At 57.3% G+C, this 271417-nt stretch overlaps 23 protein-coding genes and 1 non-coding gene across 41 annotated transcripts; 9 read left to right on the plus strand and 15 right to left on the minus strand.

Annotated features, from left to right (window-relative positions):
• Positions 1-8248: 8248 nt before the first annotated feature.
• SYPL2 (synaptophysin like 2) lies at positions 8249-11483 on the minus strand. The gene is made up of 6 exons (XM_034069887.1): positions 11433-11483; positions 11064-11135; positions 9901-10025; positions 9383-9584; positions 9108-9299; positions 8249-8377 (listed from the first exon to the last, which is right to left on the minus strand). Exons 1-6 carry the CDS (start codon positions 11481-11483, stop codon positions 8249-8251), a joined length of 771 nt encoding a protein of 256 aa, XP_033925778.1.
• Positions 11484-12081: 598 nt separating this feature from the next.
• PSMA5 (proteasome 20S subunit alpha 5) lies at positions 12082-19344 on the plus strand. The gene is made up of 9 exons (XM_034069860.1): positions 12082-12193; positions 12291-12357; positions 13796-13922; positions 14586-14653; positions 15094-15201; positions 15286-15344; positions 16075-16177; positions 17174-17260; positions 19077-19344. Exons 1-9 carry the CDS (start codon positions 12165-12167, stop codon positions 19152-19154), a joined length of 726 nt encoding a protein of 241 aa, XP_033925751.1. The 5' UTR covers positions 12082-12164; the 3' UTR covers positions 19155-19344.
• Positions 19345-21006: 1662 nt separating this feature from the next.
• On the plus strand, positions 21007-27486 carry SORT1 (sortilin 1). Its single transcript, XM_034069861.1, has 20 exons — positions 21007-21183; positions 21757-21816; positions 21919-21956; positions 22057-22159; positions 22499-22663; positions 22797-22870; positions 22960-23009; positions 23208-23338; positions 23416-23560; positions 23812-23967; positions 24052-24158; positions 24710-24812; positions 24889-25057; positions 25132-25322; positions 25389-25578; positions 26335-26451; positions 26547-26655; positions 26733-26839; positions 26920-27040; positions 27145-27486. The coding sequence occupies exons 1-20, from the start codon at positions 21007-21009 to the stop codon at positions 27157-27159; spliced, it is 2328 nt and encodes a 775-aa protein (XP_033925752.1). The 3' UTR covers positions 27160-27486.
• Positions 27487-28995: 1509 nt separating this feature from the next.
• LOC101870517 (copine-5-like) lies at positions 28996-36730 on the minus strand. The gene is made up of 19 exons (XM_034069767.1): positions 36158-36730; positions 36038-36084; positions 35187-35290; positions 34610-34649; positions 34454-34530; positions 33890-33949; positions 33752-33815; positions 33481-33584; positions 32577-32681; positions 31753-31794; positions 31606-31681; positions 31389-31442; positions 30829-30890; positions 30690-30736; positions 30435-30616; positions 30233-30360; positions 29649-29751; positions 29208-29265; positions 28996-29118 (listed from the first exon to the last, which is right to left on the minus strand). The coding sequence occupies exons 1-19, from the start codon at positions 36285-36287 to the stop codon at positions 29012-29014; spliced, it is 1590 nt and encodes a 529-aa protein (XP_033925658.1). The 5' UTR covers positions 36288-36730; the 3' UTR covers positions 28996-29011.
• Positions 36731-38630: 1900 nt separating this feature from the next.
• On the minus strand, positions 38631-40790 carry PPIL1 (peptidylprolyl isomerase like 1). Its single transcript, XM_034069812.1, has 4 exons — positions 40686-40790; positions 39973-40127; positions 39799-39867; positions 38631-38899 (listed from the first exon to the last, which is right to left on the minus strand). Exons 1-4 carry the CDS (start codon positions 40739-40741, stop codon positions 38679-38681), a joined length of 501 nt encoding a protein of 166 aa, XP_033925703.1. The 5' UTR covers positions 40742-40790; the 3' UTR covers positions 38631-38678.
• Positions 40791-44080: 3290 nt separating this feature from the next.
• Positions 44081-74174, minus strand: CELSR2 (cadherin EGF LAG seven-pass G-type receptor 2). Of its 3 annotated transcripts, XR_004550327.1 has the most exons (35): positions 71008-74174; positions 68687-69307; positions 66535-66757; positions 65821-65936; positions 65024-65112; positions 63417-63574; positions 62635-62798; positions 62393-62518; positions 61722-61885; positions 60583-60762; positions 59997-60110; positions 58870-59038; positions 58636-58777; positions 57873-57993; positions 57434-57617; positions 57071-57172; positions 56164-56258; positions 55391-55600; positions 54144-54327; positions 53199-53342; positions 52912-53116; positions 52306-52473; positions 51054-51180; positions 50388-50588; positions 49750-49924; positions 49277-49389; positions 49112-49188; positions 48047-48173; positions 47335-47457; positions 47139-47260; positions 46311-46375; positions 46071-46223; positions 45508-45693; positions 45196-45413; positions 44081-44387 (listed from the first exon to the last, which is right to left on the minus strand). XR_004550327.1 is itself a non-coding variant. In XM_034069685.1 (34 exons), exons 1-34 carry the CDS (start codon positions 74153-74155, stop codon positions 45325-45327), a joined length of 8385 nt encoding a protein of 2794 aa, XP_033925576.1. In that variant the 5' UTR covers positions 74156-74174; the 3' UTR covers positions 44081-45324. The 3 variants fall into 3 exon arrangements, 1 of the variants encoding a protein (XP_033925576.1); XR_004550328.1 differs by lacking the exon at positions 45508-45693; XM_034069685.1 differs by having other exon boundaries at positions 44081-45413.
• Positions 74175-75199: 1025 nt separating this feature from the next.
• Positions 75200-81473, minus strand: SARS1 (seryl-tRNA synthetase 1). Of its 3 annotated transcripts, XM_034069682.1 has the most exons (12): positions 80731-80975; positions 80583-80616; positions 80356-80426; positions 80174-80254; positions 79662-79820; positions 78905-79048; positions 78586-78741; positions 76634-76855; positions 76349-76478; positions 75883-76040; positions 75674-75803; positions 75200-75593 (listed from the first exon to the last, which is right to left on the minus strand). In XM_034069682.1, the coding sequence occupies exons 1-12, from the start codon at positions 80776-80778 to the stop codon at positions 75433-75435; spliced, it is 1494 nt and encodes a 497-aa protein (XP_033925573.1). In that variant the 5' UTR covers positions 80779-80975; the 3' UTR covers positions 75200-75432. The 3 variants fall into 3 exon arrangements, with proteins under 3 accessions (XP_033925573.1, XP_033925572.1, XP_033925574.1); XM_034069681.1 differs by lacking the exons at positions 80583-80616; positions 80731-80975 and adding an exon at positions 81287-81473; XM_034069683.1 differs by lacking the exon at positions 80731-80975 and having other exon boundaries at positions 80583-80696.
• Positions 81380-93426, minus strand: ELAPOR1 (endosome-lysosome associated apoptosis and autophagy regulator 1). Of its 5 annotated transcripts, XM_034069677.1 has the most exons (23): positions 91751-92437; positions 91644-91688; positions 91243-91612; positions 90552-90744; positions 89574-89721; positions 88648-88728; positions 88416-88521; positions 88147-88296; positions 87951-88039; positions 87387-87561; positions 86864-86992; positions 86702-86792; positions 86516-86621; positions 86299-86436; positions 85968-86222; positions 85177-85350; positions 84912-85062; positions 84011-84107; positions 83836-83937; positions 83598-83724; positions 82884-83062; positions 82643-82808; positions 82474-82572 (listed from the first exon to the last, which is right to left on the minus strand). In XM_034069677.1, exons 2-23 carry the CDS (start codon positions 91662-91664, stop codon positions 82504-82506), a joined length of 3117 nt encoding a protein of 1038 aa, XP_033925568.1. In that variant the 5' UTR covers positions 91665-91688; positions 91751-92437; the 3' UTR covers positions 82474-82503. The 5 variants fall into 5 exon arrangements, with proteins under 5 accessions (XP_033925566.1, XP_033925568.1, XP_033925570.1 ...); XM_034069675.1 differs by adding an exon at positions 81380-81507 and having other exon boundaries at positions 91243-92437; XM_034069679.1 differs by lacking the exons at positions 91644-91688; positions 91751-92437 and adding an exon at positions 93306-93426 and having other exon boundaries at positions 91243-91363.
• Positions 93427-95084: 1658 nt separating this feature from the next.
• LOC117437049 (small Cajal body-specific RNA 2) lies at positions 95085-95420 on the minus strand. Its single transcript, XR_004550342.1, has one exon. It is a non-coding gene; the product is annotated as a small Cajal body-specific RNA 2 (non-coding RNA).
• A 578-nt stretch (positions 95421-95998) lies between these two features.
• On the minus strand, positions 95999-98121 carry TMEM167B (transmembrane protein 167B). The gene is made up of 3 exons (XM_034069845.1): positions 98064-98121; positions 97193-97324; positions 95999-96426 (listed from the first exon to the last, which is right to left on the minus strand). Exons 1-3 carry the CDS (start codon positions 98071-98073, stop codon positions 96344-96346), a joined length of 225 nt encoding a protein of 74 aa, XP_033925736.1. The 5' UTR covers positions 98074-98121; the 3' UTR covers positions 95999-96343.
• A 1327-nt stretch (positions 98122-99448) lies between these two features.
• INAVA (innate immunity activator) lies at positions 99449-105498 on the plus strand. 4 transcript variants are annotated; one of them, XM_034069896.1, is made up of 9 exons: positions 99449-99572; positions 100092-100151; positions 100805-100908; positions 100981-101100; positions 101697-101904; positions 102767-102814; positions 102891-103281; positions 104059-104563; positions 105052-105498. In XM_034069896.1, exons 2-9 carry the CDS (start codon positions 100106-100108, stop codon positions 105250-105252), a joined length of 1623 nt encoding a protein of 540 aa, XP_033925787.1. In that variant the 5' UTR covers positions 99449-99572; positions 100092-100105; the 3' UTR covers positions 105253-105498. The 4 variants fall into 4 exon arrangements, with proteins under 4 accessions (XP_033925787.1, XP_033925789.1, XP_033925790.1 ...); XM_034069898.1 differs by having other exon boundaries at positions 105055-105498; XM_034069899.1 differs by having other exon boundaries at positions 105157-105498.
• Positions 105499-106689: 1191 nt separating this feature from the next.
• SHISA4 (shisa family member 4) lies at positions 106690-109590 on the plus strand. The gene is made up of 5 exons (XM_034069807.1): positions 106690-106762; positions 107462-107633; positions 108417-108544; positions 108960-109142; positions 109248-109590. The coding sequence occupies exons 1-5, from the start codon at positions 106690-106692 to the stop codon at positions 109292-109294; spliced, it is 603 nt and encodes a 200-aa protein (XP_033925698.1). The 3' UTR covers positions 109295-109590.
• Positions 109591-110071: 481 nt separating this feature from the next.
• LOC117437030 (myb-related transcription factor, partner of profilin-like) lies at positions 110072-112509 on the minus strand. The gene is made up of 2 exons (XM_034069782.1): positions 111950-112509; positions 110072-110676 (listed from the first exon to the last, which is right to left on the minus strand). The coding sequence occupies exons 1-2, from the start codon at positions 112362-112364 to the stop codon at positions 110228-110230; spliced, it is 864 nt and encodes a 287-aa protein (XP_033925673.1). The 5' UTR covers positions 112365-112509; the 3' UTR covers positions 110072-110227.
• A 1045-nt stretch (positions 112510-113554) lies between these two features.
• Positions 113555-126451, minus strand: LMOD1 (leiomodin 1). The gene is made up of 3 exons (XM_034069797.1): positions 126064-126451; positions 114476-115990; positions 113555-113935 (listed from the first exon to the last, which is right to left on the minus strand). Exons 1-3 carry the CDS (start codon positions 126313-126315, stop codon positions 113909-113911), a joined length of 1794 nt encoding a protein of 597 aa, XP_033925688.1. The 5' UTR covers positions 126316-126451; the 3' UTR covers positions 113555-113908.
• A 2425-nt stretch (positions 126452-128876) lies between these two features.
• TIMM17A (translocase of inner mitochondrial membrane 17A) lies at positions 128877-137634 on the plus strand. The gene is made up of 6 exons (XM_034069752.1): positions 128877-128932; positions 132224-132323; positions 133468-133531; positions 134398-134526; positions 134885-134995; positions 135644-137634. Exons 1-6 carry the CDS (start codon positions 128907-128909, stop codon positions 135724-135726), a joined length of 513 nt encoding a protein of 170 aa, XP_033925643.1. The 5' UTR covers positions 128877-128906; the 3' UTR covers positions 135727-137634.
• A 240-nt stretch (positions 137635-137874) lies between these two features.
• Positions 137875-141797, minus strand: ADIPOR1 (adiponectin receptor 1). Its single transcript, XM_034069751.1, has 8 exons — positions 141651-141797; positions 141230-141414; positions 140993-141121; positions 140005-140176; positions 139687-139873; positions 138626-138813; positions 138236-138429; positions 137875-138133 (listed from the first exon to the last, which is right to left on the minus strand). Exons 2-8 carry the CDS (start codon positions 141368-141370, stop codon positions 138005-138007), a joined length of 1140 nt encoding a protein of 379 aa, XP_033925642.1. The 5' UTR covers positions 141371-141414; positions 141651-141797; the 3' UTR covers positions 137875-138004.
• A 486-nt stretch (positions 141798-142283) lies between these two features.
• Positions 142284-144847, plus strand: LOC101874443 (tetraspanin-18-like). The gene is made up of 8 exons (XM_034069810.1): positions 142284-142430; positions 142514-142594; positions 142721-142915; positions 143325-143399; positions 143535-143633; positions 143734-143913; positions 144028-144111; positions 144283-144847. Exons 1-8 carry the CDS (start codon positions 142383-142385, stop codon positions 144328-144330), a joined length of 810 nt encoding a protein of 269 aa, XP_033925701.1. The 5' UTR covers positions 142284-142382; the 3' UTR covers positions 144331-144847.
• A 160-nt stretch (positions 144848-145007) lies between these two features.
• UBE2T (ubiquitin conjugating enzyme E2 T) lies at positions 145008-148705 on the minus strand. 3 transcript variants are annotated; one of them, XM_034069789.1, is made up of 7 exons: positions 148663-148705; positions 148016-148159; positions 147680-147749; positions 147089-147194; positions 146026-146124; positions 145618-145701; positions 145008-145207 (listed from the first exon to the last, which is right to left on the minus strand). In XM_034069789.1, exons 2-7 carry the CDS (start codon positions 148122-148124, stop codon positions 145091-145093), a joined length of 585 nt encoding a protein of 194 aa, XP_033925680.1. In that variant the 5' UTR covers positions 148125-148159; positions 148663-148705; the 3' UTR covers positions 145008-145090. The 3 variants fall into 3 exon arrangements, with proteins under 3 accessions (XP_033925680.1, XP_033925681.1, XP_033925682.1); XM_034069790.1 differs by having other exon boundaries at positions 148629-148697; XM_034069791.1 differs by having other exon boundaries at positions 148646-148685.
• A 1174-nt stretch (positions 148706-149879) lies between these two features.
• On the plus strand, positions 149880-160483 carry LRIF1 (ligand dependent nuclear receptor interacting factor 1). 3 transcript variants are annotated; one of them, XM_034069855.1, is made up of 5 exons: positions 149880-149966; positions 152646-152721; positions 154805-156308; positions 157793-158071; positions 158884-160483. In XM_034069855.1, the coding sequence occupies exons 3-5, from the start codon at positions 154818-154820 to the stop codon at positions 159328-159330; spliced, it is 2217 nt and encodes a 738-aa protein (XP_033925746.1). In that variant the 5' UTR covers positions 149880-149966; positions 152646-152721; positions 154805-154817; the 3' UTR covers positions 159331-160483. The 3 variants fall into 3 exon arrangements, with proteins under 3 accessions (XP_033925746.1, XP_033925748.1, XP_033925747.1); XM_034069856.1 differs by having other exon boundaries at positions 149911-149942; XM_034069857.1 differs by lacking the exon at positions 152646-152721 and having other exon boundaries at positions 149899-149966.
• Positions 160484-161688: 1205 nt separating this feature from the next.
• Positions 161689-173450, minus strand: DRAM2 (DNA damage regulated autophagy modulator 2). Its single transcript, XM_005140809.4, has 9 exons — positions 173428-173450; positions 170922-171016; positions 168883-169040; positions 168189-168256; positions 167503-167642; positions 166588-166765; positions 163517-163599; positions 162762-162854; positions 161689-161998 (listed from the first exon to the last, which is right to left on the minus strand). The coding sequence occupies exons 3-9, from the start codon at positions 169011-169013 to the stop codon at positions 161891-161893; spliced, it is 801 nt and encodes a 266-aa protein (XP_005140866.1). The 5' UTR covers positions 169014-169040; positions 170922-171016; positions 173428-173450; the 3' UTR covers positions 161689-161890.
• Positions 173451-173489: 39 nt separating this feature from the next.
• Positions 173490-204273, plus strand: CEPT1 (choline/ethanolamine phosphotransferase 1). 2 transcript variants are annotated; one of them, XM_005140808.4, is made up of 9 exons: positions 173490-173536; positions 175558-175959; positions 178989-179136; positions 180068-180209; positions 195515-195599; positions 200255-200386; positions 201191-201349; positions 202655-202780; positions 203463-204273. In XM_005140808.4, the coding sequence occupies exons 2-9, from the start codon at positions 175564-175566 to the stop codon at positions 203577-203579; spliced, it is 1305 nt and encodes a 434-aa protein (XP_005140865.3). In that variant the 5' UTR covers positions 173490-173536; positions 175558-175563; the 3' UTR covers positions 203580-204273. The 2 variants fall into 2 exon arrangements, with proteins under 2 accessions (XP_005140865.3, XP_033925744.1); XM_034069853.1 differs by having other exon boundaries at positions 173524-173543.
• A 2737-nt stretch (positions 204274-207010) lies between these two features.
• On the minus strand, positions 207011-217812 carry DENND2D (DENN domain containing 2D). The gene is made up of 12 exons (XM_034069852.1): positions 217443-217812; positions 214818-214987; positions 214072-214184; positions 213620-213689; positions 212813-212890; positions 212583-212723; positions 210824-210972; positions 210538-210715; positions 210060-210101; positions 209650-209740; positions 208986-209225; positions 207011-207806 (listed from the first exon to the last, which is right to left on the minus strand). The coding sequence occupies exons 1-12, from the start codon at positions 217759-217761 to the stop codon at positions 207745-207747; spliced, it is 1653 nt and encodes a 550-aa protein (XP_033925743.1). The 5' UTR covers positions 217762-217812; the 3' UTR covers positions 207011-207744.
• A 10978-nt stretch (positions 217813-228790) lies between these two features.
• On the plus strand, positions 228791-238901 carry MYBPH (myosin binding protein H). The gene is made up of 11 exons (XM_005140817.3): positions 228791-229136; positions 229350-229484; positions 230910-231077; positions 233722-233810; positions 234502-234697; positions 235367-235506; positions 235624-235783; positions 236614-236750; positions 237175-237361; positions 238301-238342; positions 238821-238901. The coding sequence occupies exons 1-10, from the start codon at positions 228791-228793 to the stop codon at positions 238309-238311; spliced, it is 1569 nt and encodes a 522-aa protein (XP_005140874.3). The 3' UTR covers positions 238312-238342; positions 238821-238901.
• Positions 238902-242165: 3264 nt separating this feature from the next.
• On the minus strand, positions 242166-264638 carry LOC101873605 (adenosine receptor A1). 2 transcript variants are annotated; one of them, XM_034069936.1, is made up of 3 exons: positions 264393-264638; positions 263758-264135; positions 242166-243097 (listed from the first exon to the last, which is right to left on the minus strand). In XM_034069936.1, the coding sequence occupies exons 2-3, from the start codon at positions 264096-264098 to the stop codon at positions 242464-242466; spliced, it is 975 nt and encodes a 324-aa protein (XP_033925827.1). In that variant the 5' UTR covers positions 264099-264135; positions 264393-264638; the 3' UTR covers positions 242166-242463. The 2 variants fall into 2 exon arrangements, with proteins under 2 accessions (XP_033925827.1, XP_033925828.1); XM_034069937.1 differs by having other exon boundaries at positions 264388-264638.
• Between the last annotated feature and the right edge of the window lie 6779 nt (positions 264639-271417).

Here is a 271417-nt window from a genome sequence, read left to right on the forward strand (position 1 = left end):
AATGTCAGACTGAGGGTACCCTAACCCTAATGGCGGGAAGAGGGCACCCCTAGCCCTAATGTCGGAGATAGGGGGGGGGGGGGCCCAAACCCTAATGTCGGAAAGGGGGGACAATAAGCCTAATGGCGGAAAGTGGGTACCCTAACCCTAATGTCGGGCAGGGGGCACCCCAGCCATAATGTCAGACTGAGGGCACCCTAACCCTAATGTCGGGAAGAGGGCACCCCTAGCCCTAATGTCGGAGATAGGGGGGGGGGGGGCCCTAACCCTAATGTCGGAAAGGGGGGACAATAAGCCTAATGGCGGAAAGTGGGTACCCTAACCCTAATGTCGGGCAGGGGGCACCCCAGCCATAATGTCAGACTGAGGGCACCCTAACCCTAATGGCGGGAAGAGGGCACCCCTAGCCCTAATGCCGGAGAAGGGGGGGGGGGGGCCCTAACCCTAATGTCGGAAAGGGGGGACAATAAGCCTAATGGCGGAAAGTGGGTACCCTAACCCTAATGTCGGGCAGGGGGCACCCCAGCCATAATGTCAGACTGAGGGCACCCTAACCCTAATGGCGGGCAGAGGGCACCCCTAGCCCTAATGTCGGAGATGGGGGGGGGGGGGGCCCTAACCCTAATGTCGGAAAGGGGGGACAATAAGCCTAATGGCGGAAAGTGGGTACCCTAACCCTAATGTCGGGCAGGGGGCACCCCAGCCATAATGTCAGACTGAGGGCACCCTAACCCTAATGGCGGGAAGAGGGCAACCCTAGCCCTAATGCCGGGAAGGGGGGGGGGGGGGCCCTAACCCTAATGTCGGAAAGGGGGGACAATAAGCCTAATGGCGGAAAGTGGGTACCCTAACCCTAATGTCGGGCAGGGGGCACCCCAGCCATAATGTCAGACTGAGGGCACCCTAACCCTAATGGCGGGAAGAGGGCACCCCTAGCCCTAATGTCGGAGATAGGGGGGGGGGGGGCCCTAACCCTAATGTCGGAAAGGGGGGACAATAAGCCTAATGGCGGAAAGTGGGTACCCTAACCCTAATGTCGGGCAGGGGGCACCCCAGCCATAATGTCAGACTGAGGGCACCCTAACCCTAATGTCGGGAAGAGGGCACCCCTAGCCCTAATGTCGGAGATAGGGGGGGGGGGGGGCCCTAACCCTAATGTCGGAAAGGGGGGACAATAAGCCTAATGGCGGAAAGTGGGTACCCTAACCCTAATGTCGGGCAGGGGGCACCCCAGCCATAATGTCAGACTGAGGGCACCCTAACCCTAATGGCGGGAAGAGGGCACCCTAGCCCTAATGCCGGGAAGGGGGGGGGGGGGCCCTAACCCTAATGTCGGAAAGGGGGGACAATAAGCCTAATGGCGGAAAGTGGGTACCCTAACCCTAATGTCGGGCAGGGGGCACCCCAGCCATAATGTCAGACTGAGGGCACCCTAACCCTAATGGCGGGAAGAGGGCACCCCTAGCCCTAATGTCGGAGATGGGGGGGGGGGGGGCCCTAACCCTAATGTCGGAAAGGGGGGACAATAAGCCTAATGGCGGAAAGTGGGTACTCTAACCCTAATGTCGGGCAGGGGGCACCCCAGCCATAATGTCAGACTGAGGGCACCCTAACCCTAATGGCGGGAAGAGGGCACCCTAGCCCTAATGCCGGGAAGGGGGGGGGGGGGGCCCTAACCCTAATGTCGGAAAGGGGGGACAATAAGCCTAATGGCGGAAAGTGGGTACCCTAACCCTAATGTCGGGCAGGGGGCACCCCAGCCATAATGTCAGACTGAGGGCACCCTAACCCTAATGGCGGGAAGAGGGCACCCCCTAGCCCTAATGTCGGAGATGGGGGGGGGGGGGCCCTAACCCTAATGTCGGAAAGGGGGGACAATAAGCCTAATGGCGGAAAGTCGGTACCCTAACCCTAATGTCGGGCAGGGGGCACCCCAGCCATAATGTCAGACTGAGGGCAACCCTAACCCTAATGGCGGGAAGAGGGCACCCTAGCCCTAATGCCGGGAAGGGGGGGGGGGGGGCCCTAACCCTAATGTCGGAAAGGGGGGACAATAACCCTAATGGCGGAAAGTGGGTACCCTAACCCTAATGTCGGGCAGGGGGCACCCCAGCCATAATGTCAGACTGAGGGCACCCTAACCCTAATGGCGGGAAGAGGGCACCCCTAGCCCTAATGTCGGAGATAGGGGGGGGGGGGGGGCCCTAACCCTAATGTCGGAAAGGGGGGACAATAAGCCTAATGGCGGAAAGTGGGTACCCTAACCCTAATGTCGGGCAGGGGGCACCCCAGCCATAATGTCAGACTGAGGGCACCCTAACCCTAATGGCGGGAAGAGGGCACCCCTAGCCCTAATGTCGGAGATAGGGGGGGGGGGGGGGCCCTAACCCTAATGGCGGAAAGGGGGGACAATAAGCCTAATGGCGGAAAGTGGGTACCCTAACCCTAATGTCGGGCAGGGGGCACCCCAGCCATAATGTCAGACTGAGGGCACCCTAACCCTAATGGCGGGAAGAGGGCACCCTAGCCCTAATGCCGGGAAGGGGGGGGGGGGGGGGGCCCTAACCCTAATGTCGGAAAGGGGGGACAATAAGCCTAATGGCGGAAAGTGGGTACCCTAACCCTAATGTCGGGCAGGGGGCACCCCAGCCATAATGTCAGACTGAGGGCACCCTAACCCTAATGTCGGGAAGAGGGCACCCCTAGCCCTAATGTCGGAGATAGGGGGGGGGGGGGCCCTAACCCTAATGTCGGAAAGGGGGGACAATAAGCCTAATGGCGGAAAGTGGGTACCCTAACCCTAATGTCGGGCAGGGGGCACCCCAGCCATAATGTCAGACTGAGGGCACCCTAACCCTAATGGCGGGAAGAGGGCACCCAAGCCCTAATGCCGGGAAGGGGGGGGGGGGGCCCTAACCCTAATGTCGGAAAGGGGGGACAATAAGCCTAATGGCGGAAAGTGGGTACCCTAACCCTAATGTCGGGCAGGGGGCACCCCAGCCATAATGTCAGACTGAGGGCACCCTAACCTTAATGGCGGGAAGAGGGCACCCCTAGCCCTAATGTCGGAGATAGGGGGGGGGGGGGCCCTAACCCTAATGTCGGAAAGGGGGGACAATAAGCCTAATGGCGGAAAGTGGGTACCCTAACCCTAATGTCGGGCAGGGGGCACCCCAGCCATAATGTCAGACTGAGGGCACCCTAACCCTAATGGCGGGAAGAGGGCACCCTAGCCCTAATGCCGGGAAGGGGGGGGGGGGGGCCCTAACCCTAATGTCGGAAAGGGGGGACAATAAGCCTAATGGCGGAAAGTGGGTACCCTAACCCTAATGTCGGGCAGGGGGCACCCCAGCCATAATGTCAGACTGAGGGCACCCTAACCCTAATGGCGGGAAGAGGGCACCCCTAGCCCTAATGTCGGAGATAGGGGGGGGGGGGGCCCTAACCCTAATGTCGGAAAGGGGGGACAATAAGCCTAATGGCGGAAAGTGGGTACCCTAACCCTAATGTCGGGCAGGGGGCACCCCAGCCATAATGTCAGACTGAGGGCACCCTAACCCTAATGTCGGGAAGAGGGCACCCCTAGCCCTAATGTCGGAGATGGGGGGGGGGGGGGCCCTAACCCTAATGTCGGAAAGGGGGGACAATAAGCCTAATGGCGGAAAGTGGGTACCCTAACCCTAATGTCGGGCAGGGGGCACCCCAGCCATAATGTCAGACTGAGGGCACCCTAACCCTAATGGCGGGAAGAGGGCACCCTAGCCCTAATGCCGGGAAGGGGGGGGGGGGGCCCCTAACCCTAATGTCGGAAAGGGGGGGACAATAAGCCTAATGGCGGAAAGTGGGTACCCTAACCCTAATGTCGGGCAGGGGGCACCCCAGCCATAATGTCAGACTGAGGGCACCCTAACCCTAATGGCGGGAAGAGGGCACCCCTAGCCCTAATGTCGGAGATAGGGGGGGGGGGGGGGGCCCTAACCCTAATGTCGGAAAGGGGGGACAATAAGCCTAATGGCGGAAAGTGGGTACCCTAACCCTAATGTCGGGCAGGGGGCACCCCAGCCATAATGTCAGACTGAGGGCACCCTAACCCTAATGGCGGGAAGAGGGCACCCTAGCCCTAATGCCGGGAAGGGGGGGGGGGGGGGGCCCTAACCCTAATGTCGGAAAGGGGGGACAATAAGCCTAATGGCGGAAAGTGGGTACCCTAACCCTAATGTCGGGCAGGGGGCACCCCAGCCATAATGTCAGACTGAGGGCACCCTAACCCTAATGTCGGGAAGAGGGCACCCCTAGCCCTAATGTCGGAGATAGGGGGGGGGGGGGGCCCTAACCCTAATGTCGGAAAGGGGGGGACAATAAGCCTAATGGCGGAAAGTGGGTACCCTAACCCTAATGTCGGGCAGGGGGCACCCCAGCCATAATGTCAGACTGAGGGCACCCTAACCCTAATGGCGGGAAGAGGGCACCCCTAGCCCTAATGTCGGAGATAGGGGGGGGGGGGGCCCTAACCCTAATGTCGGAAAGGGGGGACAATAAGCCTAATGGCGGAAAGTGGGTACCCTAACCCTAATGTCGGGCAGGGGGCACCCCAGCCATAATGTCAGACTGAGGGCACCCTAACCCTAATGGCGGGAAGAGGGCACCCCTAGCCCTAATGTCGGAGATGGGGGGGGGGGGGGCCCTAACCCTAATGTCGGAAAGGGGGGACAATAAGCCTAATGGCGGAAAGTGGGTACCCTAACCCTAATGTCGGGCAGGGGGCACCCCAGCCATAATGTCAGACTGAGGGCACCCTAACCCTAATGGCGGGAAGAGGGCACCCTAGCCCTAATGCCGGGAAGGGGGGGGGGGGGCCCTAACCCTAATGTCGGAAAGGGGGGACAATAAGCCCTAATGGCGGAAAGTGGGTACCCTAACCCTAATGTCGGGCAGGGGGCACCCCAGCCATAATGTCAGACTGAGGGCAACCTAACCCTAATGGCGGGAAGAGGGCACCCTAGCCCTAATGCCGGGAAGGGGGGGGGGGGGCCCTAACCCTAATGTCGGAAAGGGGGGGACAATAAGCCTAATGGCGGAAAGTGGGGTACCCTAACCCTAATGTCGGGCAGGGGGCACCCCAGCCATAATGTCAGACTGAGGGCACCCTAACCCTAATGGCGGGAAGAGGGCACCCCTAGCCCTAATGTCGGAGATAGGGGGGGGGGGGGGCCCTAACCCTAATGTCGGAAAGGGGGGACAATAAGCCTAATGGCGGAAAGTGGGTACCCTAACCCTAATGTCGGGCAGGGGGCACCCCAGCCATAATGTCAGACTGAGGGCACCCTAACCCTAATGGCGGGAAGAGGGCACCCTAGCCCTAATGCCGGGAAGGGGGGGGGGAGGCCCTAACCCTAATGTCGGAAAGGGGGGACAATAAGCCTAATGGCGGAAAGTGGGTACCCTAACCCTAATGTCGGGCAGGGGGCACCCCAGCCATAATGTCAGACTGAGGGCACCCTAACCCTAATGGCGGGAAGAGGGCACCCCTAGCCCTAATGTCGGAGATAGGGGGGGGGGGGGGCCCAAACCCTAATGTCGGAAAGGGGGGACAATAAGCCTAATGGCGGAAAGTGGGTACCCTAACCCTAATGTCGGGCAGGGGGCACCCCAGCCATAATGTCAGACTGAGGGCACCCTAACCCTAATGGCGGGAAGAGGGCACCCCTAGCCCTAATGTCGGAGATAGGGGGGGGGGGGGCCCTAACCCTAATGTCGGAAAGGGGGGACAATAAGCCTAATGGCGGAAAGTGGGTACCCTAACCCTAATGTCGGGCAGGGGGCACCCCAGCCATAATGTCAGACTGAGGGCACCCTAACCCTAATGGCGGGAAGAGGGCACCCCTAGCCCTAAAGTCGGAGATAGGGGGGGGGGGGCCCCTAACCCTAATGTCGGAAAGGGGGGACAATAAGCCTAATGGCGGAAAGTGGGTACCCTAACCCTAATGTCGGGCAGGGGGCACCCCAGCCATAATGTCAGACTGAGGGCACCCTAACCCTAATGTCGGGAAGAGGGCACCCCTAGCCCTAATGTCGGAGATAGGGGGGGGGGGGGGGCCCTAACCCTAATGTCGGAAAGGGGGGACAATAAGCCTAATGGCGGAAAGTGGGTACCCTAACCCTAATGTCGGGCAGGGGGCACCCCAGCCATAATGTCAGACTGAGGGCACCCTAACCCTAATGGCGGGAAGAGGGCACCCTAGCCCTAATGCCGGGAAGGGGGGGGGGGGGGGCCCAAACCCTAATGTCGGAAAGGGGGGACAATAAGCCTAATGGCGGAAAGTGGGTACCCTAACCCTAATGTCGGGCAGGGGGCACCCCAGCCATAATGTCAGACTGAGGGCACCCTAACCCTAATGGCGGGAAGAGGGCACCCTAGCCCTAATGTCGGAGATGGGGGGGGGGGGGCCCTAACCCTAATGTCGGAAAGGGGGGACAATAAGCCTAATGGCGGAAAGTGGGTACCCTAACCCTAATGTCGGGCAGGGGGCCCCCCAGCCATAATGTCAGACTGAGGGCACCCTAACCCTAATGGCGGGAAGAGGGCACCCTAGCCCTAATGCCGGGAAGGGGGGGGGGGGGGCCCTAACCCTAATGTCGGAAAGGGGGGACAATAAGCCTAATGGCGGAAAGTGGGTACCCTAACCCTAATGTCGGGCAGGGGGCACCCCAGCCATAATGTCAGACTGAGGGCACCCTAACCCTAATGGCGGGAAGAGGGCACCCTAGCCCTAATGTCGGAGATAGGGGGGGGGGGGGGGCCCTAACCCTAATGTCGGAAAGGGGGGACAATAAGCCTAATGGCGGAAAGTGGGTACCCTAACCCTAATGTCGGGCAGGGGGCACCCCAGCCATAATGTCAGACTGAGGGCACCCTAACCCTAATGGCGGGAAGAGGGCACCCTAGCCCTAATGCCGGGAAGGGGGGGGGGGGGGGCCCTAACCCTAATGTCGGAAAGGGGGGACAATAAGCCAAATGGCGGAAAGTGGGTACCCAAACCCTAATGTCGGGCAGGGGGCACCCCAGCCATAATGTCAGACTGAGGGCACCCTAACCCTAATGGCGGGAAGAGGGCACCCTAGCCCTAATGTCGGAGATAGGGGGGGGGGGGGGCCCTAACCCTAATGTCGGGAAAGGGGGGACAATAAGCCTAATGGCGGAAAGTGGGTACCCTAACCCTAATGTCGGGCAGGGGGCACCCCAGCCATAATGTCAGACTGAGGGCACCCTAACCCTAATGGCGGGAAGAGGGCACCCCTAGCCCTAATGTCGGAGATAGGGGGGGGGGGGGGCCCTAACCCAAATGTCGGAAAGGGGGGACAATAAGCCTAATGGCGGAAAGTGGGTACCCTAACCCTAATGTCGGGCAGGGGGCACCCCAGCCATAATGTCAGACTGAGGGCACCCTAACCCTAATGGCGGGAAGAGGGCACCCCTAGCCCTAATGTCGGAGATAGGGGGGGGGGGGGGCCCTAACCCTAATGTCGGAAAGGGGGGACAATAAGCCTAATGGCGGAAAGTGGGGTACCCTAACCCTAATGTCGGGCAGGGGGCACCCCAGCCATAATGTCAGACTGAGGGCACCCTAACCCTAATGGCGGGAAGAGGGCACCCTAGCCCTAATGCCGGGAAGGGGGGGGGGGGGGGGGCCCTAACCCTAATGTCGGAAAGGGGGGACAATAAGCCTAATGGCGGAAAGTGGGTACCCTAACCCTAATGTCGGGCAGGGGGCACCCCAGCCATAATGTCAGACTGAGGGTACCCTAACCCTAATGTCGGGAAGGACCCCTCCATAAAGCTCCCAGGACCCCCAGGGGAGTATAAACCCCTATAGAGAGCTCCTTACACAGAGCAGGGACTCCAGGGGGGTGTATATGTGCCTGTATAAAGCAACCCAGAGGCCGTACACCCCCCTATACAGCTCCCTATGTACACCAGGGGCCGTACATCCCCCTATACAGCTCCCTATGTACACCAGGGGCCGTACATCCCCTATACAGCTCCCTATGTACACCCGGACCGCACATCCCCCCTGCGGCTGCCAGGACACGACACCGAGCTGGTACCCAGGACGTTTATAGGCCCCATAGAGCCGCGGGTGCTGCGGGCTCCGTGTCCGTGTCCCCCCCCCCATAGCAGCCGGCGGTGCCCCGAGCCCGGGCTGGCGGCCGGCGCGAGGCCCCGGGGCTCGGGGGCACCCCGGGGGTGCTATTGCTTGTCTATGGCTCCCTGCTCGGCCGCGGAGTCCCGGGGCGCAGCCGGTGCCCCCCACGGCGTCTCCCGCAGCACGAACCAGCAGTTACCGGCCCAGAGCAAGAAGCTGAGGAAGCCGAAGAGCTGCGGAGGGAGCGGAGAGGAGCCCGTGGGGCAGCGGACACGGAGCGCAGGGGGCGTGGGGCAGAGGTACCCCCTGTGCCCCGTGTGTCCCGTGTGCCCCGTGCATCCCATTGCAGACCCTGTGCCCCGTGCATCCCATTGCAGCCCCTGTGCCCCGTGCATCCCATTGCACCCCCTGTGCCCCGTGCATCCCATTGCAGACCCTGTGCCCCGTGCATCCCATTGCAGCCCCTGTGCTCCATGCACCTCCTGTGCCCCGTGCATCCCATTGCACCCGCTGTGCCCCGTGCATCCCATTGCACCCCCTGTGCTCCATGCACCTCCTGTGCCCCGTGCATCCCATTGCAGCCCCTGTGCTCCGTGCATCCCATTGCACCCCCTGTGCATGTGTGTACATGTGTGCATGTCCTATGTACCCCACGCATGTGTGTACATGTGCATATATGTCCTATGTACCCCGTGCATGTGTGTGTGTGTACATGTGTGCATGTCCAATATCCCCCATGCATGTCCTATATCCCCCATGCATGTTCTTGCGTGTACACATGCCCTATGTGCCCCATGCCTTTCACACGTGTGTACATGGTCACACACCCCCTATACCCCCAACCCTCACACATGTGCACACGTGTGCACACCCTCACCCCCCCACAAGCCCCACACTCTCCCTCTGCCTTCCCCCATACACACACATGAACACCCTTGCACACATGTTGCCGTCGGTGCTCACCACGGAGATGTTGGCCAGCCCCATAGCCGGGGTGGTACCGGCACCGCACACCACATCGGTGCCCTGGCACACGGCCATGGCTGCCGTCAAGCTGCCAGGCCTCGTGGCTGCCTTCACATCGCTCAGCCCCTTGCCCCACGCAGCCGCCGCCACCAGCCATAGGAAGGCAAAGCAAACGGTGACACAGAAATCCTATGGGATACCGGGATCAGCCGCGGCCCTGATCCCACTCTGCTCCTTAGGGATCCCCATCCCGAGGGATGCGGCTGCCTTACCGCCGATGGGAGCTTCTTGTTCTCGCCATAGAGGGAATGGAAGCGCAGGTACAGCACCAGAGCTGCCATGGTGTAGAGGAAGGAGAAGACCCCCAGGGTCACGAAGAACTCGGCCGGAGCAGAGAAGTCCCCCACGAGGTGCAGGGTGCGGGTGCCCCCCTCGCCCTCGCAGTCTGGCATCTCAAATGGGATCTGGTATAACCTGGGATAACGGGAATGGGACCGGGGGGATGAGTCCCTAAAGAACCGCACTGGGGGGGGTGGAGGGCAGGGACCAGCGCTGGGCCGTGCTCCAGTGTCCCAGCATGGAGCTGGTGGCCAAGGGAAGGGGTTCAAAGTGTGGTTAATGGATGGAGCAGCTCCATCCCTGATGCTCCCAGAGCTCCGGTGCTGGAGCTCCTCAGTTGGACACAGCATCCATAGGACCCATGCAGGTACCAGCACCCAAAGACCCCGCACCCGCTGTGGGTGCCGGGTGGGCCCCGGGGTGGGGGTCCCCGTGCTCGGTGCCCCCTCACCTGAAGGGGTACCCGAACTGGACGGAGATGACGCTCATCTCCTTGGTGTCACCATCGCATCTCACTGTCGCCCCCGTCTCGCCGCTGAAGGAGCCGCAGGCCCCGAAGGCAAAGATAGCGAAGAGCTGCGGGAGGGAAGGAGCGGGTCGGGGGGCCCCACATCACGGGGACCCCCCCCCCCCGGGGTGGGGTGCATCCAATTGGGGGTCCCCCGATGCTCAATGGATGCTCCAGCAAGGACAAGGATCCCCCCATCCCTTCGTTTTAAGCAGGGTGCAAGGCGCTGGAGCAGGATTCCAGCAAAGCAGGAGCATCCCTATGGTGGGATCTATGGGATCATCATCTCCATTGTCCCCTCCTGCCATTCCCCATCCCTCAGCACCAAGGTGGTCTCTCCTCCAGCTGGATTGTGCCAGGAAATCCCCATTCCCAAGCAGTTTTCGGGTCAGAGCCGGGAAGCAGAGCAGCCCTGACACCGAGGGGATGGGCAGTGGGAATGGGAGACGGTGCAAGTGTGGAAGCAGGAATGTTGGCGGCCATCCCGAGGGATTTTCCTCCTGGTCGGGGTGTCTTTGGCACACAGCGGTTGCCAAGTGCCAGCCGGGTGCGAGTATCCAAAGCAGAGAGCATTGGGATCAAAGGACCCCCCCCCCCCCCCTTTGGCACAGCTCCTCCGGGTGGGGGATGCCCAAAGGGGTCCCAGGGCTGAGCCCCCCCTCCCGTGCCTCAGTTTCCTCCCTGCTGGCACCGCAGCGCAGCCCCCCCCGGCTGCACAAATGCCACCATGAAACCCAATCCGGAGCCATTCACGGCACGGCCGGGACGGGGCCGGGGGGCCCTCGGCTCCCCCCATCCCTGGGGTCCCCGCTCCTGGTGCCCGCTGACCCCCAGCACCCCCAAACCCCCCCACCCGCTGCCCCCCGCGCCCATGGCACTGATGGGGACCCGGCACCCCCCTGTCACCGACCACCCCCCCCCCCCCCGGCTAAAGCCACCGGCTCAAGGTCACCGGGGGGGTTGCGTGGCCCCCGCACCCCTCGAGCACCCCGGGGGGGGGGGTAGGGAAGCAATGGGGTACCCCAAATGTGGGGGTGCCGGAGGGGCTGTGCCCGACGGGAGGGTCCTGGGCCGGGATGGGGGGGGAAGCACCGGGGGGGACTCACCCACTCCAGCACCTTGATGAAGCCGAGGGGCTCCAGGAGGCGGCCCCAGCGCACCCCGGTCAGGATGCGGTCCTACGGGGAGAGAGCGACGGGAGCCGGGGCACCGGCGGCACCGGGGCCGCAACGAGGGGGCTGCAGCGGGGAACCGAGGGGGGCTACGGGGGAGCGGCGGGGGGAGCTTCAGGGCACCGAAGGGCTGCACCGGGGGGGGCGGAGGAAGGGGGTCGGGGGCGGCTGCACCGGGGGGACTGCTCGGGGGCACCGGGGGATGCCCCGGGTACGGCCCCGGGGTAGCGAGGGCTGCACAGGGACAGCGGGGACGTGAGCAGGGCCACGGACGGGAGGCAGCCCCGGGCACCGGAGCCCTACCTGGAGCCGGGGCGGTTTGTCACCGGCGGCGGGGACGCCGGGGTCCGACATGGCCGGGCCGGGGGCGGTCGGTGCTGCCTCCGCCGCCCGCTGGCACCGCTCCGCTGTCGGAGCCGCCACCGGGAACCCCACCGCCCCCGGGGCGGGCAGCACCGCCCCGCCCCCGGCAGCGCCCCCGAGGGCCGGGCAGCTCCCGTCGTTGTGTCCGTCCGACCCCCGTTAACCTCCGTGTGCCACCGGGGGGGGCAGCGGGAGGGGATCCCCGCTGTGACCGGTACCGAGGCTGTGTGCTCGGGACCCGGTGCCTGCGGCCGGGGCCGCTCTTGTCCCCCCCCCCCGGGGCCCTCCCGGTACCGGCGCCGGTTCCCCCATGCCGGTACCGCCCCGTCCATCAGCGCCTGGCCCCGCCCACTCCGCATTGACCCCTCCCACTCCACATTGACCCCGCCCCCTGCTCTCTAGCCCCGCCCATTAGCCCACAGTCCCATGACCACGCCCCTCTCCCAACCCCACTCATCCACCCTCCCCTCCCGCCCTCCCGTCTCTCTGATTGGCTGCTCGTCTCGCAGCGCCGCCCAATGAGCGAGCGGCGCGGGCGGAAGCGTGTCGCGGGGGCGGGGCTCCGACAGGAAGCGGTGTGTGCAGACCCCGGTGAGGGCAGCGCCGCGCTCCGGTCCCGGCTCCGGTCCCGCCCCCCCCGCTCCGGTACCACCCCCCCCCACCGCCGCCGCCATGTTCCTGACCCGCTCCGAGTACGACCGGTAAGTGCCCGGCCTGCGGCTGAGTCACGGCCCCGGCCCCGGCCCCGGCCCGGCCGCAGGGCCCGCAGCGCTCAGGCCGCTCCGCTGTCGTCCGCAGGGGGGTGAACACGTTCTCGCCCGAGGGGAGGCTGTTCCAGGTGGAATATGCCATCGAGGCCATCAAGGTACGGAAGCGGCTGCTCGGAGGCCTCCGCCGGGCCTGGTGCCGCGGGGGCGGCCGTGGGGCGCTGGGCTCCCCATAGGGGTCATTGCTGAGCTCCCCCCCCACAGCCAATCCTGTCCCTATGGGGTGAGGAGGCAGAGCCCCAGCCATGGCAATGAGCCCCTCTCTGTGCCCTGACGGGGATGAAGCAGGGCTCAGGCCCAGGAGCTGCTGTGTGCGGGTGCCTCGGGGCCCGTGCAGCGTTCCTGGGCCTGCTCCGGAATGATGGAATTGTGGGATCAGGCATGGAATCCCAGCCTGGTTTGTGTTGGAAGGAGCTTGAAGCTGCTCCAGCTCCAATGGGCAGGGACCCCTTCCACTGGAGCAGCTGCTCCAAGCCCCTGTGTCCAGCCTGGCCTTGAGCACTGCCAGGGATGGGGCAGCCACAGCTTCTCTGGGCACCCTGTGCCAGCGCCTCAGCACCCTCCCAGGGAACAGCTTCTGCCTAAGAGCTCAGCTCAGTCTCCCCTCTCTTGGGCAGGTTCAAGCCATTCCCCTTGGCCTGTCCCTACATCCCTTGTCCCAAGCCCCTCTCCAGCTTTCCTGCAGCCCCTTTAGGCACTGGAGCTGCTCTCAGGTCTCCCCTTCAGGAGCCTTCTCTTGCCCAGGCTGCCCCAGCCCAGCTCTCTCAGCCTGGCTCCAGAGCAGAGCTGCTCCAGCCCTCGCAGCAGCTCCATGGGCTCCTCTTTGAAGTCATCCATCATTCATTGCTTCCCGAGCAACATCAGTTTTGACACCTTAAAGTCCTGTGAATCCTCCTGTGCAAGGCAGAAGTGAACTCTGAAAGCCAGAGAGGAGGATTTCACTGCACAGCCTTACCTCTGACTGCATCCACACCACTCCCTTGGGCTTCTTTCTTCACATTAACACCTTTTCTTCCAAGCATCCCGGTATCCACAATCAGGTTTACCACAGGAACACCAGCACTTGGAGCAGGTACCATTACCAGTGGCCTCATCTCCAGCCTCTACCTTGCTCCCAGCACTGGGAGCTGTGCACAGATCCCAAAGAAGAAGGGATGCTGGATGTGACTGCAGAGGTATTGTTGTGAGAGAAGCTGTGGCTGCCCCATCCCTGGCAGTGCTCAAGGCCAGGTTGGACACAGGAACTTGGAGCAGCTGCTCCAGTGGAAGGGGTCCCTGCCCGTGGCAGGGGTTGGAGCTGGAGGAGCTTTAAGGTCCCTTCCAACCCAAACCATTCCATGCTCTGGGAATGACCACACTTGAATCTTCCCAGTTTCCTTCTCCAAGTCCCAACATTTCAAGTCCGCTGTGCAAAGTGGAGCATCTTATGGCTGGGTTTCTGCCTCCCAAACACATCACCTGCAAGTCACAGTTAGCATTGCACTGCTTCCATGGGGGGGGGGGGATGTGTGATGCTGACCCTGTGGTGCTTTCCAGCTTGGCTCCACAGCCATCGGGATCCAGACCTCGGAGGGAGTGTGCCTGGCTGTGGAGAAGAGGATCACCTCCCCGCTCATGGAGCCCAGCAGCATTGAGAAGATCGTGGAGATCGATTCCCACATAGGTAAGGAGGAGGAAAGGAGCTTTGGGGGCTCCTCTCATACACCCCTCACCCCCCCTTGCCTTTTGGGGCTACTGGTACCAGACTTTGTCTCCTGGGAGCATCAGGAGCTTGGTTTCAGGGCTGGGAATGGGAGTGGGAATGCCGGTTTTCCAGGCTCCAGGCCAGCAGGACATAGTTTGAGGTGCAGGAAGAGGCAGCTGAAGCTGCCCCCCCCCCCCCCCCCCCCCCCCCCCCGGCCTCACTGACCTCCCTCATGAGAGCTCATCCCAAATTTAGCTCTGGATGGCAGAGAATTACTGCAGCAGGTTTGATGTGAAGCCAGGTCCTCATGGAGCACTAATGCCAGCCTGGATCCTGCACCCTGAGGGGGGGCCCACAACGGGCTCATGAGCAGGTGTGGAAAGCAGGATTGCTCCAGAGCACTCGTGTTGGTGCTGATGTGGGGCCTCATCTCCTGCCATGTGCTTGTGCTGCATCCCTAAAGCTGTGGGGCATCAGCTGCCATGGGGGGCACTGAGGAGTTCCCCTTGCAGCTCTTGTTGGGTTCCTCCATCCCAGCCATGGATCCATTGGGATCCATCCTCCTTTCTTTTCCACCAAGCAGCCACGGAGACATCCCTGCTAACCAGTGACATGATCCAGGTTCTCCCTCTCTGCTTCCAGGGTGTGCCATGAGTGGCCTCATAGCTGATGCAAAGACTCTCATCGATAAAGCAAGAGTGGAGACTCAGGTGAGGCTTGGTTCCCTCTCTTAACCCAGCAGCACCAGTCTGGGGGCATCTTGGAAGTCTCTGGAATGGGAAGAGCATCCCAGGGAAGGAGCTGGTGGGGAACGGGGGCTTTGACTTGTATTGGTGATGCTTGTGGCACCTGAACATTCCTCAGTGCCTCAGGTACAGCTCTGTGCTGCAGTAAAGGCTCTTCTGGGAGGTTTCCTACATGTCAGCCCTTTCCCACCCGCTGGAGAACTGGGGTGAAGAGCTCTGACCTTGTGCTTGCCATCCCAAGGGGAGCTGCTCCCATCCTGGCGCTTCCCTCCTGTGGCTGGAGGGGCCAAGAGGAGTTGCCTGTGGCTGCTTCGCATCACTCCAGCCCTTTGTGTGAGCGATCCCGGATGGCTGTGGTTTGGGATGAGGTGTTAAACCCGGATTGTCCTGGATCTCTCCCACAGAATCACTGGTTCACCTACAACGAGACCATGACGGTGGAGAGTGTGACCCAGGCCGTGTCCAACCTGGCCCTGCAGTTTGGGGAGGAGGATGCAGACCCAGGGGCCATGGTGAGGGGCTGGGGGTGCCCTGGCATTGGGGGGGGGGGGGGTCTCTTGCCTCTGCCCTGACCTGCTGCCTCTTCCCTGCTGCAGTCTCGTCCGTTCGGGGTCGCGCTGCTCTTTGGAGGAGTGGATGAGAAGGGACCTCAGCTGTAAGTGATGCTCTCTGCAGCCAGGGCAGCTCTGGGAATGCTAAAGCCTCTCCCAAAGCTTCCTGGGATATCTTTATGGCTTGATTCTGGGATTTCCCATCCCAAACACTTGGGGTTTATCCCGTTAAGGACCAGATGTGTCCATTAATGCTTTTCAGCCCTTCCCTTCAAAGCACAGGGTTGATGCTGACCCCTTGTCTTCCCGGAATCCTTCCTCTTCACCCTGATTCCTGGCTGGGAGGGAGCTGTTGAAGCTCTCCTCATCCCCAGTTTATTCTTACCTTTCCCTAAAGGAGAAGCATTGCCACCAGTAACATAATCCATGGAGCCTGCAGCAGCATTCCTTAGGGAGGTGCTGTAACCCGAACTCCTCCTCCTGTGCTTCAGACCCTGGAAGGGGAATGGCTCAGCAGGGCCAACCCAATAAGGTCTCCCCATGGAGCAGAAGGGAAAACTTGATGGATTATTGACTAAGGGTTTGGGGGAAATCAAGAGGGAAACGGCTCTGCCCTGAGCATGGAGGGCAGTGGCAGGAGTCTGAAGGTCTCCATCCAGGCTCCCAGCACATGACCCTTGGGTGCTCCTCTGGGTGCCTGTGAGGTTTTGAGGGCCCCCCCAAGGCCATGGGGTGTGAGGGAGGAGGCTGCTGCCAGCCCTGTCCTCCCCTGCCTGCCTGGCACTGTGTGGTGCATCCCTGCTGGGCTGGGTTCACCTCCTCCTGTCCCTGCAGGTTCCACATGGATCCATCCGGGACGTTTGTGCAGTGCGATGCCAGAGCCATCGGCTCCGCCTCGGAGGGGGCTCAGAGCTCCCTGCAGGAAGTGTACCACAAGGTAAAGGCTGGAGGAGCTCCCAGAGCCGCTGCCCTCCCTAGGGCTGATGGGGACACCTCTCCTGGTGCTGTGGCCTGGCTGCTGGTGCTGGTGCTGAGCTGCCGGAGGGGAGGATCCCTGCAGTGCACCCAGCAGCTCCCTCTGCTGCTGCTGCAAGGGGAGGGCTGGGTCTGCTCCCGTGGGTGAGTGCAAAGCACGTCAAGGAAGGACTTGGTGCTGTACACACAGAGGGAGGGATGGATGACACAGCCTAGGGAGGGAGGGATGGATGACACAGCCTAGGGAGGGAGGGATGGATGCAGCCTGAAGCGTGAGGAACGAAAGCCAAGTGGTGTTGTCTCAGCACATCCCTTAACCCATTGCATTTGAGCCTTCACAGGGCCACAGTGGCTCCAGTTTGGTGTTAAATGGAGCCTTTTCTTCCCTCCATAAGGAGGGAGCTGCTTGTTCCATGCTTGAGGAGGGTGATGCTCCGAAGACCCCAGCCCAGAACCTCAGTTCTTCATAGCAGAACATCTCCAGTTCTGGGCTCCCTTAACCCTCTGCAAGCACAGATACCATCACTCTCTGCCTGTTGCCCAGCCTCGTCTTCCCCCTCACATAGGGATTTACATGGATAAACCATTAGAGGGAATCCAGCTTTCCAGAACTCCTTGAAAGGGGGGGATAGACAGGAACTGGTGGGGAGAACCAGCCCCTCATGGCCCAATCCTGACCATAGGGTGGTAGTGCCCAGCTGTGAGGCTTGCCAGAGGCATAGTCACCGTGCTGTGGTTGTCACCATGCTGTGGCTGTCACTGTGCTGTGGTTGTCACTGTGCTGTGGTTGTCACCATCCTGCCCCAGCAGCAGCTTTGATCTCTTGTGGATGCTGTCAATAATGTGCTAAGCATTGAAACTTGCTGCCAGGACCAGCTTAAAGGCTTTGGGAGCGCCTTGTCACTGCTGAAGGGACAAGCACTTGATGCCATCACTGAGCCAGGGCTTTGTTTTGCAGTCTATGACACTGAAAGAAGCCATCAAATCTTCCCTGGTCATCCTGAAACAAGTAATGGAGGAGAAGCTGAATGCAACCAACATTGAGGTGACTGGGACTGGGGTGTGGGGCAGGCACTGGGGAGGTCTTGGCTTCCTCACTGCGCAGCCAGTGCCTCAGGGGTGTCTTGGAGAGCACAGAGGAGGGTCTGCATCAGAGCCTGGAGGGACAGGCCAAGGGGAATGGCTTGAACCTGCCCAAGAGAGGGGAGACTGAGCTGAGCTCTGAGGCAGAAGCTGTTCCCTGGGAGGGTGCTGAGGCGCTGGCACAGGGTGCCCAGAGAAGCTGTGGCTGCCCCATCCCTGGCAGTGCTCAAGGCCAGGTTGGACACAGGGCCTTGGAGCAGCTGCTCCAGTGGAAGGGGTCCCTGCCTGTGGCAGGGGTTGGAGCTGGAGGAGCTTTAAGGTCCCTTCCAACCCATTGCAGGACCCTTATGAACGTGCTGAGGAGCAGCTCAGGCTTGGAGCTCTCTGGTGCAGGCTGTGGCTTGGAGCCCTCTGACCTTAGAGCCCTGTGGTGCCGCTCGGCTGTTTCCTCCCCAGCTTTGGCCATTCCCTTTCCCCTGCTCCTTGTAACACAAGAAGCAATGGGAATTCTGCAGCTTCTGGACTTGCTATATTGAGTCCTGAGTCAGGGCCAACAATGTGCTGGGCAGGAGCCCCGCTGAGGTGAAGCCTTGGGCAGGAACGTGCTGCCCCTCATCCCCTTTGCCTACATTCAGCTGAGCTCAGCCTGTCCTGAGCCCTCTGGCTCTGCACATCCCCACTGGTGCTGTGGAACCTGGTCCCTGCAGCCCTGCTCCTCATCAGCAATGCTCCTTTATAAGGCAGGGAAGGTAAAACCCCTTCGGTTTGCTGGTGGTAGTGGCTGGATGATGAGCAAGGCTGCAGGATAGAGTTTGCTTCTATTCCAGGCAGGTTATGAGCCACTGGACGGTGCCAGCTCGTGGCATTCCAGCTCCTGAGCTGCTCTGCTCCCATTCCTTCCCTCTGAGCGCTGGAAACCTGTTCCCCACACAGCCTCAATGTGGGCCCCTCATCCCATGCTGCTGTGGGGACCCTTCCTGACTGCAGGACCCAGCTTCCTTTGGGTGGGATGGACACTGGGAACCTGGATCTGCTCCCAGCTCCATCCTGCCCAGCCCCAGGGCTCTGCAGCACAGAGCACAGGAGCATGTACAGTATCCTGATGTCATGGCCCTGTTTAACAGGGCTTAACTGTGCCCTTCCCATGGTGAGGAATCATCTCGGGGTTGGGGATGAGAATGCTGAGGTGTAAAAGGTCCCATTGAGCTGGAAACCTGGAAGGAGCTGCTTTGCTTGGTGGCAAGTACAAGTATGTGGTGCTCTGGAGTATTTATTCCTGGGGGAGGGCTCCATTTGGAAGCCAAGTGTGGTCACAGGAGAGTTAAATCCATTGGAAGCAGAAGCCAGGAGCTTCCATGTGATGCCTCTCAATGAGTTACTTCCCTCGGAGGGGATGGTTGAGTAAAGCTCTTGTAGGGCCCTGCTGCTCCTGCTCTAGGGCTGCAGCAGCACATGGGGGTCTGAGTGAGGTTGTGATGAGCTTCTCCTCCTCACCCAGCACCCCTCGTGCTCCCTTGGCTATCACAAAGGGCAGGATGTGTCCCCTTGCTTGGTCACTGCAGAAGAGGCCTCCGCTGAGGCCCATGGGGAGCTGCATCCCCTCCTCTTCCCCATGCTGCTCCTATGAGGAGCCTGACTCAATTCAAAGCTATTTGTGCAGCCAGCAGCTATTTTGGGGCATCCCGGAGCGTGTTCCAGGCTGGAATGCTGCTGCTGGGCCGGCAGCAGGGACAGCTGCTGCCTGCTCCCTGCTTTAACCCCTTGCTCCTTCCCTTCAGCTCGCCACGGTGGAGCCCGGGATGAAGTTCCACATGTACACGAAGGAGGAGCTGGAAGAGGTCATCAAGGATATCTGAAGAGGAAGAAGACTCCCCCCAAGGTTCATTCCCCCCCCCGCAATCCAAGTGACCTGAGTGGATTCCGCTCCCTGGGATCTCTTTGCTGGGGCTGCTCTGCAGAGAAGGCTCTGGAGGGTTTTTTACTGTTCCTGTACATACCCAATGTCTGTAAGGAGAGGGAAGGACAATAAAGCCTTTTGTTACTCTGCCCTGGGCTGTTGGGAGCGGTGGGAGCTGAAATCAGGGCATCATCTCTGCCCAAAGCAGGGCCAAGTCTCCCTCTCGTGGTGGCTTCACGTGAGCTCAGCCGGGTTTGGAGCAGTTTGGTGCATCCCCCCTTGTCCTGCTCCCATGGGTTTTGTCCATAAGGCTTGAGCTGGAGCTTGACTCCTTCCCAGGGCAGAGATCCATAACCGGGCTTGGGATTTGCTTGGGAATACCCATACCCCTGATAGAGCTGAGCCCACCAGGGCTGGGGTTAGTGGTGCAGCCCCTTGCCTGTCACCTGCTGCAGGTCCTGCTCAGGTTTGAGGGCACTTGTGTTTGGATTGGAAACTGCTGCTCATCCACTTGAGTGTGGTGGTTTTGTTTCTTGTTCCCCAGCATTATCCTTGGAACAGCATCAGAGAACTGAAGGGAGAAGGGAATAAGCTGGGATTTGAGTTATGGAATGGGTTGGGTTGAAGGGATCTGAACGCTCATCCAGTTCCATTGTGGCAGGGACACCTTCCACTGGAGCAGGAGCCAAATGCTCACAGCAAACACTTGTACCCACCAGCCTCTCCCTGTTACCTCCTCATGACTCCCTCTCTTGCTGTTGCCAGATGGATGTGGGAAGGGAACCTGGGTCTTCCCGGCTGGATCAGCCCTTGGATAACCTCAGTTCTTCCCTCCTCTCCCATTCCTGCTGTGAGTTTCCCCTCTTTGCATTAACAAATCAAGGACACAAGCTGGAGCTTGCGGATGTCATGGTCCAGGTTGACCACACAACCCTTACCTACAGGTGGTAAAGGTCACCCATACCCCGTGGATGGGCTCTACCCTTCCCTGGCATCCTTATCGGCTCTGCCCATGGCCCTGTGCCTAATTCCTGCCGTGGATCTGAGGTGTGGAAGCTCGTCTGGCTGGAACATCCAGCAGGTCCAGGCCACCACCCAGCACCAGGCACCTCCTGCTTCATCCCCACAGCCACCCTTGGTCCCAGCCCTGCTCTGAAGCCTTGGCTCACCTCAGGGCCCTGTTGGGGTCCCTTTGGGATGGGGTGACCCTGCTGCTGCTCCGGCTTTGTTTGTGTCCTCAGCCACACAAAAGCTCTTTATTCCCGGTCCCGGTGGCAGCATCCCATAGAACCGGCTCTTTGGGACGGGAAAATCCAGGCTTTGTGTTCCTTATCTGATCCCTCCCTGCACGGGGAGAGCCTCGGCTCCCGGCCCGCATGGACACTGGGGAACGGGCTGGGGGGCCTGACCCACACCGAGCATCACCGGGCACCGCAGCCCCCGGCTCTGCCGGTACCGGCTGCCCGAACTGGGGCAGCCAGGCCTGTCTGCAGCCAATCAGAAAATCGCTTCGCTCCCTCCCCTCGCCGCTCCACCAATCAGAAAGCTGTCGCTAGGTAGATTAGAGCGCCGGGTCAAAAGGGAGAGAGGGCGGGCTCGCCTCTGCCGTATCAACCAATCAGAGCAGGAGAAGGGCTGTGATTGACACGCCGTGGTACAGGGGGCGTGTCTCTGCCGAGAGCGGCGTCTCCCACAGCCAACCAGCGCCCGGGGGCGCGGCGAGGGGGCGGGGCTCAGCTCCGCGAGCCACCAATGGGGAGCGAGGGGCGGGCAGCGGCGGCAGGACGGGAGAGCGGGGCGGCGGCGGCGCCATGGGCCCGCGGGGGGCTGCGGCCTTCACCGTGCTGCTGGCGGCGGCCATGGCGGCGGGGCCGGGGCTGCGGGGCCGGCACCGGAACCCCCGCGGCGGCTCCGGGGCCCCGGCGGGCGCCGAGGCCTGCACCGGCCTCAGGGGGGTCCCGGCCGCCCTCGGCAACAACACACACCAGGTGAGGCAGCGGGGAGGGGCCTGGAGAGCCGGGGGGGCAGGAACCCCCTCCTGTGGGGTGGGAACAGACACCCCCAGACCCCCCGTCCCATCCCGGATCCTATGGGATGGGCACACACACACCCCCTAGACCCTTCCCATCCCGGATCCTATGGGATGGGCACAGACACCCCCAGACCCCCCCTCCCATCCCGGATCCTATGGGATGGGCACAGACACCCCCATACCCCCATTCCCATCCCGGATCCTATGGGATGGGCACAGACACCCCCATACCCCCATTCCCATCCCGGATCCTATGGGATGGGCGCAGACACCCCCATACCCCATTCCCATCCCGGATCCTATGGGATGGGCACAGACACCCCCCCATACCCCCTTCCCATCCCGGATCCCACGGGATGCACACCCCCGGTAAGGGCAGTACGTGGTGTACTCACGGACACCGCGGCGCTGGCGCCGTTCCCGGGATCAGGATCGGGATCAGGATCAGGGCGGGCTCCGGTTACCGGTTACACCAACACCGACTTCTTTCCCCTCCTCCCCCCCCCTTTTCCCTTCCTTTCTCTCTCAGTGCATCTTCGATGATCTCAGCAGCTCCGTGTCCCTGTCCTGGGTCGGTGACAGCACTGGGGTGAGCACTGTGGGTCCAGGGTCGGGGGGGGGGGGGTCCCCACTTCCATAGGGAACAATGGGAAGTGGATGGGGTGACCTGTCCCCATCCTGCCCATTCCAGGTGATCCTGAGCTTCGGGCAATCCAAACTGTACCGGAGGTGAGTGGGACCCTATGGAGGGGTGTGAGCAGCTAACCCTAACCCTAACCCCCCCCCATTCCCTGCTCCTGCTTCCCATCGTGTGCTCCCTGCCTTCCAGTGAGGACTATGGGAAAACCTTCGTGGACATCTCCGGCCTCATCAACAACACCTACATCCGCACCGAGTTCGGGGTGGCCATTGGGCCGGGCAGCTCCGGGAAGGTGGGAATGGGATGGGAATGGTGGGAGTGGGAAAGGTGGGGATGGGAAAGGTGGGGATGGGATGGGAATGGTGGGAATGGAGATGGGAATGGTGGGAATGGGAGAGGTGGGAGTGGGAAAGGTGGGGATGGGGATGGGAAGGGTGGGGATGGGAAAGGTGGGAGTGGGGATGGGTAAGGTGGGAATGGGGATGGGAAAGATGGGGATGAGAAAGGTGGGAATGGGGATCGGAAATGTAGGGATGGGAAAGGTGGGAGTGGGGATGGGAAGGGTGGGGATGGGAAGGGTGGGGCTGGGTGGTTGGGTCCCCATACCCCATGGCCATGGCTCCCCCCACAGGTGATCCTGACAGGGGATGTCTCCGTCGGGAGCCGCGGGAGCCGCATCTTCCGCTCCATGGATTTTGCCAGGAATTTCATCCAGACGGATCTGCCCTTCCAGCCTCTGGTGCAGCTCAGCTACAGCCCACGGGACCCTGACTGCCTGCTGGCGCTCAGCACCGAGGTGAGCCAGGATGGGGCCACTTCCATAGGGATGCTGGGCCTGGAGGGTGCCCGGCTGGGAATGGGCTTGGAAGGCCAGAGATGGGGATGTGGCTTTGGGGGGGGTTCACCCAAATCCCTTTCCCCATCCCCAGAACGGGCTCTGGATCTCCAGGGACTTCGGGCACAAATGGGTCCTGATCCACAGAGCCGTGTGCTTGGCCAAGTGGTGAGTGAGGGACCCCCCCCCCCCCATCCCTGTATCCCAGTGCTCCCAGTGCCACATCCCTTCTTCCCTTCCCGTCCTTCCCTTCCCAGGGGCCCGGATGGCACCATCTTCTTCACCACCTTCCTGAACAACTCCTGCAGTAAGTCCTGCCCATGCCTGGAGTCAGCACTGGGTGGGATGTGTTGGGATACTGGGGAGGATGTGTCGGGATACAGGGAGGGATGTGTTGGTATACAGGGAGGGATGTGTCGGGATATGGGGGGGACGTAGCCCCGGTGGTGGCTCCTGAAGCTGGAGGCATCTCCAGGCTCTTCCATCCTTGTCCCTTCTCCTCAAGAAGCTGACTTGGGCTTCCTGGAGCTCAAGAAGACCTCGGACTTGGGCTCCTCCTTCAAGGTCATCGGCACCAGGATCTATTCCTTCGGCCTCGGGGGTCGCTTCCTCTTCGCCTCCGTTCTGACAGAGCAGGTCCTTGTCCCCCCCCCGCTGCCAGAGCCTTCATCCCGGTGAGGATGAGTGAGGCTGACGCTGCTGCCGTCCCCCAGGGCACCACGAGGCGCATCCACGTCTCCCTGGACCAGGGGGAGAGCTGGAACATGGCCCAGCTGCCATCCGTGGGGCACGAGCAGTTCTACTCCATCCTGGCTGCCAACGACGACCTGGTCTTCATGCATGTGGATGAGCCGGGGGGTGAGCACCGGGATACCAGGAGCTGCTCCCATAGGGATACCAGGAGCTGCTCCCATTGGGATACCGGGAGCTGCTCCCACAGGGATACCGGGAGCTGCTCCCATAGGGATGTGGGGCTCACTGCATTGGAGCATCCCCATTGAGCAGCTCCTTGCTGGGGCAGGGCCTGTGGCCTTCAGGGGTTCCTCCTCTTCCTCCACCACCCCCCGGTCCCCCCGTCCTTCAGCCTTACCCCTGTGTCCCTGCCCTAGACACCGGCTTCGGCACCATCTACACCTCGGATGACCGCGGCATCGTCTACTCCAAGTCCCTGGAGCGACACCTTTACACCACCACCGGAGGGGAGACTGACTTCACCAACATCACCTCCCTGCGCGGCATCTTCATCACCAGCGTCCTCTCCGAGGGTGGGTGCAGCCCTGGGGCTGCGGCAGGACCGGGATGGGGGATGCTGGGATGCTCCTGACCCCTTCTCCTGCCCCCCAATGCAGACAACTCCATCCAGTCCGTGATCACCTTTGACCGGGGGGGGCAGTGGGTGCCCCTGCGCAAGCCCAAGAACACCTCGTGTGACTCCACAGCCCAGAGCAGGGATGAGGTGAGCCTGGGGCCTGGCCCTATGGATGCTGCTGTGGGGCCCTCGGGGGTCCCCTGCCTCAGGGATGGGGGGATGCAGCCCACGCCTCCCAGCAGAGATGCTGAGGGTGTGGGGCACACCATGGGATGTGGGGCATACTGTGGGGCTGCAGGTACACCATGAATATGTGGTTCACACCACGGGGCTGTGGATCACGCCATGGGATGTGGATCACACCATGGGGCTGTGGATCCCTCCATGGGGCTGTGGATCCCTCCATGGGATGTGGATCCCTCCATGGGGCTGTGGATCCCTCCATGGGGCTGTGGATCACACCATGGGATGTGGATCACACCATGGGATGTGGGTCACACCATGGGCTGTGGATCCCTTCATGGGGCTGTGCATCCCTCCATGGGGCTGTGGATCACACCATGGGATGTGGGTCACACCATGGGATGTGGGTCACACCATGGAGCTGCCGGACAAGCTGTGATCAGGCTGGGGGAGCCCTGGGGTCGCTCCCCGAGTCCCCTGCGGTCCCTGTGGCCACGTTCTCCTCTCTCCTGCAGTGCAGCCTCCACATCCATGCATCCTACAGCATCTCCCAGAAGCTCAACGTGCCCATGGCTCCGCTCTCGGAGCCCAACGCCGTCGGCATCGTCATCGCTCACGGTACCCACAGCACCGGGACAGGGATGGGGACCCCAGAGCCCCGTCCTGGCCCCACAGTGACCCCATGTCCCCACAGGCAGTGTGGGGGGGGCCATCTCGGTGATGACCCCCGACGTGTACATCTCGGACGATGGGGGCTACACGTGGGCCCGGATGCTGGAGGGGCCTCACCATTATTCCATCCTGGATTCAGGCGGCCTCATCGTGGCCGTGGAGCACAGCAGCCAACCCATCAACACCATTGAGTAACTGGGGGCTCTGTGGGCAGGGGGGTGCTCTTGGAGGACCCCCCGGTGCTGAGCGCATCCCATGCCCGCAGGTTCTCCACGGACGAGGGGCAGTGCTGGTACCGGTACCAGTTCTCCAGTGAGCCCCTGTTCTTCACGGGGCTGGCGTCGGAGCCTGGCGCCCGCTCCATGACTGTCAGTGTCTGGGGCTTCCGGGGCAGCTTCTTCTTCCGCAAGTGGGTCTCGTACACCATTGACTTCAGCCAGCTGCTGAGCAGGGCCTGTGAGTGCTGCTGGGGACGGGGTCAGGGCCTGGGTCCCATCCTGGTGCTGAGCTCGGTGCCCGCAGGTGAGGACAAGGACTACACCATCTGGCTGGCACACTCCAGCGCTCCCGGTGATCCCGGTGACGGCTGCATCCTGGGCTACAAGGAGCAGTACCGGAGGCTGCGCAAGTCCTCGCTCTGCCGCAACGGCCGCGACTACGTGGTCAGCAAGCAGCCGTCCGTGTGCCCCTGCACGCTGCAGGACTTCCTCTGGTGGGCTCCACAACAGCCTCATCCAGGCATCATCCCATCCTGGCATCATCCCATCCTGGCATCATCCCATCCCAGCATCATCCCATCCCTGCATCATCCCATCCCAGCATCATCCCATCCCAGCATCATCCCATCCCAGCATCATCCCATCCGGGCATCATCCCATCCCTGCATCATCCCATCCCTGCGTTGTCCCATCCCAGCATCATCCCATCCCGGCATCATCCCATCCCTGCATCATCCCATCCTGGCATCATCCCATCACGGCATCATCCCATCCCTGCATCATCCCATCCCAGCATCATCCCATCCCAGCATCATCCCATCCCTGCATCATCCCATCCTGGCATCATCCCATCCCAGCATCATCCCATCCTGGCATCATCCCATCCCGGCATCATCCCATCCCTGCATCATCCCATCCTGGCATCCTCCCATCCCAGCATCATCCCATCCCTGCATCATCCCATCCTTGCATAATCCCACCTCTAACATCTTCCCACCTCCCACCATTATCCACCTCTCCGATGTCTTCCCATTCCCTCCGCAACTCTTCCCACTTCCAGCATCATCCACCTTCACATCTTCCCACCTCCCCATGTGTCTTCCTATCCCTTCCCAACATCTTCCCATCACCCCCTATCCTTTCCCACCCCATCTCTCATCTCCCATCCCCATTTCGCACCAGCATCCTCCTCCTTTCCCCCCCACGTGCCCCCCGGGGGGGTCTCATCCCCTTTCCCCCTCTTCCCGCAGTGACTTCGGGTACTACCGCCCCGAGAACCACTCGGAGTGTGTGGAGCAGCCGGAGCTCAAGGGCCACGACCTGGAATTCTGCCTCTACGGGCGCCGGGAGCTGCTCAGGACCAGCGGGTACCACACGGCCCCATTGGGGACAGAGCCGGTCCCATCCCCAGCATCCCATAGGATGCTCCTCTGGGAGGTCCATCCTAACCCTAACCCTGCAGGTACCGCAAGATCCCAGGGGATAAGTGCTCCGGAGGGGAGAGCCCATCCCGGCAAGAGACGGACATGAAGAAGAAGTGCACCAGTAACCTGCTGAGCCCCAGTCCGCTGGTGGGTGCCCCCATCATGGGGATGGATGGGATGTGGGGGGTGCACTGTGGGTCACGGTGCCCCCCCCATTCCCGCAGGCCGCCCCCCATAGCCCCACAGCCGCTGTCCTGGCCGTGGGCACCGCGCTGCTCCTGACCGTGGCCATCGCTGTGCTCCTGGTCAAGAAATACGTGTGTGGGGGCAGGTGAGCGCTATGGGGGGGTCCTTGTGTGTGTCCCCCATGGGGGGGGGGCTCCTGCCTTCACCCCCCCCCGTGCCCCATAGGTTCCTGGTGCAGCGCTACTCGGTGCTGCAGCAGCACGCGGAGGCCAATGATGCTGAGACCATCGATGTGCTGGGCCCCCCCGGGCCCCCCAAGCCTGGGTACCACGATGACTCCGATGAGGTGAGCCCCCCCCCCCCATCCCCACCTCCATAGGGGTCTATGGGGGGGTCCTCTCTAAGGGGGGCACCCCAATGGGTGACGGATCCGTATCCCAACCCCTCCAGGATCTCTTGGAATAGCAGCACTGATGCTGAGGACACAGAGATGCTGCCACAGGCAGGACCCCCCCCGCTCCATCCTGGGGGGGGGATGCTCTTTATTGTCCCCTTCTCTGGGCTATTTTATGTCATAGGAACTGCCCCCCCAGCAGTATCCACAAGGGGGGGGCTGGGGATGAGCTTTGGGGTGTCCCCACAGCTTCCCCAAGCAATGCTGCCATGGGGTGCCCCCTGCTTTGGGGTGTGGGTCCCCATGGGGGGGGGTCACGGTTTGGGCCCCCCCCAAGCTCACAGTGGCCAAGGGAAACGCAGCAATAAGGAATTGAAGCTTGAAGCAGGGAGGGGCTGGGGGGGGCCCGATCCTGGGGGGGGGGGGGGGGCAGAGGCTCCTGACACTGGATCCATCCTTTATTGGGGGGGTCACCCCACAACCCCCCCCCCCCCACCTCCCACCCATCCTCTGGGGGGGCTTCTGTGACACCCCCCCCATATTGGGCAATGGGGGCTCAGCTCTGTCCCATAGCTATCGCGATAGGGCCGCGTGTCATGATATAGACTGGGCCCCCCCCCCATAACACCCCCCCCAAGTGCTGGTGGGTTTTGGGGGGGGGGGGGCGGCACCTTTTGCATGTGCTTCAACACGGGGCTGCCAGCCCTAAGTCAAAGCCATAGAGCCCTGTGTGCCCCCCAGGTGTGGGGGGGACACATGCCCCCCCCCCCCCCCCCCCCCCCCCCCCAGGTAAAGCTGGACCCATGGGGCTGTGTCTGTATATTTGGGGTATTGGAAATCAAAGCAGAGCCTGGGCCCTGCCCTATACTTGGGGGGGGAGGATATGGGGGGGATATGGGGGGGGTGACCCTCAGTGCAGGGCCCGGGGGGGGGCAGGCATTAAAAACACTGTTCATTTATTCCAGTTTAAGGCAACTCAATACAGACACAAACACGGGGGGGGCACAGAGAAGGGGATGGGTATGGGGCTGGGGGGGGGCTATGGGGTTTGGGGGTGTCTATGGGGCTGGGGGTGTGTCCATGGGGCTGGAGGGGTGTCTATGGGGTTTGGGGTGTCTATGGGGCTGGGGGGGTGTCCATGAGGCTGAGGGTGTCTATGAGGCTTGGGGGTGTCTATGGGGTTTGGGGTGTCTATGAGGCTGGGGGTGTGTCCATGGGGCTGGAGGGGTGTCTATGGGGTTTGCGAGTGTCTATGGGGCTAGGGGCTGTCCATGGGGCTCTGGGTGTCTATGGGGCTTGGGGGTGTCTATGGGGCTTGGGGGTGTCTATGGGGTTTGGGGGGGGTGGCGCCATCTGTCACCCCCGGGGGTGCTCTGGATGTCACCAGAGGGGACCCCACACTTGGGGGTCCCATTGGGGGGGGGTCACTGGTTGGGGGGGTCAGGGGTCACTGCGGGGGGGGGGGGGGGCCGGGGCTGATGCCTTTGGCCTTCATGTATGAGAGCAGCTGGGGGGGGACCTCAGCCAGCACTGCCCGCGCCAGGCGCGCCATGGAGAGCACTGCGCCCCCCCCCGCGGTCACGTGATCCCGGAACGGCACAAACTGGGGGGGGACACAGGGGGTGACCCCCCAGTGACACCCCCATTGGGTGCTCCCCCATTGAGTGCTCCCCATTGAGTGCCTCCCACTGAGTGTCCCCCATGTCTCAACGCACCCTGTAAGTGCTCCCCCCCATGTCCCAGTGCCCCCCATATCCCATCATACCCTGTAATCCCAGTGCCCCCCCATGTCCCAGTGCCCCCCATATCCCATCATACCCTGTAATCCCACTGCCCCCCCATGTCCCAGTGCCCCCCATATCCCATCATACCCTGTAATCCCACTGCCCCCCCATGTCCCAGTGCCCCCCATATCACCCGGTATCAATGGGGCTGATGTGGGGCAGGGGTCGGTACCTGCACGATGTCCCTCTCGGCCACCCGCCCGCGGGAGGACACGCGGATGTCGTCCCCATCCAGCTCCACCATGGCTGCAATGGGGGGGGGGTCACCCCAGGTGGGACCCCATTCACCTCCCCCATAACCACACACGGGCCCTGTTGGCCCCCCCCACACTCACCATCGAACTCGGCCTGGCCGACCCCCACGATGATGATGGACATGGGGAGCGCGGCGGCCTGGGGGGGGGGGGACCCACACTGAGCTCAGAGCCCCCCCACCTGCAGCACCAGCCCCCCCATTGGGGGCAGCATCGGCTTCATCACCCGGGGGGGGGGATGGGGATGGGATTCCTGTGGCCGGGATCATGATGGGCATCCTGGGATCGTGATGGGTATCCCAGAACCGTGATGGGTATCCCAGGACCATGATGTGTATCCCAGGACCATGATGGGCATACTGGGATCATGATGGGTATCCTGGGATCATGATGGGTATCCCAGGACCATGATGGGCATCCCGGAACCATGATGGGCACCCCAAGCCTTGGCCACGATGCTCATCCCATGGGACCATCAGCACCCGGTTCACCCCCCCCCGGGGGTCACCCCGAGCCCCTCACATTGACAATGGCCTCCTTGGTCTGTGCCATGTCCGAGATGACACCGTCGGTGATGATGAGGAGCACGAAGTACTGGGAACCATCAAGCACCGTGGCCGCCATGCTGGGAGCAACCGGTCAGGGGCCAGGAGGGACACAACACCCGGACCCCATCCTGTACCCACAGCCCATAGCCTGTACCCCATACCCATGTACCATAGCCCATACTGCATATTCTAGATACAATACCCCCTACCCAATACCCCATATCCCATGTCCCATATCCCACACCCCACAACCCCATACCACATATCCCACACCCTATACCCCACACCCCATATCCCATATCACATACCCCACATCCCATATCCAGTATCCCATCCCCATACCCCATATCGCATACCCCATATCCCACACCCCATATTTTATAGCCCATACTCCATATCGCATACCCCATATCCCACACCCCATAACCCCTACCCCATATCCCATATCACATACCCCATATCCCACACCCCATACCCCATACTCCATATCCCATACCCCACATCCCACATCCCATACCCCAAACCCCATACCCATACCCATATCCCCCCATCCCATACCGCGCCACGTGGTTGACGACGGGGGCGAAGTTGGTTGGCCCATAGAGCTGGACGCGGCGCAGGCTCCGGTGATAGGCCTCCAGCACCCCCTCGATGCCGCTGCACGCCGGGTTCTCCACGTCCCCATTCTGCAGCACCGGGACCCCCCCGGTGACCCCACCGCATCCCGGCCCCATCCCCCCTTCCCGACGGAGCCTCTCACCAATGGGAACTCATGGGACACGCGTCCATCCGGTGGGATCTTGGCACCGAATCCCAGTGCCGGGAACATCTTATCACTGTCATAGTCCTGGATGATCTCCCCCACGGCCTTGAGGGCCATGGTGTAGGCATTGAGCTGGTAGGGGCTCAGGTAGTGCAGGGATGTGGGTTGGGATGGGTTCCCTGGTGGGGTTTGGGGGGGTCAGAAGGGTCCTGGACCCCATTAACACCCCCCCAATCGCAGCCCCCCCCTCACCGTTGGATGCGGTGAAGTCAATGGCGACGGTGAAGTTGAGCTGGGTCCTGGGGGCATCGGGACCATGGGGGCTGAGCAAGCCCCAGGGGTCCATGGGGTGTGGATGGGGTCGGGTCCTGCCCCCCCACCCCAGGCTCACCCGCCCCTGATGTAGTCCAGGAAGCTGGGGTCGGACTCCACCGAGAAGGACAAAAGTGTCACCTGCAGGGAGAGGTGTGAGCACCATCAGCCTCATGGCACCATCACCTTGTGTCACCATCACCATCACCTTGTGTCACCATCACCTTGTGTCACCATCACCATCACCTTGTGTCACCATCACCATCACCCTCATGTCACCATCACCTTGTGTCACCATCACCATCACCCTCATGTCACCATCACCCCTGTGTCACCATCACCGTGTGCCACCATAACCCTGTGTCACCATAACCCTGTGTCACCATCACCTTGTGTCACCATAACCCTGTGTCACCATAACCCTGTGTCACCATCACCATCACCTTGTGTCACCATCACCCTGTGTCACTGTCACCATCACCCTCATGTCACCATCACCCCTGTGTCACCATCACCGTGTGCCACCATAACCCTGTGTCACCATCACCTTGTGTCACCATCACCCCTGTGTCACCATCACCTTGTGTCACCATCCCCCTGTGTCACCATCCCCCTCTGTCCATGTCACCCCCTCCTCACCGTGCCTGAGTTCAGGTACTTCTTCTTCTTCAGCTTCTTCTTGGGGTTCACCACCTGGGGGGGGGGGGGTACAGACAGGAGGAGCTGCAGCACCCAGGGGTGCAGGGGGGACCCCAAGGGACTGTAACACCCACAGGTACCGCACGGGCACCACAGCACCCATGGGTACTCCATGGCACCCATAGGTACCCCATGGCACCCATGGGTGCCCCCTCACCTCGTACACGTTGAGGCCGTGCTCCCCCCGCGCCAGCTCACGGTAGTTGGTGGTGAACTCCCCGATGAAGTCGTGGCTATGGGGTGAGGGGGGGGCCATGGGCTGGGGCCGGGGGGGGTCCCCCCATTGGCACCCCCAGGACCTCACCTGCCGGAGCGGTCCCAGTCGTACACCTCCACCTTGATGGTCCTGTGGGACATGGGGGTCACAGCGCTGCCCCTGACCCACACCATGGGGGTAGTGGGGTCCCCATGGGCCCCTTTGTCACCCCCATGGGCTCCGTTGTCACCCCCATGGGACCTTTTCCTCTTCCTCAGGCTCTTTCCATCCCCATTGCCATGGCAACACCTGGTGATGCTGAGCCAGCACCAGGGTGACACTGTGGGGGGGCCATGACACCCACAGCCCAGGGGGGGCTCAGGGGGGGCTCAGGGGTGTCATTGGGTGTCATTGGGTGTCACTGGGTGTGATTAAGTTGTCATTGGGGAGATATTGGGGTGTCATTGGGTACCATTGGGGTGCTGTTGGGTGTCACTGGGGTCTCTGGATGCCATCATGTGTCATTAGAGGGCCATTGGCTGTCATTGGCTGGCATTGGGTTGTCACTGGATGTCTTGGGGTGCCATTGGGGTGTCATTGGGGTGTCATTGGCTGTCATTGGGGTGTCACTGAGTGCCATTGGCTGTCATCGGGATGTCATTGGGTGCCATTGGGTTGTTATTGGTTGTCTTGGGGTGCCATTGGGGCGCCACTGGCTGCCATTGGGTGCCATTGGCTGTCATTGGGGTGCCATTGGGGTGCCATTGGCTGTCATTGGGTACCACTGGCTGTCACTGGGGTGACATTGGGGTGCCATTGGCTGTCATTGGCTGTCATTGAGGTGCCATTGGGTGCCACTGGATGCCATTGGACGCCATTGGGTGCCATTGGGTGCCATGGGGTGCCATGGGGTGCCATGGGGCGCCGCTCACCGCTCGGGGTCACCATTGCAGAGCGCTTGCACTGGGATGTCGAATGCTGCCCACACTGGGGCCAGGCTCTGCCGCACAACCTCCGTGCGGTGGCAGATGGTGAACCTGGGGGGGCACCGCGGTCACCCCATGGGGGGGACCAACCCCCCCCAGCCCCATATAGACCGGCCCGGGGCAACCCCAGCCTGAACTGCCCATGGGGACAGTGGGGGGGGCGCAGCCGGGGGTTATGGGGTGGGTTTGGGGGTCCTGGGATGGAGTTTGGGGGTTCCCAGGATGGGGTTTGGGGGTCCCAGGATGGGGTTTGGGGGGACTCGGGATGGGGTTTGGGGGGTCCCGGGTTGGGGTTTGGGGGGTCCCGGGTTGGGGTTTGGGGGGTCCCGGGATGGGGTTTGGGGGGTCCTGGGATGGGGTTTGGGGGGTCCCGGGATGGGGTTTGGGGGGTCCTGGGAGGGGGTTTGGGGGGTCTCGGGATGGGGTTTGGGGGTCCCAGGATGGGGTTTGGGGGTCCAGGGATGGGGTTTGGGGGGTCCCGGGATGGGGTTTGGGGGGTCCCGGGATGGGGTTTGGGGGGTCTCGGGATGGGGTTTGGGGGGTCCCGGGATGGGGTTTGGGGGTTCCCAGGATGGGGTTTGGGGGTCCCGGGATGGGGTTTGGGGGGTCCCGGGATGGGGTTTGGGGGTCCCGGGATGGGGTTTGGGGGGTCCCGGGATGGGGTTTGGGGGTCCAGGGATGGGGTTTGGGGGGTCTCGGGATGGGGTTTGGGGGTCCCGGGTTGGGGTTTGGGGGACCCGGGATGGGGTTTGGGGGTTCCCAGGATGGGGTTTGGGGGTTCCCAGGATGGGGTTTGGGGGGTCCCAGGATGGGGTTTGGGGGGGTCCCCGTGTCCGGGGGGGTCCCTCACGTCCCGTCCTCGTTGCTCCGGTAAAACACCAGGAAAGGGTCAGATTTGCCAAAGAAATCCTTCTTGTCCAGTTTGTTGGCACAGAACTGGAGAGTGGCCACGTCCTGGGGGGGCAACAACGGGGGGGGGCATTGGGGCAGAGGGACACCGGCCCCATGGCACAGCTCAGCCCTCAGCATCCTCTTCTTCACTAAGGGGGCTCCGCACCCCCCAAATGGGGGTCCCCCCGTTGTCCCCAGTGCCCCCCCATTGTCCCCAGTGCTGCTCTCACCCGGCAGTTCCCCAGCTCCTCAGCCAGGACAATGATGGTGCCGCAGCTCTTCCCGGGAATGCCGCTGCCAATGGAGGGAATGGGGGGGTCACACACACAGTGACCCCCCCCCCCCCATTGGGAGAGCCCCAAACTCACCCATTGGAGAGAGCCGGAGCTGGTTTCCTGCGCCGGGAATGGGCGGAGGCAGCAGCCATCCTGTAGGGACACCCCAGGGTAATCCCATGGGAATGGGGTGAGGGGGTCCCCATGGGAATGGGGGTGAGGGAGTCCCCATGGGAATGGGGTGAGGGGTTCCCCATGGGAATGGGGGTGAAGGGATCCCCATGGGAATGGGGGTGAGGGGTTCCCCATGGGAATGGGGGTGAAGGGATCCCCATGGGAATGGGGGTGAGGGGTTCCCCATGGGAATGGGGTGAGGGGATCCCCATGGGAATGGGGTGAGGGGTTCCCCATGGGAATGGGGGTGAAGGGATCCCCATGGGAATGGGGTGAGGGGTTCCCCATGGGAATGGGGTGAGGGGATCCCCATGGGAATGGGGTGAGGGGCTCCCCATGGGAATGGGGTGAGGGGATCCCCATGGGAATGGGGTGAGGGGATCCCCATGGGAAGGGGGGTGAAGGGATCCCCATGGGAATGGGGTGAGGGGATCCCCATGGGAATGGGGTGAGGGGTTCCCCATGGGAAGGGGGGGGGCTCACGTCAGTGGCTTCTCGAGGCGGCCCCCGGCCGAGCCCACGATCTCACCCAGGGTGCAGAAGGTTTGGCCCAGGAAGTCCTAAGGAGGCTCCGGATCAATGGGGCCGGGACTGCCCCATCCATAGGGAATGGGGGAGCGGGGCCGGGACCCCACTCACGTGCTTGGAGAGGTCGGGGCTCTTGGAGTCCACATCGTACCTGGGGACAGAGCAGGGCCCATGGCAGCGGGGACAGGGATGGGGATGGAGAGAAGATGGGGATTGGGATGGAATGGGAAGGGGGTGGGGATGGGGATGTGGGCAGGGGATGGGATGGGATTGGGATAGGGATAGGGCTGGGGATGGGATGGGGACAGGGATGGAGATTGGTTTTGATGGCATGGGATGTGAGGGGATGGGGGACATGGATGGGGATGGGACGGGATAGGGATTGAATGGGATGTGATGGGATGGGGACAGGGCTGGGGATGGGATGGGGACAGGGATGGAGATGGGTTTTGATGGGATGAGATGCGATGAGACGGGGACAGGATGGGGATAGGGATGGGGATGGGATGGGATGTGATGGGATGGGATGGGATGGGATGGGGATGGGATGGGATGGGATGTGATGGGATGGGATGGGGATGGGATGGGATGGGATGGGATGGGGATGGGATGTGATGGGATGGGATGGGATGGGATGGGAAGGGATGGGATGGGATGGGATGGGATGGGATGGGATGGGAGCACTCACAGGTCGAAGCGCAGGTTCTGCTTCTCCTCGAAGCAGTAGTCGAGGACAAACTTGTGCAGGAAGTCGGGATTCAGGGAATTGTCGATGACCTCAGTGCGGCCGAACTGGGGACAGGGACATGGGGACATGGGGACATGTGGACACAGGGACACAGGACATGGGGGACATGGGGACATGGGGACATGGGGACATGGGGACACAGGACATGGGGACACAGGGACACAGGACATGGGGACACAGGACACGGGGACATGTGGACACGGGGGGGGCACACGGAGCCTCGGGCACACATGGGATGGGGCTGTGCCCACGTGCGGCAGGGGCAGGACGGGCTCAGCTGCCCCATTGTCCCCAGCCCTGCCCCCCCCGCCCACCGGCACCGGAGCCGCAATTAACCAGAGGCTTAATTACAGCCTGCGGGGGGGGCGGGAGGCAGCGGGGGGGGCCCTGGGCTCCCGGGGTGTCCCCGAGTGTCCCCTCCGGGAGCTCATTGGCTGCCTGCCTGCCCGCTGGCAGCTGATTGGTCAGCTGCCCAGCACCCCAACATGATCCCCAGTGTGCTGATTGGCTGCATGGCGGCACCCCAGCAAGCTGATTGGCTGGCACCGCAGGAAGCTGATTGTGAGGGGTTAACTGGCTGGCACCCCAACATGCTGACAGGTTGGCATCTAACGTGCTGATTGGCTGGTTGGCCAGCACCCCAACATGCTGATTGGCCATGACCTCAACATGCTCATGATAGGTCAGCTGGCTGGCACCCCAACATGTGATTGGCTGTGCCAGCTGTCCACTACCCATCATCCATCCCATCCATCCTTCATCCATCCTTCATCCATCCCTCTGGAACTCACCTCCAACCACTGCCGGCTGCCAGGGCGCTGGATGTACAGGACACAGACTGGGGGGGGGGGGAGCAGAGCGTCGGGGGGGGCTCCATGACCCCCAACACCCCCAACCCCCCCAGCACTCACGTGGGTCTGACTTGGAGAAGGTGTCCTTGTCCAGGAGCTGCCTGTGGGAATGGGACCGGGAGAGAGCGGCTGTGAGCTGGGAGCGCTGTCTTGTACTGGGTCCATGCTGGGGGGTCCCAGCTGGATGCATCCCATGTCAGGGGTGCACAACCACGGTGACATGTGTTGGGGTGTAACAACCATGGTGACACGTGTCGGGGTGTCATAACCATGGTGACACGTTTCAGGGTGTCATAACCATGGTGACACATGTCAGGGTGTCATAACCATGGTGACACATGTCAGGGTGTCACAGCCATGGTGACACGTGTCGGGGTGTCATAACCATGGTGACACGTTTCAGGGTGTCACAACCATGGTGACATGTGTTGGGGTGTAACAACCATGGTGACACGTGTCAGGGTGTCACATCCACGGTGACACATATCATAACCATGGTACCCTGTGTCAGGCGTACGCCGTGTGCTGGGGGTGCCGTTGGGGGGTTCCCTGCTCCTTGCTCCCCCCCCACTGCAGCATCCAACCACCGGGATCCGCTCCGGTCCCACTGGGAAGGGCTGGGAGCAGCTCCGGTCCCACTGGGGGCAGCTGTGGGCACCCAGCAGGGCCGGGGACCAGGGACACCCCATAACCCGGCCCCTGGGGAGCCCCCTCCATGCACCCCCCGTCCCCAGCGCCCCCAGTGCCCCCCTCCTCCTTCCCAGTGCTTCCCGGAGCTCCCACCCCCTCTCCCAGTGCCTCCCACATCCCCCCCAGCGCCCCCACCTCTGAGTGCTCCACAGGACCCAGTGTCCCCAGTACCCCTCACTCCCCCCATTGCACCCCAGTGCTCCCAGTGCCCCTCACTGCACCCCAGTGCCCCCATTGCACCCCAGTGCTCCCAGTGCCCCCCATTGCATCTGTGTCCCCAGTACACCCGCTCCCCCCATTGCACCGTGTTCCCAGTGCCCCCATTGCACCCCAGTGTTCCCCATTGCACTCGTGTTTCCAGTGCTCCCAGTGCCTCCCATTGCACCCCAGTGGTCCCATTGTACCCCAGTGTCTCCAGTACCCCCCACTCCCATTGCACCCCAGTGTTCCCAGTGCTCCCAGTGCCCCCCCTGCACACCACTGCTCCCCCCTGCACCCCAGTGCCCCCCATTACATCCCAGTGCCCCCATTGCACCCCAGTGCCCCCATTACACCCCAGTGTTCCCAGTGCTCCCAGTTCCCCCCCTGCACCCCAGTGCCCCCCATTACACCCCAGTGTTCCCAGTGCTCCCACTCCCCCCGTACCTGCAGGACACCGTCAGCTCCACACGCGTGCGGGGCTCGGGGCTCCCCAGCCCGGCCATGGCGAGCGTCGCGTCCGGCACCGGGCACCGGCACCCCCAGAGCCCCCCCCAGCCCCTCGGTACCGCCCCCCAGCGCCCATTGGCTCCCAGCACCCCCTCGGTACCTCCCATTGGCTCCCATTGGCTCCCAGTAACACCCAGCAGACCCCCAGTACCTCCCAGTAGACCCCTGGTAGCAGCAAGGACCCCCCAGTAGCCCCCCATTAGCTCCCAGTAGCCCTCCTGCCCCACCCCAGTGCTGTACTGGGAGCACTGGGCACACTGGCTGGGGGGTGCTGCTGCAGGCCAGGGTTATTGTAGGTGCTACAGAAACACCAAAGGGCCCCAAAGAACTCATGGGGGGGGGGAAGTTTTGGGGGGATGCTGCCACCCCCTATGGAACATGATGGGGGTCCCACACATGGTGGGGGTTGAAGGCCCCACCCCCAGAGCATGGGGGGGACATTGGGGTCTCTGTGTTCCCCTTTGCCCCCCATGCCCCCGGTGTGAGGGACACACAACACCCCCTTGGTCCCCGTCAGGACCTGGTGACCTTGCCCATGCCACCCCCAAACCATCACATTGGGGAGGTCCCAGGGCACTTTGGGGGGGACACAAGGGGGGGCTGGAACCACCCAAGCCCCTTCCCCAGCATATGTAGGTGGATGCAGAGCATACATCATCCATCCTGAATCCCTCCCAACCATCCCTCCACCATCCATCCCTCCGTCCATCCATCTCTCCATCCATCATCCATCCCTTGTGCATGTATGCATCCATGCATTCATCCCTCCACCCATCATCCATCCATCGTTCACGTATGCATCCATGCATTCATCCCTCCATCCATCATCCATGCATGCATCCATCCATCGTTCATGTATGCATCCATCCATCCATCCCTCCATCCATAATCCATGCATGCATCCATCCATCCATCCTGCATCCATCCTCCATCCCTCCATCCATAATCCATGCATCCATCCATCCATCCTGCATCCATGCATCCATCCTCCATCCCTCCATCCATTCATTGCGCTCCCCATGTCCCCCTTTGCTCCTCCACATCCCAGCCCCAGCAGACACCCCTTGTTCTGTGTCACCCAACAATGACACGGAGACCACCCCCAAACCCCATCACACTGTGCGGGGGCATCACCTCCACTTCCCACCTCCTTTATTCCACATGGAGGGACCCGGAGCCCCCGTTATCCCAATGGGAAAGCCTTGATGACCTTGACGTCGTCGAGGGGCCGGTCCTGGGCATTGGTGTCCACCATGGCGAGGCGCGCCAGCACCGCCATGCCCTGGCTCACCCGCCCAAAGATGCTGTGCTTCCCATCCAGCCACTGCGCCGGAGCCAGCGTCAGGAAGAACTGGCTCCCGTTGGTGTCCGGCCCCGCGTTGGCCATCGCCAGGATCCCGGCGCCTGGGGGGGAAACAGGGAGGGATGGAAGGTGGAGGGTGGATGGGATAATGGGTGGATGGATGGATGATGGATGGATGGATGATGGATGGATGGATGGATGATGGATGGATGGATGATGGATGTATGCATGATGGAGGGATGGAAGGGTGGATGGTGGATGGAGGGAGGGATAATGGGTGGATGGATAGATGATGGATGGATGCATGGAAGGGTGGAAGGATGGATAGATGGATGGATGGACGGATGATGGATGTATGCATGATGGATGGATGTAAGGGTGGATGATGGATGGATGGAGGGATGGATGGATGGAAAGATGGATGATATGGATGGAGGATGGATGGAAGGAAGGATGGATGGATGGATGCATGGATGGATGGATGGATAGATGAGCGATAGAATTAATGGTCTGGGGGCTTGGGGATGGGTTGACCTGGTTTCATGGCAGACAGAGCACCCCATGCATGGGGTCTTAGGGCACACAGGGGACATGCCACCCCATAGCCAAGTTTGAGACATTGTGGGGGACATGCCATGGATGAGGTCTGGGTGTCACATCACCCTATGGACGGGGATCACATCACCCTATGGACGGGGTCACGGTGAACATGAGGGTCAAATCACCCTATGGACAGGGTCATGGTGAACACGGGGGTCACATCACCCTATGGACAGGGTCATGGTGAACACGGGGGTCACATCACCCTATGGACAGGTCATGGTGAACACAGGGGTCACATCACCCTATGGACAGGGTCATGGTGAACACGGGGGTCACATCACCCTATGGACAGGGTCATGGTGAACACGGGGGTCACATCACCCTATGGACAGGGTCACGGTAAACACAGGGGTCACATCACCCTATGGACAGGTCCCATTGTGCCCCCCCCACTCACCGGTGAACTTGAGCTCCGGGTGCAGCTCATCCTCAAAGTGCTTCCCATAGATGGAGGCACCACCACGGCCTGGGAATGGGGACGAGGATGGAAACAGGGGGGTCAGTGGCATCCGGAAGGGGGGGGGGGGGGGGGTCCCCGGGATGGGGTGACCGGGGGGGGAGGGCTGCTCACCGGTGCCGGTGGGGTCCCCCCCCTGCACCATGAAGTCCTTGATGACGCGGTGGAATTTGGTGCCGTTGTAGTACCCTCGTCGGCAGAGCTCCGCGAAGTTCCGGCACGTGCGCGGCGCGTGCTTCCAGTACAGCTCCAGCACCAGCGGGCCCATCCTGCGGGAATGGGAATGGGATGGGATGGGGATCACAGCCGAACCGGGATGGGGGTAATGGGACTGTTTGGTAATGGGGAAGGGGACCGGGGGATGTCCGGTACAAGGGGGGGGGGGGAAATGGGATGGGGATAATGGGGCATCGGGTACCCGGGGAGGGTGAACCGGAATGGGGGTGAACAGGAACCCGGGTGTAACGGGGAACAACCGGTACCAGGGTGAACAGGAACCGGGATGTACCAGGGTATAACCGGTACCGGGTGTACTGGGGTGTAACCGGTACCAGGGTGAACAGGAACCGGGATGTACCGGGGTATAACCGGTACCAGGGTGAACAGGAACCGGGTGCACCGGGGTATAACCGGTACCAGGGTGATCCGGAACCGGGTGTACCGGGTATAACCGGTACCAGGGTGAACCGGAACCGGCTGTACCGGGTGTAACCGGTAATAGGGTGAACCGGAACCGGCTGTACCGGGTGTAACCGGTAACAGGGTGAACCGGAACCGGCTGTACCGGGTGTAACCGGTACCGGTACCGGTGGGGGCTGTGTCCTTACGTGGTCTCCATGGAGACGGTGGGCGGTTGCCAGGAGTCAGGCGGGACGGCGGCCATGCCGCCGCTAGCGCGCGCTTCCGGGGGACACGCCCCCTTCCTCGGCCAATGGGAGAGCGCGTTTGGAAGGGGGCGTGTCCGCAGAGAGCAGAGCCAATCAGCGCGGAGGGTTCTGGTGACGCATGGAGGGGGGAATTCGAACGGGGCCACGCCCCCTCCTCCCCGCCTGGCCACGCCCCTTACCCTTGACCACGCCCCCTCCTCCCACCGGGCCACGCCCCCTCCCCGCCTCGGTGCGCGTGCGGGAGAGCGGGAACCGGGGGCGGTGAGCGGGGAGCGGGGGGGGGAGCGGGGGGGGAGGGGGGATGGGACCCATGGATGTGGGGCAGGGGAGGGGGGATGGGACCCATGGATGTGGGGCAGGGACCCCCCGATGGAGGACGGGATGCGCTGGAATGGGGCTGCGGAGCTCGGACCCCTCGGTGTGGGGCTGGGACCTCCCGGGATGGGGGTGTGGGTCCGGGAAGCGCTGGGATCAGGGATGTGGGGCCGGGACCCCTCGGTGTGGGATGGGATGCTCTGGAATGGGGGGTGTGGGGCTGGGACACCCCCGCTGGGGAACTGGGGACCCTCCGGGATCGGAGTGTTGGGAATGCGTCCTCGCTGTGGGGCTGGGACCGCGCGATGGGGCGTGGGGTCCTCAATGGATCGGAGTGTGGGGCTGGGACCCCCCGATGTGGGGCTGGGACCCCCAGGGATGGGGTTGTGGGGCTGGGACCCCCCGGGGATGCGGCTGTGGGGCTGGGACCCCCCGATGTGAGGCTGGGACCCCCGGGGATGGGGTTGTGGGGCTGGGACCCCCCGATGTGGGGCCTGCCCCCCCGCGCCATCCCCGGTGGCACCGAGCCCCGGCCGTGCCTGGCACCGTCGGGTCCCCCCCCCCGCGGCCCGGGTGTCACCGCTCACCGCCTGCAGCCGCGGTGATGGAACAGCCGCGGCCCCCCCCCCCCCGGAGCCGCCGGACCGGGGCTGCCCCCCCCCGTGCCCCCCGACGTGCGCTTCGTCACCGACGAGAGCTTCGACTTCGGGCTCCTGTCCCCGTCCGACAGGTGCGGGGGGGGCGGGGGGGGACCTGAGCGGGACCCCGGGGGGGATGAGGGGCACGGAGCCCCACTGAGGGGGGGCTGAATGGGGTCTTTGGGGAGCCCCATAGATGGGAGATGTGGAGCCCTATAGATGGGGGTTGTGGAGCCCTGTAGATGGGGGATGTGGAACCCTATAGATGGGGGTTGTGGAGCCCTGTAGATGGGGGATGAGGTACCCCATGGATGGGAGATGTTGAACCCCATAAATGTGTGACGTGGAACCCCATAGATGGGAGATGTGGAATCCCATAGATGTGGGATGTGGAGCCCCATAGATGGGAGATGTGGAATCCCATAGATGTGGGATGTGGAGCCCCATAGATGTGGGATGTGGAGCCCCATAAATGGGAGATGTGGAATCCCATAGATGTGGGATGTGGAGCCCCATAAATGGGAGATGTGGAATCCCATAGATGTGGGATGTGGAGCCCCATAGATGTGGGATGTGGAACCCCATAGATGTGGGATGTGGAGCCCCATAGACGTGTATTGCAGCACCCCAGGCACGTGCCACCCTGGTGGGTACCACGGGGGGGCCGCTGCCCCATGGCCAACCTCCCTCCTTTCCCCCCCCGCAGCCAGGATGAGGATGAGGATGAGGAGGCCGCAGTCGGGGGGGGCCGCGGGGGGGGCTGGAGCCCCGTGCGGGGCGCGCGCCTGGAGGAGCTGGTGCGGGAGGCCGCGCGCGTGGCCGCGGAGCTGCAGCGGTGCCACCTCCCCCCCGGCCCCTCCCCCCCCCCCTCCCCCCCCCCGCCCCCCTCCCCCCCCCCCGCAGCCCCCGCCGGGAGACGTTCGTGGTGCGGGACAGCCCCGTGCGCGCGCTCCTGCCCACCGTGAGCGCGCGCGCCCCCCCCGCCCCCCCAGCGCCCCCCCCGCTGCCCGCAGCGCCCCCAAGGTACGTACCGGGGGGGGGAGGGGCTCCCGCACCCCCACACTCGGTATGGGGGGGGGGGGGGGTGCGAGTGAGACCCCCCCCCGGGGTCCCCTCACCCCCCCCCCCCACCCCGGGGGGGACTCGGCTGAGCCGTGTCTGTGCCCCCCCCGCTGCAGGCGGCTCCCACAGCGGCACCCAAGGGACCCCCCAGCACCAGGGGACCCCCCAGCACCAGGGGACCCCCCCTGAGCAGGGGGGGGGGCCCCCCACGGCTTTGCCCTCCCCAAGGGAGGGGGGCCGGGGGCAGGGGCAAGGAAACAGCGCGGGGGGGGGCAGCAGGTATGGGATCTGCGGGGGCGGATGGGGATGGGGATGGGAAGGGAATGGGAATGGATGGGGATGGGATGGAGATGGGAAGGGATGGGGATAGGAATCGGGATGGGGATGGGATGGGTTAGGGATGGGGATGGGATGGAAATGGGAATGGGATGGAGATGGGGATGGGTTAGGAATGGGGATGGATGGGGACAGGGATGGGGGTGGGGGTGGATGGGGACAGGGATGGGGATATGAAGGGATGGGATGGGAATGGATGGGGACGGGAATCAGGATGGGGATGGGGATGGATGGAGTCGGGGATGAAAGTGGGAAGGGATGGGATGGGAATGGATGGGGACAGGGATGGGAATGGATGGGGATGGGGACAACGTGGGTACAGGGCAGGGACACCCACCCCATTGAGGGCACCCCCACCATGGCTCAGGGTGGGGGTCACCGGGGGTCAGGCTGCCCCCCCCCCCACACTCTGCTCTACCCCAGCCCAGCCAAAGGTGAGGGGAGCCCCCCCACCGAGCCGCCAGCCCCACAGCAGGACCCCAGCGCCCCCCAACCCCTCGGCCCGTGCCCCCCCCTCCACCCCCATGTCACGGGTGGGGGGGGCCCCGGCCCCCCGAGGTGAGGATGATGCTGTTTGGGGGGGGGCAGTGGGTCCCCCCCCCCCCGTGCCTCAGTTTCCCTCTCTGGGCTCTCCCATTGCAGGAGCATCGCGGGGGCCCCCCCCAGCGCCCAGCACCGGCTGCAAACCGGGGCCCCCCCCCGGCCGCCTGCGGGGGGCCCGGAAGCCGGCAGTGAGCAGCGCCCCGAGGTGACCACCCCTGGGGGGGGGGGGGTCGGGGCCCCCCCATGGATGAGGCCAAGGCTCAGGTTGGGTTTTGCTTTAATTACAAAAGGAAACCAGCATCAATGGGACCCCCCCAGCACCATCCCTACAGTGCCCCCCCCATGGGTGCCACCACCTGAGCCTCAACCCTGGGGGGGGTTAATATTGGTTCCCCCCATCACGGTGCCCCCCCCCCCCCCCCAGTGTCACCATTTGGGGGGGTCCCTAAATACCCTTTTTTTTGTATTTTCCATGTATTTTTTAAATAAAACCCTGCACTGGGTCCTGGGGCTGTGGGTCATGGGGGGGGTTGGGGGGGGGCACCCAATACCAACCCCCCCCAACCCAGGAAGGTGCCAAGGGGTGGGGGGTAAATCCCTGCCAGCATCCATAGTGCAATGGGGGGGGTGTCCCCATGTTATGCCCCCCCCCCGACCCCATGACACCCATGTCCTGGTGTGTGCCCCCCCCCCAAGCAGTGTCCCCATTGGCGCCGTGGGTCTCTGTTAGATGGAGGTCTCGTCGCTCCTGGGGGGTGATGGACGGATGGACACATGGGCATGGGGGGGGGGAAAAGACAGACGGATGCGTGATGGGGGCGATGGGTGCCCTCAGCACCCAATGGGGGATGGAGGTGGGGGGGGGAGCAGGAGCCCCCCCTTGGGTTAATGGAGGAAATTAAAGAACAGAAATCTGGGGGGGGGGGGAGAGAAGAGGAGGGTTAGTGAGGGACCCCCCCATGGCACCCAATGGGTGCTGAATGGGCACCTGGTGGGCACCCAAGAGCCAATGGGTGGCCAATGGGCACACCAGCACCCAATGGGTGGTCAATGGGCACCCAATGGACAGACCAGCACTCAATGGACACCCAATGGGCAAACCAGCACCCAATGGGTGGTCAATGGGCATCCAACAGGCACCTGATGGACACCCAACAGGGACACTAACATGAATGGTCAATGGGCACCCAATGGGCACACCAGCACCTAACAGATGTCAATGGGCACCCAGTGAGCACACCAGCACCTAACAGATGTCAATGGGCACCCAATGAGCACACCAGCACCCAATAGATGTCAATGGGCACCCAATGGGCACCCCAGCACCCAGTGGGGAGCCGATGGACCTCAGCAGCCACGCTTGCACCCAATGGGCACCCAATGAGCACCCCAATGGGCACAGTAACACCCAGTGGGCACCCAATGGGCACCCCAACACCCAGTGGGCACCCAATGAGGACCCCAGCAGCCACCCTTGCACCCAATGGGCACCCAATGAGCACCCAATGGGCACCCAATGAGCACCCAATGGGCACCCATGGGTCCCCAGCACTCACTCGGAGCCAGAGGAGTCCTCGTCCACAGTCCCAGCCTTGATGCTCATGGCAATGGGGGTGACACCACTGAGCTGCTCCTGGAGGCTCTGGCGCGGGCGGGGGGCGGCCGTGGGCCCCCCCCGTGCCCCCTCACTGCCCGAGGAGGGGGGGGGGGGCCGCAGGGTGCTGGGTGCTGCCGCACTCACTGATAGGGGCCAGGCCCTTCTTCTTCAGGATCCCTGCACGGGGGGGGGGGGGCATCACCCAAAGTGGGGGGGGGGGCAGCATTGAGGACCCCCCCCCCCCCATAGCACCCCCATAGCCCCCCTGTACCTTTGTGGGGGTGCGGCAGGGGCAGCAATGGGGGATCCCTGGGGGGGGGATGTGGGGGGTGTCCCCCCCCTGGCTCCACGCGCAGGGTCCCGCTGCCTCCCCCCCCCGGCCCCTCGCTCTCGCTCGCTGTGGTCATGAACTCCCCCGGCCAATAGGGGCAGCCTGGGGGGGGCATCCGGGCATCACCTGCGGGGGGGGGGGCGCTGGTGGGCAGGGGGGGATGGACCCCCCCATACACACCGTGCCCCCCAACAGAACCCAGCCCGACCCCCCAACCATACCTGGTGCCCCCCATCAGCACAAAGGTGAATGCCCCCCCCCCCCACAAACACAAACGGGTGCCCCCCATTAGCACCCAGACAAGACGAGGGACCCCCCAGTTCCCCGTGGGTGCCCCTCTCTGAGCACCCAGCCAGGGCAACCCCCCCCCCCCACCAGGGTGCCCCCAAACAAGCCCAAGGACCCCCCCCCCCCGTACCCACTGAGCACCCCCCACTCCAAACCCATTGCATGTCCCCATCAGCACCCGGACCGGGTGAGACCCCCCCGCACTCCCCCGGTACCGGTCCCGCTGGGTTCGGGGGGGGGGGCTGCGCTCGGGGGGTCCCATCCGGACGGAGCCGCCTCGTCCTCGCTGTCGGAGGAGCGGGAGGAGCCGGAGGAGCCGCTCGGGTCCTCCTCGGGGCTGAGGTCGCTCTCCGAGTCCGAGTCGTGCTCTGGGGGGGGGGGCAGCAGTGTCTGTACCCCCCCGACGGCCCCGGGCTGAGGCCGGAGCGCTCAGCGCAGCCCTGCGGGGCTCTTACCCTGCGCTGGGGCCGTGACGTCCAGGAGGAGCCCCCCCGGGCTCGCTGCGAGACCCGAGTCCTCCCTGCGGTGGGGACGGGAACGGTGGCACCGGCACCGCGGAGACAGGCAGCACCCAACGGCACCGGCAGCCATGGTACCAACACCCACAGCACCGGCACCGCAGAGACAGGCAGCACCCACAGCACCGGCACCCATGGTACCAACACCCACGGCACCAGCACCCACGGCACCGGCACCCAGGGCACCAGCGCCCTGCCATGGGGCTGCAGGGCACCAACACCCAGCACCCAACACCCAGCACTGTGCCATTGACACCCCAGCACCCCAACACCGTGCCATTGACACCCCATCCCCCCAACACCGTGCCATTGAGACCCCAGCACCCCAACACCGTGCCACTGCCACCCCATCACAATGACACCCCAACACCGTGCCATTGCCACACCATCACCCCAACACCCCAATACCGCTCCATTTCCACCCCCTCACCCCAACTTCGTACCACTGCCACCCCATCACTTTGCCACCCCAACAGCATGCCATTGCCACCCCAGCACCCCAACACTGTGCCATTGAGACCCCAGCACCCCAACACTGTGCCAGTGAGACCCCATTACCCCAACACTGTGCCATTGCCACCCCATTACCCCATCACCCCAACATCGTGCCATTGAGACCCCACCACCCCAATACCGCACCATTGCCACCCCATCACCCCAATACCGTGCCATTGAGACCCCACCACCCCAATACTGTACCATTGCCACCCCATCACGCCAATACCGTACCATTGCCACCCCCCCACCCGTCACCCCTCGCGGTACCGGCACACGAAGGGGATGTAGCTGTGGTGGCTCTTGGCAGTGCTGTGCAGGGACCCGCTGGAGCCCCCCCCGGGTACCGGATAGAGCCTCCCGGCCACGTAGGTGCTGTCCCCACCATAACCCTGCCATGGGGACGGGGCCATCAGTGGGGCTGGGGCTGCACCCAGACCCCCCCATGGGACCCCCCAGCACCCACCGCGGTGAGCGTGGATTTGGTGGCCAGAGCAGGATCGGGCCCACGCCGGCGGGAGCAGCTCAGGCGCAGGCTCCTCCGCACCTCCTTGCTCAGCACCACACAGAATAGGAACACAAGGGGGCCCTGCGGTGGAGATGGGGGCACGTGGGCATGGGGGGGGGCACACCCTGTACCCATTATGCGCCCCACATTGGTACCATAAACGGGGGGAGGGATCTCATTGGGGGGGCACAGGGTTTATGGGGGCATATGGGGGTAATGGGGGGCACAGGGGTAATGGGAATCTATGGGGATATGGTGTGGAACAGGGGGTGTAGGGGGGCTATGTGCAGGGTATGGGATGGGCACAGGGGTTATGGGGCCACAGAGGGCATGGGGGGCCATGGGGTATGGGGGTGCTATGGGGTATAGGGGAGTAATGGAGCACAGGGGGCATGGGGGGGCCCATGGGGTATGGGTGTGCTATGGGGTATAGGGGAGTAATGGAGCACAGGAGGTATAGGGGAGCACATAGACTATGGGATTATAAGGGGCCCAGGTGGTAATGGGGCACCATGGGGTACACTGGGGACCAGGCAGGATGGGGGGCCCACGGATTATGTGGGGGCACAGGGACTACAGGGGCATGGGGGAGCGAGGGGTATCGGGAACACAGGAGTGATGGGGGGGCTATGGGGGCTATGGGGACACGGGGGTGGGGGTGCGGTGTCACCTGGAGGCAGTTGTTGATGGCGAACAGGTAATGGAAGAGCAGAGCATCACTGTTGACCGAGAGCAGTGCCAGGAGCCAGGCCAGGCTGGGCAGGGCCAGCAGCACCACAGCAGTGCGGAGCGCGGAGCTGGGGACGGTGCTGCCCGTGATGCACAGCACACGGCACCCAGCACCCGGAACCCTGCCTGTACCCTGCCTGCACCCAACACCCTGCCTGTACCCTGCCTGCACCCAACACCCTGCCTGTACCCTGCCTGCACCCAACACCCTGCCTGCACCCTGCCTGTACCCAACACCCTGCCTGCACCCAACACCCTGACTGCACCCAGCACCCTGCCTGCACCCAACACCCTGCCGGCACCCTGCCTGTACCCAGCACCCTGCCTGCACCCTGCCTGTACCCAACACCCTGCCTGCACCCAACACCCTGCCTGCACCCAACACCCTGACTGCACCCAACACCCTGCCTGTACCCTGCCTGCACCCAACACCCTGCCTGCACCCAGCACCCTGCCTGCACCCAGCACCCTGCCTGTACCCTGCCTGCACCCAACACCCTGCCTGTACCCAACACCCTGCCTGCACCCGGCACCCTGCCTGTACCCAACACCCTGCCTGCACCCAACACCCTGCCTGCACCCAGCACCCTGCCTGTACCCAACACCCTGCCTGCACCCAACACCCTGCCTGCACCCAACACCCTGCCTGTACCCAACACCCTGCCTGCACCCAACACCCTGCCTGCACCCAACACCCTGCCTGTACCCTGCCTGCACCCAACACCCTGCCTGCACCCAACACCCTGCCTGCACCCCTGCTTGCACCCAACACCCTGCCTGCACCCAACACCCTGCCTGCACCCAACACCCTGCCTGCACCCCTGCCTGCACCCAACACCCTGCCTGCACCCAGCATGCTGTGCTATACTCTCCTACCAACCAGGGGCACCCATGCTTGGCACTTCCTGCCACCCATGGCTGCCCCAGCACCCTATGTGTGTCCATCCCCCCCCATGGGTATCCCCCCACCCTGTGCCCCCCACCCATGGGTGCCTGGCTCACTCACGCTGTGCCCTTCTTCTCGAAGCCCTGTGGGGTGGCACAAGTGGCCCTGGCTGCCAACACGAGGAAGAAGATGCTGACCTGGGGGGGGTGTGGGGGTGAGCAGGGATGTGGCAGCAGCACCCATGGGTGCACCGAGCACCCCCCGCTGCCCTCAGCCCCCACTCACGGCCACAGCGCAGGCGATGGGCCCGGCCAGGCTCCAGACCAGGCTGTCGTGGATGGAGAGCCAGCAGAAGTCGGGGTTCCCATAGCCCTGGGGGTCCAGCCCCACAGCCAGCCCTGGGGGCAGCAGCATGGCTCAGGGGCGGGGACAGCCTGGGGGGCGTGGTCAGGGTGAAAGGGGCGGGGCTAAGATGGGAGGGGCGGGGTTACCACGATGGGGCGGGGTTATGCTAATGAGGATGAAGCTAAATTTGTGGTGGGGGCGTGGCCATATGTTTGGGGGCGTGGTCACATGGCTACACCATGATTGGCAGGGCTGCACGGCTTCCTAGAAGGGAGGGGTTATGGGGCAAGGGGCGTGGCAAGGAGCCAGGGGAGGCGTGGCTAGGGACGGGGGGGCGTGGCTATGGATAGGGGGCGTGTCTAGGGGTGGGGAGGCGTGGCTAGTGGTAGAGGGGGCGGGGCTATCATCCTGACCGGTGATGAAGGCAGGCAGCCCCCAGCCCAGCACGTGGTAGAAGCGCATGGGCCCGCGGTCCACGTGCCGGGGCTCACTGCGGCGCCGGTACAGGTGCAGCCCCTCGAGCAGCGCCCACCCCACAGCACTCAGGTACAGGAACTGCAGCAGGATGGCGACCACCGTGCAGGCCAGCTGGGAGCATGGGGACAGACCCCATTGTGTTAGCCCTGCACCACAACCCGGCACCCACACCCCCTTTAAAGGTGCCCCATTCCCTCTTATAGGTGCTGTGCCTTATAAGAGACCTCCCAACTCCTTTAAGAGGCCTCACTCCTATGAGAAGCTGCACCCCCTTTACGAGATGCCCCCACTATTAAAGCCACACCCCCTTTGAAAGCCCCACCCCCTTGAAGAAGCCCCTCCTCTTTCAGACCCCCCATCCCTTTGAAACCCCCACCCCCTTTAAGAAGCCCCTCCCCTTTGAGACCCACTCCATCCCTTTGAAACCCCCACCCCCTTTAAGAAGCCCCTCCCCTTTGAGACCCACCCCATCCCTTTGAAACCCCCACCCCCTTTAAGAAGCCCCTCCCCTTTGAGACCCCCCACCCCTCTAACAGCCCCCCCCCCGTAACCCCCCCCATCCCCATGCCCTCACCGGGCTGTCGGCCTGGTTGATGCCAAGCAGGAACACGAGCTGCGCCAGCAGCAGCGCGGCAGCCGCGTGCCGGCGGATGCTGTGCCGGTTGGAGCGTGGTGCCCGTGGGCCGCCCAGCGCCAGCACCGCCAGCAGCAGCCCCGCCAGCCCCACGGCCAGGGAGCCATAGGTCAGCGCCGACAGCGGCAGGATCTCCCCGTTCTGCGGCACCGACGGCACGTGTTGGGGCTGGGACCAGCCCCTTACCCCGCAGGCCACGCCCCTTTCTCCTTATAAGGAGCCACCGCTAAGCTCCGCCCATAATAACACGACCCAATGGGGAAGCTTGGCCCTGTGGTAGACCACGCCCACCTCACTCTGACCACCCCCCCCCCCCCGAACCACGCTGCCATTGGAGCTCCACACACACCACATAGCCCCGCCCACTGAGAACCAGGCTTGCCCCATTGCTTAGCCTGTCAAAGCCCCGCCCCTTTAAGCACCGCCCCTTTAAGCCCCGCCCACCCTGCTCAGCCAAGCCCCGCCCCCTGAGAACACCCCCACCCCACTTGGACCCTCCCCTTCTCATCCCATATCTCATTGCTCCGCCCCCTTCGCGCAAGCCCCGCCCCCTGGCTTCACACCCCCCGTCACGTGACCCCATGTCCCGGTGTCCCGGTGCGGCACCTCTCGGCGGGAGATGTCCATGAGCACGGCGAAGCTGGTCAGGTGATGGCACTGGCAGCTCACGTGACTCCGGTTGCGAAACACGACCTCACAGCCCCGCGCCGACCAACCGCCCGCGGCACCAGCCCTGTGCCAGCACCGTCACACACACACCGGGACACCCGCACACCGGGACACCCAACCGGGGACACCCCACCCAGGACACCCGCACAATGGGGACACCCCACCCAGGACACCCGTGCTATGGGGACACCCCAACCAGGACACCCGCACAATGGGGACACCCCAACCAGGACACCCGCACAATGGGGACACCCCAACCAGGACACCCACACAACGGGGACACCCCACCCAGGACACCCGCACAATGGGGACACCCCACCCAGGACACCCGCAGAACGGGGACACCCCACCCAGGACACCCACACAACGGGGACACCCCACCCAGGACACCCGCACAACGGGGACACCCCACCGGGAACACCCACACAATGGGGACAACCCACCCAGGACACCCGTGCTATGGGGACAACCCACCCAGGACACCCACACAATGGGGACACCCCACCAGGGACACTCATACTATGGGGACACCCTCACAATTGGACACCACACTATGGGGTACACCCCACTGGGGACACCTGCACAATGGGGACACCCACCCTATGGGGACACCCCACCGGGGACACCCGTGCTATGGGGACACCCTGACAATGAGGACACCCACACGATGGTGACACCCCACTGGGGACACCTGTACTATGAGGACACCCTCACAATGGGACACCACACTATGGTGACACCCCACTGGGGACACCTGCACAATGGGGACAACCCACAGGGGACACCCACACTATGGAGACACTCTCACAATGGGGACACACTGACAATGAGGACACCCACACAACAGGACACCCAACTATGCACACCCGCACAATGGGACACCCACCAGGAACACCCACCGAGGACACCCACACTATGGGGACACCTGCACAACAGGGACACCTGCACTACGGGGACAACAACCACCCCACTGGGAACATCAACCCAAAGACCCCCAGAGCCACCCTCAACCACCACCTGGGCACACCACCCACAGACACCCATTAGGGTCACCCACCAGCACCGTCCATCACCGCCTGTAGTCACCAACCACAGCGCGCATCACCAGCACCTTCAGCCACCACCCAGGGACACCCATCGGGGACACCCACTCAGGGACAACCCCCCCATATCCCTGATCCCGTCTCACAGCAGGGAATGGTTCCAGAAGACACAGATGGGTTTGGAGCGCTCCTGGGTCTCGAGCAGCCGGAACTGCAGGGTGATGGGCTGCTCCAGCGCCCGCGGTGCCCGTGCCCCCCCCGCGTGCACACTGATGCTCACCACCGGGGTGTTGATCACCGGGCGCTTGGGCACCCTGCGGGTGACCAACGGGGGTCAGCGGGGGCATCCGGACACCCCAACACCCTCATACCCTAACACCCCATTCATGACACGCTGACATCCTGACACCGTGATACCCTGACACCCCAGCACCCAGATACCCTGACATGCTTACCCTTCAACAACACCCTGACACCCCAGTCCTGACACCCTGACACTCGGACACCCTAACACCCCATTCCTGACACCCCAACACCCTGACACCCCAACACCCTGACACCATGACACTTGGACACCCTCACACCCCATTCCTGACACCCCAACACCCTGGCACTCGGACACCCTCACACCCCATTCCCGACACCCAAACACTTCCCACCCCAACACCCCATTCCTGGGGGTACCCTGGGGTCACCCCTGTCCCCCCCACCCCTGCCCCACACCGATGCCCTCCCCGGCCCAAAGCACCCACCTGAGGCTGCGCTTGTCGGTGTCATACTGCTCGGGCAGCAGCCCTGCCAGCGTGCGGTAGATGATGACACTGGCAATGGCCTGGCCGTCACCCGGCACCGGGTGACGCTTGCGCCGGGTCACCAGGGGCGCATCCTCATCCTCATCCTCCTCCTCTTCTTCATCCCCCTCCTGCTGCGGAGCTCGCTCCTGCCCAGCCGAGGGGTCTGGGGGGTGTGGGATGGGAGGTGTGAGCCCCACCAGCCCCATGGGTGACCCCAACCCTGCCTGTGCCCCCCCAGCACTCACAGCGGGTGTGGGGGGCCCGGAACACGCTCTCGGGCAGGATGACGCTGGTCTCCAGGTCCGGGGGCTTCTCCCCCCGCAGGGCCTCATACCGCGGCAGCCGAGCGCCCGCGGAGCTGCCCTTGTCCAAGCGCACCACGGACACCACTGCGGAACCGGCACCGATGGCACTGATGGCACCGGTACTGATGGTACTAGTACTGATGGCACTGGTACTGATGGTACTGGTACCCATGGCACTGGTACTGATGGCACCGGTACTGATGGTACTGGTACCCATGGCACTGGCACTGATGGCACCGGTACTGATGGTACTGGTACCCATGGCACTGGTACTGATGGCACCGGTACTGATGGTACTGGTACTGATGGCACTCGTACTGATACCAGCACTGCTGGCACTGGTACCCACTGACACCAGTACCCACTGTCACTTGTACCCACTGACACCGGGACCAATGGCACTGGTACCCACTGACACCGGTACCCACTGACACTGGCACCACCAGCACCGGTATCCACTGTCACCACTACCCACTGGCACCAGCACCACTGACACCAGTACCCACTGACACTGGCACCACCAGCACCGGTATCCACTGACACCAGTACTCACTGACACCAATACCCACTGGCACTGGTACCCACTGACACCGATACCCACTGGCACCGGTACTGACAGCAGTACCCACTGACACTGGTACTATTGGCACTGGCACCAGCAGCACTGGCACTGGTACCCACTGACACTGATACCCACTGGCTCCAGCACCACTGACACTGGTACCCATGCACCCAGCACCCACGGACCCCATACACCATCCCCTCTGAGCACACACGTTCCCAGGCACACACATCCCCCTCGACACACATCCCTATCCCCGTGTCCCCACACACATCCCCATCCCGAGCACCTCCGTGCCCCCATCCCCCCAGCCTGGCACTGACCGATGTTGGGGGTGACGATGGTGAAGGGGCTCAGGTAGGTCTGGGGCATGTTCTGTGCCAGGGCACTGGCATAGTCCTCGAAGTGCTTGAGCAGCCAGGCTGTGCCCCCCTCCGTCTGCTGGATCAGCTCCCAGTGCCGCTTGGTGCTGCTGTCCAGCAGCGCGCTGCCCACCCGCAGCAGGTTCTGCACCACCGGCACCGTCAGCCCAGGTGGGTACCATGGCCCCAGTGCCCATCCCCAACCCCTCCCCATGCTGTGCCTGTCACCGCGTGAATGGGACCCCAGCACCCCCAGCACAGGTGCCCATCACCCCAGTGTCCATCCTCCTGCCCCAACCCCTTCCCATTGTTCCGGCCTCCTGCACAAACATTCCCATCCTCCATGAAGATTCCCATCATTCACCACTGGCTTTTCTTCACCAACACCCCCTCTCCCATTGCAGGTGCCCATCACCCTGGCATCCATCCCCCTGCCCCATTCCCATTGCAGGTGCCCATCACCCTGGCATCCATCCCCCTGCCCCATTCCCATTCCCACTGCAGGTGCCCATCACCTTGGCATCCATCCTCCTGCTCCATTCCCATTCCCACTGCAGGTGCCCATCACCCTGGCATCCATCCCCCTGCCCCATTCCCACTCCCATTGCAGGTGCCCATCACCTTGGCATCCATCCTCCTGCTCCATTCCCATTCCCATTGCAGGTGCCCATCACCCTGGCATCCATCCCCCTGCCCCATTCCCACTCCCATTGCAGGTGCCCATCACCTTGGCATCCATCCTCCTGCTCCATTCCCATTCCCATTGCAGGTGCCCATCACCCTGGCATCCATCCCCCTGCCCCATTCCCATTGCAGGTGCCCATCACCCTGGCATCCATCCCCCTGCCCCATTCCCATTCCCATTGCAGGTGCCCATCACCCTGGCATCCATCCCCCTGCCCCATTCCCATTCCCATTGCAGGTGCCCATCACCCTGGCATCCATCCCCCTGCCCCATTCCCATTCCCATTGCAGGTGCCCATCACCCTGGCATCCATCCCCCTGCCCCATTCCCATTGCAGGTGCCCATCACCCTGGCATCCATCCTCCTGCCCCATTCCCACTCCCATTGCAGGTGCCCATCACCTTGGCATCCATCCTCCTGCTCCATTCCCACTCCCATTGCAGGTGCCCATCACCCTGGCATCCATCCTCCTGCCCCATTCCCATTCCCATCACCCCAGTGCCCCCCCTCAGGACCGCAGTACCTCTGTGAAGTGCACGTCCTGTGTGGCCGCCAGCCGGAAGCCGCGCTGGGCACTCTCGTGGCGCAGCAGCCGCGTGGCCAACCCATAGACCAGGCGCAGGTCACTGGCGAAGCCGAGGCCGGAGCCGCGCGTGGCCTCGTGCAGCTGCCGCGCCACGCGCCGGGACTGTGCCGGGTCCAGGCGGGAGCCGTTCAGGGCCAAGCGCTGAGCCTGGGGGGATGTGGAACTGGTGACCATGGGGACATGGAACTGGTGATGGGGACATGGAACTGGTGACCATGGGGACATGGAGCTGGTGATGGGGACGTGGAAGTGGTGATGGGGACATGGAGCTGGTGATGGGGACATGGAACTGGTGATGGGGACATGGAACCGGTGATGGGGACATGGAGCTGGTGATGGGGACATGGAACTGGTGATGGGGACATGGAACCGGTGATGGGGACATGGAGCTGGTGATGGGGACATGGAGCTGGTGATGGGGACATGGAACCGGTGATGGGGACATGGAGCTGGTGATGGGGACATGGAGCTGGTGATGGGGACATGGAGCCGGTAACCACAGGGACATGGAACAGGTGATGGGGACACGGAACCAGTGACCACAGTAACACAGGGTGTGCTGCTCGCCCCTATGGGACATCAGCACCGTGTGTGTCTGTGGGATGTGGCACTGGGGACAGCACCAACCCTTCCTGTGACACCAACACTGCTGTGCCCTACAGTGACACCACCACTGCTGTCCCCCCCCCGTCCCCAGCCCTGGCACTCACCCATGCCCGCAGGGGGGCGAAGGCAATGGAGCTGCAGTTGAAGAGGTTGGGGGGCAGCCACCCCCTGTGCTCATCACAGTGCCGCAGGGCTGTGCCTGTGCCCACAGCCGGTCACTGCTGGGCACCAGGCACAGCCCCATCCCACCCGTGTCCCCCTCTGCCACCACCACACCAGCCCCATCCCCATCCCAGCAGTGCCACCACAGCATCGCTCCCATCTCAGCCCCATCCCTACTGATGCCACCACAGTGTCACCTCCCTCTGCCGTATCCTGCTGGTGCCACCACCATGTCCCAGCCTTCCCCATCACAGTGGGGCCACCACCCCCATACCCAATCCCAGTAATGCCAGTACATTGTCACCCCCAGCTCTGCCCCAGCAGTGCCACCATTGCATCACAATGTCCCAGTGGTGCCACCACAATGTCACCCTCCATCCCCAATCCCAGTGGTGCCACGGTGGTTGCCACTTCCCCCATCCCATCCTATTCCATCACTGACACCAACAGGTCTTCCCACAGCCCCAGTCCCATTGGTGCCATAGTGGCTGCTGCCTTCCCCATCCCATCCCAACCCATCTCACCCTATCCCATCCGATTCCATCTCATCCCACCCCATCCCAACCCAACCCATCCCAACCCAACACATCCCATCCCATCTCATCCTACCCCATCCCACCCCGTCCCATCCCATCCCATCCCAACCCATCCCATCCCATCCCATCTTATCCTACCCCATCCCATCCCAACCCATCCCATCCCATCTCATCCCATTCCATCCCATCCTACCCCATCCTATCCCACCCCACCCCACCCATCACTACCACCACCAAGCACCCCCCATCCCAGCCCCCCCACCGCTGCCCCCCCATTGCCCCCTCCCTTCGGTATCCCCATATCCCCACCTACCCACAGCCCCCCGTGGGCACGGGGCTGCCGCGGGCAACCCGAAGCGGGTTCGTGGCCACCAGATACCGCTCTCGATGGCGCGGGGGCAGCTGTCGTAGTTCACTGTGGGGCAGAACGGGGGGGGTCACACCGGGGGGGGGGTGACACCACCGGTGGTACCGGGGGGGGGGTGACACCTCCGGTGGTACCGGGGGGGGTGTGACACCTCCGGTGGTACTGGGGGGGGGGGGGTGACACCACCGGTGGTACCGGGGGGGGTGTGACACCTCCGGTGGTACTGGGGGGGGGGGGTGACACCACCGGTGGTACCGGGGGGGTGTGACACCTCCGGTGGTACCGGGGGGGGTCGGTACCATCCCACACCTTCACAGCCGCCGGCCGTCACCTCGGCGAAGGGGTTGTCGCAGCGGTCGCAGTGACGCCCAATGACCCCTGGCTTGCAGGGGCACTGCCCAGTGCTGGCATCGCAGCGCCGGGACAGGGACCCCGTGGGGTAACACTCACACAGCAGGCAGGAGCTGCTACCCGCAGGCCGGTAGTGGTTCTCCTATGGGGGGGATGGGGGTCAGGGTGTGGGGTGGGGGGGGGCAGGGAGGGGGGTCAGGGTGTGGGGATGGGGGTCAGGGTGTGGGGTGGGGGCAGGGAGGGGGGTCAGGGTGTGGGGATGGGGGTCAGGGTGTGGGGTGGGGGGGGATGGGGGTCAGGGTGTGGGGTGGGGGGGGGCAGGGAGGGGGGTCAGGGTGTGGGGATGGGGGTCAGGGTGTGGGGTGGGGGGGGCAGGGGGGGCAGGGGCAGACCCCACCTTACAGCCGCACTCGCCCGTGGTCTTGTTGCAGTCGGGGTCGAAGCCTCGGGCGCTGTCGCAGTTGCAGGGGCCGCATGTGGGGTGACCCCACCAACCCCGAGGGCACGGCTGGGGCTCCCTGGGAGGGCATGGAGCGGGGTTAGGGTTAGGGTTAGGGTTAGGTTAGGGTTAGGGTTAGGGCTAGGTTAGGGTTAGGTTAGGATTAGGTTAGGGTTAGGGTTAGGGTTAGGTTAGGGTTAGGGTTAGGTTAGGGTTAGGGTTAGGGTTAGGGTTAGGTTAGGGTTAGGTTAGGGTTAGGTTAGGATTAGGGTTAGGGTTAGGTTAGGGTTAGGTTAGGATTAGGGTTAGGGTTAGGTTAGGATTTAGGGTTAAGTTTAGGGTTAGGGTTAGGATTAGGGTTAGGGTTAGGGTTAAGGTTAGGGTTACGGGAGAGAGTGAGGCATAGGACAGGAGCGGGTGCACAGAAACTTGTGTGCACAAACACATGTTCACACATGCACATACACACACACGTACACATAGTCACATACTAATGAGTACATATACACATACACATGTACACACTGGCAAGTACACACACGTGTACAAGTAGTCACGTGCACTCACATGTACACATGTGCACACACACACGTGAACACACACACATGTACACACACACATATGTACAAACACATGTATACACACATATGCACACACACACTCGCACACACATGTGTGCCAGGCCCCCCCCCTGCCCAAGCCCCCCCATGTGCTCACTGACCTGTGCTCGCAGTAGGGCCCGAAGCGGCCCTGGGGGCAGTGGCAGCTGTAGCCATGTGGGGCTCCAGGCTGTGGGGCGCAGGTGGCCGGGGGGTGACAGGGGTTGAGGGCACAGGCGCTGATGCAGCTGTCCCCAAAGTGCCCTGTGGGTGATGGGGGGGGATCACTGTCACCAATGGGGGCAGCAATGGGGCAGTGGGGGGGGCACTAAGGGGGTGTCAGTGCCAGGGCTCACCCGGGTGGCAGCGGCAGGTGACGGTGTCCCCGTGCCCGGTGCAGTCGCTGTGGGGGGGGCAGGGACCCCCAGCGCAGGGGTCAGGGAGGTCACAGCCCGAGGTCACCGCCACCCGTGACACCGCCGCCACGCGCAGAGCCCCGGCACCCGCCTCACCCAGCTGCAGGCCCTGGGGGAAGGGTCACCAACAGGGTCATCAATACGGGGTCATCAGGGTCATCAATATGGGGTCATCAATACAGGGTCACCAATACAGGGTCATCAATACAGGGTCACCAAGAGGGTCATCAATACAGGGTCATCAATATGGGGTCATCAATACAGGGTCACCAGTACGGGCTCACCATCAGTGACACCAACAGTGACACCATCAGTGTCAACAACACAGGGTCACCAGCAGTATCACCAATAAATATCACCAACAGTGTCACCAACAGTGTTACCAACATCACCAACAGTGTCACCAACACAGGGTCACCATCAGTGTCACCATCAGTGTCACCAACAGTGTCACCAACATAGGGTCACCATCAGTGTCACCAACACAGTGTTACCAACACAGGGTCACCAGCAGTATCACCAATAAATATCACCAACAGTGTCACCATCAGTGTCACCAACAGTGTCACCAACACAGTGTTACCAACACAGGGTCAGCAACAGTGTTACCAACATCACCAACAGTGTCACCATCAGTGTCACCAACAGTGTCACCAACACAGTGTTACCAACACAGGGTCAGCAACAGTGTTACCAACATCACCAACAGTGTCACCATCAGTGTCACCAACAGTGTCACCAACACCCCCACTGGGCCTCAGTTTCCTCACCAGAGCTCAGCACCCCCACGTTTCTCCCCATAACCCCCCCAAGGAGTTCCACCCTGCCCCATTCCCATGCCCAGACCCCTTGCTTACATCCCTGTGTCCCTCCCCATATCCCACAGCCCCATCCCCATCTGATGTCCCCTCACCATGGGCACCCACCCCATGCATCCCCCGGCCCCATGGCTCATGCCCACTCTCCAGGCCCCTGTCCCCATTCGGTGTCCCCACATCCTGTGCCTGCGGCCCCATAACCTGACCCACACCGTGCCCTGGTCCCGGTGCCCCCGACCCGGTGCCTACCTGCATGCAGCCATGGAAGCCCTGCCCCACGGTGCCCCCGTCCCCCGGCAGCCCCCCCATGCTCAGGGTCTGCAGCTGCAGCTCCCCCAGCTCCAGGGACACGTTGGCCACTGCCTGTGGGACACGGACAGCCCTGATGGCACCATGAGGCAGAGGGACACCCATGGGTGCCCACAGGGAGCAGGGGGGCACAGGGACACCCATGGGTGCCCACAGGGAGCAGGGGGGCACAGGGACACCCATGGGTGCCCATAGGGAGCAGAGGAGCACAGGGACACCCATGGGTGCCCATAGGGAGCAGGGGGGCACAGGGACACCCATGGGTGCCCACAGGGAGCACGGGGGCACAGGGACACCCATGGGTGCCCATAGGGAGCAGAGGAGCACAGGGACACCCATGGGTGCCCATAGGGAGCAGAGGAGCACAGGGACACCCATAGGTGCCCATAGGGAGCAGGGGGGCACAGGGACACCCATGGGTGCCCATAGGGAGCAGAGGAGCACAGGGACACCCATGGGTGCCCATAGGGAGCACGGGGGCACAGGGACACCCATAGGTGCCCATCGGGAGCAGGGGGGGGCTCACCTGGTACCGGCCGTAGTCGCAGCCCAGGCGCAGGTGGGGGGGCCCTGGTGCCCCCCCCGGCTCCAGCCCCAGCTCCACCTCGTGCCAGTGCCCATCACTGACCCACACCTGCGGCAGCCGCAGCCGGGCCAGGGGGGACCCCCCCTGCCACAACCCTGCCTCCGGATGGCCCTCGGACAGCTGCGGGGGGGGCAGGCAATGACCCCCCATGGCAACAACCCCATAGCAACAAACCCATAGCAACAACCCCATAGCAACAACCCCCATAGCAACAACCCCCTAGCAACAACCCCCTAGCAACAACCCCCATAGCAACAACCCCATAGCAACAACCCCCATAGCAACAACCGCATAGCAACAACCCCCATAGCAACAACCCCCATAGCAACAACCCCATAGCAACAACCCCCATAGCAACAACCCCATAGCAACAACCCCCATAGCAACAACCCCAGAGCAACAACCCCCATAGCAACAACCCCATAGCAACAACCCCATAGCAACAACCCCCATGGCAACAACCCCATAGCAACAACCCCAGAGCAACAACCCCATAGCAACAACCCCAGAGCAACAACCCCCATAGCAACAACCCCAGAGCAACAACCTCCAGAGCAACAACCCCTCACGGCAATACCCCCACTATGGCAACACTCCCTGTGGCAACACCCCCCCATGGTAACACCCATAAGAACCCCCCAAAGGCCAACACCCCCCAGGGGTGACAGCCCCACCAAGGACACCAAAGCCCCAAGGCCAGGACCCCCCTTGGCAATGCCCATGCAAAGCAAACACCCCCCCCTTGTCCATGCCCCCCCATGTCCATGCCCACCCCCATGTCCATGCCCCCCCACCATGCGCATCCCCCCATCAATGTCAATGCCCCCCCCATATCCATGCCCCCCCCCACTGTGGCCATCCCCCCCATGTGCATGTTCCCCCCCCAATTGTGCACCCCCACAATGTCAATGCCCCTTCCCATACCCCCCATATCCATCCACCCCCCATGTCCATGCCCCTCGCCCAACGTCAATGCCGCCCCATATCCCCCCCATCCCCATTTCCCCCCCTATGTCAATGCTCCCCCCATACCCCCCCATGTGCATCCCCCATGCCCCGCCCCCTCTTGCCCCGCCCACCTCGACGCTGACGTCGAGGGGCGGAGCCTCCGCGCGCAGGAGGAGCCCCCGCGGGTGCCGGGTGCGGATCAGAATGCGCATACGCCAGGGCAGGGCCAGGGGCAGCGCCAGCCCCGCCCAGGACACGTGACTGTGGCCCCCGAACCGCTGCGGGGGGCCCAGCGCTGGGGAGCGACGGGAGCCACGTGGGGAACCCCATAGAGACACGTGGACAGCCCATAGACACCCCATAGACACACATGGACACCCCATAGATACACATGGATCCCTATGGACCCTTATGGACCTCATGGACCCTCCCATAGACACACGTGGACCCCCCATGGACCCTCCATATACTTCCATAGTCCCCCATGGAAAGCTCTAGAGCCCCCATGGACCTCATGGACCCTCCGTGAACCTCCCCATAGACCCCTATAGACCCCCATGGAACCCCCATAGACTTCATGGAGCCCCCCCCATAGACCCCATGGACACCTCTAGACCCCGATGGACCCCCGTAGACCCCCATGAACATCATGGACCCCCCCATGAACCTCCCCATAGACCCTCATGGACCCCCATGGACCTCATGGACCCCCCCCCCATGCACCCACCATAGACCCCATGTACAACCCAAGACCCCCATAGACCCCTATGGACCTCATGGACCCCCATGGCCCCCCGGATACCTTCCTGGCAGGTCCTGCCCCCAAAGCCTGTGGGGCAGCGGCAGCTGAAGCTGTCCCACTCCTGCACGCAGGTGCCCCCATTGTGGCACGTGTCACTGGCACACAGCGGCCTCTTGGCCGGGCACCCTTGGGGGGGGCACACACATAGGACCATATAGGGATGCTCATACCCCCCCACACCCAATATGGTACCAATGGGGCCAGCAGGATGCTGTGTCTCCCCATAGCAGCCATGGACGTACCGGGCAGGGTGCCGTTGTTGGCAATGAAGGCTGCCATGTCCACGGGGCGCTGGTCGATGTGCAGGTGCCGCATGCACCCCACGAAGTGCCGGCTGCGGATGGGGAAGCTCTCGGGCAGGGTGGGCACCCCCCCCAGCAGCAGCGGCCCCGTCAGGTCCAGAGACCTGTGGTACCCAACGGCAACGTGAGGAGCCCCGCATCCCATCCCATCCATCCCATCCCATCCCCATCCCCATCCCCATCCCCATCCCCATCCCATCCCATCCCCATCCCCATCCCATCCCCACCCCATCCCATCCCATCCCCATCCCATCCCCATCCCATCCCATCCCCATCCCCATCCCATCCCCATCCCATCCCATCCCCATCCCCATCCCATCCCATCCCATCCCATCCATCCCACCCCATCCCATCCCCATCCCATCCCCATCCCCATCCCATCCCGTCCCCATCCCCATCCCATCCCATCCCCATCCCATCCCATCCATCCCACCCCATCCCATCCCCACCCCATCCCATCCCCATCCCATCCCATCCCATCCCATCCCATCCCATCCCCTTCCCATGCATGGGGACACTAAGAGACCCCCCTTACCCATGGGGACCCCCAGAGCATCCTCCCCATCCCTAACTGACCCCCTTTCATCAATGGGGACACCCAGAGCATCCTCCCCCCCTCTGAGGGCCCCCCTTTGTCTATGGGGACCCCCAGGACATCCTCCCCACCCCTAAGGGACCCCCCTCCATCTATGGGGACCATCAAGGGACCCCCCCCCCCGCACTTCTTGGTCCCGTTCTGGGTGCCCTGCGCGGCACAGGAGTAGTTGCCCAGCTGGGCTCCGAAGCGCAGAGCCAGCCCCGAGTCACACTCATCCACTGTCACCACTGCCACCTTCTGCTCCGACGGACCCTGCGGCAGCCCCGAGCGGCCCAGCACCGGCTGCGGGCACCGACAGACATGGGGGGGGCATGGAGACACGGACACACGGATACACAGACACGGACACACAGACACGGACACACGGACACACAGACACACGGACACGGACACACGGACACACGGACACACAGACACACGGACACACGGACACACGGACACACAGACACACGGACACACGGACACACGGACACGGACACACGGACACGGACACACAGACACACGGACACACGGACACGGACACACGGACACACAGACACACAGACACACGGACACACGGACACACGGACACACGGACACGGACACACGGACACACAGACACACAGACACACGGACACACAGACACACTGACACACTGACACACAGACACACAGACACACGGACACACAGACACACGGACACACGGACACGGACACACGGACACACGGACACACGGACACACGGACACACAGACACACAGACACACAGACACATGGACACGGACACACAGACACACGGACACACAGACACATGGACACGGACACACAGACACATGGACACGGACACACAGACACACGGACACGGACACACGGACACACGGACACACGGACACACAGACACACAGACACACAGACACACTGACACACTGACACACGGACACGGACACACGGACACACGGACACACAGACACACAGACACACGGACACACAGACACACGGACACACGGACACGGACACACGGACACACAGACACACGGACACACGGACACACAGACACACGGACACACGGACACACGGACACACGGACACACAGACACACGGACACACGGACACACAGACACACGGACACACGGACACACGGACACACAGACACGGACACACAGACACACGGACACACGGACACACAGACACACAGACACACGGACACACAGACACACGGACACACGGACACACAGACACGGACACACAGACACACGGACACACGGACACACAGACACACGGACACACAGACACACAGAAACACAGACACACGGACACACGGACACACGGACACACAGACACACGGACACACAGACACACGGACACGGACACACAGACACACGGACACACAGACACACGGACACGGACACACGGACACACAGACACACGGACACACGGACACACAGACACACGGACACACGGACACACAGACACACGGACACACAGACACACAGACACACGGACACACGGACACACGGACACACGGACACACGGACACACGGACACATGGACACACGGACCCACAGCCTTCACCCCCTCCTCACCCTTATCCTTCCCCCTGCCCACTCCATCCCTCCATCCTTCCCTCCCTCCATTCCTTCATCCCCCCAAACCCCCTCCCTGCAACTCTGTCCCCCCCAACCTCTTCTCTGCTCTCCCTGCCCCTTTGTCCCCTCCATCCCTCCTCCCTCCACCCCCCAAGCCCCCCCCTCACCTTGTTGTAGTAGTGGAGCTGGACCCGGTGCCACTGCCCATCACTGACACCTCCCGGTATGAATGGGGACACGGTGGTGGTGGCCTCACCTGCGGGGGGGGGGAGCACACAGGGGATGCAGTGCACAGGATGGGATTAATGGGATGCAGTGCACGGGATGGGATGCACGGGATGCAGTGCACGGGATGGGATGCAGTGCACAGGATGGGATGCACGGGATGCAGTGCACGGGATGCAGTGCACAGGATGGGATTCATGGGATGCAGTGCACAGGATGGGATGCACGGGATGCAGTGCACAGGATGGGATGCACGGGATGCAGTGCACAGGATGGGATTCATGGGATGCAGTGCACGGGATGGGATGCAGTGCACAGGATGGGATGCACGGGATGCAGTGCACGGGATGGGATGCAGTGCACAGGATGGGATGCACGGGATGCAGTGCACGGGATGGGATGCAGTGCACAGGATGGGATTCATGGGATGCAGTGCACAGGATGGGATTCATGGGATGCAGTGCACAGGATGGGATGCACGGGATGCAGTGCACAGGATGGGATGCATGGGATGCAGTGCACAGGATGGGATTCATGGGATGCAGTGCACAGGATGCAGTGCCCTGCAGTGGTGTGCAGTGCTATTCAGTGCTGGGCAGTACCCTGCAGCGATATGCAGTGTCGTGCAGTGCTATGCTGTGCCATGTAGTGTCCTGCAATGCTGTGCAGTGCCATGCACTGCTAATGCAGTGTTGTGCAGTGCTGTGCAGTGCTCTGCAGTGCTGTGCAGTGCCGGTACCTGCAGAGAAGGTGAACTGCAGCTGCTCGCTCACGATCTCCAGTGCCACAAAGTCGTGCTTCTCATTGAAGCGCCCATTGTAGAGCAGGAGCCCATCCCGCTCCCTCGTGGCAAACCTGGCACAGAGACACGTGCCAGGCTCTGCCCGGGCCCCACAGCCCCCTGGGGCACAGCAGCACCCATCACCCCACTGCCCCCATGCCCTGTGCTCACCCCACCCCTGTTGCCCCCACCCCAGATGATGCCAGTGTGGCACCCATCCCCCTGCCCCCCATTGCCAATGGAGCATCCATCACTCCCCACCCCACATGGGATCCCCACCGCCCCACGTGATGCCAGTGGGGCACCCATCACCCCCATCCCATCCCCGTATCCCATTGCCTATGGGGCACCCATCACCCCCATCCCATCCCCGTATCCCATTGCCTATGGGGCACCCATCACCCCCATCCCATCCCCATATCCCATTGCCTATGGGGCACCCCTCACCCCCATCCCATCCCCATATCCCATTGCCTATGGGGCACCCATCACCCCCATCCCATCCCCATATCCCATTGCCTATGGGGCACCCATCACCCCCATCCCATCCCCATATCCCATTGCCTATGGGGCACCCATCACCCCCATCCCATCCCCATATCCCATTGCCTATGGGGCACCCCTCACCCCACACCCCATGTGATGCCCATGGGACCCCCGTCCGGTGCTCACGTGAGGGCAAGGGTGAAGTGGAAGCGCTGGCGCAGGCCCCGGAAGGTGAGGAAGGAGCGGGGGGGGAAGCTGCGGGTGCTCATGGTGCAAAAGGGCTTCTCGTAGTGCCCGGGGGGGCACTGGCAGCGGAACCCCCCCAGCAGCAGGTTGAGGCAGGTGCCCCCGTTGCGGCAGACCCCCGGCGTGCAGCGGCCCCCCCGGGCCGAGAGCTCACAGCGCTCCCCTGCATGAGCCCCCGATGGCACCGGTACCCCCGACCCCCAATCGGGGGGTGCAAGGGTGGGAATCCCCCCCCCCCACCATTAGAGCGGCTCCAGCGCCATCACCCTGGCAACGGCATCCCGTCGCCATGGCAACCCAGGCATTCCCCTCCCCTCCCCTGCCCCCACCACCCGTGCGCATTGGGGGTGTACCCAGTGTCACCCATGGGGTTGGGGTCACCCCCCTCAGGCCAATATGGGTGTTGCAGCCCACAGGGATGTCCCGTGTCACCCCCCCCCCCCCCCCCAGGGCATCCTGCAGGGACCTCAATGGGGTAGGGGGAGAAGGGGAATGGGGGGGGATATGGAGGGGATAGGGGGGAGAGGGAGGGGGAATGGGGAGAGGGAAGTGGATGATGGAGGAGGAGAAGCGGAGGAAGATCAAGGTGCTGGAGACAAAGGGGTGGAGGAAGAAAGGATGGAGGAGGGATGGAGAGAAGGACGAGTGAGGAAGGAAAGGTCCTTGCTGGAAGGCTGAAAGGGGCAGGATGAAGGGATGACCCCATGGATGGTGGATGGTCAGCAGAAGGGATGGATGAGGTGAGGACTGGGATGAAGGCTGATGGGGATGGATGGTGGAGGGAGACTAAAAGGGACAGACAGCGATGGGATGAAGGGATGATGGGGACAGAGGATGGAGGGCTGAGGGGGATGGGGTGGAAGAGAGATGGGGATGGATGATGGAGAGGGATGGAGAGAAGGAAGAAACAGGGATAATGGGAATGGCTGCTGAGGGGACACCTGAGGAGGGGATGATGATGATGGACACTGAGAGGAAGGTCTGGATGGGTGCAGAGCTGGATGAAGGAGGAATGTCTGACAAGGGGAAGGTGAACGGGAGCTGGGTGAAGGGATGGACACCAAGAGGAAGGACGGACGGAGGGCTATGAAGGATCTGGATGAAGGGATGACGGAGGGACATCAAAGAAAGGGAAGATGAAGCTGGATGAAGGGATGATGATTATGGATACCAAGAGGGCTACAGAGGAGCAGTATAAGGGGACAACAGAAGGACATCTGAGAAGGGGAATATGAAGGTGAGCTGGATGAAGGGATGAGGAGGGCTGACACCAAGAGGAAGCGATGAGTGGAGGACAGAGGGATGCAGAGGAGCTGGATGAGAGACATCCAAGAAGGGGAAGACAAAGGAAACTGATGGGATGGTGGGGATGGACCCCAAGAAGAGATGGATGGAGTGCTACAGAGGAGCCACAGGAAGGGAGAGGAGTGGGCTGAAGGGATGCTGAGCCTGGGCACAAGAGGAAGGCTGGATGTAGGGATGGATGTAGGGATGGATGCAGGGATGGATGCAGGGATGGATGTAGGGATGGATGCAGGGATGGATGCAGGGATGGATGTAGGGATGGATGCAGGGATGGATGTAGGGATGGATGCAGGGATGGATGTAGGGATAGATGTAGGGATGGATGCAGGGATGGATGCAGGGATGGATGTAGGGATGGATGAAGGGATGGATGAAGGGATAGATGTAGGGATGGATGCAGGGTTGGACGAAGGGTTGGATGCAGGGATGGATGAAGGGATGGATGTAGGGATGGATGCAGGGACGGATGCAGGGATGGATGTAGGGATGGATGCAGGGTTGGATGAAGGGTTGGATGCAGGGATGGATGCAGGGATGGATGCAGGGATGGATGAAGGGATAGATGCAGGGATGGATGCAGGGTTGGATGAAGGGTTGGATGCAGGGATGGATGCAGGGATGGATGCAGGGATGGATGAAGGGATAGATGCAGGGATAGATGCAGGGTTGGATGAAGGGTTGGATGCAGGGATGGATGCAGGGATGGATGCAGGGATGGATGCAGGGATGCTGCTGGGCCCCCCAGGAAGGGGATGAGGAAGAGGCTTCCGGGCCCAGCCCATCTCACCAGTGAAGTCCTCCTGGCACTCGCAGGTGAAGCCTCCCTCGCGGCTGCGGCAGTGCCCGTGCCCTCCGCAGGGGCTGGAGTAGCAGAGGTCGATCTCGGTCTCGCAGTAGTCTCCGGTGAAGCCGGGCGGGCAGCGGCAGCGCAGCCCCGTCACCGGGTGGATGGGCCGGAAGAGGATGGTGTCGGAGGCCAGGAAGGGCGCGGAGCTGTCGAACTGCAGCACGGACACACAGCGCATGTAGTTCTCACAGGGCTCCCGCAGGCAGATGTTGTCGTCGAAGGGCAACACCTGCTGCGCTGAGATTGACGCCAGCAGAGAGCGGTTCAGGTACAGCCGCTCCTGCAGCTCCTCCGACGACAGCGGCAGCAGCACCGACAGGCTGACGTTGAGGATCCGGGCACTGCCCACGTCCGTGTCCGCCTGGATGTTGAAGAGGACCACGCGGTGCCGCGGCGCTGCCAGCACGGCCGCCACGGCCTCCAGGAAGCGGCTGAGCAGCGGGGACAGGAAGCGCTCCTGGGACATGTCAGCCAAGCGAAGGGTGATGCTGTTGCTGAGCATCTCGTCCGTGATCACCGTCACCCGCAGCGTGCACTGAGCCGTGGCGCTGTGGATGCCGTCTGCGGGAGGAGGGGGTGATGGTGCGGCGGTACCGGGTACCACGGGATGGGGATGATGGGAATCCATCCCATTGGGACACCATGGGATGGGGATGGTGGTGGTGGGGATGGGAATGGTGATAATGATGGGAATCCATCCCATTTGGACACCATGGTATGGGGATGGGGATGGTGTTGGTGATGGGATGGTGTTGGTAGTGGGAATGATGGTGGGGATGGGAATGGTGGTAATGATGGGAATCCATCCCATCTGGACACCATGGGATGGGGATGGTGGTGGTGGTGATGGGGATGGTGGTGGGGATGGGAATGGTGGTAATGATGGGAATCCATCCCATTTGGACACCATGGGATGGGAATGGTGGTGGTGGTGGGAATGCTGGTGGTGATGGGCACACATCTCATGTGGTCAACATGGGATGGGGATGGTGGTGATGATGGGAATGGTGTTGGTGATGGGAATGGTGGTGGTGATGGGCATCCATCCCATATGGCCACCACAGGATGGTGGTGGTTATGGGGCAACCATCCTGCACAGCCACTATGGAATAGGGTTGACGGTGGTGATGGGGTGTCCATCCCATGCAGCCACTACGGGATGAGGACAATGGCGGTGGTGGGGTTGTCCATCCTGTGTGGCCACCATGAGATGGGGATGGTGGTGGGGATGGGGATGGTGGTGTCCTCCATGGGATGGGGATGGCAAGATGGGGACTGTGGTGCTCATGGTGCATCCCAGCAGTGTGACCACCACCGGACGGGGGCAGTGGATGGGGATGGTGCTGGCTATGGGGCATCCATCCTGTGTGATGGGAAAGGGAACAGGGCCCCTGGGAAAAAGGCCATGGACAGATGGGGAAGCATGGGGACAGCCGGGGGGGGGGGGGAGGCACCGGGGGGCAGTGGGGCCGGGGCTGTGCCGGTGCCTGGTGCCGGTTGAGGGGGTGTGAGCGTTGCCATGGCTGCGGCTGCGGGGTCCCGGCTATGGCTGGGGCCTTTGTTCCCCTCCCTGGGGCCCCGCGCTATGGGGGGGGGGGGGGGCCCAGCCTGGCCATGGGGGTCCCTTTGTGCCCTGCACCCCCCGCCGTGTGCAGCTGCAATGGGGACCCCCCATGGAGAGGGGGGTGCAATGACCCCCCCAATATACACACATTGGGGTGCCATGACTCACAACCCCCAACCTGCACTGCACCCTGAGCCCCCCCATGGTCACCCATCAACCCCCCCATAATGTGGAGGTAAGGGCACTGGGAACCCCCCCATACACACAGCAGGCTCTGCCCCCCCCCCCCCCCCAAATACAGGTCCAGGCTCTGCACCCCCCAATACATGCAGTGAGTCTTCCCCCCCCCAAATACACACAACGAGGTGCCAGACCCCCCACGAACACACACAGAGGGTCCTGCCCCCCAAAAACCTGCTACAGGGTCCTCAACCATCCAGACATGGAGTGGGCTTCATACTCTCTATACCCCCCTAGTCTGAGGGCAGGAAATGGGGCTGCTGGGACCCCAGCTGCCTCCAATGGGATGGGAAGGGGGGGGGGGCATCCCCATCACCCCAACCCATCCAGACGGGGATGGTGCGACCCAAACCACCTCTCTCCATGCACAAGGAGGGGGGGGGGGGGGGCCCAAAGGCTTCCCCATCCCCAAACCTCCACTCTTCCCCCCATGGAGCTGGAATGGGGGGGGTCTTACCGGACACAGAGACCCTCATGACGGCCTCCAGCGGGCGGTTGTTGTCCAGGGCCGGGCTGAGGCGCAGGTCCCCAGTGTGCGGGTCCAGCAGCACCAGGTTGAGCTCATTGCCCTGCTCAAAGGCATAGGTGAGGCTGTCGGACACGTCGGGGTCGTGGGCAGGGATGCGGCCGATGACCCCCCCGGGGAAGCTGCCCGAGCGGTTGGTGATGTAGTTATTGAAGAGGATCTCGAAGTTCTTCAGCTGGGGACTGTTGTCGTTGGCATCGCGGAGCCGCACGTGCACCGTGGCCCTGCTGACCAGCGGCGCCGACGTGGCCTGTACAACCATCACGTACTCAGCTTTGGTCTCATAGTCCAGGTCAGCCAATGCAGTGAGCTCCCCGGAGAAGATATCCAGCTGGAACACCTCGGGGATGTTGCCCTCCACGATCTGGTACATGATCTGTGCGTTGGAGCCCTCGTCGGGGTCGGTGGCCGTGATCCGCGCAACCACCAGCCCGATGGGGCTGTTCTCGTCCACGAACACGTCGAACTCGTCGCGCTCGAAGACGGGCGGGTTGTCGTTGACGTCCAACACCATCACCTGGATGGCGACAGGCGTCCGCCGCGCCGGTACCCCCTTGTCCACGGCGAAGGCGCGCAGCGTGTACAGCGGCACGTGCTCGCGGTCCAAGCGGCGCAGGGTCCGCACGATGCCCGACGTGGACTCGATGATGAAGTCACCGTCACCATCGTCCCCTCCTTGGAAGGTGTAGAAGACGCGGCCGTTGAGCCCCGAGTCGCGGTCGGTGGCTGACACCTGGAGGACGCTGGTGAAGGGAGGGACGTCCTCGTAGACGGAGCCTTGGTAGGAGTCGCGCAGGAACCGCGGAGCGTTGTCGTTGACGTCGCTCACCAGGATCTCCAGGTAGGTGGTGTCAGACTTCTGCGGGATCCCGTTGTCCCGCGCGGTGATGGCCAAGGTGTAGGACACCTGGTCCTCGTAGTCCAGCTCCATCTGCGTGGTGACGGCGCCGGTGTCGGCGGCGATGCGGAACTGGGGGATGCTGTCCTCCATCAGGTATGTGATGCGGGCGTTCTCCCCCGTGTCCTCGTCCGTGGCGCTGATCACCACCACCGTGGTGCCCACCGGCCGGTCCTCGTTGACGTTGACGGTGTAGTGGGAGCTCTGGAACACGGGCCGGTGCGTGTTGGCGTCGGTGACGTTGACCACCACGTGCGCGGTGTCGTGGCGGGTGCCGTCGGAGGCGGCGATGGTCAACAGGTACTGCCGCTCCAGCTTGTAGTCCAGGGGTAGGGCGAGGGAGATGAGCCCTCCACCGCTCTGGCTGGTGATGGAGAAGCGGTTGCGGGTGTTGCCGCTGGAGATCTGGTAGGTGATGACGCTGTTGGCGTCGCGGTCCACGGCTGACACGGTGAGGACGCTGCTGCCTACAGCCGCATCCTCGTTCAGGCGGGCGCTGTACTCCCGCTGCGTGAACTCGGGGCTGTTGTCGTTGACGTCCAGCACGGTGACGGTGACGCTGGCCGAGGACGCCATGGGGGGGTTCCCCTGGTCCTGTGCCTCCACGCCGAAGCTGTAGAAGTCCACGGCCTCCCGGTCCAGCTCGGCGGCCACCACGATCCACCCGGTGCTGTTGTTGATGGCGAAGGGGAAGCCGGCGCCGGTCTCCAGCAGGGTGTAAACCAACCGGCTGTTGTCACCGGAATCGGCGTCAATGGCTTGGACGTGGATGACGGAGTAGCCCAGGGGCACGTTCTCCAGCACGGTGGCCTGGAAGGGTGTGCTGACGAAGATGGGGGCATTGTCATTGACGTCCAGCACCTGAACGGTGACCAAGCCGCTGATGTTGGAGAGGGGGGGGCGGCCGCCGTCCTGCGCCCGGATGCGCAGCGTGAACTCCTTGCTCACCTCATAGTCCAGGGGGGTCACCACGTCCAGGGCCCCTGTCTGTGCATCGATGTAGAAGTGTCCGCGGGTGTTGCCGCTGACGATGCTGTAATGCACCAGCGCGTTGCTGCCCTTGTCGCGGTCGGTGGCCGTCACCCGCAGCACAGCCGCGGTGGGTGCCGTGTCCTCGGGCACCTGCACCACGTAGCGCTTCTGGCTGAACTGCGGCGCGTTGTCGTTGTCGTCCTCCACCGCGATGCGCACCGTGGCCGTGGTGCTGCGCGGCCCTGGCTCCTGGCCCTGATCCGATGCCTCCACCAGCAGCTCGAAGGCTTCCACAGCCTCGCGGTCCACGGCGCCGCGGGTGCGGATGACGCCGGAGCGAGGATCGATCTCAAACACCTCATTGACGCCGCCGCCGTTGAGGAGCCGGTACAGGATGTTGGCGTTGGCACCGGTGTCGCCGTCGGTGGCGCGCACCGTCAGCACCTCGTAGCCCACCTCCAGGTTCTCCCGCACGCTCTCGCGGTATTCAGCCTGCTCGAAGGCTGGGTCGTGGTCGTTGGTGTCGGTCACCGTCACCGTCACCGTGGCCATGGCGCTGCGCCGCGGCGTGCCGTGGTCCGTGGCCGTCACTCGGAACACGTGCGTGCTCTTGCTCTCGCGGTCCAGCGGTGCCGCGGTGGTGATGGCACCGGTGACGGGGTCCATGGTGAAGAGCCCGTCGGAGCGGCTGTCGAACAGGGCGGCCATGGCATAGTGCAGCCGACCTGCATCACCTGCGTCCGGGTCCAGCGCCGACACCCGCAGCACCGGCGTTCCCGACGGCCGGTTCTCCTCCACCGACGCCTGGTAGCTGGAGGGCTGGAACTGCGGCGCCGTGTTAGGGCTGCGGCGCCGGCGGAGCCCCGTGGGGATGCGCTCCCCGATGGCCCCATTGCCTGGAGGCTTCCCAGTATCCCTGAGAACTGGAGCGCTCCCAGCATCCCTGGTGTCCATCACATCCCCGGCGCTCCCGGAACGCACGGGGGTGTTGGTGCTCCCGGTGTCCCCATCGGGCCCGGTATTCCCGATGCCAGCGGGGTCCTGGCGGACTCGAGTCCTCCGAGCGCTGCCGGTGCCTCCGGTGCCTCCGGTGCCCGCAGGCCCCAGCCCCGCTGCGGCGCTGCCGGTGCCCCCGGATCCCGGTGCCGGTACCGGCAGCAGCAGCAGCAGCAGCAGCAGCGGCAGCACCGGGAGGCGCGCGGCTCCCATGGCCGGTGCCTGCCGCCGGTGCCCGCCGAGCCCCGCGCGCGCCCGACGGGGCGGGGCCCCGAGACGGCACCGGGAGCGCGCAGAGCTTAAAGGAGCCGCCGACGGCACCGCCCCCACCCGCGGGCACGGGAGGGGGGGTGGAACACACGGAACACACACGGAGCACACACGGAGCACACACGGAGCACACACGGAGCACACACAGAGCACACACAGGAGCACACACAGAGCACACACGGAGCACACACGGAGCACACACAGAGCACACACGGAGCACACACGGAGCACACACAGGAGCACACACAGGAGCACACACGGAGCACACACAGGAGCACACACAGGAGCACACACAGGAGCACACACAGAGCACACACGGAGCACTCACAGAGCACACATGGAGCACACACAGAGCACACAGGAGCACACACAGGAGCACACACGGAGCACACACAAAGCACACGTGTGCACCTTGCACATAGGCACAGGCAGGGCACGCACCCCATGCGATGCTGCACATGCACAGCACGTGTGGGTTGCACACATCCTGCACACACAGAGCACACGTGTGTGCAGCACCTACATGGGGGCACACGCGAAGCACAGAGCACGGGTGTGCTGCACACACGGGAGCGACACGTGTGCACACACGTGAACACACATGGCACATGGCACACACATGGGGCACACAGACAACACGTGTGAACACACTGGGCACCCCCAGCACCCACATCCTTGCTGCAGACGGTGACACCCCCTAACCAGCACCCCCCCAGTCCCCATCGCAGCAGCACTGGGATGCACTGGGAGGCGCCGGGTGCAGTGCGTGGGTTGGGGCTGTGGAACGGGTCTGACGGGTGCTGGGGTTTAGGGACCCCCCCTCCGGCACCCGCTGACGCAGAGGAGCCTCTCCCAGCACCGGCGCCTGCCAGTCCCTCCCCAGCACCCATGGGTGCAGAGGGGGCACACATGGGGTGCACCCCCATAGAGGGGTCAGATGGGGACCCCCCCCCCCCCAAATCCCTCCTCTTGCTCCCAACACACAGCTCAGCTATTCCCAGCTTTATTGCACGGATGGAGAAGCCAATGGTGGCTCCAGGGATGCGGGGAGCACACGGGACAAGGGGGGGTCCCCATCCCTGCGCGGCAGGGTGGGGGTCACACACACGGAGCCCCAGCAGCATCAGTCCCAGGCTGGTGATGCAGGTGAAGGGATTCAGGCAGCCCTGAAGGACCTGGGGGGGGTTCCTGAAGGTCCCAGGGGGTCGGGGGGGGACCCCTCAGGCGCTGTTGACCCCCATGTTCTGCATCTGCTCCTCCAGGACGGGGTCACCCCCCCCCCCGGAGCGTTTCTTGCCCCCTTCCTGCTGCTTCTTCTGCTTCTTGGAGAGCTCCTGCTCGATGGGCGCCGGGCGCACGAAGGGGATCAGCTCCCGCAGGTCTGGGGGCACAGAGACGGGGATGGGGGGTACCGGGGAGTGGGATGGGGGGGGTTGGAGGGGTGGAGGGGGGGGTTGGTACCTGGGGGCATGAAGTCCCGGAGCTTGTCCGGGATGCGGATGCCCTCCGGGGTCTGGTGGTTCTCCAGGATGGCACAGATGGTTCGGGTGGTGGCACACATGGTGGCATTGAGCATGTGCACGAACTCCACCTACGGCAGGTGATGGTGAAGGGGGGGGCAGTGGGGATGAAGGAGCAGGACCCCCCCTCTCCTTCCCCTTCCTCCTCACCTTGTCCATCATCTTCTTGGTCTGCCCATAGCGGATGCGCAGGCGCCGAGCCTGGTAATCGGTGCAGTTGGAGCAGGACACGAGCTCCCGGAAGGCTCCGGATCCCGGGAACCAAGCTTCCAGGTCCAGCTTCTTGCTGGCAGCGTGGTTGAGGGAGCCTGGGATGGGAATGGGGGGTCCTGCTCCTTACCCACCCCCCCCAAGCACACCCAGTCCCAGTGTGGGACAGGGAAGTGATGCTCAGGGAAGGAGGGTTTAAATGGGATCAGTTTCCTGGCATCACCTCCACTCAGCACATCCCTTGGGAATGGACAGGACCAGCACCAGTCCTGGTCCTGGTGGACCCTCCTCCCCACTGGGTTTCCCCATTGCCATTGGGCACAAGCAGAGCCGGGCAGCAGGACAGGCTTGGGGCCGGCAGGGAGGCGACCCCAGTGTCCCACAATGAGGAACCCCCATCCCGTACCCGAGACAATGTTGACAACACGGTAGGGGATGCCCAGGCTCTGGTAGAACTCCTCAGCCGTGGCCATCATCTCCTCAAAGAGCTCCCAGGACTTGTTGTCACGGGGGGATGAGTACACGAACTGCTCTATCTGCAGGCAAAGGGGCTCAGTGTGGGCACCGGGAGCAGCCCCATTGCCACGGGAGCAGCCCCATTGCCACGGGAGCAGCCCCATTGCCACGGGAGCAGCCCCATTGCCACAGGAGCAGCCCCATTGCCATAGGAACCCCACACCAGTGCCCTCACCTTCTCGAACTGGTGCACGCGGAAGATGCCGCGGGTGTCGCGGCCATGGGATCCCACCTCCTGCCGGAAGCAGGTCGAGAGCCCTGCGTACTTGAGGGGCAGCTGCTCCGGCCGCAGCCACTCGTCGCGGTGCAGAGCGGCTATGGGCTGCTCTGATGTGGCTATCAGGTACTTCTCGTCTATGGAGCTGTCCTCGGTGCGCTCACTGCCCTTGCCGATCACCTGCATGGGGCAAAGGGGGATCCGAGACTTCCTTGTGCTGCCGGCACCAGGGCTGGGATGCAGGGATGAGTACCCAGGTTGGGATGCAGGGATGAGTACCCAGGTTGGGATGCAGGGATGAGCACCAGGGCTGGGATGCAGGGATGAGCACAGGTTGGGATGCAGGGATGAGCACCAGGGCTGGGATGCAGGGATGAGCACAGGTTGGGATGCAGGGATGAGCACCAGGTTGGGATGCAGGGATGAGTACCCAGGTTGGGATGCAGGGATGAGTACCCAGGTTGGGATGCAGGGATGAGCACCAGGGCTGGGATGCACGGATGAGCACCAGGGTTGGGATGCAGGGATGAGCACCAGGTTGGGATGCAGGGATGAGTACCCAGGTTGGGATGCAGGGATGAGCACCAGGGTTGGGATGCAGGGATGAGCACCAGGGTTGGGATGCAGGGATGAGCACCAGGGCTGGGATGCAGGGATGAGCACCAGGGTTGGGATGCAGGGATGAGTACCCAGGTTGGGATGCAGGGATGAGCACCAGGGTTGGGATGCAGGGATGAGCACCAGGGTTGGGATGCAGGGATGAGCACCAGGGTTGGGATGCAGGGATGAGCACCAGGGCTGGGATGCAGGGATGAGCACCAGGGTTGGGATGCAGGGATGAGCACCAGGGCTGGGATGCAGGGATGAGCACCAGGGTTGGGATGCAGGGATGAGTACCCAGGTTGGGATGCAGGGATGAGCACCAGGGTTGGGATGCAGGGATGAGCACCAGGGCTGGGATGCAGGGATGAGCACCAGGGTTGGGATGCAGGGATGAGCACCAGGGCTGGGATGCAGGGATGAGCACCAGGGTTGGGATGCAGGGATGAGCACCAGGGTTGGGATGCAGGGATGAGCACCAGGGTTGGGATGCAGGGATGAGCACCAGGGCTGGGATGCAGGGATGAGCACCAGGGTTGGGATGCAGGGATGAGCACCAGGGTTGGGATGCAGGGATGAGCACCAGGGTTAGGATGCAGGGATGAGTACCCAGGTTGGGATGCAGGGATGAGCACCAGGGTTGGGATGCAGGGATGAGCACCAGGTTGGGATGCAGGGATGAGTACCCAGGTTGGGATGCAGGGATGAGCACCAGGGTTGGGATGCAGGGATGAGCACCAGGTTGGGATGCAGGGATGAGTACCCAGGTTGGGATGCAGGGATGAGCACCAGGGTTGGGATGCAGGGATGAGCACCCGGGTTGGGATGCAGGGATGCACAGTGGGGATGCTGTGGGGTGGGATGGAGCTGGGGCAGTTGGGGGCCTGCAGAGCCCCATGGCATCATGCTGTGGTGGTGGACCCTAGGGATAGGGGGTCCAGGGGAAGACGGACCCCTAAATATGGGGCTGGCAGTGAAGGGGACCACAGAGATAGGGGATCCCAGGGAAGATGGACCCTGCAGACATGGGGTGCAGAGAAAGGGGGACCCTGGACACAGGGATTCCAAAGGAAGATGGACCCTGGGTATAGAGGGTCCAGGCAGAGAAGGACCCCCTGGGATTGGGAGCTCAGGTGGAGATGCTCCCCCAGATATGGGATCCAGGGAAGACAGAACCTGGAGATTGGGGTTCCAGGGTAAAGATGGACCCCATGGATTAGAGGTGCACAGGGAGCGCAAGGGAAGGGAAGGGCAGCAGGATTCCAGGCGTCTGGAAGCCCTGGAGCCCTGTCGGGCGCTGCAGCCCTCACCTTGTAGAGCTCCTCGTCGAACTGGCTGAGCTGGGCCACCTCCTGCATCACCTCCTTGCGCATGAAGAAGGGGGTGTAGACTGGGGTGTAGCCCTTGGCCCGGAGGCTCTGCAGCGCGTACTGGATGAGCGCCTGCTCCAGGAACACCAGGGGACCCTGCGGGCACAGGGAACATGGCAAGTCCCACTCGGAGCCATCCCTTCCCCTCCGCAGCTCCAGGATGCTGCCTGCATCCAGAGGCTCCAGCAGCGCTCAGAGCAATGGAGCAGCCTGGATGCTCCTGCATCCCTTGTCTCCCATCCCTTCCATCCCATCCCACCTTCAGGAAGTAGCCCCGGCTGCCGGCCACGACTGCGCCCTTCTCGCCCTCGTAGCCATCCACCATCACCACCAGATCCACGTGGGAATACTTCTTCCTGCAGCTGCAGTCGCCCCACACCCGCTCCACTTTGTTGTCCACATCCTGCATGGATGGGAGAGGAGGAGGGGGAGCCCCATCACTTTGGGATCCCAGGCTACAGAGCCTGGAATCCAGCTCTCATCCCAGCCCCTTGGCAGCCGTGTCCCCCAGCACAGCATTCCCTGTGGATGAATGAAGGCAGCGCAGGGAGATCCCAGCCCCCCCCCCCGTTTCCCATGGATTCCCCCAACAATGGTGTGTCCAGCGCTGGCTGAGCTGCTCTTTGTGTGCTCCCGGCGGGATATGGGATACGCTGCCTTGTCATGCAGATCCCATTCACCCTCCCCACAGAGCCCTTGGCTGCCAGCACTTGTCTGGCTCTGATGAACCAGCACAGCCGGCTCCTTGTCCCTGCCCCTGCTCCCATCCCTGTCCCTGCTCCTGCCCCTATCCCTGCTCCTGTCCCTGTCTCTGCTCCTGCCCCATCCCTGCTCCTCCTCCTGCTCCTGCCCCATCCCTGCTCCTGCTCCTGCCCCTATCCCTGCCCCTGCCCCATCCCTGCTCCTGCCCCTATCCCTGCTCCTGCCCCTATCCCTGCTCCTGCCCCTATCCCTGCTCCTGTCCCTGTTCCTGCTCCATTCCCTGCTCCCATCCCTGCCCCTGCTCCGGTCCCCACCTCATCGTTGCTGATGGGCACTGAGGGATGCAGGAGGTTCCCGATCTCCCGGAGGCTCTCGAAGCGCTCGGCCTCCAGCCTCAGGCGCTCAGCATCACACTTGAGGATGGCTTCATCGATGAGGAGCCGGATCTGCTTGATCTGGGAGACCTGCAGGGCCTGCGCCAGGACACAGCAGGATGCACCTGGGAATGGGGCTCATCCCAGCTCCAAACCCCACGGACACCACACGGCAAAGGGGACAAGGAACCGACCCAAGGGGGGCTCTGAAAGGGCCCATGTGGGGCAAGGAGCTCCCATGGCAGCAGAGGCAGCACCGCAGTGGGAAGGGAGGGAGGGAAGAGCAGAGGGCAGGGAATGGCTGTGGCTGCTCTGGAGGCAGAGCTGGTCCCTGCTGCGGGATGCAGGAGCTGAGGATGCTGACAGGGGGCTCAGAGCATCCCCATCGCTTGGACCACCTCACACTGCCCATGGGTACCACAGGGGTTGGGGGGTACAGGGCTCACACTCACCCCCAGCACATCGGCCGTGAGCTCATCCAGGTTCTGGGCTCCATCCGGAACGGATTCATCCGTCCCCACCGGCTCCTTCCTCTGCAGGGGAACCGCAGGGGGGGAAGATGCAGCTCCAGGTGAGCATCCCTCAGCCATGGCTGCAGGTGCCCCAGCAGGAGCAGCCTCTCCTCCGGCCTCACCTTCATCTTGTCCCCGATGGTTTTGCTGCACAGGTTCTTCAGTTTGTTCAGGTTATCGGCACGGAACCTGCCTGGAAAGGGAAGGGAAGGAGCCAGGGAGTGGGAATGGGGCTGGGATGTCAGGATGTCCAGCTCCGGGGATGTCACAAGGACAGGGATTGATGCTGTGAGGGGCAGAGCTGCCACACAAGGGTCTCATTTGAAAGCACTGCTCTGGGGACCCAAACCTGGGGCCACTGCGCACATCCAGAGCCATGAGGACTGGGTGCATCCATGGGGTCTGGGTGCATCCATGGGGTCTGGGTGCATCCATGAGGTTCAGGTGCATCCATGGGGTCTGGGTGCATCCATGGGGCCTGGGTGCATCCATGGGGCCTGGGTGCATCCATGGGGTCTGGGTGCATCCATGGGGTCTGGGTGCATCCATGAGGTTCAGGTGCATCCATGAGGTTCAGGTGCTGGAGGATGGTACCAGTGGGGTCCCCCGTTGGCGCCTGGAGCTGCAGCGCCCACAGCAGCTCAACCACAGGGACCCCAACCCCAGTGATGAGGGGATCCCCCCCCCACAGCATCAGCCCCAGGGCACGATCCTGAACCGGGAACCACGGGTATAGGGAAGGGAGGCACCGGGGGTTGCATCAGCCGGGGGGGGGGGGGGCGGGACAGGAGCAAGAGCAGGGCTCAAAGGGATCAAAGCAGCGTTCCAGGCTCTTTCATCCCGTGCGCGCTCCCGGGGCCGCGCATCCCCCTGCGGGTACCCGATGGGGGGGGGGGGGGGGGGATGGCACCGGAGCGGCTCCGTGCGGGTGACAGCGGGGACGGAAGCACCGGTAACGGAGGGGAGGGGGGGGGGGGGGTGCGGATCCCGGTGCGGCTCCACGTGCGGGGGGGGGGATGCGCGGATCACCCCTCCCCCCCCCCGGTCACGCACAGCTGCGCCAGGCGCCGTCCGCGCGCAGGAGCGCGTCCACGAGCGCGGGGTCCTTGAAGCGGCGCCGCTGCATGTCCCGCACCAGCGCCGGGTCCCCCCCCTTGTCTGCGCGGAACAGGTCCAGGTCCAGCACCATGGTGGCGATGACGGCTCCGGCTGCGCGCACCGCGCTGCGCCTGCGCGGCCCCTGCGCGGAACTTGCGCGCTCACCGCGGGGGGGGCTGCGGAGGGAGGAGCCGGCACCGCGCTGCGGCGCCCCCTGGCGGAGCGGAGGAGCGCAGGGAGGGAGCGGCCCGAGAGACACCTATAGGGAAGCGCTGCGCACCGTGGAGCCCTGTAGCACCCCATAGAGCCCCATAGCACCCCATAGAGCCCCATAGCACCCCATAGAGCCCTATAGCAAAGTGCGACACCCCATAGAGCCCCATAGCACCCCATAGAGCCCTATAGCAAAGTGAGACACCCCATAGAGCCCCATAGCACCCCACAGAGCCCTACAGCAAAGTGCGACACCCCATAGAGCCCCATAGCAAAGTGCGACACCCCATAAAGCCCCACAGCACCCCACAGAGCCCCATAGCATCCCATAGAGCCCTGCAGCAAAGTGCAACACCCCATAGGGCCCCACAGCACCCCATAGAGTCTCATAACGCCCCATAGAGTCTCATAGCACCTCATAGAGCCCCACAGCAAAGTGCAACACCCCATAGACCCTCATAGCACCCCACAGAGCTCCACAGCACCCCACAAAACCCCATGGCAAAGTGCGACACCCCACAGAGCCCCATAGCACTCCATAGCTAAAGTGCTGCATCCCATAGAGCCCCATACCACCCCACAGAACCCATAACACCCCTTAGAACCCCATAGCAAAGCATGGATCCTTAGGTCACCCTACATCACCTACAGTGATAGCAGTGACTGCACTCAACAGAGCCCCATGGCACACAGTGGCACCCCATAGCACCCCATAGCACCCCACCATTCCCCTCCACCATCACCTCCCAGCACCCGCAGGCTCCCCCCTTGTCCCGGCACCCACGGAGCAGCCGGAGCCGTTCTCCAAAGCCCACGCCTGTATTTGGCACAGTTTGGTGCTCGGTGGGGGGGACGCACGGCCAGAAGCCGCCTGGAACCAGGTCCCTAAGGCCACGTTTTGGGGGGGGGGGGGGACATGGGACACACACACGGATACAGGGATGGGGACCCCGGACCCATCACAGCTCCATGGCGCTGCCACCGGACGACGTCTTCAGCGGCACCGAATCGAAGCCATCCGGCAGCCTCTGCGGTGATCGGCATCAGCACCGGGGGGGGGTGCTCTGGTTGCATCCCCCTTCCCCATCCCCCCCTTACCTTCGATGTGAGGGACTTGATTTTACCAAAAAGAGACTTTTTGGTGGCGAAAACCAGCTCGTCCTCAGCATCCTCCCCCTCCATGATGGCACACGTGTCCGGCGCCGGCAGCTCGCTCTCCTTGGCCGCCGCGCTCATCACCAGCTTGGAGTACTTGTATTCCAACCTATGGATGCCGGTAGCCGGGTTATGGTGATTCCCATCCCTGCATCCCCCCCCCAGTCCCATTGGCACCGCTCACTTTTGGTTCTTCTTCCAGAAGTAGGTGGCCAGGGCGGCCAAGAGCGCGGCGGCTCCGGTGCCTGCCGAGATCCCCACCTTGAGCCAGAAATCCATGCTCCGGCATGGCCGCACCAGCTGCGGGGGCAGGCTCCGGCCGCCCCGGCACAGCCGCGGCTCTCGCCACACGTACGTGGTTCTCTGCAATGGGGAGCAATGGGGATGGGGGTGATGCCAGCGGGAACAGCAATGGGGGGGGTGTTGGTTGTGGTCACGGTGTGGTTGTGGTTACACTGTCGTGGTGGTGGTGGTGCTGTGGTTGTGGTTGGGTTATGGTTGTGGTCATGCCATGGTACTGGTTACACCATGGGCATGGTTACACTACACTTGTGGTTACACTAGGGCTGTGGTCACATCATGGTCATGGTCACACCATGGTTGTGATTACACCATGGTCATGGTTACACCATGGTCGTGGTCACATCATGGTCATGGTTACACCACGGTTGTGATCACATCATGGTCGTGGTCACAGCATGGTTGTGGTTAAACCATGATCGTTGTTACACCATGGTCATGGTCACACCACGGTTGTGGTCACACCATGGTCATGGTTACACCACGGTTGTGGTCACATCATGGTCATGGTTACACCACGGTTGTGGTCACACCATGGTCATGGTTACACCACGGTTGTGGTCACATGGTCACGGTCACACCGTGGTCATGGCCATACCTGGATGCCTCCGATGCAGGCGCTGACAATGGGGCGGTAGTGGCTGTTGGAGCAGCGGGGACACCCTTCTGCTGTCACCCACAGGAAGTGGAAGGTGCAGCCATCACAGGTGCCCTCGGGGCACTTACTGGGGGGGGGACACGGACACAGACACATGTGGGGTCACTGGGGAGCTGATGGGGGGCACCCAAGGGATGCACCCATGGGGGGTGGGTCCCCAGACCCCCCCAGCACCCACCTGGGCACGCTCAGGGTGCCGGGTGTGGGGCGCAAGGGGTCACAGCGCAGGCGGACGGCGGTGGCGCGGCCGGAGCCGCATGGCTGGGTCACATCATTGGACCTGCCAGGGGGGGACACACACATGGGGGTCAATGGGGGGCACTGAGGGGTCCCGGGGGGGGGGGGGTACCCACCGGTAGAAGAAGATGATATCGGGCAGGTCGGGGTGTCCTGGTGGGAACAGCTCCGCAGGGGATGTGATGCCATCCAGGGTGGAGCTGGTGGTGACACCTATGGGATAGGGGGTCAGGGGTATGGGGGTTCCATAGCACTGGGGGGGGGACGGACCCCATGGCACTGGGGTGTGCGTGGCATTGAGGGGTTCTGTGTCACTGCGGATGGGGTCACTGGGGATGGGGTCTCTGGGATGGGGTCCATGGGATGGGGTCTCTGGGATGGGGTCTCTGGGATGGGGTCCATGGGATGGGGTCTCTGGGATGGGGTCCATGGGATGGGGTCTCTAGGATGGGGTCCATGGGGATGGGGTCTCTGGGATGGGGTCTATGGGATGGGGTCCATGGGATGGGGTCTCTGGGATGGGGTCCCTGGGATGGGGTCTCTGGGATGGGGTCCATGGGATGGGGTCCATGGGACGGGGTCTCTAGGATGGGGTCCATGGGGATGGGGTCTCTGGGATGGGGTCACTGGGGATGGGGTCTCTGGGATGGGGTCTATGGGATGGGGTCCATGGGATGGGGTCCATGGGATGGGGTCTCTGGGATGGGGTCCATGGGGATGGGGTCTCTGGGATGGGGTCTCTGGGATGGGGTCCATGGGGATGGGGTCTCTGGGATGGGGTCCCTGGGATGGGGTCCATGGGATGGGGTCTCTGGGATGGGGTCTCTGGGATGGGGTCCATGGGGATGGGGTCTCTAGGATGGGGTCCCTGGGATGGGGTCCATGGGATGGGGTCTCTGGGATGGGGTCCCTGGGATGGGGTCTCTGGGATGGGGTCCATGGGGATGGGGTCTCTAGGATGGGGTCCATGGGGTGGGGTCCATGGGATGGGGTCCCTGGGATGGGTCCGGGGCTCACCCAGGATCCGGTCCCCGAGGCTGATGGGCTGTGAGGAGATGGGTCCCTGTGGGCGCTCGGGGGGCAGGAGCGTGGCCTGGCACACGTAACCCCTGACCACGCGCAGCCGCGTGTCCGTCACGTTGTCAGCACAGGCGGCCGCCCTCCGGCCCTGGGGCGGTACATGTGGGCATGTGTGTGTGTGTGTGTGCATACGTGTGTGTGTGCGCACATGTTCTCTCTCACACACACACATGTACGTTCTCTCCCTCTCTCCCCCCCGTACCTGTTGCCCGCAGAGGCTGACCCGGAAGTGGTGCCGGTACCGGCGGCCGCGGGGGGTGAAGGCCGGTCCGGTGTCAAGCGCCGCGGCCGCCGCCAGCGCCGGGAACTCATAGTGCAGGATCCGGCCCCGCAGCGGCAGCACCACCGAGCAGTTGTTGTAGCACAGCGAGCGCAGCTGTGGGGGCGTCATGGGGGGGTCCCACACAGAGACACCCCATGGACACCATCACCCATGGACACCATCACCCATGGACACCATCACACATGGACATCACCCATGGACACCATCACACATGGACATCATCACCCACAGACACCATCACCCATGGACACCATCACCCCACGGACACCATCACCCATGGACACCATCACCCATGGATACCATCACCCATGGACCCAAACCCCATGGACATCATCACCCATGGACCCAAGCCCCACGGACACCATCACCCCATGGACATCATCACCCATGGACACCATCACCCATGGACCCAAACCCCATGGACATCATCACCCATGGACCCAAGCCCCACGGACACCATCACCCCATGGACACCATCACCCATGGACACCATCACCCATGGACATCATCACCCATGGACACCATCACCCATGGACATCATCACCCCATGGACCCCCCTTCCATAGACATTGCACCATGGATCCCAACCTCATAAACATCACCTCATGGATCCCCATCCCATGGACCCAAACCCCATGTTACATCACCCCATGGACCCCATCCCATGCATCCAGACCCCATGGACCCCCCGGGCACGCAGGGATGGGCACCTGGTTGCTGTATGTGCCAGGCCCGCAGGGGTGGCAGGCAGGGAGCCCATCCGAGGGGTGACCCTGCAGGTAGGTGCCGGACGGGCAGGGCCGGCAGGTGCCGGATCCATGGTCCAGGACATTCCCGGGCGGACATGGGGCACAGGACCCCGAGGTCTCGGGGACACAGCGCCGGCAGAAGGAGGCCACCCCCCCGAGGACGTTGGTGACGTTGATGGAGTAGAGCTTGGCCACGTCGCTGGTGTAGCGCCGGCCCTGGCAGGGACAGCACCCATAGCACCCTATGGGGATGAGGATGGGGGGGGGACACAGGGGACACCCCATTGCTCACCTCCTCGTGGTATGGGGTGCGCTGGAAAGCCCACGTGAAGCTCATGGTCGCGTTCTTCTCCACCACGTAGGTGTAGGACTGCTTCCCCCGCGGGCCCGTCCACGTCTCCACAGGGGTGTTGGTGTGGGAGTTGATGCCCTGTGTGGGGATGTGGCAATGGTGGGACCCCCCCTGCACCCCAAAGGATGTACCCCCCCCCCGGGGTCCCATTGCTCACCACCATGAAGTAGAGCTCGCAGTTGACGGTGCAGATCATCTCAAACACAAAGGTGATCCTGGCCACCTCCTTGCTCTCCGTGTCCTCCAGCACCGGGCTCGGGGGGCTGAGGACGGGGGGGGGGGCAGCGTTGGGACCCATGGGGCTGTGTCCCCATCCCTCTATGGGTGCTGGTGCCCCCCTCACCTGAAGCCAGGTACCAGCAACGTGAGGATCATGAAGTCGTTGTCAGAGGCTCCTGCTGCTGTGTAGATGTAATCTCCGGCCACCTCCCAGCCTGCAGGGACATGGGGGCTCAATGGGGTCCCCATGCAGGGCACAGCACAGCAGGGGCAGTGAGGTCCTTACCGGCTATCCCCTTGTACTCGAAGTTGATGCCGCTCAGCACCGTGGTCTCCATGTTGGGGGGCAGCACATTCCACCACTTGTACTCCAGCCCCAGCACCGGCTCCGTGCCCATGGGGCAGCTCAGGCAGCCTGGGGGTGGATGGGGACAGCACCGAACCATGGCGGCATCCAACAGCCCCCCAGTACCCACTGGGGACAATGATGGTGGCATCCTGACCACAGCACCAGGATGGAACCCACCAACCCCCCTAGGGATGAGGTGACAGCCATAGGGACAGGAGGGGACAACCCAGTGCCGGGGTGGCACCACCAACACCCTGTGGAGGTCTGGGCACCCTTGGGGACACAAGGACAGCGATGCCCTGTCTGGAGCCATAGGAAGGGACAACCCAGCAGCAGGATGGAACCCACCACCCCCCCAACAGCCACAGGGGGTGGTGTCACCCCTTGGGGACAACAGAGGTGCCATTGGGAGCCCAGTGACCCGGCACCAGCACAGAACCCGCTGCGGTGTCAGCGCTACCGGAGCCGTTGGAATAGGATCCCATAGGACAGGGCTGGCAGGAGCCGTTGGCCGCAGCGAACCCGGGGTTGCAGGGGGGGCAGCGGGTCCGACCCCCCGACGGGGGCAGCTTGGCTGCCTGCGGGAGCTCCTCACTGCACACCTTGGGCTCGGCCCATTTGAACATCAACTGCGTCTGCGGAGCGGAGCTGGTGCTGAGCGGGGACCCGCGGGGACACGGAGCGGTCCTGTCCCCATCCCCCTCCCAAACCCATCCCCATCCTCATCTCCATCCCCATCCCCGTCCCCATCCCTGACCCCTTCCCCATCCCCATCCCCGTCCCCATCCCCATCCATTCCCCATCCCCATCCCCATCCTCATCTCCATCCCCATCCCCGTCTCCATCCCCGATCCCTTCCCCATCCCCATCCCCGTCCCCATCCCCATCCATTCCCCATCCATTCCCCATCCCCATCCCCGTCCCAAACCTGTCCCCAATCCCATCCCCACCCCATCCATTCCCCATCCCCAATCCCATCCCCATCCCCGATCCCATCCCCATCCCCATCCCCATCCATCCCTACCTCCCCGTGCTCATCGCACGCACTGTGTGTGTACAAATAGTCCTTGTCAGTGCAGGGCGGCCGCGGTTTGCAGGAGGCTGCTCCAGGCTCTGCGGGGTCCGGACGCTCCATCACCCGCAGCTCCCATCCCGTCCCCCCCTCCCACAGCACCCCCGGACGGGGTCCAGGGGCCGCCCCGTCGGTGCCCCCCCCTCACCCGCATAGCTGTGGGGCTCGCAGGGCTGGCAGGAGGTCGCCCCCTTGCCCGAGGCAGTGTTGGCCGGGCAGGGTTGGCATGAGGAGGAGCCGGCGGCGGCCGCGAACGTGCCGGGTTTGCAGGGGAAGCACTCGGAGGTGAAGGCCACTCCTGGCACGGGAAGGGGGCTCAGTGAGGGGGGTGATGGGATCCCCCCCCCATCCCCATCCCCATCCTGTATCCTGTATCCATCCCCATCCTGTATCCGGTATCCGGTATCCTGCACCCACCGGTGATGCCGATGTTCCTCACCAGCACCGGTTTGGGCACCTTGGACCACACGGCAAAGGCTGTGGTGCGCCAGAAGAGGACGTTGTTCCCACGGCTCAGCTCCACCTGGGTGATGTGGGGGGGGGGGGGTCAGCACTCAACATCCCCTTCACACCCACAGGGGTGCAATGAGGGACCCCCCCCATGTGACCACCCCCCCACTGTCACATCCCCCCTGTCCTCATCACTCACACTATGGAATTCCCAACCCTTTTCCGTTGTCCGCATCCAGCGCGACTCCTCCACTGTGGCCTGGCACTGGTCGTTCTGCACCTACAGGAGTGGGGCGAGGATCCCCGTGTCCCCATGGACACCCCCAATGTCTCCAGGGACACCCATAATGTCCCCATGGACACCCCTAATGTCTCCAGGGACACCCATAATGTCCCCATGGACACCCCCAATGTCCCCACGGACACCCCTAATGTCTCCAGGGACACCTCCATGCCCCTATGGACACCCCCAATGTCCCCATGGACACCCCCCATGTCCCCATGGACACCCCCAATGTCCCCATGGACACCCCCATGTCCCCAGGGACACCCCCCATGTACCCACGGACACCCCAATGTCCCCATGGACACCCCCATGTCCCCACGGACACCCCCATGTCCCCATGGACACCCCCCATGTCCCCATGGACACCCCCAATGTCCCCATGGACACCCCCATGTCCCCAGGGACACCCCCCATGTCCCCAAGGACACCCCCAATGTCCCCACGGACACCCCAATGTCCCCATGGACACCCCCATGTCCCCAGGGACACCCCCCATGTCCCCAAGGACACCCCCAATGTCCCCACAGACACCCCAATGTCCCCATGGACACCCCCCATGTCCCCATGGACACCCCCATGTCCCCACGGACACCCCAATGTCCCCACGGACACCCCAATGTCCCCATGGACACCCCCAATGTCCCCACGGACACCCCCATGTCCCCACGGACACCCCAATGTCCCCATGGACACCCCCATGTGCCCAGGGACACCCCCCATGTCCCCAAGGACACCCCAATGTCCCCATGGACACCCCCAATGTCCCCATGGACACCCCTAATATCCCCATGGACACCCCTAATGTCCCCATGGACACCCCCTTTGCACCCACCACCTACAAAGAACTCGAAGACGATGCTGCTGTCGGGGTAGATGTACTCAAAGGACACAGTCCCCGACTGCTTGAGGTTGACAGCGTACATGAGTGTGGCTGTGCACTCGTCTGTGTTGGAGGCCACATAGTCCCCCAGCGGCACCCACGTGGACCTGGGGTGGGTGACACATCCCGGTCACCGGGTGCAGTGTGGTGGTGAGGATGGTGCCAAAGGGGCTTAGGGATGTGCTCAGGGATGTGTCCTTGGGGGGTATTCGTTCCCCATCACACTGAGAGGCAATGGGGAGGAGGAGGAGGAGGAGGAGGAGGAAGAGGAGGAGGAGGAGGAGGAGGAGGAGGAGGAGGAGGAGGAGGAGGAGGAGGAAGAAGGATCCCGCACCGGAGCTGTGGATGAATAATGGAAGTGCTGCTGGAAGTAGGTTACATTTGCAAGTTGCATAAATGCTGCAGCAGACACGGCAGCACCGGAGCCGCCGGTACCGGAGGGTTGGATGGTGCCAGCACCAAAGGGTCATGGCACAAAGGTCTGGGGACGCCCATGGGTGCTCCCTCTGCAAGGGTGTGGGTGTCACATGGGGCTGGGGGTCCCATCACCCACAGGGTCCCTGTAGCACCCAGCCAGGGTCACGGTGATGGAGAGTGGGGGAGCAGGAAATGGGGTGCATAGAGGGTCACAGCACCCATCCTGCTCCCTGCTGCACCAGCACCATTGTGCCAGGGCAGAGGAGCCCCCAGCAGCACCCGTGGGGGGGGCGAAAATCCTCCTCTGGAGGAGCTGGACCAGATGAACTCCGGAATCCTTCCCAGCCCCATCGATGCTGTGACCATTCCCAGCCCCATTGATGCTGTGACCATTCCCAGCCCCACTGATGCCGTGACCATTCCCAGCCCCATTGATGCTGTGACCATTCCCAGCCCCATTGATGCTGTGACCATTCCCAGCCCCACTGATGCCATGACCACCCTCAGCACCAGGACTCACCCGGTGCAGTTCTCCACCGCATCCCCAAAGCCATCACCGCTGTCCAGGCTGGTGGCGGCGCTGGCGAAGCCGTGGGGCAGCTCGTCCCACTCGTCGAAGCGGACGCCGGTGCCCAGGGAGTAGGTGCCCTCGGCACAGGGCCGGCACCGCTGAGCCTTCATGTCCAGGAACTCACCTGCCCTGCAGGAGAACGCTGGAGCCGGGGGGGGCACAGGGGTTACCCCAGGGCGGGTTCAACACCAAAACCTGTCCCGTCCCATCCCATCCCTTCCCATCCCCATCCCATCCCATCCCATTCCATCCCACCCCCATCCCATCCCATCCCCATCCCATCCCCATCCCATCCCATCCTGTCCCATCCCCTCCCATCCCCATCCCATCCTGTCCCATCCCATCCCATCCCATCCCATCCCATCCCCATCCCATCCCATCCCATCCCATCCCCATCCCATCCCATCCCCTCCCATCCCATCCCATCCCCTCCCATCCCCATCCCATCCTGTCCCATCCCATCCCATCCCATCCCATCCCATCCCATCCCATCCCATCCCATCCCCATCCCATCCCATCCCATCCCATCCCCATCCCATCCCATCCCCTCCCATCCCATCCCATCCCCTCCCATCCCCATCCCATCCCATCCCCTCCCATCCCATCCCCTCCCACCCCCTCCCATCCCATCCCTCCTTACAGCACTCGGTGCCCCTGACGGGGTCGGGCAGGCCGGTGCACAGCCCTGGTGTGTGTGGCACTGCCACCCTCCACCGCGAGCCTGAGCTGTCACATGCTGTGTACTCATAGTGGTACTCGGACTGCAGAGAGACACATGGGGAGCTACAGCCCCACAGAGGGGGGGGCAGGGGGGGTAACACACACCCCTTGTGCCCAGGGAGAGCCCTTGGTGGGAGCAGCCTCCATTGGGAGCAGCCTCCATTGGGAACAGCCTCCATTGGGAGCAGCCTCCATTGGGAGGACCTTTGATGGGCGCACCCTCCATCAGGACACCATCCATCAGGAAACCAGAGCACCCTCCCTTGGATGGGTTCTTTGGTGGGAACAGCCTTCACCAGAACACCCTCCATTGGGAACAGCCTTCACCAGAACACCCTCCATTGGGAACAGCCTTCACCAGAACACCCTCCATTGGGAACAGCCTTCAGCAGAACACCCTCCATTGGGAACACCCTTCACCGGAACACCCTCCATTGGGAACACCCGTCATCGCAAGGCCCCTTTGGTGGTGCCGCCGGCAGCATCAGCGCCAGGACACTGTGACCTGGGCTGGGACTGGCTCCAGGCCAAGGAGCCGCATCCAACCGGAGCCGGTAATCCCGGTGAAGGCCGATGCCGGTGGCTCTGGTGCGGTGGTGGCTGCACCTCAGGGGCCTCAGGGACACAGGGGTTGGTGCCACAGCACAGGGACACCCATGGGTGCAGCAGCTCCACAGGGATTCCCATGGGAAGGAGTTTGTTCCCCTCTTCCCAAACTTCCCCCATTATAAACCCACTGAATCTGCCCTTAAATCCCAATCCTTTGACCCAATCCAGCCCTGGGGGGGGGTCAGTCCCCAGAGCGGGATGGGGACAGGGGACACCATCCCCCCCATGGGGGTGTTCCCCAGGCCGGGAGCCAGCCCCAACCCATTGTTCCCGGCTCTGGAACTAACACACAGGGAAAACCGGATCAGATCAAAGCAGCCGCGGGGGGGGGACCCCATGGGGTGAGCAGAGCCCCCCCCTTCCCTTTACAGGATGCTTTGTCCCTACTGGGCCAGGCTGGGAGCAGCCCATGGGACATGGGTGACCCCATTGGGGTTTGGGGACACCGCAATGTCCCCCCAGTGTCAGAATCCAATGGGATGTGGGGACATCATGGACCTGGTGGCCACAAGGACCCCCCCACACCCCCGGGATCACTCCCAGCACCACAGACTCCCCCCCTCATCCATCCCATTGCTATAGGGGACCCTTTGTAGCACACCCCCCCCCCCTTCACAAGCAGCACAGCCTGGTCCATGCATCCCCTATAGGTGACAGCCCTTCCATAGGACACCCTCCTGGGCAAGGGTGGAGCCACCCCCACTATAGGGACCCCCCATGTTATAGGAACCCACACAGACACTATAGGAGACCCCCGCATGCTATAGGGATGCCACCACACTATAGGGAATGCCCAATCCTGGAAGGACCCCCCCTGCTATAAGGACCCCACACACTCCACAGACCCCCACCCTATAGGGACCCCCCCACCCTATAGTGACCCCATCACCCTGTGGGGACCCCCTCCACACTATAGAGACTCCACACACCCTATAGGGACCCCCACACACACACTTTAGAGACCCCACACACACTATAGGGACCCCCCTCCCTATAGGAAACCTCCCACCCTATAGGGACCCCCCACGCTACAGGGACCACCCCACCCTATAGGGACCCCCTGCTCCCTATAAAGACCCCCTCTCCCTATGAGGACCCCCCTTCCCTATAGGGACCACACACATCCTATAGGGACCCCCACACGCTATAAGTACCCCACACACCCTATAGGGATCCCACACACCCTACAGGTAACCCACACACCCGATAGTGACCCCACACACCCTATAGGTACCCCACAGTGACCCCACAAACCCTATAGTGACCCCCCCCACCCCACAGGTACCCCACACACACCCCACAGGTACCCCCCCCACCCTACAGGTACCCCCCACTCTATAGGTACCCACCCCATAGTCCCCCCGCTGCCGGTACCTCCTTGCACACGTGCAGCCTCTCCCCGGCCCCGCTGCCTGCGGCAGCCGCTGCGCTCAGCACCAGCAGCGCCCACCGAGCCCCGGCCATGGCGCAGGATGCGGCCCCGAGCGGGCACCGAGCCCCGGGCCCCGCCCCCTCCAACGGCCCTGCCCCGTGCGCGCACCTGCGGCCACCTGCGCTCGCCCCCGCCCGCAGAGGGGGGGGGAGAGTTATCACCCCCCCCCCCAACCCTGCCCCCCCCCCCTCCATCCCTGCCCCCCCCATCCCTGCCCCCCCCCCTCCATCCCTGCCCCCCCCCACCTCCATCCCTGCCCCCCCCCCACCTCCATCCCTGCCCCCCCCACCTCCATCCCTGCCCCCCCCCCCGCACCTCCATCCCTGCCCCCCCCCCCCCCGCACCTCCATCCCGGTAACGGTCACACTGCTTAAGGGTGGGGGCACCAGGATATGGGGGATGGGGAAAGAGGGATATGGGATATATGGGAACATATGGGATATATGGGAACATGGGCACACATGGGAACATGGGATGTAGGGACATGGGAACGTGGGATGTAGGGACATGGGGATATGGGATGTAGGGACATGGGGATATGGGATGTAGGGAGATGGGGCACACATGGAAACATGGGATGTAGGGACATGGGAACATGGGATGTAGGGACATGGGAACATGGGATGTAGGGACATGGGGATATGGGATGTAGGGAGATGGGGCACACATGGAAACATGGGATGTAGGGACATGGGAACATGGGATGTAGGGACATGGGAACATGGGATGTAGGGACATGGGGATATGGGATGTAGGGAGATGGGGCACACATGGAAACATGGGATGTAGGGACATGGGAACATGGGATGTAGGGACATGGAAACATGGGATGTAGGGACATGGGGATATGGGGCCAGGGACTTCAGTAACGCATTGACACTGTTCCCAGTGCTCTCCTGCAGACATCGGCTGCCCATGGCCTGGAGAGGAGAACCCTTCACTGGGCCCAGAGCAGTGGTGACCGGAACCACCTCTGGATCCATGGGCTGTAGCCAGTGGGATGAGGTTCAACAAGGCCAAGTGCCAGGTCCTGCACTCGGGCCACAACAACCCCTGCAACGCTCCAGGCTCTGGGAAGAGCGGCTGGAAGCTGCTCATGGAAAAGGAGCTGATTGATGGAGCTGAACAGGGGCAGCCCCAGCATCCTGGCCTGGATCAGCACCAGTGCAGCAGCAGGGCCAGGGCATCCTGTGCTCAGCTCTGGGCCCCTCACTGCAAGAGAGACCTTGAGGGGCTGGATGGGGCCAGGGAAGGGAATGGAGCTGGAGCAGGGCCTGGAGCACAAGAGATGGGGAAGGGCTGAGGGAGCTGAGGGGGTTGAGATGGAGAAGGCTCAGGGGGCACCTGATGGCTCCATCCAAGTGCCTGCAGGAGGATGGAGCCAGGAGGGGCTGGGCTCTGCTCCCAAGGGATGGGACAAGAGGAAACAGCCTCACGCTGCCCTGCATGGGCTGAACGGCTCTTCCAGCCTGGCTGATCCTATGGGATATATGATGTATCCTATGGGATATATGATGTATCCTATGGGATACACGGGACGCGCACCGCCCGCGGCCGCACGGGGGCGCCACAGTGCAGCCGGGCGCCAGCGGGGCTGGCTCACACCCACGCACCCCCCTCCCCCCGCTGTGCGCGGCCCCGCGCCCCACGGCGCGCCGGGAGCGCGCCCAGCCTCGCGCACGCCGTGCCCCCCCCCCCCCCCGCGGGTGCGCGCGGCCGGCGCGGGTCAGACTCGCAGCAGCTCAGCGGCCTCAAGGCCTCGCCTATCTGATCGACTCATCCCGCCCGCGCGGCCGCGCGCACAGCGCCCCCGGGGGGGGGGGAGGGGGCTTCGCGGCGATGCTCTTCTCATCTCGGCCAAGGCCGATCGAATAAGATCAATGTGTAGAGCCCGGGGGGGGGGGGAACGGCGGGCGCGCGCACGCGCACTCGCACTGCACACGCACGCGCCTCACGCATACACTCGCCTTGGACGCGCACATGCACGCGCACACGCACGCAACTTACGCACGCCCCTTGCACGCGCACATGCACGCGCCTCACACACTCACTGCACACGCACGCGCACTCGCACCAGCGCTCTCCCGCACCCGCCGCTCGTCCCCCCAACCGCCAAGCTAATGGCCGCGCCCGCGCGGTGCACGCTGGGAAGAAAAGGGGCGGGGCCGCCACGGTCCATGGCGCCCCCTGGCGGTTGGGAGGACCGAGACTCGGATCTGACCCCGCCCACAAGCACAGGCCCCGCCCCCCTCCCCCGCCGACCCACAGCTAATGGAGACCCCATAGCTGCCAGCCCCCTGCCCTATAGAACCCCATAGCTGCCAGCCCCCTGCCCTATAGAACCCCAAAGCTGCAAGCACCCAGCCCTATAGGATCCCACAGATGCCAGCCCCCAGCCCTATAGGACCCTACAGCAACCAGCCTCCCACCCAATGGGACCCCCAGCCCCATGGCAGCCCCTTGGCCCACAAGGCCCAGCCCTGCTGCCCCTGCCCCCATGGCAGCCAGCCCCACAGCAGCACCTTGACTCATAACTGCCAGCCCCACACCCCACAGGACTCCAGCCACATGGGACCCCCCCAACCACCAGCCCCATAGAAACCCCCCTGCCCCACAGAACCCCAGCAAGGCACCATTGCTGCCCATAGGGGAGCCCCCACTTTATTTCCAGGCTGTGGTCCAGCATTCCCAACGTGGGCAGTGACAAACCCACAGGGGACAGACCCCCCCATGGATGCACATGGGGGTGGTGGGGCCAGCCCCACAAGTCCCCATAGCGAGCGGCTGCAGCATCCCCACTGTGAGCATCAGGAGCAGGTGCCCCTGGTCCCATTGTGCACCCCAAGGGTGCCCCACAAAGGGGGGGTCTAAGCAGGGCTTTGGGCCATGGAAGCTCCATAGGGCCCCCCCCGAGGTCCGGGGGGGCTGTGGGGTACCGGGGGTGGCACCAGGCTCTGTCGCTGTCACCGCTGCGGGGGGGTCACTTCACCACCAGCACATAGAAGGCCATGAGCACACAGGACACGGCCACGGCCACGTGCAGGCGGGTGCCGATGACAGCAGCTGTGGGGGGCACAATGGGGTCAGGTTGTGGGGGGGATGGACACCCCCATGTCCCTTGGGGCTGCATCCCCATGGCCCCATCCCAGAGCCACCCCCCCTGCCCTGGAACACAAAAGCCTCATCCCAGACCCTGTGTCCCCATCGCATCCACATATCCACATCCTGGTGTCCTCATCCCCATATCCCCATCCCCGTGTGCCCATCCCCATATCCCATGTCCTCATCCCCATCCCCATATCCCCATCCCCATGTCCTCATCCCCATGTCCCCATCCCCATGTCCCCATCCCCATGTCCCCATCCCCATCCCCATGTCCCCATCCCCATGTCCCCATCCCCATGTCCCCATCCCCATGTCCCCATCCCCATATCCCCATCCCCATCCCCATGTCCCCATCCCCATGTCCCCATCCCCATGTCCCCATCCCCATATCCCCATCCCCATATCCCCATCCCCATCCCCATGTCCCCATCCCCATGTCCCCATCCCCATGTCCCCATCCCCATGTCCCCATCCCCATGTCCCCATCCCCATATCCCCATCCCCATGTCCCCATCCCCATGTCCCCATCCCCATGTCCCCATCCCCATGTCCCCATCCCCATGTCCCCATCCCCATGTCCCCATCCCCATATCCCCATCCCCATGTCCCCATCCCCATATCCCCATCCCCATATCCCCATCCCCATGTCCCCATCCCCATGTCCCCATCCCTATATCCCCATCCCCATGTCCCCATCCCGATGCCCCCCCCGCTCCCCACTGACCCTTGTAGAAGACCCCCCAGAGGCCGCGCTTCTCCCCCAGGAGCCAGCCCTTGATGCGGGGCACGTGGCGCAGGTGAGCGCAGGTGCAGACCAGCAGCAGCGCGAACACCACCAGCCCGTCCAGGGAGTACACTGCGGGACACGCACCCCATAGGGACACAGCACATAGACACACAGCCCATAGACACACACACCCCATAGGGACACAGCCCATAGAGACACACACCCCATAGAGACACACATACCCATAGGGATACACACACCCCATAGAGACACACAGCCCATAGACACACACACCCCATAGAGACACACAGCCCATAGACACACACAGCCCATAGAGACACACAGCCCATAGACACACACACCCCATAGAGACACACAGCCCATAGACACACACAGCCCATAGACACACACACCCCATAGAAACACACAGCCCATAGAGACACACACCCCACAGCGACACACACCCCATAGCGACACACAGCCCATAGACACACACACCCCATAGAGACACACAGCCCATAGCGACACACACCCCATAGCGACACACATACCCATAGGGACACACACAACATAGCGACCCCTCAGAGCCCATAGCGACCCCACAGCCCATAGAGACACACACACCCATAGAGACCCACAGCACATAGGGACACACACACCCCATAGGGACACACACCCCATAGCGACCCACAGCCCATAGTGACCCCACACAGCCTATAGGGACACACACCCCATAGAGACCCCACAGCCCATAGAGACCCACACACCTCATAGCGACCCCACAGCCCATAGGGACCCACGCACCCCATAGGGCCCCACTGCCACCCCTATGGCCCCATTACCCCCCATAACCGCTGTCCCCCCTCACCGTTAGTCATGGCGGCCTCGGTACCCCCAGCTCCGCTACCGGCCCCCCCACCCCGCGCTGCGCATGCGCGGAGCGCCCTCCCCGCCGCCAACGCGACACCGGAACACGCAGCGCGGCCAGCCGAGTGCCGAGGCAGTCGATAGCCCGAGCGGCGGGCGGGGCGGAGGGAGCAGGCGGCGTCAATCGAGCGCCTATCGAGGGGCAGCAGCAGTGTCCCAGTGACAGGGGCAGCATCCGTGTGCCCATCACCCGTGGATCCATGTATCCATGTATCCATCCAGCTGTGGATCCATGCATCCATCCAGCCATGTATCCATGTATCCATGCATCCATCCAGCTGTGGATCTATGTATCCATCCAGCTGTGGATCCATGCATCCATCCAGCCATGTATCCATGTATCCATGCATCCATATATCCATGTATCCATGCATCCATCCAGCTGTGGATCCATGCATCCATCCAGACATGTATCCATGTATCCATGCATCCATCCAGCTGTGGATCCATGTATCCATCCAGCTGTGGATCCATGCATCCATCCAGCCATGTATCCATGTATCCATGCATCCATGTATCCATGTATCCATGCATCCATCCAGCTGTGGATCCATGCATCCATCCAGCCCTGGATCCATGTATCCATGCATCCATGTATCCATGTATCCATCCAGCTGTGGATCCATGCATCCATCCAGCTGTGGATCCATGCATCCATCCAGCCATGTATCCATGTATCCATCCAGCCCTGGATCCATGTATCCATGTATCCATCCAGACATGTATCCATGTATCCATCCACCCGTGGATCCATGCATCCATCCAGCTGTGGATCCATGTATCCATGCAGCTGTGGATCCATGCATCCAGCCAGCCATGTATCCATGCATCCATGCATCCACCTCCTCCAGCCACTCCACATTGTCCTACAGTGCCTGAGGATGGAGGTCACACCATGGGGACTGTGGGAACAGTCATGAGTCATGGAACCCCAGCATGGGTTGGATGGAAGGGACCTCAAAGCTCCTCCAGCTCCAACCCCTGCCACGGGCAGGGACCCCTTCCACTGGAGCAGCTGCTCCAAGGCCCTGTGTCCAACCTGGCCTTGAGCACTGCCAGGGATGGGGCAGCCACAGCTTCTCTGGGCACCCTGTGCCAGCGCCTCAGCACCCTCCCAGGGAACAGCTTCTGCCTAAGAGCTCAGCTCAGTCTCCCCTCTCTTGGGCAGGTTCAAGCCATTCCCCTTGGCCTGTCCCTACATCCCTTGTCCCAAGCCCCTCTCCAGCTTTCCTGCAGCCCCTTTAGGCACTGGAGCTGCTCTCAGGTCTCCCCTTCAGGACCGGTTACATTGGACGGGGCCGCCCGGTCCGGGGCGGTGCAGGCTGAGGCTGCAGGAGGTGTAGTTCAGGTGTTGTTCGGGTGTTGCTCACCCGCTCCTCCCCTCCCTGCGCCTCAAGTCCAAACACGTCCCCTTGGCCCGGGCGCAGCGGAGCCGGCAGCGAGCGCCCAGGTAAGGACCCCCCCATCCTATCCCATCCCATCCCATCCCATCCCATCCCATCCCATCCCATCCCCGCGCACCGGGACCCCCGTCCAGCCCCGTCTAGGAAACCGGAGCCAGGCGCTGCTGGGGGGCAGCGATGGGAGCACAGTGCTGAGCACCCCAAACCCGCTCGCACCATTCCCCTCCCTTTCCCAAGGGAATGGGGTGTCGGGTGTCGGGGTGCTGGGGGGGGGGGGGGCAGCCTCTTTCCCACGCCGGCAGCTTCCCCCCTCCGTTCCCAGATGGAAAAGGACTGGAAACTGGGAGCGGAGCCCAGCGAAACCAGTTCCCCCCCCCCCCGCCGCACCCAGACCACCTTTGCCCTGCGCTGGGTGCCCCCACGCACGTGTGCGCGCACCTTTGTTTGTTGTAGGACCTACAATGAGGGGGAAGGACGGGGCCATGCGGAGGGGATGGGGGAGGAAAGGGGGGAGCACCCATGGGTGCCGAGGTGTCCCCATGGTGTCCCCATGGTGTCCCCCATAGGGTCCCGGCCCGGCATGGGGGACGCGAGTGATGCGGACAGTGGGATCCTGCTGCACCCGGGTGAGCGCTTGGGGGGGGCTCGGGGGGGGGGGGGGGAAAGGTTTTTGGGGTGCCCCGTCCCCCACACGCGTCCTCTTACAGTGTCCCCGTGGTGAGGATGGGGCAATGGGGTGCATGGGATGCACCAAAGCGCCTTTGGGGGAGGAGAAATGGGGGTTCCCCTGGTTGGGGGGGGGCAAGTATGGCGAGGGGGTGTCTGGTGTGGGTTTGAGTCACTGGGGATGGGTGAGTCAGGGTGAAACGTTCCCTGGAGCACCCATGGGTGCTGCTGGGAGGGGTCAGGGATGGTTTGCCCTGCACTGGGGTTGGGGAAAACTGAGGCTGGGGGAGTGTGGGTGAATCTCAGTGGGTGTTTGCTGTCCATCCTCCATCCATCCTATATCCATTCTCCATCCATCCTATATCCATCCTCCATCCATCCTATATCCATTATCCATCCATCCCTCCATCCATCATCCATCCATCCATCCTATATCCATCCTCCATCCATCCTATATCCCTCCTCAATCCATCCTATATCCATCCTCCATCCATCCTATATCCATTATCCATCCATCCATCTGTCATCCATCCCTCCATCCCTCCACCCATTCATCATCAATCCATCCTATATCCATCATCCCTCCATCCCTCCCTCCCTCCTCCCTCCCCAGCTCCCAGTATCCCCAGCTGGCCTCGGGCTGGGCAGCAGCGGGCACTGGAGGCGCGGTTGGATGTGTGCGTGCAGGAGCTGCGCCGGCTCTGCCTGCGAGAGGCGGTGAGTGGGGCTGGGGGGGACCCTGCCTGACCCCCCCGGGCACAGCCGCAGCTCAGGGTCCCCCATCCCCAGGAGCTGACAGGGACACTGCCCCGTGAGTACCCACTGAGAGCTGGGGAGAAGCCCCCCCAGGTCCGGCGCAGGATCGGGGCTGCCTTCAAGCTGGATGAGACCCTCGTCCTGCGTGGGGCGGTGAGGGCGGCCTGGGTGCGGGGGGGTGAGGGACACGGCCCCACGGAGTCCTGGAGGTCATCATCTGTGGGGTCATGGGATGGGATGGGTTGGAAGGGACATGGAAGCTCATCCAGTCCCAATCCCTGCCATGGGCACGGACACCTTCCAGTGGAGCAGCTTGCTCCAAAAGCTGCCTTTGAACACTGCCAGGGATGGGAAATAGGATTTGAGATGGGATGGTGTGGGATGAGCTGGGAAAGATGGGATGAGATGGAAAGGATGGGATGGTGTGGGATGAGCTGGGAAAGATGGGATGAGATGGAAAGGATGGGATGGTGTGGGATGGGAAGCATAGGATGAGATGGAAGGATGGGATGAGTTGGGATGGGAATAATGGATTTGAATGGGATGGGAAAGACGGAGTGTGATGGGTTGTGATGAGAAGGGTGTGATGACATGGGGTAGGATGGGAAGGATGGGATGTGTTGGGATGGGAAGAATGGGGTGTGATGGATGCCATGGGGTAGGATGGGATGGGCAGGATCTCCCATGGCAGAGCATCCCCCTGCTCACCCCAAGCCTCCCCCACGGGTGCCTTTGGGCACATCCCTCAGCAGGACCCTGTGAGTGCGCTGGAGCGGGAGCTGGCGCTTCAGCTGCAGATCGCCCGCGCCGCGCGGCGCCTGTGCCGCGAGGAGAACATCGGCCGGAGGCTGCGGCGGCGCCGGCAGAGCGCGGCCCTGCTGGAGGAGCAGAAGCTGCGGCACCTGCAGAGCATCCTCAGCCAGCGGCGCCTCCTCTCTGCCCACACTGGTACCCAGGGTGAGCTCCTCCGTGGCCCTGCCCCTGGTCACCCCCATGCAACAGTCATTGGGGCGTGAACCCCAGGTCCCCATTCATGGATGGATGGATATTGGATGGTTGGATATTGGATGGATGGAGGATGGATGGATGGATGGATGGATGGAGAATAGATGGATGGATGGATGACAGATGGATGGATGGATGGATGGATGGATGTCCTCCTAAACGTCCCCAAAATGACATCCCTGGGGAATGCACCCCAATTCCCCATCCCAGGATGAATGCACCCCTCCAAGGTCCATCCCCGTACATTATCCCCAGCAAATGTACCCCCCAGAGAGCACCCCAACATGGGGAATGCAACCCAGTTCCTTATCCCTGCTGAATGCACCCCTCCAAATACCCCCCAAAATGCCATCCATGCCGCATGCACCCCAATGTGTTCTCTTACGAGTGCATCCCAACACTTCATTACCACTGCCTGCACCCCCATCCTCCATCCCCCGAGTTCATCTGCTTGAACGCACCCCCAAACTTCATCCCTGTTGATTGTATCCCCATGAACGAGCCCTAAAACCTCCTCCTTGGTCACTGCACCCAACCCACCACCCCCAACACCCCCATTGGGGTGGGTTCCCCCTTTCCCTTCCTGTTTCCTTTGGGCTCCCCCATCCGCACACACCAGAGCCAGGGCCTCGGTGCCTCCTTCCCTCGGGTGCCCCTGGCCCCGCTCCTCCTGCGCAGCCGGGCAGGCCGGGAGCTGCTCCCAGAGCCGGCCGGGCCGGTGCCCGGAGCGTGTCGGGACACGCGGCGTGGGAGCAGCGGAGGCCCCGGGGCCGTGGGAGCGCCGGGGTAACCGGTACCGGCACCGCACCCGCAGAGCACAGCGATGACAGCTCCTTGTCCGACACCGTCCCGCTGGAGGAGGGTGAGGGGCTGCGGCCGTGGGGGCATCGGGGACCATGGGGTGGACCCTCCATCCCAATGCTTCATCTCTTGCACAGAGGAGACCAGGACACCGGGACCTGGCTCCCCACGGGGGGACCCTGAGGAGCACAGCGAGGAGGAGGAGGAGGAGGAGGAAGAGGGATCGGGGTCCCCATCGGAGCCCCCCAGCCCCTGGGGGGATGCTGGCCCCAACAGAGCCCATGAGAAGCCCAAAGCTGCTGGTGTCGATGCTGGGGATGGGGGAACACGGAGCTCCCGGTGCTATCCTGGGTCCCCACCAGCACCCGGTAGCCCTGGACCGGTGTCCTCACCGGTGGGCAGGCCTAGGGATGTCCCTCCCTACCACCTGGTCCCCATCCGGACCCTGGTGCTGTGCCGGCAGGCGGGATCCAGCGCTCCCGGCAGCCCAGAGCCAGCGGGACACCGGGGACAGTCCCAGTCCATGAGGTATGTACTGTGCATGGGGACGGGGATAACGGGCTCTGCAAGGGGGGATAGAGGTGAACCCATGGGCAGGAGGATGGGATAACCCCAGGGAATGATGTAGCCATGGGGAGGGTGGGGAGCATGGGGAGGAGGTTGAAGATAACCCACATAGGGAGATGGATGTAAATCCATGGGGAGGAGGTTGGGGGTAATTCCAGGGGGAGGATGGTGCTAACCCTATGGAGAGGATGGAGTCAACCCCATTGGGAGGAACTTAAGAGATAACACCAAGGGGAAGACTGCTAATCCTATGGGGAGGAGGGTGAAATAACAAGGGGAAGATGGAGCTAACTGCATGGGAAGGAAGTTGGAGATAACCCTATGGGGAGGAGAATGAAGATGACTCTATAGAGGTGATGGAGCTAGAGGCAGGGAGGGATGGGGATAACTTCATAGAGATGGGGAAGAGAATGGGACCACCCCATGGGGAGGAGGTTGGAGATAACCCTAGGGAGATGATGGAGCTAAACACATAGGAAGGACCTTGGGATAATCCTATAGGGATAAGGTTGGGGATAACCCCATAGGGATGAAGTTGGAGTTAACCCCATGGGGATGAGGTTGAGATAGCTCCATAGGGATGAGGTGGGGATAACCCCATAGGGAGGAGGTTTGGGATAACCCCATAGGGATGAGGTTCAGGATAACCCCATGGGGATGAGGTTGGGATAACCCCATAGGGATGAGGCCGGAGCCCCCCGGTCGGGCCGGGTCCCCCCCTGACGCCTCTGCCCGCAGGCTGGAGGGCTCCCGAGCACCGGAGCCCCGGGGCCGCAGCGCCGCCCCCCGCCGGCGCCCCACGTACTACACGGTGACGGTGCCTGCATCCTGCGTGCCCCGCTCGGGCTCCGACGACAGCATCTCGGGGCTGTCCAGCGTCTCCCACGCCACGTCCCCGGGCAGCAGCAGCCCCGAGCTCCCGGTCCCTCCGCCGCCCGTCCCCGGTTACCTCCCCCGGGGGGCGCTGCCGGTGCCGGTGCTGTGCGAGCCGGACCCGGCCCCGCTGCGCTACCAGCGCCTGGTGCCCTCGCACAGCCGCATCGTGCGGACCCCGTCGCTCAAGGACTACGCTCCCGTCCGGGGGGTCTCCAAGGCCACGGTCAGTGAGGAGCTCAGGTCCTGGCACCAACGCGCCCGGTTGAGGGGGGCCCGGCCCCATTCCCTGGACCGGCAGGGAGCGTTCCGGGGCCCCCGCACCGGCGGCGGCAGGGACCTGCCCCGGGTGCTGCTGCCCAGGGCTCAGGTAGGGCACGGAGCGGGGATGGAGCCGTCACCGGGAGGGGATGGGGGGTCCATAGGGAAGGAATGGGGTCCTGTGGAGGTCCGTGGGGCAGGACAGGGAGCCTGGGTCAAGGGAGAGGTTTGGGGATGGGATTAAGGGTCTTGAAGCTCCTTTGGGCAGGATGGGTCCCTCTGATGGTGCCTCTGGGCACTTCCAGGGGCCCACAGGGTCCTGGGGGTAGGATCGGGGACCCCGCAGGTGAAGGGCCTGTGGGACAGGATCAGGCCCCAAAGGGGTCCCTGGGGCAGGATTGGGGTCCAGAGGAGATCCGGGGGAAGAACTGGGAGGTCCCATAAGAGTCTAAGGGGGATCCCACATGGGTCCCTCTGTTCACACCAGGGCCCCACGAACAGGACCCAGGTTCCCATGTGGGTCCTTAGGGCAGCACTTGGGGTACCCCTCACCAGGAGCACCCCTGCTGACACCTGGGGTGCTGTCTCCCTCCCCAGCAGCACCCAGGGGTCCCACCAGGATGGGTGCATGCAGCCCCCACCCTCAGCACCCCAGTGGCCCAGGATGGGTGCTGGCACCCATGGGTGCCTTCTCCCACACAGGGTCCCCCCCCAGTGCCCGTCCTGCGGCGCTCCTCGGATGCTGTGTCCGTGCAGGTCTATGTGCCTGAGAACGGCGAGATCGTGACACAGGTGTGATGGGGACACCCAACCCCAGACACCCAACCCCGGACACCCAACCCCAGACACCCCAACCCTGGGACACCCCCAGCCTGGCTGGCCCAGGGACATGGGACATGGACACCTCTGGGGTGCGTGGGGCTGGCCCCCTGACCCCCATTGTCACTGTGCCCCCAGTGTCACCGTGGTGCTGGATTTGGGGCTCTGGTCTCTAATAAAGGTGCATGTTGGGGTGCTCTGGTGGGTCCCCAGCACTGGCCCCTGGGGGGTCCCTGTCCCCTGCGCTGGCATTGACAGGATGGGGGTGCAGGTTTGGGGTCTGGCTGTGTTCTGGGGTGGTGACTCCCGTGACAGGGGGGTCTCCAAGTCTGGCCGTGCCCTCTGGCACCCAATAAGGCCTTGGCATGGCTGGGATGGGGGTGCAGGGATGGGGATGCTGGGATGGGGGTAATGGGATGACAGTGCTGGGAAGGGGGTGTGGGATGAGGGGTGCTGGGATGGGGATGTGGGCTAGGGGATGAGTGGATGGGAGTGCGAGCATGGGGATGCTGGGATGGGGGTAATGGGATGATAGTGCTGGGATGGGGGTGCAGGGATAGAGGATGCGAGGATGGGAGTGTGTGGATAGGGGTGGGGGAATGGGGATGCTGGGATGGGGGGTGCTGGGATGGGGGTACAGGGATGGGAGTGCAGGGATTGGGATGCTGGGATGGGAGTGCAGGGATGGGGGAGCGGGGATGCGGGTGCAGGGATGCAGGGATTGGGATACAGGGATGGGGGTGCAAGGATGGGGATGTAGGGATGGGGGTGCAGGGATGGGGGTGCAGGGATGGGGATGCAGGGATGGGGGTGCAGGGATGGGGGTGCAGGGATGGGGATGCAGGGATGGGGGTGCAGGGATGGGGATGCAGGGATGGGGGTGCAGGGATGGGGATGCAGGGATGGGGATGCAGGGATGGGGGTGCAGGGATGCGGGTGCAGGGATGGGGATGCAGGGATGGGGATGCAGGGATGGGGGTGCAGGGATGGGGATGTAGGGATGGGGATGCAGGGATGCGGGTGCAGGGATGGGGATGTAGGGATGGGGATGTAGGGATGGGGGTGCAGGGATGGGGATGTAGGGATGGGGATGCAGGGATGGGGGTGCAGGGATGCGGGTGCAGGGATGGGGATGTAGGGATGGGGATGTAGGGATGGGGGTGCAGGGATGGGGATGTAGGGATGGGGATGCAGGGATGGGGATGCAGGATTCGGGTTCTCGGCCGTTCCTGTGCTCTCTGGTCTCGTTTCTCCCCTCGGCGGGGCCGGGGCCGGTGCTGCTGCGGGAGGCGCCGCCGCGGGGGGGCACCGGCAGCTCCCGAGCTCGGGGCTGCGGCGTCACTGCGGGGCCTGCGCGGCACCGGCTGCGGCCCCGGGCCCGGCTCCCACCGGCCAGCGCCGAGCGGCGGCCCCGGGATGGGTCCCGGTGGCCCCGGCCCCGCCTGGCCCCTGGCCGGGACTGTGCTCGTGGCCGTGGCCGCCTCGCTGGGTAAGAGAGCACCGGAGGGGGGGGGGGGGACGGGATCCGGTGTCACCGGCTCTGACCGTGATTTGCATGGGGGGGGGGGGGGAACCGGGCCGGGATCCCGGTGGATACAGGGGGATCCGGGCCCTGCCTCAGTTTCCCCTGGAAAAGTCAGCCCGAGCCCGGGGGGTTCCCGGCCCCTCCGGCCTCGTCCCGGAGCTATTTCTGGGAGCGCAGATGGCTCCGTCCAGAAATAGAGCAGGAGCTGGGCAGGATGGAGCAGGCTATGGGGAGAACACAGCGGCATATGGGGGATATGGGACAGGCTGCAGGGGGGTACCGGGACCCATAGGGAAAGATAGAGCAGGATACAGGGGAGGACGTGGGGCAGGATGGAGCAGGATCCAGGAGGATGTGGGGCGAGATGGAGCAGGGTACGGGGGTGACATAGCGGCAGGATGGAGCACACCTATGGAGGGAGCACAGGGACATATGGGGGGATATGGGACAGGCTGCAGGGGGTACCGGGACCCATAGGGAAAGATAGAGCAGGATACAGGGGATGATGTGGGGCAGGATGGAGCAGGATACAGGAGGATGCGGGGCGGGATGGAGCAGGGTACGGAGGTTACATAGCGGCAGGACGGAGCAGGCTATGGGGTCCATGGGGTGGCCGTGGCCGGGCTGGGGGCGCCGGGGTCCCGGTGACGGTGCTGTGCGCAGCGGCGGCGGATGAGGACTGCCTGTGGTACGTGGACAGGAACGGGTCCTGGCACCCTGGCTTCGAGTGCCAGTTCCTGAGCTTCTGCTGCGGGTCCTGTCACCAGCGGTTCTGCTGCCGAGACCCCCTGCGCCTCATCACCGAGCGCCAGCAGCGCCACTGCCTGGCCTTCAGGTGCCCACCGGCGTCACGGAGGGGTGCTGGGCACCGGGAGGGGTGCTGGGCACCGGGAGGGGTGCTGAGCACCGGGAGGGGTGCTGGGCACCGGGAGGGGTGCTGGGCACCAGCAGTGGGTGCTGAGCACCGGGAGGGGTGCTGGGCACCGGGAGGGGTGCTGGGCACCGGCAGTGGGTGCTGGGCACAGGGAGGGGTGCTGGGCACCGGGAGGGGTGCTGGGCTTCGGCAGTGGGTGCTGGGCACCGGGAGGGGTGCTGGGACCGGGAGGGGTGCTGGGCACCGGCAATGGGTGCTGGGCACCGGCAATGGGTGCTGGGCTTCGGCAATGGGTGCTGGGCTTCGGCAATGGGTGCTGGGTGCTGGCCTTTGGGTTCCAGGAGGTGGTGCATTGGATGCTGGGCAGTGGTACTGGGTGTTGGATATGGCTCCTGGGTGCATGCCTGTGGGTATTGGGCCCTAAGCATTGGATGCTGGGTGGTGGTCACTGGTGCTGAGCACTGACACTGGGTGCTGGGAACTGACACTGGGTGCTGGGAACTGGTACTGAGGAATGACACTGGGTGGTGGGTACTGACACTGGATGCTGGGCATTGGTGCTGAGCACTGACACTGGGTGATGGGCACTGGCGCTGGGCACTGGTACCAGTCTGCCCGTCCCAGTCCCTCCATCCCCAGGCAGGCGCAGGAGGACCCTGCACTGGTCCCAGTCGCTGCGGGCACTGGTGTCACTGGGTGGGGGGGGTCCCGGTGCCCGCTCCCAGCCCCTCCCGCTCCCCGCAGCCCCAAGACCATCGCGGGCATCGCCTCGGCCGTGGTTCTGTTCATCGCCATCGTCACCACCATCGTCTGCTGCTTCCTGTGCTCCTGCTGCTACCTGCACCGGCGGCGGCTGCGCACCCCCCTGCAGGGTGGGGGGACGGGGGGGGCGGGGGGGGCTGAGGGTGGGGGTGAGGGGTGGGATGTGAGGGGTGGGATGGGGGGGATGTGACGGGTGGGATATGGGGGGTGGGATGTGGGGGGTGGGATGTGAGGGGTGGGATGGGGGGGTGGGATGGGGGGGTGGGATGAGGGGGATGTGAGGGGTGGGATATGGGGGGTGGGATGTGGGATGTGAGGGGTGGGATGTGGGGGGTGGGATGTGGGATGTGAGGGGTTGGATGTGAGGGGTGGGATGGGGGGGTGGGATGGGGGGATGTGAGGGGTGGGATATGGGGGGTGGGATGGGGGGATGTGAGGGGTGGGATATGGGCGCTGTGGGGCCACATCCGTGTCCCCATCCCGGGATGCTGCAGCCCCCCCCCCCCCCCCCCGTGTCTCCCGCAGGCCCGGAGATCCCGCTGTCCAGTTACCCCCCCCCGGTGGGCCCAGCGCCGTTCCCTATGGACCCCAAAGCCGGCCCCGCGCCCCCCCCGCCTGGCTTCACCCCCATGCCCGTGTACCCCCCGACAGGCCCTGCTGCCCAGTACCCGCTGTACCCCTCCGGACCCCCCATCTACAACCCCACAGGTGAGCACTGGGGTGTGTGTGGGGGGGACACCCCTTTATACCCCCTGCACTCCCCGATTCCCCATGGGGTCCCAATGGGTGACACCCATCCTGCTCCCCCCGCAGCACCTCCACCCTATGTCCCAGCACAGCCCAGCTACCCCGGAGCCTGAGCACCCATGGGCGCCCCAGCACCCTCCTCATGCAGGGCTGGGGGCCCCGGGAGGGTGCTCAGCCATGGCTGGATGAGGCCCATGCGGAGCCGGCAGCACAGGGCGGCTCTTGTCCCACACACTGGGCCCTTTGTGGGTGCCCCCCACCCGGCCCTGGGTGCCAACAGCTCCGGGCACCCATGGTGGGGGGGTGCCCGGGGGCCCCCCGACGGCCGTGCACTGCTGCACCCTGTGCCCCGCATCCGGGCTCGGGATTAAACCACTTCTTGTGCCCCACAGTCTGGTGTCGTCTCCATGGGTCTGTACTGGGGGGGCAGAGCCCCACAGCCCGACCCCAAGGGCTCTTAACACCGGGATACGCGACGTGTCCCCATCCCCTTCTGCTCCTGGAGCTGCTCCATCCCCACACTGCTTGGGATGGGCAATTCCCACTGAACCGGCAGCTGGGATGAGTCAGGTTGGGAATGCTGCTGCCCCAGCCCCACAGCTCAACCCTGGGCTGAGGCTCTGGCACAGGGTGCCCAGAGAAGCTGTGGCTGCCCCATCCCTGGCAGTGCTCAAGGCCAGGTTGGACACAGGGGCTTGGAGCAGCTGCTCCAGTGGAAGGGGTCCCTGCCCATTGGAACTGGATGGGCTTTAAGGTCCCTTCAACCCACCCCAGGCTGGGGCTGTGGGTGCAGGGACGATCCCTCCATCCCTGGGATCTATGTGTGTGCCTATGGGGGGTCACCCAGCCCCCCCTCCATCCAGCACCACCAAACCCACAGGCTCCATCACTCGCAGCATCCCCGGAGCCCTCCCCGAGCCCAGGGTCACGTCGGGTTTATTGAAACGGGGAAACCCCCATAAAAATAAGACTCAAAAGGATGGGGGGGGAGGGGGTGTCCGGACCCCACAGCCAGCTGGGGGGGGAGGGGTGATGGGGGGGGGGGGTCACCCCTGCGGACCCTGCTCCCGCAGGCACAGGTCCCGGATCTCGGCCAGGCTCCGGCTCAGCGCCCCCAGCGCATGCGCCATGGAGCGCAGCAGGGACGCGCTCTCCCGGCAGCTCTCGGCGAACTCCCTGCGGAACGCGCGCACCTCCTGCACCAGGCGCTCCTGCGCATGCGCGCACCCGGGGCTCCCCTCCGGTACCCCCGAGGGGGCGGTCCCGGCGCTGGCCCCGCCCTCCGGGAGCGGCTCCGCCCCCTGCCGGAACAGGACCCCGGGGAAGCCGGAGCCCGGCGGCTCCCCCAGGCAGGGCTCGGGCTCCGGGGGGCTCCGGTTCCAGCCCTCGCTCCGCTCCGGGCCCCCCCCCGGGGCGGCGCCGTCGGGAGCCGGGCTCGGGACGGGCTCGGGCTTCACCTCCACCGGCTCCTCCTTCACGCCCTCCTCCGTGAGGCCTGCGGGAGGGAGGCGGCTGCAGGGACCCCCGACGGGCTCTGCTGACTCCATCCCCCGGTCCCCGCATCCCTCCTGTGCGCTCCTGCTCATCCACACACACATCCCCTCTCATCCCTCCCTGTGGGGCAGCCCCATCCCCTGCACCTTGTCCCTCTCCTGCTCCCGGAACTCCCATATCCCTGCCCTGAATACGGTGCCCTGTGTGCTCCCAGTACCCCCGTGTGCCTGTCTTGGTCCCCACACATCCCTTCCTAACCCCAGTAATCCCATGTCCCTGTCCTGGTCTCCCATGTCTCGTGTCCAAAGCACAGTAACCCCATGGCCTTGTCCTCTTCCCAGGCCCCCCCTTATCCCTGTCCAGGTCCTGGTACCCCCTGACCCCTGTCCTTCTAGTTACCCATATCCCTGTCCTGTCCCAGTATCCTCCTGTTCTGATCCCAGTGCCGCTGTCCCTTGTCCCCATCCTGGTCTATGTCCCCTCCTGCCCCTATCCCAGCCCTGGTATCCCCATCCCCTCCTGCTGTCATCCTGCTCTCAGTCCCCTGCCCTGACCCTGTCTCCGTGCTCCTGGCCCTGTCCTGGTTTCAGGGCCCCATGTCCCTGGCTGGATCCTGTCCTGGTCTCAGTTCTCCTGTTGCTCTCCCTATCTCCTATGTACCTGTCCCAATCCTCCCACGCCACTGTCACCCATGTCCCTACTATGATCCATGCTCCATGTCCCTGCCCCAGTCCCTCCATCCACCTGCCTGGGTCCCAGCATCCTGGTCCCAGTTCCCACACACCCTTGCCCTGGGCCCCCATGTCCTGGTCCCAATGCACCTGAGGTGCTCCTGATCCCCCTGCATCCTGATCCATGCACATCCATGCTCTGGTCCTGATCCTCTCCTGTATTGCAGTCCCCCCATGCTCCTGTCCTTGTCCAGCCCCTCATATCCCTGTCCTGTATCTGTGTCCTGGCCCCCTCCCATCCTGGTCTTTTGCCCCCCATGTCCCTGTCCCTGCACTCACCTGTCCTAGTGCCCCCGTGTCCCTGTCTTGGTTCCCTGTATCCATGTCCTGGTCTCCCACATCATGATCCCAGTGTCCCTGTCCTGATCTCCTGTGTCCCTATCCCAGCCTCTGCTCCCACCTCTCCTAATGCCTCCCGTGTCCCTGCTGCTGTCCCTCCCGGTGCCCACCCTGCTCCCGGTGCCCGTGCCTCAGTCCCCTCACATCCCCGTCCCCTGCATCCCTGCTCCAGCTCCCGCATCCCTCTCGTCCCCCCGCACCCACCGTGCGGTACCACCTCTGCGCTCAGCACCGGCGCCTCGATGCCGGTGCCTCCTCTCTGTCCCCAGCCGGCCCCGGTGCCGGTGCCCGGCCTGGGGGAAGGCGGCGGGTGCCTGGGGGCCGGTCCCTGCCGCTCCTGCCGGTGCCGGGTGATCTTGTCATTGGCTCTGCGGCGCAGCCCTCGCCAGCGGTTCTTGACCTCGCCGATGTCGCGCTGGTTGCGGCCGGCGGCGTTGATCTTGTTGGTGATGCGCCACCAGATCTTCTGCTTCTCGTAGGCGTTGACGGTGCTGGCGGCGGCGCCGAACAGGAGCTGCTCGTACTTGAGCACCTCGCTCATCAGGATGTCGATCTCCTGCAGGGTGAAGTTCGGCTTCCGCTTCAGCAGCCCCCGCCGGGCCCCGCCGCCCGCCGCCATGCTCGCCGCCGCCGCCGCCTGCTCCTCATGGCGCAGCCCCGACGCCCATGGCCCCTCCGGAGCCTTTTGTGCTGCGCCGACCCCGCGGTACCGAGCCCGACCGAGCGGAGCGGGGCCGGGGCGGAGCGGGACCGGCGCCTGCGCGCCCCCGCCGGGCCCCGCCGCGCATGCACGCGCGCTCCGGTGCGGCTACTACGGCGCCCCCTACTGGCCCCGCCGCGCGGGCACGCGCTCCGGTACGGGTACTATGGCGCCCTCTACCGGCCCCGCCGCGCGTGCACGCGCTCCGGTGCGGGTACTATGGCGTCCCCTACCGGCCCCGCCGCGCGGGCACGCGCTCCGGTACGGGTACTATGGCGCCCTCTACCGGACCCGCCGCGCGGGCACGCGCTCCGGTACGCCTCCCATAGCGCCCCCTACCGGACTCCGACAACCCCCCCCCCCCCCGCTCCGGTGCCCGGTTTGGGGGTGCCCCCGAGCTGGGGGTCACCGGTGGGAGGGGGAGGGAGGGCAGAAACAAAGTGGGGAACATCCCCCCCCCCCCCCATGCACCCCGAATCCAACCGAGGGTGGCCCCGGTGGGGTGACCCCAGGGTGGTCCCCAGCACCCGGTTGAGGGTGACCGGGTTTTGGGGTGCCCACACGGCTCCAGGGCACCCCATTATGGGTGACCCCAGGTTTGGGTGCTGTGGGTGCCGGGGTGGGGGTAGTGTTGGGTGAGCTTTATTGCTGGTGCCGTGGTACAGAGCGCAGCGAAGCTTCACACCGGGACCCCAAAAACCCACTGCCCCCCCCCACCCGCCCATAAGCTGGAGCTGCCCTTCCTCGGGGGGTGCTCTGGGGACCCTGTGGGGCAGGTGTGGTGTGGGGAAGGTCCTGGAATCATGGAATGGTTTGGGATGGAAGGGACCTTGGAGACCATCAGGATCCAACCCCGGGGCAGGGCCACCTCCCGCTCCAAGCGCCTGTGCCCAACCCGGCCTCGAGCACTGCCAGGGATGGGGCAGCCACGGCTCAACCCATCCCAGCTCCCTCCATAGGGAAGAAGAGTGGGAATACCCCCCTCAAACCTCAGCCTCCTCCTGATCCCCCCCCCAGCACCCACCACAGCTCCTGCACCCCACCATGGTGCCTGCACCCCGAGCCAGCACGGGGACACAAGTGCTGATGATGCTCTGGTTGTCGCCTGGAGAGGGGGGACACCTCCATTGGCCCAGGCTGGATCACCCCTTTGGTGTGCTCCAAGAGGAGCTTCCCATCGGGATCAGCCCTGCAGATCCCTCCTGTGTCCCCGGCACGGAGCCAGACACGGTGCTGGCAAAGGGAAGAGCTTGAAGGCTTCACAACCGTAAGGACAATAAATAGAAGGTCTTCCTCCCGCGCCACATCCGTCGGCCGCGGGGACCCTTCCGTGTCCATCCCAGAGGGAACGCTGCTCCTCGGCTTGGTCACTGCAGGGTTCCAAAGGGTTTGCCATGGAAACAGTCCCGGGCAAGGTGAGTGTCCTGGGCACGCCGGGCTGCGGGGGGAATGCCATCCCATCCCTACTGCAGCAGCTTCGGCACCTCCACCTGCCGGAGGAGACACCCGTTACTGGGGGAGCACTGGGAGAAGGTGCTGGAATGGTTGGGGGACCCTTGTCTGCATCCTGGATTTCCATCCCCCAGGTTAAAGCTGCCTAATTCCATGTGTCCCAAACCCTGGAGCACAACCTGACTGCTGGAATGAGGTGGATCTGCCACAGCCCAGGGGCTCTCCCAAAGGATGGACCTGTCCCTGTTGGATCCTATCCCAAGGGATGGACCTGACCCTGTTGGATGCTCTGCCAAGGGATGGACCTGACCCTGTTGGATCCTATCCCAAGGGATGGACCTGACCCTGTCGGATGCTCTGCCAAGGGACGGACCTGCTGACCCCATCTGCTCTGCAAGGGACGGTGCACAAGGATGGATCCACCCCTTGCCCCGTGCTCTGCGCAGGGATCAGGACCACGATGCCCCCTCCATGCTCACACCGGAGGAGGACTCCCCTCACCACCCAAGGACCCTCAGTCCTCACACCCCGGGAGGGGGGGGGTTAGGGTTAGGACCCCTCCATGGCCCTGCACTTGCCTTCCTGAGCTGCTTGAGGTTGCTGGAGCGGATGGCAGCCAGGAGCTGGTCCCGGGAGTTCTTCTCCTGCCCCGGCAGCATCCGCTCCCCCATCTTCCTCTGCGTGGCTGGTGACAGCGAGTTCCTCAGGTTCTCAGTGATCAATGGGGGGGCGAGCGGAGGGGGGGGCGGTGGAGGCGCAGCGGGAGCCCCCCCTTTCTTGGGGGAGCTTTTGGGGGACGCTTTGGGGGACGGGTGCGGGGACGGCTGCGGGGACCCCTTGGGCACAGCCCCTGCCTTGGGCACCTCCAGCAGAGCTTTCTTCTCACCACGTTCCTGGGCCAGTTTCTGCTCCTGGAGGCGTTTCTGCCTCTGCTTGTCCATGTTGCGGCTGAGCAGGTTGGTGACCGTCATTCGCGGCCCGGCCAGCTCGAAGTGGTAGCCGAGCTTCAGGAGTGTGGTGTTCTCCTTCAGGAGCTTGGCGATCTCCATCTCCGTCTTCCCACCGCAGATGTGCCGCTGGTTGTGGAAGCGCAGCTCCGTCAGGGTGTTGTTCTGCAGCAGCGCCCGGAAGATGGCCAGGATGCCCTTGCCCGTGATGTGGTTGGAGTCCAGGTTGATGCTGCTCAGAGCCTTGTTGGACTTGAGCATGATGGCGATGGCGAAGGCCACGTGGTCGTCGGCGCGGGTGTTGGCCAAGGCGAACAGCTTGACCACGGTGTTGAACTCCAGCGCCTCGGTGAAGCGCACCAGGGTCTCGGTGTTGATGCAGTCCGAGTTGTTGACGTTCACCTCGGTCACCTCCGCGTCGTTGTTCTTCACCTTCTCAATGAGCTCATCGAAGATGCTCGAGGCTTCATCGTCCCTGCCTGCATCCGAGGAGCTGCTGCCGGTGGCCTTGGAGCCGCTGCCCTCGGCCGCTGCCTTGGCTGCCTTCTCCTCCGTTGCCTTCCCTGCCTCTGCCTGTGGTTTCTCCTTCTCATCCTCCTTGGATGTCTTCAAAGCAGAACTTTTGTCCTCTTTTTCTTTCTTATCTTCCCCTTCCCCATCTTTTCCTGCCCGTTTCTTTGCTCCCGAACTCTTCTCTTCCTCCTCCTTGTCCTTCCCTGTGCTCTTCAACGTTGAAGCCTTTTCGTCTTCCTTCTTGTCCTTGTCCATCTCCTTTGCTGCTGAGCCCTTTGCTTCCTCCTTTTTATTCTTCCCCTCATCCTCCTTCACCACTGAGCCTTTCTCTTCCTCCTTTGTGTCCTTCCCTGTGTCCTTCTCCAGCACTGAGCCCTTCCCTTCTTCCTTTTGCTCCTTCCCCACCTTCTTTTTCTCCGTGGCCTGGACTTTATCATTGAGAGTCTTCTCCTCTTCGCTCTTAGTCTCAGCTTCAGCTTTAACTTTGGGGTCTGGTTTTTGGCCACTTTCTTCCTTTTTAGAGTCTTTCCCCACCTTTGTGTCTCGTTTCCTGCCCAGCTCCTTGGATGGTGTTTCCTTCCCCTTCTCTTCTTCATTCTTGGCTCCCTTGCTCTTGTCGCTCAATCTGGTTTCCTACCAGGAGAAAAGCACCAAGGTGTCACAGGGACAGATGCCTCTGGCCTCCAGCCTCATCACCCCAAGCTCATCATCACCCCCCTGCCCCACAGGAGCAACCACAGCACCTGGAGCCAGGAGGATGTGCAGGGATGCAGGGAAGGTCTCAGGCTGAGCCTATGAGGGATGAGCTGCTCTAAACCAGGCACTTGTGATAGAAACGTGGGGAGAGCCTCAGGAAGGGTCCCCAGGAGCAGCAGGAGGTGCCATGGGACAGGGTGGTGCTGCCTTTGTGATGGGACTCCAGGAGGGGGAGGGCCCAAATCCCACAATCCCACAATCCCACAATCCCACAATCCCAGCCTGCTCTGGGTTGTAGGCACCTTAATGCTCCTCCAGTTCCAACCCCTTCCACCGGAGCAGCTGCTCCAAGGCCCATCCCATCCCATCCCATCCTGAGCCTTGTCTGCAGCACAGCAGCAGCCGGATGCTCTCAGCCTCGTGGGTTCCCTGCACAGCATCAGTGCAGGTCCCCGTGCTGGCACTGACTGTCCTCAGGGACTGTTTCCTTATGGAAGGAGCTGGTGTGGTGCGAGCCGGGACTGTTTGTACCTGGCGCACAATCAGATGCCGTCGGCGAGGACGGAGCTCAGAGCTTTATTTAGGCAAGAGCTTTCTTGGCTGCTCTGCACAGACCCAAACAGGCGACACAAAGGGAGATGCTGGAACCCATCCGTGTCCACACAGCCCCTCACAGCTGCTGCGGACCCCAAATGGGGCTCCCACATGCTCCTTTGGGGATCATGGAATCGAGGAATGGTTTGGGTTGAAGGGACCTTAAAGCCCATCCAGCTCCAACCCCTGCCATGGGCAGGGACCCCTTCCACTGGAGCAGCTGCTCCAAGCCCCTGTGTCCAACCTGGCCTTGAGCACTGCCAGGGATGGGGCAGCCACAGCTTCTCTGGGTCCTCCAGCACCCTCAGGTGTACCAGGATTATCCCTGGATGTCCCAGCTTGGAGGCTCCAGGCAGGTTCCTGCACTTGCCCCCATGGTCTTGGTGGGCATGAGAGGCTGAGCACACTCCCAGTCAGAGCCAGCAGCAGCATCTCCTCACCAACTGCCCCTAAAAGCCTTCTCCCCCCCAGCCTGAGCACCCTCAGTCTCCCCTAAGCATCCTGGGCCCATCCAAGCCCAAGCAGAGCAGAGGCTTTGGGCAGGAATGAGCAGATCCTGCAGGAAGGGATTCAAACCTGGGAGGGAAGGACCTGAACGTCTCCCATTGGCAGAGGGGGCAAAGGATTCCTCCAAAGAAGATGCAGAGCAAATCCCTGCTTAGCAAAGCTGCAGGGAACGTCCTGTGGTCACATCCTTAGTGCTCTGCTCAGTGAGGCTCCATCCATGGATGTGTTGCCACACTGGAGGTGCTGCAGTGTGGGGCAGGTCTGGGGAATGTGGGGACTGGAGCCAGGGAATGGGACATGGAAAAGGACTTGGGGAAGAGGAGCTGGCTGGGCCCTGGCCAGAGGGAAAAGGGAAGGCAATGGATGTGCCATGGGCATTAGTGCCACCATGGGCAGTGCTTGCGGGATCATGTGCAGCCAGCAAACTTGGGATGCATTGGAAGGATCCCATCAAAGAGGGGATGGCAGGACCAGTATCCCTGTGGTGATACAGGTGATGGTGCAGGAGTCCTCCCGTCGGGAATGGGAGTGAAGCCAGACGGAGCTCGGCTGCACAGCAAGGAGATGCAGGGCGGATGGAGGGATGCATCCCCCCTTGGGGCTGACCCCACAGCCCCCAGTGCCCCTTCTCCATCTGCAGACACCAGCCCTGCAGCCTCCCCATTGCCATCCGGAGCTCTGCTGGCACATTTACATGGATATTCCCCCCCCATTCCCTCTGCTGCCAGCACAGTTATTAGGGAATATTTTTACCCAGCGTGTCAGACCTTTAAAAAGAAGCCTAATGCAAACAGCCTGGTCCCTGCCTGATTAATCACCCGTGTTTTGATGGACTCAAATGCCTTCTCTCTTCCTCTAAATAGCCTAAAATGAGCGTTGCCATCGCTTGTTAGCATTTGTAACCCTCAAACCCACTGCGATGCTTCCTTAAAAGGCAAAGGAGACTGGGAACTTCTTGCCTGGAATCCGAGCTCCCAACGCTGAGCAAGGGATGGGGCAAGGGATGGAGCAGGCAGGGATGGAGCAGGCAGGGACGGAGCAGGCAGGGATGGAGCAGGCAGGGATGGAGCAGGCAGGGATGGGGGGGAGCGGAGGGGATGCTGAGATCTGCAGTGGGTGGTGGGGATGTGATGGGAGGGGAGAGGTTCTCACTCTGCAAGCTCCACAAGCTCATTTTGGGGTAGAAAAGAGCTGTGGAGGGGAAAGGGATGGATCTGGTTGCTCAGCAAAGTGCATTGGAGCAGGTCAGCCTGTTCCCTTTTCACTCCCAAGTGAAACGGGAGCACGATGGAGAGGAGAGGGAAAGATGTGGGACCTGCATCCAAGTGGATATGCCAGCCCCTGGCAGGTAGGGAACAGATGGAAGTGCATCTGTACAGGCAATGGGAAGGGGCAGCCTTCCCCAGCTCTTCCCAGTGGGATGGGCTGGGAATTGTCCCTCCTGGCCATGAGCAGGCTGAATGTGCTGCCCCATCCCACTGGCCTCGGGCAGAGCAGGATGGGAGCCCTGGCACCCCCAGCTGACAGCAGCCATGGGATTGGGGTGGAAGAGCTTCTGCCCCAGAGCTCAGCTCAGGCTCCCTCGGGCAGGTTCAAGCCTGAACTTCCTGAATCCAGGAATGACTTCAATGTGCACTGGAGCCTTCCCCTGCCTCTCCAACCTCTGCACCACCAGCACAGCCTCTGCACCCGGAGCCGTTCTCCTTGCAAAGCAACCTGAATCCCCCCAGGCTGTAGGATCAGGGCCAGGCCAAGCCAGGGCTTGGGATAACATGCTGGGATAACCAAGCCCTCCTGCAGCCAACAGCTCTCCAGTTCACCTCTTGGCATGGGCCTGGCTTAGGCAATGGGTACCCAGCAGATGCTGAGCAATGGAAGGGCTTTTGGAGATGGGGGACAAGGAGGGGGACCTCAGACAGCAGAACCTGTGTCCCACAGCAGCCTGGCAAGGGGAGGACGTCAGATCTGGTTGTTGAAGTAGGGGGTTTAGGCACAGTTATGGAGCCAGCACCACAACCCAAGCCAGCATCAGTGCAGGGGGGGGTCAGTGTGTCCTACATGGCCTGCAAAGGTCTCCAGAGCCACCACAAGAGCCAGGGACAGGGATGCTCCCACTGCATGGAGAAGGGATAGGGATGGTTGGGGACCTGTTGCCATTCACCTGGAGCCAAGCTGCTCCTTCCATCCATTCCTTGGCCACTTCACTCAGAGCCAAGGCCATTCCTGGCATAACCGCTGCATCCATGGGGATCCTGCTGCCCCTAGGCCCCCCTGCCACCCCACAGTGCCCCATGGGCTCTGTGCTAGGACCATTCCCAGGCCCCAAAGGGTTTCTTGGCACACTCGGGTCCTGTTGGCACGAAGCAAAGGGGGGGAAGGCTCTTGGCTTCCAGCACTGGGCCATGCAGACCTCCCCTGACCCCATGGCCATGCTCTGTGTGCTGAAGCCCAAAGGGATGTAAACAGCTCCTGCCCTGCTCTTTTAAGGAGGAACTCATGAATTCCCCTTCCCAAGGCTCAGACCTCTCTGACCCCCAAATATCCCAGGCTCTTGGCACTTCCCAAGCACTTCCCAAGCCTCCTCCAGTGATGCAGAGTGAGCCTGCAGGGCCTTGGGGCTTGCTTTGCTGAATCAAGGCTGATACCAACCGTTCCACTTGGGTTTCCTTGCCTGCAGGAGCTCCAGCCCTTCCACAGGGATGAGCAGCCCAGAAAGCCAATGGATCCGCTGCACAAAACCTGGTTTTAGGGGTTTTCCCTTCTATCCATTGCATTCCCAGCCCCTGCCATGGCTGACCTGGCTATTCCCAGGAGCAGACCTTGTCCTGGATCTCTTCCTGTCCAGCAGAGCTTGCAAAGGGCAGTGATTCCCCCCCCCCAGCCACCTCCAGGCTGGAGTCCTGCCCAGGGCATCTCCCATGGGCAGCCCCAAGTGCATTGCTCCCATTCTCAGGAACAGAACTGGGATCCATCCCTGAGGAGTCTTCCATCCCATCCTCTGCATCAGGACTTGAGCAGCTCCAGGCCCTTTGCTAACGCACATCTCCTGTGGATCCCATTCCCAGCCCATGGGACCATTGCAGACACCTGACAGCATCACTGGTGACCCACTATGGGCAGATGAATCAAGCTCCTTGCTGCAGGTCAGAGGAGCCCCAAAGCCCAGGGGTAGCCCAAATCTGAGCCGGTTTTTGCTGATCCAAGCCCTTGAGCAGGCTCTGGGGCTCCTGCACCGTGTGGGAGCCGTGGCCCCGAGCCCAGCAGGTACTGGGATGGAGCAGAACAGGGGGGGGGGGGGTCCCCATCTCTGCTGCTCAGGAACTGGAGCTCTTCCCTGCAGGGAAGCAAAGTGCAGCAAAGGGGTCTGGGGGTGCTGGGTCCCCTGGGGGAGGCAGAACTGAGCCCTGGGTGCACATCCAGGCACGAATGTCACAGAACCACAGCCTGGGTTGGGGTGGAAGGGACCTCAAAGCTCCTCCAGCTCCAACCCCTGCCATGGGCAGGGACCCCTTCCACTGGAGCAGCTGCTCCAAGCCCCTGTGTCCAACCTGGCCTTGAGCACTGCCAGGGATGGGGCAGCCACAGCTTCTCTGGGCACCCTGTGCCAGCGCCTCAGCACCCTCCCAGGGAACAGCTTCTGCCTCAGAGCTCAGCTCAGTCTCCCCTCTCTTGGGCAGGTTCAAGCCATTCCCCTTGGCCTGTCCCTACATCCCTTGTCCCAAGCCCCTCTCCAGCTTTCCTGCAGCCCCTTTAGGCACTGGAGCTGCTCTCAGCTCTCCCCTTCTCTTGTCCTGGCTGCCCCAGCCCAGCTCTCTCAGCCTGGCTCCAGAGCAGAGCTGCTCCAGCCCTCGCAGCAGCTCCATGGCCTCCTCTGGCCTCGCTCCATCAGCTCCAGGTCCCTCTGGTGTCACAGCCTTGGGCTCCTCAGCCCCACACCAGGCTCCAGGCAGCAGAACATTCCTGTGATCCAGGCTGGCACCTCCGCAGCTCCTGTTCCTGCCTCTTCCCAACCTTATGTGCTCCATGCCCTGTGCAGAGGGCAGGAGCCAGCAGGGCTCAGGTCACTCACAGTGTGGGTGGCCACCACTGTTGCCACTCTCCATGGCACGAGTTCCCAACGAGCAGCCTGATCCCTCCTCCATCCCACTGCCATTCCCACATGGTGAAGGGTGGGCTGCGGTGACACGACCGGTTAATCCCAGTGTCCTGCTGGGAGCTGACTCACCAGCACTGTTTTAGCACACAGATGATGTCCTAAGGCTGCGAAGGAAAGCGGTTATCTAAAGGATCCAGCTCTTTTCCTCCTCTCTATGGCTATTTATCAGCTCAACAGAAGCAGATAAGGAACCTCCTAGGCAGCTGGGCCCATATAAGCCCAAAACTCCAGGCATTGCCATGGATGCAACCGCATCCCAGTTGTACTTGATGGAAATACACAACTCGGCTGTTTCCTCTTGGCTGCTTCCTTGCAGGCTGACTTGGAATTGAGCTTTTTTCCCTGCTCTTGCCCTTAGATGGACCATGCATGTCCCAGACAGGGAATGTGCCTTCAACGTGACCTACAAGGCACTGGGAACACTTTGTGCTGCCACTCACAGCAAAACAAGGCTCCTGCCACTGCTTCCCAAGGACCTGGCCGCAAGGTTCCTTCAGGAACGCAGCTCAGACCTGCCTGTGTTGCCACATCCTTTGCCAGGTTGGATACAGGGCATGGAACAACCTGCTCTAGTGGAAGGTGCTTGGAACTGGAGGAGCTTTGAGGCTCCTTCCAACCCAGACCACTGTAGTTCCATGAGCCCTGACCATCATCCACCAGCAGCTCCATTCCCACTCCATGTGTTGGTGGGAGCACCCACACCTTCATTCCCTGCCCACCCCAGCGTGAGCCAGGGGCTGCTGGAGAACCATCGGGAGCAAGGATGCTCAGTGGTACCCAGCCCTTGTGGAGGGCAGGAGCTGGGCAGAACAAGGGCATGTTCTGAGGAGGGCAAGTGCTGGGCATGGGTAAAAGAGAGGCAAGAGCTGGGAATTGCAGCAGCCTCTTGGAAGAGGGAAGGAGCAGTCCCAGCATCCCAAAGGAAGGGACATTGAAATACATACAGGTTAGTGAGAGCCTGCTGAGATGCTTCCAGACTGATCCAAGCCCTTCCTGCCCTGTTTGCCCTTTCCCTCCAGTCCGTACCAGTTACTCCAGGGTGGAGCTTGGTTTCCCTCCAGGTATTTTTATCCAAAGATGCTGAGTTCTGGGCATTAAGAAGGCATTTAAAGACTCACTTGGTTTGCCAGGATGGTGGAGAGCTCACTGGGGGCAGCTCCACTGCTCCTAGAATCATGGAATGGGTTGGTCTGGGAGGGAGCTTAAAAGCTCATCCAGTTCCAACCCCCTGCCCTGGGCAGGGAAGAACCCAGTAAGGGAAGAAGCCTTAGATCCAAGTCCTGAGCCTATCCCCCACCACCCAGGCAGGATTTCCAAGACCTTCCCAAGGAATTCTGTAATCCTCATCTGTGGCACCAGCATCCTTCAGGCAGGATGCACTTGGGTTTAGCAAACTCCTTCCAAGGTCACTGCTTTTCCCTTGGCATCAAAGCCTGGCCATGAGGAATGCTGTCCCAGCACACGCTGTATCCATCAACACCACAGATCCCAGGGACGTCCCCAGGAGCTCTGCGCTGGGATAAGGACACATGGATCTGGAAGGGCTGCATGAGGGCAGTGGGACATCCAAGAGGAAAGGGAAGGGTGCCCAACCTTCAGGAGATACAAATACAGGGACCATGTGGACTGTGCATCCAATGGCTCCTATTCAGACCTTTCCCAAGGCTCACATGGAAAGACAAATCCATAACATGTGCAAGCCTCTTGCTAAAAGAAGCAGGTCTGTAGCCCTGGAATCCTCCCCAGCAGCAGGATGATGTCCCCACATGCAATCTCCCTGCATTCTCCCAGCTATCCATGCTTGGGCAGCAGGAAATCAGTGCAGTCCTGTTGGGAGGCAGGGCTGGGGACAGCGATGGGACCACAACATCCCAGTGTCCTCTCCCTGCAGGTGAGGGAAGGAGGCTCCATCCATTGCTAGGGAAGGTGGTGGTGCTGGAGGAGGAGACACAGGCCAGAGCAGAGCTGCTCCAGCCCTCGCAGCAGCTCCATGGCCTCCTCCGGCCTCACTCCATCAGCTCCAGGTCCCTCTGGTGTTGGGGCCATCTCTTCATTCATCCCCTTGTGAACTTTGGCTCCTGTGAGCTACAGCAAGGCCTGGTTGGGCACAGGAAGGGAGGCTCTGTCCCAGGCCCAGCCTGGGTTCTGCCTTCACTGATGAAGATGAAGCCATGACTGCATCCCCTGGACGTGCCTTTGGCTGCCCCGTGCAGGAGGGCAAAGCTCACGTCTGTTGTGGGCTGTTTATAAACTGCTTCCTAGTTACCCAAGTTTGCCCTTTTCAGCACTAAGAAGATGTGTTCTTCTGCAGTTAGAAGAGTTCTAAATATACTCACTCTTCCCAATATTTAGAAGGGAATGAGGGTGCCTGGAGCCAGGCCAGGACTGCGACAAGAACTCCAAGATGGGCACGAACTCAACTCTTCCCCTTTCAAATACCTTCATCTGGAGAAATTCCTGCACAAGAGACAAAGTTCCAGCAGCACAGAGAGGGATGCAGGACCCGGAGGAGGAGTGGGGAGCAGGAGTGCAGCAGCTCGGGTCAGCCTCAGTGCCTATGTGAAGGCAGCGATGCACCTAAAGGCTCTCTGTAGTTCAAGGACAAGAATCCAACCTCCTGTCCCTCCCTGCTGAAGAGACATCCCAGACACAGGATAACATCTTCCAGATGTTCAGAGGGCCAGTCCGGCTGGAATGACATCCCATTCCTTCCCTGCTCTCATCCTGCGCTCCCCTCCCATGCTCACACGTCTGCTTCTTGCTTGCAAAGGTTTTGCTTGATGCATTTCATGGAATCATGGAATGGTTTCTGTTGGAAGGGACCTTAAAGCTCCTCCAGCTCCAACCCCTGCCACAGGCAGGGACCCCTTCCACTGGAGCAGCTGCTCCAAGCCTCTGTGTCCAACCTGGCCTTGAGCACTGCCAGGGATGGGGCAGCCACAGCTTCTCTGGACACCCTGTGATGAGAGCTCAGGATCCACCTGGGATGCTCTGGATGGCTCCGTGTTCTCATCCATCCTGCAGCAAAACCCAGCCTGAGGCTTCTCTGCATGGAGGGAACCAGCAGCTTCCTGGGCTGGCTTCTGTGACTCAATGATCCCATCCAGTCCATCCCAACCCATCCTATCCATCCTCGTGCCCCATGGGGGAGCAAAGGTCCAGGGGCCAACCTGCCTGTGCTGTGAGCCGGGTGCTCATCCCAGGTCCTAACAATTCCGAGCAGGAAGAGGTGGAGGAGGTTTAGTTCTTGGCCTCCAGGGCTTGCACCAGAAGCAAGGCAGCTCTGTCATACCCAGTCACTGCAATGCAACGTGCACATTCCCTCCCTTCCTCCTGACCTTGGACACTTCCCTATCCCAATTCCCAGCTGACTCCTTGTCTTCCTATGGCTAAAAACAAACCAGCATCACTCCTGTTGCTGCACTAAGAATCCCCCTGCCTGAGCAAGCAGCTCCTTCAGTGCCTGCAAGCCAGGATCCCCTGCAAACCAGTGCAAAGCCCTGCAGCATCACTGGGGGAACTGGTCCCATATAACAGCATCTCCCTTTCCAGGCCCGTTTGTCCTGCAGCACCCGCAATTCCCCACCATGGAGAAGTTTTCCAGCAGCCCACAGATGGGAAAATGCACCCTGGTGATCCCATGGCCACATAGGGAAGGTGAAGGCTGCGAGTGCCTCATCCTCACAGGCAGAGGAAAGCTCTGGTGTTGCACAAGGAGCCTGGGGGGGAACTGTTTAACCCCTTGCTCAGGCTTCCAAAAGAAACCTTCATTTATTCCTCCTATAGCTGCAGTTTTCACCTTTTTCTCCCAGATTCAGGTCAGGAGAAGCCCCTCCTATAACAAACTCTATTATAAACATCCAGCAAGAGCTATTTCCATGTGCTCAGCTGGAAAATCCAGGTTACAGATGCTCGGAATAGGTCAGGCATCAGAGCCAGAGCACTCTGTTAATGGAAGTATCCACATAACCCTCAGCCTTGTCCCATCTCTCAGGCTGGGACATGGAACCTGCCTGTGAATAACACACATAAAGGCTGAAGATCCCCCTTTTGGCTCAGCCTGCTGTGGAAAGCCAGGGAAACCAAACGCTTCCCGGCCTCCCACACACCCAGCTCATCCCAAGTATTCTTAGTGCAGAGGTTACCAAGGGTTAGGGAGGAATGGGATCGGCTCCCACTAAGGCAAAGCACAGGGAGAGGGGGCTGGCACAAAGCTTTCTGGCTCCAAGGAAGCGATTGCAGGTGCGGAGAAGGAGGTAACTGTAGCCAAAGGGAAAGCAAAGCATGGATTTAATGGAACAATAAGCATGAAACAAGTGGCTTGGAGTAAAACCCAGTTCTTGGGGTGATTTCCCCCAGCTCTAAGGCAGCAGACAGCTTTTAATCCACCAGAACCAGAGACTGTGGAAGCTTTTGCACAACAGAAGAAGGACAGAAAGGATCAAGAAGCCAGAGATATCCAAAGGGAAAATACAGGAGGACAAAGCAAGGCAGCCCAGGGCATCAGCATCACTGGCCCCAGCAGGGAGCACCCCCTGCAGCAGCACAGCTCTGGGCTCTGTCACCCCAGGACTTCATGGAACACCTGGAGCAGGTCCCTGCCTCGCTCCTCTGCTCCCTCCACCGCAACTCCTGCTCCTTAGCGAGCGCCTTCCTCAGCATCCCCGTTCCCACCTCATCCCAGTGGAGCTCACAGCTGTTTCCCCCCCTTCATCCCCCCCCAAGCAGCTCGACGTGGTGAGACACAACTTACATCGATGGACTGCTCCCTCTGCAGCCGTTTCCTGCTCTCCTTCTCGCAGTGGTTGAGGGTCGGGTCGCAGTTGGGTGCGCTGTTCTCCGCCCGCTTTTCCTGCCGGAGCTCCAGCGGGATGGAGCCGTCTGCATCCACCACATCCAGCTCCTTTTCCAGCTCCTCCATCTCCTCCGGAGACAGAGTCGACAGCAAACTGTCGATGTCCGGATCCTCACTGACCTGCCGCCGGTATTTGGCCACTTTGGACATCTTGGCTCGCTGGCGAGACACGGTGGCGGTTGTGTGGTACCCAAGGAAGGAGAAAAACCCGAAGCCGAAGCTCCGACTGCTTCCCCAGCAGCAGGTGCTGAAGTGTTAAATCCCAGCGAGTCCCAGTGCCTGCAGCCTTGGGATACAGTGGTTAGAAAGAGGGGACACCCCTCGGTCCAAGGGTTGGCCAATAACAGGGTCCAGCGGTGATTTGGGAGCTGGGAAGCCAATGGAGCCCAGTGGGAGGCGGGGAATGGTGCTATCAGAGCCTGAAACCCGAGGACATTCCAGGGAACCATGCAGAGCTGCATGACCAAATTTAGTCCGGAGCATTTAGCCTTTTAAAGGCAATAGGCCAACCTAGTGAGAAAACAGGCAAAAATGCACCAGCTGGCAGGCTGGGATGGGGGAGGCACATCCCGACCATGGGGCCATCCATGCTGGAGGGCTGCTAGAGAGGTCTGTCCCCAGCACATCCCTGGCTCCCTGAGCTCCTGCTGCTCCCCCTGCTCTGGAGCAGTGCTCCACAGCATTCCCATTTCCCTCAAGTAGCTTTACCCCACACACAGCGTTTTGTACCCACTGCAGCTTTACCCTTTAGCATCCTCCTCCCTGCCTGCTCCCAGAGCAAGCAAACAGCCCTTTGGTCCTGTTCTGTTTGACTCCTGTCATAAACCTCCTCCTCTTCTCTGCCCATCTCCCCAGCTCAGCTCCTGCCCCAAACGCAGGCACAGGGTGTTCCAGGTGTTCCAACCCAGACATTCCCCATCCTGATGGGCAAAGAGCACTCTTGGTGCCTTGTAGGATCTCATTCATGTCCAGCTCCTGCTCAAACCTTGCTGGGATTCACCAGCGCACCTGAGACTCTATAGATTGTAGGAGAAACTGCTGGGTTTAGGTACCATAACCCTGACCACTGTCATGTTGTATTTAGGTACCATAACCCTGACCACTGTCATGTTGTATTTAGGTACCATAACCCCGAACACTGTCATGTTGTATTTAGGTACCATAACCCTGACCACTGTCATGTTGTATTTAGGTACCATAACCCTGACCACTGTCATGTTGTATTTAGGTACCATAACCCTGACCACTGTCATGTTGTATTTAGGTACCATAACCCTGACCACTGTCATGTTGTATTTAGGTACCATAACCCTGAACACTGTCATGTTGTATTTAGGTACCATAACCCCGAACACTGTCATGTTGTATTTAGGTACCATAACCCTGACCACTGTCATGTTGTATTTAGGTACCATAACCCCGAACACTGTCATGTTGTATTTAGGTACCATAACCCTGACCACTGTCATGTTGTATTTAAGTACCATAACCCCGAACACTGTCATGTTGTATTTAGGTACCATAACCCTGAACACTGTCATGTTGTGTTCCATCCCCCTTCACCCCATCACTTCTATCTCCCTGACCTCATGACCCTCATCTTGGTGCTCCTTTGCCCTGAGGACTAGAGGGACATGCTCATCCCTTCACTTCCTTCTGCTCTCAGCCTGGATGCTCTTTTCCTCCCCTCACACCAAAACAGCCACACGAAGGCAACAGGAACCAGAATGAATTGAACACATTGGTGTCCATTTGGTGCCCTCATGTGAAGAAGCCAAATGACTGCCTTAAGTGCTCCACCTTCCTACAGCAGGGGCAGGGGACAAGGGCCTGTAGGGCCAGGCCAAGGGGAATGGCTTGAACCTGCCCATTGGAGCCTGAGCTGAGCTCTTAGGCAGAAGCTGTTCCCTGGAGGGTGCTGAGTCAGGACTTACCCCTCAGTAAGGGGAAGGATGAAGCTACCGCAAGCAATTGCCATGCTCAGGAGGGCTGGAGCAGTGTGGGACCGGTCACAGCAGGAACACCGGAGCGGAGGGAGATGCTCCAAGGGGGGTTTCCTCTGTTCCCACCTCCCGTCCTCAGGCAGAGCAGCAGCCACAGCACCACCTGCTGCTGCCCTGCGGCACTGCAGCAGCCGCGGCCCCTCCAAGGGGGAACGGGCAGGGCAGCCCTTGGGGCATGGGATCATGGAACCCCAGCATGGGTTGGATGGAAGGGACCTCAAAGCTCCTCCAGCTCCAACACCTGCCACAGGCAGGGACCCCTTCCACTGGAGCAGCTGCTCCAAGCCCCTGTGTCCAACCTGGCCTTGAGCACTGCCAGGGATGGGGCAGCCACAGCTTCTCTGGGCACCCTGTGCCAGCGCCTCAGCACCCTCCCAGGGAACAGCTTCTGCCTCAGAGCTCAGCTCAGTCTCCCCTCTCTTGGGCAGGTTCAAGCCATTCCCCTTGGCCTGTCCCTCCAGGCCCTTGTCCCCAGCCCCTCTCCGGGTCCCTGCTGGCTCCCACCGCAGGACACGACCCCATTGGGGCCGATGGGGCCGGAGCGGTCCCGGTGCCCGGAGCGGCCGCACCAGAGACCCCGGTACGGGGTACAGGAGGGGGGGAACGAGGGGAAGAAACGCGCACCGCGCATGCGCAAGACGCCTAGTCCCGCCCTCTGCCCCTATTGGCCTGCTGCGGGTCGCGCTCAGCCAATGGGGCGGGCGGGAAGGCGGGCGGAGGGCGGTGGGGCCTGCCAAGATGGAGGAGTACGCGAGGGAGCCCTGGTGAGCGGCGCCGGTTGGGTCCGGTTGTGGGGGGGGATGAACCGGGATGAACGGGATGGGACCGGGGGAGAACCGGATGGGAACGGGGGGAGCCCCCCCCGCCGGCGGGGGGGTGTGCGGCGGCTGTGGGGAGTGCGGCTGCGTGACCTTGGTGAGGCCCCGCTGAGGCAGCGGCCTGGCCCGCGGCCTGCGGCCTGCAGTGAGCGCCGGTACCGGGCCCGGCCGAGCCGCGCTGAGGGGGGGAAGCACCGGCGGGGGTTCGGGCCCGGCTCGGCCTCCGTCGGGGCGGGGGGATGGGCCGGGCCGAGCTCCGGCTGTGTACGGGGCAACGTAAAGCTTGTGGTGTGGTAGAGAACCGTGGCAACGGGTAATAAACCGTTCTAACGGGTAAAGAACAGTTCAAACGGGTAAAGAACCGTTCCAACGGGTAAAGAACTGTGCCAACGGGTAATGAACCGGTCCAACGGGTAAAGAACCATTCCAACGGGTAAAGAACTGTGCCAACGGGTAAAGAACTGTGCCAACGGGTAATGAACCGTGCCAACGAATAATGAACCGTGCCAACGGGTATTAAACTGCCCCAATGGGAGGGGAGGCTCAGGAGCAGCCCCTCAGCTCCACTGACACCGCCTCCCCATAGCACAGAGTGGGTCTGTGAGCAGGGTGAATGCTCTGTACCGGTTGCTGTGAGCTCCCCCCTCTCATAGCCCCCCAGCACACCCCTCTGTGTGTGTCCCCCTCGCACCGTGCCCGTGCCTAAAGGGGCTGCAGGAAAGCTGGAGAGGGGCTTGGGACAAGGGCCTGTAGGGACAGGCCAAGGGGAATGGCTTGAACCTGCCCAAGAGAGGGGAGACTGAGCTGAGCTCTGAGGCAGAAGCTGTTCCCTGGGAGGGTGCTGAGGCGCTGGCACAGGGTGCCCAGAGAAGCTGTGGCTGCCCCATCCCTGGCAGTGCTCAAGGCCAGGTTGGACACAGGGGCTTGGAGCAGCTGCTCCAGTGGAAGGGGTCCCTGCCCGTGGCAAGGGTTGGAGCTGGAGAAGCTTTGAGGTCCCTTCAACCCAAAGCAGACTGGGATTCTATGAATCCAACCTTACCTTGCATGCAGCAGTGAGCATGTGGTTTCCTTCCTGTGAGGGTTGCCCTTAAAGTCAGGGAGCCATCAGTGACATAAAACTTGTAGGTAAGTGATAGATTAACAGTGGAATCACCTCTTTTATTCTCTTCCAACTCTCTCCCCCACTGGGCTCTGGTGCTGGTGGGGCTGTGGGTGCTTAGTGTCAGCTCTGGGATACCCACACATGGAATGGTTGGGATGGTATCAAAGAGGTTTCCTCCTTGAAAAGCTGCTCCTGAGGGTGCTGGAGGGAGTTTCAAAGGAAAAGGAAGAACCCCAGAGGGAGCAGGTAATGAGCTTGACATTGAAGCAGGGTTAAAGAGAGGCAAGTGTGTGATTGGGGTCTGATTAATGAAGCTCCTGTAAAGAGCAGTCCCTGCTCAATTGGGATTCTCTGACCTTGTGGGCAAAGGGAGACCACTTTCCATAATTCATCTGGATTTCCAGAAGGCCTTTACTGAGAGCTCTGTCAGCAGGTTAATGAAGGGAGCTTGTGATGGAGATGTTTTATTCATAACAGAGCAGATCACAATCAGGAGATGGGGAGGAGAACAAACCCTCATCAAAGCAGCCCTGAGAAGAAAGGCTTGGGTTGCTTTTCATCTTGGCATCTCTGCCAACACAATGAGCCTGGAGCCTCTTCCTCATCATTAAAAGTACAGGGAGAAGGAAAAGAAAAGAGGGAGGAAATGTGAAAATGGGGGAAAGGGAAGGAAAATGTGATTTGGGGCTAAAGAATTGAATTGAGTTGAAGCTGGATGGGATTTGTGGGGAGCTGAGATGAAAGCCTGGTGCAGGCAGGGTGACAGGGGATGTGTGAAGGGATGATGTGTGATCCTCCTGTGTAACAAATCCGTGTGGGGCTGGGCTGCTGCTGCCACTGATGGCACTGGGCTGGGGTTCTGGTGCTTCAGAGCAACCAAGTGATGCCAAAGCAAAGCAAGTGACTGATGCCAAGAGGGCATTTCCCTTCCTTTGGTGATGGTGATGCTCTGCTTGCTGCCAGGGAGAGGTTCCGGGGTAGTGATGGGGTGAGGAGAGGCTGTGCTGGGGGCTGCAGGGCTGAGACATTGATCTCAGGAGATGAAGAACCATCTCATGACAAAATGTAGTGACAGGACAAGGGGGGTGGCTTCAAACTGAGAGAGGGGGATTTACATTAGATACCAGTACAGAGTCACAGCATCCCACAGGGGCCTCAAAGCTCCTCCAGCTCCAACCCCTGCCACGGGCAGGGACCCCTTCCACTGGAGCAGCTGCTCCAAGCCCCTGTGTCCATCCTGGCCTTGAGCACTGCCAGGGATGGGGCAGCCACAGCTTCTGTGCCAGCGCCTCAGCACCCTCCCAGGGAACAGCTTCTGCCTAAGAGCTCAGCTCAAGCCACCTCCTAAACCCTGCAGTGCTGGGCTTTGCTGGATTTTGATGGCAGATGAAGGCAATACAATAACCTGGTTGTATTTTGATGTCACCAGCAGTGGGGCAGTTAAGAGCAGGTTGGTGCTCACCTAGTTTAGGAGTCCAGGTTAGTGGTGGGGAGCTCGTGTTTGGTTTGAACCCCAAATTAAAGCTCATCTCACTGGTGTTCAAAGCCTTTGCTGTCAGCAGCGTGCTCTTTGTTGCAAAGCTTTTGCTTGTCGATGGGAAGCGTTTGATGCTCTGTGTTGCTGGAGTCCCTTCAGCCTCCAGCAGGGGCTGTGTTTCCTTTGAATGCACTTCAAAGAGCCAGGATGCAGCAGGAAAAACCTTTCCAGTCGAACAGAAGATGCCTTTGAAGTCTCTCATTTAACGAAGCAGAGCTCAGAAGGAGCCTGAGCCATGGAGGTGCTTTGAGAGCTGAACCTGCTTGAATTTACCACTGCAGTTTCCTGAGAGAGCAGTCAATGTAAAGCTCTTTACACTCCCAAAGTAGGACAGGGCTGGAATTCTGCAGGGGTTTTCCATGCTGGAAGCATATCTCCTTGCCTTGGGTGAGGAGCTGAGCTGCAGCTGACACTGCTGCTCCAGGGAGGTGGCTTCTTGGGCTCTCCCCAAAGGTCGGGTTGTTTCCCTATGGGATTTATGACTTGCTGGCTGGAAGGCCATGCAGCTGGCACCCCAGTGCAGGGGCAGTGCCTCCTGTACAGCTTCTGGCACCACTTCCCAGGATGTAATTCCGTGTTTGCATCCTTCTCTCTCTAGTCCCTGGAGGATAGTGGATGACTGCGGAGGCGCTTTCACCATGGGAGCCATTGGAGGTGGCATCTTCCAGGCTATCAAGGGCTTCCGGAACTCCCCAGTGGTAAGCCAGTCATTGCAGAGCATGCTCAAGTGCTGTCTGCTCCTTGCCTCTGCCCAGCTGAAGGGACAGAGGAGGGTTAAAAGCCATGTCGTGGATCCAGATCTGAGGATCAGCTCAGGCTCCATGTGGGTCCTTCATCATTCTGTGTACAGGGACTAAAACTTCTCAGAATCCCAGCCTGGTTTGGGTTGGAAGGGACCTCAAAGCTCCTTCAGCCCCAACCCCTGCCACGGGCAGGGACACCTTCCACTGGAGCAGCTGCTCCAAGCCCCTGTGTCCAACCTGGCCTTGAGCACTGCCAGGGATTGGGCAACCCATTCCACTGTCCCACCACCCTCATAATGAAGAACTTCTTCCCAGTATCTCATCCAACTTTCCCCTCTTCCAGCTGGAAGCTGTTTCTCCTCATCCCATCCCTCCAGGCCCTTGTCCCAAGCCCCTCTCCAGGTTCCCTGCAGCCCCTTTAGGCACTGGAGCTGCTCTCAGCTCTCCCCTTCAGGAGCCTTCTCTTGTCCAGGCTGCTCCAGCCCAGCTCCAGAGCTGCTCCAGCTCTCCAGCTGACCAGCAGGAATGACTGAATTTGGGAGAACCATGAGCCTACAGCTGAGCACACTGCTCCTGCTCTGTGGGCAAATGAAATAGGGTTGAGGTGATTGTACTGGAATAGACCCAATGGGAACATGACGTGCCAAAGTGTGGTTTTCCTTTAACCCAGCATGAGGTGCTCTTCCTCTGGGTGTCCATGGGTAGAATCCCTGTGGTTCCCTACACCAAATGCTGCTGTTGGCTCTGCTGGTGTGCAGAGTGTCAAGTGGCCCAGCACCAGATAGGAACAAAGGAATGATGCACCTGGAAAATAAACAGGCTTCTCTTGCTGAATGTCCTCTTCAGCCCCTGCAGGCCACTCAGACAGGCTTTGATCTCAAAGTGGTTCAGGCCTGGTGCTGTAATTCCTTTCTGTAGTTGACAGGGATTCATAAGGCTGTGATAAGTACTAAAGCGTGTGGAAAATGTGTTTTCTGTCAGCTCCTGCTCACAGCTGCTGTGGAAATAGGTTGGGCTGGTGGCAGCTTTGTGCTGTACCCAGGCAGATGGGCTGTGAGGCTTCACTCTCATTGTAACTGTTGTTTCTCTTTTCCTGTAGGGTGTAAACCACCGGCTGCGGGGCAGCTTGACAGCAATTAAAACAAGAGCTCCACAGCTGGGAGGTGAGTGACTGGGGAGCTCAATTTAGAAGCTGAATTGCTTCTCTTGGCTGCTGAGATGAGGTCTAAATCACTGCAGACCCCCAGCCTGGTTTGTTTTGAAGGGACCTTAAAGCTCCTCAAGCTCCAACCCCTGCCACGGGCAGGGACCCCTTCCACTGGAGCAGCTGCTCCAAGCCCCTGTGTCCAACCTGGCCTTGAGCACTGCCAGGGATGGGGCAGCCACAGCTGCTCTGGGCACCCTGTGCCAGCGCCTCAGCACCCTCCCAGGGAACAGCTTCTGCCTCAGAGCTCAGCTCAGTCTCCCCTCTCTTGGGCAGGTTCAAGCCATTCCCCTTGGCCTGTCCCTACATTCCTTGTCCCAAGCCCCTCTCCAGCTTTCCTGCAGCCCCTTCAGGCACTGGAGCTGCTCTCAGGTCTCCCCTTCAGGAGCCTTCTCTTGTTCAGGCTGCCCCAGCTCAGCTCTCTCAGCCTGGCTCCAGAGCAGAGCTGCTCCAGCCCTCGCAGCAGCTCCATGGCCTCCTCTGGCCTCGCTCCAACAGCTCCAGGTCCCTCTTGTGCTGCTGCCCCAGAGCTGGATCAGGGCTGCAGGGGGGGTCTCCCCTTCACGCAGCAGAGGGGCAGGATCCCCTGTATAACCTCTGTGTGTGTACTACAATGTGTGACCTCTTAAATACCATGGAATGTAACGTGTATTGCCTGGAGAGCTGGGAACTCATCCCAGTGTTGCTTTTCCCCCCGTTTGGCTCTTTGCTGGGATGTTTCCATGGCACATCCAGCGCTGGTGCTGCGCCACCTCTTGGGGATGTGCCTGCAGCAGTGTTGGCTTCTCTGCTTTCCCTGAGTGGCTCTTGTGTCATTTCTCCCAGGGAGCTTTGCTGTCTGGGGAGGCCTCTTCTCCATGATTGACTGCAGTATGGTCAGAATGAGAGGGAAGGAGGATCCCTGGAATTCCATCACCAGCGGAGCCCTGACTGGAGCCATATTAGCTGCAAGAAGTAAGGAATTGAGGCTGTGGGTTGAAAAACCTCTGTATTCTAAATGTTCTCCTCACTGTAGTGAAGCACCTGTGATTCCTAAGGTGGAATTGCCTTTCTCAGAGGACTGGAAGGATAATTGGAGGCTTTTGTGCTGTGCTCAGGGAAGCAACAAGTGGGGAAACGTTACCCAGTTCCTTTGTATCCATGGAGGGGGAGAGTTGCTCAGTCCTGATCCTTTTACTGGTGATGCTAATGAGGCTTCATGGATGCAAAACGACCACTTCTGGTTCTGCTCCTAGGAGAGGGAATGAGTGCAGCAAGAGCCAGGTGTGCAAAGGGGACTGCAAAGTGGGGTTTTGTGCTTTTCATCTTTCAGACGGCCCCGTTGCCATGGTGGGATCTGCGGCCATGGGAGGAATTCTCCTGGCGTTAATCGAAGGAGCTGGAATTCTCTTGACAAGATTTGCTTCCACACAGTTTGCAAACGGTGAGGAGGGCCCAGGATGTGGGGGCACTGGCACAAAGCCTTTGCCAACATACCCCTGCTCTGACCATGGTCAGTGTACTCCACTGGCTGTGAGGGCTGTAGGAGGTCAGGGGGGAGGGGGATGGATGAGGCTCATCCAGTGCCTTCCCTCTGGCTGCTGGAGGCTGGAAGTGAGGCTGTCTCCTGGGCTGTCCCTGCTGCAGCCACACAGCCTGAAGGAGCAGCAAGCAGCAGGCTGTGGGCAGAGGAGGGGTTCTGGCAGGTCCCTGGGGTCTGGGTGCAGGTGTGTGGGGAGCCCTGGGTTAAAGGAGGTGATGGGGATCAGCAGATGGAGACAGAGGAGAGGTTCCCAGGAGTTAGTGGTGGTTGTTCAGTAACCTGCTTCCAAACCAACACCCCTGGGAAAACTGAGGGTTCAGTTATTTCCTCCCCTTCAGGAGCCTTCTCCTGCCCAGGCTGCCCCAGCCCAGCTCTCTCCATCTGTCAGATGCACAGAGCAGTTGGAAGGAAATCAAACCCCAGTGTTATTGGCTCCATCAGTTTGCACAGGGATGTCTGGAGCTGTGAAGCTGCTCCCAGCTCTGAGGGGGGAGTTTCTCCTGCCTTTGCCATTAACTCTTTGCCTTTTCCCCTCTTGACTCGTCCCAGGCCCTCAGTTCTCAGACGATCCCTCCCAGCTGCCGCCTGCTCCCTCGCCCTCTCCCTTCGGTGACTACAGGCAGTACCAGTGACCCTCCTCGGCTCCCGTTCTCCTCAGCTCTCCCTCCCAGCATCGGCAGCCCCAGCTGTGCTATGTCTGCCCACCAGTGGTAACCTCTGACACACACCACGCCAAGAGGAACCTTCAGCACTTCTTGGTGTCGAGCCACGCAGGAGAACTGGTAGCAAGAGGACAGGTCTATTTATTGGTGATAGGTCCCATTGCTGTCATGTTAATGAGTGTCTGGTAGAATACACGGAGGGTTCAGACAAGGACCAGCTGGAGTCTTGTCATCCTTTGGACACAGACTGCACTGGAAGCCTCTGGAGTCTTCCCTGGGATGTGGCTCTGAGCACCCGCGTTGAGCACAGCTGGAATTGAGCCTCATCCCCACTGGATTTAGGTCACTGTTTATCAGCTTAAGGAAAAGAGTTTTATCTACACCCAGGTTTGCCAGTCCTAAAGTGAGTATTAGCAGAAGGCACAAGCTAGTGGGAATTCCTTCCAGCAACACCCATTCCGGTGCTCTTCTGTGTTTCCCACACTGCTCCCAGCCCCAGCTCTGCAGCTGAAGCTGAATCTGCCTTTTGTGGATCTGCCTCCCTTTAAACCCTGAGGCTTTGAGCCTCTGTTAGCAGGAGGTGGCAGCAAACTCATCCTGCCTCTGTGCTGCTGCTTCCTGGCACCCTGCAGTGCGCAGGACACACCAGACCCAGTCCTGAGCCCAGTTAAACCATCTGCTCTCCAGTTTGGAAGCGCGTTCCCTCTGCCAGCAGGTACCAGCTGAGAGCCAGTGAGGTTTGCTGGTGGTGCTGGCCTTGCTGGAGTAGCTGTGCTCCCAAAGTCAGGGCATCGGGGCTTTTCCTCTGCCCTGCAGGGAGCTTGGTCTCTGCTCTCTGTCAGGGAACCAAGTTAGGCCCTTGTGATAGGAGGAGAGGGTGGGGATAACACAGAAGTAGCACAGTAATGGCTGCCAAAGGGATGAATTGGGATTATACAAAGTGTAAGTGCAAATCCTGCCCCTTTCCTATGTCCACCATCCTGGAAAAGGGACATTTTCCTGTTCCCAATCCCCTGACCATGCTACAACCACTCCAGGATTCCCAGCGGTTGAGTCTCTGGTACCTTCCAGGTTCATGGAGCTGCTGTTGGGGTGTAACTTCCCAAAGCCTTACACAGTGCATGGCTGTGGCTGGGGCTTTGCCACTGACCTGGCTCCTAAAGGCAGTTTTCATGCTCCATGTCACTTGGGCAGCGCTCCTGGCTCCATCTGAGACCCCACTGTGAGGCTCAGAGAGGATTACATCCTGCCCCATCAGCTCCAGAGCATCCCCTGCGTGTCCATCATCACCTCTGTGTTCAGGCTCAGTGTGCAGCTCTCATGCCAGGGAGCTGGCCTAGGGCTGCACTGGAGAGGAGCTGCAGGCAAACAGCTCTTGCCCTCACACCTCCCATGCCCACAGGCCCTGGCGAGTCCCTCACATGTGCTTCTACACATCAAGAAACCTCTGATTCTGGGTGTCCTTCATCCCCCCCACCCGCAGCATCCTTTCTGCTGCACTGATCCCAGGCAGGAGGGCATCGAGTCCCATTAAAGCCATTCCCTTTGGCCTGTCCCTACAGGAAGGGCTGTTTCCTGCCCTCTCATCACTGCAACACCCACGAGTTCCCTGTGGCTTCGAGTTCAGCCGCTGGGTTTGGCCTCTGCCCCGGCCCCACACTGACCCTCCCGGTGCTCACCCCAAACATCCCCCCCCAAAACCCACCACCAACAGCACAACACCGAACTATTGACCTGTTTATTTCAATCAGCTACAGCAGCTCTACATTGCCCTGCCCCACTGCCCTTCCTTCCCTGCCGGAGCCAGCGAGGGGGCCGAGGGCAGTGCGGGGCCCGGCCAAGGCTTCTTGAAAGCATCGTATTAAATATTAAATAGTCTCTCTGGTACATTACTGTGTCAGGAACAAACAGAACAGGTAAAGGACAGTTCCAACCGGGGCTGTGCCCGTGCCCAGGGCTGTGGCACACACCGGGCTTGCATGCTAGGGGGAATGGGGGGACCCCGGTGCAGCTGAGCCAGGGCTGGCTGCCAGCGGCCGGTGCTGCAGGGGAAAAGGGGTTGGGGGTGTGAGGATTTGGTCAACTTTGCTAAGGAATTTGTTATTTAGCTTTAAAAACCCACCCCCCCCCCCCCCCCCCCAATGCCAAGAACCCTGTGGGGTTTGGAGCCTTCCTCAGGGTTTTGTGGTGTAGCAAAGACAAAAGAGTTTAAAAAGCACTTGGGAAGCTTGGGTAAAAGCAGGCGCCCTCAGAGCAGAGAGTCGTCTGTGCACCCCCCCTCGAGGCCGTAGCGGAACTCCTGCAGGTTGGACACGCCATAGAAGTGGACGAAGGCTGCGGCCACCACGAGCACGTGGAAGATCTGATGTGATTGAAACTGAAGGGGGGGGGAGTGAGAAAACCCTTTAGAGGAGAGCCAAAGGAGCACCGGGACAACCCCACAGCTCCCCCCATTGACGGCCTCGGCCCCATCACTCACCCAGATGTCGAACTTGCCCGGGAAGAAGCGCTCGGGGATGCGGGCAGCATAGAGCCCAGCACCGGTGATGTACATCACAGCCATGAGGAAGAACCAACCCATCTGGCCCACGGTGGTGGCTTTGACGAAGCCCTCGGCGATGGTGAAGTGCATGGTGGGCACCACCCCGCTCAGCCCCAGCCCCAGGAACACGCCTATGATGGAGAGGAGAGACCAGCACCTCCCAGAGCCCATCCTGCACAGGGACCGTGCCCTCGGCTCACACCACAGCCTCACAACCTTGAGGCGAGGCTGTGCCGGAGGCGTTGGATCGGGGAAGGTGCAGGAGCAATGCCCAGAGGGAAGAGTGGGATCTTCCCAAAGGCCTCCCGGGGCTGGGGCAGCCCCTACCTGCTCTGGTCTGCCTGTGCTTGGGGGTGGCGAAGCGGTCCCACTGCGCGACGATGATGGCAGAGATGCCCAAGACGCAGACGATGGAGAGGTAGATGAGTCTTGGCTGGGGGGAGCAGTAGAAGGAGTAGTAGAGCCATGGGACGAAGCTTCCCATGATCAGCAGTGCAATTCCTGAATAATCCAACCTGCAGCCAGGGTGCAATGAGAAGGGAGTCAAAGGGGAGCCCCCAACAACCCCCTCCTCGTGTCCTCTGGATGACAGCACCGGTACCCAGCCCCGAGTGTCCCTGTGGAGAGGCCACTGCCGGGAACCCCTTTGGTTTGCTCCTCTCCATTTGGTTTCAGTCCAGCCTGGATCCAAACCAGGGATTCAAAAGCATCCAGGAAACTGGAAAGCACCAAATGGGCACATCCCAGCAGTGCCCCGAGAGCCCCAGAGCCCCCACAAGGGGTACAAAGGCTGCAGGTCCTGGGGTTTATCATTGCCTGAGGGCTGGAGCAGCTCTGCTCTGGAGCCAGGCTGAGAGAGCTGGGCTGGGGCAGCCTGGACAAGAGAAGGGGAGACCTGAGAGCAGCTCCAGTGCCTAAAGGGGCTGCAGGAAAGCTGGAGAGGGGCTTGGGACAAGGGATGAAGGGATGTAGGGATGGGATGAGGAGAAACAGCTTCCAGGTGGAAGAGGGAAGAGTTGGATGAGATATTAGGAACAAGTTCTTCATTATGAGGCTACTGGAACACTGGCACAGGGTGCCCAGAGCAGCTGTGGCTGCCCCATCCCTGGCAGTGCTCAAGGCCAGGTTGGACACAGGGGCTTGGAGCAGCTGCTCCAGTGGAAGGGGTCCCTGCCCGTGGCAGGGGTTGGAGCTGGAGGAGCTTTGAGGTCCCTTCAACCCAAACCAGGCTGGGGTTCCATGATTTCAAGTGCTCCTGCACAGTGCAGGGACCTCCAGCACCCAGCTCTGGTTCACTGTGGATGCACTGAACTATCCCCAGGGATAAAAGGCAGCACTTCCAAGAGGAAGAGCACTTGGATCCCACACAACCCCATGTGCTGACTCACTTTGAGAAGGTCCTCGAGACCTTCTCCGAGTGACAGTAGACAGTGTGGAAGAGCCAGGAGAAGCTGAGGCACAGCACCGCTCCCAGGAAGAACATCCCGAACACCACCTTCTCCTGGAGAGGAGCCATGAAGTACATGTTGGGCCGCAGCATGGTCAGGATTCCCAAGCACAGGAACAACACAAAACCTGCAGGGAGCACAGCACCGTCTCAAAGGGAAGCTCCCTTGTGCTCTTCCTGCTTCCCCATCACTCCATCCCCTCTTAGGGACCAGCAGCAAAGCCACAGGGGTCCCAGTGCCCCCCCCAGGCCTCAGCACCTAGCAGATGTGTCCAGATGTTGCCTGTCTCGGTGTGTATCCGGAAGATGCTCTTGAAGCAGGCTCGGAAGCTGGGCATGGGCGGGCGGTGGCCGTGCAGGAGGTAATCGTTGTCCTTCAGCCAGTCCGGGAGGACATCATAGGGGATCACTCGCCAGCGACCTTCCCACACCTGCAGCAGGACACAGGCTGCAGGTTCACAGCCACCCCAATGGCCCGGGTGGGATAAGCCCAGGAAGGGCTGGAACACAGCCTGGGATGCTCCTTCGGGAGAGGTTTGGGGTTTGTAACACAAGGGAGCCCTTAAACCAGGCACATCCTGGGATCTGCAGCTGTAGTTTTAAGCCACTCTTCCCTGCAGGGGGAATTCCCATTCCAGACTGGGAATCATAGAACAGTTAGGGTTGGAAAGGGCCTTAAGATCATCCAGTTCCAACCCCCCTGCCATGGGCAGGGACACCTCACACTAAACCATGGCACCCAAGGCTTCATCCAGCCTGGCCTTGAACACTGCCAGGGATGGAGCAGGAGGCCTGGATGGCACCAGGACCAGGCTGGTTCTCAGCTCATGGCACCCAATGAGACCGGTAACAGCTCCCATGGAGAGGACCCAGCAGCACCAGGACTGCTCCATGGGGGGCACAGCCCCAGCATCCCCTTCCCACAGCATCCCCATGCAGCACCGGACACAGCACCGGGGTTCAGGACCCGGACACAGCACCGGGACACGGCACCGGGACACGGCACCGGGACACGGCACCGGGACACGGCACCGGGACACAGTACCGGACACAGCACCGGACACAGCACCGGGACACAGCACCGGGACACAGCACCGGGACACAGCACCGGACACAGCACCGGACACAGCACCGGGACACAGCACCGGGACACAGCACCGGACACAGCACCGGACACAGCACCGGGACACGGCACCGGGACACGGCACCGGGGTTCAGGACCCGGACCCGGCTCCATCCTCCTGTACCTTGTACACGAACTCCTCCATCTTCTCCATGGCGTGGTGAGCCTGCAGCGGCAGCGTCAGCACTCGGACCACCTCCTCCTCCGCCTCCTCCTCCTCCTCCCGGGCCGCTGGGCACGGCGGCTCCTCGGCCTGCGGGGAACCAACACCGGGTACGGGAGGAGCGGAGATCACGGAGCCGCATCCCATGCACCGGGACGGGCAGGACCCCCCCTCACCCCCCCCCCCGTCGGTGCTTACAGCGGCGGAACCGGCTGCTCCCGGCTCCCCCTTCTCCTCCAGCAGCGGCCCCAGCTCCGCCAGCTCCAGGTGCGCTCGGTCGCGGCCGGCGGAGCCCAGCGCGGAGCCCGGCCCGGCGGCGGAGGCCTTGCGGGACGCCATTGAGGGGAACGGGGACGGGGCCTCCGCGTCCTTCTGCGGCCGCGCTGCGGGATGGGGAGAGCAGAGAGGTGAGGAGCGGCGGCACCGCCACACGGACGGCGACACCGGTAACGGTAACGGCAACGACACCGGTAACGGCAACGATACCGGTAACGACAACGGTAACGACAACGGTAACGACAACGGTAACGACAACGGTAACGACAACGACAGACACTGATTACGACACCGATTACGACACCGACACCGGTTACGACAGCCCCGGCCCCGCCGCACTCACCGGCCGCTACATCCCGGGCAGGGCGGCGGCACCGGCGGCCCCGGAAGCGACGCTGAGGAACCGGGGAAGCTTCCGCTCCTTTCGGGGGCTGAGGCCCCGCCCCTTAACAAAACGCCGCTTTCTGATTGGTCACTCCGGCTGTCTGTCTCTCCCGCCCCTGTTGCGATTGGAGGAGACGCAGCAGCAGCCCCGCCAGCCTCGCTGCGGGCTTGTCTCTGTGGTCGCGCACTCGGCTGCCCCCTACTGGTGGGGGGGGGATCGGTGATGGAGCCGGTTCAACGGGGGGGGGGCTCCACCGGAGGCTCCTCCGCACCGGTACCGGATGCCCGAGGCCCCCCCCCCCGCACCGGTACCGGATGCCCGAGGTTCCCCCCCCCGCACAGGTACCGGATGCCCGAGGTTCCCCCCCCGCACCGGTACCGGATGCTCGAGGCCCCCCCCCCCCCGCACCGGTACCGGATGCTCGAGGCCCCCCCCCCCCCGCACCGGTAACGGATGCCCGAGGTTCCCCCCCCCGCACCGGTACCGGATGCTCGAGGCCCCCCCCCCCCCCGCACCGGTAACGGATGCCCGAGGTTCCCCCCCCCGCACCGGTAACGGGTGCCCCAGCCCCCCCCCGCCCCCCTCCCCGGTCTGTGGGTCCCGGCTCCGCTTTCCCTGCCGGGCTCCGGTTACCCCCGTGAAGGAACCCGGTGCGGGCGGACAATGGATCCGGTTCCCCATCAATGATTCATGGCCGGGAGCTCCCAGCGCTCCCGGTGCCGTCGGAGCCCCCGCAGGGTGAGTGCCGGGGGTGCCCTGGGGCTGCAGGGGATGCTCGGGCTGGGGGGGGGGGGGTTCAGGCTCTGCTCTCCCCTCCATAGGGACCAACGCTGCCCGGACCCCCCATGGGTGTCCTGAGCTGTGTCAAGTACCTGATGCTCATCTTCAACGCGCTGGTGTTTGTGAGTGCCCCCCCCCCCCCCTCCCCATTGCAGTGATGGGGACCCGGCGGAGCTCACGGCACCCCCCGGTCCCCATGGGGTGCTTGGGGATGGTCCCTGCGCCCCATAACCGCGGCGCATCCTTAGGCCGGGGGCACCAGCCTGGTGGCCGTGGGGCTCTGGGTGGCCGTGGACCCATCCGGCTTCAGGCACATCGTGGCTGCCAACAGGGTGCTGAGCGCCGGTGCCTTCCTGCTGCTGGCGCTGGGCACGGCCCTGGCGCTGCTCGGCTTCCTGGGCTGCTGGGGGGCCCTGCGCCGGAGCCGGGCGCTGCTGCTGGGGGTGAGTGGGAGCCCCCATTGGGGTCCCCGTGTGCCCCATCCCTCCTGGACCCATTGCATCCATGGGGCTGGAACAGCCCGTTCAGCTCAACCCTTCCCCAGCCCTGCCAAGGCCACCCCTGACCCATGGCGCTGAGGGGGTGTGAGGTGCAGCCCTGGTCCAATGCACCCTTTGGGGGGAGATGATGGAGCCCCCACCTTGTGCAGAGCCCCAAGGATGTGAACAGCTACCAGTGAGGGGCTCTGCCTTGTCCCTTGTGGCATTCCCAAGCCAACAGCAAGGGTCAGAAGCCCCTTTCTTGTCGTCCCCCCCCCCGTGTCCCTCGGTCCCAGGGCACAGGCAGGGCTGGCTGCAGAGGAAGAGCTGGAATGGGGCTGGTCTCTGACGCCTTCATCCCGATGCTTTCCAGTTCTTCATCCTCGTGAGCATCGTCTTTGTCATGCAGCTCGTTGGGGCCGTTCTCTTCCTGCTGCACTGGAAACAGGTACCGGCCCCTCTGGGTCTGCTGTGGGGGCAGCCTTCATCACCCTCACCTTCATCACCCTCACCTAAGCCTCACACTGGGTGGGTGGGTAGAATGGGGCTGGTTCGAGGTGGGCCCCATCCTTGGTACCCACAGATGCAGCCGGAGCTGCTCCTGTCCGAGCTGCGGAGGAGCTACCGTGGGGATGAGGGTGCCGAGGTCTTCTCCACGGCCTGGAACACCCTCATGGTCACGGTGAGCACCCATAGGACCTGCCCAGGGTGACCCCCAGGGCTGGGCTGTGGCATCACCTCCGCGTTGGCAGCACATTGATGGCGTTCCCCTTCCCTTCCAGTTCTCCTGTTGTGGCGTTTTAGGACCCGAAGACTTTGGGAACGGTTCCTGCTTCCAGGAGCTGCACCCGGGAACTCCGTGGCCACGTGTGTGCTGCACCCGCGATGGGCTCCTGCAGGCAGGGCAGCTGCTGGGCTGGGAGCAGTGCCGGGACCGGAGCCCTGGCTACATCCATGAGCAGGTGGGGGACCCCCTCCCTCCATCACTGTCTCCTCCTGCCTGCACCTGGGTCACCCCCTGAGCTCCCGGCCCCATTGGGAGCACGCGGAGCCCCTCTGGCATCTCCCTCTTCCAGGGCTGCTTCTCTGCCTTCGGACGGACCTTGCAGCACTTTGTGTCTCTGCCTGGGATCTGCAGCCTGGCCGTGCTGGGCATTGAGGTGCTGGGATGGGGCTGGGATGGGGCAGGCTCTCTGGGGGTGAAGGGAGCAGGATGGGCTGTCCCCAGCCTCTGGCTGCCATCAGCACCCTCAGAAGGCACACACAGGGTAAACCCACCGGGGGTGAAGGATGGGGGGGGTTTGACCTGCTCCCCCCTCCTGTCATTGCAGATCTTCGCCATGTTCTTTGCCTTTTGCCTTTACTACAACTTCGACTGAGCAGGATGAGGCCCGGCAGGGAGCAGCCCCAAGGCTGGAGCCAGCAGCAGGAAGGATGCTCCAGGTCCTGGTGTGTCAGAGCATTCCCTGCCTGCTCCTTCCCAAGTCCCATCTCTGCTCCTATGGACACAGAAGCCTGGGCCTGGCTCCCGTGCCTCAGAGCAGGGACAGGACATGGGTTAAAGGCCCTGCAGGCTCCTGTGTGGAGCAGGAGGTGTCCCTCATCCTGCAAGCCCTCTCCAGCTGAAGGGTGCTGGTGCCCATCTCTCCTCCCCATCCCACTGCCAGACCTGTGGGCACCCTCTGGGCTTTTCCTCACCGCACTGCACTGGTGCCTGTCACTGGTGAGACACCACATCCAGGCACAGCTGCATCCCCTGACCTGGGCCAGGCTGCAGCCAGAGTCTAACACGGCTCTGGAAAGCTGGAATTCCAAGGGTCAGGAGACTGAAGCTTGCAGGATTTGTGTCCTTTAGTGACGGGAGAGTAAACCAGGAACCAAAATACTTGGTGCTGTTGTCAGTTCTCTGAGAGCAGGAGGGCAGAAGCTGGAGCAGCACTTCCCATTCCCCTGTGGGATATCCCATAAACTGCCCCCCCCCAACCAGAAATCCAGGTAAAGCTTTCTGGTTTATTTACACAATGGAACATTCCATGGGGGGGGGGGGGGGGGGGAACCCTAGGAAAAGGTGCTGCAGCTCCAGCACCGAGGCCCAGCTGTGCACAGGGAGAAGGGCAGAGCCCCAAGGACAAACCCCATTCAGGATTCCAGGCGAGGGCTCTTCTCCTTCTTGCTCATGCTGCTCCCTTTCCTCTTCGGGGCAGCACCTCCCTCGGGGGCATTCGTGGCACTGGGGTCCAGCTTCTCTCCCAGAGCCTGTGATAACAGGAGCAGGATGTGACCATGGAGCTGGGCCTGGTGGGTCCGGAGCAGCCTGAGAGGGGATCCCATCAATAGCTCAAAGGTGGTGCCAGACCCTTCCCAGTGGTGCCCAGGGACAGGACAAGGAGCAATGGCCAGAAACTGAAGCACAGCAAGTGGTTCTGCCCATGGAGGGTGGCAGAGCACTGGGACAGGCTGTCCAGGGGGGTGCAGAGTCTCCTTCTCTAGAGACATCCCAAACCCAATGTTAGAGTCGTTGCATTTTAATGATCTTAAGTAAAGTATAACCAAATTAAAGGCATCCAAACCACGGGACAGAAGGGGAGGGGAGAGGAACACTGCACAAAGTGACTATGGAAGGCAAAGGGATAAGAAGGGCTGCTCACGTGGGGGGTGCTTCTTACCCTCTTCTGCTGGCTCGCATACTTCTCAGTCCACTCCCTGGCATTCAGCAGGAAAAGCTCCTTTTTGTACTTGTACTCTGAAGACTGAACATGAGGCAAAGAGAGATCTGACTTCATGCAGACATGAAGCTGGGCCTAAGGTCTTACTTTGGGACCTTTAAACCCGATCAACCCCCCTGCGAGCACAGGGCACAACACATGAAGTGTCTGCTGAAGGAATACATGCTGCTGCCTGCACTGGCAGGACAAGAGCTGCTCCAGCTGCCCCTGGGCAGCACAGGCAGGCCCCCAGGCCCCTGCTGCTTGTGTGTTAATCCAGAGCAGGGCAAGGGGAAGGACAGCCCAAACCCAGCACCCTGCTCCTGCCCTGTCTGTGCCTGCAGCTGCAGAGAGGAAGAGCTCACGCACTATGGATGCCATGAGAGGGTCATCGGGGTTGGGCTCTGCCATCAGCAGCTGTATGGAGGTCAGCAGAGTGGAGATGTTCAAGGAAGGTGTCCATGCACCCTGCAAGGAAATGGGGTGAGAGCAGCAGTTAGAAAGGATCCTGGGAACCCCCCCCAGCCCTGATCCAGCTCTGGGGCAGCAGCACCAGAGGGACCTGGAGCTGATGGAGCGAGGCCAGAGGAGGCCATGGAGCTGCTGCGAGGGCTGGAGCAGCTCTGCTCTGGAGCCAGGCTGAGAGAGCTGGGCTGGGGCAGCCTGGACAAGAGAAGGGGAGAGCTGAGAGCAGCTCCAGTGCCTAAAGGGGCTGCAGGAAACCTGGAGAGGGGCTTGGGACAAGGGATGTAGGGACAGGCCAAGGGGAATGGCTTGAACCTGCCCAAGAGAGGGGAGACTGAGCTGAGCTCTGAGGCAGAAGCTGTTCCCTGTGAGGGTGCTGAGGCGCTGGCACAGGGTGCCCAGAGAAGCTGTGGCTGCCCCATCCCTGGCAGTGCTCAAGGCCAGGTTGGACACAGGGGCTTGGAGCAGCTGCTCCAGTGGAAGGGGTCCCTGCCTGTGGCAGGGGTTGGAACTGGAGGAGCTTTGAGGTCCCTTCCAACCCCAACCAGGCTGGGGTTCCATGAAACATGCCCATGGGCTGCCTAGAGAAGCCTCAGGACTGGCATTTAAACCTCATCTGCTTACAAGCTGCCTCAGGATGTGCAGCACTTCAGCCCCCTCAACACCCAGGCAGTGATGGCCTCTCTGAGGAAGCCTGACTGATGCCACATCCTCCCTGGCTCTGCTTGGTGGGACCAGGGTAACCCATATCCACAGAACCACCTAATGCCTTCTGACAGCAGTCCCTAAAACCTTCTGTAGAAGCAAAGATCATGTTCTAGTCTCTAAACAAAGGAGATGCTGCTCAAAAGCTTTATTCCCGTGCTCCTGCATAAATAAGTCAGTAGCAAACAGACATTCAAGAAGGGTTTTACAAGAACAAGACAAGGAGGTCACTGGCGTGCTCAGGCCCAAGGAGCTCTCTTACCTTTGGTGGTAATTTAAGAACATCCAGGCAAATCCTCCCAGCAGAGTCAATGTTAGGATGATAAATTGGGGTCAGAAAGCGAATCTTGGGGGGCTCAAAGGGGTACCTTTAAGGACAAGGGTCAAGAAACATAAAGTAACTTTCCTCTCTACAGCAGCACCCAATAATGGCATCATTCCCTCCCCTGACCATGTAGTAAGTGGCATCCTTCCCTGCAGATGCCTGGAGGAGGTAAGGCTCTGCCTTCACCACATCCCACTAGCCCTTCCCACAAAGCAAACATGGGAAGAAGCTTTCCAGTCAGGAACAAGCTCCTTTCCAGGAAGCTTTGAGGCTCTATGAGGAGGCAGGGATCTTGTCCTTGTGCTTTTAATGACACACTAGAGAATGTCCCATGTGAAACAAATACAGCAGCTCATGGAAATCAGCTGATGATGTTCCTTAAATGAAGGTTCTCATGTAATCCACCCCATTCTTTTCGCCTCTCATCAAAGACAGACCTAAAGGCAGCACTTACAGCAAGGATCTCACCTCAGTTAACCGAGAGCAGCACTACCGCAGCTGCCTCACTAGATGTCGTTGCCCACTCACCTTTCAGGAACAAGGATTTCCAGGTCGAATATCCCCTTCTCATAGGGCGTGCCTGCCCCTCCTACGAGTTCTTTAGAAGCAAGATTCAGACAGAAGCGTTACATTCAAACCCATTGCAACTCATCCACCAGCATCTGTAGCGCTTACAGACCCCTTAAGTCCAAGAGCAAGGCACAAAGATGTCATTTGTGAAACCACTTCCACCCCACGGCAACCAAAACTTAAAGCCAACCCAAGCCAAGCCTCCCACCCGGAGCATCCACGTAACCCATCAAAGCCGATGGTACCCACCAAACCCGGGCTCAGACCGCAGCACATCCCCCGAGGGCTACGTACGTGCTCGGAGCTGGTCCGCCCGCTCTGCCCCTTGCCAGCAGGTGATGCCCGGAGGCGGCTCCGTGCTCAGGAGCGAGAGCTCCCTCTTGAGCCGCGATGCTCTCTGCATTGGGGCCGCTCGGAGAGGCCGCTCCGGGGTTCTCGCTGCCCCAACGGGATGGCGACAACAACAGCGTTAAATAACAGCGGTTAATGCACACTGCGGCTCCTCCCGGCCAAGGGGATGAACCCGCTCCAGGCTGGGAGAGCAGACCCAGCCCCGCTCCTGACCACCCCTCTGAGGCCAATAACCCCCCCCCCCTTTCCTGCCATGCTGGGACCCCAGACGTGCTCCGGATGGGGTCACCCACCCGTGCCCCCTCTCCCCACGCAAGGGGCACCCCAAAGCTGCCCTAGGGCTTGGGGGTTACAGGCAGAGCCCCCCCCCCCCCCCATCCCATCCACAGGGAGCACCCAGCACACATAAACCCCCCCAGGCCTCCCCTCCCACAGCACACCATGGCCTAACCCTGGCCTCCCCCCGGACTGCCCCACAGCTCCTCAGCCTGACGCCCCTCCCCCGCCTAATTACCCCCCTAATTACCCCTCTCCCCTATTTACCCCCCGTAATTACCCCTCTGCCCTAATTACCCCCTCCTCACACGCACCCGCGGCCTGAGGCGGGCAGGAGGGGCGGGGCTTCCGCCGGCGCCTAGCAACCAGGAGAAACCCCGCCCCACGCCGCCGCTGATTGGGTAAGACGAAGCCACGCCCCCTGAGTGGCGGCGGTTTGAACGCCAGGCGGAGGTGAGCTGCTATTGGAGGAGAGCAGAGGGCGGGGCATGGGCGGGGCATGGGCATGGGCGGGGCATGGGCATGGGCGGGGCATGGGTGCAGCATGGGCAGGGCATAGGAAGGGCATGGGCAGGGTAAGGGTAAGGGTAAGGGCAGGGCATGGGCATGGGCAGGGCATGGGTAGAGCATGGGCATGGGCAGGGCATGGGCATAGGAAGGGCATGGGCATGGGCAGGGCATGGGCATGGGCAGGGCATAGGAAGGGCATGGGCAGGGCAAGGGTAAGGGCAGGGCATGGGCATGGGCATGGGCATGGGTAGAGCATGGGCATGGGCAGGGCATAGGAAGGGCATGGGCAGGGCAAGGGTAAGGGCAGGGCATGGGCATGGGCATGGGCATGGGCAGGGCATAGGAAGGGCATGGGCAGGGCAAGGGTAAGGGCAGGGCATGGGCATGGGCATGGGCATGGGTAGAGCATGGGCATGGGCATGGGCATGGGTAGAGCATGGGCATGGGCAGGGCATAGGAAGGGCATGGGCAGGGCAAGGGTAAGGGTAAGGGCAGGGCATGGGCATGGGTTAGGGTTAGGAGTTAGGAGTTAATGGAGTTAATGCTTTGCAATAAATGGCTTTTGGTCTGATCACATTGGTCTCTGACTCAGTCCGTTCCGCCGCAGAGGGGGCCCCAAATTTGGCCATTTCCTGCCCCAATTCTGCAATTTTCTGCCCCAAATCTGTCATTTTCTGCCCCAAATTTGGCCATTTTCATCCCCATATTTGGCCACTTCCTGCCCAAAGTTTGACCATTTCCTGCCCCAAATGTGCATTTTTCTGTCCCATATTTGGCCATTTCCTGCCCGAAATCTGCCACTTCCGCCCATTTCCTGTGTTCAAACCGGTCATTTCCACCCCAAACCAGTCCCCAAAGCCTCCATTCCTCCCGAACCGGAAGCACTTCCCCCCCTTTCCCAATCCCTTCCGGTTCTTCCGGGAAGCTCCCCCAGCGGCCGCTCCTCAAACCGCCGCTGGGCGGCGCCGCCGTTACCGGAAGTCCCCTCACGGCAGCGCTCTCCGATTGGCCGGCGGGGCGGCCGGAAGTGACGCGCCGGCTGGAGGCCGGTGCCCGGTGCCGGTGCCATGTCCGCTCCGCAGCCGTGAGTACCGGGCCCTGCCCGCAGGTACGGACCCCCCGTGCCGGGGGGGGGGGGGGGGACACACACGGCCCCGGGGGTTGGGGGGGGGGGGGGGCACAACCGGAGCTTCACACCTCATCCCGGCACATGGAGGTACCGGTGCGAGGAGGGCCTCGGAGGGGAGCGGGTGTAAATCACCGTGGGGATCCGCCGTTAACACCGAGGAGGCTCCTCAGGCTTCCCGTGATGCCACAACCGCATTCCCAGCGTTGGGAACGGAGCAGGGATCGGGGCTCCCGGTGGTGAGCGCCTCGGGATGGGGTTTGCAGCAGGGTTGGCCATGGGGAGAGCTGGGGTTGGAAGGAAGCTCGGGAATCCTGGAATGTTCTGGAATGTTCCCGAGGGGGTGGAAGAGTTTCCATACAAAAGGAGCGTCAAAGATGGCTGCTGGTGCTGTTATTTGGATGACAATCATAGATAAATAAGTGCGTTTAAATAAATATTTATAAAGAAAAAGATAGGTTTAAAGAAATATTTATACATAAAATATTTAAATCAATATTTATAAATAACTCTAAAATATTTAAATAAACTTTTATAAATAAATACAAAGGAATATTTAAATTGTTATAAATAAATACAAAGGAATATTTAAATCCCCCCCCTGAGCCGTTAGGAATGGCCTGGGCCTAAATTCCAGCCAGGATTCCTTGCGGGTAATGATAACAAAGCCTGTTTTGCTTCAACCTTCAGCTAATCCATGGATGGGATGTGGCTACGTAAGATAACGGCACATGGCAACCAGTTAATCTGGCTTTGTCCCCAGGTTTACGCTTCCAGTGTTGAGTCAATGTCCTTTTCCTGCTTTCTGGATACAGCCGAACCCATTAAAAGCAGGGAAGTGGAATGGTTGAGGTCTGTCGTGGCTGCTGGTCCTTGCTTGCTTTATCCATGTTGAGAGATAGTGGATGGGTGGCCCTAAAGCAATGGTTGGAAGGCAAGGCAGGCTAAAAACCACCTTGGTTCTGCCTAAGGGGATGCTTCTTGTGGCCACTTGGAAGGTGAATTGAACCTAGAATTGACAGAGCTTTGAGCACCTCCTGTCTGATTATCCTTATCATGGACAGGAGGTGAAGTTTGGAACACTCCCTGTGGTGTTCCTTGAGCTCCTTAGGAAGAGCAGTAAATGCGTTTGGATGAGACGGCTCAATCCAGGTGGTGGCTGATGGAACAAGTGAAGAATTCCTGTTTTCTTCATGGGAATTCTGTTGAGCTGAGGGAAGCATTGACTGCTCTCTTTATTCTGCCAGCTTGATAGAACTGAGTAAGGAAACGTTCCCATTTCTTTCTGTTGGCTCTGCTGTCTTATCCTGCTTAATGCCGTGCCCGGTGCTGACTTGGAAGGTTTCAAGATTGCCTAAGGAAATAATGACCCTTTTTGGTCAAGCAAATGTCATCACGTTGACAGTTCCCACCCTGAATGGCACGGATTTATGTGTGGATTTGGGAAGGGAAGATGAAATCCTGAAGCTGGTGGTTTCTGTGGTGCCATGGCATAGGATTTCTCCCAGTGCACCACTGAGTTTTTACTTCCATGAGCTGGTTTTCCTCAGGCTTTGTCTTTAGACCTTGGGCCATGCTGCAGTATCATTGCAATTGGATTAGTGTTAATAGATGAGATTTGAGGGGGCTTCTATTTGTGGGGTAGGGAAGTGAAGGAGGATGAAGAGGAGAAGGAAAAACTGCTGCAGAATGATGGGAGAAATCCTCAAGGACAACTTGGCCTGATGGACACAATTCCCATCATTATTGCTTTTAATCAGCCAGTTCCAAAGCTAAATTATCTGACACTTCTAAAAGGGGATGGAAAGACCTTTTTCACCCTGCTTGAGGGATTATTAAGCCAGTTCTTCAAAGCAGCAGGAGCCTGCAGAGGGAACTAAGGCAGCTTCCAGCTCTCCTCTTCATCACTCAATAATGTGTGAAAAAAGGTTTAATTTGGGTAATATGAAGGGCCCAGCCTGGTTGTTTCTTTGTGTCACCTGGAAGAGTCTTTACCAATGTGAGCTATAGATGGTGGCGGGTTCTCTAACTGATACATGGAGTAGAAAAAGCATCTAAAAACGTTGACAATGACCCTTTGCCTTCCTCTTCCAAAGGGGGAATGCGTGTGAATACAACTCCTCAATGTCTCTGAACATTTCCTTTCCTTCCTTCTTGTCTATCTTTTACCTTTTTTTGTGTGTGTGTGATCCTGCAATCCTGTAAGTATTTGTTTCAGGTAAAAGGATGTTATTGCCCAGAAAACTGCAACTGGGGGGGGGTGGGGTGGGGTGTTCCTTGCTCTTTTGTGCATGAAGTGTGAAGATCAGAAGCTGCTGTTGTCTTCTTGTGATGCTGAGAAGCAGAATGACCTGGAGCTCTGACAAACCGGATTTTTCAAGGAGGTCTCTCCCCAGCCTACTTAAAAGATCCTGTTTGTAGCACAGTGTCAAACCCATTGGTTAAGCCCATCATAAAGGAGATGAACGGTGACTCAAGGGAGAAACAAGAAGAGTGGAATCGAGCGCTGGACACCGGCGTTGCCGCTGCAGAAAGCCTTCATGCCAGTGCATCCTCTGCCTCATCTCTCTCTTCTTCTCTGTTTTTCTTGCTTCCTCCCTCTCTCTGAGCTGCTCCCCTTCCTCTTGCCCAAAAGTCAGAGGTATCCCCTTGCTTTGACAGGTGAAGGAGCGTGCCTCTTTGGAGGTTTCTTCTGCCCTTTGATGCCTCCTTGCAGTGCTAGTTAGTTTGAGCAGAGGTAAGTGCCCGTTTGCTCTGTTTAAGCTGCTGTGGTTCAACAGCTCCATGGCTGTGGAACTTGCTGAAAATTTCCTTCTCAGTTTGCCTTCAGAATATGAATTCTTACCTGTAGAAGTTGACATTGTAGATCATGGGGTTATTAACGAAGCATTGAATCAAGTAGGAAAAGACCTTTAAAGTCATCAAGGCCAACTGAATGATCCAAGCATAGAATAGATACAAATGCAAGAAGCTGTCCAAGAGCTCAGTGCTGGTCTCCTTAACTTTGCATTATCAGTAGTGCTGGGAGATTCGAAGTGAGTCCTTTCTGCTTTATTCAAGTTCCAGCATACAAATACTTGTAGCTGCTCTTTGTTTAAGCAGAAGTATTTCTATAAGATCATTTGTGTTCGTCCTTCTCAACTGTCATTTCTGATGCCAAAACATCCAACTCTGTTCTGCTACTAAAACCTCTGATGGCAGCTTCCAGTAGAACCAGGTGGGGTATTGCCCATGTTTTTGTTTTAAGGAGGCTATTTTTGAAGCAGAAGGCTCTGATCAGTCACACCAACATTTGCCTTTTCACACAGCATGCCTAGAAATGAGGCCTTGTACCAAAATGGTGGGTGTGGGAGTTAATGGTGAGGTTACAGCGAGGAAAGCTCCGTATGTCTAAAGCCTTTGTGCTGTAGACAGACAATAGCATGGTCATTTGTGTTGGCCACCAAGGGGAACGTGGCCCCTCAGATTGTAGTAGGAAGTGCCCAGCTCTGAGAGTGAACAGCATCCTTCTTTTCATGTGATGGGAAAAGGCAATGTCTTGACTGCCTTCCTGAGGAGATCTATCAGCAGGACACATGATGGGTATCTCCTGGTCACTCTGTTCCAAGCTGGGTTGGAAGTCCAAACTGTAATGCTTCACTGCCAGAAAAAAATGCCAGTGTGTCCAAACTACTTGATGGTAAACAGCACAACACATTGATGTCACCTGGACTGGTACGAGGAAATAATCTCATGTCCATGTTCTCAATGCATTTATCCGTGCAGAAAGTCAAAGGGACAGAGTGGGGTTGGCAGCTTTGCTTTTTTGTTCTGGATCTGATACCAAAACTATGAAACTTACTTGCAGTTCATTTGGCCTCTTTACTAGTGAGGGGAAGCTGTTCTGTTCATGCAGGTCTCAACGTGCCCTGTTGCTTCTGCAGTGCTTTGGGCATTAGATTGTTCTTCTGAGAGTCCCAGTATCTTGCAATATATATATCAAGTCCAGTATCTTGAACTTGGAAAATCTTGACATTTGAAACATCACAGCTAACTTCTGGTTGGACAGGGTTCTGTCTGTCTGTCTGTCTGTCCGCTCTTGTGAGTTCCTACCTTCACCTACCAAAATACACTCTTCGGATTTGACTGGTGCTGTTTCCTTGTCTTCCTCCTCAGTTTTGAAGCCTTTCCCTTCCTAGACTTAGGCTTCTGTTCATATAAACGCCTGTATCTCCATAGCATTTTGTTGCTCTCTTGGAAGACCACCACCTTTGTGGTCTGTATCTGCCTAAAGAATGAGCAGGCAGGTGAGATGTAGGCCTCTGGTCACCCTGCAGCCTACTCCACAAAGTCAGTGTATTCTGCATCTTCATTCCCTTGTTTTATATGTATTTCTGCAGTAATTTCTGCTTCTGTCTTGCCACACAACTGATCCGCTGCCTTTTCCTGAAGCTTCTGCACTAAGCAGGGATATGAATAGGAGCAGGGAGATGGGAAATAAAAAACACAGCTTCTGTGTGAAATCTGGAGGGAGCTTTTGACTCTTTCAGAACAAAAGGGCCTGTAAGTAGAGGAGGAGGGTAATGTAAGGGGTTTCAAGGCTGCCATTTCTTGCTACTTTGGGATGTAAAGGTTGCCCATTGTTTTTCAGATAGCCTGTGGTGTTCTGAAATGCTGCCTCCAAATGTACACTGAGTAGAAGATCAGGAGTTTTCAGTAGTTCATCAGCTTCCAAGGCGTAGCAGCACTGTGTGTACAATGCACTGATGCACATGAATGAAGATATCTGTGCTGTGTTCACTTACACTATCCTTCTTGTCTCTTGTCTTTGTCTTGTTAAGCGTTGCAGGTTGTATGTACCGAGTCCTTCAGACGACGGGACAAGATGGAAAAAACCTTCTGAAATTACTTCCCATTCCTAAAGCTTCTGGAAGCTTTGTGCCAATAGTTCAGCCTCCAGCCATGGCAAACGATTCTAAAGCGAGTGTTTCTAGTCCGGTCCATCTTACTTTTAAGACCCAGCTTGGCAATACCACTGCGCCTTCATCTGTTAAGATACCTGTTTTTCAGTCTCCCAGCCCTGGAAAGATTATTCTGGCAAGGACATTGGACAAAGAGGAAAGTCTTAGGGCAGGTTCTGACAAAGAAAGCCTAACTCCTAACTCAGGTGCGAACAGCCAGAGCAGTTGTATTTCAGTGGACAAACTGTCTTTACAGTACACTGCTGTCAGCAGTTCGTCCAACCAGGGTAACACAGCATACATGGTGCTCAACCCAAAAACGCTGCCTGTTGCGTTCAAGGTTTCAAGCCTGCCTTCTGGCCTCCACCTCCAGATCCCAGCTGATGCAGAAGTGAAATCTATGCCAGCTTCTTTTTTACCACCTGCAGTACAGCAAAAAATCCTGGGAACTCCAGCGACAAACGTGGCTGGACGAGATGGGGGTGCAAAAATACCAACTGTTATATACGTGTCACCAGTGAAAACAGTGAAAACAGCCCTTACGAGCTTACGAGCTGTTCGCCCCAAACCTGCCCCGGACGGTTCACAGACGTGGATAATGACAGCTACCCAAATTGGAAGTAGTCCTTCTCCTGGGCCAGTAACATCTGATGGGCAGCAGTGCCAGCAAACGCCGGTGAAATGGGTTGTGCAAGAAGGCTCCCAGTCGCCGATGCCTTGCCTGATTCCCGTGAAGTCATCCAATAACCTGGCTTCCAAGATCCTGAAGACTCTGTCAGATGTGAAGCATGCAGAAGTAAACTCTGCAAATATTTTACCCCTCTGTTCTAGTGGGGCTGGTGGAAGCCAGACCAAAACCCCACTTATTAGAGATAATGCTCTGGTCATGTACAATGGGAAAGTCTATCTGTTGACCAAAAGAAGCTCTGACATTCTGTCGGGCCAAGCTGACAACCAGGCACCTTCCTCTTCTGATGTTTCAGTGAAAAAGGAGACATCCACACTAATTGACTCTACTGCAGTCAGCAAAATAACCAGTGAAGTCATGAACCTGATGTTGTCCACAACCAGTGGAATGGTCCTGTCTCCGAAAGATCCAAACCCATCTCCAGACTCTTCCCCAAGTGGCTTAAGAAACGATGTCAAATCTGCACCTGCAGCTCCGGTGACACCAAGTGCTAACCAGCAGGATTCCACTGTAAACCACAGAAAGAGTTTGCTCTGCGACACAAGTGTTTCAAGTGGAGTGACCCCCGTTAGAGTGGATGGGGCACAGGAAAACATGTGCCCCAATGGCAAAGAAAAGACCCATTCCCCCAAAGCAGCAAGGGCTGGTTTACTTCAGGTTAAGCAAGAGGATGCTTTCAGTGAAGGCTGTCAAAAGGTAACTCTCTCCAATACACGTGTCCATCTCACTCTGCTAAATTGTTGTATGGTCCTGCAGCTATTTGAACAAAATGGCTGTTAAAAAGTTCACAGGTTTTTGTAACCAGGTATCCTGCCACTGGATGTGCTCATCTAAAGTGTGTTTCTGGTCAAGAAATGGTTTTTATTTCCAATAAGATTGTACTATGCAAGTGAGAAAACACATAGAGAAAAGGAAGAAGGAGGGAGAAGATGCCTTTGTGTTTTCTCACAAGACACACTGTCAGAAACAACTGAAACCATAGGAGAGTTGTTGGTTGGTTGTGCCCTGGTTGTGCTTTCATATCTGCAATGCTTTGACACCTGCTTTACATGGTTGGTACACATTCACAAAGCCTAGCTGTTGACTGTTGTAGGTGTGATGTGAACTAGAGAAGTTTGCAGCTACACAAGTGGAAACCAAGGTGGTCGAGCAAGGTTTGTCACCCAGAGACAAGCTCTGGTGTTGCACTCAGTCAGTCAGAAGGCAACTGCGCTGCCTTCCTTTCATGCCATGGTGAGGAGGGATCCACCTTCTATGACTCATGGTTTCATGTCAGGCAGAAGAAACTCTTGTGATCCTTAATGGCTTTCCACCTTCAGGCTGGAACTACATGTTCTTTTAAAGCCCCAAATGCCCCAGCCTCTGCCCATGAAGACTGGAGGTCAAGGTTTCAGTTGCTCAAGAGGCTAGGATGAATTTGCCTTCAGATAAAAGGAATCATTCTGAAGCTTGTGTTGAGCAGGTAGAAGAGCAATGGCAGCTAGGCATATTTGTGCAAAATTCCAAGTTTAATCACTGGAACAGGTTGCAGGGACTGTTTTGGGATCCTTCCTCACCTGAAATCTGGTTAAATAGCCTTTTTTCTTTTCCTTTAGTGCTGTGTGGTGCCAGGTGTTGCTTTAACCTCTGAGAAACATCGAATGTTTGCTGCTTGTAGTCTGTGAATTTGCAAGCCCATGGATTGTCCAACACACTGATGTGAGGTTGACCTTGAAGTTCAGAAGCTCAGGTTACAATGATGTTAGATACCAGAGGTGGCTAATGGTGCTTGCTTAGCATTGTCAACCACAACACAAGTATAAGATGCACTCAGGAGCCTAAATGTGGCCCTGTGAAAACACTTGTCTGATCTTCCATCACCTTCCTGTGTTACTTAGAAGTTGTAGAACAGGTGATTTCCTTGTTGCTTCTTTTACTTCTGTGTTTGCTGGTTGGACTCTGCATTTTCTGGATGTTTCACAGTGTACTTGGGGTTTTAAGTAACTAACAAGAGCGTTAGGCCTGCATACGTATATATGTAATTCCTAAAAGTTGGATGAAGCTGTGTTAAGTGTAACTCTTGGAGAATGGCAGACAACACAAATGCTCAGCTCTCTCCCTAGTAACTAGTTTTTAGCTTACATGTGTGCGGGAAGAGAGATTGAGAGATTGATGGGGCTCTCACTGTTTCTGTATTTCAGATCCAATGTGGAAAGATGGATTCACCAAGAAAGCTTATTCAAATCAAACAGCAAGAAAAGCCACATTGGAAACAATACTTGGAATTAAGGAAAAAATTTGGACTCTCTAAGGAGGAGAGAGTTTACCTTAAGAGAATACCATTAAGGAGCTCCTGTGAGGAACTAGAAGAAAGGGTTTGCTCCAGTAACAGCTTGAAAAGGAAAAGCGATTCTGTTGATTCATCATTGGTAGATGTGGAAACAACAAAGCAACACCAGGAATGTGTGAATGAGGAAAAGGTATCTTGAAATCTTACGGTGCTAAAATGTGTACAGCAACACCTTCAGAAAGCTCCATGTGTGTATTCAGTACAGAGCTGGGTGTTGGTTTGGACCCTTCCGCTTCTAGATTCATCAGGGCAAGTCAGTAATGATGGTGGTCGCTGTCAGAATCGTTCCTACATCTTGTTTGTGGGCCACAAAGGATCTGGGTGACTTGAGTATGACTTGAGTAGTCCCAGAATCCTTCTCCTCTTTTGTGGTTTCATTTGAGAGCAGTCAAGTGTCACTCTTCTAAGGTGCTTCAGTCACTCACACGACGAGGTGAGGTGACTTCCAAAGAAGGGTATCCTCGTGTGTGGTTTTGTTGTACCTCTCTGATCTTCAGAGTTACAAACGTCTTTATAAACGTGGTCCTTTGATATTGGCCAAGAACTTGTTTGGGTGCTTCTGGAAAGATTCTCTCCATGAAGGAACTTCCATCTTAATGCAGTAAAATGATTTTATCCATCCAAAGTAGCTCTGTTCAGCCACAGTGTTCCCAAAGTTGTTGTCTCGCACTGCAGTTAAATATAAGCAGCAGCAGGAGATGGTAGGTGTGTACAGGAGAGGCAGAAGTGCACCAAGGAAGGAATTCAGTGTTCCGGAGCTGTTAACTGGGAATCTTTGTTAGAAAGATTCTGAACACAGAGGTGTGTTTGCTCAAATTGCTAAAGAAACATCTTCCATGTAGTAATTCTAAGAAGCTTGCAACAAATAGCTTGTGATTTGTGTTTAGTTACAATGTGGAATGATGCTCAGTTTAACAGAAGTGTGTTTTCTTGGCTCTACAGAAAACTGTGACTCCACAAGAGGATCTGACTAAGAAAAGAAAGGTAAAATCCTCAGCCACTGGAAAGAGAAGGAAAACTTCAGTCAAATCAACCACAGGTCCAAGTTCAGAGAACACCAGCTCCAGTTCCAGTGTCCATAGCAGAAGTCCTTCACCTCCACAAGTCTTACTGCAGCAAAGTATCACTGTGTCATCTCTGGGGAGGGACTCTGAGCAAGACCTGGACTCTCAATATAGTGACATTCCATACTCATGTATCCCAGTTTTAGTGTCTTCTGAAGATGCCCCTTCCATTCTGGAAGGGTCTTTCAGAAATGATGCTTTCCCTTTGACTCCTCCAGACTTGGATGAAACCATCCAGGATGAAAGGATCGAACGACTCAAACAGCAGTTAAGGGAACGGGAAGCGGCGCTGGAGGAGATGCGCAGGAAGATGCAGCAGAGCTGAACTGCAGCTCATCAGCAGGCCCATGCTCATCTGCATTGCAGTGACTTTAAGAAGGCATTATTCCAGAAACAAGAAACGTTTTCTGGTAGATGGAAGATGTGAACAAAATAGACACAGGATAAAATACATAGGATGTGTATGTAAAAAAAAGAACATGTTTCTCAAATACCAGAAAGAAAAGACTTGGACCATCAAATTCTGCTTCTGGACCATGAAATATATTAAAGAATGCAGAAGATGGGCATTTTTTGTTAGTGCATTCTCTATATTTTGAATGGAGGGGTTTCTCTATTAGTCCTAGCAAATAAACTTTCCCACTATGGAGTCCCATAGCCTGTCTCTTAGGAACTCAGTGTAAATGGCAAACCCCAACTGTCAATGATTCTTTTGTTTTCCTACTGTGCATGACAACTTTTATAAGTACTTGAGACCTGTCAATGGTCACGAAAGGTCAATGGTCAGTGTTTAATAAATGCTATTTACATGAGTTAGGAATTACAGGCAGATAATACAGATGATGTTCATACCAACCCTCTTCCAGATGCGAAGGTGGCAGCAGGAGAACCCCCTGCTGACAATTAGGAGGTTATGTGTTTCTCTTCCTATTGTAAGCCTTTATAAGGCCTTTGCTAGTTGTGCAATGTTGAGGTTTGGCTGTGGGGTGGTTTTTTGTGGGGGGAGGAGGTAGGTGTACTTTTTTAAAACAGAATCATGTTGAATAATAACTTGTTAAAGCAAAGAAGGTCTATTTCTATATCCAGGGGGGTATCTTTTTTGCATTAATTTGTTATTTAAACATGCCTCTTGCTGCCTTCGTTTGGTGCTTCTTTGGTTCTGATTGTAGGAGAGGATGTTCACTCAGAGTCTTTGCTCTCATTGTTTTTATAGACCTTTATAGTGTGTTTGCCCAACATATTCTGTCACATGTTGTGTGGATGCCTTTCACTGCCCTCTCTTGTCCATGTCCTTGAGTCTTGCATTGAGTTCTGCAGTTCTCTTTTGCTGTACCAGCCATGAACGGCTGCTTTGCCAACAGGATTGGTCACTGTGGTTTTTCCTGTCCCATTTATGGTTATATTCAACATCTCTCACCCCTGCAGGACTCCATTGCTGATCTCTGTTCTTTATTTTCTGTGTTTTAAATACATCTGCAAGGTTTCTATTACCACATGGATGCCTGGTGCATGTGTAGGGTTGTGGTGAAAGATGTTGCTTTAAGATCCATCTTTGGAGACCCCAGTAGACTCTATCAGCCGTCTGTTCCTTGCTAATATGCATCTCAGTGGGAAAAACTCCAGTGGATGTAGAGAGGCAGGAAGGGAAGGAAAAGGTGGTCCCTGAAGTGAAGAGCATCAGATAGGCCAAGTGTAGGAGCAGATGATGCACCAAACACATGGTGATGTGTGAAGAAGGAAGGTGTATGATGGAGCTAACCACTTTAATGGTGGAGATTACTGTATAAGAGGCAAGTGCCTGTGATAGAGCAAGCAAGGGTGGGCATCCATGGGTTCACAGTGCATGGAGGGGGTGTTTTGGGGCAGAAATCCCATAGTTTAGCATAGGAAAATGGGCACCTGATGAATGACTGATGAGCAGGAAGGGTCTCATGACCTACAGTGTTGTAGCCCAAGTATCCCAGAGCTAGGAGCACCAGCCAGACAGCTGAGTGCCTGAGGAAAGGAGTGGTGGTTGGAGCAGTGACCTGCATCCTGGAGCCTCACAGCTGAGCTGCTTCTGCAGGAGGTGTGCACAGGTGATGTGTGGCCCTTGTTGGTAGATGTGCAAAGCAAAGAAGCCCATTTATAGGAGATGATTTCTTTGCACAGCCAGGGAGGAAGATGCCTGTAGCCTGCTCCATGCTTGTTCCAGAAGGTGAAAGCAGTACAAGTTGGGCCATGTCTGTACATTGGATATAAGCAGCAGGAAGGAGGGAATTGATTTGTGTGGAAAGTGGGAATATCCCTGCATGCATGTGGATATGATGGCTTCACCCTGGCCAACCATCAAGTTGCACTTCCCCAGCTGCTCGCTTGCTCCCCTCCTGCAGGATGAGGGGAAGATAGAAGCCAGACATGCTTGTGGATGGAGATAAAGCAGGAGAGCTGGTCAGGCTTCCTGTGAGCAAGGCATGGGGTGAAGGCAGATCTCCTTGTGGGTTGCTCAAAGGAGGTGGCTTTGGGGTCTGTCCTGCTCTTGCCTGGGCATGGGAGGACGAGAGCCCAGCTCTAGCCTGGGTGCTCTGCGCATCCAAAGGGACTTGGAGAGAGGAGGGCACAGGGCTGAGGGAGGTTGGGCTGGGTATGGTGGAGGCGATGAGGAGACAACTCTTTAATAACCTTCATTTAATTCTTCCATGACATTGGCATGTGCAGAAATGTTACAGGCTCGGTCACAGTACTGCTAACACGTGCATTGCTGCGGGGCTCATGGCAAAGCCCCTTCTGTCAAGTGCAACACAATTCCTTCATATGGTTTTATGTGAAATAAGTGCTTAGAAACAGCAAGTGTTATTGCTAGGGAATTCCTGAGTTCTGCAGAGAACACGGTCTCTTCACCTTCATTAGATGCTCCCTGCTACCAGCAGTGCCTGCTCCTCGGTCACGAAGCTCGGAGGGAGGTTGTGAAGGGTTTGTCCATGCAGGCTCACGGCCGCATGCAGGGAGATTTTCTGTACAGGAGACAGGAAAGGATCTGAGTTGGCTCTGCCCCTGCCTGGGCACAGCGACAGGGCTGCTTCGGGACCCAGGGAACACCACAATGCAGATCAGCTCCAGAGCTCATGTGCTGGGTGTACCCCCAGAGAGTGAGCACAGCTCAGGGAGGGGATCCTGCCACTCTGCTGTGCTCTGGGGAGACCCCCCCTGCAGCCCTGATCCAGCTCTGGGGCAGCAGCACAAGAGGGACCTGGAGCTGCTGGAGTGAGGCCAGAGGAGGCCATGGAGCTGCTGCGAGGGCTGGAGCAGCTCTGCTCTGGAGCCAGGCTGAGAGAGCTGGGCTGGGGCAGCCTGGACAAGAGAAGGCTCCTGAAGGGGAGACCTGAGAGCAGCCCCAGTGCCTAAAGAGGCTGCAGGAAAGCTGGAGAGGGGCTTGGGACAAGGGCCTGTAGGGACAGGCCAAGGGGAATGGCTTGAACCTGCCCAAGAGAGGGGAGACTGAGCTGAGCTCTTAGGCAGAAGCTGTTCCCTGTGAGGGTGCTGAGGCGCTGGCACAGGGTGCCCAGAGAAGCTGTGGCTGCCCCATCCCTGGCAGTGCTCAAGGCCAGGTTGGACACAGGGGCTTGGAGCAGCTGCTCCAGTGGAAGGGGTCCCTGCCCATGGCAGGGGTTGGAGCTGCAGGAGCTTTGAGGTCCCTTCAACCCAGACCAGTCTTGCATCATGTTGGGCTGTTCAGAGGTTGGAGAACCAGAGCACATAATGAGAATTTTGTTTTACCTGAAAGTCTCGGATGTAGGTGAGGAAAAAGCTGAGGAAGGAGAATGCCAATGACCACTCTGAGACGGTGCTGATGATGTGAGCTGTGTAGCCCTGTGTGATAGCAGGGGGAGGAAAAAAAACAGTGTGAAAACCTCTTCTTGAACCTGCAATGGCACAAAGAAAGTTCCCACATACGACATCCAACAACCACAACTGCTCCCTTTGGAGAGTAAAACTTGGTGTGTCCAGAGCCTGGAGTAGGAGAAAGAGAATGAGCAGGAAATGGCTGCTCCACAGAGCTGGGATGGTCCCACTGGGAATGTGCTAAAACCTGCAGGCTCAATGCAGATCATGAACAATGCAAAACCTCATTATAAAGGTGAGGTTCAAGACTTCCACAGATCTCTGAGAGGCTCCTTATGCTTTAAACAAAGGGAGGGCTGGGAAAAGCCCTCAGAACCAGCCTGCAGTTAGTGCTGCACCCTCAGCAGTGCTTGGAGAGGATAAGGAGGGTCAGAGAGACCAGCAGAGCTGGGAAGACCCACATGGCCTTTCTCTGTCACACTCAGGATCTCTCTCTGCCCAGCACTTCCCACTTCAGTGGCAGTGCCCTGGGGCCACCTTCACCTCCTGATTGCATCAGGCAGCACCAGGAGCTCTGCTTCACCCCAGCCAAGCTGGGGGTGTGGACACAACTGCAGTAAATGCCTCAATGCATCTGAAAATGGAGTGGGATTTTGTTCTGCCTTTAGTTTCTCCACTCAATCACTTACTTTTTCCTGTGGGTCCCAGTGCAATTTCTGCACGAGATTTGTTCCATACAGGCCACTGTATAAGACAACTGAGGAAACAAACACTGTGAAGAAACACGTTAAGGAAGATTCAAGGCCAAGAATGAGCAATGAGACATTTCCGACTATGCCCTGGATTGTGTCAGGCTGAGGCTGGAAGGAGATTCCAGCATGTTTTCCATGAGGTCTCCAGAGGATAATGAAGAGAATGGTGCCAGGAAGTGCTTCACATCATCCTTCCACTTGCAGGTTGTTTCAACTAACCAGGTTGTTCCAACTAACCTGTTGCATGAAAAGGTTCATTCTAATCTAAACCCATTACCTTTGTTCTCTGTATCTTGTTTCACCTCTTTGGTCACACACAGCATCCTTATGAAAGCACTTAAACGATGATCAAACATGAATACTTGGTATTTTGGTTTAGTTTCAGAGGTATTTTCCAGGCTAAGGGTGCCTCTTTCTGTGATTGCTTTTCAGCTTCTCATCCACCTGGAATTCCTGATACTTGGGAGCACTGCATCACTTCAGCAAAGGGGGTTATCAGCTTTTCTGTTTGCCTCTTGGTTCACTCAAGGTTTGATAACTGCTTTTGTTCCACAGCTCCAAACCTGGAGCATTCAGTTATAGAACATCTGATTCTTACAGGATTAAGCTATTATTTTCTTCAATCATGAATGAGATTAAGCATCAAGAGCCTCCTGCTGTGAAAGGTTAATTCTGGTGGTGAACAAGGCTGAACTTCCTGACACAAACAGGGCTTTGGAATCCCAGATTTCCAAAGCTTCTTTAAAAATGGCTGATCCAGGGAGCTCTGGTTACTGACCTGAATCCAAGATACCCAATTCCCTGCTAATTCAAATGTACACCTTCAGTAGCTGTTAGTTACCTGCCTGAGTCACTGCTGCAGCCGAAAGAATTCAATCAGCCTGGTACACAAACAACTGGCTCCCATCCTCCCCTCATCACAGGAGGCAACTGATGGCTTTGCTCCTTCTGTGCTGGCCATTCTGCTGCTTCACTCCAGAGGAGCAGGACTATTTCTATGGAATCATTTCGGTTGGAAATCATCTTCAACATGATCAAGTCCAACTGTTCCCCCACCACTGTCAAGGCCACCACTAACCCGTGTCCCAAAGCACCAGATCATTTAAATCCCTTCATGGATAGTGATTCCACCACTTCCCTCAACAGCCTGTTCCAGTGCTTGACAACCCTTTTGATGAACAAATTGTTCCTGATCTCCATCTAAACCTCCCCAGATGCAGCTTGAGGCCCTTTCCTCTTCTCCCAGCCCCTGTTCCTTGGGAGCAGAGCCCAGCCTCCTCCTGGCTCCATCCTCCTGTCAGGCAGTTGTAGGGAGTGATAAGGTCCCCCCTGAGCCTTCTCTTCTCCAGACTAACCCTCCCTCCCAGTACAGGGGCACAATCCCTGCCCTGGCCCTCCTGTCATACTGGTGCTGGTACAAGATGTACATTTCCTTCTCTCTTCCAGTACCAGTTATATCTATTTTACCCATGGCCACAGACTTCTCTCTGTTACCATATCTCCCTTATTCCATTATGAACTGTTAACATAGAAGATACTCTGACAACTTCCCTTCTCTTCCCCTTCCATACTCTCTATGAACATATAATTATTTCTACAGCTTTACTTCCCTCTCATTTTGGCTAGACCACACCAGGTCAGAAAACCTCTATAGATTTGAGGTTTGTGGGTTCTGGGCATTTGTAAAAGGCTCTTATCTTGCAGCAAATCATATTGCTCCATTCTACTCTCCCCAGTCGTATCTGGCTCCTGGTATTTCAAAGCTGACAACCTTGTTCTTTTCTAGCACCACAAATTTCTGCTTGGGATGGCAGTCCTCCATCTCACAGCTGATTCCTTGCTCTGTGTCAAGCCTCCTCAGCTCATAAGGGCCCTTCTTGCTTCTAAAGCTAACCAGCCTTTGCCTCACTATTGCCTCTCATCTGACTAGTTCAGGCTGTATAATCTTGGATTAGCAGGAATGAGAGCCCAGTGAGATGATCCATCACTGGGAAACAGGTCGTATGGTTTAGTGTTAGTTTTGGCTGCCAGCCTGGGAAATAAGTGGAACTGGATTAAACCAGTGGCCTTGATTCAGCTGCAGAAGGGACAGCATTTAACTGACTTCTGCACTGAGTTACTGTCTTTGGGATGTGAATTTGAAAGCTTAATGTTGTCTTGTTTGATAGAAACTGGAGTCCTAATTTTCAAACTACAATGTTTAGGTCCATCGAGATGAACAGAGGAACTGCAGAGATTCAGTACCCTGATGGTTAAATGATTCTGGCCAAGAAAAAGGCTTCTACTTCTGCATGGGTTTGCCCATATTTCTGTAAAACCCACAGCTGCCTCCAGCAGCTGAATTCAGAGGGAAGGCTATAGGGAATGCCAGTCAGAAACATCGTGTCTTGAACTGTAGGATGGGCAGGGGAGGAGATGAGAGGTGAAATATATCTTCTGGATCAACCTTGCCAATATGCTCCCAAACTGTCTCTCTGACAAATGCCAGCACTCCTCTGCGAGCCAGCTGGCACTGCAGCACTGCTGTGTGTGGCCAGGAGAGTGTATTTTCTCTTATGCTACATCTGTACTTCTCTTTTAGTGGTACTCAACTATAGAAGTTGCTGCATCCCTGTCATCAGGGAACAGGCACTTTTATTTCCTACCTGGCTTCCTCCCCTTCTCCCCCATTAAAACCACTCATCACTTCAGTCCACTTCCCTTTCTCCCCGTGTCATAATCTGCAGGCAAACCTCTGTGATAAGCTCTCATTTTTTGCCATTTTCAGTCTATGGTGGGCAGAATGAGAGGAGGAAGGCTGGTAACCACCCCTCTTACCTATTCTTACTATCAAGTCTCACTTGTGGGCTTAACCTGATGGTTCCTTTCTTCCTGAAGTTCCCAGACTATGAACAGATAGTGTGATATAAGGTGTATGTGTGAAAAGAACAGGCCTTCTGTGGCCCAGCCTTCCCTGTTGGAAGGTTAAATTCATGTAGGTGCAAACACTGCTTTACAGTAAAGGATACTGCTCACGATGCTTGACCAGCACCAGAGTGAGACGGTCAGACGGATCCAGAAGATGTCTTTGCTGTGAAGTTCTGGCTGCATCAGGTAGGACAGGATGGTTTGAACCAGCATGTAAATGGCCCCTACTCCAAATGTCAGGCAGGCTCCAAGCACGTGGATGTAGTACAGAACACATTTCTAGGGAAGGAAAGCACTGCTTATACAGAATCTGCTTTCGTTTTAGACTCAGAACTCTTTCCCCTGTAAACCTTTGGCATTCCACCCTCTGGCCCTAATCCAGCAGGAGAGCAAGGTGACACTGCAGCCTGTAGTGGCTAAAGGCACCACTACAGAGCCCCCAAATCCAGCAGGTGATTAAGGAAATGAGGCTGGTAACTGTACAACTGCTCTGCATGTAACAGCCAACGATGAAGAATGTGGCCCTGCTGATGGTGTGCGAATATCAGATTATGTTTTGGAGGAGGAGGTGGGAAGTACCCGGGAGAAAAACAAAGTAAGGGACACTGGGATGGAGAAATTCAGAAGAGGTTTGACACTGCAGTAACCTTCATTGCACAAATGTGAAGGAAAATACACCTAAAAGAGCAGATTTTTCAGGGCTGGACTCCTGGTGAGGTTGGGTGGTTTTGTTTTACTTCCAGTTGTAACAAGTTTCTACTGTTTGATACCTGATTCTCTTGAGGCAATATATATACTATAGTTGTGGGCTTTGAACCTGGAACTTTCAAAGCACCTATAAAGAGACTCAAGGTGAGTCTGTTGTTTGCCAAACCTGTGGGGTTTTGAAATGTCCCAGTGGATAAAGCAAATAAGTAAGAAATTATGAACCAAACCTTGGGGTTTTCTAACAGTTTTCTGGAGGGAATTTGACATAAATCAGGTTTGCCCCAGAACATTGCAGGCAAAGCACCAACCTGGAAATTTGCAATGATGCAAAGGCCAAAGCAGCTCATCAGGCCTAGAGTGAGGCCAATCTTGTTAAGCCTCAGGATCCTGGATCTTTCTGGATTCAAAGCATGAACTTGTTTGTAGCGGACATACATGGTGGCCATACCTGTTAACAAAGAACCCAGATCAGTGAGATATTCATCTGAGGAACACACTGTTCTGTTAGAAGTGGGGAGATGCTGAGTGACAGAGGCAGCTGTTTATAATGCAGAACCTGCCTTACAGTAGCCTGAAATGGGAAAGCTGGGAATCTGGAAGGTAAAATTGAAATAATATCATGGCAAACATGTCAACTTCCTGCATTTTCCTGTTCTCTTTCATTTGAAAGACATACCAGGTTGTTCTTCCCCTTCTCAGCAATCACAGCACAAGGTGACTGCCTTGGATTTGGATTTCTATTTCTTTTACTACTCTGTTGGGATTTTAAGAGCATTTTTAGCCTTCTGGACTTTGCAGTTGTCATGCTGGATGTGGGTAACATCCCTGACAAACATTTCCCCTCTGAATCTGAAGAGAATGAAGATTAATTGCTTAGAATTCAGGTTTTGACTGTGAATTATAGGCTGTTTAATGATCTGAGTAAGGAAGTGGTTTAAAGCTCTGTGCACTCCACAGCTGTTGCCGTTCACCCAGGGCAGCTTTCTGTACTCACCCAAGAAAGCCGAAATATTTAACATGATCCCAAATAAGCATCTCTCAGGTGGTGTTGTCCCTGTGTCACTGGAAGAGATAAATGGAGTGACATGTATCTATCTATACCAAAGATACTTATTTCAGTCTAAGAAAGAGGTTTATGGAAAAAAATCCTTTTTTTCACTGAATTTTTCATTGTTCAAACTATACTTCATTAGTTTCCAAAGATGCAGAAATAAGCATGGTGAAAACATGCTACTCTTAGAACAAGGAATGAACATACTTGGTGTAGCTATCCCTTTTATATTGACCTCCATTCCATAAAAGGTGAATAAAGAGTATTAAAACTGGGGAAATTAAGAATCTGGAAAACTGAAAGACCAAAACTAAGGTTAAATGTACAGCTTTGATACATTGCAGCTGGGAATACAGATCTTAGTACAGGTTTACTGGTGCAACAGCAAGATGCTTCGAACAGAGAGCTGGAGCTGCACCCCTATTTTCTTGTTCATCATCATTTTAAGGCTATGTTTCCAGAGCCACAGCTTAAAGGTTAGTATTCTGCACCAAAATAGAGTTACACACAAATAACTATTAACAGCCAGTAGCTTTAGAACTGGAGCAGTCAGGTAAGAACTGCTGTTTAGAGTCTGGAGTTGGGGAACAACTTAGAGGAGGAGTCAATACTGTGACACAGGATGAATGTTACCAACCTGATGTAGGGCACCAAAGGGTCCACGTGGTGCAGGATGATTGCAGTTATGTATGAGAACACAAAAGATGCAGCTGACCACACAACCAAAGCCATGGGCAAGAACGAGAGGCCTTGCTGAAACCACCACATTTCAACACTGGGGTCTAACTCTGAGCACTGTGAAAGAATCAAATCCAAAGGCTTACTAGGATTTCTCAAAGGTTTTGCTGTTCTTGAGGCAAATGCTTCAAGTACAGCAAGTTGATGTTGCTCTCAGTCCTGGCCTGCAAACACAGAGTGAACATTTGACTGCACAGCACAGAAACAATCATAAATAACATCTGGAAATATTAATTCTGAAAATCTTAGAAGAGCATGAGAAAAGAAACTAGTACTGTCACTTTACTACGTGTCAGCATTTGTTGCTGCCAGAATAAGGTCAAGTGAGTCATTGTGAATAACTGACTCTATTTTCTTCTTACCTTTATGTCATAACACCATGGTAGAATTAGTGGGGCTGATGGAGAATGTGTCCCAGTAGTGACAGTTGAACTGATAGTGCTTGCTGCAGTGCCTCCAACTTCTATTAACAACCAACTGGGCAGACGTGGAGGAAATGACCTCAAATCACTTTAATATCTGCACTCAGTCACTCCCTGTCATTCCGTGTGGCTCAACATCTGTTATAAGCATCACTTCAATAAGCTCACAGACTATCTATGAGCTGAGTGCTACCAGCCACAACCTTCAAACCCAAGGCCTACTTACTCCTGGTGGTAATATAGCAGCTACACCCCTGTTTCTACCGGTGGGAGGAAAAGGTGCATTTCCAATGGAGTGAAATGGCTCTGTACTAGAGCAGTTCCATGAGTCCCAGCCTGACAGCTATTCTGTGTCTACACCTCCAGTTCTCTCAGTGCAATAATGTGCAGCTGTGTCACCCTGGTGAGCTCACACAGAGAGAGCTGTGACTCCTCTCTGCTCCTGCTGCTACAGAGAAGTAATTTACTATTGGCTTCAAATACAAAGTTAAACTGAGCTGATTTCAGAACCTCAGAACAGCTGAGGTGGGACAGGGCCTCTGGAGGTCATCTTGTCTAAATCCCTGCTCAAGGAGGGCCACCCAGAGCCAGTTGTGCAGCATGGCTTTGGAGTATCTCCCAAGGATGGAGATAGTACAGCCTCTCTGGGCAAGCTGAGCCAGTGCCCAGCCATCCTCACAATGAAAAAGTGTCTCCTGATGATCAGACACAACTTCCTGTGCTTCCATCTGTGCCCACTGCAGCTGGTCCTGGCACTGGGCACCACTGAGAAGAGCCTGGCGCTGTTTGCTTTGCGCCCTCCCTTCAGGCAGAGAGATGAGATCCCACCTCAGGCTTTTCTTCTTGTGTTTTATGCCATCTTACTGGTGGCATTCCCTGACACTGACACTGGGGAGAACAGTGCAGAAGGTGTTTAAGCACAGTTGAATCTGGAGACTGTGAATGGAATATAAAATAGGACAAAGGGGAAGAGCAAATAACAAAGATTGCAGATCCAAGGTCATCCAAGCCAAGATCAAACAGTATGTGCAAAAAAGCAAAATGATACTGTGAGAGAACAAGGAGTGCAGCACTGAGAGGCTTCAGGAGGTGGGCACTGCCTGAGGTGTGAGAGACAGAGAAAGGAGCAAGAGAAAAGGAAGAAAGAGATAGGAAGCACCAACACTAACAGGAGATGTACTGAGTGATAGAATTAGTTGCTTGCTTTCTTACTCTTAGGCTTTCATTTTTACCTAAGCATAACATTTGCCCTCTAATGCTGAGTTTCATTTTGAGACTGGAATGAAGTAAAAATAGTAATGAATGTAACTTCACAATCTTGCTTGAATAAATTGGGAATCTGGAAAGGAAACGCAAATCTTGCTCAGCATTCTTTGCTGCAGATGTTGCATGCCTAGGCACGCAGTTCAAAACCCTAAGCAGTCAGTCTGATGCTTAGATTGTACTTTTCCTTTAGCATTTAAATGTTAATAGTGCCCTATTAACAACCTAAACAACCAAACAATATGCCACATACCTGAGAACATGGGCATTGAAAGAAGTATGCCTCATGGGGAATCCAAAGTCATCTTTCTGCTGAAGTTCCACATTTGCTTCATTTTTCTCCTAAATCTTTGAGATATTAAGGAAAATAATCAGGATACCTCTTACTCTATTGTATTTCTTCTTCTTTCCATCTTAGCCATTGCTGCTGACTGACTGTTGGGTTAGATATGTTTGCTTAGACGCTGGCCTGACACAGTGTTTTCCTGCATTCTAAGTGGTTTAAGGAGTGAAGCTGGCATGTGGTGGGATGGTGGAAATGCAGAGAAACAGAGCTTAAGACTGATTTATAGGACTTGTCTACACAAAGATTTAACTTGAAGTGAGAAGCTTTCAGGTAAAGCAGAACAGCTATTCCTAATTTCCCTCCTGGATATTGCTCTTATTACAAGATAGATGTGTCCACGCAAGCAAGGTCTCTTCCAGAGCAAGCCCTGCTGCAGGGAAGCCCTCACTCAGTCAAGAGTGAGCACCTCTGTGACTCAAGCTGTCACTTAGCCCAGAGCTTAGGCCTGCACACAAATTATGGTGGTTTTCATGTGGTCAGGTTAAAGAGCAGTGAGGTTGCTTCAGCTGTAGCCTGAGAGCTCTGGTGAGGCACAGCTCCTCCCTGTGAATGTAGCTGCAGGCTGGTCCCGTCCCCCCAGCTCCAAGATTAGAGCTGGTTTGGGCTCTGTCAGAGACCTGCAGCTCTGGTCCTCTTACTTTCACAGCCACAACCCCCTGACACACTCTCCTTGCACTTCAAACTCTTCTGTACATTTTTGTCTACCAAATTCTTTCTTAGCTCTGTCAAGATCTTCCCTAAATTCTTATCCTCTCCCATCACCTTCTTTTCTGTTTAAGTCATCCCAGTGAAATCAAGTCTGTTTCACGCTCTCATGAGGGCAGGCTGTATGTACCCAACACAAGCTTTGGTCCCTGCAAAGCACCGGGTACATTTATGGCACCATCTGCCCCAGGCTGTCCAAACTTCACCGAGTGACTGCAGGGCTCTAGGCAAGCACAGGCACATAGGGAAGCATCCCGAATCCCAGGGAGGCAGGATGGAAGGTCCTGAAATGATTCTTAACACCTCATCCTGTCCTATTGTTTTTGAGAGTGAGGCAGAAAACACTCAGCCTCCTTGGTTTTGTCACAAGGTGCCTGGCCCCTCTTTGCAACACAACACTTGGGTGTCCTAAGGGGGGGTTTTAAGGCCCAGATTGAGTACCACAGATCGACATTATCCAACCACCATCAAGAGGAAGTCAAGCAAGCAGATTTGAACCATCTCTGAGGTTTCTTCTTGAGATGCAGGAAGTGTGCAGCAGCATCCTGCACACACTGGAGCATGTGCAATGGAAACTACAGCGAGGTGGCCAAGCCCATTAACAGCAGAAAGTTATTGTTAGTGAGGATGATAATGCTCAAAAGATGGTTAAAGGGTGTGGGGAATACCCTGAGTGCTGACCCACCTGCTCCCTGCTCCTCAGCAGGACAGGCCGAGGCAAAGCTGCACAAAGGGATACTCATTTTCCACTCCAGCCCCTGCTGAAGGAGCAATGACAAAGCAATTTGTGGTGTGCATGCCGAGGTAAACGTGAAGGTTGGATGGGGGTTACATGTGTTCATCTGCAGAATTTATTGGCAGGGTTAAACTGATAAACAACAGTTAAACGTGGTTTAATCCTCATTACTACGAGTAAGAAAGTAGGAAATGTGTCACCTTCACTGCTCCCACTGCAGGGCAGGGACAGATTACTCATTTTGAGTGTTTTTTCTTCGGTACAAACACCCCAAAAGCTGCTATTAAATCTTTTGGGATATGGAGCTTCAAGCCCTCACTAAGCCCCTGTTCCTCAGCAACAGAATGGCACAGCACCAAACCAGGCAGAGCCAGGCACAAGATAGCACGACATAAGGATGCATGGAAACCTGGCACACAAAGGCGATAGCAGCCTGTCCCTGCGGCTGCCTGAGGAGCTCGGTGTCCAGCACATGCTACCTGGCAGTGCGACCTGTTTAAACTTAAGAAAAGCAGCTCAAACTCCGTGAGTACTCGAAGCAGAGCAGGGGAGATGGTTTCCAACATTTTAGATGGGGAATTGAAGTTACTGCAAGGTCATAAGGAGGGACTGGAGGCGTCTGGGGCACAGGGGACAGGGAAGGGACCGGGCCGGAGGGCAGGCTGAAAGGAGCTGGGCAGGAAGGGGACATGGAGAGGGGAAAGGGAGGCCTGAGGGCTCGATGGGGCAGAGCGATGGTGGTCGGCGGTCAATGGGGCAGCAGGGACAGCGATGGAGGGCACCGGGGGGGGACGCCTGAGGTAACTGAGGGTCTCTCGGAGCGGGGGGACACGGGAGAGCCGCTGAGACGGTGACGGGAGGCGATAGGAGAGCGGAAGGTCACTGAGGGCAGCACCGGGATGTGTGTGTGTGACCGGGAATACCGGGAATGCCGCGGCCGGTGACACCCCCTTATCCCCCCACCCACTTTACCTCAGCCGCTCCCGCGCCGCGCTCGCCCCGCCCCTCCCCGCCCCGCCCACCTCCTTTCCGGCCGTCGCAAAAGGGGCGTAAAACCGCCGCCCGGTGCGGGGAGGCTGAGGTAAATGGTGGGTTCCTTGCTGTGGTCGGTGGGATACCGGGGACGGGTCCGTTCTCCCGGCTCTGTGCGCTCCTCCCGGCTGAGCTGGAGCCCCTCCGGACGGGGGTTGTTGTGTGGGGTGCGGGGGGAGGTCCTTGAGGTCGAGCCGGGGCCTGTGCTGCGGGCTGGGCCGGGGTCCCCACACCCGGCCTGGGAGCTGGTGGGGCCCGGGGTCCCCGGCGTTGCCTGCTCCGGGTGATGGGGGGCGAAGCGTTTGGTTGGGGCGAGGGGGTGGCCTCGCCCTCCCTCCCCTGCCCCCGGTGTTCGCAGGCAGGCCCGGGTGGAAGTCCTGCGGAAGCCGGGCGCTGTGGGGTTGTGTGTGCCGGAGGACGGGGCGGTTTGTGGTGGTTCTCTCTGCGCCCCTCGGGGGGAGCAGCCTCTGGGGAAGAGTATGGGTTTCTGCATTGAAACTCTGCTTTCTGGGCATCCAGGGCAACGCCTGCAGGGACCTCCTCGCTGACTAAGTCTGGTTTCTTGATAAACGAATAGGTCCAAGTCTGCTGCTCTGTACTTATCGAGGTCCTGCCCAAGTGAGGCCCTGTCTGTTTGCTTTCTCCTCTCCTCCCACTGACAGCGCTCTCTGGGACGGGCCTTTCACTGCTGGAAATTGCCTTAATTGAGCTGTGGAGAGTGGCAATGGGAGCACTTGTTCTTATGCCAGTATTGACCTTTGATTTACACAGCTTGTTTTTCTGACTGACTGCATGCATTGCTGGTGGCTTTAGCTGTCATCATCCCCTCCCTGCCTTTGTTCTGTTACACTTTACAACTAAGCTTTTTCTTTTTCTCTGGTTTGCTCCTGTAGATAAACAGCAAACTTTCCATTTCAGTCTCCTTTCTGTACTGCATCTCCTCTAGTTCATGTGGAGAGTTGCATGTTTCTGGTCCCCTGCCTTCGAGGGAGGTGGAACATTGCAAGGGGCTTTGTTTGCACTGGGAATGCTGGTCCTGACCCTGTGCTTTCTTTTCACAGTTGCCTCATGCTGGTGCCTCTAGACTGTCTTTGACCAGCTAAAGGTCTTTAGTGCCTGTGTGTTTCTTGCCTGTCTTGAAAGTTGAATATGCAGTGAGCTTTCTCCTGAAGTGGGTTAATTTGGGGAAGAAGAAAAGTCACAGCAAAACTGAAAAGGGGAACACTGATCTGAGAAAGATGCTTAGAACTGGCTTTAGGTGGTTGTTCAGCTTCACCAAAGAGGTAGAGCTGTCCCAAACCAAGTTACCTTAAGAGTTCATTGTGTTTGTACTGGTTCTAGTGCTGTCAGTTCATAACCTAAGTAGTGCAGGTCTGTTATGCACCACTTACAAGAGAGATGTGAGGGGCTGACTGTACCTTGGTCTGTAACATAAGGCAGTGGTATGGTGTAAGCTTCTGCTGCTGCTGAAGCATAGACTGGTGATTGCAGGCTATTTGCTTCAGCAGGCAGCAAGGGAAGTAAACAAGTGCAACTGAACCATTTTCTAACTGTGTTGAGAAGACTTACTTCCTGTCTCTCCCTCAGCTATTCTCTGAATACCGTTATTTTCTTACAGAATCTTGTTTTGCTGATGGGAAACAAAATGCTTCTTAGAGAGCAGCACCTAGAAACTTTTGATATCTGAAGGGTACAAGGATGTGGAGAGACACTCTTCATCAGGGACTGTAGTGACAGGACAAGGGGTGTTGGGTTTAAACTGAAACAGGGGAAGTTCAGGTTAGGTTAGGGTTCTTCCTCACAGGAAGAAGTTCTTCTCTGTGAGGGTGGTGAGGTGCTGGAGTGGGTTGCCCACAGAAGTGGTTAATGCTCCATCCCTGACAGTGTTCAAGGCCAGGTTGGACGGGGCCTTGGGTGACATGGTCTAGTGTGAGGTGTCCCTGCCCATGGCAAAGGGTTGGAACTGGATGATATTAAAGTCCCTTCCAACCCAAGCCATTTGATGATCCTATGATCTTAATCTCATTTGTGCTCTTCACCTTCAGTGTGTCTCATCCCTTTATGTTGCAGGATCTTATGATTCGCCATAACAGCTGCTACCTGCCACATAAGAGTTCTGAGGCTGCCCAACCGATGAGTGGGCACCGAAGCATAAAGAGGCGATGTGGGGAGTCGCACCTGGAGTCCCCTGTGGGCTGCAGTCATGGTCCTGCTGCTGGCTGCGTGTTGAGCAAACTGGTTCAGCTGCCCACCCCCCCCTTGTCAAAGCACCAGCTGAAACGGTTAGAAGAACACAAGTATCAGAGTGCTGGACGATCCCTGCTTGAACCCCTCATGCAGGGTTACTGGGAATGGTTAGTTGGAAGAGTTCCAGCCTGGATTGCCCCGAATCTGATCACCATCATTGGACTGTTAATAAATATATTTACAACTCTGCTATTAGTATATTACTGCCCAACAGCTACAGAACAGGTAAGTTATGGTCCTCTGACAAGCTTTGTTCACAGTTCCTGCCATCCTGTAGCTGTTTGGCACTGTTTTCTGGTGAGCTCTCATCTGTGTGTGGAGCTGCTTCTCCTGAGCAGCCTGAAGTTCTTGTATGTTTAAGCTGTTCTCTACAAATGGTTGTAGTGTGTGTGCATCCATGTGAGCTCTTGCATGCAGAAAGAGCACAGATGGATGATGGGGTCAGCACGCTGCTGGTGGTTCCTCTAGTCAACATGGTGTCCAGTACCAAAATAGCTGTTCCACTGCAGCTGTGAAGGGCCTGTGCATCAATGCTGCAGCCCTGCAAGGCTTGAATTCATGTGCAGGCAATTATGAAGTGAATTTACAGCTACCTGGCTTGTATGGCACATGGAATTTTTGCCTGTTTGCTCTGTCTGCCTGGGACTAGGTTAGTCACCTTCAGCTTTCCCTCTAGAGTTACCACACAGCGAGAAGTGCAAGGTGACTCGGTTGGCAGTGAGCTGAGCCTGCCTGTGAGCACAGCTCGAGTTGCAACAGTGAGGAACTCGAGCTCAGATATGGGACTCGGCTCAGAGTGGTGCAGCTTGAGAAATTGAGGCCTCCTCTGTGGCTGGGGTGACTAAACCCAGCTTAGTAAAAATTGAGGGACACCTTTCTTCATCCTGTCTCAGTAATTTCTGGCTTCAGGGGTACAAAAGTCTTTATGAGGTGTTTCAAGTTCCTAGTTTCAGAGAGTTTTCTCTCACTTTAGTTACTGCACAGGGCGTATGAAGGCTTTCAATTTTGTGAGCTGGAAAAGTTTTGTCACTTGCATGTTGAATCTTAAAAGCTGGTTATATCTGTATGCACTGAAAAAGGGAGTTATTTGGTACAGAAAATGTATTGCACATCAAATAGCTGGAGAGTGTCTCATGAGTTCTGGCTTTTAAATATCCCAGTTCCTTAGTAACGGAGCCTCCCATCTGAGGCTGGGGAGGTGCTCTGTAGTCAAGTGATGTGCAGTTTGTTTCCAGCCGGACTCTAAAGGCCCCCATGTAGGTTAGCACACTCAGCATTGTTCTGCATATGCCATAGCAAAGGGGTGTTTGCCTCTTCTAAGAATCTGTTGAAATAGTTTCACAATAACTTATGGAGTTTGGCAGGTGTCAGATAAAGTGAATCCTGAGCTGGAGCAGGGAATACTTTGGGCAGCTTCAGGCTGTGGTGTTGTTGCATGGCTTGGTTTTAACTCCCTACCTGCTCCCACAGCAGTGTTACATGGGGCCTGAGACTCTGAAATCCACTCCAATAGACTTTGACCTGTTTATTCCAGCAACTCATCAGCTACTATAGGACTGCTGAACTGGAGCATAACTTCAGCTTTAGAGTACAGTTGTATTTTGGTTGGTAGTTAAACTTCTGAAATACTCACTAAGCTACACTGAGAGCATCAGAAAGGATGTCAGCTGTAGTCTGCTCTTCTGTGTTTAATGGTTTGAGAGTTACTTTATGCCAAGTGAAAGAGACTCTTCTCACTTCAGCTGAAAAATAACTTTCTGCTGAGGTAGCTTTGAGCCTGATCTGAATTGCCATATGGCACTGCAGCCCTGTGTGCTGGCACCACACAGTAGAGGCCATCTTGGTGCTGGAGCTGTGAGCTTGTGCTTTTGAAGTGTCAGTAGCTGGCTGAGGAGGAAAATGGGGCTTTGCCATTCCAGAGCCAGATTTTGTTTTTCCTGAAAGCACAATTGCTTTCAGATGTAAATTGTCTCTAAACTCAGGCTTAGTTCTACTTTTCTCAAAAGCAGCTTGTCTTGTTGATCAAAGGTGTAACCAAAGGGTTGTAGCTATCACTTTCAGCTTCAGTGGTATCCAAAAAGAAAATGAGATGCAAATAGTTCTACTGCCTGCTTAGCTGGGGAGACCCCGGATAACAAAGTGCTGCCCTCTTATCTCGTGCTGGTTTGTGTAGGTACAGGGATAGAAGCGGAGCATGGTGCCAGCTTTTGTGGCAGAATAAACTGGTTTAGGACAATGCAGTAGCAGGAGCAATGCAAGTTGGAGAAGGAAATACATTTAAGTGGATTTGCTACAAGCGAGTTATGGTTGTGTAGACCAAAGAAGCTGGATTCTAGAGCTTTGGGAGGCAAGTCAGCTTGGTTAAGCTACTTACATGTATTTGGACTTATTGGCATCATTTGTAAATAGAGCTGCTCATAAATGCTCACTTTGATAAAGTTCAAATGTGAAGATTGCAGAACATCCAATAATATCTGTTTTGTGCATGTCTAAACTGGGACAGGCTGATGGCAACCCCCAGGCTTTTGTGATCAGAATGGTTTATACTTCAAATATCAAATTAAGCCTAAAAGTAATATTTGATATTGTTTAAGATCACAATGACGGAAATGAACATTAAGGGTTATTAACATAGATTTGGCCAAGCTACTGTTACCTTGCAATAGGACAGGCAATTGGAGGTAGAGGTGCTGTACTGAGAGCACTGACGCTTTATTGATTGTCCACAATCTAAAAGCTAAGCTTGAACTCTGAAGGTTCAATAGCTTTGCAGTGACAAAGTTCAGGCTGCTGCAGCCTGGTAATGCCCTGTGCTTGGCAGCAGTTTAGTAAGTGACACATCACTGGGGTCTTGTGAAGATGAGCTCAGTGTTTGTGACACAGTTACACATTTAGGGGGCTGAGTAAGTTGTTGAGTTTCTGAATCGCTTGGACAACTTGCAGAAGCAAGACAAGAGCCTAATTGTGCACCAGTGCAAATGTAGTATTCTTTCAGATGCACAACGCAGCTTCCTGCTTTAGGAAATGTGCTGTACCTGTTAGTCTGTGCTGTCAGTTCTTGTCACTTAATGTATTTGGATCTCACATAAGCCTCAGCCTGTCCTTTCAAGGCCCAGCTACTGAAAGGTCCCTGTATGTGAAGAGGAAGCATGTGCAGATGAAGCGCTGTATGAGATGGGTGTAACATAGGGCAGCTTCAGGCTTCTGCTGTAGGTTTACAAGAATCTTTTACTCTCATTGCCTTTGTTTCTTAGGCACCTCCCTGGGCATACATTGCTTGTGCATGTGGCCTTTTCATCTACCAGTCTCTGGATGCTATAGATGGGAAACAAGCAAGAAGGACAAATAGCAGTACTCCGTTAGGAGAACTCTTTGATCATGGCTGTGATTCACTTTCCACAGGTATTGTCATTTTTCATTCAAGTATGAGGATTAAATGACTCAATTTCAAGGATAAAATCTGGAATAGAGAAAAATGCTTCTTCAGTGAAGAAGAGGACAACTGATACTGCTGAGTGTATAGCTTTTCAGGCAACCTCCTCTTGTATTATGCTGAAAACTCAACCATAAAGCATGTGACTAATTCAGTCTGGGCCAGCAGTCTCTGTGTGTGCTTTAGCAGAGCCTTGGTTCTAAAGCTTCTGTAGGAAGCTGTCAGCATGCTCTTCTCTGTTATTTCAGATTGAGTCTGTATAGAGTGATTGCAAGGCAGGTAGAAAGGATAAAGAATGGGGCAATAGAAATCAGAGTTTAAGATTAAAATCAGCAAAATCAGCTCTTTGGCAGGAGGAGTTCACTGAGCCAACCCCATTGCGGAAGAGGGATCGGATGCTTTTAGCTACTTAAATTTTAAGGTTCTTCTTCATATTCATGTGAATACTTTATCAAACTTGTGTATTGAGAGGGTGGAGGGAAAAGCATAGATTCCTTATGACTCGGGAATGACAGAGCATGGATTTTCATAATGGCATAGTAGGAAATGGGGAAATATGTCCAGCAAATCACGGATATAAGAGAAACCCCAGACCTCTGCCCACAGGCTGCAACTGCACAAATCCTTCATGTCTAATCCCATTTGGTTCAATAAAAAAGTAGGAGACCAAGAAACCCTCAATATCAAGGACTTCTGAGAACTGTCAGGACTTTAAATCCCCATTTCCCAGTCTGTATGTTTAAAATGGAAGTGTTAATCTCATGCCTGTGGGATAAACGACATCAGAATTCCTTCCCACTGCCTCCCCTCTGGGTCCTTTCGTTAGACTTGTTTCTGGTAAGGCTCTTTACTCGCATCCGCACTTTACCTTTTGACCATGTGACTGATTTTCTCCTGCAGTCTTTGTGGTTTTGGGAACTTGTATTGCTGTGCAGCTGGGAACCAACCCTGACTGGATGTTCTTTTGTTGTTTTGCTGGGACGTTCATGTTTTACTGCGCGCACTGGCAGACCTACGTCTCTGGAACCTTGCGCTTTGGCATGTGAGTACCTTGGCTGAAAATAAAGCTGAAACTTGGGCTGCTTTACTGTGTAGTTGCACTTTGTGGTTGTAGTTCAGATCCTTAGAGCTGTAGTAAATTATTTATATTCATGTATATGCACTTAGAGCTTGTAGCAGTTGCTCCCTCTTGGATCTGCTGGATATTAGCTTGTTTTAGGGGTGGCAAGAGATCCTTTTGTAATATTAATATTATGAGCTTCTGACATGATTTAAACCTAGATAAATAAGGGAAAGCACCTGATAATTCATCCCCAGGAATGGAATGCTGTTGTCAGATGGTGGCAGTCTGGCTTTAGTGTTCATTTAACTGCTGAGCTCTTGATATTACTTGAGTTGTGGTGATGTATAGTTAGTCTGTATTACTAACCATAACTCTTAAAATGTAGTGTATTAATTAACATTGTGCCTACAATTTAAAATTCAGAATCCCTTTTAGTTATTGTAAATCATGGTTCTGTCAATAACAGGACTGAAACAGTGATACTAAGTCAGTCAGCAGGTGAAAACCCTTTTGTTGCTGGGTGAGGGGAGGTGGGGAAACAACACAAACACTTGGTGAGCTATGAGATTCATTAGCCTTAATGTGGAAATGTGCATTTATTCTTTCTGCATTTATATACCTAAAAAAATCTCAAATACACGCACCACAGAAGGATTTTGCATTTGGAAACCTCTGAAATGTGCTCTTCGTTTGTGTGGGATTTGAAGCAATGCTGCAACGTGCGCTGTTTGTTTACAGCCTGTTGTGATGGGTATGTGGATACCCAGATACTGATAACCAGTATAAGTATGGACCTCTTGTCTGTAACAGCTCTTGCTGGTAGGATACTAATGCAGATTCTCTTGAGAAAATTGTGTTTTCCTCAAAAATGTAAGATGTTGGAGTAGTTTTATTATGTCTGTTGGAGGAAAAAAGAAAACATCTAGACCTGTGTTCTAGTCTTGGCAACACCAAAGCAGATTGGGTGGAACTATTCTATTCTGGTGCTCAAAGATTTAAAGAAAGACCCTGGCTCGAATCTCTTACTGTTTCAGGTTTCTCACTTTCATGCTGTACCAAAGATCTCACTTTTGCCTCCCTTTGAACTTTACAGGGCCCTGGTAGTTAGTTTTCTTGCTATTGATCAAACACAAAAGCCAGCCTTGACATGTGCTTGACTTTACAGATGCAGGTATGGAACCCAACCAAATTGTTCTTGTGCCCCAGAGAAATGTGTCCATTATTCCTGGTGTTCACTGTAACTTCTGCTTTTTGCTTTTGTGAGGAGCCTTTCAGTTGTGGAGACAGCATTTTGTAGCAAATACTCTTGTTCTGTGTGGTCTTCTGTGGTGAGAATGGGGTGATCCATCAGTATGTAGCTAATTTGGAGAAGACAATAAGCATGCAGATGTGTGTATCATTACTTTAGATAACAGATAGCACTGTGTAGTAAACACATTTGTTCCTCCTTTTGCCCCATGTCACAAGGTTAATAGGCTGCCATAAGCCGATGCTCATGCCTATGATAGAAACGGAGCTTATTTCTCCAGTTAACTGATTCTTGCTGTTTGATAACTGTTTTTTCTCTGCAGGTTTCATTTCAGCAATCATAAAACTGAAAAAAACATCTATTTTTTTCCCCTACCCTTCCACATTCACTGGAGCACACAGGCTTGGGTATCCTTACTCCTAAATGAGTGGAGTCAGAGAGAGCTGTTGAAAGGAGCTGGAAAGATTTTACTGCACAGTTGCTTTTTCCTGTCTGTGTATCCTTTGTAGCAACTCTGTGTTGAAAACCCGACCCAGGGGGGCTGGTAAGAGTAGTGATGTTTTAGGAAGTGTAACAGTATTGCAGTCCTGCCTTGCCTTGCAGTCCTGCTTTCCCTTGCAGAGAAGCAGGAGAGAACACACAGCTGGTTGTCACTTGCTATATTTGTGATGAGATTATGTCCAGGAAATTGTATTTCATTAGCAACCAACTCAATAAGCAAATTGAAAACGGTTCAAAGAGCAGCAGAGCTCTCTAAAGGCGGAGATTGATATCTTCCTCCTTACACAGAGCTCAAACTTGAGCAGTTACATGTATCACCAGCTTGGCTTGCTGTGAGAGAGCCCATTGTCTTAACAAAAAGATAAATTAGTGTGTGAAATGAAGTGTGTGTTGTGGAACAGCTCTGATGGATCTGCTGTTGCTTTACCAGACTTGACAATGAAGCTGTGCAGTGTGCTTTGTGTTGGGCTCCTGACTGCAGAGGAGGAGTGTTCACCCTGAGTGAGGGGGAAATGGGGTGGCTTCTGCTGACTTCCTATAGGATATTGCAGGTGGAATAGGGAAACTTGGTTTAATTGTGCCCAGATTACTAAATGCATCAACTGTGCTGGTCCTCTTTCTTCCCAGTGACAACTGTGGGGAGCTGCCCTGCACTACTTCATGATTGTAAATAGTCATTTGGGATGATAATATCCTGTGATCTGGCTCCATCTTTAAATGATCATAGAATACTATTAGGTCTTGGTGGCTGATGCAGCCTTTTCAGAAAGCAGTTTGAGTTGGTTGAATAGCTCAGCAAAATAGCTAGAGGTCAGTATTGCTTAAAAATTCCCAGTGAGGAAGCAGGAAGCTTCTGAGAGCAGGTTGGGCTGGCTAAAGGAAAAGTCACTGTAGTAACATCAGCAGTGAAAGGCAATAGGGAACAGCATGGATAGAGCTGTGGGCAGAAGTTTTATTTAAAAACAAGCAGTTGATCTGGGAATGGGCTCATGGAAGAGCAGGAATATGCTGCATGTTTGAAGAAATCAAGTGATTCTGAATGGCAGAAAAACATTCAGTGTTGAAGCAGTCCAAATAGTGACTTTGTTCTGCTGTCCTGGTTTTCAGCACAACAACTGGCTTAACTGGGTTGTGAACATACTGGGCTGCAATACAGGATGGGCTTTGTTTCAGGCTTAGTCCTGTATGGGTGCAGTTAAGACTGGGACAGCTCTGGTTTGGAAAACATGAGCTTTCTTCTGTGCATCACAAATCAAAGTGTCAAGCCCTGTTGGCCTCCCATGTGTCCCATGTAGAAGCAGATCTGGTATTTTTGGAACATGCTATAGAAACCAGAGCATTAGGGAATATAGTGCCCAAACCCTGCAAGGGGTTTGCCTGCTGATGGCTGGAGCCCAGTTATTGCTAGCTCTGGTTCTTCCAGATCCAAACTCCATGTGGATTCCATGCTGCACTTGCTCCCTGTTCTGGCTTCAGGAAGTGCATTAGGAGCTGGCTGTGCTCATGCAGGTTCAGTGCTGTATCCAGCCTCACAAGGTCAGTGCAGAAACAGTCTGACTCTGCAGGAGCTGTCTCAAATCCAGCTTACTTAGATGTGAAGATGGAGCTATTAGTCTCTGTCGGACCTGAGCTGGCCTCTGCATTGCAGCCTCAGTGTTCTGTTGGGAGACATGACACATGGCACTGCACAGGTTGAGACCTTGTACTCTTGGCCATGCTGCACTGGGGGGAAGTGCTAAATCATCTTTTAAAGACCCAGTGGGCATTCATCAAGAGTCTACCCAGAGACGTGAGGGTGTTGCTACACTATGGCCTCCAGCACTTCTCTATGAGTTAATGCAGTACCTGGTTTATTCCAACCTTTTTTAATTGTAATATGAAAAGTTGCTTATGGTAAAATGTATAGATGTAGAAATACATACAGACACAATGAGAAGGATGCTTCATAGAGACGTATCAGCAACCCCTGCGAGGAAGGATCAGTTCTTACCAGCTTTCCTACAACTGGGAAGTTAAAACTGTTATTTCACTGATTCAGAAAGAGTCCCCAGAGAGAGCAAAAGAATTCAACTGTTTAACAAACCAGCCATTCCTGAGGAATGCTGGAGAATCTGGGGGAACATTCTTGTTCAGTGACACTGCAGCAGTTGTGCACAGGCAAGAGCCCCCTTGATAATGGGTTGATTTAGGATGGAAGAAAGTTAATGTGGTTCATGTTTTGAGCCCTACCGCTGGTGCTACCACTGAGGTATGAAGGAGAGATTAGGAAATGAGGCTGTATTTCAGAAAACAGCTCAAATGAAGCCTTCCTCTGTAGCAGGGAGCAGAAAAGGAGTGTGATGACTTGGACAAGCAATTAACACCAGATAACCAAATACAGAGATGGAAGCCTTCCAAGTCAGTTTAGCACACGGAGTTCTTGGGAACAGATCTCAGGACTAGGGTAGGAGATAAGGCTGTAATCCCTATGATTACAGGGCTTAAAACTTTCCATTTTGTGAGGTTTTCCAACAGTTCTTGAAGAACTTTTAACACCTTGGTTATTTGCAGAGGAAAACTTGAAGCTCAGTAGAACCTCTCTGGATGTCGGGGGGGGACTGGTTTCTCTACACTTGCAAGAAGTATGTGCTGAAGGATCCTTGTGGTAGGTGTTAAGTTTGCTGCTTGCAACCTGCTTTCTGGGTGCTGAGGCCCTCACTGCCAGCCGCCAGCACTTCTGAAGTGCTTGGTGTGTGTGTCATAAATATGTATGAACATATGTATTGCTCCAGTGTTAATACATACAGCTGAGACTGCTGAGGGCTGATGTAAATGCTGAGGGGGGGATTTCCACATCATGATCCTCCTCCTCGTTTCCCTCTCACAAGTCCCTTAACAGTGTTTGAAACCAAAGACACAGTGATCATGTGCAGAGATGCTGCTGCTGCTGATCTTTCTGCCTTTATCACTGTGGAAGATGTTTTTACTCTGAACCAGTGAGCTCCAGCATAATGAGGTGAGGCATGTGGCTGTGGTCTGACCTCTGAAACTCCTAACCTAAGTTAGTGAGCATCAAAAGGAAAACTCATGTCATCACAGGTATATTACACCAAGAAAAGGAGAAAAGCTTATGGCTCACTTTTAATATCATTTTTACCCCAACATGGATTTTCTGTAGCTGGAAACAGCTTTAATTCATGTTCTCAGTTCCCTACAGTTTGCTTTATTCCTCTAGCTGTATTTCACTATATCCAAGTGAATGCTGGATTGGAATGAGTTAAGATGAAACTCTGTAATAACCATTCAAACTAAGCATTTGGACTTCCAGCATGTGACTCTTGGGCTTTTCTCTTGTGTTGTGATGATGAACATTCTTTTCTTGCTGCAGTGGTTCCCTTAAGAAAACAATCCTTTGTTTCATGCTCAGATTCACAGTTCATTGCCCAGCCTGAGTAATCCCACTTGTATGCTTAGTAGATACGGATAAGGCAGATGGAAGGATCATCATTCCTTAGACCAGAGTGCTGCTACACAGAGTATTAAATAGTAGATGCATCCCCTTGAGTTTTCCAGCCTCATAACTTCTGTTATTGTTGAGGCAAGAGTGGTTTTCCTCTTTGCTATGTCTTGTTACACAGGACTGCTGCAGGGAATTCTGTACGTTGGGGAGGAGGAAGATGGTACATAAACACCCCCCTTAGTTTCACACAGTATTAAAGAGAAGCTGCATTGGATCAGCTCTATTGGTAGTGATTGACTCAGCTGACTCCACTGTAAGTGTCTGTTTCCTGTTGTTCTTGGTTCACTCTCAGGAAATCTCTCAACTGAGTTCAGTGCTTTCTGCTCCTCGTTCTGGATGAGGCAAGAGCCAACTGCAGCTGTCTCTGAGCTCCCAAATGTGAGGCACTGGTGGCCTCTGTCAAGTCTAATGGCTTGTTTAATCAAACAGAACCTTTTAAAGATTGCCTATGGAATATGCCCCATAAATTAGCACTGACAGGAGCATGTGCTGGATGTGGAACTAATCTGTTGGGTGATAACTGGCTCAGGACTCTCACCAGCTTGTCAAGGGGACCCAGCAGAGCAGACAGCATGCAAAGTAAGACTTGTCACTCCAGTATGACTGCCAGCATCTCAGTAGAGTTAAGCACATGCCGAGGTCAGTGGCCCTCTCTGAAACTTTCCTGAATAACAGTTAAAAAAATGAATCCATGTCTGAATTCCAGATAATCACTTGGAAAAAAGAGTAATACAGGAAAAAGAAGACTTTGTACTGTACCAAAGTTGAGTTTGTGTATAAGACTTTCTCTTCCTGCATTCCCCAGAATGATGATAATCAGGGGGCTGGAGCACCTTCTGTATGAAGATGGGCTGAGAACATTGGGGCTGTTCAGCTTGGAGACCTCAGAGCAGCTTCCATTGTCTGAAGGGGGCTATGATGATGCTGGAGAGGGGCTCTTCTTCAGGGACTGTAGTGATTGGGCAAGGGGTGATGGGTTCAAACTGGAACAGAGGAAGTTCAGGTTGGATATAAGGAAGAACCCCTGTGAGGGTGCTGAGGCACTGGCACAGGGTGCCCAGAGTAAATGCTTCATCCCTGACAGTGTTCAAGGCCATATTGGACACAGAGCCTTGGGTGACATGGCGTAGTGTGAGGTGTCCCTGCCCATGGCAGGGCTTTGGAATTGAATGATCTAAGGTCCTTTCCAACCCAAACCATTCTATGACTCTAAAATAGCAAATACTGCCATTCTAACTGCAGGCTGTATTACTTGCTGTGATGATTAAACTGGGAATGCTGTCAGACTGCAGTTCAGTGTTCCCTTATCAGGCATTGAGCTGCGCACCATCGCTGCACTTAAAGTTCAGCATAATCACACTAATAGAGCTTGCTGCTTTGATGTACCTTTTTAATCAGCTGGTGGGTTACTGGATGTCAGTCTGTGTGCTTCTGCACCAGCTTTGTATTATAAACACTGCAAGAAACAGCAGCGCTGTGATGGCTGAAATATTTGCATGAGATGGTCTGATACAGGTTGAATTTGGTCACACTTTAAAATGTTCTAGTTATGGTAAAATGCAGATATATAGCATTTTGTAAGGAGTATATAGAGCAATTGTGGGTCTGTTTGCTACAGCATGTTCTTTCATTCCTTTTTGTCAGGGGTGAGAAAGAAATCTATACAGAATGGAGTTCCATTACCCCTGAGAAAGGATCCAGAGCTCACTTGACTTCTTTCAGCATGATTTGCCAAGAAGCTGTGTGAGGACGGGGCTATAACCTCTTGCTTACCCTCAGAGGTGGCAAACTAAACTGAACTGCACTCTTCTGCTCTACAAAGCCCAATCAATAGCACATTGAGATAAAGAATTCACATATTCACTGTCATTTAGAGACAGGAGCAGGAGGAGGTAGGAGGGAGATGAGAGGTCCTGGATTGGGTCTGATCATGGGTTTTATTTGCTGTGACTCGGAGCAAGTGATTTCAGTTGGTTTCCTCGTGCATACTCTGATGTTGGTGCTTGCCCTCGTGTTGGAGCATTACTTAAACCTGTAAATTGCAGAAGCTCTAAATTGAATTTGAAATGTGTAAATGCTGTGTGGGTCACCATAGTTTGAATTCATTAATACCCTCAGTTTTTATGGTCAGTTCCCTTCCTCTGACATACCTATGAATGTATCTCACTGTTATTGGTCTGAATGGTTGCCTGGGGTTTGTTCTTTATGCCATGACTGCAGATCCATCCTAATGGCTCCACTTAACCCAAGTGCTCAGGAAACTGTTGTGTGAATTTTCTTTCCCTCACCCAGATTTGATGTTACGGAGTCAATGCTCTGTACAGTAGCAATCCAGCTTCTCACTGCAGCTGTGGGGCCCTGGGTCTGGAACTACACGGTAAAGCCAACGTTAATGCTCCCTGGCAAGCAATGGCATGGACTAAGCAGAGGCAGCACCTTTGTCATGCATGTAGGGGTTCGTGTAAAAAGCATCTTTCTAAGGGTATTTCACAAGTGCTTCAATACAAGGTGGGGAAAAATGTTTGCAAAGTGTGAATAAGCAGTAAAAATCTGATCTGAAAATGAAGCTTTTTGAATGTGTCAGGTTTTACTTGGAAACAAAAGCCAAAACCTGCCTGGAAAACAGCAAAACTTCCTTTAACCATTTCTATTTTGTCACAGTTTTAGCTTCACCTAACAGATAACCAGTTGGTTGGAACTGCATAAACCTTTCTGTTGCTGCTGTTTAAATGCCTTCCCACCAGAAAAAGAGTTGCTTGGTTAGTTCAGGGAACTCTAAACTGTGCAAGAGCTGAAAGTCACCAGTCACTGGTTAAAAATGCCTGTTCTGAGCTCTCCCACTTCATCCATGCAGTCACTTAACTGCACTCGTAGCTTCATTGTTAAGTCACTTAATTTCCTGGTTGTCTGTATTTTCAAAGTGCTTTTCCTTATGGCTGTGCTAAATACATCCTTCTCCACTCTGGTTTACTGCTCCTTGGAAAGGACTTTCTCTTCCTCATTTCAGCTGTTTTAATACAGTCTATATGGGTTGGGTCAGCCACGCTAAATAAAGTAGCATGACTAAAAGTTGGGTTCCTTGATATTTCTCATAGTTACTGGATTATTAGCCAAGAGTTTCCTTTGAGGTACTTGAGGATATAAGAGGAAGTTTTTGACAGCTGCCTTAGAAGGGCATCAGATTGTAAATAAAACTGAGATGATGGTTCTTTTTTGGTAGTTTCTTTACGTGCCCTCTGTTAAACTTGCAGGGATGCAGGTGGTGATGTTCTTCTGTTTCATATAATACTTCAGCAAAACCTCTGCTTTCATGAGGAGGGGGCTGGCCTCTGCTCCCAAGGAACAAGGGATGGGACAAAAGGAAACGGCCTCAAGCTGCACCAGGGCAGGTTTAGATGGAGCTGAGGAACAATTCCTGCCCCATAGGGTGCTCAGGCATTGGAACAGGCTGCCCAGGGCAGGGCTGCAGTCACTTTCCCTGTAAGTGCTCACACAGCGTGGAGATGAGGCCTCAGTGCCATGGGTTAGTGATAGCCTTTGCAGTGCTGGGAATGGTTGGACTGGATGAATTCAAAGGTCTTTTCCAACCTGGCTGATTGCATTCTGTGAGGCTGTTAAAAAGGATCCTTAACTACCAGCTCTGCTCTAGACCCAGCAATATCAGCCATCTACTGAATCACTCTGTGTGTGGTACCCATTGGCAGCCTCTGATGGTGTGAGCTAGGTCCTGGCAGATGTGCTCTGAAGGCAGGCAGAACTTCTAAATACTTTGTTGACAGTCTCTGAAAGGCTGGAGCTGTCGGTGTCAGGAAATGGTGATGGAGCACAGGGTGATGGGAAGGAAGGAAGAGCTTCATCAAGATTTTAGCTTGTTATGATAACGTGATGACTCTGCCCAAGAAGTCACCCGGGGGGGAAAAACATCCCTTAGTGCCAAAACACTGAGAGACTTCCAAAGTCTCACCCCTTGGAGCGATTATGATGTGAGGGAAACAACTCGAATTCTGTAATCAAAGTGAGTTGTTTAAAATGGGTGAGGACAAATTGCAGTGGAATGGAGGAGAAGGAGGAGTTTGGATTCTCTGCAGAGATGACCTAGAGGTTGTGGTGATGTCTTTAGACACCACCTTGTAGCCGAATGCCAAGTGTTCACTTGTGACAAGTCCCCTCGTGCACACTGATTTTACCCAGTTTTTGGGCATACTGAAGTACAGAATAGACTTAATCATCTTAAATTCTTGTAGTTTCAGATAGCTCCAGGCATCTTTAAGTCTTAGCTAATAAATGAGAATGCTACTGCTTTGAAGTCACTCGGAGCACACAAAGCATCGTGCTTGTTTCATGCAGTTTGAGCCCAGGTGGTAGTTTGATGTCAGCATTGCAGTCTCTGAGCTGAGTAAGCCACAGGATATGAATATTCATGCTGTTTTTCATCTGATAGCGTGACCCAGGTTTGTAATGAGAAGGTATAATGATATAGCCCCCTCTTGAAAACACTACACGAGCAAACAAAAGAGCTTCAAATCCTGCGCTGCAGTTACACCTTGTGCTGGGCAGTTTGGCTTTTTAGTCATCAAGCAGGGGGAAAAACGTTCTTAAATTGTGATTGAAGTTTGCTTATGCCTTTAGCCTATGCAGGAACCATTTCAAAGAACCTGAAAATACAGTTATGGGAATCAAGTTAAGACAGGTTTACTCTAGAATTCCACACCCATTTCAAGTTAAAGAGCTTCAGCCCTGCCTCCCTGCTGCTGCCGATCTGCAGTGTCACCCTTTAGTACTTGTGCTGCTGGAATGTGACTTGTGTTCTGCCTCCCATTTTGGTGTTCTTTCAGGGACCAGAATTAAGCAGTTTCAATGGAGCTGAGCACAACCATATGGAGAAATTGCAAATAAAAGCATTTATGATTGAATCTGGAGAGCACTCAGGCTTCTCTGAGAAAGAAAGAAGTTCCTGGTAATCTGTTACATCAGAAAACTACAGTTGTCTGAGAACCAGCAAGTGATCGGTGTTCAAGCTTGTTGTGACAAGGAAGGGTAGGTTCAGAGAGCAAAATGTGTGCTCTATGTGCAGTAAAACCCACAGCAGCCTTGCTGCAAGAGGAGGATGTCTCCTGGACCTCTGGAGCCATTCTGCTCTCTGGTGAGCTCAGGCAGACAGGCAGCAAGGGATGAAATGTGGATTTTAAAGCTCCCAATTTTTATGCTTCCCTGATTTTATCCGAATTAAACCACTTGGAGAGTCTTGTTTACACCCTCAGTTCCCAAAGGCAGCTGGCACAATGTCACCATTGCTCGCCCTCGTCCCTGCTTTGCTGTCTTCAGCTCTGCAGAGCTGCTGCTTGTTATTTCTTCCTAACATCAGTTTGCTGCAGAATCAGTGCTTTTCAGGGTCATTTTCAGTGTTTCTCCCAGCCTTGCCATCGGATGTTCTGTCTTGACACTCTTAGTTTGCTAAAACATTGAGTCTGGCTTCTTTGTGCTTTGTCTTCAGTGTCTGAGCTTTGTTCTTCAGTTCCTTGCCTGGATGTTCCTGGTGACCTTAGGGTCTTCTGTTTATTTTCCAGCAGATGAAAACCTCCCTGGTTTATTTGATCTTTGGAACTAGACTGCTTTGTGTCTGAAGAGCTGGTACAATAACATCATGTCCATCTATTGCAGTGTGGGCATGTCTCAGGGGAAGCGGCTTCTTTCACTGTGTTTGTTTCATAGGTGGTAGGGATCTGCTGCATATCCTGCGCTGTGTTGCTGCATCAGCCGAGCAGCAGAAACTGGGCAATGCTGATGTGACTCAATTCGTCAGGAAACGTCAGGCAGAAAACTGTCAGGTTGGGGAAGTGTGGCTCAAGTGATGGCTGAAAATATCCCTTTAAGAACCCACCCCCCCTTACTGGAGCTGCAGAATTCACACTGCTGGCTCTTTGCATCCCTTTGCTCTTAGGATATCCACTGTGGTGTTTATATAAGTAAAGAAACACAAACACCAATAGAATCAGACTTTGATCAGGCTGATCCCTTCTTGCTCTGACATGGGTTTGCTTTCCTACAGGTCTGCTTATGGTACCAGGCTACTGGTGGTGTACAGCTGTTGTAAAAGAGGAGGTCTGCAGCGTCAAAGGCCTTTCCCCAGTTTGGGTTTCCCAGTGCTGTGGGGTTTTCTCCACATGGTTTCTGTCTTTTGCATTGAAGCTGAAAGATGTTCCTTCTCCTGATTGGTAAATCGTCTGTCATCCTCATTGTAGAAAGAGGCATTCCAGTGTGCAACGAAGCTTGATGTGGAAAAGCCCGTAGTGCTATTTATGTATTATTTAAGCAGGAATGTTATCACCCTGCATTGCAAATAGCTTTCCTAGCCACTGGAGCAAGCTATATATATATTACTCCTCAAAAGGTCAGCATAGGGAGTACAGAAAGGCTTCAGTCAAGGCTTCTATATCCAAACTGAGCTAAGCCACTTTCTCTGTAGCCTTGCTTTTGTCTTTAATTTTCTGAGGCACCTTCCCAGTGCTACTGGAGTTTAAAAGCAATACAGTGACTGAGGTGATTTATGGATCTTTTTACTACCAGAACATTTTACCTTGAAGCAATTATAGCTACAGGTTAATCATTAAAAGAGTAGCAAGGAATGTTCTCTAAACTGCAGGACATGTTGACACTTTCCAGGCAGTGCCCTTCATTGCTTCTGCTTTGTTGCCAAAACCACTGTTGCTTTGTTTCCTAATTGCCTTCTTTCACTTATATTACCATATTACAGTGTGAGGGCTGTTTAGGACTTTGAAGGCTGGTAGCAGTCTGCCTGTGTCGCATTCAGAAGCCTTAACTCGTTCCCATGTAGTCCTTCTCTTTCTCCCTGTCTGGGCGCTCTGTACTTGCACAGTCACTTTGACTCAGCACAGCTTTGTTCAGACCTTCCATTGCCCTCACCTTTGGGCTTGCGTCATTCCTGAGCCCACACAAAAAGGAGAAGGAAAGGTGATATGCCAGAAACTGGGACAGGAACCTTCCTCTTTCTTCTTTATTTGGCTGGGTCAGTCTAGCTAAGGCAGTATCCAGCTGATGGCATGGGCTTGTGGTGCTGGCATGAGGAGAAGTGGGACTAAGCAGGCATTTTTGGGGGAGAAGGTGGTGACTTCTCCAGTGGTGACGATTGCTCCTTTTAGCAGCAGCATGGATTTGGTCCAGTTTATGCTGTAGCTGCTCAGTTATTTTAAGCTCTACTTAAACAAATAGAGGAACAGCATGCCTTTTCTCCCTTTCACCCAACTTCTGTTTCCAAATGTTGTTCCCTTTTGTGGTCTCTTTTGAAAAGCTGCGTTTTGGCTTTCCTAGATTCTTAGATTTCAAAGTAGTGGCTGCTTGACTTCTGCAAAGAACCTTCACTGGGTAATTCCAGCATCAGGCATGAGCTCTACTGGAGTCGAGCACATCTTTTGAAGTCGTCTAGCGGTGGTTTTAATGAGTATAGGATGTTCCCAGCCCTTTTTCATCCTTGCTTTTAAGATCATATGCTTTATTTAGCTGATAGTTTAGGTGTTAGTTTCTCTTCAGTTGATTTTGCTTTTGTCTCCTGTCTCAAGGAGCCCTTTGGTGTTGAATCTTCCTTTATGTAGAATTGAAGTTAAGCCTCATTATAGGAATCTCATGTTGCAGAACAAATATAAGTCAGGGAGGAGTTTTTTAACCAAACACTTTCACTTCATTGCTGAACCCTTCCCAGCTGCCTGATGGCATTTTATTGGTGCTGGGAGGATGGAGCTGTGGGCAGTGGAGCAAAGGTGGTACCACGGCTGTGTAAAGAAGCTAATGCTCTCCTCCTAACCTGAATCCAGGCACTGCTTCCATGCATTTTCTTGGGCTCTGTTTGGTGTAAGAACAGAACACCTTGTCTTCCATTATCTGAAAGGGTTTTTTGCAGTAGAGGACTTTATTTTGCTTTAAGATTACTGCTGCCAAAAGAAACCTGTTTTACTGTCCAAGGACAGCTATAAATGAGTTCCCCCTGTTAGCTATTAGTCACTCTTTCTGTGAACTTTCTTAGTTGTTTTATATTCTTTTAGGTCATTGACAGAAGCAGTGGAACTGGCTAAAACACGTTCCTCTTTAGCCTGTGTGGGTTCATGGAGCTGCTTCAGCCCTTCCTTGCTTGGACACACTGAAAACACACTTCCATGTGGACTCCAAAAGAGGGTCTGTGTGCGTCTCTCCTTGCATGGCTGAGCAGTTTTACTTTGCCTTTCAAGGTGGCTCAATGGCTTCATTTGTTTGGAGGAGGATTGAAGAGATGAGGTTTTCATCTTTGTGGCAGTAAATTTTGTCCCTCCGATTGCCACAAGGTTCTCATTGAAAGCTCAGAATAGAGGAAGACCCTCAAGGTTTTCCTATGCATCTCGTATCTTGAGGTTTGGTGTAGTGGAAAGGAAAGATACCTAAAGGAACTTGTCTTACTGGAATCTTCTCTAGATCTCCTCTGACAACTCTGGCTAAACATTCCTGTTACATGTTAAGAGTCTGGGTTGCTGCTCTCCTACCTTCTTTGTCCCTTATTCTCCCCTTTGTTGCTTCACTGCTTATATACTTCACAAGGGAGGGAGCAGTGGTAGATCACAGTGATGATACTCAGGCTTGGCTGCCCCATCTCCAGTTTGCCTGCTGTCAGCAATGCCACCATGTGCAGAGCTGCTTTTTGTTTCATAGATGCATATCCTGCTCCTGGGGAGCTGTTCAGGAAGTCTCTTGGCTGGTGGAAAGGTGAAGCTGCCCAGTGGAGGTGGGTGCTGGGTGTTCCCAACCTCCTGAAAGCACCAGCCAATGTTTAGAGCATCCATAGCAAGATAACAGGTTGCAATGAACACCACATGCTGTTGTCCTTCTGCTCTCCTATGCTCTGGGGCATGTTCTACATGGGAATTAGCTGCAGCCTCATCATTATCCCTTGTGCTTATTGATCTGCTGCTGAAACATGATTATAGTTTGGCCAGAATGAGATTCCCTCATGAGAGGATCCACTGCAAACCTGGAGCAAGGGCTGGAGAGAGAATTTGAGGTAGCACATTGATCTGATCTTAAACTTAATTATATGGCCTTGTAGCTCATATAAGGCAAACAAAACCCAATGCTGGACTATTACTCCCTAATGCCTGTGCAGTGGATAATATGAGCAGTGGTTTTGTGTGAGTAAAGTGTGTATTTGCAAGATGCTGTAGAGCTGTATCACTAGAGATGGGGAATAGGCTATAAGTATTTCAAACTGATTGAAGGATTAATTTTGACCCAGTACTCTGGTATGGAATAGTATTCTATAGCCTCATATATAACATCAGCAAGTGCATCCTTTCTGCTTCACTTCTGGTTTTCTTTACTTCTATCCGTGGGTTGGATTTTAGCTGCTTTTTCCTCTTGCTGGCTCCAAGTCTTTTACATGCCCTTCCAAACAAAGTTTCTTTCCTTCTTGCTCTTCTACAAACCACACTGGCTGTGCCAGCACCAGAGCTGGTTTCTTTCCTTGCTGCATGCTGGAGACTGAACTGTGTCATCTTTAGCAGCGCAGCTCAATGTACCTTTTGTATTTGCATCAACTCTTTGGGGATTTGTGCTTTTTTGTAAGATTTGATGCTATTCAGAGGGAATATTTATATTAAAAAGTAGGGAAAGGGCTATAATAAGGGTTAAAAATCTCTCTCTTGAGTTTTAGCACCTGAAATAAGTTCTCTTTTTTCGGTGGGTAAGGTTAAAACCGAGTATTGATTTCTGCTCCCAGCAGTGGTCACTTCTAAGTTCCAATTACTCCTTTGGGCAAAATGGGGTTTTTATTGCACTGTGAAATCAAACAAACAAATGTGGCTCTTGAGTGGAGCAATAAAACTGGAACGGAATTTTACATTTGAAAGTATCTCTAAATGTTGTCTCTTGATTTCCTCCTCACTTTGGAGGGTTTCTACCATGCATGACAGAGCAGAGCTGCTGAGCTTGCAAATAACTGCCTTGAAATGGCTTTGAATAATTTTGCCTTTTTTTTGGCTTTTTCTACCTAATCAGAATTGATGTGACTGAAGTACAAATCTTCATAATAATCATGCATTTGCTGGCAGTGATTGGAGGACCACCTTTTTGGCAATCTCTGGTAATTTTGTTCATGTTCTTGTTTTATCCTCTTGAATAATCTCTTAAGCATCTGGAAGAGCTGCCTGCATGTAGCTGAAGGTGTGAGGGGACCACGGCAATGTACATCCTTGAGTACAGGTCACACAGCAAGAACTGCATTCTGGTTTTACCAGAGTTATTAAACCAAGTTATTATTCTGTAGCTTGTGTTTGCAGATGGAAAACTCTCAGATGTTGCACAAACTTCAATGTACCTTCAGTGATATCCCATTTCCCTTGACAGAGCTGGCCAGAACTGGAGTGAATATCAAAGTACTAGTATGCAGGAAGAGCACTAAATTGGATTGAGGCTATGGGGAAAGCTTTTGGAGAGCAGCTGGTAACCATCAATAGAGAATTTGGCTTGATTGTGGCTGATAACTTGTATCTGTATGGAGAAGAAAAGATGGCGCTGGCACAGGGTGCCCAGAGAAGCTGTGGCTGCCCCATCCCTGGCAGTGCTCAAGGCCAGGTTGGACACAGGGGCTTGGAGCAGCTGCTCCAGTGGAAGGGGTCCCTGCCTGTGGCAGGGGTTGGAGCTGGTTTAGCTCCAAAGTCCCTTCCAACCCACTCCGTCACTCCAGTTAAATAAGCTCATCCTGGGCTGGCTGCATATAGATCCTGTAGGTGTTATATAGGCTCACCAGCCCAGGTCAGGAGGCAGCGTATGGGCTGTCTAAATTGCCTTTGCATTACAGAAGCCACATTGGGCTATCAAAATTGGCCAGAGAAAAATATATGCATACAGAAATAGGAACAAAAATGCTAATTCTGGAAGTAACACCTAAAGCACTGATTTCCTGGAAGGTTTTTCTTCCTCTGCACTGATCTTTTTGTGTGCTTGAAACATCATTAAGGTGGAGAAAGCAATCTTGATTTGCACTAAAGCCAAGAGATGGTCCAAAATTACTGAAATGTGTCACCCCAAATGGGTGAATTTCTAATCTGCTTCATATAACCGGAGAAATGAACTCTCTAACACTGGGAATATCTGGGAAAAGGAGCTAACTTTGGCTATCCTGATTTTGCTACGTGTGCTTCAGGCTTAAAAAATACACCCCCCTCAATTAATTGTGTGAACTGCAGAGTAAATACCATCTGAAGAGAATGAGGATAGAACTAAGGCTAAGCTCTATAATAAATGAGGCTACAAATCAGTTTAGCAGTGCCAAATGTGTCTTATTCTGCATGACAAATAGGGATTTCCCAATCCATGTGCTCAGTTTCCTTTTTCCCTTTTGAATAAAAGAGGGAGTGGGGGGGAAATGGTGCCACAGCAACCTCTGGCATAATTCAGTGCAAGATGGTGTTGATGTGAGCTTAGAAATTGTTCCTTGTGGTATCTAACAACCTAAGTCACCCCTTGAAATAGCCAGTTGCACAACCCTTTTCAGCAAGATCTTGTCATCTAGCTCTGGGTTGTGGCAGCATTTGGCTGTCAGCTCCCTAAAGATTAAACTGGTCTGAAGTTCTGTTGGTTCATGGAGGTATTGCCCATAATTGGATATTTTCCTTTGTCATTCCACGGGGCAGATTTTGTGTTTATTGAGAGAGAAATGTTATTTACTACTTGCAGAGCAAAATGCATCCCCCAACCCCTCCTCAATCCTTTCATATTTGATGTAATAGCAAATTGATGGTTTGATACTTTTGATCTGGTTCTATGGGGGGGGGGAATAATGGGATAAGATGTGGTTGGCTACTCAAACATTCCACTTTCCTATGCTAACAGGTGAAAAGCAAAACAACCTAAACGGGCTGCAAACTGTGTTTTGTCAGTTGCTTTCATCAGCTTTCCTTTTCCCTATGACCTGGTGTGTATCTGTTCTGGCTTCCTGCTTCTTGCCAGTGTAGAGTCTCTTTAAAGGGTGTTTAAATGCAGTCTGCACACCCCTGGAGCTGGGTGATGTCTCTGGATGGTGAGTATGGCTGCAGCTGCGATCCTCAATTGGAAACTGAGTAAAGTGAGCAAGTGTAGGTGCAGCTTGTCTGATGCATTGATTACACAGAGGGGTTTTTCTGTTTGAAGTGAGAAAAATGCTGCAATCACTCAAGCTTATTCCAGACCAGCAGCTTTAAAAGCATAAACACTTCATGAATATTAAGTGAGCTTGGGTTTGGCCCTGGTTTTGCTGTTCCTCTTGCAGATGAGACTGAAGCATGCATATGTACAGCTCCAAACTGCAGCTGAGAGCAGCCTTGTCAGAAGGACCCCCAGAACATTCCATCTGCTTGTGGTGTTCAGGACCCTGAGCAGGCCAAGAGGAGTTCCTGGAGGGAGGAGTCTGCTGTGTCTCCTTATGGATGTGAAGTCTCTTACATGCTTTTGACTGCTGCTTTCATGAGCACTTCACTGTGCTCTTTTCCTCACTGTTTCCTGATGATATGTATTTTCCTCGGTACCATTTTGTGCTGCACAAAACGGATGGCATCTGGTCTGGAGGCCTGGCATGAGTTTCCTGGTGAATGATTCCAGACTTGCTTTAATCCAGGCTCTGGCAAGTTCTTGTTAGTCCATTCTTTGCCTGCTGCCACTTGCTTTTATTAACATGCATGCCTTGTTCCCAGACAGAATTTGGGATGCTCCCTTTACCAGGCTGTACCTGTGGTCAGAAGCTTTCTGTGCAGTGTGCCTTTTCCCTTGTAATCAACTTCAAAGGCTTTAACAGGGTGCATCATCTGCCTGCTGAAGGCTTGGCTTGTGATACTCTTCTGCATTACTGACGTGGCCTTGTGAAGTTCTCCAGGCATCTGTCTGCTGGTGGAACCCCTGCAGTCACCAGGAAGGGTGGAATAATTGTATGGACTGTAATGACATATGGAATACCAGACAAGGAGGTCTTGTGGTTTGCCTTGCAGTGTCCCCTTAAGTCAGGGGCTGCAGTGCTGTTTTGTAGGTGGATTTCCCTCACTCTGTCTACTCAGATTATGCTTATTTTTCTCTCCATGATACATTCCTGCCTTTACTGCTTCCAACTTTTGGCCTTGCTGCTTCCATCTTGTATACAGAGCAATTTAGCAGATGCTGGACTTGTTAATGCTTCCTTTTCACTTTCCTCTGCCCATTTCTGTATGGAACTTTGTTTCCCATTATTTCTGCTGGATAAGCGCAGTCTAAACCCCATCACTGGTGGAGCTCTCAGTAGGAACAAAAAGGGGAGAGTGTTAATAAACCATAAATTAGAAGAGTGTTGGTCACATCCAGGTTGGGATTTGCTGGTGATTCTGCCTTTCTGAGCATCATTCTCAGGTGTGTTAGTAGTAGTTGGGAGTTCACAGGGTGCTTTTCCCAGCAAACTCCCCTTTGTCTTTGGGAAATGCCAAGCTTAATGTCTTCTGACTCCTCTCTGAAGCTTGACATTGTGGTGTTCTTCCTGTAGAAGAGCAAAATCACCCCTTTCTTTAAGGAAATGCCCAAGCACTGTTTGTGAAGCAGAGGGCAGCACAGGTACCTTCCTTTGTAAAACTGAGAGACCTTTACAAGGCACAGTGAATGATTGCCCTCTGTGGCAGTGTGGCCTCCTGTTCATTTGTCATTATTCTTCCTTTACTATCTTTCAGAAGAGGTTTTCTGATATAACAGTGCAGCCTGAGCAAGGGGAAACACGTCCAAGTGTCCCAAAACTGCCAGGCAGAAGCCTGCAAGGGCAGTGATTCGGGGAGGTGGTCTGTAGGCTGCCTAAGAGCAAGGTTAAAGCTGGCCCTCTTTGTGCCCTGAAAAGACAGGTTATTATTGAATGCAATAAAGAACTTGTGATCTTTACCTGCCAAAAGCTACACTGAGAGTGTATTTGAAGAGAAATAGCAACAACTTGACCTCACTTGGGCTCCTGTATGTAGTTGCTCCCCTTGCTGTTGGGGAGCAAAATGTGTTTCTTCAGTTTGAGTTGCTGAACTCCAGTTCCTGAATTGAGTGCCCATGGACCTTTAGTAGTTGTATAGAGTTGGGAAGGTTTGGGTTGTTCTCTCTAAACACTTGCTTCCATAACATATTTCCTGTGGTTTACTTTGAACTCTTCCTTCTTCACTTGTAGCTTCTCCTCTTCTTCAAACACTGCTGTTAAGTAATGGAGAGAACTCCTGCCTGTGTTCATTTTCCAGGTCTCTAGCAACCTCATTGCCTGCTCCCCTGGCTTCCTGACTGAGATAACTTGTCTGATGTCTGTTTGCTTCCCTTGTCTTGCCTGCAAGATAGGATCCAGTTTAAGGGACTTTGTTTCATCACCTCCAATAGCTCTTGCTTTGTTCAGTTTGCTCTCGGGCTGCAGCTGTGAGCTGTACAACCAGCTTCAGGAAACACGATTGCTGTATTTCTCCTCCATGTGCTGGCTGGGTGATTGAGCTAGCCAGTTTTTGTTGTCTGTCCCCTTCCCTGCTTTTGATGGCTCTTTTCAGGTAACTGAAGATAAGTCTGGCTTTATGGAATAAGTCTGGCTTTATGGAAAGCTTGATGGAAGGATTATTAGGGAAAAAAAACCACGTATTTCTGTCCCTTCTAGAAATTTAAATCTCTGCATAGCAGAGAAAGAAAAGCAAACTTGGTGTTGGAAAGTGGAGTGTTTGAGTGCCCCCGAAGCATTAATCCCAGTTTGGCTTCCTTGTGTGTATCCTAACTTCTTGTCTCTCTTCCATTAAGATTCCAATACTGAATATCCAGATGAAAATATTCCCAGCTCTCTGTACTGTGGCAGGAACCATATTCTCCTGTACAAACTACTTTGGTGTGATCTTCACAGGTGGAGTTGGCAAAAACGGATCCACTATAGCAGTAAGTACTTTGTCCTGCCTTAGTTACTCTGCAGCACACTGAGGCTCTTCAGCCATGCTGTGCGTTGTTATTTGACATAATACCTCCTACATATGAAATGTTTTACTTTCATTTCCTTGCTTGGCTTCGGAAAAACAAGTTAATATTGTCTGTGTAAGAATAGTAGCTTTAGGAGTCAAGAGTTTTAACATTTTGGAGTATTTAAAAGTGCTCATGGTACTTTGATATTTGCTTTTGAATGGATCACATGAAACAGGTTGTCTAAATACACTTCCCCCCAAATCATTCATAGAAAAATCTGGTGTGAAAATGCATTCAGAAGGAAATTTAAGAGGATTGGTTGTAGTTTTGTGCCTTTGAAAAGATCTGCAGTAGTCATACTGCCAGTGAAGGGGTGCAGGTGGAGGCATCTGCACAAGCACCTCCTTCTGTTTGTGAAGGTGCTGCTTGATCCTGGAGCCCTGGGAGTTTTCCCAAAGGCAGTTCTCTACCAGCCTAATAATTATTTGCCACCAAACAGGCTGGTTTAGTGCTTTGTGGCTGGCACAGACAAAGCTGCACAAGTTTGCTCTCCTGCCCTTGCTAACAGTGTTAGCCAGGGCTGATGTGACGTGTCAGAACCACGTTCTCAGCTGACACTCGCTTGAGTTTCATCACCCTTTGTTCCTGTTAGTGCTCAAAAAGACGTGTCTTTAATGTGATTTTAATCAGACCCCACCCCGTTGCTCACCATGTGTTTGGCTCGGAGGTTTCTCTGCAACATGTACATTTTATTAACCTAATGCTTTTAATCCCTCTCTCTAGGGAACGAGTGTCCTTTCCCCTTTTCTTCACATTGGGTCAGTGATTGCGTTAGCTGCTATGATCTACAAGAAATCTGCAGTGCAGCTCTTCGAAAGGCATCCTTGCTTGTATATACTCACTTTTGGTTTTGTATCTGCTAAGATAACAAACAAGCTAGTGGTAAGTGCACCAGAACCCTTGAGTTTCTTGTTTGCAGTAAAACCTTTTGTGGAGTTGAAAGTTCTCTGGTTATCCCAGTGAGAACTGCCTTCTGTTTGTGTACCGAAGCAGATACTCATGCTTTACTTAGTTTTAGTAGCTTCGAGGTGCAGCAGAGCCTTTCTTCTGTTTGAAAGGGCAGTGGTAAACCTCAAGCTAATGCTATGGCTACATCAGTGCAGCACAGCTTACAGTTGCCTGTGTTCTGTTTCTTCCCCTTTCCCTGCTGTATATTCACCCTTTTGCAGTGTATTTGCATACATGTATGATGAGCTGGCTGGAACTGAAACCCCCCTTGGATGCACGTGCAGAGGGGAGGAACGTTTAGGGGGGGAGACAAGGTGACAGAGCTGCTGAGGTTTGGAGCAGTTGCTCAGGGTTTAACTTGGAGAGAAATAGTGGCTAAAATTAACAACAGGTTTGTACCAAGGGGCAGATGAATGAGAGGAGCCCCTGTTGAACAGAATGAATGAGGGATTAAACAACTGCTGCCCCACAGACTGAACCTGCATCCTGGTTCTGCAGGCCTGTGTTGCCTTGCCACATGCACTGGATCAGTGTTGGATGTAACTCATCATGGAAGAAAGTTAATTTCTTACCAAGATCCGTTTGTCACATCAACTGTTGGGCTGGTACAAGTGAGGATGTGGTGTAGCACGTCTGCTGCGCATGTGGGGGAGTGTGGGAAGGCCACACCAGAGAGGTGGTGCTCCTTATGGGATGGGAACAGATAGCAGGAGGGAGAGGAACACCAAGCATCTGAGTTTTGAAGATCCAGCAGCAGGTTTTGTTTCCAGGCTCAGCTGAACCTTAAAACTTCCCAGTCTACTCCCATTTCACTGCTTTGTTTCTGGCAGGAGGAAGAGTTTATGGGCTGGAAAATATTTTAGGTTGTTTCCTGTAGCTACATTCTTTGTTCTGAGAAGATGCTTCTCTGCAGGCCTTCCCATACAGCTGTAGACTTTCATGGCTAAAACAGTATTGCTGCCACTACTGAAATACTTGATATGCCCCATCCCTGGCAATGTTCAAGGTTAGGTTGGATGGGGCTTGGAGCAAGCTGCTCTCATGGAAGGTGTCCCAGTGACAGAGGGTTAGAACTGGATGAGCTTTAAGGTCCCTTCCAACCCAAACCATTCTATGACTGTATGTCTTCTGGTAAGGTGGCTTGAACTTTGGGCTTTTTTGGCTTTGTGTAGTCTGAAGTCATTCTACCTTATCTGATGTATATTTATTTCTTACACTTCCTTTTTCTGTTTAATGTAGGTTGCCCACATGACCAAAAGTGAGATGCACCTCTACGACACAGCATTCATAGGCCCAGCGCTGCTGTTTCTGGACCAGTATTTTAACAGCTTTATTGATGAGTACATTGTACTCTGGGTTGCTCTGGTGAGTACAGGATTGTCAGCAGTCACCACAAGCCCTGTTTGCACTGCTTGAGTCTGCCTGACCCTAGAGGGTGATGGAAACCTACTTTACTGGTTCATTTTAAATAGACTTGATGCTAAGAAGTAAACGTGCTTGGTTTGGTGTATAATTCAAACAGTTTATAGCAATGTAGCAAATACTCCAGCTTTGACTAGGATATTTTGAGAATTTGTGTTTGTGTCTGGTTAGCAAGGGAATTTATTATGTGCAGGGAGTGTAGCTTTGTGCCTTCAGCTCTTGGAGGCATGTCCATCTGTCATTACTAACAACCCCTTAGATAAAAATACCTGAAGTTAAGCTCCTGTGTGCTTAGCAAGCACTCAAGTGTTATCTACCAAAAGGCAGTGCTAACCTTTTAATAAAACGGCTATTTTCAGTATGGTTATCCCCATTCAGAGCTAATGGGGCACTTCACAGTATCTGTATAGCCACTATAACTGTTTTCCCCTCTCTGACTCCAGAATTAAGTCTGTGTTCTTACAAAGCTGGAAGCAAGCCCAGCATGCCTGGAAACTCTTTTCTTCCCGAGTGATTACTGCTATAGAGTTGGAGATTCACTTTGTGAAAAGGAGACTCCAGTGCTTTTATTCTGCAGGTGCTCTGAAAACACAGACTTCAATGTGTCATTCTTTTCCCTTGGCAGATCTTTTCTCTCTTTGATTTGCTCCGATACTGTGTCAGTGTGTGCAATCAGATTGCTGCCCATCTGCACATCCACGTGTTCCGAATCAAGTCCTCCACACATTCTAACCACCATTAGGAAACCGGGAGTCACCAGAAGGCGAACTAAAAAAAAGAGTTGGTTTTCTACATGAAAGGATGTGACGATTCATAGGAGACTAAGGCAAAAAGCAGATAAGAACAAAGTCATTTATAATAATCAGTGTTGTATAACTTCTATTCTTTGTTATCAGTAACACTCCTTAACTAGTCTCCTGCCTGAGAGAGTGAATTCCAAGTACACCCTAGTCAACTCTACATGTAGTCAACTCTTGGTTCAAAGCCCAGGGAAGCATGCAGGGAGTGATGCTCTGTCTTTGTAATTACCTTGATTACAAACTAATCTATCTATGGTGAATGGATCCCCAACAACTGACGTTTCTAATGTAGTAGAATTACAGCTGCAATACGACTTGCTTTTAATTTTAATATTTCATCATCTCTTAGTGAAATACTTGTTTAGTGTCCACTTGAAATTTATTTACTAAAGACCTGAGCTGGTAAAACCAGAGATATCTCACTACTTGTGCAGCTGAAGCAGCTCTCAGGGCTTGAGTCCAGACTGAGGTGGTTCCTTTGCTTGTGCGTTGCTGGTAAAGCCAGAGGACGCCGTGTTGAACAGGGTTCTGCAAGTCAAGGGATGAGGAGTGCAAAATAGTGTGGTATCTTTGTCAATTTTATTTTTTTAAATAAACAGTATCTAAAAAGCCCAATTCCTGCTCAGTTTTCTTCAGTGGAAAGACTCAAATTTTACGGTTTACTTTTTTTATGTATGGAACTTCAGCAAAATTTCCTTTCTGCTCTTAATAAATAAGAATTCTGAGAGCAAGAGTTGTCTTCACATGTGTGTGTTGCTCTGTCTCACTTGGAGTGATGAAGTACAACCCAGCCTGTTACTTAGCCACTTTCTAATGCTTTGAGGTGTCTAGTGTTGTCATTCCAGGATCTCCAAGAGCTTTCTCTGCTATGTAGTGCAGTAAGTTTGGGGTGGGCTTTCTTGCAGCTCTTTTACTACCATTTTAAGGGGGGTGAACTGAGCTAAGCAACTGATCCCCACGGTGGTGGGGCTGTTCCAGTGCTTGCCATGTGTGGTTATGTGCCATGTGGGTTTGCCTGGCCCTGGCAGTGTTCAAGGCCAGGTTGGATGGGGCTTGGAGCAACCTGCTCTAGTGGAAGGTGTTCTTGCCCATGGCAGGGGGTTGGAAGAGGATGAGTTTTAAGGTCCCTTCCAGTTCAATCCATACAGTAATTCTATGAACTGCATCAGGGGTGCTAACTTAGATTTAATGGAGAGTTTAACTGCACAGTAGTGAAGTGCTGCAGTATGTGCCACAGGCCCTGGCACTGCAGGAAGCTTCAGCCCCTGAAGAGAGTGCCTAGGCTCACTGTACAGGACAAAGGGAATGTCTCCAGAGCAGGATCTGCCATGGCTGTTTTGGGTGGGGAATGCTAGGAAGCTGCTGGTTGAAATCCTAGCCCTCTGAGCATGAAGCATCTCAAGGTGGTCAGATAATGCCTGTGTCTACTGGGAACCTAGAGTCACGGCAGTACCTGAAGACACCTGCATGGGTTTCTTCTTGGAGGGAATTAAGTGCAGCTTTCTTAAACCAATAAACCCCAACAGCAATAAATAAAACCCCCCCTTGGCCAGGAAGCGGTGATGTGTATTTCCTGTGATACACGAATGGTTAGAAAATGTGCTCAAGAAGTGGAAAGAAAAGCCCATTTCTTCAGTGACTGGAGAGCTTTCAAGTCCCTTCTCCCACCTCCCTGTTTCTATCCTCATGAAGTTTCAGTGCTATCAGGGACCAGTCACTGCTGTGGGTAGAGGCATTTATACAATACCTATAATAAATAAAGGCAGAAATGAGCTTTACCCCTGGTGCTTGAACGTTAAGAGTGCTGCCTTGTTTGTGCTCATAGGTTGTCTTCGATAGACTTGGAGAGCTGAGGCTGCCCGAGGAGTTGAGAAGGGAGCAGAGGTTTTGTGGGCTCAGCCTGACTTTTTGCCATGCTTTTACACTTTGTTGCCTTTGGAAGATGCTTGGAAGGAGGAGCTTCTGCAAGAGCCTGTTGAGCTTCCCGGAAGGCCTGTGTCTGGGTGCACTCCCTTCAATGCAAACATGACCTGTCTGACGTTAAGCAGGTTTTCCCCTGAAACTCTAAAGGCAAGCTGCAAATTGCCACTTGGGGTTGGAGTATTGCCTCTTCCAAGAACTAGTAAAGGAAGCTCCTTGCTTTGGCAAGCAGTTTGATGCAGGAAAGAGGCAGGTCAAGACACCTCGGGGCTTGTTTCTGTTTCATTTGAATGTCAGTCTTGTGTCATGCAAGTATTTGGGTCTTCTTCCTATCCTACATGCATCAGGTACATCCAGTGCTGCTCTGCCCCATCTTTGCGTCTGGAATCACATTGCAGAGATGTTTCATCATCTTCAGAGAGCAGGAGGTGGAGACTGAAGCTCTGCTCAGAGGTCAGAGCCAGGTGGGAAGTGATCCGAGGTAGGAGCTGTGTCTCTTGTACTGGCACAATATGATGGCACTTAGCATTACTGACTTCATTGACTCTGGTGGATTAAATATGCCCAGGGCTATTTGCTGGCATGCAGGCAGCTGGCAGAGGGTGACACATGCCAAAACATGAACCTTATCTTCCAAGCAGAGCAGCTGCATAGCAGGAATTGAACCACAGATCAGGAAGGATTCCTGTGCTGCCTCCCAGTCCATGCCCAGGAGTTGTTTGCATGAGTGTGAGTTGGCCAGTGCTATGCTGGGAACTATGTTAATGATTTAGCAGAATAAATGAGCACTTTCCAGTTCAGGGAAACATTTCTTGGCACTGTTTTACTGACGCTTGTAGCTGCAGATCAAGTGTTAGACAAAGCTTTGCAGGAGGGAAATATGCTACGAGGTCTGATGTGCTGCAGCGTGACCTGAGCCCTGCATGTGGTCCTGCTCCTGGCAAACAGCAGCTGAGTGTCCCCCAGTGTCTCTAGCAGCAAAGACCATCTCCCTGCCTACCAGCAGGAGGTTTGAGGGAGGCAGGCTGTGCTCAAAAGAAGGAAATAGGGTATTTTGTTCAGCATCTGCCCTTGCCTCACAGTGTCTTCTTGGTTGATCATAGGGAAGCGCACCCTTCTTGCAATAGGCAGCCTGTCATTCTCTGGCATTAAAGGAAGGGCATTAAAGCCCTTACCAGTCTGCACCAGTGAGGTGAGTAATGATAATACCAAGCTTCTGTTCAGTGTTCAGACCAACCCTTGGAACTTGCTGATCAGGAACCCCAGCCCTTGCTGGGTATCTGGCCCTGGTTTGCCTGGGAAGGAAACCCAGCTTCAAGATTCCTTCCCTGGAGGAGTGTGTTAGGAAAGGGGGAGAACCAGAGTTCAGCTTTAACTCAGCTGCAGGCATCGTTTCAGAGTCAGGGCTTCAATGAACTGCGAGGGTTTAAAAGAAGTTGACATCAAAACCAGAGACGAGGAGGATGTTGATGTGTTTTACTGCTGGATTTAACAAATACTTCCTCCCCACTCGAAGCTGTTGATCAGCCATTTCCCTCTACTACAAAACACAGCCCTGTGGCCTTCACAGTTTGCTTATAGCACAAATAAATAACCTGCTGGAAAAGACTCTTTTTGTTTCTATAAAGAGCTAAACTGGGCTCTAAGTGGTCCCAGGCAGCTGCTGTAGAGGAAACCACCACAACCATCCCTGCTGCTATTTAACAATGAGTGTATCTTGATAGAAAATCCAATGAAACAGTTGTTAACAATAGAAACCTTGGAAGCTTGTCCCATAGGATGTTACTGATTTGCAAACCCTAGCTTTGTTTGCATGGGGAATAACACTATTTCTACTCATCTTCTTCTCTAACAACTACTCTACAGCCTTTGTTGTCCTGCAGCCAGCTCCCCGACTTCCCTCAGTGCTGCCTGCTTGGGGGTCCAAGTCTCTGCATAGGGCTGGGCACTGGGAGCTGCAGTTTGTGCCTGGTGCTAGTGAGAGCAGAGGAGTGAGCACAGCCCTCTTGCTACTCAGTGCAAACAGGGTTTTCCAGTGCCACGATGCCCTGAGGAAAGAAGAGTAAAGCTGGAAACTGGTGTTTGGACATCTCATGAGTCACAGATGGGTAGGAACTGGTGGACAGATCCAGTAGAGGCCGGGATGTCCGTGGTGCTGCTGGCAGTGACCCTGCTCCAGGCCGGCCCTCAGGAATCCCTTCGGTGCTTCTTCTGTTCCTGGTACTCTGTTATTTTCCGCTGGAAATAGGCTGTGGATGAGGAGAGGTCGGTGGTGAGAAACAAGTGTTGGGCTGCACAGACCTGGGAATGCAGGAGCCAAACTGTGCTGGGGGATGGACAACTGCAGGCAGGTGAGGAGCCCTGGGAAATCCAGGACTGTTGCAGTTCTGCCCCATACCTCCCAGATGGGCTTTATAGTGCTGGGTTAGGCGAAGGTTTTAACCCACGTGTTCACTCCTGTTCAGGTTTTGTGTTTCCTCTCCACCAACCAAGGAAGAGAGGAAATTGGAGACCGTGTTCCTAGGGCAGTAGCCAAAAAGGTGACATAGACTGGGAATATGATGAGAAAGCTGGGATTGGGCCATCCCTCTTTCCCAACTCCAGATCCATGTCCGCCCAGGCTGCCTGGGCCTGGATCAGCATCAGTGCAGCAGCAGGGCCAGGGCATCCTGTGCTCAGCTCTGGGCCCCTCACTGCAAGAGAGACCTTGAGGGGCTGGATGGGGCCAGGGAAGGGAATGGAGCTGGAGCAGGGCCTGGAGCACAAGAGATGGGGAACGGCTGAGGGAGCTGAGGGGGTTCAGATGGAGAAGAGAAGGCTCAGGGGGCACCTGATGGCTCCATCCAAGTGCCTGCAGGAGGATGGAGCCAGGAGGGGCTGGGCTCTGCTCCCAAGGGATGGGACAAGAGGAAGCAGCCTCAACCCAAGGTAATGCCAGGATGTCTCTGGCCACTGATGGGTGTTTTGAGTGGCTTCCTCACCCTCTGTCTCCCATTTGCCCCCATCCCATGTTGGGAGCAGGCTCAGCTCTGCCCAGTGCCCTGTAACTGCCTGGGAAGGGGGAAGGACCAGCCCAGCTGTGCAGAGATGAGTCAGGGCTCATAGGCAGCACCATCAGGAGCCAGCTCCCAGCTGCTGCCTGTGAACAAGCCAAATATTTGTGCTGCTGCCGCCGTGTTTGCCGAATCCCTGTGCTCTGGGAAGCCTCCCCCGTCACAGGCATGCAATGGGACCTGAGATGAGCCCAGGGATGGCTTTGATTGCTTCAGAAGGACAGAGAAACGCAGGCGTTGAAGCAAACGGCTGCTGCTCACTGCCCTGAGCACCCTCAGCCTCCAGCTGCATCCAGATGCATGGAGCATCTCTTTCCTTTAACCAAGCTTCCCAGAGCTCCCCCTACCCAGCGAGGGGAGGGATGGGGCCGTTACCTTCCTGTGGGATCCTGCTCTTTTCCGCTTCCTCAATGAACAGGGAGAACATGTTGGTCTTCACAAACTTCTTCACGAACCTGCGGCTGGCCCTGGAGGTGATGGCTTTGCAGAAGGCTCTCTCCTGGAAGGCTCCTGATCCGCTTCTGCTCCACTTGATGTGCGAGGCATAGTGCCCGACCGTCCGCACAAAGAAGTGCACAAAGGCTTCGGAGACGAACGCGTTCACCTGCTCGGGTGCTGGAAGAGGACGTGGAGCACGAGAGGTGGGGATGGGACCTCGGATCACATCAGTGTAACCTCTTGGGCTTGCATCCCAAGCAATGATTTGCTTCAAACCTCCCTCTGTCACTAAACCAAGACGAGACCTTTTGCTAAGGGAGCACTGCCTCTTTGCTCTTTGCTTTCCAGGGTGGCAGCATCTTTGCAGGCCAAATATTGGCAAAAGCTGGTTTTATCAGCAGAATTAGATGTTCCTGCTCTCATGTTCTGCAGGACAGGGCAAACGCCGAGGGATTTCCCTCCTGTGGCTGCATTTGGTTGCAAACTGGGGCAGAAACATCCCAGAGCAGGTCCCTTTGGGGTTATAATTTCACTGAGGGCTCTGGCCATCTGCAGAGAGCAGCTTGTGTGTGTTTTACTGTACAGAAAGAGGCATCCTTACTGTGTACGTTGTTGTTGTTGTTGTGCCTGTTCAGAGACGTCAGCATCTCACTCTGCAGCTTGATGGGCAAGATCTCCTCCTCATCGCCAACCTGGAAGGCAACGGGGCCATGAGGAACGTGGTCCTGGTGGGAACCCAGCTGAGATGGGCACAGGCAGTGGTGAGTGCAGCCCAGTTTGGTGATCATCACTGCAGGGTGATGCTGGCAGTGGGATGCCCAACACGTGGACCATACAAGTTGGATGCAGTGGCCATAGACATCCCTTCATGGCACATTCCCCCTGGATGGGTGACACTGAGACATCTCTGCCCCCCAGAATGTGAAGGCTGCTGGGAAGCTGGTACAGAGGGGGAAAGGGGCCCTTCCTAGAGCACACCCCAGCCCCAAGCCCTGCATGGGGGGTACCTACCGCCCGGAGGATCTTCCCTTCGCAGAGGTCAATGATCAGAGCCTAGAAGAGAGCAGAGAGGACCAGGTTTAACCCTACCGAGGCATCCAGGCTTCCTCCCACCTTGTGTGGGCTCCGAGCAGTGTGTCCACAGCCCATGAGGGTAGGATCGGTCCCTCTGTGCTGGAGGGAGCAGGGCATCCCCCCAGGGCTGTGTTTGCTGCAGGCTTGGTGGCTCATCTCCACTTGTGCAAGGCTGGGAACAGCAGCTCCGTGATACCCAGGGTCAGGGTTGTAGGTCCTGAGGTATCCGGCAGTGCCAAGGAGGATGTGCAGACATTGCCAACAGGAGGGGGCATGCAAGAAGCCCCAATCTCCATCCTCCATGGATGGGAAAAGGGCACAACCAGAGCCTCCAGCCCTGAAGCCACCCCAACCCCAGGGTCACTGAGTACCCGATGGCTCCATCCGGATGCGTTCCCCTGCCCGGATGAAATACCTCCTCCATCGGCTGGTCCAGGACCCGCTCCAGGTGCCGCATCTGGATGCCGACCATGAAGGGTGTGGGGCAGCAGACGGTGTCGAGCAGGCACTCGGGTACCACAGGGATGTAGGTGTGAGCCCAGGTGAAGGGGTAGAGGAGAGCGGCCACAGCATGGATGCACTGCGAGAGGACACTGCGGGACAAGGAGCCATTGCAACAGGAAAGGGGATTTCAGCACTTGGAGGGGAGATCCCAGCCCAAGCTCAGCTGCATCCTTCCCTCCTCCTGCTTTGGGTTTCACCTGAGCTCCTGCGCCAGGAAGATGAGCCGTCGCTCCAGCACCGCCGAGGCAAAGATGTGCAGGATGAGCTGGGGGCTGAGCTGCTGGAGCAGAGCCTGGAATTCCACGTGCTCCAGGTGGGCATCCACAGGCCGGGTGAGCTCAATGAGCTGCCAAGGGAGAGCCACCAAACCCTGGCTTAGGAGGTGCAGCTCCCGAGGTGATGCAGGAGCAGTCAAGGACCCAGAGCTTGAAGCAGCTTAGAATCATAGACCCATGGAGTGGTTTGGGTTGAAGGGACCTTAAAGCTCACCCAGCTCCAACCCTTTACTATGGGCAGGGACACCTTTCACTGGAGCAGCTTGCTCCAAGCCCCATCCAACCTGCCCTTGAACACTGCATCCCTCTGCAAGGAGCAAACCTCATCTTGTCCTGCTCAGGGCTTTGGGCTGTGCAGCACTGGGGCTGCAGGGAGCCAGTGGCACTGTGGGATTCAGTTATTTGAGCACTGGGTTTTTAACCAAAATCCCTCTTTTTCCAGTGCTCACAAGTAGGAGATGGGCAGGGATGTGCCCCCATCTCAGCACCTGACGGCTCCAGCTGCTAGGAAAGGGCTGTAAAGCCCACAGAGCTTCCTCAGAAGCCTCTCTAGGGCCAGCTCGCTGATTCCTGGCTAAGGTGGCCCAAAAGTGCAGGATTTAATGGCCATTTGCAGGTGATCCATCTGTGCCTCTGGCTTTACTGCATGCAGGTCCCCTGGCTGGAAGCTCTGCCCTGCTGCAGGCAGCCCCGAGGGGGTGACCACTGAAGGGTTAACAGGAGCATCAGCTTTAGAAGGGGAAAATCCCTGTGCTCCATCCATGTGCCAGGAAGCATCTCCCAGCACCAGCCTTGCCCAGGCTTCCTGCACCAATCCTGCACAATCCTGGCTCCCACCCAGCCCTTTCCCTGTTCTCCTCCCCCTGCTCAGCCCCTGCCTGGAGCCCCAGAGCCCGGCTCCTTCGAAGAACTTCCTTACCCATCCTCCCTCCCGTCCCCCCCAGCTGCGCTCCCATGGCCGGGCCCTTGGCCAGAGCATTGAGCAACCTGCAGAGCCCTTGCACAAGCCTTCCGGGATGAAGAAACCTCCTGCACTTTGATATCCAGCTGCCACATTGCCCTGGACAGGAGGGATCCTGCTCTCAGGCCCATCCCAGCAGGATGCATCCCGGGGTGCTCAGCACTGAGCTTGTGTTGCCGGTGCCAGGGCAGATCCTCCTTGGGTTTCCACCCCAGTTTTGCCCCAAGGAAAGGCTCTGCCTGCACGAGCCTGGGATGTGTGGGGTGAGAGGAGCCCCATGGGCACCGTGCTTGGATCTGCTTAGCACAGGTAAAGGCTGGGGTTGGTGCATCAGCTCCTGCACCCCAAGAACCCTCCCTGCTGCACCCAGAGCTACAAACACCAGCTCACGAGCAGGATGCAGCCCCAGCACAAAGCATCACACATAAAAGCTGTGCAAGCACCAAGGAGTTAAATGGGGTCTGGGGAGGTTCTGTGCTCAAGGCTGATGGAGCTGCAGAGATGGGGCAGCATCACCTCTAGGTGGGCTCCATCCTCATCCTCATCCTTGCTGCTCTCCTCCTGGATGAGGAGGGATGTGGTACCCATACTCTCAGGGCATGAGGCCCCCAGCCTGACCCAGTGCTCCAGTGGGCACCCATGGGTTCTATGGATGTGGAGGCTGCTCCCAACAATAGCCTGGGCTCCCTATGTGGGAACAGCCCAGGGACCTGCACCAACCTCTGTGCCTGACTCAGGGATGAAGCTTTTAATGGTGACGGTTTTCCCTGGAGCTGGGAAGGGCGATTCCCGCAGGCCCTGCATGAAGGGGTAAATCACTGCCATGGAGATCTGCCTCCTCTTCTCCACCTCATCCAGGATCTGCAGAGGGGGGGAAAGCAACCTGGGAAACCCTGCAGGCAACAGAGAGGCTGCTGGGGCCGTGCCGCATGGCACCACCACAGCCTTACCTTGGAGAAGAGCCCAAAGCAGCCCAGGCAGCTGATGATGCAGAAGACCTCAGGGAGACGGACGCCACGGCCGGATGGCTGGAAAAGGATGGGAAAAGGGGTCTGAGCATCACCCAGCCCCACTGCACCGGCTCCATGCTCACCCCAGGATACCCAGTCACTTGCTGGGGGAGTTTCAGTGCTGGGATTCATGGATGCTGTTGGGGCTGGAAAGCAGAGGGTGCCTGGGAAGTCAGATGCTAATGCTGTTAATCACCTTGGTGTATTCCCAAACTCCACCCCCCATCCAGACACACATCCTCTGAGGCATCCTTGGGGCTAATCCTGCCTCCTACTGAATTAGGGACCATCAGGATGAGGGCCTAGGTTTCTTTCCCCCTTTCCAATTGGACTCTCCTGGGTCTATTCACTCTCTGAGCTTTCAGCCCTCAGGACATCCTGTTCCAACAGGCAGAGCTCAGCCCTGGATACAGAAGTGGGAAGTTTCAGCAGGGAATGAAGGGTGGTGGGATCCAGCAAGTCACCAAACTGTGGTCTATGGCTTTATGTCTGTGTATAAGCAGACTGTGCATCAATCAGCAGCCAAAGGACATCTCCATCACACCTTGCACCCCATGAGCTGGCCAAACCCTTTAAAACAGGGTTGAGGGCATCCGGATGTGCATCCGCATCCCTGTCAAGGCAAGTGGCTTCCTAAGGCACCTCCCTGTACTTTGGGTATGGCAGAAGCATGGTGACCCCCCATGGGGATGGGTGACACGGCCACCACTGGGCCAGCAATGGGTGTCTGGGCAGGGGGATGCTCACCAGCAGCCGCCTGCAGTAGCCGATCTTCCTGCTGCCATCCACATTGGTCAGGACGAAGGAAAAGGTCTCACTGCAAGGAGGGACAACATGGGAATGGGATGGGATGGCACTGGATGGGATGGAATGGGATGGGATGGAATGGGATTGAATGGGATGGAATGGGATGAGATTGAATGGAATGGGTTGGGATGGAATGTGATTGAATAGGATGGGATGGAATGGGATGAGATTGAATGGAATGGGTTGGAATGAGATGGGATGGGATGGGATGGAATGGGATTGAATGGGATGGAATGGGATGGGATTGAATGGAATGGGTTGGGATGGGATGGAATGGGATGGGATGGAATGGGATGGGATTGAATGGAATGGGATGGAATAGGATGGGATAGAATGGGATGGGAAGGGATGGGATGGCTCCTCCAGCCCAGAGCCCGCAGTGCGGTTGGTACCTGGTGAACTTGGTGACAGGGGCCCAGTTGTTGCCATCAGGGAAGCAGAAGAGGGGGATGGCCTGCAGGAGACGCTCCTCCTCCTCCTTCTGGCCCTTCAGCAGGTTCTCCCGCTGCAATGAGGCAATGCCAAGAGTCGGGGTGAGGGAGGGCACCCCCAGTCCCAGGCCATGGGGTAGGTGCATCGCAAAGCAAACCCTGGCTCAGCCCGAAGCAGAAGATGCTGCACATCCCTGTGCATCCCCCCAGAGTCCAGGGGTTTGCTTCTTTCCCCCCATGGATTATGGGACACAACAGAGGCACCCAGGGCCCACTCTCCAAACAGGAGATCCTGTTTTGATGGGATTGGAAGGGATGGGATAGAATGGGATGGAATGGGATGGGATTGAATGTGATGGAATGTGATAGAATGGGATGGGATGGAATGGGATGGGGTGGAATGTGATGGAATGGGATGGGGTGGGATGTGATGGGATGGAATGGGATGGAATGGGATGGGATCTCCTCCTGTGCCACCTCCCCAAGGTGAGATTTTTTCCCTTCCTGGACAGGAATTCATGGATCGCCCCTGGGATTACTGCCATGGGGTCTGTGGCCCCAGGCTTGGACCAGGCAGGCAAAGCCCTGGGGTTTGGAGCTGCAGCTCAAGGGCAGGAGCTCCTTTTCTCTTCTCCTCCCCTGGCTCCTGTAATGGAGCAAACCCCCCCCCCCCCCCCTTTTCCCTCTGGGAAGACAGGACTCTGCACCTTTGGGAACTGATAGGTTATCTTGGGCTCGTAGCGTCCATCCGACAGCTGCTTCAGGGACACCACCACCAGGTACTCGAAGAAGAACTGGCCAGCAGAACAGAGGAGAGGGCTCCGCTCCCCTGCCTTCCCCTGCAAGGGGCTCTCTGCACCTGGAGCCTCCTCTTTGCCTGGACATGGATAGGGAAGAGGAACGGATTTATGAGTCCTTTGGGGAAAACCAAAGCGGCATCCGATGCCCCCAGGCCTCCTTTGCTCCATCCCAGTGAGGGACTCCCAGAGCAGAGCCAGATGTGGGATGGGGGGGTCCTCTGCATCCAGCATCTGCAGGAAGCTGTGGGAATGCTTTCCCAGCTGGTAACTTCACTCCCTTAGGGGAAACCAGCCCAGCAAGCAAACAGCACAGATCTCCTTTGAGCACCTCCAAAGGCTCCAGGAAAGTGGTTCCCAACCTCTCCCTGCTGCACGTCTTCAATCCTGGGAACTCTCATTGTAAGTGAGCTCCTTGAGGGTTTACCCTAAACCACAGCTCCCAAAGCAAAGCGATTCCCTGGGAAGCATCAGCTGCCATAACCTGAAAAACAAGGCAAAGAGCCTGGACTGACATCTCCAATGGATGATGATGGTGGAGCTGGGAAGGAGCTGATGGGAGGCTGCAGCCAGGCCATGGCTCAGCCCTTCCCTCTCCTGCTTGTGGCTCTGCATTCCCACTTCCTGGCACCAAAACTGTCCCAGGCTTGGTATCATCTCTGATAACAGTGGGAGCTGGAACAGAAAAGCTGGAGCTGCTCCTAGAACAGGCAGGAACATAAGCGTGTGGCTCGATGGAATATCTGACTCCCATGTTTCATCCCTGCATCCCGGAGTTTGGTCCTGGGCTCAGATTGTGCCACAGCTCAGCAGGGCCATGGCCATAGTCCATCCTCCTCCTCCCTGGTGCATGACACCCATCTGTGCATCCCTGCAGCTCTGCAGCCACCTCCTTTCGCCTGGAATCACCTTTCCAGCCTTTACTCCAGGGCATCAGGAGCCGATGGGAGCAGAAAGCTCACCCAAGGTGACACTCACGGTCCCATCTTGGATGTCCCATTCCTGCATCTACTCTGAGGCTGCTCCATCTCTGCATGCAAAGTCCTTCCTCTTGGCAAGGTGGGAGTCATCCCAAAGAGATCCCTTTGCAGCAGGAGCATCCCGAGGATGAGACCCAGCTGTGGACACCTCTGGTTTGTCCTTTGTGGGGATCACCAAGGTGCTCCAGGCCAGGGATAAAGGGTTGATAGGATGCTCTTTGCTTCTCCAGCTCCTCCTTGGAATGCTCCAGCAATGGCTCCAGTCCAGTCTCCCTATGGGGCTGGGGCAGGAGGTTGTTGCTGGTGGGACTGCAGGGAATCAGGCTGTGCAGTGAGGAGGGCTGCTGATGTCCCCCATCCTTGCTGGACACCAGCATCAGCTGTTTTCCCACAGGAGATTGTCAGGGAAAGGTGAAAGTCCAGTTAAATCCTGTCTATCCAGCCCTGTCCTGCATTTCAGGGAATACAGGAGGCGCTCACAAGGAAGGGCTGGATTTGCATCTCATCCATAGGGTTTCCAAAGAGCTGCTCTGCCTGCCTCTCACAGAGTGACCCATGGGCCTGGCCAAAGCACATCCACTATGGTGGGGCATGCCCAGAGTTTGGGATCTGGTTGCAAAGCCCTCACAGGCAGAGCCTGAACCCCCCCCAGGACCACAACACCCATCCCTGGGCTGGAAGGGGCTCTCTGGGGGCCATGCAGATGGGTTTAATGCGGCATCAGAGGGCCCAGCATGCCCCAGATGGCACCAGGGCTGGTGGTGGTAAAAGACATCCTGCTGCATATGCAGCTTCCTCAGCCAGAACAGGGGATGCTTATCAAGGGCTGTGCTCTGATGTGGTACAACCGGACCTGGCACCATGGTGAGGGGGGGGACGTGGACCCTGCTGCCCGTGCTTGCAGCACCCCCCCTGCCCCAGCAGGGAGGAAATGGCTTTTCCTTATCAACCCTTTTCTGTTGAGCTCGGAAAAGCCTCCCTGGCACCCAGAGCGAGAGGCAGCCAGCACAGAACAGACCCCAAAGGGGGCAATTGCAGGGAGAGCCCCAATCCTCAGGCTGTCCCATCCGGTAGCTGGGGAAAAGCTCCCATACCCCAAAGGGCCGACTCCTGTGCTGTCCTCTAAAGGCCCCGCAGCACTGACCCGTCGTGGATGCCCTCCGTCCTCCGGCACATCCCGCACTCGGCTGGGAAAGCTCAATGTGGTGATAGGGAACCCGTGGGGCTGGGCTCTGGGAGCAGGGAACCGCACTGGGGGCTCACAGGGGATGGGGGCAGCTCCTGCGCTATGGGATGCATTGGGCTAAGCCCCTGGGGTTGGAGCAAGCCCCGGCAGATGCGGGCGCTCCGCACGGGCAGGACCGAGCCGATCCCGTCTCCGGTTACCGTCGGTCGCACCCGACGTGGCCGCACTGCCCTGCCCGGGAGAGTCCCCGCTCCGCCGGCAGCCGGGCCCCGTCAGCCGCAGCCCCGGCACCGACACGAGCACCGGTACCGGTACCGGCACCTCCCGGAGCCCGGCTGCGGTCCCCGGCGTCCGCCTCCCGACCCTCACCTCTGCGGCCGGAGCGCCGCAGGCTCCGTCGGAAGAAGTTGCCGATGGAAGCCATGGTGGCTGCGGCGCAGAGCGGCCCCGGTGCGGTCCCGGTGCGGCCCCGGTGTGGTCCCGGTGCGGCGCAGCGCGGCCCGGCGGGGAGGGCTCCGCTTCCGCCCTCCGCGCTTTCGCTTTCCCGGGGGAGGAGGGACGGGACGGGGCGGAGAGGAGAGGAGGAGCGGGGGGAGCCGGGCAGCACCTGGCACCGGATGGGCACCGGGAGCCCGCCCAGGGCTCCGGTGGGGTCCCGGGAGCACCGGGCACCGAGAGGCCCCGGCATGGAGGTGCCGGAGGCACCGGGTATGAGGATATTGGGAGCACCACTGGGTACGAGGATGCCAGGAGGAAGCGGGCATGGGGCATCCGAGAGAACTGGGAATGGGGATATTGGGAGCACAGAGCATAGGGGAGCCAGGAGCACCAGGCAGGGGGATCCCAGGAGGGACCTGGATAGGGGGGTCTTGGAGACACAGGAATGAGGGAGCTAAGCATCCCTGCAATGGGGCTGAGCATCCCACTGGGGAGCCTGGGGAAGGATATGGAGCACGGTTGGATACAGGGAGGGAAGCAGAGTAAGGGACCCTGGGAATGAAGGGTGCCTTCACCCTGCACCAGAGGGGACAAATGGTCCCAAACATCCAGCAGCCCTGCCTGAGCCCTGCTCTGGCCTCCCTATCTACTCCAAGCCCTTCTCCCACTGGGAACCTGCTGATGCCAGTGATGGTGCCAAGTGCTGCTGGGGTGAATGATCCCGTGGAGGTTTGGGGTCTCCCACAGTGCAATGTGATGGGGAGTCAGCTTGAGGATACCGCCATACTTTCACTTGCACGGCCTGGGAGCTTATCCTGATTCCACTTGGGAATGCCGGCCGGGTTGCGCTGGCATTTCTTCATCAGACAGAGATTTATTCCCCATATCAGTGACTCAGAGGTGCCAGCTCCGGGGCTGGAGGCCAGTTGCCATCTGACTCTGTTACAGAGACAACAGCTCCTTAGTGCTGCGACACAGTGGTCACCCTGGCCCGGGTATGAAACCGGGTACCCATGGATCCACTTGGCTTTGCTGGGTGATTTTCTTGCTCCAGACCCACCAATGAGGGAAGACTCTTGAAAACCAGGGATCTCCTTTCCCCATCCCACACCCCTCATATTTCCCCTGCTGCCTTTAGGCTTATGCAGTAGTGAAGCACAGAGCTACCGGTTCTGAGGCCCTTAGGTGTGATGAGCTGGGCACAGTTCTCATCCTTAGTGCCAGAGCAGGGCCGTTTGCAGGTGTAAGACCAGGTTTCCTACCTTGAACACCATCCTTTCTTCCTTCACATCACCTCCCAGCCCCTTTCCTGCTCTTCCCTTCCCCGAGCGTGGTTTGGAGCTCAAGGAGGGATTTGCCAGCTCACAGATGGGGTGAATGCTTTCGAAACCTCCCCCGGCCGGGATGCTGCAGCCTCATTGGGGTTATCAGGGAGTTGCTGGTCCGGGATAGGTTCTGGCTGATCCTGAATGGGTGGAGGAGCACTCGTGCTTCCCGCAGGAGAGGGCAGCGGGTTTGTTTGCGCTCAGGACTTGCTCTCGGGAGAAATTTCCTCTTGGCACGAAAGGGAAATCAAAAGTTAGGGGGTTTCCCTCTGGATTTTAGAGGAAAATCCCATGTTTCCTGGAACCCGGAGCCGCTTCAGGAACGCGGCTGCTGCCCTCAGCCAAGAGAAATCCCCGCATTCCTTGGTTTTGTTCCCCATATACCCAAGTCTTTTCTGCTTTCTCTCTTTAAGGCAAGTCCCTGCCTGCGATCCCCCCTCGATAACGCCGTGTTCCCAGCTCCGAAGCCTCCCCGCTCCCTTGGAACACTGTCCCTTTGTGCCCCTGCCCCGATCCAGCAAACCTGGAGGTTGCGCTCTTGGACATTCCCACTGAAAGCTCCTTCCTGCAGGAACGCGGCCGCCCACCGGGATAACAAACGGGCACATTGTGGGATCGCCGCTGCCCTGTCCCCAAGGCCAAAGTTGTTTCACTTCCCTAAACCAGCCCCGGGGAGTTTTGTGTTGGGTTTCCAGCCCTGGAGCGGATGAAAACCCGCTGGGATTCGGCTGGAATCCGCTCAGCCTCCAAACGGTATCGGCAGATAACGTTGTAAGCATCCCATAGGACGGGAACGGCCTCACTGCTTGCCCCGCAGCTCCTCAGCCTCCTCCTCTTGAGGCTCAGCTTCCTGCCCACCTCATCCCGGTGCACCCTCACCCCTTCCCTGTCCCCTCGCTGGCTGCTGTGTTTCAGGGGGTATCAGGATGCTGGAGAAGCTCACAGCCAGGCTGGGATTGGGATCTGGAGATGGTTTGGTTGCAGCATCCCTGGCAGGGAGGTCCCGAGGCTGCTGATGGGTGTTCCCCCCACCCCCCACCCCCCCCCCGATGTCCTTGTTTCCAGCCTTTCCCAGCCAGGGAGTTTCTCCCACTGGATGGCAGCATTAGAGCAAAGAACCATGTCCAGGAGCCCTTTTGGGAGAGGGGACCTTGCTCCAGAGGGATCTGTCTCTCTGGTTACCTGCTCTTGGGCTGAGGACGTGCAGGTTCAGTTCATTTGTGTTCGCACGGTTCCTGCCACTGATGCTTCGCTCACTGCCCTGTTTGGTGCTTGCTGAACACCCCCAGCTCCCCAAAACGGGGTGGCCTCTGCCTGCTCCTCTTCCTCACGGTGCTTTGTGGGTGTAGGGGGACCTGTCAGGACAGGGGGGACGGGTCTGAGAGCCAGATGGGACTCTGGTGTCAGACTGGGCAAGGAGGAGAGATGTCAACCCTTATGGAACACCAACACCATTGCTCCTTAGCACGGCGCATCCCCATTCCCCAGAGCCCTGGTGCTGCAGTTGCTGGGGTGCAGAGAGCCCTGAGTCATAGACCTCCAAGAGAGGACATTTCTGCATCAAAGAAAGCTTCAGGGACCATTTCTTGCATGGGGGCTGCACAATGCCTGGGGATTAGAAAACACAGCTCGTGTGGCCCCTTTTCCTTGCACCCAATGGTTTTCATCCCAAGTATTTCATTCACCTTTAGGGTTTCCCCAGTGCAGGGAAACTGCTCCTTTCTGAGGCTGTTTAATGGTCAGGAGGTGCAAAGACATCTCAGTTTACAGGCTCGGGCCAGGCTGGCATCGCTGTTTGCAAGCAGGAAGCCATAGATAGAAAGGGTCAAGGCACAGAGCTCAGCCTCAGGTGTAGGATGGGATCATCCCCAGTCCCTCCTGCTTGACTTGGCCTGGGTTCAAGTGCCAGCTCAGGGCCATTTTAGCCTTGGGGGTGTGTTTCAGGGGTCAATCTCCTGCAGCATGCAAAGGCTACGGCTGGTTTTCCACAAGGATGTGCCTGGGTTTGGGCTCCAGGTACTTGCTGCCCCTTTTCCTGCTCAATTCCAAGGGCTTCTCCCTCCTTGTTGGCTCTGGTGCAGGATCAACCCTCAGCTGAGCTTGGAAAGCTCATGGCACATGTGGAGGCACTGGGGTCCAGCCTCCTGGGTGGCTTTGGCAAAGTCCTGGCTATCTGAAAGCATCCTGGTTCAGGGAAGTGCCAGTGCCAGGGGTACTGGGGACACTGGGGTGACAGTGCTGGGGGTGATGGTGGCTTGTCCTGGGGAGCACAGGATGAGGATGGAAAGGGCTGAGGCAGCCAATGGGGACCTAAACCTAGGAGGGAAGTGGTGATTTTCCAAGCTGGAGAGGGCAGGGAACTCAGAGGTGTCATGGGGAGCACGGGGTGGGCACCCCCGTGAGTGTGGGGGTCCTGTCCCCATAGCGATGACCCCAGAGCTTTTCCCCATCTCCTCCAAAGAACAAGAAGCATTTAGAGCTCAGTGCAATGCCCAGGAGCTGGGGGGGTACCAGAGTGGCAAACCCCCTCCCCTCAAGTTACACTGCAAACCATGACCCCCCCACAAAGCCTCTGAGCTTTGCTAATCTCCAGGCATTGTTGGCACTCAGAACAATGATTTATTGCATGTTTTGCCACAGCAAGTACTTTCCCAAAGGCCAAGCTAAGTTTACACCGGAGCTGCCGGGATCAGATAACCACGGCCTGGCTGCTCCCTCCGTCCCCATCCCTCCTGCTTGCTGAGGGCTGCAAAAGGACATCATGACCCCAGGGAGGACATTGGCTTCTCCTGTATCCTGCAAGGGAAAGGCAACCAAGGGCCACGAGCAGCAGGGAGGGACCATTGAGGGTGTGCTCCCTCCTGCAGGCAATGGGGTAGGGATGTGGGTCCTGCTGTGGATGCAGGGAGAGGAGAGCCCCCGGTCACCCTGCCAGGGACAGCAAGCACTGGGTGCTGATGCCCGGCCTGGTGTTAAGTTCAAGCAGCTTCTCGCCTTCGGTGGCAGCCAGGGCTGGGTGCCCTGCATGTCCCAGGGCATTCCTGCAGTGCTCAAGCAGCCCCTGAGATCCCCAAGGGCTTTACAGGTGCTGGGGAGGAATGATGCCTCTGGCCACCATCTCCCAGTGGGAGCATCTCCAGCCTATGGGAAGGGTGGGCTCCCTCTGCACCATGGAGCAAGGCCCTCGATCCAGCCTGCTCTTTGCCAGGGAAGTGCTCCTGTCTCCTAAGGGTCACTTGGGATCCCCCCTGCCCCTGTTTTCCATGCTTGTCCCCAGATCCTGCCACCTCCAAGGAGTGAGCCCATCACATGTGCTCATGGCAAAAGCCACCACCAACTTCAGCTGTGGCCATTGCTGGCCCTTGGTCATGGCAGGCTGGAGGTGGTGGCCTTGCCTGCAGGAGTGTCCCTCCTGCCTTAGAATCATGGAATCAGCCAGGCTGGAAAAGCCCTTTAAGCTCATCCGGTCCAATTGTTCCCAGCACTGCCAAGGCCACCCCTAACCCATGGCACTGAGGATGTGGGAACACTTGCAGGGATGGTGACTCCTGTTCCAATGCCTGAGCACCCTGTGGGGCAGGAATTGTTCCTCAGCTCCATCTAAACCTGCCCTGGTGCAGCTCGAGGCTGTTTCCTCTTGTGCCATCCCTTGTTCTTTGGGAGCAGGGACTGATGCACATGGACCAGGAGGAGGATGGAGCATCCTTTTCCACAGTGGTTTCCTTGCCTGTCATTTGGTCAAGAGATCAAATCCCATTTATCCTCTGAAGCCCATGTGCTGGTTCAGCTGCTCTGGAGGTGCTTTGGAGTGATGCTTCCTCCAGGGAAGGCACAGGGCTGTCACTGTGGTGAATGGGGACAGTAGAGGTGCAGCAGCGCAAGGAGCAGCACGCAGGTGCCCTGACCACAGCAGCAGGCATCCTAGGCACATCTGGCTCTGGGTACACCAGGAACCTAAGGACCAGTGGCGGAGGGAACAGCATCTTCCCAGAGCTTGGCACAGGACCTGGAGGATTCCAGCCGGACCCAGGGACAGGCTGATGGGATGTCCCCAGGATGCTCCCTGGTGGCAGCAGGGAACGGGTGCAACCCAGAACTGCTTTGTCTTCCCGGGACCTGGAGGGACTCACCGGGATCGGGGGGTGCCCCAGCCCCTCCAATCCAGACAAACCTCTCAGGGACACAGTAGGGAGGTTTCCAAACCCTTTCCAAACTAGAAAGGGACGTGGGATGGGTCCGGGATGTGGTGTCCCATCAAGGAAGCAGATCCCGCCTGCTTCAGAGCATCCTGGAAAGGACCAGCCCTCCTCAAACCCCTCATGCACGGCAGGGTGCAGGGTGCCAAGGGAATGTCCTTGGGATATCGGCTGCCCCATCCGGAGCACATCTGGTCCCAGGGGCAGCGGGGCTGGAGGGGTCTGGCTGCAGGACATCGGGATGGTCCCGGTCTGCTTTGATGCTTTGAGCCAAGGAGGCTGTGGCTGCTGTGGCAGTGTCCGGCTGGGAATCCACAGGTGATGGGGAGGAGGCTGCAGATAGGAAGAGGGGATTGGGAAGAGCAGAGGGAGAGGAAGCAGGGGAGGAGCCAGGTGAAAGCATTGGAGGCAAAGGAGCGAGGGTGTGGATGTGGGAAGATAAGGGAGGAGCTGGGAGGGGGAGTGGAGACAGCAGCATCAATGCTGGTCCTACAGGAGGGACTGGAGAGGAGCAGAGCGATGGTTTTGAGGACATTTAATGGTCCTTCAGTCCCTGATGGAGGTAAGGGGATGCTGAAGTCAAGTGGGTGTTAACTGGCTCCCAGCACAGTGCATCCTGACGGGGGTTTCAGTGCCTTCAAGTCCTCACATCAGGGCTGGATCCCATCCTGGGATCAGTTGGCACTGCCTGGGCCCGTGTGCATGGAGAGGCTCTGAGGGGTGAGTGGAAAGCAGTGGAAAGCAACCCCCCGAGCTCCCTGCTGATAGCAGATGCTAAAGAACCCAGTGCTGGTGCTGGTGGAGCCTGGGGCTGTGCTGTTCCCTCATCTCTCACAGAGCCTCCCAGCTCCCCAGTGGTCAGGCATTGGCTGCATCCCCTGGGTACCACATCCTGCATGGAATGGCCAAACGCGGCCTGTGGCACTCTGGGGCTTTCTGAGCGCTTGGCTTTTAGTGCAGGAGGGAAACCCCAGGCTGCTGCTTGAGCCTTTCCCTGCTGCAGAGCAGGACCAGGCTTCAGCAGAGCCCTATGGCATCCCCAGCTGCTGTCCCCAACCCTGGGAAGAGGTGACCCCAGTCGGGCTGAGGACATCGGGGCTCTGTGCCTGCAAATGGGAGGCAGAGCAATGCCTGGGGCTTGGCATCACTCCTGGGCCCTGGAGACACAGGAGGAGGCTGATGCTGTGCCAAGGTGTGCGAGAGCTGCTGGCCCATCACGTCCTGTGCTGGAGGTCACTGCTTCTGCCCTGCTCAGAGGCTGGTTCCAAGGGTGCTGCCCCATCCTGTGCCATGGCCACAGTGTGTGATGGCCCCATGGAGGGACCTCTTTGGCTGGGAGCAGGGGGTGGTGCCACTCCAGGGCACTGACTTCCCTGGTTCAGCTCCCAGTGAGGCACGGGGCAAAACTGGGGCATCCCAATTGTTCCTCTATTTGCCTTCCAGCCTGGAGGTGAATTATCCCATCACAGCTCCAGAACAACACCCCAGAGAGGCCGCTGGTTCCAGGTGTTTGTATCCACATGTCCTGCCCTTATCCTGCAGCTCCTGATCCCAGCAGGTAGGTGGGAGGTTTAGGCACCCATAGTGCTGCTCCATGAGCTGATGCTGGGGGTCCTGCTGGTGGGTGACCCTATTGCTCACCCTGACTGATCATAGAATCAGGGAATCATTTTGATGAGGAAAGACCCTTAAAATGGCCGAGTCCAACCATAAACATGGTGCTGCCAAATCCACCAATAGCCGTGCCCTTTAACGCCACATTTCTGTGTCTTTTAAATGCCTTTGGGAATGGTGACTCCAAAACATCCCTGGACAGCTGGTTCCAGTGCTGGGAAACCCTTTTGGTGAAAGAAAGGTTATCAGTGACTCAATGAATCCAACTATGGTGATGCTGAGTGCTGGTGGTGTGAGCCGGTGTGCAGGGGTAACTGGGGTGTGTGGCTGGGCACCATGAACCCTACTTCTGTGCATGGTAAGGGATAGGATCATGGAATGGTTTGGGTTGGAAGGGACCTTAAAGCTCCTCCAGCTCCAACCCCTGCCACGGGCAGGGACCCCTTCCACTGGAGCAGCTGCTCCAAGCCCCTGTGTCCAACCTGGCCTTGAGCACTGCCAGGGATGGGGCAGCCACAGCTTCTCTGGGCACCCTGTGCCAGCGCCTCAGCACCCTCACAGGGAACAGCTTCTGCCTTAGATCCAACCTGAACTTCCCTTGTTTCAGTTTGAACCCATCACCCCTCATCCCATCACTACAGGCCCTGATGAAGAGCCCCTTCCTGCCATGCAACAGGATGCCCATCAGTACCTCAGAGCCACTGCTGCTGTCTTCCCATTGGTGTCTTCATTGCCTGGCTGTGTTTCCTCGGCCAGACAAAGACATTCCAAAGCAATAACTGCTTAAACCCCCTGCTCCAAGGTGGGAGAGCAGTCGGGCACCAGCTTGGCCCCAGCAGCCCCTGCCTGGAGCCATTGCTTTGGGGTGAAGTAAGCATCCGCTTGTGTGCACTGCACCAAGTGGAAACCTTCTGACATCTCAGCCCAGCTGCTGCCAGCCCCGGCCTTGACTCAGCAGGCTGGGAATACCACGGTGACAAGGGGAGTGCGGCTGGAGCCCTGACGTGTGCTTCCCATCTGACCCCCCCTGCCTGCAGCTCCGACCAGGGGACAGGCAAGGGCAGGAGCAGGGGGAGCAGCTGAATGGAAGGGGATGGCCCCGTGCAGGGACTGGGACCAGCTCTGGCTTCATCAGTGACCAGCAGCAATAGCATAGAATCATTGAAGGGGTTGGGTTGGAAAGGAGCCCAGGATCATCCAGCTGCCATGGAAAGGGACGCTTCATACTAGACCATGGAGCCCACGGCTCTGTCCAGCCTGGCCTTGAACACTAACAGAGACGGGGCATTCATCACCTCTTTGGTGCCAGCGCCTCAGCATCCTCACAGGGAAGAATTGCTTCCTTAGATCTAACCTGAACTTCCCCTGTTTAAGCTTGAACCCATCACCACTTGTCCTGTCGCTACAGTCGCTAAAGGGGATGTGTGATAATGCCATAGGGACCACTTTGCCTGGAAGCCCCTAAAGGGTTTTGGGAACCTTCTTTCTGCTGAAATCCAGGGGGTTTGGGTATTTTCCTGGCCATTTGTGGGGTCTTCCATGGACTCGCAGTCCACACCATGTGTGCAGGGCTGGATGTGGCCATAGGCAGGTGTGGATGGTTCCTGGCCTCTCCAGATGGATGGCTTTGAATGGTTTAATTCTGGAGCCTTGTTTAGGGGATGGGCCTAATCTCTGGAAACCTCTAGGATCTACCCCACTTGTTGGAGGCATCTTCTGCCTTCCCACATGGACACATCTGCTGTAACAAGGGGGAAAGGCATTGCTGCCCTCATCCCACCTGGCAGGTCTCTGGTGCTGTGATTCCCTATATGGCAAAGCTGGATGAGTGGGTAGGCCTGATCCTTTTGGGGTACAGCAGATTTATCTCTTTGCAATGGGGTCCTGTCAGTAAATCCAGCTGAAAGATGACCTTGCTGCATCTTTGGGAGGGCTTGAATAACAGTGGCATGAGGAGGACCTGATCCTTTAAGGAAGGAAAGATGCTGTCGGTCTTTAGACCTGTATGCTATAGACCTGTATGCTACCATAGAGATGAATCAAGCAGCTTTTCAATGCTGTAGTCCATTGGAATTGAGGGTAACAAGTGATTTATATGAAGAACCAGCTTCTGTAGAGGAATTTTCTCACTGGACCCAAGGGAATATGCTGTATTTCAGCTAAATCCTGGAGTTTCAGGCAAAGCTGTATTGGTATTATCCTCACCAACATTACAATGTTCAACCCTCCCCGTTGCCTGCACGAACAGTGCTCTGCTTTCAGGCCAAGGTGGAGGAATCACCCTAGTGAGCATCTCATTGTGCTTCTGATGCCAGCCTCATTCCATCTCCCTCACCCCAAAGTGAGAGCCCCACTCCATCCTCAACAGTGCAATGACTCAGTTTCTCCCTCCCCATCGTGCATCCACAAATGAAGCCATTGCAGTGGTAACGAATCCTTCGGGTCCTGAGTCTGGCCCCACAGGGAAACCCTTTGACTTTGGACTTGGGCAACCTGCCACCATGTCTTTGTCATCTCCAGCAGGCAACACAGTGTTTCCATGCTCGAGTTTGCTCAACATCCGACGTTCTGGCTGGCAATGTGTGAATATACAAGATGCCTCTGTAGTAAAGTAACGTGGCTCAGATAAGTGTGGATGATAAACCGTGTTGATTCACTTGCCCTTAACCTCTGAGTCATCTTGTGAGTCAACGGAGGAAACAGCACCTAAACGTCACCGTGGGGCAGGTTGGAAAACTCAAGTTCTGGTCAAATCAAGGACTTTGAGCCAAAGAATTACATTGGAGTTCTTTTCCTTCTGTGTTTCAACCATGCACTCCCAAATGTAAACCAGAGAGAGAGCTGAGTGCTCATTTCCTGATGGTCTAGAGGTTAGGTATTGATTTGTGTGTATTTGTTCCTAAGAGCTCTTTAAATGGCTTTGTTTTCACCCATAACCAAAAGAAACCTGCTTTTTGTGAAGTGGGTTTGGTTGGAGGAGCCATTCTGATGGCCTTTGGGAAAGACACATGGAAAACTCATGAGAGGAGCCTGGAGATGACCTCCTGTGAGCCGAATGGAAAAAGCCATTCAGACGTGGGCTGTGTGGATGCTGAGGGGTCAAGGAGGTGCCAAGATCATCCAAGATGGGATGCTTGGAGCTTACCCAACCCTTCTCTCTGGTGCCAGAGCCACTGTAGAGCTGAAGGCAGCTGGATGGGGACAGACGGACAGTGTCCCCAGCCCTGCATCACTGTGCTGGGGAGCAGGAGGAACTGTCAGTACCCATCTATGACCCCCAGGCAGGAAAACCAGCCAGAGCCCCATGTTAGCATCTCCTCCTTCAGGGAGCTCATCTCTCAGGCATCCCTAAGGCATTTTGGGGAAGGAGGAGCTGTTATTAGTCATGTTCCTGCTTCCCAGTGGAAGTAATCGAGGAACATCTGGGTTATTGCATAGTTTTTGCAGGGAACATGCCCTCCCTGACACACTGATACCATCTCTCGGTGTCCTGGCTTCATCCTGCTGCCAAACACTCTATCTGAAATAACCAGGGGAGGAAAACGGGGGGGGGGGGGGGCAATGCAGGATCAACAGGGAAGATTGGGATGGGGGAAAACAAATGGGGTGCAAGGTCAATGGGGCAGCTGGGGGAGGACAATGGGAAGCCCTTAGCTAGAGCAGCATTGGTGCTTGGGAACAGGAGCCATGTCCCTAAGGAAAGGTGACCTGGCTCTGGCCTGCCCAGTCCCGTGCAAGCCTCGGTAGGGGGGGTTGGGAATGGCAGGAGGGGGGCAGGAGCGTGTGCTGCAGCCCCATAGGAGGGGGTAGTGGTGTGCTGCTGAATGTGCAGGTCCCGGGTGGCTATTCCTGGCGTCACCGCCTGCGCAGGCAGATTGGTTTGCAGGGAGGTGACAAGTGCCAGGCAAAGCCTATAAAAATCCCCCAGTTCTGGCTCAGTGACCTGGATCCCCCCCCTCCTTCCCCAGCACAGCCGGCCCGGAGCAGAGAGCCTCATTCCAGAGCGGAGACCCCACAGCTTCCGTGCCGAGATCCCGGATCTGGGAGAGAGACTTGGTCTGGAACAGGGACCCCAAAAAGGAGAGCGGAGATCCCGGAGCAGGGACCCCCCCAAACATCCCCTTCTCCAGCCCCCATTGCAGCGATGACCGGGAAAACTGCACCTCCAGCCACGAAACCCGCTCCGAAGAAGGACACGGCCCCAGCCCCAAAGCAAGAACCAGCCCCAAAGCAAGAACCAGCCCCAAAGCAAGAACCAGCCCCAAAGGAAGAACCAGCCCCAAAGCAGGAACCAGCCCCAAAGGAAGAACCAGCCCCAAAGGAAGAACCAGCCCCAGCCCCTGAGCATCCCCCCCCCACGGAGCAGCCCACAGCCCCTGCGGATGAGCCTGCTCCTGTCCCCACCGCAGAAGCAGCTCCAGCCCCTGAAGAAGGCTCCCCAAGTGCTGCAGCTGAACCCCAAACCCCTGAACCTGAGAAATCCAAAGGAGGTGAGGATGGGATCGGGGCACTGGAGCTGGGGGGAGAGGGCTTGGAGGGGATGTGTGGGGCTGCTGGAGGGAAGGGATGGAGGGGTGAAGTCATGAAGGTTGTTTTTGCAATGGGAGGATGGAGGGGTTGAAGACCAGCATGGAATTGGGGGGTTGCCCTCCACCAACCCTGGTACTTCCCATCCTGTTCTCACCACTGCGGGTTTATTCCAGCACCACCCAGCTCCCCCTTGGCCTTGACTGTGGAAGAAGTGAGTGAAAACTCCATAACACTGACCTGGAAAGCTCCGGAGCAGACAGGCCGGGCACACCTGGATGGATACGTGGTGGAGATCCGCAAAGATGGAAGTAGGCTTGGGTTTTCCTGCTGTGTTATTGCGGAGGCATGGGATGGAGCTGGGCAGTGCCCGGAAGCATCTCCCTATGCCCTTTCTTTGCCCAAATGGGTTCCTTTTTAATGGTCTTTTGGTTTTCTTCCCCATGGAGGAGAGGGGATTCCCATTGGCTTCAGATAGTGTTGGTGTCTTTAGCAGGGGGCTGGACTGGGTTTAATGGCACTGCTGTCTCCAACTAGAGGGTGGAGGAGAGACCAGCACACCCACTGAGAATGGGCTCTGGTAACTCTGGGGGTTGGGATGGTTTCTCCCACATTTACCCAAAAGGAAGTGCAAAAGGAATGGGAATAAGGTGGGAGAATAAGGGACAAAAGGATCCTGGGGGCTGGTGTGCACCAGCAAGCAAGCCTGGCCCCAGTGCTGGAGATGCCTGGAAAGAGGATGGAGGTGCGCTGGTGGATGGCAGCAGTTACCTGTGGTTGTCTGCTTGCATTGCTCATTTGTGGAATAGGGGAGGTGAATTTGACTTGGGTTTTGGGCACTCTCTTGAAGCCCTGCTTGGCTTTGGGGTGAGAGGGAATGATCTGTGGGGCTGGGGGGGGTCTGCAAGGGGAGGCTGAGGCTGGTGGGCTGGGTGCTGCATGAGGATGGAGTGGTCCGGGAGACCAAAGTGGTCCATGAGCCTAGGGGAACCTGATGTTTGACCCTTGGTGTTTAGCTTGTGGCAGGCACAATCCACACTTGCTTATCTGTGGGAGGCATCCATCATTGGGCTGGGGACTGGGGAGGTAACCATGGCTGGATGGGATACGTGAGGAAGCCCTTGTGTGGGACAAGGAGAGATGCAGCCATTCCTGGAGGATGCTGGCCAATGGCCACCCAAAAGTCAGTTTGGGATGTTCTCCTCGCTTGCTTTGGGCTTGGCTGGTGACAGGAGAGCTCTGATCATTCAGTGGTCACCAGATGGGCTCCAGGAATGCTGGTGCAATGCCCTGGTTGGCTAAAACATGGTGAGATTTGAGTGAGGGCTGGTTTGGGTGAAGGGAAAGAAGAGCTGGTGGGATTTGACTGGTCCCATGGCATTGGCAGGAAACCCCTTTGGTTTGAAGGTGCCCATGGTGGCTTAGCACAACACTGGGTTGCTTAAGTTACCTGCCTGGGACACCCAGTCCTTTGGTGACTGGGGCAGTCTGTTTTCCACCTGAGAAACCTCCTAAGAGGTTGGGTATGTTGGAAGGATGAGCTTCTGCCGACGTTTCCTACCCTATACTCCTTGCCACCATGGGGTGGCCAAATCCCCACTAAGATAAATCCTTCAGCCTTAGCAGGGAATGGGTTCTTCTCCTCTGGGTTTCAACCCTGTGGCTCAATCCTGCTGCCCAGGGTATGTGTCCGTCTGTCATTGCACGCCTGAAGTGCTCTGCTGGCTTCATCCTAGGTACAGACTGGACAGCTGTGAACGAGGAGCCTTTTCTTTCCACCCGGTACACGGTCCAGGACCTCGGCTCCGGTGACAAGATCCATGTACGGGTGACGGCTGTCAGCGCCTGCGGTGCCAGTGCCCCAGCCACTCTGGAGCAGCCGGTCCTCATCAGAGAGATCCTCCGTGAGTACTGCTCCCGTCGCGTGTAATTCCAGTGAGCTTTGTCAGCAGGACTGAATGGAACCTTAAAGCTCCTCCAGTTCCAACCCCTGCCACGGGCAGGGACCCCTTCCATAGAGCAGCTGCTCCAAGCCCCTGTGTCCAACCTGGCCTTGAGCACTGCCAGGGATGGGGCAGCCACAGCTTCTCTGGGCACCCTGTGCCAGCGCCTCAGCACCCTCCCAGGGAACAGCTTCTGCCTAAGAGCTCAGCTCAGTCTCCCCTCTCTTGGGCAGGTTCAAGCCATTCCCCTTGGCCTGTCCCTACATCCCTTGTCCCAAGCCCCTCTCCAGCTTTCCTGCAGCCCCTTTAGGCACTGGAGCTGCTCTCAGGTCTCCCCTTCTCTTGTCCAGGCTGCCCCAGCCCAGCTCTCAGCCTGGCTCCAGAGCAGAGCTGCTCCAGCCCTCGCAGCAGCTCCATGGCCACAGAGATGAGCCCAGTACTTGGTCCATCCCTGTCACAGGTTGCAACCCAACCTTTGGCCAAGGTGCTCTTCCCAATAGATGTGTTCAATTCCCTTGGGGTGGGATGGAGAAGCTTCCTGACCTCGAGACATTGATCATGCAGATGGCAAACCTTTGGGGATGAAGGGCTCAAAATGCCGAGCCTCATCTTCCAATGGGAAGCACATCTCTCCTTGGCCATGTTTACATCCCCAATGTGCCACCACACACACATAGGACAGCTTTGTTTAGCAAAGGTATTCTGGAGCATGGGAACTTGAATCATGCTGAACTCGCTAATGACTTGTTCCCATGCTTGGCAAGACTCGCATTCCCCCTGGGGTGCTTCCGATGTGCTGAGCCTTGGTTTCAAGGCTGGTTTTCACTCAGCAAACAGCAAGCACAGGCTTGTTTTCCCCTTACAAGGAATTATTAATGCACAAGTTTTCAGTCACATAGTCTTCAGTTGCTTAAAAATGGGGATAACAACAACAAAAGTTATCCCAGGAACATCAGCTTTTCCTAGGAAAAGGCCTGGAGATGATTATCAGCATCTGGAAAGGGTTCTGCAGGGCTTGTCCTCTCAGCCTGTGGGAGGAGGTGAACATGGGTTAGTGGTTGGTAGCAGCTGCTGTGTTCACCTCCAGATCTCACAGGCATCTCACCATACCTTGAAGCTTGGGGAAACTGAGGCACAGGGACTGTCGTGAGATGCCAAATCCACAGCTCATGTTCCCATTCCTAGTCCTGTGCTGCACCCATCGGCTCTTGCTGCCTCAGCTTTGTCCCAGCCACCTGCACCAGCTGAGAGGTGTAAAACCCAAAGGACCCCCCTCTCCCAACTTGCTCTTGCTCCATGCTAGTGGGGTCTCTCCTCATCAGCAAGCACCACGGTCTACTCTTGCATTTCACTTGCAAAGCAGGCCTGTGCTCACTGCCTGGCTTTGCTGAGGAACAAAATAGCCCTCAACGTCCCTTTGCCTCCCTGCTGTGTCGGGTGCATGGATCTTCTCCTCTGTGTCCCATCTGTTACCTTCTGCTCTTCACATTGCACCTCTTCCCTGGTCCATTTATAGCATCGCAAGGGATTTTAAATAGCAGCGATTCCAGACAGCAGAGAGTTTCAAACCAGGTGGGATGAGTGGGTTTGGGAAGTGGAGTGAGACAGACCAAGGTTCACGGTGCCAGTCGTGTTCTCCAGGTTGCTAGGGCCAGGAATGGTGCCTTCCCAGCCTCGGCAGCACATCCCCAGCCAAGCCAGCAGGAGCAAACACCCATGCATTAACATTCCTCTGCTTGAGGTTGGGTTTCTCAGCCCCGCTGAGACGGATGAGCCCAAGTGGCAGCATCACTGCATGGATGCCTGCAGTGCACAGCAGCGAGAGCAGAGGAGGGACCGTCTCAGCTGTCAATGGGGCCATGTGGGGACCGCTGGGCATCTCCCCAGCCCACTGCTGCCGCCCCACAGCTGTTGAGCCATTGCTCAGCCCTGGTTTAATTCTGGCCGTGCCCCCTCCCCAGAGCTGAGCTCCAGCACGTTTAATCCACACACAGCTCTTTGAGGAGGGGCTCACGTAAAGCCAATGCCTCTCGGTTGGATCAGCCGGTGGTGCTGAGCCGGTAGGGTTACACGGCTGCTATTTTCACCCCGGGAAGGAGACACACGCTCCATCAGCATTCTCCAGTGGGTTTTTTGCTTGTCTTTGTTATGTTCCCTTGGGGACATTAGCCTGTGCTTTAAGCCTGGCGCTGTCACAGCTTTGCTGTGGATAACCATGCACCGCCTTGGCCTCTCAATGGCCTTGAGTGCGCAGTGAAAGCCCTGTCCTTGCTGGAAGCTGTGTTCTCAGCCTCTGAAAAGTGCTTTCTGAGTTCAGGGAGATATAGTTCCTAAATGGGAGATGCTGTCCTCTGGGATGCTGTCGTCTGCTGGCGAAGCCTGTGTTGGTCTCCATGGCTTGGCTATAGTGAAGGAGGTGAATGGTCCATGGGGTTGGTATCTCAGGGATGGCCCTGCAGGAAAGCAGGCACTGTCCAGGAGAGGAGAAGGAAGAGGGGTCTGTGTTTCTGGATGGGATTTCTTCACAGCCAAGCAGGGGGATGGGGGTCAGCCAGTTGGAAGCTGGGATTTCCTTGGTCCCACAACATGACTTTCTCATCTGCAGAGCTCCCAAAGATCCGCATGCCCCGTCACCTGCGGGAGACCTACGTCAGGCATGTTGGGGATGCTGTGAACATGATGATCCCTTTCCAGGTACGTGGGCAGTTTGGGATTTAATCCCCCAGGATTCTTCACTGCAGGCTAGCTTCTGCAGTGACTTCCATAGCCGCTATGACATGCCTGGGGCCAACTGTGGGCTGGCTAGTCCTGGTGCCCGTGCCTTATTGGCCAAGGCTAGGAGATGGGATGGGAACTTTAGTCCCATTCCTGCCTGGCTCCTGTTTTTCTCCTGCTGAAACGTGCTGGCCAAACCAGGGCGAAGCGAGGCAGAAAGCCGCCCCTGAGGTCAGGGCTATGTCAATGCCATGCTGGGAGCCTGCACTGGCCATGCTCCAGGCATGAACTGTCCCTGGCTGCTGAATTCAAGCCCCTCCTGCTAGGCTTGAATTGCCTGGGGTAGAATTGAGCTTAGTGCCTGAGAAACAGGAGCACAGCTCTGCCTGCCCTGCCTTGGGCAAGTAAAGCTGGACTTGCTCTGTGAGGACTCTGGGAGACCAGCCCATTCCAAGCATCATCTCTGGAGCCTTTGATGGATTCCCATCAGTGAGGCTGGCAGGGCTCGGTTGTGATTTCTTCCCTGGTTACTGCCGGTTGGGAGAGGCCAAATCCAGGCCACTGCTGCCTGCACAAAGCAGGGTGGCTCTGCCCACCCATCCTTCCCAGCAGGACCCATTGGGACCGTGTGCTCGAGCGGCTCCTAACCAACCTGTGCGGGTTGCTCCAGGGAAAGCCGCAGCCGGAGGTGATCTGGACCAAGGGTGGGCAGCCCCTGGACACCAGCCGCATCGCCATCCGCAACACGCAGAAGGACACCATCTTCTACATCCGCGAGGCGCAGCGCGGGGACTCGGGCAAGTACGAGCTCACCGTGAGGATAAATGGAGCGGAGGACAAGGCTATCCTGGACATCCGAGTGATTGGTGAGGATGGGGATGGGGCCCTGCAGGGGCTCGGGTTTACCCCTTGGTTAGGGGATAGTTCTTGTTCTGGGAGGGATAGGACAGGGCCAGCAGCAAGGCAAGGGACTTTGGGGTCCTTCTTCCAGTGGGGTCTTCTCCAGGATCACAGACTCGGAATGCTTTGGATTGGAAAGGACCCTAGGATCAGCCAGTTCCACCCCCTGCCACGGGCAGGGACACCTTCCACTGGAGCAGCTGCTCCAAGCCCCTGTGTCCAACCTGGCCTTGAGCACTGCCAGGGATGGGGCAGCCACAGCTTCTCTGGGCACCCTGTGCCAGCGCCTCAGCACCCTCCCAGGGAACAGCTTCTGCCTTAGATCCAACCTGAACTTGCCCTGTTTCAGTCTGAACCCATCACCCCTTGTCCTATCGCTACAGTCCCTGATGAAGCATCCCTCTCCAGCATCCTTGTAGTCCCCATTTAGTTATTGGAATGTAGTCATGGAGGTGAACTCCTCTGGTTGGGGATGCAGGATTTCTGCCAGCTCACGTCCATTGCAGCTTCTCGTTCCTCATTCTGCTGCAGCTGGGTGAGAAGAGCTTAAAAGTGATGCGCAAGGGATGGTCAAGGCACAGCGTGTGGGGGGGGAGCAAATAGGGATGCCACCCTATGAGGGTTTGTGCTTGCAGAGCTGCCAGGCCCCCCCCAGAACCTGAAGCTGGTGGATGTGTGGGGCTTTAACGTGGCCTTGGAGTGGGCCCCACCGGCAGACAACGGGAACTCGGAGATCAAGGGCTACGTAGTGCAGAAATCAGACAAGAAGAGTGGGGTGAGTCTGTGCACTTGGGATGCTCTGATGTCTGCGCATCCCTGTATCCCCCCCGTGCCTTCCCCATCCCTTGGCCCCAGCCTGCCTCTCCTCACCGCTCTCCTTTTGCCCTCCCAGAAGTGGTTCACGGTGCTGGAGCGCTGCACCCGCACGAGCTGCACCATCTCCGACCTCATCATCGGCAACACCTACAGCTTCCGTGTGTTCGCTGAGAACGCCTGTGGGCTGAGCGAGAAGGCAGCAGTCACTGCCGCGGTGGCCGACATCAAGAAGACAAGTAGGGACGATGCTCTGCCTAAGGGCATGGAGGTGGTGGTGGGCAAGAAGGGTCCTGTCCGTGTCTGGGGCTGGTGGGGGCTTCCTGGTGTTGTGGTGATGCTGCTGGGATGGGCACTGGGATGAGCACTGAAGAAGTGAGGCTGGGCATCCCCTGCCCTCCTTCTAGACCTCCTTTCTGCTCTGGAGGAGGTTTGTGCCATGGTTGGTCTGTAGGAGGGATCAAGGACATCCCTAGGGTGAAATTGAAGCAGGAGGGGTGAGGAACAGCCCTGGCTTTGGCCCCGCAGCTCAGGACCAGCAGAGGAAGAGACCCCTGCAGTGGTTCAGCTGAGGGGTCCCAACCAGCATCCCCAAGCCCTCCCTTCCCTCCATCCATTCCCATGCTGGTCCCTGGAAGAGCACACAGTGAGGTGGGGTCTCTGTCACTTGCAGAGCTTACCTCTATCTCCTATGCACTGAATTGTGGGGATGGAGTAGGAGATCCAGAGCAGTGCCTGGCCTGGATGTGATACCCTGCACATAGCTGTTGGTTTGCAGACTGGCATCTCCCCTGTCCCCTGCAGGGATTGGTCAATAACATGGCATGGTTGGATGAGAAGGAGTTTATAGACAGGGTTGGTCTGAATTGAAGGCTGGATCCCCAGGTCAAGCTAGATGCTGTCTGGCTTATTATCATGGCATCATAGAGTGGTTTGGATTGGAAGGAACCTTGGACATCATATGTGAAGGAGCAGATTTTGGTGTGCCTTGGACTGCATCCCTGTGGCCATGTCCCATGTGGTCAGCCCAGGAGCTCTGCCTCAACCTAGGATTAACTTACCTCCTTAGAAACTGCTTACCAGGCAGAGAAGATCCCCCAACGGGACATGATGGAGCCTCCGAAGTTCACCCAGCCCCTGACAGACCGAATCACCACCCGAGGCTACAACACACATCTCATCTGCTGTGTCCGGGGCTTCCCCCAGGTCAGTGGGTCCAACACAGGCAGCATCACCTCTGCATGCAGGCAGCCACCAGTGGGGGTTCTGAAGGGTGGATGGAGGTGTTGGGATTCACTTTGTCATGTTAGGTTGGGGTTGGATGAAGTTAGGGGGCCGCAGCTGCCCTCTAAGTCAAACTAGGGTGAATGTGGGGTGTTTCTGTGTAGAGATGTGGGGCTGATCTTGATTCAAGCCAAGTCCTGTTTCCTTCTGCACTGGAGGAAGAAGTGTGGGGCAGTTTTTAGGGCTCAAGAATGGGATATTTAGCTCTACCAACTACTTCTGACTATGAATCCCACCACGGCCACCTGCTTCAGGCAGGGTTGAGGCAAAAGGAGGTGGCTGCATTTTAGGGCCAGATTTCTCTTTTCTCTCCCTGCTTTAAAGAAACAAATTCTGCTGCTTTCAGCCCAAAATCATCTGGATGAAAAATCAGATGGAGATACGGGAAGACCCCAAATACATAGCAATGATCGAGCAGGGCGTCTGCTCCCTGGAGATCCGCAAGCCCAGCCCTTTCGATGGGGGCATCTACACCTGCAAAGCTGTAAACGCCCTGGGGGAAGCCTCAGTAGACTGCAGACTGGATGTGAAAAGTAAGATTGGCTGAGGAGATGGAGGAGCAGCTCTCCTTGCCTGCCTTTCCCACTTCTGGCTGTTGCATTGCTGTGGTTTGTCCCTGTTTTGTGTTGGTCCTGGTGATGGAGGAGCCTAAGAGCACTGGGCAGCCCTGTAGAGGTGGAGCTTTGGGCTTTTTGGGTTTATGGGCTTGAAACCTCTTGAAATCACCTTCCCTCATGCATGGCCAAAAGCTGGGGAAGAAACCAGAAGCTGCAGAGCCAAAGGAGCAGAGGTGCTGGTGGAGGCTGGGACAGCCTCGTGCTCCTCACTGTGTCCATCAGTACTTGTGTCCCAAGCTGTCCACAAGCCATGCATGCGGGGACTGTGCTGCACCCCCTGCACTTGGCACCTGGGTTGCTCTGATTTATGCCTCGGGATCCTGCCCAGACTTTCCAGCTCACATTTCCCTGCCTCAGCAGAGTTCCCAGCCCAGTCCCTGCATGGAAGTGCCCTGCTTTGCTCCCCACAGACGCCTTCTCTGTGTACTCAGCATGCAGGAGGATGCATGCCCACCACTCTACACGTGCTCTTGACGTGGTGCTGTGTCCTTAGACACATGGCGTTGTTATTTCTACTCCTATGGCTTCCCAGCATAATGCTTGCCCCAAGACACGCTCTGCCCTACTTCCCAGGCAGGAAGGGCTGCAGTCTGTCCATGCAGACAGCATGGTGAGGTTGGCCAGGAGGATGAGCTTGGCACTGTGCTGGGGACACCCAGGTTGGGTTCTTGGGGACAAACTGGCCAGGAGCAGGCAATGACAGTGGTGAGTGTGATTGCTCAGAGAGTGCTTGCACAAGTGCATGGTGATGTGCACACAAGGAGGATGGTAGTGTTCTGGCTCACTTTTGGATGTCAAAAGGGGTGTGAAATGAAGGGAATTCAGGGGGTTTATATCTCCTGTGCTCTCCTACAGTGCCCCAGTGAGGACAGATCAGAGGGAAAGATGAAGAGCAAGGTAGGTCTGGGTTGGGGCTATGGGATGGAGAGAGGGTGAATCACTTCTGTGGGGATGGAGTTGAGTGGTTTGGATTAGCCCTTGTCACCAGTTAATGGAACCTCCAGGCCTATTCCATTGCTGTAGATGCACTGGTGGGGTGGGATGCAGCAGAGCCTGGGTGAAACTTGCTCCTTTGAAAGGTGGGCTGTAAATGTGGCCAGGAGGATGAAGATGCACGTAGAGACTGGTGTGCATGGGAGATGCATGGGCAGCAGGGCAGGCAGAGCCCTGGATAGCAGGCAGGGCTCAGAGAGCTGGGACACCAAGGGGTGGATTCACATGAGGACAGGTACAGGGGCTGGAGGCAGGTATGAAGCGGGGCTGTGGGGTGGAAAAGCAGAGTTAAAGAGAAGAGCTGAGCTGGGCTTGCCTCTTATTAGAGCCATGTCTGGGATATGGTTTCCCATCTCACCCCTGCCCACTGGTCTCTTGGCAGCGGTGCCTTCACAGGAGTCGGATCTTGTTCCTTTACCCCAGGTGGATGCTGGAGCTGCTCTGCGGTAGTGTGGTGCATGGTGATGCTCCTGGCCATGGCCTCTGCTGGCCTGCCCCATCCCTGCCTGTGCTCTGGGGGATCCTGCACTGCCATGGACCTGCCGTGGCATGGTCCTCTCTCAATGTGCCCTGAGATGTGACAATAAAACAAGCCCATCTGAGGGACTTGGGTCCTAATAACAAAACCCAGACCGCTCTGTCCTGCATGTTGTGGGGTTGGCTTGGATGGGGGAGGTAGAGGGAAAAATGCTGCTAGGGATGCTATGGGCTCATATAGCATCCCTCTGAACCATGGGTGAAGAAGATGGGTTTTGAGCTTGGAAAGAAAGAATCAGCTTTCAAAACACATATGAATCATAGAATGGTTAGAAGATCACCTAACTCTAAACCAGAAGCAACCCAATAAGGAGGAGGGGTTTTGATGGGGAAAAGTTTCCTTCTTTAGCTGGGGAATGATTCTGGCTGGAGGGGAAAAAATAGGAACATCAAAACTGTGTCATGATGATGTCTGTTCATCAAGCACCATTTCTTTACCCACACCAGCGATTCAATGATCCAGCCATGTGCTGCCACCAGCATCCCATCCCCATGGTGTGAGACGGTGGGAGCAGGACATGGCGATGTGTTATCCGCAGGAGGAAGAGGAGGAGGAATGGACGTGTTTAGCTGCTCGTGTGCAGAAGGATGAGTTGTTACTTACAGCTCAGAGACAGCTCGGGTCAGACACTGTTTGTTCACTGAGAGCCCAGACAGAGCCATCAGCTTGATTGAGCGCATCGTTATTGAGGGGTCAGTGCAGGGTTCGCCTCCTGCTCTAGCACAGCCTCCCTTGAGGGGTGATAGATGTCATGGAGCCAGATCCCAGCAAGCTTTAGTGCTGCAAATGTGGGTGCAAATCCAGCGCAGGCATCCTCAGACCTGAGCTCAGCCCCCCCTTGGTGTCACCGGTGAGCAAGTGCCTATGGCTGAAATAGATGGTTCCTCTTACAGCCTCTCTGCTTTGTCCCCAGCTTTGCCATCTCCGTGCCCAAGCTGAAGTCCAAGAGGGTATTGCTGTTCCCAGGGCCTCAGCACTGTGTGCACCAGACATGGTTTCCACCATCAGAGGGCATTGTTGGATTAATTTTCCCCCTGCAGGGGGTCAAGTTGGATGCTCCTTTATGGAGGTGCTGGGGTTAGGGCTGATGCCACCAGAGGGGATGGAGGTTGTGGTCCTACCAACAGGATGAGAGCAGGTCTTTCCCAGGCACGCTAACACCCGGCTATGGACACTGATGGGGATGTCCTGGCCCCCTTGATATCCCTGGCATCTTGGCACATGGGAGCCTGGCAGAACAGGGGCTGGGAGCAGTCTGTGTTAGATGTGGGTTTGCTAACACAAGGGAGAAGCAGCATCTCCGAGACCGTCTCATGCTGCACGCTCTGTCCTTTCTTGATTCTTAATATAGCTCTATGAGGGAAAGACTTGCATTTGTAACCCCAAAGGGGACCAGGGTGGGTAACAGCATCCACTTTTAGTGAGCCCTCCCTGGGTAAGGTCTAGAGAGCACGGAGTGGAAAAAACCACTGGATGTTTATTCCTGAAAGCAATCATTCACTTGCCTTTTAATTTATGAGCATCCCAGTTGTCAGGTTTCTGGGCACCTTAGCAAGGACCAGGCAAAGGCATCAGTTCCAGGAAATCAGCCTCTTGCACAAATGCCAGGGGGAATCAGACCTGTGCTCAGTAAACAGCAGCCCTCATCCAGGGCCAAGCTACTCCTGTGCTGAGGGCCATTGGGCACAGGGTCCTCCCGGGGGTTGCAGCATCCTCAGACACTACTGATAAAGGATGTGGGGTTCTTCACCTCAAGGAGGCTGGGAGAGTGTTCAGAGCACCTCTACCATGATGAGACCCATTCGCTCCTGTCCTTGCCTTTGCTCTTCTGCCCCACTCCCATTTTGCCCAGTATACTCCGCGGACAGGAGCCTGGATGTGATGTATTGAGGCCTTTGCAAAAGGTGGGAGGCTGAGCCCCTCATCTCCTCTCTGTTTTGCTGCCCTCCTCTTCCTCTCAGAGACATGAAGGAAACCTCCTGGCTGAACAGAGCAGGCTGCAGGAGAGGGCACAGGGGCCACCCCACAGCCCCATTGCCCACGCTGTATGTGCACAGCATCGCTTTCTGGAGCTGGCTAACAGGCCACCCATAAATCTCACCCATTCCAGGACCTTTTACTCCCTGCACCCCCTTCCCAGCCCCTGCAAGAACTTGCTGTGGTGACGTCCTAAGGGGCACAACCCTCCTGGGGGCAGGGTCAGGTTCAAAGGGAGTGTGTTTCCAATGGGAGATTGGTGAACAAGGGATGCTGATAAGAGAAGAATTCCAGTTAACTCTTCCCACCACCTCTTCAGCCTGGAAGAGATCCTGCTGCAGAGCTCCTTAATGCACCCTGCCTATGGCTGGACCTGTGGGAGACACATGGAGGGGGGAAAGTGTCCCTGTGGCAGCATCAACACCAACCTTGTGGCTGTAGTTGTCTCCTACTTGCCCCCACATGGGTGCAGGTTCCTCTCTGCTCCCCTGGACCATGGAGGTGGCTGAAATATAACCCACAAAGTGTGTGTCAAAGGAGTTTGGCAGCATAGGGAGGGTGGTAGGGAGCAATGTGGGAGAGATGAGACAAACAGGGCTGGGAGAGACTTGCTACTGCCTTGCACTGGAGATAGGCAGGATTAAAGGGGGAAAACTCATGCAGAGCCAAAGTAAAAGGAGAGAGAAGACACATGAGGGGACACAGGGGGTTACTCACAGGGCTGTGAGTGCTACTGGGGCCATAGGCACCCAGCTTTGGTGCAAGTACTCTTGTTGGAGTACTTGCACCGAGTTGGAATACTCTTCTTGCGGAGTACTCTGGGTGATACTTAAGGGTTGCTTTCCACTCTACCTACCTCTCTGGCAGCATTTAGAGTTGGAGACGGACCCTTTGCTCTCTGGGGTGGTGGGTTCATCACCCTGTGGGTGCTGGCATTGCCAAGGAATGCCTTTTCCTATCTCTTCCCTCAGCTGTCCCTGCTTATGGATAGGAAAGAAAGGGCCTGAAAGCTCCCAGCTCCAGAGCTGCAGAAATCACATTGTCCTGGGCTCCCCTGGCTCTCAGCAGCTTCACTCCCACCAGGGCACCCTTTTGCCCCATGGATGTGGGGTCCAGAGCATGTGGTAGCCCCAGCATCACCCACTGCCATGCTCCAGGGAGCCGGAGGTCTCCATCAATGGCAGAGGACCTCCTGGGTGGTTTTTATCATCTTACTTTATTTGCATGAAGATAAACTGTGCCTTTGTCTGTACAATTTCTCCTTAAATACTTGGCAACCGTTAAAAATCAAAACAACAAAACCCTGAAAAACAAAACCAAAGAGAACAAAAAAGAAAGGCGAGGAACAGTGCAGGCTATGATATCAAACCAGTGAATAAATAACCCCCCCTTGGGCAGCAGGGGGACATGGGGCTGGTGAATGCAGCCCTCCCAGGTCCTCACTACCCCTTCCCCTGACAGCAGGGACCAGGCTTGGCCATAGGGGACCCCTCTCTGCTCTCTCCCAGCTTCAGTTGCCCGGCTCGGCAGTGGTGGTGCTGACGTTCTTGTTGGTCTTGCAGCAGAAGTACTGGTTCCAGATCTGCAGGAAGGCTGTCCGGAACTTCTTGATCCTGAAGGCATAGACGATGGGGTTCATGGCTGAATTGCCATGGGTGAGGAAGATGGCGATGTAGGTGAGGATGTGCGGTGTCTCGCAGGATGGGCAGAACAAGGTGATGCAGTTGAGGATGTGCAGAGGGAGCCAGCTGAGGGCAAAGAGGAAGAGGACCAGTGCTAATGACTTGGCGATCTTCAGCTCCTTCCCATAATACTTCTGGGGGTCGTTGGAGCTGGAGGAGACTTTCTTGTTGAGTTGCTTGCGGATGAGGTTGAAGACTTCCAGGTAGATGAGCAGCATCAGCACCAGGGGAGGCAGGACCCAGACGAAGAAGTTGAAGTACACCATGTACTCCATGCTGATGACGGTCTCAAACTGGCACTTGATGACAAACTGTGTATGGCTGCCGTTCAGCTCCTGAGTCCTCCGCATCTTGTTCAGGTTGTTCCAGCCGAACATAGGGGTGAGTCCCACCAGAAAGGAGACGATCCAACAGCCAGCGATGGCTACAGCCGCCCGCCGAGGTGTCACCACGCTCTTATACCTGTGCAGGACACGACAAGCACAGGAAGGAATCAAACACCAGCCACGTGCTCTGCCTGGGGGCCAAGATGCCACCAAGCTCCTCACTCCCATCCTTGGCAAGCGGTCCCAGCTTGTCCTGACAGACGTGTTAATGAACTGGTTTCTCTGCTTGTGCCCTGGGGAACCTCACCCTGTCTCCCACCACCAGCCCCAGGGATGGACAGAGACCTCAGCTGTGATCCTGAAGCTCTGGGGGTTGATGCCAAGACAGGGAATGCATTAGGAACCTGGAGCATGCGTGTTCAACCCTCATATATGGGGGGGTCACAGTGCTCCAATAGCCCACCTTCAACCTTCCATCTCCCATCCATCATCCACAGCTGAAGCAGCAGTTCCCCCTTTCCTTCCCCCATGCACCAGCCCTACCAACACCCTGTCCCACACAATTCCCCCTGCACGGGGGGGAGGAAATCACCAGCAAAAGCATCCTTTGGGACTGAGGGGGCTGGAGGAAGGCTCTGCTGGTACTAATGGAGCCCTGGGGAAGGCTCTGGGCACAGCTTGTCTCATTTCCTAAAGTGCTGGGCTGATCGACCAAACCCTCTTTCCTAATGGGCCGGTGCCAAGAGATGGAGGAGCAGGAGGAGGAAGCTGTGCTCTGGTGCCACTGGGGAGCACGATGCGGCTGGGCTCATCACTCCAGAGCTCTCCATGCGGGAAGTGGAGGCTGCTGGACTGATTTTTCCCCCTGGTCCTCAAAGAAAAGCTTCTCCTCAGAGGCCAAGGAGATTTGCAGCCCAAGTGCTGTTGCCTTCAGCCGGAGGGGATTGAACAAAAGGCATTTTCTGACTGTTTGCAGGGGGTTTTGCAGTGCTGCCAGTGTTAACCTGGCCACTGGGACCATGTGGAGGTGTCTGGCAAGCCTGGATCTCCATCCCAGTGCTCAAAGCTCTCTGCAGCCTTTACCTGTGCTGGGAAAATGGAGACTTTGGGGGCTTTTAATGAAGCTAAGGGCCCCAATCCGGCCTCACTCCCCCTTGAGGGTCCCTGCTCAAGGCCCATCTGATGAGCAAGGTGTCCGGGTGGGATTATGGACTGGAATTGGAATCCAGAGGGTCCAAAGCCAGCAGTCCCTGCCAGCTTTCCCAAACAAACCCCTCTGGTCTGGGAACAGATTCCCAGCATCCCAGAGGCAGCCCGGTCCATGGGAAGGAGGTGGCAATGCAGGCAGCTCCTTTGGGAGCCAAGGTTAGAGCTGGAGGGTGATTTATTCCTTGCAGGAAGGAGCAAGGGCAGGAGACCCTGAGAAAGGCGCAGGGCAGGGAGCACTGGGGCACAGGCAGGGCGAGGGGTGGTGGGAGAGCACCAGGAGAAGGGAAAGGTGGGGGACCAATGGGAATGGGGGTGCCAGAGCCGTACCAGAGGCTCCGGTGGGGCTGTGTGCTGGCCTGTGCATCCCGCATCACCCTTAACAGGTCCCTGGAAGAGCCGATGTTCTCTTGCAGCTGTGATGCCCCATTCCCACCAGCCAGGATGGAGCAGGTTGAAATCCCAGCACCAAGCGCCTGCCCTCACTCCTTCCCTCTCTGCAGCCCCATCTCCTCATTCCCAAGGGTTTCTGGGGTCTTCTATTGATTTTGGTGACTGTGCTGCCACTGCCGTGGGTGCTCCCTGCCCTGACACCCATCACCGGGGAGACAGGGCTGCTGAGCACCACGGTCCCCAAACACTACCCCAAGGCCTGCAGCCAGCACCCACCCCTTCTCCTCTTGCTCTCATGCTTGGGCTGGGGGAGCACAAAGGGCAGAATGAGCACTGGGACCCTGTTAGTCCTGAACCAGGCTTGGATCAGAGGATGCAGCATTCGCTCTTACAGCCAAAGCAGAAGGGATGGGGAACGGCTGCAGGGGGCCCTGCCCGGCCAGTCCCGGCCCCCTGCAGCTCCAGAACATTGTGTGTTGTTGCAGATGGCTATCAGCACTACCAGGACAGCTGCAGAGGTTGTGCAGACCTCAGGTCCCTGGATGCACGCAAGCTCGCGTGGTCCAGAGCGTCCAACACACACACACACAACAGAGCAACAGCCCCACACGCTGCTGGCTGCTTGTCCACCTCTCCTCTCCAGTGAGCATCCTTCCCACCTCCTCACTGCACATCCATCCCTCTTTGCCTCACATGGATGCTCGCATCTCACTGCACATCCATTCGTCCTCCTTGCTGCACATCTGCCTCTCTGCCCTGGTCCACATCCATCCCTCTTTGCTGCACATCCGCCTCTCTGCCATGCTCCATATCCATCCCTCTTTGCTGCACATCCACCTCTCTGCCATGCTCCATATCCATCCCTTTTTGCTGTAAATCCACCTCTCTGCCATGGTCCATATCCATCCCTCCTTGTTGCACAATACAACAGTTCTAACATCAGGACCGGCCTCTTCACGGTCCTTTGCTTGACCTTACACCATGAGGTTTTAAATGTGGCACTGCAGAAGCAGCCAGCAGCTGAGACCAAAGCCTGTCCATCCCCCCAGGAACTGTACCTGAGCCCCCAAAATCCATAGGAAACAGCAGTATTTGGAGCTGGGGCTTTTGTTCCCTTTGCTCCTTTTGCTTCTCAAGCAACAAGTCAAAGGCAGAGGCAGCTGCAGCATCCTGCAGTGAAATGTGGTCCTCAGGGGCTCACGGGTGCCACTGTCCCCCCATCAGCCCCACATGGAGATTGACAATGGCCTTAGACTGACTCTGTGCTCCTTCATCCACCCCACAGGGTCTGACCATGCAGCTCTCGAGGGGCTCAGCTGCTCTGATGGCTGCAAACCCAGCTTAAAGGAAGGGAATGCAAGATCTCACCTAGTGCTCGATCACACCCAGTGCTCCACCTCACAGCACAGGGTGTTGGGTAGGGGGTGGATTGAGCTTGGCTGTTTCCTTGTCTCTTCCTTGGTTATTCCATATAGAAAAAGCCTTTCTCCTCTACCTCATTTTGCATGAATATGATAAGGCTGGAGTCTGGGATGGGTCTGGGAGGCAGAAGCATGAGAAAATGCTGCTAATGGCTCCCAGTTAATAAATAATCTCATTATTCTCATCAGCATCGGAACAACTGCATCGTTGAGATTTTATTACAGCTATTATTTTTATTAACAGCTGTGACTAAACCATCCCTGAGAACAGTCACCACCATCACCACCCAATCTGGGTTTGTTTCCTCTCTCTGTGGGGTTTTGAGCCTGACCACAATGGCCAGATTGCCCTCAGTGGTTGTTTTTGCACCATCTCTTCCCTACAGAGATGGGCATCGCCCCAAGGCCTCCTCCATACCCTGCCAAGGCCAGGAGAAAGGAGCCTGGAGGGAGCAGAGCAGCCATCCAGCCTCAGTGAGATGGGATGGGCAGGAAATGGGGTTTGGTGTGGAGCAAGAGTGTCTTTGGTGGTTTGGAAAGAAAGGCAAAGATGTGAAGTGTCAATTACTGCTGGAGTGCTGTCTGCATCCCAAGAGGAAGTGTGAGAAGTGATGGTTGAAGGCGGAGGCAGACAAATTGTCCCCAAGGGCTGTGTAGAGATAAGAGGGCGAACAGGGTCCTCCAGGGAGAGATGCTGCCTCCTGATGGGATGCTCCAGGAGATGCTGCAGGCAAGGTTTCTTGGGCTGAGGATGGAGTCACTGGGGGGGGACACTGAGGCCCCTTTTTCCTAGGACATCACAGATTCCCAGACTGTTTGGGATTGGAAAGGACCGCAAAGCTCCTCCAGCTCCAACCCCTGCCATGGGCAGGGACCCCTTCCACTGGAGCAGCTGCTCCAAGCCCCTGTGTCCAACCTGGCCTTGAGCACTGCCAGGGATGGGGCAGCCACAGCTTCTCTGCACAACCTCATGGTGTGGGGCTATCTCCTCTTGCAGTGCACACATCAAGTGTTCTGGGAGCAGAGATCCTCAAAGAAGAGGGTTGCTCATGCCCAGCTCCAATCCCTGCTGAGCTTGGGGTGCTGAGCTGCTGTAACTCCAGGTCAATGTGTGCGGGATGAGCTATAGGAAAGGTGCCAGCTGCTTGTAGAGATGATGCCAAGCAGAAAGGACACCATATGGTGAGAAAATCCTTCTCTGACTCTTGGTAGGATGGGCTCAGCTCCTTTTAAATCAGTTCCTCAAGGTCACATGAGGATCAGAGGCCAGGGTGATGGAAACCACTTGGCTGTCCTGTCCCACCATGTCCCCTTGTTCCTTCTTCCCCCAGCAGCCTAATGGCATTTCTCAGTTTCCTCCCACAGATCAAGCTTCTTGCAGGCCAACCATAGGTGCTGGGAAGGGTACAGAGCACCTTGGGTCCTCCTTTGGAGCACTGGGAAGCATCTCTTTGGTAGGACATCAGTGTCAGGTTGGAAATGCCATGCTGATGGAGGCTGTTGGGCTGTTTTGGTGCAGGAAAGGGACTCCATCACCAACCAACACCAATGCCTTTGCTGTAGGATGCACTCTTCTGTCCCACCTCAAAGACTTTCCATGGATTTTGGACCAGTGTTTATGTCTTTACTTGCCAGCTGGCATCTGACAAGCAACAAGTCTGGGATTTTGGGATCAGGACAAGCCCCATGTGTCCCAGAGAAGATGCTGATAGGGGCAGACTCCTCCCTTCTAAGCACTTATAGAGACAGGCTGTCCAGCCTCCATCCAGCTCCCAGCTTTGGATGATGTTAGTTGACATCTGTCCCACCTAAGGCCATCACTTACATGCTGAGCCAGCCACCAATGGTCACCAGCCCCTATTTCTTCCAAGGTGGAAGCCCAGAGGTGATGTGGCCAGGAGAGGAACGTACTGAAATGGTGTCAGCACCTCTCTGCCACTGCCATCTGCGTCCCCATCCTGGCTGTGAGAGCTGCCAGGGTGACACAGGAGGGTGTGAAATGTCTTCATGGAGCCCTCCAACAGTTCAAGCTGTGTCTGCAGGCTGCATGGGCCCATCACTGTCCTTGACTTGCAGCAGCGGATGGATGCTGTCAGGAATGGGAAGGGCCGAGTGGCTGATGTTTGACCCCCAAAGAGCCACAAAGCTCCCAACAGGAGGGATTTGAACAAATAGGAGATGCACTCAGGTGATGCAAAGAGGATGTTGGTGCTAGAAGACATTTATACTAATGCTAAGAGACCTTTTTAGACATCTAAATCCACCTTCAAATCCTTGATAACCTTCAAGATTTTGAACTCGCCAACATGAAGCCCTAAAGAGATCTGAGTGGAAGGAGGTAAACAGCCAAAGCAAAAGATCTAAGAGGGAATAAGCATTAGAGATGAAAAAGAACCTGTGAGAACCCAAGCTCTGTCCCTTCTGCAGCACTTCCCACCTCGTGCAGGTGCTCAGGGATCTCCTCATCCCAGCCCTGGGCATTTCTCAGCTTTGCATTTCTGAGCAGCTTTGATCCCCACCATCCGAGTTTTCCCACCCAAGCAGCCTCCAGGACACTGGAAGATCTGAAGCAAAGATGGAGCCAGGAAGGAGGAGCAGAAACCTGAATCCTCTGCCATCAAAGGACTTTTGTCTAGGGATTTCCCATTAGATCAGGACGTGCTCTGGCTGCTTTGCCTCGCTGCATTCACAGGGCAGATGAGCCTTGTGTCAGCTTGGCCTCCTTTCCTCCTACCCCAGCTTAACTTCATTAGCTATGGCCTGCCTTCATTAGGGAATTAACTCCCCAGGACTTGCAATGCAATTCCCTAGCAGCAAAGCCACATCTTGGGGCTGGCTGGACAACTGCTGGACAAAAAGGATATCTAAGGAAATACTAAAGAACAAAATGGTTTTATTCAAAGCAGACCTGGAGTCTTTGAGGCTTTTTGAACCAGAACAAGAGGAGATGTTTTGGGAGTGTTGCATTTACATCAGCCTGTGGGTTAGACATCTAGAGAACAATCTAGCATCTTTGTCAGCAGCATGGATCGAGCATCCGCAGTGAGTTGTGTGGGTCTGTAGGGACAGGACAAGGGGGAATGGCTTTAACCTGCCAGAGGGGAGGCTGAGACGGGATCTTAGATTGTTCTTCTGGAACTGGATGAGGTTTAAAGTCCCTTCCAACACAAACCAGTCTGGGATTCTATGACTGATGCAAATCTCACCCAAAGCCAATAGGAAGGAGGCCAGAAGCCCCTGCATGGGACTGTATAGATCCATAGGTGTGCATCCCACTGAAGTTCCTCCTGGTTCAGCTTGTGTTCAGGGTTTGGTTTTAGCATCCTAAGGCTGTAGCTCTCTGCAAAGGAATTACCCTGCACAAGTGACTGAAGCACGAGCAGCTGTCAAGGCCATTGACTGTTCCTGACCCCTTTTAATAGCCAGTAAATCTCTAATGGATGAAGGCAAGGGTGATGATGAGGCTTCTGAGAACAAATCCATCTTGCCCAAATTGACTGGTCCCCACACATTGAGACATAGCATCCCCAGGGCTTTGGTGAGTGCTTGGTTTCGTAGTGGGTGAAGCTGCGGTAGCCACAGCTCTAGCAAATGGCAGGAAAGGGGGATGCGGGCACATCCAAAAGCAACCCCAGGGACACAAACATCCCCACAAGAAGCAGGAGCAATATGGTAGAAAAGGGTTTTATGGGATAAAATGCCTGGAAATGGGGAATGATGCTTCTATAGGCCAGCCAGGCTGTGTCAGGGTCTCTTCACCCCAGACTGGAGACACAAAGCATGGGAGTCCATCAGGGATGTCCATCCAGTGGATGGCTGCAAGTATGGGAAGAAGTGTCTTCCCCCAGCTCCAGCATTCCACAGAGTGGACACAGAAGACAAGCACATCCACCCCATCTGCTGCTCTTTTGATGCCATCAGCCTCAAAGCACATCACAGATCAGCCCATCTGCAGCATCACTTCATGAGGCTATTTAAGGGCTTCCTTCCCTGCTCCCCAGCAGCCCACAGTGTCCACTAGGTTTTGGGGCTAAACCTGCCATAGTCCAGGTTCCAGCTGGAGGATTGAAGTGAATCTCTGCCTGCTGAGCCAAAGACACTTGTCACATCTCTGGTCCTTAGGAGCAGACAGAACATCACACTAGCCTGGATGAGTTCAGTGCCAAGCAGCCGCATACCCCTCCTGTGCCTGCTTCTGGCCTTGATGGAGAAGTAGCTGCTGGATCCCTGCAGCCTGTTTAGGCTCTGGTGATGAATCACAGCCCATCTTTGGGAACAAACAGCAGGCACCCAGTGACTGCAGAGCTCCTTCCAGACCTCTTGCCCAGCTGTCCTCATCTCAGAGGTGGGATGTGAGTAACCTCCATGGACCGGTGCTAATGGCATCACCTTGGGCATCCCACTGCAACAGGATGCTGCAAGGGGAAGGGGAGCACACAAGGGCTGGAGATGGCAAGGAGGGAGGATGGAGAGCACAGGGACCTCACACACATCCTTCCCCGTCAGACTCTGCCCTGGGTGTGGAGGAGACAGTGCTCTTGTCCAAAGAAGGCAGAGGAGCACGTGTTGTCCACTGCTGCTCAATGAGAAAGGCCATTTTTCTCACTTCCTTCAAGCAGCATCCTTCATCCCGACAGCGAGTATAAATCCTTTGCGCACATAAAGCTGAGCTTGTTTTCAGACTGGGCTTGGTTTACAGCCTGTGGCTGGATCCTGACACATTCAAGTGCTCTGTGGCTGTGTAAGCAGAAATTCTTGGCGAGGACCACTCAGTGCTTGGCAGTCAAACTGTGGCTGGATGGGGACTAAGTGAGGGGCTGGGGACACGCAGGGCATCCGATGCCTGATGGAAACGGTGAGTTCGTTTGTGCCTATTGGGGAGTGCTGCCCTCTAACCCCAGGCAGACCCTGTACACCGCAAAGGGTGCTGTGAGACTGCCTGATGCTGTGGGCAGCACCAGGGGCATCCAAGGGTGCTGAGCACCATGCTCTGGATGTCACCCTCCTGCTAACGTGTGACAGTGTCCCTGGTCAGTGGGGTGCAAGTTGCACTGAGCCTTAGCTTTGCAGCCAGGCAGCTCCAGGGCTCCCTCCCAGCTCCATGTGTGGTCACGGCCCCCCAGGACATTCCTGGATCACTGGCTTCTCCCTCCAGGACCCTGAGGCAGGGAAAAATGATTTAACTCCATTGGCAATGGCTGCAAATCATGAAACAAGCTGAAGAATCTTAGAACTGCTGGTTCAAAACTGTGATGTTCTTGTCTTTTGGCTCCTGCTTTCAGGCAGTGGCATTTTTGAGCATTTCTCTGCGATGCAAAGCATGAGAAGTGCTGCTTTAAACAAGAATAGAAACAGAAATCGAGATTCTTCCCTAGCACCAGGACTTTGGGAATTAGAACACAGGGAGAGGAACAGCCCAGTCCCAAAGAGATGGGGGTGAGATTCCGAAAGGTGGCTGCATCACTGATGGCCAACGTGATGGGTTCCATGGGCTTGTGTTCAGTGTTACCCCAGAGCAATAAACTCAGTGGACGCTTTTAGTGCCTGAGCAGTTTTGTTGTCAAAAGCAGGGATTTGGTGTGCAAACATCTCCTTGGAGAGGAGGACAGGCCTGAAAGTGAGGGCAGGTCCTGCACGTCCCCATCACACAGCTGAGGCCCCTTCTATTCTGGGAGGAACGGCAGCCTCAGCAGGGCAAGAAGGGTTCAGGAGGAGCTGCTCCAAACCCATGTGCATCCCCTTCTGCACCCTGCTGGAGATGCTTCTCACCCAGCATCAATGTGCTTGGCCAGGACTCTTGGATCATCTGCCCTGGACCATTGCTCTGTGGATGTGGCCACCTCAAAGGCTCTCCTGCATTAGCCCTGTCCCTGCTATGGTAACTGCCTGGGAGCTGTTTGCCCAGCCATGTCTCTGCATGTCACTGTGTGATGAGAGAAGTCAGGGCAAGGTACCTGTGTAGTACAAAGGGGAAGGGATAAAAGGCAGCTTTGGTTAACTTCAGGGTAAATCCAGGTCTTTGCTGGATAAACAGCGAGTTATTTCAATTGCTGTTTGTATTGCATTGAGTTTTTCATGCGCTGCACAGTTTTGCTCTTGATGGAAAAGAACAGCTTTGAAACGAGGACTCTGAAAGTCAGCGCCCAAAATGGAGAAGAGAGGGGGAAGAGGACAGTGAAAGCAAGAAAGCAGCTCTTTAAACCACTTAAAATGCCAAATCTGTCAAATGTGGGCTCCATGAGAAATTGAAATGAGATCTAAAACGCCTGGTGCGACTGGGCTGCCTGGGCCTCCATGGCTCATACCGCATCCCACAAAACACTGTGTCAGGAGGAAGATGCCAGCTAAGGAAGCTCCTGGTGCCATCTGTCCAGCACCAGGGCAGGTTGCCCAGTGCCACCGTCCTTCCCTGCCTGTCACCACCGTGCCCTGTGAATGCTGCTAAAGCAAAGGACAAGTTGGTACCCAGAGGATGCCTCCAATCAGGTGAGTCTGGACCGAGAGCCATTAAAAGACAGGAGGAAATCAGAGATCCCAATTAGAAGGGAAATAAGAGGGATCTTGAGACCTGCTGTTGGCATTCAATCTGAATTCAACCTGTTCCTGCGATAATGGGAGGCAGGAAACTGGAACCATCGTCTCCTGTTAAGAGGTGTTAACGAAGCAGGGCTGAGGTGGGTCTTTATCTCTCCTGTGCAGAAGGACTCTTCTGAATAAGCCATATCCCACATTACAGCTGGAACAGGAGATCAGTATCACCTGCCTTTTAATTCCTTGTTTTCTGCACTTCTGCTTGCTCACCCGACTCCTCATTTCACAGTCAACTCCTCAGTTTCTTAGGCTACAACCGGTTCTCTCTGGCCAGGGTCCTCACAGCCCAATTTGTCGCTGCAAAGGGAACATTTCCCTTCTTGCCCATGGCCCAGTTCAAAGATGAACACACCTGAGACTGAGAAATTGGCTGGAAGCTCTCAAATCCACGGAGGTTGTTTTCACCACCCAAGATCTAAGTAAGAATTAGGATGTGCCAACGAGGTCTGCTGTTTCTAAACCTCAGAGGACACAGTAACCCCAAACAACCAGTTCAACTCCTTCTGCCCAATGCATATTTCCCTTGATTAAAAGATCAATTTCAGATGCAAAAAGCAGTTGGATTAGATTAATTGAATTGGATTTTTGGCTATATGGACTTGCAATTAGGGAAAATCACTTTGGAGGAGCCGTTTCACGCTGTAGTTGACTTCCAACTTCAGTGCAAACACAACTTGACACAGAGCTGAAGGAAAACCTGTGTTATTCATCCCTCAACAACAGCCTCAAAACAGAAGAAGTGGGGATCAGAGTACATACATGTCAAGCCATTAACTTATTTATGCAGGGATGAATCTATATATCTCGATCAGCCAAATGAAATGCCAAACTGAATGGGAAGGCTCCAGTTAAAACCACAATCCAATGTTCTCTGGCTGCGGAGAATCGATCTGTCACCAAGAAAACAACTAAAAAGTGCAAAAGCAAAACAAACCTGGAGTTTATTATGTAAATTCTGGGTTTTTCTTGTTTTCAATCAGATTTAAAGGATTATTTATCCCCTTGGAGGCAAACTGACCTCGCTGCCTGAAGGAAGCAGCTCAGCAGCTCAGCCGGATGGTGGAGAGGAAAAGCTGAGACCTAAGACCAGCAAAAGACATCAGCTGGGCATAAATTACATCCCGTCCCTCTTCCTAATGACTCTGGCAGTTAAATCCAGACAAGCAGCAATGGGCAGACATAGCAGAAGCCTGCCCATGCAGCCTGGCTGGTGCTGGGTGTGGAGACCAAGGATGTACGGACTGGGCAGGATCAAGTCCTTCCCAAGCACAAGGAATGTGCCAGACCCTGTGAAGGACTCAGCATCCCCCCTCGCTGGTGCACAAGGGACATGTAAGAAGGTCCCCAGGCTCCTGGAGATGGAGATGCTCTGCTGTGGCTGGACCTTGGCATTGCCCTACTCAGAGTGGCAACCACACCACTGATGTTGCGAGCATCATGGGAGAGGGTGTAAAAGCAAGATGGGGATGGCTGCTGGGATCAGAGCACACCTTGAGCTCCTTTGGGGCAAACAGACCTCTCTGAGCCCATAGGGCTCCATGGGCACCCGCCTGGCTCGGCACAGGCTTTGCCATGTCCATCTGGACACAGGCTGTGCCCTAAGCTCTCTCTCAGTCTTGACCATTCAGTGCTGCGGTGAACAGAGCCCTCTGCACCCAGAGAAACGAGTGCTTCAGTTGTTCAGTACAAGGTTTGAGTCACTGAGTGTTGTTACCAGTGCAGAAAGGAAAGAGAAATCATTTGGTCTGTAAGCCTGTGCTAATTCTGGCTGTGGCTGAGGCAGTGTTTCTCAGCATCATCCTCTTGGTGCTTTTGGAGTGTTTGTAGAGCATCATTCCCTCTGTGAACAGATGGGGAAACTGAGTCGCAGAGGGGGACTGTGATGTGCCAAGTGAAGCAAAATGAACTGAGTAGAATGAGAAAGCATCCCTGGTGCCAGAGGCTGGCACATCCCTTGTTTGAAAGAGGCCAAGAAAAATCATCCTGGTCTCTGGATCTAAGGAGAGAAATGGCCTGGAGAAGGTTGATAGGCAGCCATACCAGTGATGTGCTGGTGTTTTGTGCTCCGGCCCTCCTTTGAGGATCAATGGAAATGTGTTGTTGTCATCCCATGCAAGGTCCAGGACTGGGGGATGTCACCTTCCTGCCTCTGTGCCCCTGTTGTCCTGCTCGGGCATCACTGGTACCCAGGGGTCTGCACGCAAGAGTACCATGGCCAGTCTTAGCGACAGCAGTGAAGGAGGCTGGTGAGGAAGACAAGGGAACAGGGCTGAGGAGGAATCCTCTTCCCTTCTCTAGGAAGGGATGGTGGAGAGGGTGAAAAAAAGGCAGCAAGACATGGGGCAAGGGCATAAGGGCGAGCTGCTGCATCCCACTGGGCTCAGAGCAGTGAAGGGCAAACCCAGATGCTGCCAGTGGCTGATCCTGCTCTGCAGTGCCCTACATCACCAAAAGCAGCATCACTCTTTCTCCCCTACTCTGCCCCCATCAGTTCCTGCCTCTGCTCTATAGGAAGAAGGACCTCAACCCCTTGGGGTTATTTTATACTCCTTTCCTGATGGCATCACCAGTGATGTCTCCTTAATACCCAGCTCTGCCCGTCTGGGAAGGCAGCTGTGCCTGGCCACAGGCTGTGATGGGGCTGGGTGCTGGGGGTGCTCAGCTCATTGCTATGCTGCAGGATGCCTCAGTGCCTGTGGGGCTTTTTGTGGCTGCTTTGGAGAGCATCAATTGCTCTTTCTTGCAACTGGCATCCTGTGCCTGCCCCAGCAGCTGGGAGGCCGTGCTGCCAGAGAAGGCATCTCTGTCCCTGCCAGGAGCCTGGGCAACCTCTGGGACAGCTGGATTCCCATTTGATGGGCTTGGAAGTTCGGGTCACCTCGGACAAGATGTGTCCCAAAAGGACTGGCTCCCTGGGACCGCTCTTCCCAGCCCATCTGCATCCTGCACGCTCCCCATCCATCCCTGCGCCATTGGCAGGGATCACTTTGGAAAGGGCTCCGTGTCCTGTTGCCTGCAGGGACCAAAACCCCCAGGACGTGTGTCTGTGGGCAGAACCCTGCAGGGTTTTCCCCTGCCCTTCTGCTGGCCAGAGGTTTTCACTGAGCCAGACAATTCCTTTGCACACTGAAATGAGTCCTGCTTGTGTCACACAGAAACTCATCTCCAGCTGATTTCACCTTGGTGCCTCCTCCACGTTTTCCTCCTTTTTTCCATCCTCCTTTGTGCTGCAGTGGCCTTTCTATCCCCTCTGTCTCCACAATAGGATACAGACCCACCAATACACTGCCTTGCTGAATTTCAGACCCCTCCTGACTCTCTCATGTCTATTCCGATCGGTCCCACTGCAGCCCTTCTCCATGCTGAGACTCCCAAGGGGTCACAGAAGTGAATCCCTGGGAATGACAGTGTCATTCCTGTATGAAGATAGGCTGAGAAAGTTGGTGCTGTTCAGCCTGGAGAAGAGAAGGCTGCGTGGAGACCTCAGAGCAGCTTCCAGTCTCTGAAGTGGGCCTATAGGGATGCTGGGGATGGACTCTTCATAGGGACTGTAGTGACAGGACAAGGGATAACGGGTTGAAACTGAAACAGGGGAAGCTTAGATTGGATCTAAGGAAGAAATTCTTTCCTGTGAGGGTGCTGAGGCACTGGAATGGGTTGCCCAGGGAGGTTGTGAATGCTCCATCCCTGGCAGTGCTCAAGGCCAGGTTGGACAGAGCCTTGGATGCCATAGTTTAGTGTGAGGTGTCCCTGCCCATGGCAGGGGGTTGGAACTGGATGATCTCAAGGTCCTTTCCAACCCAAACTGTTCTATGATCCTATGGTTCTATGATTCCTCTCTGCTGTCAGGTTGATTTTGAGCACAGCCATTTGAATGCAGCATCTCCACCACCCCCATCCCTAAGCTTTTGCCCAGCCATGCCTATTTTTCCTTGGACCATGGTGGCTGCCATGTCCCATCAGAGCACCCATCCAAGCTTATGGCCAAAATCCCCTTTCTGGTCAATGTGGCACTTTAAAGACACAGAGAAGCTTATTCCAGCACTGCACATGAACTAGAAAAACCAGGCTATGATGCACCCATGGTGTAAGAGGAGGGTGGCTTGGCTGCTGGTGGCCACATGGAACACATCCAAGCAGAGCCAGACCACATGCCAAGGGCTGGGCAATGACACAGACACTCACTGGGGAGTGGATTGGTGCTGGCCCCATGGCAGAGGAATGCCTGAGCCTGCTGCACACCCAGCCCTGACCCCTGAGTCACTTCTGCTCCATCGCATGCTCTGGTCAGCACGGAGCAGAGCTGGGCCCATTTCTGTAAGAGCAGGTAAAGACGATGCCTCCCACTGATGGAGCCGCATCCTTCCATGTCAGCAGTGGGGGAAGACCCAGGACCCCCCATCGAAGGGCTCCAGCACACCCTAAGCCAGCTCCAGCACCGGATGGCTGCCGTGATGGCACACACCATGGTGAGCTGGTCCTGATTCACTGCTGACATGCTGCCTGCAGGGCCAGGCTGGGCTGCTGGGGACCCGGCAGGCTGAGTCAGCAGCTTTTGCTTTGGCAGAGCCTCCTGTGGGGTGTTTCACTTGTCCTGCTGCCAGCAGCTGCACAGGGTCCTTGGGAAGCATGGGACACCATGGCCCAATGCACTCTGCCATCGCCTCCACCAACCCAGAGCCCTTGGAAACGTCCCAGGCACTGCAGAGAAGGGAAAGGCAGCTCTGAAGGGCTCAGTGATGCTGTTGGAAGCATGGCAGGCTGGCTGATGGGTCTGCAAATCACAGCTCTGGGGCTGGGGGGGGTTTAGGGCTTTGTTGTTCAACCATGGGTCTGATGGATTATTGCACCATGGACCACCTCCTCTTACTGAAGGCACTTCCCTGTCTATCCCACCTTGTCCCACTGGCCCTGACTGTTGGTGCTCCTCACCTCACAGTCAGTTTCTATTGCCGTGGGATGAAGAAACGCAAGCTGGCAAGTACCCCATCTCAGCTTCCATCCCTGCTGTGCCCCAGTCCTCTTCCCTGCCTGGTGGGGTCATGCTGAGCAAGCCACAGTGCTGCTCTGTGCCTCAGTTTCCCTGTCTGCGGATGTATTATTGCCCTGGAAATGTGCCTCCAAACGTACTGGGGATGCCTCGTCAAGGGGCAATGCTTTCACCTGAAAATCTGGGGAGGTGGAGGGGAAAAAAGCATCCCAGAGCAGGATTTTGGGGTGCAGCAGGGAGACAGCAGCTGCAAGGAGCTGGTATTTGTGCCCCTGCCCTGCAGCTCAGCCTAAGCTCTGCTGAGGGACCAGATGTCAACTCACAGCAAACGGGGTCAGGGTGGAATGATACCCTGGGCACATCAGCCAGCACGGGGAGCACCCTGCTCAGGCCTACAGAAGGGCTGGGATGAGGTGGGATGCTGCTGCTCAGGAGGCCTGTCCAGGGTCTCTGGGGGCTACACGTCTCCCCCCCCCCCCCCCTTTTCATAGAGAGAATTTGGGAATGAACCCAAATCTGAGCACATCCAGAGTATTCCTGCACAGGATTCACTGCTCTTCTCCCCTACCCTCTACACTACTGGGAATGGAGCATCCCACAGTCAGACACTCGCTGCATCCTAAGGAAGGGACACCCATAGACACCAAGGAGGGGACACCCGTTCCCGAGCCTTCCCTAGGAGCTCTGGAGCTGCAGATGTTGCTCACAGCCCAAACCTCTTCCTCTGGCACATCTGGAGTTAGAGTGACCTGATTTTCTGTCTGCTGGCAAGCGTCCCGTGGTGCTGCTGCTGCAGCTGTGTGTGATCCCACTGAGCCTCCTCCAGATGTCCCCTCTCCCATAGCCTGCTCTTGGCTCAAAACCCCTCCGTGGACCAAAGCATCCTGCTGCAAACCAGCTCACTGGGGTATTTACTGGGGTCTTAAGAGCAATATACCCTGCTGGTAAAGCCCATCCTGGTGCCAGGGTGTTGTGGTGAGACCAGAACTGAGCTCCCGGTCCGGCACAGCTCATCCATGCATCCTGGGGCTGGTGTGAAACGCTGGCTCTGATTTAGCACCCACCCCCTAAGCTGGTGCAGGGTGCTGGGAGCTGCAGCTTCAAAACAGCTTGAAGGCTCCAGCAAACCTCCCTGTGTGTGATTTCTGCCTTTTGAGCTCCATCCTCGCTTCAGATGTGCCCATTCCTTGGGAATTAAGGTTTCTGTAGATCACTCTCCTCTGCTATAAATACAGCCGGTGGAAGGCAGCAAGGGAAGGAATAAAATAGGTGGCTGCAGAGACCCCCAAATTTCTCCAGTTTAGGACAAATGGGAGCTCTTTCTTTGGGAATTCAATGTTTCCACAAGGGCAGGGACTATAAGGGTGGATAATGAGTAATGGAGGTTGAAGGAGACCTAGAGGAGCTCCTGGATGCAAACCCCCCCCTGCGGCTCCCTGAGCTCAAGCTCCCGGCTCTGAGTCACCAGGATGCTTGTGAAATGTTTCCTCCGAGACTGAAAATAAGCCTTGGGACAAGCAGGGTTTGGGTTATTCCCTTGCCTGGGTGGACACAGTCACTTTGCCATCACCTTCACTGCTGGTTCGGCCAGGCTGAGGCATCTCCAGTCACCTTTGCCTCCCTGGGAGGCCATGAAACCCATTGCCTGGCCAGCAAACTGCCCTCAGATGGAGCACACGTTCCCTTTTCTTCCATTGCTCTGATGAGAGGCTCAAACCTGCTGCTGTGGTTTGAGAGGACCAGCTCCCACAGGCATCGGGGCCACCACACATCCCAGTCTGGTTCGAAACCTCCTCATCCCCATCCTGAACACATCTGCTGGGGCTCAGAGCCCAGGTGCTGGGGATGCTGGAAAGGTTTCCCATGTGCTTTGGTGCCTGGGAATTTGGGCCAAAGCAGGGCCTCATCCCAGTGTCCTCCTCATCCCCATCCCACTGTCAGTGGAAGAAAGGTGGGAAAACCATCCCAGCCACATGCCCTGCTCCATAACCCAGCTGGCTTGAGGGTGCTGAGGCTTCCCTGTGACCCAGCCCCAGCTGGCCCCATGCCTGCAGCCCTTGGCAGGCCTGGAGAGAAGGGGAAAGAGCGCTGTAATCCCAGCAAGAGCCTGGACAACAGCGGGGCCAAGGGGGGGAAGCTTCCTTCTTCCACCACAGCGGCCATCCAAGGCTGCCTGCAGCTCTCACCTCCTTGGCTTCCAAGTGCTGCAGTCTGGGGCTGAGGGATGCTCCTGCCACATCTGAGCTGCTTTATCTCATCAGGCTCAGGAGAGGCTTCTTCTAAACCACCTCCTATTGCCCCCACCACCATTTCCTAGCAATTTCCACTCTGGTTTGGTCTAATTTCCATGGTTCTGCAGCCTCACGTGTATGTTCAATACCTTCAGCAGTACAAAACACAGCTTGCCTTGCGGGATGCTGCTCGGGTGGGCATTGGAGGTCCCTGCTGCAGAGGGAAAGACCCCCACGCACAAGGGCTCTCGCTACCAGCACATCTCCCCACCTTTTACCTTCCTGACCCATGTTTCAAAGACCCAGTGGAAAGAGCTGGTGGTGCAAAGTGGGCAAGGTGAGGACCCCCAAGGACACACCAAGACAGGACCAGTGCATCCAGCATCCCCACGCAAGGGGCTGCAGTTCCACATGTCCCAGGGACACCCGCTCCTGTTGCCATGGTCCCCTCCACAAAGCCCAGAGCAGCATCTTAGAGCAGAGACAGGGAAGGGGCTGGCGCCAGAGGAGCTGCATCCCCCCCCCCGGCCCCAACATCCCTCCGGCCCCCAGCATCCTGCTGCCGAGGGGCCGGTTCCTGCCGGACCCCCCTGCCCGGCTGCTTCCCTTCCCTTTGAACTCGGCTGGGAGAGGGAAGTTGGGGCTGGGCTGGGGGCCCTGCTGCGCCCAGCAGTGGGGACGGCAGCAAAGGGGGGTCCTGCCTCGAGGCCAGAAGGGGAGGAAGGATGCGAGAGGGGAGATGTGAGCGCTTCCACCAGCAGGAAAGCAGCAAACCTATTTTAGGTGGTTTCCAGCTGTTTCGAGCAGTTCCTGTGGAGGCTCCGGTGCGTGGTACCCTCTGCTCCAGCTCGCTCAACCCCAGCGATGCTCCTGCATCCCTCCGGAGGCAAGAAAATGCCCTTTGGGGGAAGGAAGCACCCTGCAGATCCCAGCAGGCTGAAGGGATGCTACCTGGGGGTTTGGGCCATGAAAGACCCCCTCCATCCTGCAAAACCTGCCTCCACCTTGCATGAGTGGCCCCTCTTCCTCTGTGTCCATAGAAAACACGGCCATGGGAGCAGGGAAGATGCCCCATCGGATGCCACTTTCCCACTGCCATCCCACACATCCCAGATGTCTCAGGGCACCATTTGCTCAAGACATTGTACCAGAAAACCCCCACCCCTGGGGCCATAAAGCTCCTGGTCTGCTCCAGGGCATTGGGTGCATGGGCAGTGGGTGCATGGGCAGCAGAGGGTGTTTGCTGGAAGAAGGAGCAAAGCTGAAGGTGGTTCCCTCAAGCTCACAGCCCCCAGGGCTGGGTTGTACATGGGAGCTGGAGCAGGATCCCAGCTGTGATGCACCACATTCCCAGCTCCCTGCCAAGCTGCGCTTCCAGCCCTGGTGCTGCATAACTAAATAGAAAACCTGGAAAATCCACCAGTGCTTTGGCTTCTCCTCCAGACAACCCTTCCCAGACAACAGTCCCATTGGCTTCTCACCCCAATTGGCCAGTACATGGCAGGGATGTGGAAACCCTGCACACCCCTTCATAGAACCCAAAATGCCAAGTGCTGACTCGCTGGGGAGCCAGCACAAGGATGAAGCAGGGATGCCCGGAGCCTCTCTCCTTGCTGCTCCCAGTCCTTTCCGGCTGCCTCTCTATGAGATGGGTTTCACTTCCCTGCTGTCCCCCTTCCCCAAGCCTCGGCAGAGCCAGTAGTGGGGCTGGGGATGTGGGATCCCCATGCACAAAAGCCCACAAGGCCCCTTGTCCACGTGTGCATCCCACTGGGGAGCACCCACCCTGTGCCAGCCTTGTGTGCGGGGACTTCCTTTGGCACTGCAGTGTGCACCCTGTCTGCTCACCCCATCCCCTCCATGCCCCGTACCAATGTACCAGAGGGGATGCCCCTGCTCCATGTCCTGGCTGCCCTATGGATGTGCCTGGGGCAGAGATCCCCCCCACAGTGATGGGTACCACCGCTGCCTGGGGACACACATGTGCCTCAATGGGGACCCAAGTGCAGATGCAGGCTCTCAGCACCCGGTTGCAGGCTGCTGGGTTCGGTGTCGCAGTGAGGAACGACACCAGGAAGCCGTGATGGGAGCTGTCAAAATGTTGTCAGTATCATCTCTCAGCAGCCAGCACAGGTGGGGGAAACTCATCACATTCCAGGCTTAGGGAAGAGTCTTTGGTGGTGGTTTCTGTGCTATTTGTGATCTCCAGGGTTGTGTTTTGCTGCTCTTGGGGCCCAAAATCACCTAAAATCACTGCATCTGCCAATGGCCAGGGAGAGGATGAAGCACCCGGGGATAAGAGAATGGGAGAATGAGTGAAGCCAAACCCTTCTTGTTGTGGCTATGAAGCTTTTCAATATTAAGTAGGGTACAGAAACGCAGATCTCCTGGTGCCAAGTGCTCAGCCACGTAATGGGACAGCAAAAGTCAGCGTCGATGCTGCATCAGAAAAGCCCACTCAGACTATTCACAGCTTAATCCTGCTGCAGGAAACCTCCTGGGCGCAGGGCAGAAATCTCCCCATTTGCTGCTCAGAGGCAGGAATGGACATAAAAAGACCGGATTTGTTAGGAAAATGACTGCGGAGAGCTCGGCGGTGTTGCTATGTATGAAGCTGCAGCACTCCCACTCCTGAAGCCAGCCCCGATGTGCAGGGGAGGCAGGAGAACCAAAAAAGCACCCAGATCAATGACAGGGTGAGAATCACTTCAGTTACAGACGGGCTGGGAGACAAGGATTTGTCAGGCTGGGAAAATCACACTTAAGGAGGAAGTCGGGAACAGCCTCAGGAATCATCTGTGGTGGGGAGGGGTTGGGGTTTAACCTGTGCTTCCCCTCTCTGCCTTATGGTCCCTCACTGAGCAGGAAAAGCCCCACAGTGATGATCCAATGGATTCAGGGACACTGAGCACACTGGAGCAGCCTCAGATCCCTGTCTCCCTGTAAAGGGAGGTGATTTCTGCCCCTGGAAGGGTCTGAGCAGCACCTAACACAAGAGGGTCGGGTCCTTTTTGGGGTCTTTGTGCTGAGCAAGGGTCATGGACCCCTCCAGCTAATGGGATGGGGCCGGTGTCTGCGCTGCCAATGTTCGGTGGGGTGACACGAGCTGAGTTCGTGCTCAGCCATCCGGCTGGGCTGAGTTTTCCAGCAATGCTCTCATCCCGGAGCGGATGAGCCTGGCAAAGGCATCCTTGAACACAGCAAGGGGAACCAGCAACAGCGACCACTGAGGTGGGATGTGCGGGTACCAGCGCCGGGTGTCAGATCCCTCCCAGCCCCACTGACAGCCCCGGTCCCACTGTGGGATCCCGGCCCCACAGATGCCTCCCCCCCCCAGCCCCAGGGGCTGCAGCAGCTCAGCAGGAGCCAGCCGTGAAGTGGTTAAATGCCTCCTCCTGGAGCAGCAGAGTTCAGATACAGTTCGTACCCCCCATTTACACCCCACCCTGCTTGTTATGGGCTTGGCTTTGACAACAGATAGAGATGAGGAGAAGGGGAAAACCAGGGGGAGGAAGCATCTGTGGGGCAACCCCATAGGCAGGGTCTCTCCTGGGTGAGCCTGCTCTATAAGACATGCCCGGCTGTCACCTCTGGTCCCTCTGCCCCCCAGAACTGTGCCACACACGTCCATGAGCAGGCAAGGCATCACCCCATGGCTCCTGGGCTGCCCATGGTGAGGGAAAGACTGGGTTGAAGACAAATCCATCGTCCCCTTTCCAATTCCCTGGAACACCCACTGGTGCTTTCCCATGTGCAGCGGGACCCCTCTGCCTGCATCCCAGCATCCTCTGAGCCCTCCAGTGAAGCTGCCAAAGGCTCCAGGACCCCCAAACTCAGCCTGCCCCAATCGCTGCTGCAGCCAGATGTGGAGGAAGACCTGTCTGCTAGTGCTTCACCAAGAGTTTGGGGCTCCCTTTCTCCCCACAGCAGCCACCACAGAGCTCATCCCAATGCGTTTTCCTACCTGACAGGGATCTTCACCCGCAGGTATCGATCCACGGCGATGGCCAGGAGCGCCAGGATGGAGCTCTCAGTGAGGATGAGGACGGGACAGGCCACCATGAGGCAGCTGTAAAACTCCGTCTGTGGTCCGATGTTGATGATGATGGCCAGGGGGATGACCAGAGCCCCCACGGCCACGTCGGCCACCGCCAGCGAGACGATGAAGCAGAAAGTGGCATCCCGCAGCGCCTGGTTCATCTTCACCGCCCAAATGACCAGGATATTCCCCGGCACTGACACCAAAGCGATGAGGACCTCGATGGAGATGTAGGCAGCCTGGAAGGCTGAGACGGGATGCGCCATGGTGCTGCGGGCCCCCCGCGCTGGGGTCCTCGGTCACCTGCAAACACCCAGGGATGCGGTTTGCAACTGGCATCGCTGGCTGCGCTGCGAGCCGGGATGGAGCCTGGGCGGGGGGTGGGAACAAGGACCCCCCCTCATCCCCCCCCGCCGAGCCCTGTGCCGTCCCCCGGCGCTCCGAGCCCAGGGGCTCATCCTGCACCCACCTCCACCGCTTCGGGACCGAGGCACCGGAGCACGACCCCCGCTCCCCCCCCCGGCAGCAGCCGCCAGCCCCGGGGCGGACACGGACCTCACCTTGTGCCGCAAGCAGAGGGCTGGTTTCGGGGTGCCCTGACCCCGGCACGGCAGCAGCTCCTCACCCGCAGGGTGCCGCCGGGCGCATGCTGCGGGGCGGCCGGAGGGATGCCCGGGGCGCTGTGCCCGGTGCCCGGCACCGCTCGGCTCCCGCAGGCTCCCGACCGGAGCTGGAGCATCACATGGTGCAGCCTTCCAGGCGTTTAAAGAGCGACTGACCCGATTTGGGGCTCGTCGAGGCCGGGAAGAACCGGGAGGGGGGGACGGGGGTGGAGCCGGCAGCGGGGGGAGCAGCGGAGCCGGTGCCAGCCCCGAGCTCCCTGCACGGGGCCGGTCCCGGTTTTAGCACTAAAACCGGTTTTGGAGGTCGGGTGTGACGGAGGCAGCGCCTGCGCTCGAGGGGAGCAAGGACCCAGAACATCAAGCGGACAGGACGGGGATGGTTCCCCCCCACCCCTGGTCCGGATCAGACCCGAACCGGCGCTAAGAGCCGTGGGGGCTGCCCCGGGCTCTGGCTGGCAATGTGACACCCCCAAATCACTGCTGGGGGCTGTTGGGGTGAGACCCCCAAGCAGCCTTCATCCTCCCTGGGCGCTGGGATGGTGCAGGGCTGGCAGCATTGCTTGTGCAGGGGCTGTGTCAATGCTAAACAGAGTTGCTGGGGCAGGCGGAGGGTCCTGGTTGGGAACAGTGACCCCAAACTGGTGGTGAGGCTGGACCAGATGTTATTTAAGATCCTAGAAGTGGGGGGATTATGGTCACCCCCAAAATCTCACCCTTTGGCTGGGTAATGAGGAGGGAAATGGGACTGATGGAGCCGAACTAGCCAAGCCCTCTAGGACCTTTTCCCAAGCATGGACTAGGCTCATCCTGCATAAGTCGCTCCCCAGGAGTGGGGTTAGTCCATCCAAGTGCTGCAGGGACATGGAGCAGCTACAGCCCCAGATCTGCAGCAAGGGGATGCTCTCAGATCCCATCTGCACCTCTTGCCATCCTTCCTCCCTCCTCTGGTGAGACTCTTGTGAGTTGTCCCTTCCTGCTCTCCTCTGCCTCAGTGAGAGTTGTCCCAGCACCCGGATCTGCCCCTTTGGGCTGACCCTCACCCTCTTCTCCATCAGGGCCTGCACATCCCAAGGTGGGGATGGGAATAGTGCGGGACCACCACAGACCCAGTGCTGGGCTTCTCAGCTGGTGGCCCGTGGGCTTCCCCTTCATCTCTTTGGCCAAGTGGGGGGGTTTGAGCATCCGAGGGGTGCCTGGGGCCTGCAGCAATGTGCCATTGGGCTGTGCCAGCACCAGGGCCAGGAGAGCTTATTTGGATTGAACAATCTGTTTGCTCTGCAGAGAGAAAAATAAACGGAGGATGGCGGGCTCATGTAAACACCGTGCTATTTATGGGAGGCAATCACTGGAGCATCTCCCAGCGCGTCTCCTCACACATCCTCCAGCGCAGGGAGGAAGCTGGTACTGGGCTGTATGGCCAGAGGTAACACATGATGCCCGGGGCAGGGGACCACAGTGGAAAGAGCATCCCCGGGTAGTCCCAAACCCCCCTTGCCCACCAGCTTCCCGGGGGGAACGTCCTTGCAATCAACCTCTGGCTGGGAGCAGGGCAGGAAAACTGGCAGGTTCCTCACGGGAGCGCAATGCGGAAGCAAACGCAGGCAGGTCCCGGCCTAATTGTATGCAAATCTCCCAGACACAGATTAAAAACCACTCCTTTTCCTTAGTGCATTTGCAGTTTGTTCTCCCTGCTTGGACTCACGCCCCAGCACACTTAATTTTAGCAGCACCCCTAAAAAAGCCCCGTTTAATGCCAAAAACGAGCTGCCCGGCTGGGAATTGGCCAAAGCGGGTAGGAGCTATCCCACCGGCCCAAGGAAAAGGTACTGGGGCTTTGGCAAAGGCTGTAGAGATGGAATGAGCAAATGTTGCTGCTGGTGGTTGTGGAGAGCCTGTTTCTGATGGACGAGGCATCATCTCCTCGCCCTCTGGGACACCAGCTTGTGTTGGGTGAGTGTCAGAGATCCCGGGAAAGGGAATTTTCCAGTGGGCATCAAGCACTGAGGAGGTTTTTTTCCTGTCTTCCAGGGTCTTTCTGGGGTTTGGAGTGAGGAAACAGCTTGAGACCTGCAGCGGGTTGCAAAGTGGTGGATAACGCTGCTACAGGCGCATACCCGGTGCAGGTGGGATGAAGGCGGATGAAGAGGGGACACAGCTTCGCTCCAGTGCTCCTGCTCCAGCTGTTCCACCTTAGCATATGCCATGAGCTGGGGACAGGATCCATGGTGGGAGGAGCTGGGGGGTGTTCGGCTCTGTGCCAGCGCCGTGCACCAGAGGCTTTGGCGTGTCAGGGCCTGGCTGGCACAACCAAACCCCAATGAACACCCCCAGGGCTCGGGAGCAGCCAAGGAATGCTTCTCCAAGGAGGCAAGTCCAGGCGATGGCAGCTCATTTCCTCCCATCTTCCTTCAGCCTTTCTTGGGGCTTTGAGCTTGTCCCCTCCTGCCTCAGTTTACCTCCCTGAAGAGCGGGTCCTTGCTGCCATCCATGATGCTCAGGGCAGAAGTTGGGGTTTTCTCCACCTCTTCCATCACAGGCCCCATTCCACAGCCCTTCTGGTCATGGAAAGGGGCCTCTTAATTAGGACAGTTAATGAGGAGCATGGCTGGTGCCAGCAGGATGAAGCTGACGTTGGTGTCTCCATGAGGACAAATGACCCCTTGAATGCCACAGGCCAGTGGGTCCAGACAAGATGGCACAAAAAGGAGCAAACAAAGAGAACACCCGGAGCTGTTCCAAGGATGAGATTCTCACCCCATAGCACCAGCCCTGGGGCCACCGGTGATGCAGCGCCTCAGCTGGACTTCCCTTGGGCTGCTCCATGACTTGTTCTGGGTTTCTGTCCCATTCAACAGGATACACGGCCCTTGGGAAGCTTTCGCAGGGTGATGCAGGCACTCAGCAGCAATGACACAGAGTAGGAAACATTCCTGGGAGACAAAGCAGCGGATCCTGGAGGATGGATGAAGGAGCCGCTGCTTCCGCATGGAATGACCCTTCCCACCAAGCCCATCTCAGCCCTGCATGCCAGAGCAGGGTTTACAGCACCTTGGCAGCACTGCCCATGCTCTGAGGTAGGAAGTGAGTCATGGATGATGCCTCTGGTCACTCAGCACGTGGGTACCAGCACCAGGACATGGCCCAGTTCCCTCCATCCCAAGTGAATGCCATGGACTCCCACACAGCGACCAGAGGGCTCAAGCCCTGCTCCGTGCCCTGCCAGATGCCAGCCAGATGTTGCCTGCAGGCACCTGGGGCTCAGCCAAGCTGGTGCCTTGGTACTGCAGGGTGTTGATGGGGTTTGTGCTTCCCTGGCAGGGAGGAACTGCTGAGACATCACTCAGTGGAAGAGAAAACACATCCAAACCCTCTGAGCTGCCACCAGCGCTGCCCTTGGCACTGCAGTGGGTGAAGCAGGCGTCTGCCCCATCTCCAGCTCCACAGTGAGGTGCCAGTGTCCATCTCCTGCCCCAAAGCAGCCCCTTGGCCTCTTCACTGCCGCATCTTCCTCACTATGCACCGGGGTTATTTTAAACCTGAGGGAGCCTCAGAGTGTTATCGAGCCAGGCTGACAGCCAAGAGCTATTCCTGACCACCACTTCCAGCAGGCTCGGTGCTGCAGGACGGGGCGAAACCATTCCCAGCCCTGCAAATGAGTTGAGAGGACAGGAAAAACCCTTGGCCACCCCTAAGCAAACCTCTTTTGCTGTTGGAAGTAGCCCATGGAGAGGCAGGACGGTGCTTGCTGCCTGCAGCCCTGCAGGCACGGAGCTGTGCCCATGGAGGGAGGAGGAGCGAGGCTGTAAGTGCTCTGCAGCAGGCAGGGGTGATGACAGATCTTTCTGGAGCAAAGTCCCGTGTGAAACAGCAACTTCCCGGGAATGGGAATAAAGTGGGATAAAGGGAATAAAGGGGGGGGGGGGGGGGGGGGGGGATGAAATATGAAAGGAAAAATGTGACTGTGGCAAATCCTGGTTTGATGAAGGTGAGGAATCTCTTCCCCTGATGGATCTCTGAGGTGGGATCATCATATTCCCATTGAGCTTTGGGGCAGTACTGGGGAAGGGATGAAGATCCCAATGGGTGCCATGGCTGGAAGATGCCAGAGGCAGCCCCAGACCTGGGTGTGCTGTGGCCTGGGAACACTTGCTCTTCACCTCAGACTCTGTATGGGAGGATGAGGATTTGGGGTGAAGGAGAAAGCAGGGGATGAAGGAAGGGCAGGGCCAGAGGGAAGGACTTTGCTGGGCTGGTTCGGTGCCTTGGGCTGAGGTTGAGAGTTGTCCCTTAACATCACAGAGCAGAACCACATCACCACCTCCAGCACAGCCCCTCCTCTTCCACCTTCTGCGCTCTGCTGCTGCCCAAATTGGTTCCTTCCAAGCACTCCAAGCTGGAATGCTTCATTTCCAGAAATCAAGTCAGGACAGAGATTCACTGGGCAGGTCCCATGCCTTGGAGGAGAAGCTGTTCAAACCCTTCCCATGTAGGGAAACCTACAGATTCCAATTGAAGACATGGAAAATTCCTTATCAGCAGAGGGGATCCACCTCCTGCCCTGTTCCTCTTCCAGCTGGGGTCCTTTTCCCCGTGGCTGCAGAGCAGCACAAACATCTGAGCGCCGTTGAAAACAGCCTCCTGGTCCCCATGGGATGGCTGCAGTGGGACGGTGACGCTGCAGTGGGACATGGGACATTTAGCATCCCACAGAGCAGCCCCGGGATGGTCGGCAGCGACGTTCCCACAGTTGGCTGCCTTCCTCAGGGACGCACCACCACAAGTCCCCTGCCACAAGCTCGGAACTCTGATGGACATAGAAGCTGCTTCTCCTGCTTTTCCTCCTCTTAATCCCATGGCTGGAGGGGATCTGGGGTGCAGGATCCAGCTTGGAGCTCACCCAGCCCCATACTGGGAAGCCCCTGGGTGAATTTGTGCCCTTGGAAGAGGTGATTTGGTGCAGGGATGCTCTGTGGACCTACTGCTGCAGTGGGATGCTCCAGAGCTTGGAGATGATGGAGAAATGGGAACCCATCAGTGAAGGTTCAGTGCTGCAGAATCCAAGGTGTAACTGGGGGTCCTGGTTTCAACACCATAAAGAAACGCTCTGGAAAAGGCAATGACCAGTGTTAGTGATGGTGGCCAAGGGGTTGGTTCCCCTCCAGCCATTTCACTCCCCAAAACTGGTTGAATCCATGGGTGCAAAGGGACCAGCTGGGACATGGGTAAGAGCATCCTGAGGGACAGAGGACACAGCTCCTGCAGGAAGAACAGAAGGGTTGGCAGGAGGAAACCCCTCAAAGCACATTCCAGTCCCTGCCAATGGGGTGAAAACTGAGCTGCTCCCCAAGAGACACTCGAGGGCAACGTGGCTGCTAAAGCTGAGCCAGAAACCCCTTCCCAGGATGATTCCATCTCCATCCAAAGAGAAAGATGCAAAGAAAAGGGTTTCCGGGAAGTCCCCCCACTCTCCCGCAGCTTCTCCTCCCCGGACTGGGATGTTTTGGTCCAGGAGATGAACGAGGGGACCGGGAGAGAGGCAGGAACTGGAGGAAGCCAAACCCTGGGAGCTATTTTGAGCCGTGGGGCAGGAAAAGCACCTGCTGGGGTCATTACACTGCGGGAAAAAACAAACCTCCAGATTTTCTCCCCCGGGGGGGTTGGAAATGAAGAGCCAGGCTCATCCCTGAGGGGAATTAGTGCCAGAGACAAGGGTTTCCAGGTCCCGATCCTCCCATCAGCCCCCAGGCAAAGGGCTGCATCTGCATCCCAGATTCCGCATAGGGAGGTGATGGGGTTTTCTTCCCTCCCTCCCCCCCCCCCCCTCCCGAAAGAAAAGGGGGTTCAAAGGGTTCTGAGGTGCTTTAAGCCTCGGCCTTGGGTTGTGCAGCTCGAAATCCCGATCGGTGCGTGCATAACTGGGCTGCTGGTGCCCTCTCCCGACGGCTGCATCGTGCGGCTGCAGCGGCTGGAGGAGCTGATGGCTCCTGCATCCCTCCTGGCAGGGAGCGGGTGGCCTCGGATCCCATCCCATGGGATCCGGGATGAGCCGGCCAAGGAACGGGGGGGGGGGGGGTTTACCTTCGGTCACAGACTCGCATTTGAAGGCATTTGTCCTCACAGCATTCACTCAGTGATTGAAACGGGCTGGAAGGAGCTCGACTCCCTGCGATGGGGTGTAGGGGGCACCCCAACAACATCGACCCCATTTCTGTCCCCTACACCAGACCCCAGCAGCCTCCCTCACCCCTCCCAGCCCTTCCTCATCCTCCTGGCTCTCAACTGCCCTGGCTGTGGTCCGGCTCCACCAGCTTGTTGGGTGCAGGATATCCCATGGTCGGTGCCCTGGGGACCCCCATGGGATGCAGCACTACCTGCTGGCCCCAGGTCTCGCCACTGAAGGGTCGGGATCATCCTCCAGCCTCTTCCCTATCCCGACAGAACATGCAGGAGGAGCCAACAGCTGGGTATGCGAGCAGGATATTGCCCCACAGTGGGGCTGAGCACCCCAGAAAGGGTTAAAACCAGCCTGGTGATGGGGGGGGGGGGGGGGGGGGCCCGAGTCTGGGTGCTCATGGGGTTGCTGAGACAGCAGTGATGGGAATTCGGGCTGGGTGCTCCTCCATGGGGACCGGCGTGTCTGGCATCACCACTGACATGTCCGGGGAGGGGCTGCCTCCCCTTTTCTGCTTGGGAATCCCACCCTGAAGCCACAGAAACGCCACATCCTTCCCTCCCCAGCTCTCTGAGTTACTGTGGGATGCCCTACTGCAGGGTAGGGCAGATATCTGCTGCCCCGTGGGGCAGAAAAATGCAGGCTCACTGATTTATCTCCTTACAGCCCCATATCAGCATCACCAACTCCTTTATCCCCCCCATTCCCCAGACCCTGGTCCTGCAGCACGGGGACAGGAAGATGGGACCTGGTTTGCAGTCACCAGTCCCCTCCCTGCATGGCTCCAGGC

Source organism: Melopsittacus undulatus, chromosome 16 (assembly GCF_012275295.1).
Source record: "Melopsittacus undulatus isolate bMelUnd1 chromosome 16, bMelUnd1.mat.Z, whole genome shotgun sequence".
NCBI classification, from domain to species: Eukaryota; Metazoa; Chordata; class Aves; order Psittaciformes; family Psittaculidae; genus Melopsittacus; species Melopsittacus undulatus.

Excerpts from the sequence above, each read along its gene's own strand:
- SYPL2 (XM_034069887.1), bottom strand. The coding sequence starts at position 11,483 with ATGTCGGACCCCGGCGTCCCCGCCGCCGGTGACAAACCGCCCCGGCTC. Across the intron at positions 11,136-11,432 it reads ACAAACCGCCCCGGCTCCAG|GACCGCATCCTGACCGGGGT; the intron begins GTAGGGCTCCGG and ends CTCTCCCCGTAG. Across the intron at positions 9,585-9,900 it reads CAGTTCGGGTACCCCTTCAG|GTTATACCAGATCCCATTTG; the intron begins GTGAGGGGGCAC and ends CCGTTATCCCAG.
- PSMA5 (XM_034069860.1), top strand. The coding sequence starts at position 12,165 with ATGTTCCTGACCCGCTCCGAGTACGACCG. Across the intron at positions 12,194-12,290 it reads ACCCGCTCCGAGTACGACCG|GGGGGTGAACACGTTCTCGC; the intron begins GTAAGTGCCCGG and ends TGTCGTCCGCAG. Across the intron at positions 13,923-14,585 it reads GGAGATCGATTCCCACATAG|GGTGTGCCATGAGTGGCCTC; the intron begins GTAAGGAGGAGG and ends CTCTGCTTCCAG.
- SORT1 (XM_034069861.1), top strand. The coding sequence starts at position 21,007 with ATGGGCCCGCGGGGGGCTGCGGCCTTCACCGTGCTGCTGGCGGCGGCC. Across the intron at positions 25,323-25,388 it reads CCAGCTGCTGAGCAGGGCCT|GTGAGGACAAGGACTACACC; the intron begins GTGAGTGCTGCT and ends CGGTGCCCGCAG. Across the intron at positions 26,840-26,919 it reads AAATACGTGTGTGGGGGCAG|GTTCCTGGTGCAGCGCTACT; the intron begins GTGAGCGCTATG and ends CGTGCCCCATAG.
- LOC101870517 (XM_034069767.1), bottom strand. The coding sequence starts at position 36,287 with ATGCATCCAGCTGGGACCCCCCAGCATGGACCCAGTACAAGACAGCGC. Across the intron at positions 30,737-30,828 it reads CTGGACTACATCAGGGGCGG|GACCCAGCTCAACTTCACCG; the intron begins GTGAGCCTGGGG and ends CGATGCCCCCAG. Across the intron at positions 29,752-30,232 it reads GTCGTCAACCACGTGGCGCG|CATGGCGGCCACGGTGCTTG; the intron begins GTATGGGATGGG and ends GGTTGCTCCCAG.
- PPIL1 (XM_034069812.1), bottom strand. The coding sequence starts at position 40,741 with ATGGCCGCCGTCCCGCCTGACTCCTGGCAACCGCCCACCGTCTCCATG. Across the intron at positions 40,128-40,685 it reads ACCGTCTCCATGGAGACCAC|GATGGGCCCGCTGGTGCTGG; the intron begins GTAAGGACACAG and ends CCATTCCCGCAG. Across the intron at positions 39,868-39,972 it reads GGGGGACCCCACCGGCACCG|GCCGTGGTGGTGCCTCCATC; the intron begins GTGAGCAGCCCT and ends CCCCATTCCCAG.
- CELSR2 (XM_034069685.1), bottom strand. The coding sequence starts at position 74,155 with ATGGGAGCCGCGCGCCTCCCGGTGCTGCCGCTGCTGCTGCTGCTGCTG. Across the intron at positions 59,039-59,996 it reads GCTTCCATGGCTGCATGCAG|GGCCTGCAGCTGGGTGAGGC; the intron begins GTAGGCACCGGG and ends CCCTTCCCCCAG. Across the intron at positions 58,778-58,869 it reads CACCTGCCGCTGCCACCCGG|GGCACTTTGGGGACAGCTGC; the intron begins GTGAGCCCTGGC and ends CATCACCCACAG.
- SARS1 (XM_034069681.1), bottom strand. The coding sequence starts at position 81,422 with ATGGTGCTGGACCTGGACCTGTTCCGCGCAGACAAGGGGGGGGACCCG. Across the intron at positions 80,427-81,286 it reads GGACGGCGCCTGGCGCAGCT|GCAGGTTCCGTGCCGATAAC; the intron begins GTGCGTGACCGG and ends TTCCCTTTCCAG. Across the intron at positions 75,804-75,882 it reads CCAAGAAGATGATGGACAAG|GTGGAGTTCGTGCACATGCT; the intron begins GTGAGGAGGAAG and ends CACCTGCCGTAG.
- ELAPOR1 (XM_034069675.1), bottom strand. The coding sequence starts at position 91,633 with ATGGAGGGTGTTCTGGTGAAGGCTGTTCCCACCAAAGAACCCATCCAA. Across the intron at positions 86,437-86,515 it reads GCGAGCTCTACTTCATGGTG|GGCATCAACTCCCACACCAA; the intron begins GTGAGCAATGGG and ends ATCCCCACACAG. Across the intron at positions 83,938-84,010 it reads GATATCATCTTCTTCTACCG|GTCCAATGATGTGACCCAGC; the intron begins GTGGGTACCCCC and ends CCCCCCTGGCAG.
- TMEM167B (XM_034069845.1), bottom strand. Across the intron at positions 96,427-97,192 it reads CTGGGGGGTCTTCTACAAGG|CTGCTGTCATCGGCACCCGC; the intron begins GTCAGTGGGGAG and ends TGCCCCCCACAG.
- INAVA (XM_034069896.1), top strand. The coding sequence starts at position 100,106 with ATGGGGGACGCGAGTGATGCGGACAGTGGGATCCTGCTGCACCCGG. Across the intron at positions 101,101-101,696 it reads CCCTCGTCCTGCGTGGGGCG|CAGGACCCTGTGAGTGCGCT; the intron begins GTGAGGGCGGCC and ends CACATCCCTCAG. Across the intron at positions 102,815-102,890 it reads CACCGTCCCGCTGGAGGAGG|AGGAGACCAGGACACCGGGA; the intron begins GTGAGGGGCTGC and ends TCTCTTGCACAG.
- SHISA4 (XM_034069807.1), top strand. The coding sequence starts at position 106,690 with ATGGGTCCCGGTGGCCCCGGCCCCGCCTGGCCCCTGGCCGGGACTGTG. Across the intron at positions 108,545-108,959 it reads GCTGCGCACCCCCCTGCAGG|GCCCGGAGATCCCGCTGTCC; the intron begins GTGGGGGGACGG and ends TGTCTCCCGCAG. Across the intron at positions 109,143-109,247 it reads CCCCATCTACAACCCCACAG|CACCTCCACCCTATGTCCCA; the intron begins GTGAGCACTGGG and ends CTCCCCCCGCAG.
- LOC117437030 (XM_034069782.1), bottom strand. The coding sequence starts at position 112,364 with ATGGCGGCGGGCGGCGGGGCCCGGCGGGGGCTGCTGAAGCGGAAGCCG. Across the intron at positions 110,677-111,949 it reads CGCAGAGGTGGTACCGCACG|GCCTCACGGAGGAGGGCGTG; the intron begins GTGGGTGCGGGG and ends TCCCTCCCGCAG.
- LMOD1 (XM_034069797.1), bottom strand. The coding sequence starts at position 126,315 with ATGTCCAAAGTGGCCAAATACCGGCGGCAGGTCAGTGAGGATCCGGAC. Across the intron at positions 115,991-126,063 it reads AGAGGGAGCAGTCCATCGAT|GAAACCAGATTGAGCGACAA; the intron begins GTAAGTTGTGTC and ends TTCTCCTGGTAG. Across the intron at positions 113,936-114,475 it reads ACCTCAAGCAGCTCAGGAAG|GTGGAGGTGCCGAAGCTGCT; the intron begins GCAAGTGCAGGG and ends CTCCTCCGGCAG.
- TIMM17A (XM_034069752.1), top strand. The coding sequence starts at position 128,907 with ATGGAGGAGTACGCGAGGGAGCCCTG. Across the intron at positions 128,933-132,223 it reads GAGTACGCGAGGGAGCCCTG|TCCCTGGAGGATAGTGGATG; the intron begins GTGAGCGGCGCC and ends TTCTCTCTCTAG. Across the intron at positions 133,532-134,397 it reads AAGAGCTCCACAGCTGGGAG|GGAGCTTTGCTGTCTGGGGA; the intron begins GTGAGTGACTGG and ends CATTTCTCCCAG.
- ADIPOR1 (XM_034069751.1), bottom strand. The coding sequence starts at position 141,370 with ATGGCGTCCCGCAAGGCCTCCGCCGCCGGGCCGGGCTCCGCGCTGGGC. Across the intron at positions 140,177-140,992 it reads TGGAGGAGTTCGTGTACAAG|GTGTGGGAAGGTCGCTGGCG; the intron begins GTACAGGAGGAT and ends GTCCTGCTGCAG. Across the intron at positions 138,430-138,625 it reads GCACAGGCAGACCAGAGCAG|GCGTGTTCCTGGGGCTGGGG; the intron begins GTAGGGGCTGCC and ends TCTCCATCATAG.
- LOC101874443 (XM_034069810.1), top strand. The coding sequence starts at position 142,383 with ATGGCCGGGAGCTCCCAGCGCTCCCGGTGCCGTCGGAGCCCCCGCAGG. Across the intron at positions 142,431-142,513 it reads GCCGTCGGAGCCCCCGCAGG|GGACCAACGCTGCCCGGACC; the intron begins GTGAGTGCCGGG and ends TCCCCTCCATAG. Across the intron at positions 142,916-143,324 it reads GCCGGGCGCTGCTGCTGGGG|TTCTTCATCCTCGTGAGCAT; the intron begins GTGAGTGGGAGC and ends GATGCTTTCCAG.
- UBE2T (XM_034069789.1), bottom strand. The coding sequence starts at position 148,124 with ATGCAGAGAGCATCGCGGCTCAAGAGGGAGCTCTCGCTCCTGAGCACG. Across the intron at positions 145,702-146,025 it reads ACCCTCTCATGGCATCCATA|TCTTCAGAGTACAAGTACAA; the intron begins GTGCGTGAGCTC and ends CCTCATGTTCAG. Across the intron at positions 145,208-145,617 it reads ATGCGAGCCAGCAGAAGAGG|GCTCTGGGAGAGAAGCTGGA; the intron begins GTAAGAAGCACC and ends CTGTTATCACAG.
- LRIF1 (XM_034069855.1), top strand. The coding sequence starts at position 154,818 with ATGTACCGAGTCCTTCAGACGACGGGACAAGATGGAAAAAACCTTCTG. Across the intron at positions 156,309-157,792 it reads TCAGTGAAGGCTGTCAAAAG|ATCCAATGTGGAAAGATGGA; the intron begins GTAACTCTCTCC and ends TCTGTATTTCAG. Across the intron at positions 158,072-158,883 it reads AATGTGTGAATGAGGAAAAG|AAAACTGTGACTCCACAAGA; the intron begins GTATCTTGAAAT and ends TTGGCTCTACAG.
- DRAM2 (XM_005140809.4), bottom strand. The coding sequence starts at position 169,013 with ATGTGGTGGTTTCAGCAAGGCCTCTCGTTCTTGCCCATGGCTTTGGTT. Across the intron at positions 167,643-168,188 it reads AAATATTTCGGCTTTCTTGG|GTATGGCCACCATGTATGTC; the intron begins GTGAGTACAGAA and ends CTTTGTTAACAG. Across the intron at positions 161,999-162,761 it reads CCTACATCCGAGACTTTCAG|AAAATCTCCCTGCATGCGGC; the intron begins GTAAAACAAAAT and ends TCTCCTGTACAG.
- CEPT1 (XM_034069853.1), top strand. Across the intron at positions 200,387-201,190 it reads AAAACGGATCCACTATAGCA|GGAACGAGTGTCCTTTCCCC; the intron begins GTAAGTACTTTG and ends CCCTCTCTCTAG. Across the intron at positions 201,350-202,654 it reads AGATAACAAACAAGCTAGTG|GTTGCCCACATGACCAAAAG; the intron begins GTAAGTGCACCA and ends TGTTTAATGTAG.
- DENND2D (XM_034069852.1), bottom strand. The coding sequence starts at position 217,761 with ATGCCGGGGCCTCTCGGTGCCCGGTGCTCCCGGGACCCCACCGGAGCC. Across the intron at positions 214,988-217,442 it reads GCGGCGCTCCGGCCGCAGAG|GCAAAGAGGAGGCTCCAGGT; the intron begins GTGAGGGTCGGG and ends ATCCATGTCCAG. Across the intron at positions 209,741-210,059 it reads AAGGGAAGATCCTCCGGGCG|GTTGGCGATGAGGAGGAGAT; the intron begins GTAGGTACCCCC and ends GTTGCCTTCCAG.
- MYBPH (XM_005140817.3), top strand. The coding sequence starts at position 228,791 with ATGACCGGGAAAACTGCACCTCCAGCCACGAAACCCGCTCCGAAGAAG. Across the intron at positions 233,811-234,501 it reads ACATGATGATCCCTTTCCAG|GGAAAGCCGCAGCCGGAGGT; the intron begins GTACGTGGGCAG and ends GGGTTGCTCCAG. Across the intron at positions 236,751-237,174 it reads GTGTCCGGGGCTTCCCCCAG|CCCAAAATCATCTGGATGAA; the intron begins GTCAGTGGGTCC and ends TGCTGCTTTCAG.
- LOC101873605 (XM_034069936.1), bottom strand. The coding sequence starts at position 264,098 with ATGGCGCATCCCGTCTCAGCCTTCCAGGCTGCCTACATCTCCATCGAG. Across the intron at positions 243,098-263,757 it reads CGGGTGAAGATCCCTGTCAG|GTATAAGAGCGTGGTGACAC; the intron begins GTAGGAAAACGC and ends TGTCCTGCACAG.